The 240,781-nt window shown below is 35.3% G+C and overlaps 5 protein-coding genes and 1 long non-coding RNA gene across 14 annotated transcripts; 3 read left to right on the top strand and 3 right to left on the bottom strand.

Moving 5' to 3' along the window:
• The first annotated feature begins 37,252 nt into the window (after positions 1-37,252).
• LOC126823293 (protein lethal(2)essential for life) lies at positions 37,253-69,309 on the top strand. 2 transcript variants are annotated; one of them, XM_050552040.2, is made up of 2 exons: positions 37,253-37,447; positions 65,314-69,309. In XM_050552040.2, exon 2 carries the CDS (start codon positions 65,349-65,351, stop codon positions 66,309-66,311), a length of 963 nt encoding a protein of 320 aa, XP_050407997.1. In that variant the 5' UTR covers positions 37,253-37,447; positions 65,314-65,348; the 3' UTR covers positions 66,312-69,309. The 2 variants fall into 2 exon arrangements, with proteins under 2 accessions (XP_050407997.1, XP_050407998.1); XM_050552041.2 differs by lacking the exon at positions 37,253-37,447 and adding an exon at positions 59,559-59,769.
• A 34,248-nt stretch (positions 69,310-103,557) lies between these two features.
• Positions 103,558-105,727, bottom strand: LOC126823309 (uncharacterized). Of its 2 annotated transcripts, none has more exons than XR_007681114.2 (3): positions 105,649-105,727; positions 103,989-104,130; positions 103,558-103,819 (listed from the first exon to the last, which is right to left on the bottom strand). It is a non-coding gene; the product is annotated as an uncharacterized LOC126823309 (long non-coding RNA). The 2 variants fall into 2 exon arrangements; XR_007681115.2 differs by having other exon boundaries at positions 105,624-105,724.
• On the top strand, positions 105,287-109,938 carry LOC126823303 (synaptosomal-associated protein 29). 3 transcript variants are annotated; one of them, XM_050552062.2, is made up of 3 exons: positions 105,287-105,579; positions 107,106-107,496; positions 107,938-109,938. In XM_050552062.2, exons 1-3 carry the CDS (start codon positions 105,361-105,363, stop codon positions 108,099-108,101), a joined length of 774 nt encoding a protein of 257 aa, XP_050408019.1. In that variant the 5' UTR covers positions 105,287-105,360; the 3' UTR covers positions 108,102-109,938. The 3 variants fall into 3 exon arrangements, with proteins under 3 accessions (XP_050408019.1, XP_055957857.1, XP_055957858.1); XM_056101882.1 differs by lacking the exon at positions 105,287-105,579 and adding an exon at positions 105,631-105,839; XM_056101883.1 differs by lacking the exon at positions 105,287-105,579 and adding an exon at positions 105,878-106,076.
• Positions 109,939-117,110: 7,172 nt separating this feature from the next.
• Positions 117,111-179,149, bottom strand: LOC126823266 (breakpoint cluster region protein). Of its 4 annotated transcripts, XM_050551981.2 has the most exons (24): positions 179,018-179,149; positions 157,321-159,459; positions 141,721-141,926; positions 134,703-134,819; positions 133,405-133,590; positions 131,768-131,875; positions 131,283-131,322; positions 130,739-130,791; positions 130,004-130,120; positions 129,560-129,684; positions 128,745-128,821; positions 128,206-128,312; positions 127,914-127,985; positions 126,805-126,943; positions 126,486-126,553; positions 126,239-126,281; positions 123,353-123,421; positions 122,950-123,152; positions 122,692-122,748; positions 122,278-122,449; positions 121,759-121,836; positions 121,333-121,467; positions 120,168-120,273; positions 117,111-119,367 (listed from the first exon to the last, which is right to left on the bottom strand). In XM_050551981.2, exons 2-24 carry the CDS (start codon positions 159,272-159,274, stop codon positions 119,148-119,150), a joined length of 4,452 nt encoding a protein of 1,483 aa, XP_050407938.1. In that variant the 5' UTR covers positions 159,275-159,459; positions 179,018-179,149; the 3' UTR covers positions 117,111-119,147. The 4 variants fall into 4 exon arrangements, with proteins under 4 accessions (XP_050407938.1, XP_050407939.1, XP_050407940.1 ...); XM_050551982.2 differs by lacking the exons at positions 157,321-159,459; positions 179,018-179,149 and adding an exon at positions 152,037-152,129; XM_050551983.2 differs by lacking the exons at positions 131,768-131,875; positions 133,405-133,590; positions 134,703-134,819; ... (1 more) ...; positions 157,321-159,459; positions 179,018-179,149 and adding an exon at positions 131,527-131,693.
• A 4,889-nt stretch (positions 179,150-184,038) lies between these two features.
• LOC126823288 (uncharacterized) lies at positions 184,039-190,848 on the top strand. 2 transcript variants are annotated; one of them, XM_050552034.2, is made up of 4 exons: positions 184,039-184,614; positions 185,627-185,699; positions 186,486-186,678; positions 188,919-190,848. In XM_050552034.2, exons 1-4 carry the CDS (start codon positions 184,184-184,186, stop codon positions 189,233-189,235), a joined length of 1,014 nt encoding a protein of 337 aa, XP_050407991.1. In that variant the 5' UTR covers positions 184,039-184,183; the 3' UTR covers positions 189,236-190,848. The 2 variants fall into 2 exon arrangements, with proteins under 2 accessions (XP_050407991.1, XP_050407990.1); XM_050552033.2 differs by having other exon boundaries at positions 185,492-185,699.
• A 2,241-nt stretch (positions 190,849-193,089) lies between these two features.
• LOC126823306 (protein yippee-like 1) lies at positions 193,090-230,764 on the bottom strand. The gene is made up of 5 exons (XM_050552067.1): positions 230,585-230,764; positions 223,293-223,538; positions 221,756-221,799; positions 199,446-199,554; positions 193,090-198,544 (listed from the first exon to the last, which is right to left on the bottom strand). The coding sequence occupies exons 2-5, from the start codon at positions 223,395-223,397 to the stop codon at positions 198,455-198,457; spliced, it is 348 nt and encodes a 115-aa protein (XP_050408024.1). The 5' UTR covers positions 223,398-223,538; positions 230,585-230,764; the 3' UTR covers positions 193,090-198,454.
• Between the last annotated feature and the right edge of the window lie 10,017 nt (positions 230,765-240,781).

Here is a 240,781-nt window from a genome sequence, read left to right as displayed (position 1 = left end):
TGCTTTGATGTTTTTATGCGTGCTCACTACGTTTTTCAAAATGGGTGTGGCGCTGTTGCTGGGGGTCAGGCAAACACCAAAAAACAATAGGGGTCATCCTTAGGGTATAACGAATAGGTATGCAAAGTTTCAAAATGTATTTTGTCTGCTTTGATGTTTTTATGCGTGCTCACTGCGTTTTTCAAAATAAACAGATCAAAGTTATGGGCATGTGAGACATATAATATATAGTGCATTTTGGCGCATAATGTCGACGTGAATGGCTTTTCCTTTTTTCTTCCAATTCCTCTTGAGAATGGCTGGGCTCGAATGTTTGTATGGCATTACACTGTAGACCTATAGGAGAGTTATTTTATATTCCAATACGTTGTGCCCGAGGGGTTTAAAATTATATAGGTACGAATTAATACCAACTGGTTTATTTATATGAGAGACAAGGTTTGGACTATGCCTTGGAAAATGAAGTAGAGGCGACTGGTATATAATTGGTCTCTCTTTTGTGGATCGAGATGAGATTGTCCATTGTATTAACTTGATACATACCTGCATGTCTCCATGTTTAAATAAAGCTTTCTGTAGTAGTTTCATCTGATTATGTCTTTCTGGTGGGGAGATACAGGATTGGGGCGTCTGTTTAATAAAGAAAATAAACAGAAAACATTCAACAGTAAGTTCAAATGTTTAAAATAAAAAGATTACAAAACAATGATTAAATGCATATGAAATCCTTGATTTGGAAAACACATTTGAACTTTTACATCCCCCCCCAAAAAAAACCCACCTAAAATTAGTTAACAAACCAACTTCTCTTGACACTACTGTATTAAAATTTAATTCAAACAGACTTGCCCTTTCACTATTTAAAATAACAGATCAGAAAAACGTAATTCAATATTCTATTTTGACCTAAACAAGCCAACAGTGAGGCCGAAATAGGAAAATAATTAGAGGACACATATAAATTTATCACAAATTATCTTTTACAAAGTATTGAACAATCAAACAGTATATCTTTACTTATAGTCTAACAATCAAAGTAGGAGAGTTATTGTTTTCCAAAGTCTCGACCAATCAAATTGCGTATCGCTCTGCTTACCCTGAGCAGAAAATGCTCATTATCAAACTTAGTCAAGGTATTACTGTAATGAAACTATACACCAAGTTTCATCAATCTCACTTAATTAGAACTAAAGTTATCGTGTCCCAAAGCATCAACCAATCAAATTGCTTATCTCTGCTTACCCTAAGCGGAAAATGCTCATCTTCGAACTCCATCAAGGCATTGACCTAATCAACACATACACCAAGTTTGAACATTCTAGCTCAATTAGGAAGAGAGTTATCGTGCCCCAAAGTATCAACCAATCAAATTGCTGCTTACCCTGAGCAGAAAATGCTCATTATCAAACTTAGTCAAGGTATTACTGTAATGAAACTATACACCAAGTTTCATCAATCTCACTTAATTAGAACTAAAGTTATCGTGTCCCAAAGCATCAACCAATCAAATTGCTTATCTCTGCTTACCCTAAGCGGAAAATGCTCATCTTCAAACTCCATCAAGGCATTGACCTAATCAACACATACACCAAGTTTGAACATTCTAGCTCAATTAGGAAGAGAGTTATCGTGCCCCAAAGTATCAACCAATCAAATTGCTGCTTACCCTGAGCAGAAAATGCTCATTATCAAACTTAGTCAAGGTATTACTGTAATGAAACTATACACCAAGTTTCATCAATCTCACTTAATTAGAACTAAAGTTATCGTGTCCCAAAGCATCAACCAATCAAATTGCTTATCTCTGCTTACCCTAAGCGGAAAATGCTCATCTTCGAACTCCATCAAGGCATTGACCTAATCAACACATACACCAAGTTTGAACATTCTAGCTCAATTAGGAAGAGAGTTATCGTGCCCCAAAGTATCAACCAATCAAATTGCTTATCTCTGCTTACCCTAAGCGGAAAATGCTCATCTTCGAACTCCATCAAGGCATTGACCTAATAAACACATACACCAAGTTTGAACATTCTAGCTCAATTAAAAGTTATCGTGTCCCAAAGCATCAACCAATCAAATTGCTTATCTCTGCTTACCCTAAGCGGAAAATGCTCATCTTCGAACTCCATCAAGGCATTGACCTAATCAACACATACACCAAGTTTGAACATTCTAGCCCAATTAGGAAGAGAGTTATCGTGTCCCAAAGCATCAACCAATCAAATTGCTTATCTCTGCTTACCCTAAGCGGAAAATGCTCATCTTCGAACTCCATCAAGGCATTGACCTAATAAACACATACACCAAGTTTGAACATTCTAGCTCAATTTGGAAGAGAGTTATTGTGTCCCAAAAAGTGTGACGGACAGACAGACAGACGGACAGACAGACGGACGGACAGACGGACAGACAGACGGACAGACAGACGGACGAACCCATTTTAATAGTCCCCTGCTTTCTTCGAAAGGCGGGGGACAATAAAAGTAATCAGATGTTCTTTAAATAGGATAAAATAATTGAAAGTTTTGATATATTACTCTACCTTATGTTGGGAATCTTCAAAAAATTTTATTAGTGATTCTATAACTTTAGAATAATCTTCATTTTCAAACATTTTCTTTGTCTGATCCATTGATTGTGTTCTTTGTACATTGTCTCTTCTATTGCTTACTTTATCTGAAAATAAATATGTTATATTCAGCTTAATCTGGTTTTATTCAAATATTTCTAACTGAAAATATTTAAAAAGGTGCTACGTAATCACGACATACCATGGTAATTTCTTCAAGACAATAAAGTGCTAATGAAAACGGGGCATCTGCCATGCAGTGTGCTATGTAGGGAAATTTTGTCTGTAAATTTTAACTGCCAAGGATTCTCTTATATGCATGTCAATGTGTACACAAAATCTCAGTTTTTCGTCCCTCTGAATGACTAGGAACTGTTTCTTGCCAGGCCCTCTGTCCTGCACCACTGATAAGAGGAAACCCTGCTGGAATATCACAGGGAACTATCTTGGCCAACACCAGTTTCAAACCCGAGATCTCCTGGCTATTGTACCAGCGCCTCACCCACTGAGCCACAATAGCTCCATGCCTAAATATATGTGACCATTCTCTTGATACAGATACCTATAGTATAATGTTTGAACTTTCTGTTACATGGAAGAATCAGTAAGCACCATGACATACCTATTGATATCAATTGATCAGTCTGACAATTCTTTAATTTAACAGATGACTTCTGTTCCTTCTCTTCCATTTCCTTCAGGTAAAATATTGCCTGATAATAAAAACATGAGAGGAATCAAACAGATATTTGATAATTTACAGTACTTGACTCAATACAAACTTCCCTCCCCTCACCTGATCCAAGTACAAACAAATGAATTTTAAGACTATATATGTTTCTACTTACCTGTTCAAAACACATAACTGCATCTTCTATATTAACTTGTAATAATGAATACCTTCCTCTTAACCAATAAACTGAACAAACAAATACATACAGCTTATAGTGGAGATCATATGTCAACCCAGGTTTAATGAATTGTCAACCGTTATGTCATTTTATGAATTCTAATTGTATTGCAGAAGCAAAATAAAACCAGTGTGGCCACAGTTCTGTCTTCAATGTTCATATGTTACACTATTCTTTAAAATAAAGACACACAAGATGTTCTATTGACACTTTATTGGGTATGCTTAGTCTTTCCTAAATCTCAGATATCACTTGCTATTTGGCTAATCTGTTGCCTTCAAAATTTACTTGTTAGTGCATTCAGCATTGTCATCCAATCTTTTACATATGGTTGAATTAAAAATGTGACCACAGTTCTGTATGAGATGCTACACTGAGCATTGCCGCCATGCTTGGTTCAATTTTTAAAAATATCTCATTTTGAAATGTGAACCCACCTCTAACAGCATATGAAATACCATTGTGTTTAAGTATACCAGGACATCCCATGATAAATAAAATATACCATAAATCTTCTTTATAATAGATGTTAAATTTTTTCTCTAAATCATCACTATAATTATAATAAACAAATGCCTAAATTGTATAAATGTATGTGTGAACTGAATACCAACAAGAGGTCTTTTAATTATTGTTATTTCCATAGTTAAATCAAAGAGACATTTTCAAAAGCATCATAAAAGCCATATTATGATCTGAACAAAATCTTTTCAAAATCCATCAGATGCTTTTGCCTTGCTTTCTTGGGCTAAAGCAATTTTATTTGAACAAACTTCAGTAATAACAATTATTTTTACAGAAACAGAAGTAGTTAAATTGTCTTATCTACCCCTTTAAATCCCCCTCTCTGGCAACAGCAGATTTTCTTGAAATCCTTCTCAAGTATAGGAGAAAAGTAGAAAATTACTATTTGTTTACGCTGGTTATAATAATTAAAATAAAATTTGTCTTTGAAATAGACAGAACAACAGTAACAATCCAAAATGGCAAAGTGTGTGACAAAACCCTTCCCAATATGACAACAAATTAGTAGGATTGTACTTACGTTTCTATTGAATTCGAAGTACCATGCTGTGTTATATATTCATCTAATATTAACTCACAAGCCACTAAACCAATCTTAGAAAATATTATTTTGGTTTCTTCCTTCACATCATAGCTATGAAATATAACCATATTAAAAGATTTTGTATAATTTTTTTTTTTTTTCATATCAAACCTGTGACATCCTCATACAGAAAACGAAGAGCTGTTATATAGGACTATGATTTATTTCAAGTGAACATTTACCTCTCTCTACTACAGTCGATAACAATGACTGAATCATTTCAGATTCTTTAAATGTCTGTTACAGATCAACCATAACAAATATCATTATGTGAAATTTATATGTGTAAAGATTTTCCTTTAATTTTTAAACACATGATTTTATTAAATGAAATTTAGGTACTATGTATGAATGCCACATTGACAGTAATGGGATCTTAATTCTTACAAACCAATATTTGATGTAGGAGCGTAATCATATAAAAACTTACCTGAATAAATCTGGGAAAGTCAAGTTAGATCTAATAGATCTGAATAATTCAAGGAAAGTTCCAGATAACCCTTCAGGCCTGAAAAAAAGGACAATTTGTTTTGACAAAAACCTATAAGATTTTTTGACAACAAAGCATGTTAAGGAAACAGACAATAATTATAAAAACAAATTTTCTGGACTGTCTTCAGCAGTGGGAGAAAACCGGAGGACATAGAGAAAACCCACAAGGTTGGACAGGTGCCCCTACTCCTTGTCATGTACAACTGGGGAATTGAAACCACGCCAGTTGACTCAATGACAGATCTTATGATACAATGCGCACACGCTAACCATTCGGCCATCCATACTCCCTGTACTAAAAGAGTGTATGCCACATTATATTAGGTGCATGATTTTTGTTAAACCGTTAAAGTTAACAGTACTAAATGCCAATTTTGAACTCAAAAGTAATCTGTTCACTCAAAGCTGTCTTGTCACTGCCATTCCCCAGGAGTTGGTAGATCGTAGCACTTCTTCGTCGTCATCAAAGAATTGTGTGGCAATTGATAAAATGTGAAAATGCACTTGACACTAACATATTATACATTTTATTTTCATAATTTGCTTGCACGCAACCATAATCTTTGTAGAGTACAAAACTGTGCATAACTAATTATGTTCACTTATCCCCTATACTATCCACTTTTGCATTATGACAAAATGTACAGACCAATTTTGGAGAATGTTTCTCTCATTAATTCTTTAAAAGGTTTCCTGAATATATTAAACATGTTAATTTTACCATTTTTTAAAATCTTGTTCAGCTAATGCTGATAAGTATTTTCTACAGAGATGAGCTATACCAAAGTTCTTGATACAGGAATGAATAAATTTTTTAACTTCAGTATCTTCATTATCTGATAAAAGTACTGTCACTTCTTTCTTTACAACATTTTCTACAATAAAAAATTCACTGCTTATTAAACCAGTGATTGCCATGCAAGATACGCCCACATTTTTGCAAAAGTTGGATAGAGAACAAGCTAAAAAAAAACAAAAACATGATTGTTCGTACAATCAGGGACCATGATCCAGGAAATTGCGATCTGAAATGCGCGAATATGAAAAGGAACTGAGATCTTTGGGATATAAACATATATTTTAAGTTTCATCAAAATTGGACAAAAATTGTCACCTCTAGAGGATCAATAATCTTCGTATTACATACTTTTACACTATTTGCATACATGGAGCAACCATTTTGTCAGTCAGTTTCATTTCGATTTTCCTTAAATTCAAACTCAATCTTCATTATGGTGTAATGGTGATATATTTAAATGGATTTTAAAATTGGATAAAAATTGTGACCTCTAACAGAGTCCACAAGCTAAAAATGTGATTGTACGAAAAATTAGGGGCCATAATCTATGAGGTTATGGTCTGATACATGCCAATATCGAAAAGAACCAAGATCTTTAGGAGATAAATCTATATTTCAAGTTCTGACCTGTAGACTGTAAGACTGTCCACAAACAAATTGTGAACAGACAGACAGTGGCGACAACAATATACGTTGAAATGACAATATGCGTCCACAGTATCTATGCTGAGATGAAATGACAAAGCACCATTGATTTGACTGAAAATGCTGGTGAGAGATAATGCAGCTGAAATGTGTTTTTCGAATTAACGCGCAGGTGTGTTCTCGTTCCCGTGTCAATCTTGGCATATCATTGCATTTTGAATATAAGTGAAGGAGTTATATGCTGACCATAGCTTTTTTAAAGCCACATTTTAAACCAACATCTGTACCATAATACAAATGTGTGGTACGTGAATTGATCTGTGGTGCGTTTACGCCATCATGAAAATATCATTCTCAAATGTTATCATCGTGATCTGTTGTTTATACACTCAAAATTTAAGATTAAACTGTATCTAGAGAGAGAGAGAAATGGGGTTTAACGTCCACTCGACACAAACTAGGTCATTTCGGGACCAACATATGGTTTAATTTTATTTCAATAATTCGCTTGCGCGTAGGGGTCTTTAGCAGTGGGAGGAAACCGGAGGACCCGGAGAAAACCCACAAGGTTGGACAGGCGACCCTACTCCTTGCCACGTACAACTGGGGATTCGAAACCACGCCAGTCGACTCAATGGCAGACTTTATGATACAGCGCGCGCACGCTAACCATTCAGCCATCCACCCCCCCTAAACTGTATCTCTCAAACAAGATTTAAAATCATCCATTTATAAAAGTGCTGTGTTTTCATTGCGTCTTGATCAGTTTATGTTACTACACCATAGGTTGAGGTTCTGAAATTCTAGTTGAAAATGTTGCTCCAATAAATAGCTATCTGTGTTGTCCTGTACAATGTTGTGTATGCTTACTCTTTCTACAACATCTGACGCCACGCCTCATTTATGTGATACGCTTTCATAACTAACAAATTTTCAGTAAGAGCAAATATCAGAAGATAGCGATCAGCAGCTTTTATGAAGGGAGAAAGAGGTAACTGATATTCTATAGGATTCCTCCTCAAACTTAGCCAAAAACAGAATTTTGAACAGACAGGCATGAGTGATAACAAATATTCCCACATTAAACGTGACTGTATACAAATTATATTACAAACCTTTTGCATTTTCTTCTGACATTTTGTCTTTTTCCTGTTCAGAATCTTCATTTTTCATTTCTTCTTCATCATCTTCATCATTTTGTCTACATAAATACATGTAATCAGTTATTGTATATATGGAATAGGTTTATATATTTGCAATAACAACCCAATGAAGTTTAACTTATCAGATATACCATCAAATCAAAATATACATGTATACAACATGAAACTTACATAAGACTTGATGGAAGAAATTTCTGTAAAAGTTCTTGAAAATTGACACTATCTTCTTGTTTTTGATCTTTGGTATTCTTAACCTAAAATAATATCAAACCTATTTGTATTAGACTGTATGCTTCTAAAGAATGTCAGGCATAGCTTCAGCTTTGGAAATCATTTGCCCTATTTACAATTTCTGAAGACCTGATACCACTTCCCATCTATGTAAGGCATTTATGAAACGAATAAACAGTGGGATTTTCATTCATAACTACAATAAATCAATGTAATTTACAGCTGCTGATCGAGTATTGAATTTTTCATGGCTCAATATACTCAAAATGTACCCCTGAACACCATGATGATGACAATTGTAATTTGTTATACTTTTAACTAAGAAAGATGATCAAGATATTCCTAATTGATAGTAATTCTCACCCTGGCTGATCTGCGTTTATTTCCGTATCTGTCATCTAGATGCAACCGTTTCCTCTTCTGACCTCGACTTGGATCACTACGAAAAGTGGGTGTGTCTGCACCAGATTTTGCAAAAGTATGATCTTTGAATAAAGCTGAAATATTCTCTATAAATGAACAATCTATAAATCCTATTTGATTATTTGTACCCAAGAAAATGTTTTAAAAATACAAATGTAAAGTCATGAAAATGAATTAATATTGAAAACTTTACAAAATTTGATCTGTTCATTTTTCTAGTGAACTGCAGATCTTTCTAAATTCAAAAATTTACATTGACTGTTTAAGCCAATGTTCTGCTAAAACATGCCAAATTATGCATGTCCATAAATATAAAAAAAATGACAAGATGAGAATTAAATAACTATAACCTACACACCTGGATAATATAATACTAAGATAAAAAAAACCCTGGGCACTTATTCACAAACAATGAAACTGAAACTATTTTAAGAATAGAGACCTGTAATTGGCCAAGAGCTAACATTTGTACTGGCCTTAACCATACAATATTTTAGTTATTAAAGTTTTTCTGAATCAGGCCCCAGGTCTAGAATGTTTATTCTACTTCCCACACTCCCTCTGAGTACTATAAATTTATTAAAAGGTAAAAACTGTACAACAGATTTATAGTACCGAAATTAACATACAATGTGTGTATACTTACTTTCAAAATCAATATCTTCATCTGCTGGAATAAAATCACCTACAATCATACTAGTTAATAAACGTTGTTTGCCCTTTTCTCCTGTTTGGATCTGAATTATAGAACTAGAAGCTGAATTAACTTGTTTTGAGTCTGTGTCCGTTGGTTTAGCATCCCCTGATGTAGTCTGGTTATCTGTTGAAGCTTCTATAACCATACAATCTGATAAATCTGATGGTTGAATATCTTCTTGTGGTACATCAGTAGTACTTGATACTTCAGCAACCGATAAAGCAAGTTCTGTGGATTTTATAGAGGATGATACTCTTGCAGCAACTTTCAGTAAAACCTCAGAAGCAGACAATGCAGTGGCTGGAAAAGATAATTGGCTGTCTGAAACTGAAGCAATAACAGAATCTGCAGACTTCTGAGAAACTTCAGATTCTGGATTGACTGTAATTCCACTTTCACAACTGCTCTGTGACGTAACATCTATCATCTCAATATCAGACTCTTGACTTGATTCTGTTGTCGTGGCTTCTGCAGGGATATTAGGAACACTGTCACCATTTTTAACTGATTCTGTTGAAGGCACATCATTTGATTCTTTAACGCTACTAACCTCTGTAGTTTTCAAATCATTTGTTTTGCTTACAGATGTTTCTTTTTCTTTTAAAATCTCTGCATTCTGCACCTGAACTTCATCAATAGCAGCTTTAATGTCTTTAATTTTATCATCTTCTGTTTTAATTTCATCGTCTTCTGTTTTAATTTCATCATCTTGGACTTCCATTGTGATTTCACTTTTGGTCAAGTCTTCCATTTCCATTGGCTGTTCCATTACATTTACATACTCAATCATATCAACAGGTCTACACATACTCTATAAATATAAAAACATGATTATAATTCACATTAGTGGTATGTGCCCCCTTGCAAGCTTGCTATATTGCCTTTAGTTTTCAGCAGGGGCAACGCATCAACATTCTATTTACTATAGAATTAAAGGTGCCAAATTTTTATTGGCTTTATTATTTCTGTATTTAAAAAAGACAACCAAACTTTACCACAGGTTTCTTTGGATCGCTAGCCATTTTACACAAAGACAGAAAACATTCTCCAACTCTCTTCCACCTGAAATTTGTGAATACTTGAGATATGTACAACATACATATAATATTATATTTCTAATATCTATATATCATAACTAAAGATGTTGACTATTTATATTTTCAATGTATATAATTTATGTATTTGATAGATTTTTGAACTGAAGTTTAATTATTAGCTTACTTACGTAAACTTGTCTATTTTTTCTGGTAATTTTATAACTGATGGAGGTGGAGGTTTAGCCAATTCTCGTCTCTTAGATCTAATATCTACAGCTTCCTTTATATACTGAAACATACGTCAACTTCAATAATAATATCTTCTCACATGTAGGTTAAATATAATATTATAACTAATATAAAACAATTCAAATATACATATATCGGGGTGAAAAATCGGGGAAAGGCTGAGTAAAAATTTAAGACTAAATCTTTGAATATGAGCATAAAACAAAATTGCTGACCAATGCTGATTCCACGAATTTAAATTGACAGGAATGTCATATCTTCATTAACTAGTGTTTTTCTTGCTCTATATATTAAAGCTCAAACCTCATCATATTCTTCTTTATCAACTTTGGTTCTAAATATAACAGGATCACTGAAACATATACAGACAAACATTAATACTACATATATATTGGCACTGGCCAGAAACTGGATTTTCAAAACACTGAACAGCACAGATAACTATCACAAAATTTAAGAAAGATCTTTAATCAAATAAAATAGAACAAAAAGACCACCAATTAATACATGATGTGTAAAAAATTAAAACATAATAACTGTGTAGATTTACCAGTAAATAAAAAGTCTTTTAGAAAGTGCTTTTAAATCTGGTGATTCTTTATAGATTTGATCTCTGATAGCTATAGCTTTCATATAAAAACAATCTTTCTCTAGAGCTCTGGCTATAAATATCAAACAATCTGAAATATAATAATATTACATAAAGCCAAACACAAATGCAATGTATTTATAAGTTAATAGTAATATTACAATTCATTCAAAATTGATTAAGCTTCCACGATCAAAACTAACAAGCTGATGTACCATGCAGAAATCCCGAAATAAATAGATGAAATATATTAATTAATTGCACGTTTATCTTTTTCAAAAGTATCAGCGCAATGAAACTGATTATCAACTATACACTAGGTTTCATCACTCTCTATCAGATAGAATCAAAGTCAAAGAAATTGCTTAGCTCTGCTTAGCTTTAGCGGGAAATGTTAATCATTGAACTCAGTCAAGACCTTCACCTAAAGAACATTCTACCTCAATTAAAAGCAGAGTTATTCTGTTCCAAAGTCTTGACCAATCAAATTGCTTATCACTCCTTAGCCCAGGCAGAAAATTCTCATCAAACTTAGACAAGGTAATGATATAATGAATCCAGTCTCATAGCTTTCACTTAATTATAACCAAAGTTATCTCTGCTTACTGTAAGCCGACAATGTTCATCATCGAACTCCATCTTATCGCTCTGCTTACCCTCAGCAGAAAATGATCATTATCAAACTTAGTCAAGGTATTGATATGATGAAACTATACACCAAGTTTCATCACTCTCACTTAAAGATACATTATGGGGGATAAGATAAAGAGCTGGCTGTTCTCATAATAATAGTTAAAAACTAGATTAAGGGAATTTGCTGAAAATTTCAGTCAAATTTATCCACTATGAACCGAGATTTTGGCGATTGAATTTTCGGCCTAGCCTCGATCATCATTATGAATGGAAGTCGAAGAGCAAATCGGAACCTAATCCAATAAACATCGCAGCCTAGCCATGCCATCGAGAGTTGATTATGGTCTGGATAAGTTAATTAATGCCTAATTAATAATTTAGATAACAATTCAGGCCTAAAGAAAGACCTACAATAGGCAGATTTAGCTCTTGCATAATGTATGTTTAATTAGAACTAAAGTTATCGTGTCCCAAAGCATCAACCAATCAAATTGCTTATCTCTGCTAACCCTTAGCAGAAAATTCTCATCTTCAAACTCCATCATGGCATGCACCTTATAAACACTTACACCAAGTGTGAATATTTTTGCTCAATTAGAAGGAGAGGTATTGTGTTCCAAAATCTCGACCAATCAAATTGCTTATCGCTCTGCTTACCCTGAACAGAAAATGTTCATTATCGAAATTAGTCAAGGTATTGATATAATGAAACTATACACCAAGTTTGACCACTCTCACATCATCAGAACTCAATCAAATCATCGACCTAATAATAAACACCTACACCAAGTTTGAACATTCTAGCTCAATTAGAAGGAGAGTTATTGTGTCCCAAAAAGTATGATGGACAGACAGACGGACGGACAGACAGGCGGACGAACCATTTTAATAGTCCCCTGCTTTCTTCAAAAGGCGGGGGATAATTCATTTCTCCAACAAAATATTTTTTTTTTTACTGTAGTTTCAAACAATTGCTTATGTAAATATGACAAAAGAACATATCTTTAAGGACGTATATTTGTTTGTTTTATTTTAAAGTTTTTTACAGAGACATTATAACTTTATAACAATTCAAATTAGTGTTTTTATAATCTATTTGCTGATATAAACAATGTTGAATGGGCCAAAATAAAAGTACCTGATACATGTACATCAATTTTAATGTTTTGTTTTTCTCTACATGAATTGAGAAATACAGCTTGATGATTGATGACAAAAAAACAACTTACCCCAAAAATTGAGGTATGCATATGTAATAGTTATAACCTGATCTAAACATGGCCAATGGTTTGGGTTGCATTCTAATCCCTGTAAGTGTATATAAAAATATAAATGATAAATACTGGTCTCAAAATGGGTACAATCTGGGATGAAGTAAAAGCATATTATAAATCAAATATAAAAATATATTATAGAATGATAGCTACCTGTTCAAAAGCAAATTTAGACAAAGAATAATTATGAAAATTCAGAGCAATTTTTCCAATTTTATACCATACAGTTACTTCACTTTCATCTACTTTCACTGCCTAAAACATACAATAAATATTTACAAGAATATAAAATGTTTGAACATTCTAGCTCAATTAGAAGAGTTATTCTGTCCCAATAGTCACACACAATGTAAACGAGATTATTATGATCTAAAAGGGCAATCAGACATGAAGTACTGCTCATCAAATCCAACCAACTGTCGAACATGTCCAGAGAAAATTGCATTAGAAAATATATACAGCAGGACTGCGGTCTTGTGGGAATTACAGAAATAAAAGCTAGATTTAAAACTTGCTAACCAGAAAATTAAGAAAATTAGGTATTCCTGTGCTATTTTGTAACTATTGTTTATGCAAAGAATTAATGAAAGCTTGGTGATGCATCTACTGCTTTTTCTGATTGCATGGCAGTCAATACTTGTTATGAATAGCAGTTTTTAAGACTTGATATCCTCTCAATGGCTGTGTAGATGTTGATACTCTTCCCTTCCGTTGGTAATAGTAACTGATTTTTTTCTATTTGTGTCACTGTCACTTTCAGAGTCTTCAAATTGATCAACAATAGCAAATACCTCTCAGGTTAAAATTGTATTTGGAATGTGCTTAATGGTTATCAATTCTATTCTAAATACATACCTCTAAATAATGGCGAAGAGCTGTCTCTTCATCATTTCTAGCTGAAGATATGCCAGCTAAATTTTTATGTACTGAATAAAGCAGAGGTAAACCTGGATGTATAGCACCTTCAACTTCATTCTCAACTAAATCTGATGCCTGTAAAATAATATTTACATTTAATAGGCTTCCTCGTTTCACTAATTTGAATTATACATATAAATTTCATACATTATATATAGGATGATAATTTATGTTGTTATATTGCCTGACTATACTTTGTGTTCAATAATATAATTTATTCGCAATCTTCAAAATAGCTCTGTTTATAAAAAAGTTAAACTGTGACCTGTGATGGCATAATGAGTCGCAATAACTCGCAATACCTTTAATTTGATCTATAGTTTGTTTGAATCGGCTGTGTCCGCTCACAAAATTAAGTTTTCAGAAAAAGCAAGTCAATGATTTGGTATGTTATTTGTTATTTTGTCGTTTATTAATATAATATTTTCTTTTTTAGGTTTTCAAGGGTGCCGAAGATGAAAATTGTAGTAAATGCACTGTTTTCATAGCAAAACATCCACAACACATACGGCATATTCACATTTCCTATGATATCATACATGTATATAATATAATAAATGTCCATTTCTTGAGCGCCAGAATCCATCCATAAGCATGCTCAAAGTGCTTTTCAGAGCAATAAACTATATACACGTCTGTTCAAAAATTTAGTCAACATAAGATTGTTTGAACAAGTGAGTTATTAATTGGGATTTAAAAATTGTAAGAGTTTTGATGTCGCGAATATTTTGAGGTAAATTGTTCCACAGTTTTGGAGCAGCAGTACCAAAGCTTCTATCTCCAAACTGTTTTACCGGTAATTTTGATGATGGAATGCACAAAATGTTTTGATACTGGGATCTAAAAGTATGAGTTGGCTGGTACATTTCGTATACAGTTAGTAGTTCTGAAAGATACAAGTGTGCTGTACCCAGTTGACACTGGTACGCCAAACATAGGATCTTGAAGTCTACGTGCATGAATCGGAAGCCAATGTTGGTATTTCAAGACAGGGGTGATGTGTTACAGTATGACTTGTTTGTTCTGGATATGATCCTGGCATGTGTATTTTGTACATTTTGGAGTTTGTACAGTATGGCTTGTGTACTACCAGCTCAGTAAACTGTTACAATATAGTCAATTTTGATAGGACAAGCGATTGAACTAATGATTTTGTGGCATCTGTGATGATGATGTTTCTCATACCGATAATACGTCGCACCTGGAAGTAACATGATCTACACAGATAATCAACCTGAATCTCTAAGGTAAGTCATGAATCAAGGACCACACCAAGATCCTTAACAGTAGTAGAAACTTGAATGGTGGAATCTCCAATGGTTACATTTGTTTCAGATAGTTAATGTAATCGTTTCTTTGTTCCAAAAATGATTGCTTCTGTCTTATCATCATTTAATTTTACTTTGTTTGCGATCATCCAGGATTTTATACCCCAAGAACATAAGGTTATGGTGTTAAGAGCAGGGGTGATCTGATTTGTCTTGAAGGAAGACACAAGTTGTGTATCCATCAGCGTATGAAAGGTGATCGATGTTGTGTTGGGATAAAATGATAGCCAAAGATGACGAGTAGAACAAGAATAACACTGGACCTAGAACCGATCCCTGGGGTACTCCACATTTAAGGATAACTGGGTCAGACTTAACATCATTTATTATAACCTGTTGACTGCGGTTTTCAAGGTAGGACATAAACCAATTATGTGCACTTCCTGTTATTAGGAATTCATTTTGAGGCGACTGGCGAGGATTTGATGATCCACGGTATCAAATGCTGCCAAAAGGTCCAATAGAACTAGTGCCGTTAAATAACCTCTATCCACAGAATATCTGATGTCATTTAAGACTCTTACAAGAGTGATTTCTATGCTATGTGATGGATGGTAGGCTAACAGAAACTTGTCCCAAAGATTATTTATCTTATAATGTATGATCGCAATCTATTGTGAACAGCTTTCTCAACAATTTTAGATAAGAAAGACAGGTTTGACACAGCTCGAAAAATTTTCAGTATGTTTCTATCCAAGGTTACTTTTTTTAGTAGTAGTGGTGGCTTGTTTGAAAATAATTTTTTTTAGTAGTAGTGGTGGCAAAATGGCTTGTTTGAAAATACTTGGGAACACATCATTTGAAAGACTGTTATTGATGATACATGTTAAAACCGGGGCGAGAATATCCAAATAGTCAAAAACAATGGTAGCTGGAATGGATCGAGTAAAAAGGTAGTCCTCTTCGACGATAGCATCAATTTTCTGACCTCATCCTCACTAAGGGTTCAAAACTGACAAGTGGTTCCCAGCACATTACATGTCTAACAGGATCAACAGCAGATGATGGTTTCGAATCTAAACCACGTCGAATGTTGTCAATTTTGGTTACAAAGTAGTCTGAGAAATCATTTGCCAGCACAAGTTCATGTATAAAACAATCTATACATTAGTAGTCTAAGTTTTGTATATTATAACTTCAGTTAGTCTCGTTAATTAATTAGCACCTTAGTGCCAGTGGTCAGAAGTTTAAGGCTGTTGATTGGGTAATCAAGTTTAGTAACCTATCTATCATCAAAGAAGCTGTATGTGTTCTGTTAACGCTTGAATTAAGATGTTGTATGTACAATACTGTAGGTCTTTTGTTATTTTCAGGTATCGTAATGGTAATCAAAATATGAGTCCCAATAGAAAAGAAATTTCAATTTCATTGGCAAGAAATGCTTACGTTCACCTTTGTGCATTTTGGTGGCAGTGTAATTAAACAATGGCAGACTGTTTTTCCCACTCGATAATCGTCGAGTTTCGATTCGTTGGTCATTCTCATTTTCCCGACCCATGGTGATAATAGAATTTTAAACAATAATATCCAAAATGCATTCTTTACTTTACATGCTGTATGAAACGACAGTGAACCGAATTCAGCTATCATTAAAATTCATTTGAAAAGAAAATTATTGGCTATTTTGTTTATTTCCATTTAAGGATTTTTAATTATTTCCTAACAGACGAAACGAGATATCAAATAATCACCGCTTTGATTAATTATTCGGAGTAAAGAATGAGTTGTCGACGGCAGCATAGCAACAAGCGGAGTTTGTTTACATTTTTAGGGGTTTTAAAACACGTTTGTATTCCTTCATCGGCAATACTTTGGTCATATTTATAAACTAGAGATTCTCTGCTTTACAACGATGCCAAGTATTATGCAAGAGGATTGACCGGTTGCCCCACTGCAAGCCGAGAAAAATATCTAATTTCACTGAGAATATTCAGAAAGACAGATTTAAGAATACGGTACTCTTACAAAACGTCCCAATAAAGGTGTTTTAAAATGTTTTATTGTTATTTTGATCTTTCGGGGCGATAGATACATGTAGTATATTTATAAATTTATAGACTCATTTTTGTGAAAATCTCAATTTCGATCAAAATCAATATTTTCACTTACAGTAAACTTCACGTAAGTCGGATCTAAGTGGACTGACCAATTCTATCCGAGTTAAGCAAAAAGATCTGAGTTAGTTGAAGACCGAAATTCAATCTTAGCTCGATAACTGCAAGAGCTGGATAATAATTGATTCAAAGGCACATTTCAAGCTTTTGTTTCTATGTGCGCGTAGATAACTTCTGTTTTGGTGCGAGTAGATAACTTTCGTTTTGTCACCATCTTTGAAAAATGTCCTAAATTTTCCCGGAAAGTGTTTCGTACGGCAGACAGCGAGTTTCAAAATTTTCTGGGAAAATTCTATTATTGCGTCGCGTCAAATAGGCTGATTTGAGTCAAAATGATAGGGGAAAGTATTTGGGGGCTTTGTGCATGGAAAGCTAACCATGTTTTAAACCATCGAGGCGAAACTGACGTAGTCAAATTCTGAACATACTGCCGATCCGACTTACTGGCGAAGGCAAAAAGCTGGAATTAGATTAGATGGACAGAACATTTTGATCCGAGTTGAGCAAAGATCCGACTTAGGCCCATAAATTTAATGACAAAAAGGTGCAGGATCAAAGGGTCCAAATGATTTTATCCGAACGAGCGAAGATCTGACTTATACAAATTCAACTTATGCGACGTTTACTGTATTTTGTCTTTATTTCATAATTAGATTGTGCGCATTCCGACTCATTTTGCCGTAACAACATGTCACAATTATGCAAATAAGACAATCAAAAATGGATTATTTTGTAGTTTATTCCTAACAAAAATGGAAAGGGTACATAGGGAGGTATTTTTGTCTGATTTCTATAAATTGGATATCCTAAACTGTTTTCTACCATGTACAATGTACTAACACACAGCCGATCATGACATACACTGCAATAATGCAATATTCCCTAAGCTGGTTTTCATTTTGTATGAAGCCTGTAGTAAGACTCAAACTGTTACATGATTACCCAGCCCCCAGATCCATTTATTATATTTGATAATATTCTTATTGGTTATTGCATAAAATGATTGTGTGTCTTGTCATTGGATTTGTCTTCTGTTTGTGTGTTTCCTGTGGTTCTCCTGCACTGACATGTACTATCACAAAACTAATATAAGCAATAAGTAATTGCTCATGTTCTATTCTAAACAGTTAGTAATAAAAAAAGCAAAAATACCTCTTGAAGAAAAGGATGATCAATGATTTGTTGAAATGTTAATTCAGCATCTAAAATATTTCCCTGTTTTTGTAGCACAAGAGCTCTGTTATACCAGGCAAAGGCTTCAGCTTCCTATAAAATATATATTTGATTCCAACTATCAGAATATTCTAATCATTATAATGATTTAAAATATATGAAGCACAAATGTATTATCAATACCAACAAGCCAACAGTGAGGCTGATGTCCCCTGCCGAAATCCCTAAATAAATAGATGACACATATTAATTACATGTAATAGCACATTTATTTTTTTCAAAAGTATCAAGCAATCAAACTGATTATCAACTATACACTAAGTTTCATCACTCTCTATCAGATAGAATCAAAGTTATCTAGTCCCAAAGCATTGACCAAGTCCAATGAAATTGCTTAGCCTTAGCTCAAAATGTTAAGACATTCACCTAATGAACATCTACATCAAGTTAAAACATTCTACCTCAATTAAAAGCAGAGTTGTTATGTTCCAAAGTCTTGACCAATCAAATTGCTCATCGCTCCTTATCCTAAGCAGAAAAGTCTCATCATCGAACTTAGTCAAGGTAATGATATAACGAGTCTATACTCAGAGTTTCATCACTCTCACTTAATTAAAAGTAAAGTTATCATGCCCCAAAGCATCAACCAATCAGATTGCTTATCTCCGCTTACCGTAAGCAGACAATGTTTATCATCAAGGCATTCACCTAATGAAGTAAATGAACGCCTACCCTACACCAAGTTTGAACATTCTACCAAAATTAGATGAAGGAGAGTTATTGTGTTCCAAAGTCTCGACCAATCAAATTGCTTATTGCCCTGCTTACCCCGAGCAGAAAATGCTCATTATCGAACTTAGTCAAGGTATTGATGTAATAAAACTATACACCAAATCTCACCACTTTTACTTAATTAGAACTCAAGTTATCGAGTCCTAAAGCAACAACCAATCAAATTGCTTATCTCTGCTTATATTCCTAAGCAGAAAATGCCCATTTTCGAACTCCATGAAGGCATTGGACCCTATAAACACCTACACCAAGTTTGAACATTCTAACTCAATTAGAAGGAGAGTTATTGTGTCCCAAAAAGTGTGATGGACAGACAGACACAGACAAACCCATTTTAATAGTCCCCTAATGAAAGAAACTAAATATCACACTGAAAGCTAGTTAATGATTGCAACTGAAGCCAAGGTGGGATTTGATAATCGCTAATAACAATAAAACATTCCCTTATTATTCTACATTTGTATTCCCATCAGCAGTAACATGCAAATTGATTGTTAAATGTAACTCTTTACAGTAAAATTCAAAGTCAAAGATTCCATCAATGACAATCTTCTGTGTTCACAAGCTTTACAATCATAGATGCATATAAACTGTGAAATCGCTCTATAATGTATGCTTAAAAAGCTCTGGATTTAATTATCAGTCAAGGCATCAAGTATGTTCAAAAGAAATTATAAAAGGAGCAAGAAACACAGATAAGGACAGTATTTGATTTATTGTTGAATAAAAATTGCTTACTAATAATTACTAAATAGTAGTACATGTTTTATAAACTACATGTAAGAAGAAAACCGGTAGATTATGCAAATTGGGTAGGAGAACATGTATCTTTCATATATATACATGTATAACATAAGATAATTAGATCGGTCGATGTTACCTTTGCCTCTTTGGTGGTAGCCTCAACAATATCTTGACTGTCATCACTACCACTTTCATTCAGAGCTGAAATCCGGATCTGAAATAAATAATAAAGTAGACAGACTACATTAATTATATTGACAAGTACAGGATTAACAAAACTGCACATGTAGGCCTAAACCTTTTAACTGAAAACTTAATTCTAGTAAGATGGGCCATTAAACTCTGGGACTACATGTTCATGACATGTACAGTGTATAAGAACTACATGTATAGTAGCCTACTTTGGAAGATAATAATAATAATGATTTTATTTAAGAAGGGTTGAAGATTAGGCTATAATAGCCTTTCTAAGATCTAAATAACAGGCTGATAATATTTATAGTCTATATTCAAACTAGAGAACTACCATTACTGTTGTAGTAATAGTTAGATCAGAATAGCGTACATGCTAAGGTTCCATGAATTACCTATATCAAACTCGAGGGCTACCAAAATGCTATAATGTCCGAATAACAAACTGTCATATTAATGGAGGATCGGAATAAGATTAAGAAGCTGAGATTAGTGAGATATGATCAGTTGTTGTTTTAATGTCCTAAATACATGTACATGTACCAAACAAATTGCTATAGTTTAGAAATGAAATGTAATGGTGTTTTAACGTCCTACTTTTCTGCACCGACTACTGGGCTAATGAAGACGTATCCTCTTTATCGACAGTGGCATTGTTCCGTTAATGGAGTAAACATAACAATACCACTGGGCCGCACTGGGGATATCAAGATGATGAATACCTATCAGGGTAATTTTGCCTGGACCGTGGCACTACAGCCCACTCTTCTTATATATACTATTCAAAAAAAGTAGGGGATATTTGATTTTTAAGTGTTATTAAAGTCGCCTAATGAAACTGACGAAGAAACAAATGACAAAATGAAATGAAGTTCACATTCATCGATTTATTCCAAATGATCGTTAGACTAAGTAAGGCACAGACTGACCATTATAAGGGTAAAATGATACCCGGGGTCAAACAGCAAAGTTACCACAGCATCACAACCAAGTCAGTAACGGGTAAATCCTCCTCTGTTTGCCAAACAAGCATTGATCCGACGTGGCATACTCCTAATGAGACGTCTAAGGTCATTTTGGTCCAGATTGTCCCATTCTTGTTGCAACGCAGCAGCAAGTTCTTGGACATTGGCAGGACGTTGTTGACGTTGACGTAACCTCTGCCCAAGCATGTCCCAGACATGCTCGATGGGGGAGAGGTCGGGACTCAGTGCTGGCCAAGGTAATGTGGTGATGTTCTGTTGTTGGAGGTAACCTGTAACGATCCTGGCCCTGTGACATCTTGTGTTGTCATCCTGGAAGATGAAACGGCGGCCATGACGTCGTGCGAACGGCACAACATGGACTGCCAAGATGTTGTCCCGGTAGTACTGGCCTGTAACACGCCCTGCAACAACATGTAAAGCCGTTCTTCCAGCAACAGTGATGCCTCCCCACACCATAACAGAACCACCCCCAAATCGATCATGTCTGATGACGTTAACGTCTTGGAAGCGCTCGTTTCGACGACGCCACACCCTCCTACGTCTGTCCAAAAAATCAACAGTGAACCTTGACTCATCTGAAAACATCACATTGCTCCAGCGTCGATTATCCCAGTGTTGACGATCCCTACACCAACGACGTCTTGCCTGAATGTGATGATCTCTCAAACAAGGGATCACGCGAGGACGTCGGGCGCGAAGGTGACCCATATGCAGTCGATTCCGAATCGTCTGGCCACTCACTCTCACACCAGTGTCTGTTTGAAGACGAGCGCTGATCTGATTTGCTGTGATGACACGATTTCTCAAGGCCAAGGTACGGATAAATCGATCCTGGGCTTGAGTTGTCGCCCTTGGTCGACCTGAGCGTGGTCTGTCCTGTACAGATTGTGTATCACGGTATCTGGACCATAGCCTGCTTATGACAGACTGAGAAACATTCATCGTCTGCGCCACAACCGCCTGTGTTGTGCCGATCTGTAGCATGCCAAGGGCACGTAACCTTTCATTTTGGGTAAGCCGACGCATATCAAAATTTGTTTTCTGGTCACTAAAACAATTAAACTGATGTTTCCACCCTGGAATTCAATGCCACAATGACTGTAACATTCAAAGTCAGAGACTTGCAAATCTTGGGTTGGACCCCCATGATGATCCCAAGCATCACATGCATTCCATGCGGTAGCTATTGGTGCGTTTGGGCGTCACATGTAACTGGAAATGTTTCTTCTGTTAGGTTCTATAGTGACTTTTTTCGTAGTCATTTGCATATTTTAGTATTATGCCCCAAAAATCAAATATCCCCTACTTTTTTTGAATAGTATATAATTCCAACGATCAAGGAAGAGTTAACTTTACATGCATGACTTACACAGGACCTCAGTATTTCATCCCAACCAAATTTTGGTTCTATTTCAGTAATGCACCTCTACCAGTTCCTGTGATCGTAGAGACCTGAAATTTTCAGGGGTTGTTCAGGGGGTCTAGCCATGACCTCATGCTAAATTTCAGCCAAATTGGTCAATAATAATAACTTGTTATTTTACTGTAGTTTAGCTTCTATGCGTGAGAAAAGTTTATCCGACTTTCGACGCCATTTGGTTTGTTGACTATTTAGACTCGAATAACAAGACACTAAGACCGGTTCCGACACACTGCGCTTCCTGCCTACTGCTGCAGTTCATGATAAGAATAATTTTTGTATATTTTAATGTTTGTGCTAAGCCACCAATTTCTATAAACGACTATTTGGCGTTGACCAGCTGCATTGGTCTTTACGTGTGAATATCGCCATGACCTTGACTTCAAATTTTCTATCAAGCTCGGGGCCTTTGCGTTTGTGGATGCCATGGTCATTTTTCTTGCTGTATTATCAAGGTTAATTGTTCGAGGTGAAAGCAAAGACGATGCAATTCAGAAAAGATAATTGGGTCAAAGTCGTGGGTCAAGTTCGGTCACATTACAGAAAACTAAACTCAAAATTTTCAAATTCTGTTTTCGGACATTTGACCTTGACTTACGACCTTCACTCCGTAACCATTTTAAAAGGTTACCATCTTGGCTTGGACAATCGACCTTTACCTGGGTCCTGTCACACTGCTTGGTCAGGAAACGGTCAAACTCAGAGGGCTCGGGTTCAAAAGGAAGTCAATGGGCGTGGTCAATACGAAGATCATGGCGACCTCCAGTCATCAACACTAACCAACCCGACCTCGACTTTGACCCGGAGTTCAAACTTCCCATTGAGCTGAGGACTTTGCGTTTATGCATGTCATGGTCATATTTCTGGCTGTATTAACGAGGTTGATGTTCGAGGTGAAAGCAGAGACGATGAGCTTCAGAAAAGATAATTGGGTCAAAGTCGTGGGTCACAGTCGTGCTACAGAAAACTTAACTCAAAATACACAAATTCCCATGCATAGTACTGAATTTTACTCATGTTATTAGTGTTTTCTGACCATCAGAATTCTGCAAAATCTCCAACCCAAAGTCCAGAAAATGGCATTTCTGCGACTCTAGATTAAAAAAAACTCACACCGGCGATGCTCAGCTCCTGACTGCGTCACTCGTATTAGGAGCATGTGCATAAGTTGCTAACCATGCCGCCACCCCAAACCCTCCAAACAAAATTGTTATGTACACCCCCGGCTATGCCTCTATTTCTTGCTGTATTATCGAGGTTAAAGATACATTAGTTAAGAGTTTAATAAAGAGTTGGTCATTCTTGCTATAATAATTCAAAAAAAGATGATAAAAAAGAACATATTGAAAATTTCATTCAAATTATTTCATTTTCAGCCAAGTTATCATTGTTTGTACATGTATACCTATGTGGTGTGTGTGAAATACCGTTATTTAACATCCACTTCCACCGAAGTGATATCGCTGAGAATTACATGTTATGATATACATGTATGGAAATAAAATATTTACAAAGTAATAAGCGTAAAAAAAATTAACAGATTAGTGAGAAAAAATTATGCCTGTAAGAAGTCTATACTGTACGAAAGTACTAGGGAATCTTGATATCGCTGTATGGAAAGTTAACTTTGTATATTATACTATAAATACAAGACAGTCAGATTAACAGACTTTCATACTAAGGGATAATGGAAATAGCGGTCTGTTACATTTATGGGCCTTCTTAACGTCTGAAGAGCGAACTTTCACACTAATGTACGGACTTTCAGATTTATGGGTTGCTGACTATATAAAACTAGCAAAAAGTTTAAAGAACGAATTGCTGTATTAATGGAAAGTCGTGATAACGGGTAGACCTACATGTATGGACGTGACTTTAACTGTGTATTCAATGCTAGAAATACGGGCTAAGGGAAGATTGATTTAATAGGCCGTAGGGTGGAGCAAGAGAGAAATAGCGCCGGTAAAGGTCGACGATGGCCTTTTAAAATGGTTATGGGGTAAAGGTCACGAGTCAAAGTCAATTGCCCAAGAACTGAGACTGAAAAGTTTGAGTTCAGTTTTCTGTAGCACGACCTTGACCCACCACTTTGACCCAATTATCTTTTCTGCTTTCACCTCGAACAGTAACCTTGATAATACAACAAGAAATAGGGCCATGGCATGCATAAACACAAAGGCCCCCAGGTCGATGGAAAGTTTGGACTCTGGGTCAAAGTCGAGGTCAGGGTTGGTTAGCTTTGATGACGGGAGATCACCCTGACTTTAGTATTGACCACGCCTATATGAATTTGTTTCCTGACCAAGCAGTGTGTAGACCTATGGACCGACACACGACTGTTTAGCAGTTAAACAGTTGCCCAGTAAAATTGACTGGGAAGCGAAAGTTTTTCGACAAGGATTCAATAGGATGGTTCCTGAAAGTACAGGGTGAGTGTAATGATTACATAAGACCTACAGTCAGAGCTGAACTAGTGCTAGAGGTACAAAAAGTGGAACAGTGCAAAGTAATTCTCATTAGCCAGAGCTTTATACATAAAAGTAAATCGTCAAAAACTAATTTGAAACATCAGGAACAGGGGAGAACAATAAAAAAGAAGGCAGTGGCTATTGTTATGACAATGCTTTCAGAGCCCTCCATCGGAGAAGTTAAAAACCGAATAGTCGTAAAAATAATCCTGTGAGTATTGTTACGACCATCGATCTCTATTACTCCTCTGAATCAATGGATTTCAACTTCACTACACCCCCCTTCCCACTACACCCCCCTTCCCGCTAAGCCCACGCCACTAGGCCTAATTAATGCAAACCACTAGAATGGCACTCTGATGATTACCCTTTGCTCCAATGTATGCCCCCCTCGACAAAATCCTGGATAAGGGCCTAACCCTAAACTGAGGGCTCTGAAAGCATCGTCGTAATAGCCTGAGGCCTATTTTTACGACTCATCGTAACAATAGCCACTGCCAAATAAGAATTAGTTAGAATAGAAATTCAAATTACGATTAGATTTAGATTTAGATAAGAATATGGATGTCTGTATCTATTCACTTGATCAATACTAGGATTCACGTTTTATTAAATAGCTTTTAAAATTAATACCATAGTTTCTTAGTTGGTCAATGACTCAGTGTCTTGCTTGCTATCCTGCTGTCATGTTATTTTTATTACTCTTTGCGAATAAACTACCCGCCACCATAGATCTATAACCGGAAGTTCAAATTAATAACATTTCGATTACGCATGCGCACTGGGCAACCTTCGGTTATCTTGATTTCTTGACGATGGTCGAACCATATGACGCCAATGGGTCGAACCGTAGAGGCACAAAGTTTTTCTTACTCTGTGCGGTGGGTCTCGGACCGTCTATGGACCGTTGTCAATATTTGACGAAAACTCCATTGCCCATGCGTAACCGGGAGTTTGGTTTTTAATGTGGTTGATTGGCCAGTATCTTCTGGCCAAGTCAAGTAACAAATTAAGCTGTTTCACAATCACACTCACAGAGAATTACGAGTCTTATAATATCTCTGTAAAGACGACTGCCTTTAACACGTGCCACCACAGCACGCGGCGTCAATCATTGGTTGAATGGCGTTACTGCTTCGGGCAGAATGCTGCCTTTTAGTCATTTTAATACCCAGTAACACTTAAAGTAGCCAAGTCTCTAACTCAATATCATCCAAAATCTTCAACATTGAAAACACGATTTATTTGTCAAATTAAATTAACATTCATGTTGTGATCTTACCGGAAAAAGATGGGCTTTTGATATCCAATATTTAAAACAAAATAAACATTTTACCATTGGTACACGAATCGTGTACCATAATGCGCTTCAGCCCCAGTTGTATCAAGAGACTCGAGGAACGAGGCTAGAGACATTGCACCAAATCAAACGGCATATGTAGACTGGAATAACCAGACGCTAGAAATTTGCACTCGCTTGAGACTGCTGGCTTATTTCGCCGAACATAACTGATTTGAAATTGGAGTAAATACGGAAACCATTGAATGTAAATCAGTTTATATACATTCATACTACAGTATTATATGTGTTGCGACCTACTTTTGTCAATTTCTAGGTCCCAAATATTAGCGATTTAGCTCCTTTAAATAGGAAATAATTTTTACCTACAAATACGTCAAACGTCTTTAGGCTATATTTATTTTTCTAATACATCAAAAAAATGTTTTAGAATTTAATTTGTTCGGTGGAAAAAAGTTAATATTTGAGACTCATGAAGTCGCATTGATGTCATCCTTATCAGTGATTGTAGCGGCCTAGCATATATTCATTGCGGATCAGCACACTGATCCGCAGTGAATATTCGCTTGGCCGCTACAATCACTGATAAGGATGACATCGATGCGACTTAATGACTACAAAATATTAACTTTTTTCTTTCGACAAATTAAATTCTGAAACATTTTTTTTAGTATTAGAAAAATAAATAAAGGTGATTGAAGTATATATTGATAAAAAATATTCCATATTTAGCGTAAATAGGTACAGAAAATAGTACGCGGAGGCGTAAAATGGGTAAAACGATATAATTTTGCCCGTACCAGTTCATATTACTACGTTCAATGTAAACAACGCACGTGTGACCATCAATTTGACGTTTTTTTTTCTGTTTGTTTACTCTGAATTCTTTCAGAAGTACAATTTTTTTACCGTCTAATCTGATTGACCTGCTCGTGTTTGTTTTAAAACAACAAAAACAAGCCACAGAAGTAATCTTTTTTGGCGTTATCGATGCCATCTTGCTTTGTTGGTAAACATTGTGATGTGACGTCACCCTTAAAGGTCAGTCATCTTGGACAGAGATAAAAGACGGATGTCGCATTAGGTCTGTAAAACAGATTGGCGGATCAGTGTGTAATATTCGTAGAATATTTTTCTGGATGATAGAGACTATACAGCACAACACCCAAATCTACCTAAACCTACCATATTGGACCAATGTCAACTGTAATCACTACTAGCATGTTTCGCTATACATTCGTTCATGGTGCCAAATATCTCATTTTCTGAAAGCAATTAGCCTTTTTTTGCAACAAAATCGAAATTTCACAGTTTGCTTGAGAACCTTAGGGAAGGGACATAACTCGTGTATAATTTTGTATGTATCACACCACGAATTTTTAAACTGGCATAATATTCGACGATATGTTTAAATGGGCTTAAAGCCACAGACCGTCATTAGCATTCGCCGGACAATATCTAATTTTTCCCGACTTAATTAATCCACACCAAAACGTAATCAAATTGATTGTTTAACCATTAGCAGTCGTTGTTCTTTGTATTTTAGAGGAGAGCCGAAAAACCCTCCCCTCAATCAACAAATTGAAAGAAATCGCTCCCCTAGAAAAGCTCTGCCAGTTTCGATAAGAAGAGTGGTTTAGAAATTACGAGGAGTGATCTAATATTGGAGTGATTAGTTGTGTGTATAGGAAATGGTTCTGAAGATAACTGCATGTAATGGGGTCATTCCTCGGTCGACATTGCAGGTGAGCGGCAGGCCCTGAGAGCGATCGCTCGCCTTAAAAGACAATGGCTGCATTAGTTACGAAAACAAAATCAAAATATCAATATAATTTCACCTGCTTGGATAGCGAAGAATATATGTGGCGCTGGGTTATTTCGTCTTTAGAGGTTTAGAGGACGCAGAAATTTGACAAATTTTCGGTTCATCATATCCTTGTAAATCGTGAACGGAATTGATATTTATGTTAAACTTTCACAATATCGTAGATTGCGGTGAATTTTAAAAAAACCAAACAAACCAAAACCACCTCAATTATTGACGATCAGAGACTTTTACAATGAAAGTATAATAATATCATATAAAATGAAATACACTAGAATCTGTATTAAGCAGCCACTCACGGGAATTTTCATGACCGCTTAACGGGAGTAAAATCTCAGTGTTTGTAGAGCTGAAGTCACACACATTTTACGCTTGGATGCATTTTAAGCAAACATCAATAGGCCTACTTGCGTCGGTAAATTAGGATGTCGCAGAAACTTGCTTTGAACGAAAATTCTTTGATTCAAATCCCTGATGTAAACGTGTACTTTTGTACCTTCATTGATACTACTGTCTGCCATCGCGATCAGATCGATAATATTTATCTATTTTTGTAAAGAAAATCCTTGAATTATTTTTATTTTATCAACAAAAACACATGTCCAAAAAACATCGCTAAATTTGTCACCAATTTTCAGGGGGTGTGACTCTGTATGTAATATAGAAGGCGCTAAAACTTCTGTTTAGCAACAAAGTGGCAATACACTCGGCAAACCTCAGCAGATTCCAGTATCCTACATCTAGCCTCGCCTGTATTACGAAGTCCGCCATTGGAACTACTTTCTCAAGTTCCCGGATTACCAACGGCGTTGCCCATGACGACGCCTTAATTGAAGAATGTTTTATCATACAAATATTTCAAAGTCTGAAGCTGTTTCTCTTTCAAGTTTATCCGATTTTCTTCAAACAAGGACAACTTTGCACTGAAAATTCTACACGCGCATCGAACGATGCAATTTTGATAACTTCTTTTTAAAAGCGGCATGTTTTCCTAATAATAAGTAACCCGGTGCCGCATTAGTCTCGGTCACCCAGAACCTCCCAGTCTTCAACGTACGGAGGCACTCTCCACACAAGTCTCGCCATAGATATCCTATATAGGATATCTATGAGTCTCGCTATCCAGCATTCGACTGCAAGGTAAGACAACTCTGTTTGGGAGATTGGTACGGAGGGTCTGGGACCGTTGTCAATATTTGACGTAAAGTCCATTGCCCATGCGTAACCGGGAATTTGTTTTTTAATGTGGTTGATTATCGCAATGACGTGGATTATCCAGTATCTTTGGCCAAGTCAAGTAAGAGTTGCGCCCCTTACCGCAATAAATCCCATAATTCTTGCATTAATATAAACAAACATGAATCGTGACGACGAATTAGGATTAATTTTTAAAAAAAAACCAACATAGATATGGCTCATGAAGAGAGAAATTTTACAATGAAAAAAATTATGAGTGTTGGTTATTGAACTGGGATGCAATCAAATGGATTATTTGAAATGATATTCTTAAATTAATTTCATGGGCGTCATCATCTTGTTTTAGAACGAGTTATCTCCCTTAGACGTTGTTTATGATAATGTAAAAGACCGGATAATCTAGCCAATGTCCTAATATTCTCAAATGTTGACAACGCACACAGATTAATAAAATAAAACCAAGCACGAACAATCCAAACCATTAGACAAAATTCGAAGTCCTAAAAAAAACGTTATAGGCAAAATAGTGTAAGCAGCAAATGGACTGTTCACGCTGTTCAAAATACAGGGCAAACACAGGTGTCCGGAAGAGTAAGCTTAATATTTATAATTTTGTCAAATTTTTAACTACAGTTAAACAGTGACCCCTGGCCGCGTTAGAGGAGTGACCGTTGATTAAAGATGGGTTCCCAGAAAAGTATTTATCGGGTGGTTATTTCCAATAAAAGTATGGCAATTTTGGTATGTAAAGTAGAGATATCCAATCTTACTAGAAAAATACTGGATTCACCGAAAAACACTCATGGAGCGTATACAGGACAAAAATGTAAGGGTTCCCCTAATCAATAGCCCGACGATTAGGAATTTCTGCACGCGTGATGTCAAAAGTCACACGCGAACATTGAGCGCTTGATGTACAAGTTGATAAACTTTAAGAAGAGTTAGACGTACAACACTTTCTGAGATAAAAATGACGGAAAAAGACGCGGGTAGTGGATAATCCGAGAATTTAATGAGGATTCGATATTTGTAATAAATAGTAAGCGATTAAAGACAACATCGTCTTATGTATGCAATGATTTCTCCCCTGACTTCCAAGAGAGGTAAGTCACGTGACGTAAAGATGACCTGGTTTGATCGAATTTTTATAGCAGCGAGGGCATTCGTTCGCAATTACAATGTTTGAGAAGGGTTTGAAGCAAAATTATGACAAATTAATTAGTTTGAATATGTTTTTAGTCCATATATACCATTAAATCACCCAGAGTTTGTACGCAGGAATGTATCTTTAAAGAGATGAACCAATAGAATTTCTACGAGGGGGGGGGGGGGGGGTTATCGTGACCGCTTACAAGGTGATGTCGCTGAATGGCAGTGGCTGCTCGTTCAGATTCTATTTCTACTGTAGGCCTAACGCCAAATAATTAAAATTATAATGGAAGAATAATTCTAATTTCATTTATTGTTTCCAATGAAGAAAATGGATAGATAAACCCGAAAGTGTTTCAAGAAGTGATGTAAAAGTTGATAATGTGTGACACCTGTGTATATTAATTGCACTTTAATCTGCCCGTACACTTTTATTCCTTATATCAACGGCCTCGGTGTACATATCTCGGACTGTTACCTTAAAATGATTCACAAAAACTACATTTAAATGAGCCAACTCGCTAATATTTGGGACCTAGAAAATTGACACAAATGGGTCGCAACGCATATAATAATGTAATGTGAATGTATATGAACTGATTTAGATTCAATCGTTTCCGTTTTTACTCTGATTTACATTCAATCGTTTCTGTTTTTACTCTAATTTCAAATCAGTTATGGTCGGCGAAATCCGCCAGGAGTCTTAATCGAATGGCAATCTCTAGCGTCTGATTATTCCAGTCTAAACGGATAGTATTTATTGCGCATGTTCTCCAGATAAAACAAGCCAACAGTGAGGCTGATGTCCCCCGCCGAAATCCAAAAATAAATAGATGACACATATTTATTGATCGCACATTTATTTTTTTCAAAAGTATCGAGCAATCAAACTATACACTAAGTTTCAGCACTCTCCATCAGATACAATCAAAGTTATCTTGTCCCAAAGCATCGACTAATGTAAATCATTGAACTCAGCCATGACATGACAGCAGAGAATATTCATTATCGAGCCATGACATGACAGCAGAGAATATTCATTATCGAACTAAGTCAAGGTATTGATGTAATAAAGCTATACACCAAGTGTCCTCACTCTCACTTAATTCGAACTAAAGTTATCGTGTCCCAAAGCATCAACCAATCAAATTGCTTATCCCTGCTTACCCTAAGCAGAAAATTCTCATCTTCAATCTCCATCAAGGCATTCACCTATCAGACACCTACGCCAAGTGTGAACATTCTAACTCAACTAGAATGAGAGTTATTGTGTTCCAAAATCTTGACCAATCAAATTGCTTATCTCTGCTTAACCTAAGCACAAAATGCTCATGTTCGAACTCCATCAAGACATTGACCTAATTAACACCTACACCAAGTTTGAACATTCTACCTCAATTAGAAGGGGAGTTATTGTGTTCCAAAGTCTCGGCCAATCAAATTGCTTATCGCTCTGCTTACCCTAAGCAGAAAATGCTCATTATCGAACTTAGTCAAGGTATTGATGTAATGAAGCTATACACCAAGTTTCATCACTCTCACTTAATTAGAACTAAAGTTATCGTGTCCCAAAGCATCAACCAATCAAATTGCTTATCTCTGCTTACACTAAGCAGAAAATGCTCATCTTTGAACTCCATCAAGGCATTGACCTAATAAACACCTACACCAAGTTTGAACATTCTGGCTCAGTTAGAGAGAGTTATTGTGTCCCAAAAAGTGTGACGGACGGACAGACACACCGATTTTAATAGTCCCCTGCTTTCTTCGAAAGGCGGGGGACAAAAATACAAATATTATATAATAAAGAAGTTAAATAACATTTGCAGGAAAACGGAATATGAAAATCGATTCCCTCCTTCCACTACTTATTTATGAGGGCTATCCAGTTATATATCAGCTAAATTGCGATAAAATAATATTTTATATCAATAATTATTATAGCTTGTGCCATCGTGTATTCTATGCCGTTGATTGTGTGTCAACCGAATAATTATTATCTAGTTTATATGCTAAAAACTGTATCACCAAAGGGGGATAATTTAGATAACAAGGTATTACTGTAATGAAACTATACACCAAGTTTCATAAATCTCACTTAATTAGAACTAAAGTTATCGTGTCCCAAAGCATCAACCAATCAAATTGCTTATCTCTGCTTACCCTAAGCGGAAAATGCTCATCTTCGAACTCCATCAAGGCATTGACCTAATCAACACATACACCAAGTTTGAACATTCTAGCTCAATTAGGAAGAGAGTTATCGTGCCCCAAAGTATCAACCAATCAAATTGCTTATCTCTGCTTACCCTATGCGGAAAATGCTCATCTTCGAACTCCATCAAGGCATTGACCTAATAAACACATACACCAAGTTTGAACATTCTAGCTCAATTAAAAGTTATCGTGTCCCAAAGCATCAACCAATCAAATTGCTTATCTCTGCTTACCCTAAGCGGAAAATGCTCATCTTCGAACTCCATCAAGGCATTAACCTAATCAACACATACACCAAGTTTGAACATTCTAGCCCAATTAGGAAGAGAGTTATCGTGTCCCAAAGCATCAACCAATCAAATTGCTTATCTCTGCTTACCCTAAGCGGAAAATGCTCATCTTCGAACTCCATCAAGGCATTGACCTAATAAACACATACACCAAGTTTGAACATTCTAGCTCAATTAGGAAGAGAGTTATTGTGTCCCAAAAAGTGTGACGGACAGACAGACAGACAGACAGACGGACAGACAGACGGACGAACCCATTTTAATAGTCCCCTGCTTTCTTCGAAAGGCGGGGGACAAATATGAGGTCACCGTTTGACATGACGTGTGGAATATGTCTAGCCTCGTTCTTCGAGTCCCATTTTACACATGGCGCTGAAATGCATTATGGTACACGATTCGTGTACCAATGGTAAAAGAATCTTCAAAAAAAAAAAAAAAAAAAAAAAAAAAAAAAAAAAAAAATCAAATCGTGTAAGTATGCAAATCAAAAGCCAAAATGTGATGAGAAAGTGTCGAGCTGCATGGAAATGATCACCAGTACAGTTTATAGCGGAAACATAATATCTTATAATATCGCTCACACTGTTCTTTTAAAATGAACTGATAAAAAGCGGTTATTCGACGCACTCCGTAAACTTTACCAACAGGTAATTGAAACCCAGCGATACTGCTCAGTGGAAATCCATGATGTCAAAGTGAATGCAAAGTCCTCTTTACCGACCAGGGGCGGATTGGGGCCGGGAGCCGGCCTGGGCTCCCGTGTTGGAGCGGCCCCCTTTATTGACCGCGGAACCCGGAGGTGGGGTTCCAGGTGCTCTCCCCCCCCCCCCCCCCGGGAAAATTTTGAAAAATATCTCATAAATCGATTAATTTAGGCCAAAACCTCGACCTGCAAGTAATTTACAACCATCAACCTGTGAAATTACCATATCGTCATATTATTAATTAACGTATTGTATCGTCAAAGTCAAGAGAATTTAACTGGTTAAAAAATGGGACTAGTGCCGACATAAAAAACAATAATGTACTGAGTACCAAAATTAACATGAATGCCAAGATCAATGCAAAATAGATATTATGCGTAGGCTATCACAAAAACCGTTCATAAATGACTATATATTATAGGGCATGGAAGTATCATTCAAGGAAAGTTTATTGTGGATACCTTCAATCAACTCGACATTTTAGTGCGAACTCATATAGAAAACAGGCCTACATGCACAGGTTCTTGCAGGTTGTCTTCAAGATGTTTTGAGTTTTCTTCTTCATGGAACAATCCACAATAGCATTATAATCACTGTGCTATACTTGTTTCTTCTTACTCATCTAAGAGAAATTCCTGACGATTCAAAATCGTATTATTTCACCTTGCTAATTTGTTTTCTGGAACTGTTTCAACAACTCTGTTATTTGTATAAAATCATGCTAGTTTACAATATTACCAATGTATAAGTGGGTCGAATAAAACATTAGACAACAAAAATATTTATGATTTCTGTATAATATATGTATGTAATATGGAAGAGGAATGAAATGAAATGAAATAAAATGAGTTTTAACATCCTACTGTTCTCCTCCGACTGGGCTAATGAAGACGGAACTGTGGAAGAGAGAATGATGTTCACGCAACACAATCATGTCAATAACTAAAGATGTAGTATATCTATATTTTTTTACTGACATTCACATACAGCTCTCTAGAATTATAAGGAAGGAGAATGAATGAATGAATGAATGAAATTGAGTTTTATGGCACTTCAGTTCCTATGGAAGGTATCGCTGCAAATATTAAATGCTCTGCTAAAATGTCTTTTCCATTGATTATATTTAAAAAATACAATCTACAATGTCCTAAAACCGGTAATGATGAAGTCAAAATACCTCTAAGGCCAAAGTTAAATGTACAACGTTAAATGCAATGTGTCAAATGACAAATATTTGATTGGAAAAGGCTGTTTTTTGGCGTGTCTACATTTTACATTTCCCTCATTACATTTTACATTTGCGTTCTGCCGCATTTCATGTCTTCACGCTTTCTACATAGCATCTTACGCAGCAATCTGTTTCACAGAGTATTACGAAAGTCTTCTAATATCTCTGTAAAAGATGACTGTCTTCAACACATGCCGTCACATCACGCGGCGTCATTCATTGGCTCAATTGCGAGTGCATTGTTTACATAAGACGTTACTGATTCGAGCAGAATGGCGTCTTTTACTCATTTTAATACCCATCTACACTAAAATAGGAAATAATTTTTACCTATAAATACTTCAAACGTCTTTATTTAATTTTCTAATACATAAAAAAAAATGTTTTAGAATTTAATTTGTCGGAAGAAAAAAGTTAATATTTGTGGCTCATTAAGTACAAGGGCCAAAGCTATTTTTAGTCTCTCTCTCCCTTTTCCCCCCTTTTGCATGGCGATTTTTGTTGACTTTTTGGTGTAGAATCGAAGAAAAGGGTTTGAAAATACATTTTCTGCCAGGTTTTGGTGAATATTCATAATTTTGATGCAGAAGGATACAAGAGTTGAGAGGTGAGAGGTTGGTTAGGTTGAAATGTAGGGCCTAAAATTGCATGTTTACTCAAAATGTGGACATATCTTGCATGGTAACCGCTTGTTTTAACTGGTCATAACTGATAGCGCGCGAGAGAGAAATGTGGTTTAATGTCCACTCGACACAAACTAGGTCATTTCGGGAATAACATGGTTCAATTTTATTTCAATAATTCGCTTGCTCGTAGGGGTCTTTAGCAGTGGAAGGAAACCGGGGACCCGGAGAAAACCCTTGAGGTTGGACAGGCGACCCTACTCCTTGTCACGTACAATCGGGGAATCGAAATCCCGCCAGCAGACTCAATGACAGACCATATGGCACAGCGCGCACGTGCTAACTATTCGGCCATCCACCCCCCCTCATAATTGATAGCAGTGAATTATTTGATGGATAAAGGACACAAGGAAAGAATATAAATAAAACTCTATCCCGTCGTGTTTCTAATTACCTAATGTGCCAGAGATACAACAGACGTGAGACAGACTTAAAGATGGGTTCCCAGAGAAGTATTTATCGGGTAGTTATTTCCAATAAAAGTATGGCAATTTTGGTATATATGGAAAGTAGAGATATCCAATCTTCCTAGAAAAATACTGGATTCCCTGAAAAACACCCATGAAGCGTATACAAGACAAAAATGTCAGGGTTCCCCTAATCGACAGCCCGACGATTAGGAATATCTGCACGCGTGACGTCAAGGGTTGCACGCGGAGATTGAGCGCTTGATGTACATGTTGATAAACTTTATGAAGAGTTAGACGTACAACACTTTTTGAGATAAAAATCACGGAAAAAGACGCGGATAATCCGAGAATTTAATTTGGATTCGATATTTGTAATAAATAGTCAGCGATTAAAGACAACATCGTCTTGTGTATGCAATGAATTCTCCTCCGACTTTGCACCCGTAAGTCACGTGACACAAACATGACCTCTTTTGGTCGATTTTTTGTTATAGCAAGGGTATTCCTTGAAAATTACAATGTTTTGAGAAGGATTTGAAGCAAATTTATGATAAATTAATTAGTTTGAATATTTTTTAGGCCAAATATATCACCAAATCACCCAGTTTGTACACGGGAATGTATCTTTAAAATACAGATCGGCTGTTCAGTTATCTAATCACGACCCTCGCAGCCGTGGGTCTTTTAAGCCAGGGATCAGTATAGAGCATAGCAGGGTTTTCGTTTCTGAAAGTCTACGTTCTAGACGTTTCACTTCTTTGTTAAAATCAAGCCTTTTTGTTTTTAATAGAATAGTTACTTGCGTGCAATATCCTGGAGAAGAGAGTACTTGCGGCCAAATTATTGGGGAGGCCCTCCCCCCCCCACCCCACACACACACACACTTCGCCGGGCCTGCATGTTATGTTGACAAGCTATCGGACATGCGTGAAGACATGATATGCCCGTGGACACCGAAATGTGAGCGTTTAAAGATGACGGTAGGGTAATTAGAAAATACATGTAATTCGTGGTTCACAGCACTCTCTCTCTCTCTTTCTAGTTCTCTCCCTCTCTCTCTGGCCGTGAGTGTCATTATATGTCGTCTGCCATTCTTGATTTATGCATTGCTAAAAATAGAATAAAATACGTCATTGTATAGGGATACATTATTGTCTTATAGTCAGGTACATGTTATGAATTTTTATACAATATAAAATGACTTACTTATTACGGTTTATAGAAGATTATTGCCAGCTTGACACGCGCATTGCTCGTGCATTATGTACATACCAGTTATAGGGTGGTGCCTTAAAACGAGGCTGTAATACTTCCTATGCGTAAGTATTCACTCTACTGTCTAGTCCAGAAAGCATTCTAGCAATAAATTGGTGTCAGTGTTGGGGTGGAATTCAGAGGTTCGTCTTTCATCTACAGATATATAGGATATATTGATAATCCCTACTTCATTTATAATATCTCGTCTGCTAGACGAATATTGGAACAGGTAAGATTCCCTCTTATACAATATCATATTAGGCTTGAACCAGAGAGTTTTAGCAATCATTATGCAACCATATGAAATGTTGTAGTTTATTTTATGTACTGTAGCATGCAATCTGTATTCCAGGGGCGGATCCAGGAACTTTTGCAGGAGGGGGTTTGCCAGGTTCCTGAGACAATGTATCTTCCCCCCTCCCACATGGTCTCTATCGTCATTTTGGCGTATATACATACACATTATTGAGCTTTTTAAACAGAGAAATTCAACACCTCGTTTGACGTCAATTATGAATTAATTATTATGAATTATGAATTAATACAATGACATTGTAATTCAATTTCATGGATGCAAAGCATTAATTGTGATATCACATATTGTTTATATCATTATCTCGTACTTTGAGTGCCCATCCTGTCCCACGTCTGACGATAAAGGATAAAGCACACGGCCGACCCCCCCCCCTCTGGATCCGCCCCTGTATTCACTGTATCGCGTTAAATAGACATTATAGACTTATAGATAAGATAAGATAAGATAAGATAAGATAAGATGTTTATTGCATCAAAACGTGCATGACCATATATAGTCCCCAGAAGTAGGGAGGGATATAAAAATCGCATTAAATTTGTACCCATCGTGATTTCTTATCAAAAATTTTCTTTCGAAGGAGCCCCTTTCTAAAACAGTTTTTCGTTCAAGTTAGTTTTACTCTGCTTTCTAAAAACTTTTCAGGTTTTGTTATTTATAAGTATTTTCTAGAGTTTAATGAGCTAAAACTCTTTCAATGATTGGGTTATCTGATGTGTTATTTCCATTAGTGTTGGTTCAAGATCTATTCGATTACATTTTCGTTATGCAACATTAAGCGATTGTCAATTTGTTTACCAATGTTAGTTTCGTCTCTGGCTTAAATTAGCTAAGTCTCTAACTCAGTATCATCCAAAGTCTTCGACATTGAAAACATGAATTATTTGTCAATTTAAATCAACATTGATGTTGTAATCTTACCTGGAAAAGATGGGCTTCTGATATCCAATATTTAAAAAAAAATTATTTTACCATTGGTACACGAATCGTGTACCATAATGCGTTTCAACGCTATTTTTAACAAGGTACTCAAAGGACGAGGCTAGACATATTCCACAAGTCATGTCAAACGGTGACGGCATGTTCTTATCTGGAGAGCATGCTCAATAAATACTATCGGTGTACACTGGAATAACCAGACGCTAGAGATTGCCATTCGATTGAGACTTCTTGCGTATTTCGCCGAACATAACCGATTTGAAATTAGAGTAAAAACGGAAACGATTGAATGTAAATCAGAGTAAAAACGAAACGATTGAATGTAAATCAGTTTATATACATTCATATTACATTATTCTATGCGTTGCGACCAATTCTTGTCAATTTCAAGGTCCCAAATATTAGCGATTTAGCTGCTTTAAACTGTCGACTGTTGAACACAAAATTATTTACATCTAAACGCTGGCTCTTTCTGTGGATCTAAAATTTTAAATGCGGACATATATCCACTTCGCAACACTAATTAAGACATCAAATTTAATTAAATGGACACTTTTATTACTAAAATCAAGAAGGTCTAGTAGTAAATTTCAATATTGTATGCTGTGGACATCAATCACAATACGAGTTGTCTTTTTGTGACGAAATTCATGTTACGATAAAATCATTACGTTAGGTCAAACATAAATATTTGCCGCACGTGGTTGTTATGTAATGTAAAACTGCTGCCTCATGATAAAACTCGCATTGATTATATTTGTAAAACTATTGATTATTCTCGTAGTCCCATATTTATTTATACAAACTGTTATATTTGTTACAAAAGACTTGGTGCCCTGTGACCTTGACACTAGATTACAGGGGCACCTGAACGACGGGGACATGGGTGCAAATGGAACTGGGAATCAAGATTTGTACCATTTCTGGACCTGAATGTCAGAAAGAAAAAAAATATTCGACCCCCTCCCCACCTTGGCCTCCAGTCCCGCTGAAGTTCCGGCGCCCTGCGAGAACGACTCTCATATCAAGCCTCTTTTAACCAACGGGGACAGTAGAAGATCGCTTTTAACTGGATAGGGTCTGTTTTATCCTGTCTATCACTACCTTTCTAACTGTATTCTATAAAACTTTTAAGACAGACTCAAACGTCTTTGTTTCCAGTCAAATCATACTTTTCGAATGATCATCTTGTCCATATGGTGTTTCGTCTTATCTTGTTTGATATCGGCGTGCCTTTTAGCATGACACAATTAAGGAAATTTTTAGAAGTGTGTTGAAGTTTTACATAGTTGTTGATTAGTTGAGATGTATTGCAGATTTGGAATTTGACGTACAATTTAATGTGTATTATAGGTTTTGTACATTATACACGTACATGTATATAACTGAAATTATACTTTAAAATATACGTTGAATTATGAATACAGAAAACTTAAAATAATTCCAAAGCTAGTCTAAAATTAATAATCACTGCGGGGTTTGTGATGATGCTATTAATACTACACTTGATATAAAAGCATTAAGATGAACTTTAGAAGCATGCCAGATGGTAATTTATCTTGAATGTCAGAAAACGGAAAACATTCTCACTTTCTGCGCAATTTAACTTGTAGAAATTCAATAACTTTAAGAGATAATAGGATATCAGATCGATGATTACCATCCCCATTACGAATCTAAATCTTGATATGACCTATAAAAGTAAAGATCTCTCAGTGATCAATATACTTGACCATGGATAACAAACCTCATCTCTCAACCCTCCGTGTTTCGAGATAACAGATGGTACTATATAGTTCCACGTAGCAAAGCCCAACGCAAATCACAGCGGGATTCAGTAAGCAATATAGACAATATTTTTCATCAAAACCACGATTGATTATTGTTATTTATAATATTTCTGCCACATCACACTGCAATTAAGCATATAATCCTACCTGAAACGGATATAAATCAACGTATTTAAAATCGAGGCGTTAAGCCGTTACTAGGAACGCCATTTTTAAACAGGAGATGTATGACGGTGTATGTCGGATAAAAACAACGCTTCATTAATTTAAACGCGAATATTTGGAGTTAGGCGATAGTTGTGCCACTACATTGACCTCTGTAAGTTTAATTAGTCATAATAGTATAAAATTATCTCATTTTTAAGATGTTACATGCATTAATAAAGAAACTAAGTTTGCCACTTGGAACTAAAGCGACACAATCGTAGCTAAAAACAAGCACATCAGTATATCATCAACGTTTTTAGCTACGTTCTCGTCACAGGCACTTGAAGGGATTTATTTTAAAAAATAAAACTTCTTACTACTGCTTGGCTATATATTATAGTATATAAGAAGGTATTTCAGCCGCCATCTTTGTTTTCACGTCTTCAAGGCATTTCGTCTGCTAACATCTCACAATACTCACTAGTTCTAACACTACCCGTCGTTTTTATTGCCAACGAGGCCTTATTTGATAATTATTCAGCTTCCGATGTAATTAAATTGGCCATTTAACAGCGTTATTAATTACAAATCAAACTTGAAGCGCTGTCACTTGCCGATATTCGTCTTCATCAGCCCGGAAATAAGACTTGTTTGTAGCAGTCTGTATCACCCAGTGCCTTATAAACCTATCCGTTACTCGAAATTTGGTCGGTAAATGATCGAGCCTACGAAGCGAAGCCGCACCGCAGGTGCAGTCTGGATCACCCAGTTCCTAGGAAAATTTATATAAAAATTATATCTGATAGATATCTTTTAACTGCTCAACAAAATAATACAAACAGTGCAGGAATGCGAAACAAACAAGCATAAATAACAAAGTGAAACATGTAGTTCGTTACGTGAACACATTCATAAGGCACTAGTTTACCACAGCCGAATGCCGACTTACTTACTTGTCAATTAAAGGCACAATATTCCAAACTTTGTACACATTGGCATGCACGTTATAGAACCCTTGATAGTTTGAATTCAAAATAAGAGTAGGCATCATGGCACACTCCATGATGTATGTTCGTCTTCATTAGCCCGGAAGGCGCCGAAAAGTAGGACGTTCTTCCTTATAACCTAATAAGCAATCCCACTAAGTTTTAAAATATACCACCAGGATCTTCGTCCTGTATCGCGTGCACAAGCTTTCATAAGCCGAAACGATCGAAACCTTTTGAATTCGAGAAGGTTTCTCCTTACGACCAAGTGAACAATCCTTCAAATTTGAAAAATAAAATCCTACCAGAACCTGTTTAAAGAATACTATGCGACATAAAACTGTTATAGCACATAAACCAACATGTCATCAGAATTTTTGTAGCGCTATGAGCATATACTTAGTGTATGGAGTTTAGCGCGTTAAAAGTGCACTATTTATTATTATTATTTCACAAGAAACGTTGGACGGGCCGACGGGCGTAGGCGACGACAATATAAGTCCTCAGTAAATGTGAGCATATAAAAAAATGGTAGTGCTATTTTGTTGAAGAGATGGATAATATTGGTAATGTTGAACAGACAAGAGTACGAGAGTAACATATTTTAGGATTATTAAAACAGGTTTGCTGACTTAAATTTGAGAAAATTCACTAATTGAAATGTTGCTACAAATAAAACGAGGCAGTTAAAATGAGATAATGGTATATCTATTATACTAAAGAATGCATTAAACATCCACCTTAATCAACATGTAGATATCAACAACATACCATGATAAACAACCCTGTTATATGTGTATACTGGTTTGTTATATGGCGGGTTGATGATCATGACCACCATAAGTAAATACTTATAGTTAGTCTGTAATGGTCGGTAACACAAATCATATGCCTCATGGCATCTCTAGCAACTAATTAACATAGAGACAGAATAAACCAGTGGCTGTAAAATTATAACAAGTCATAAATTACCCCTAAGGTATTACTGGGATTTTTACAGACATGATTGCGGTCAGCTGATAGTATAAGATAATATTTTGTGTATATCTAACGAAAGGAAAATTTATGAACAACTTTTCTTCATCACTTTTATGATTATCATTGGCACAACAGTTACTGCCCCCACAGCCCGCATTCACCAACCCTCCAACAACCGTTTATCACACTGCATCATGCCATCACACAGAGAGTTCTTCATTATAGTGCATACTGCAGCACTCCGACGCCATATAGCACAGAGATGTGTAACACCCTTTCTGGGGACGATTTCCCGGATATAATTATCTTCACTACAATAAGAACATTATTATGATCATATTGTCCTCGTCAATTTATTTGTCAATTCAGTAATATCTATAATCATCAGTTATGTTTCCGCCCCTAGGGTTCTCTTATCATTACACTTTCTCAAACCGTTCTCGATCACCGGAATAAAGTATTTTGTTCAATAACTACATACAAATACAAGCAAATATCATTGAATACAGCCATTGAATTACAGCCATTGAATAACCTATAGTTGTATCCAATGGCCATTGAATAACCTATAGTTGTATTCAATGGCTTTGACAGGGACTAAAAACTTTGGGGGACTATTTTTTATTGGTGTATGTTCTATACTTGGATCACTTTTCAGGAAGGTTTGATACGGCCTTAGAAATCAACAGTTTTCATGTAGTTGTAGAATAAAACATAACTCAGTCACCATTGAATTTGTTCTTATTTGCTTGTATTTGCATGTAGTTATAGAATAAATACAGAACTCAATGACCTCTGAATACCGCCCGGGTTATTCAATGGTTCACTCGAGTGTATCGCTCGTGGAATACTTGTTTAAGTAATATATTGATACTTCACGAGGCGTTAGCCGAGTGTTGTTTCAATATATTACGCAATGTCTTTAACTCGAGACGATTAAACAACTTAAAATACAGACACAGTGGCTGCTGTGGGCGTATGTTTCGTTGCCTGGCAACCTATCTTTAACTTATATTCTGTTAAGAGTATCCACTCTTCCTAAAGCCACAGTATTGTAGTTTGCAAAAAGTAATGGACTCTAATGAATAATGTGGATGCTCGATTTATACGTTTCCTTTGGGACAAATTTATATTATTAATATACTCTTCAAAAAAAGTAGGGGATATTCAGAAACAATACAAAACTGCGGAAATGCACTGCTGTTTTTAATAGAGGTAACCAGTGTATGTTAATAACAGGCCAATTGCCTACACATGAACATAAACAGTTCATATGGGCGGCTTATCTGACGGCCCCATTTCACTCGCAAAGAGATACACCGTCAAAAGTGAAAATGGACGTTTTTGATTTTTGTCTTAATAATGAGTTATTGCTCCACCAATCCTCAGACATTCAGCAATTCGTCGTGGCATGCTCCTAATCAATCGTCCAATCACGATTTGGGGCAATCTGACCCGCTCCTCTTGCAGTGCCACGGCCAACTCTTGCAGTGTTGTCGGTTGACGTTGATGTCGACGAACACGTCTCCCGATCAAATTAAACGTAACACACTAAAGCAAAGATACGCTAAACAGTAAATCTTATGCAAGAACCGATAGGAAAGCAAACATGGATAGATAAACCAGCACGCGGCAGTTTTCATCAACCCTACCTTGAAGTGTCAAATTTGACATAGACCCCCCCCCCCCCCCCGTGTATGGCGCTATTGCGTGTCGCATGTGCAGCTCAGTGTTTCTGTTGGGGCGATAAGTTCTTCATCTGTGAACATACTCTCAAAGCATGTCAAATGTCCATGACTATTTATCATATAGCAACCGTCATAGGTATATGCACTTCAATACCCCCCCCCCCCTTTTTTTTAACAGTATATTACAAATCATTGCTGTATAAATACCAGTTGAATAAATAGTCGGCTCTACTTTCTCATTCTGCGTTGCTTTTGGACCCTCGTGCTCCGAACATCTGTTACTACCTCTCATTTAATTGTGAAGTTGACATAGATACCAGTTTTTATACATTTCTACTTTTAATTTAAAACCCATGGATCTTAATAAAATGAGATATACACATAACAACCTGTGAATGTTCAGCAGATTAAAACTCAAAGCAGTGGATCAGTTTTATAAGGGTAACTGCGTCGGTCAATGTTTCTGAAATGCAGGTCATACTGCTCTTTTGCATTACACCATACTATGACGTTTTTGCTACCCTTCCTTTCCTCCGCAAAATCAAAATAGCAGTTAGAGTGAAAACGAGTTTACACCACCGAAAAAATTCTTACACTTTTTATTCACAGCTTCAGAGAACGCAGGGGCTTTGGATCCCTTCAGCAACTGGACCCTTACAAAGACGGTATCCCTTGGCCAAGCCAATAGTTGTTCGATTCGCTCTGAAAGGACCATTCAGCGCCCTTATCATACAACCCCTATTAGAAAAAGGTTGGATCCGCCCCTGGATCTTATTGCTAAATCACAACACGGCCAACCCATACATTCGTGTAATTCATGTAATTCTCTTCATACCAAGGTAGCCTTCGGTCTAATAATACTAACCACTTAAAGAAAACCAGTTTCCCCCTTCAATAGATGAGGAAGAGAGGTGTGATTAATCATTTTCATCTTTTAACTCAAGTTGAAATAAAGAAAGGTCGACCATTGAAACATGTATTTGATTGCAGAAACTAGCTTTTTATCGTCATCTTCCCGCACTATTATCCCACAAACACCCGATTCTAATACATTTGTAATTCTATACGGAAATTTAAATGGCCAATTATACTGTGGTTCAATAGTTATCATGTACAGTGGTTATTGGGTCACGTAATGTAAGTTTATTTAAGAGCATACGATGCTTTCAAATTGATTATGTGGGCCTTTCGCAGTACATAATGATATGACCCAACAATCGTTGAATCAGCCTGGAACTGTGCCATCTTTTCCATCTGTAGAAACTATATAAGCCTTTATTGTTACCACCTTCATTTGGCACCATTGTTAGAATTGTTTGCTTCCATGTTTTTTATATCTCATGATAAGGTTGTGGGTTTTTCGTAACCGGAAATGGCTGCATTTATATCATATGGCTATTATATCTAAAAGGCTATAGAAGTTTTTATTATCAATACTTCCTCCTGTCTTTTTCATATTTTGTTAAATGCCACGATCAACAAAATCTTTCGCCAAGACGTAAGAATCCCTGACATTGTGCTTTAAAATCAGACTGAACTTTACCTTGATGGCGTCAGCTATAACATTCTTCTCTTGTGTACGAATGTTGTGTGAACCTAAAAACTTGTTCTGAGTAAAATAGACCACACGGTGTTAACCACGGGCATTAAAACCCACAAGTATTTTATACAGATAAAACCGACAAGACACTTGTCCCAGGTTATATTAGAACACCATTAATTCGGCACTAGATCTGGTATGCTATCACCCCACTCTTATCCCCCCAAGAAAGAGTTATTTCCGTTTATTTGGTTAGTTATAACACCTAAAGACTTCTTCTTTGTATATGATTTCACAAGATTTTTTTCCTTTGATCGGTGTTTCACTATTGATTTATGGTTAATTAGTTGTTACTTGATTTTGTATGTAAACCTTCTGTATATTATTTTCATCATCATTTGCTTTAATTAAAATAGTAATTATGTTCCATATTATGTTTTTGTGTTTATCTAAAGACTCGTTTAAGAAAAACCCTTTAGGGGTCCATTACATCAGTATAACACTACCTTTGGACCTGGACCAGACAGATAATCAAAATGTATGGATAACTAAAGTCTGACAATTTACAAACGGTTTCTCGGAAATTTGTGTACATTGATCTTATGTTTTGAGCTGAGTCGATCAATCGCAACCTGCGCATACTGAATCCACCTTATAAAGAAATGGGTTTCAACAAAGATGAAAAATAAACACGAGATATCGTGTTGCGATAAAACATGAAGTGAAATAAAATCAGTATACAGTTATGCGTTGTTTACGTTTGACTTCTTGTAAATTTAATAACGGTACTCAACCCAAAACCGTAATGGAACTACAAGTTCTTCGAGGAATGCGATCCGATGGGGTGTCAGCAAATCAGTGCCGGATGCTTATCAAAAATTGTAGCTAAATAAATATAGAAATAGAAAATGAAATAAATATGATATTACTGATATATAAATATGATATTACTGATATATAATCAACAGCTGGGGTCTACCTATAAATCAGGTGAAAGTTGCAGATTAGTAAAACTGATTACTCAACATCGGCACCATGTCAGAATAACGAAGCAAACAACTTTCTTATCAATCATCGTTACATTTAAGGGTACTTGTAGTTATATAGGAATAGCTCAAATGTTGTAATCTACACACTGTTATATACACCCTAGTCATGATTATTCTAATCTACAATGACTGCTACGAATATAGTGCTAAATTTGTATTAACGTGGCAAAGATCATACGGAGATACTCGTTTGTCTTACGATTTTGTAAAGGCGCTCGGTGGGGGGGGGGGGGGCGGCAAGGATATTCGGGGGGGGGGGGGGGTGAAGTCCCGAATACTTTGATGTTAAAATTGTGTACAATTTTATCTCTATCTATTAGTGGTTAAGGGAGCCAAAACGCCAAGAGAATTCTGCATATGAGAGCATGTTCATCTAAAATTGCTTAAATTCTAATTCCTGTTTTGCGCCTTCGACACCCCTTGCAAAACTTCGAAAGGACCCAAATATTTATCATTCTATAGCCAAGAAGCCTCCCCACCGCCACCGCCACCTCAACCAGTCGACAGAACTTATTCTGCATTAAACCAAATCGCATGTTAAAATTGATTGATGCTTGCTATTTATAATTCTATGGGAAATACAAATTTTGAAAACTAACCCCAATAGAATGTTGGCGCCTTTGTACCCCCGCAGTCGTTGCGGTTTTAGTTTTCGTTTAGAAATCTGAACAATGCGCCAAGCCTTAAACTATTTAGTGGTTTTAACTAGAATATTCTAATTTATAATTATTTCTTACACTTGTGCATGAAATGCATATTACATTTTGGCACGTCATGTGGATTATGCTGGTTGAACCAGTATACTAATAATAAATTTCAAGGTGAACTAACATAGCCCACATGCAGCTATTGCTTAGTATGCTTTTGTCAGATTTTGATCTTAAAACAAGATGTGTCTTTTAAATGTTGAAATATATATATGCCCGTTCTTAGTGATGTCCCGACGAACGAACGAACAAATTAAAACTATTTGGTAAAATATAAACTATAAAATGACAGAATACGTAAAACATGTGTCTTTAATCAGATTGCATTGCAGTGATTCCAATATCAGTTTATTTCAAATGTGTTGTAGATGTCCGATAAATCATTCTCATATAGCCCCTAGACTTCAGTCTAGTGATCTTTCAATGGCGACACATTCAAAAGAAGAATAAACTACTTGTGTTCCACAGTCACAAAATGAAAACATGTTAAATTAGCTACTCGCAGACTACTTTTCTACTAGAGATGCGTGCCTGAGTTTCTATAAATTGCAATTTCAAGGATTATATTAGCAGATAAATTTAGATCACAGACGGACTGAACCAATAAACCAAATGAAATTTGCAACATATGTACATGGTGTTCAGACACGTGGTCCCTTGTCGAATCTTAATTAACAAAAGTAATTAAACTTTAGAAGCTCCAGGTTCAGGTCCAACTATTTCGTTGAACGAAACATACGTAAATTTATGTAAATTCAAAGGACATTTTGTGCAGCGGATTTTCATCGTATTAGATTGGGATGCGATTTGCTGGCGACGGGACTTCGGGGGCAGCATTAAATACCTTTCTGATTAAAATTTGACTTGATATACAGTTATCTTTTAACATCTAGGGGTTAGTGTAATTATAGCCGATAACTTAATCTAAAGATTAAAATTATAATATTGTGTAACCACAAATTGTATGTTAATGCCCACTTTGTCATCATTCTGTTATACACACTGGTTGTCATAAATTTAAAAAGGGTATTGAAAATATGGACAAAATAATGGGTGTAAAGAGGTCGATATTTAACATCAACATCACACTTCACAGACCTTCACGTACATTTCAGAACAGAAGGGTTCTGATGTTAAGTTACACCGTTCCTATGCACGGTACCCATGCTAGCTACTACACCACCTTAAGCCGGTGTTTGAATTGATCCATCGTACGTTCTGAAGATGATAAAGATAGATCATATGCCATTAATATATGAATAATCACAACAGTTTGATTGTTTGTTCATATATAAACCATTCCAATTCCCGGGGTCAGACAGACCTTAAATGAATTGTTGAGCTTTCTTCTAATGTCTGCAAACTTACAAAACAACTCCTCTAAATTGGCTAAGCATTACATGCAATGAATGGATAACAGCAAAGCGTTTGGAGAACAAAATTAAACTGATTGATGAGTTTTTTCAGTAAAGAGAAGGGTATGTAAATATAATCATTCCAGAAATTCCAGACCCCTTTAAGTGATATTCGTTGTAGCCACGCTGTATCGTATTACATCGATCTGGGTGAATTTTTTATTCTTTATTAATTCTTGGCAGGGTCTTCTATTTCTGTCTCGAGTTTAATAGAAGAGATTACACGGTGGTGAGTGTGTTTAATATTATAATATCGACCAAGTCTTCAAGATGATTATTGAAATTCTGCCTGTGTCGTCTACTGGGAATCAACTTATTATCATCAACTTTTATTAATTTTACAATAAACGTCATAGTATATTAGACTGTTTGTTATTAATAAGTACTTACCATATACGTCTTCCACAGATTACTAATTTTACAATAAAGGTCATAGTATATTAAACTGTTTATTATTAATAAGTACTTACCATATACGTCTTCCACAGATTACTGCATTATCATCTGATAATCCAACAATCCTACCATTGACGTGCAGAGGTCTGGTGATGCTGGGGGCCATCTCCTTGCTTGTATTCCCCAAAGACGACGCAAGTATTGGGCCTACCTAGTATGTGAAAAAGGGGGATATTCTAAATTTGTAAAAATTGGTGAAATCAGGTTTTTTCAAAGTTAATTTCTAAATTATAAAAACATGATTGGATGCCCTCCCCACCTCCAACCCTGACATGGATGTCCCAGACCATCGCCTCCTCTGGTCCCCTCTCTATACCCACCACTGAATCCTCTCTTTCCGTTATTGAGGAAATATAATGTTATCTTAATTTACTTGAAAAATAATAATGACCTAATATGATGGTTTGCATGGCTCGAATGTAAGGGTAACATGACAAGAAATGGATAATGCTATTCGTGAGATTCAGGTATTAATTAAAAACACTTATCGCCGAAATGTTATGTTTTCAAAAAATGATAAATAAAAACATAACGGTCTATAAGAAATAAGTATTAGTATTACCAATATCATGTCCAGAAACCAAGTGAGATGGGTGTCAATTGAAAGGTGAATTGTGTAGGAAATATTGTATGTATTGAAACCATGTCACATATCTAACTGTGTTTACCATATCACATATGATGTTGACGTGCCGACTATAGGTCATCAAATATCAGTAAGTACATGATCAAATGTAGTTATAATATACTTTATGGCATGAATATGATAAAAACCATAAACAATACAAATGATAGGAATATCGTGACTTGTATACAACCAAATTCACTTATAATCGTAAACACATCTTGCTAGGTCTGGGGAAAGGAAGGACAGTTAAGTCTGTGAACCACGCTCCAACCCTCGTGAACATCGGGAATCCCACATAATAAATAACTATTCTTGATATAACTTCTCAGAATGTCTGGATCGTATAGCGAATAAAATACTGACGTCCATTACCACGTTCTATGTGTGAGATTACTGAATACTTGCTGCTTGAATTGTTTTCATTCTATATTTGGTTCAATGTAAATAAAACTTGTTAGCTGATTACCATCGATATTACTGGAGGTGGGAAATGTTTAGAGTGTATTATTCCTAACACGTAGTCTTCTCTAGGGTATTAGCAACTAGCATGACCTAATGATTATCACAGATTATATCTGAAATTGCGCGATGGTTATACAATAGACTGCCTAATTTATAAAAGAAGATATTTCATTTAAAATATATAAGAAAGTTTATCGTAATGATTCTGGTTATTTCTGGTTTTTGTCTCGCCGTACGTAACAAAGGCTTGAGAACTAAATGGTAGTTAGCTTTTTTCTTCTCTGCAAGTAGGTTGTGTCTGTTGTTCAGACTGTGGTCTCGCCTGGCACCAAAATGAAACATGCAATATTTTCGATTATTCTAAATCATTGATGTTTCTCAGTGTTTATATGCTTGTGGTCTGGAGGTCCGTTGTCTGATAATTCAGTTGGTTATAACCCAATATTACTAGTACATGTAATACGTTTTTTTTTCTGATCTTATCTCTAATATTTGATTGATTTTGTGATCGGTTCGGTTAATCTGATTAAAACTACTTGTTATTCTTGATAAACACTGGAATTTTCGTCTTATTTAAATTTATTCTCGGACATCATGCACATGAAATGAAAATAACTGGTGTTTAACGTCTTACGTTAGTGTTCCATCTAATGAAGATGGACATCAAACAGGTGGAAAGGTTAACACAGAAAGTAGGAGGGGTTATTTTCCATTGAAATTTAGGACTGGATAATGGCCCAACGGCAAAACACCCTGACGGCTTAGTTTTTTTTCCTGTATTACTGTAGGGTTTGCTTGAAAAAAGTACGGATATCGGCCATCTATCACAGTTAAACAAAGAACATATATCAAAGCTAATTATATCAAAGCTAGAGAGAGGTGGGGTTAACATCCACTCGACACAAACCAGGTCATTTCGGGACTAACATATATGTTTCAATTTTATTTCAATAATTCGCTTGCGCGTAGGGGTCTTTAGCAGTGGGTGGAAACTGGAGAAAACTCACGAGGTTGGACAGGTGACCCTACTCCTCGTCACGTACAACCGTGGAATCCAAACCGCGCCAGTTGACTCAATGGCAGACCTTATGATACAACGCGCACGCGCTAACCATTCGGCCTCCACCCCGCTATAAGGATAGCGCTATCAACTTTATGGCCAGTCGAATATTGTATAGAGTATTTGATTTGTCAAAAATGCCCTAAACAATAGAAAAATAAAATGGACCGAAAGGGTATACTTTTAATTAAGACTGTTGTAATATGAGGCAAATGTCCAAGTTATATATAAATCTTGTTCGCATGGTTATTGGTGGATAGTTTTGTATTATAGGCAGTATCTGTTAAAGTATTTAAATTGTCATGATGATGTGTTTATAGTAGATATATAAACAGATGATTATCGTATTAAATTCTCGTTGATGTCTACGAAAAACGAGAAATCAAGCTTAAAAGCATAACACACGGCGTAACATTATACCAGATTATTTGTTATATTAGAATAGAACATTGATTATCGTAGAGCTAGAGCAATATGTTGTTGAACTGCAATACGGGTTGTGTTGCGTCATCTGTATTGGTATAAGTAGCAAATATAAACAGTCTGCACATGTTTTGTTTATAAACAACAGAAGATTAATAATATATACAGGTGGACGTATACAACTATATAGGTAAGTATAGATCCATACAGAATCCCTTATTATATTATACAACTTCTAGATACCTTCTGTGGGAGTATCGGTTCGGGTGTGGTTACAAAATGCCAAATATTTAATTGAAGCTGAATGGCTGTTGTTCTGAATAACTTCGTTTATTGAATTATATTTCTTTTCTAGCCATATTGGCTACTAATTTCTACATGCTGATATATCTGGCCTGGTGAAATATAGGAAACAGGATTTAAACATTTCTTAACAGCTCGAAGTGTTAAAAGTTGGCCTCTGCAATGTCATACTGAAGTTGGCCGCTGCAATGACATAATGATCTTTTTTTTTTCTTTTCTTTTTTTTTTTTTTTTGAATACGTAATCTTTTCAAGAGTGCATTAAGGATTATCGCTGGTAACGCCACATTCTATCCTCGTGAAATATTTACTATATGATAACTTTGACATATATTAATATCTGTTTTACCTTGACTAATGATAAAATCAACATGTTGAAACAGTTTCCCCCATATCTACAATATATACAACTACATTGTTTATATAACAAGATGAGAAAATGACCTCCAGGTACAAATCTAACCATATGTTTCTAACACCCAATAACAGCTGTCCTAATAAAAGTATGCGTTTGGTGTTAAATATTTGGTACTGTGTAGACCCTACCCTAAGTTACGTGGTAAACTTCGAGTCTGATAAAGATGAACCTAGAGTGAGACTATAGTTTTGGTTAACCCTAGCAAAGCTTACAAGAATAAAAGTCGGCTCCTTTTATTACGTAATGTATAGACATGACATACGCATAGAGTTTATACTACAAATAAATACAGCCATAAAAACAGGTACATTCTGAACTCACGATACCCGCTACGTACGGAGAAGCTATAATTTGGTTTTTGAGCGATAGGATGAGCGAAGGCCTGCTTAACGCAAATGTATGTTTCCGGTCTTTTATATAATTTATCTGAGATGAACTCTGCGGAGCATTTCTATATTGGTACAAGAAGCGACAACGGTTTAAAGGTATAAAGTCGCAGTAAAACCCGCCATCTCTGCATCGTAGGTTTAGTTACCGTTCCAAATCACAACCCTGTGTACATGTAGAATGAATCGTCAAAGGCATACGTGTTTATTTGAAAGTTTGCTTTAAATGATATATCATGACATCAATACATTGATATACATGTAGATTAACTCTGTCTTAATTTTTAGACAAAAACACTTGTGGCGGGTTCTTTTATATTGCTCCATCTAAAGGTATACTCTAAAATTTTATCTTGACGAATTTATCTTTCGTATAGTTTTATGTGTGGCTCGTGTCCTAATAAAGATTATTTTGGATTGGTATCAGAACATAGCATTAAATACCAAACTAATTGAGCATCCACATGAGTCATATCTGCCATCTTACAAGTTGATATGAAGAGTATGGCGCCTTTGAACGATGCCCTAACGTATCGGCTCAGCGATAAAATATTTCTAGATCAGCCTCCATCTTGTAGCTTTATCATTGGCTGTCTTTAAATCGCATCACATTTTATGTTAGCACAATAGTTATTGGACGTACAAAAGTATAGCGAAATGACTTTGCGATCAATAATAGTGAGACATGGGTGCAATTACTTTTGAGAACTTAATTCTAGAGATAATTTTCCAATTCTCATTTTTAGACCCATATTGTAGAATATTTTTGTTTTGGCATGATAGTTAGACCTATTTTTGGACCAGAAAACTGATGAATATAGTTTATTTCCAAATGAAGTGGATGTAGTCATTTGCTTGTAATTATAGTTTTTATAACCTTTCGGTGTGCGTGTTTCGTTTAACCACCTATCATGTTTTCGTCTACTTATCATAATGTTAAAAGATATAAAGATTCTAGAATACTCCATGATCTTTTCTTGCAAGTCCTGATAAACCCATAAAATATCTATTTTTACTATGAACTGCAGAGTTTGTTTCAGTTCGCAATATTAATAAAGCATGCTTAGAATAGAAGATGTATTATAAAATCCGTACTTAAATGTAAGTGTTAAGCATTTAAAAAAAAACATTTGCTTTATAATATATGGATTTGGTTCCAACTCAACCTTAATTGTATAGACTCTTATATCGCCAGGCCTGGCATTAGAAGAGTCGCTGTTACTTAGGTGATCGTAGACACTCCTCCACAAAGTAATTTAGACCTTATTTGATTGAATGTTTATCAGGCATGTTCATTTCAAAACAATACCAAAGATATTTACATTTATTTCCGTTTAATATACATGCAACTTGGAAATGAAACCGCGAGGGGTTTAACGTCCTACTTTCACGCCAATGAGTCGTCAGCACCTCGATTTTTCGTGGCATCCGAAAGACTAGACACTGTTCATTGTTATGTCCCGAGTCATGTACCACCGACAACGGAAAAACACGCTGGAAAATTCCGAGCAACTTTCTCGGCCAACAGCGGTTTGAAGCATAACGATAATATATTAATATTTAAGAAGAAAAAAAGCATTTTGCTGTACTTATTTCCGCGAATTGTTAACCAAATTGAAGCCTGTAATCACTGCAGACTCGGGGCTGTACAGTATAAATCACTTTATAATAATGTAATTCATATTGACGATATCCAATACATGTAAATTTAAACACTGGTCGTTCTGATTTATCGGTATTAAAGAAAGCACCCTAGAGAGCCGTGAAAGGAAAACAGTCATCAATGGCCGTTGTACTTGGGAATTGTTACTAATAAGCCATACGATTGCTTTATATATCGTTTAAGAATAATGATCAATTAAAAACGTTGTACTTTATATAGTAAATGAATATTCTGCACGAAATTGACACATTAACATAAAATACACTCGGTGCCTATAAATAGACTATTATACTAAAAAGCGCGTCAAGTAAATTGTGAAATGGAAATAAATTGTTATTGTCATGATATACAGCTGGCGGTAGTTTTTACTTTGATGTCCATAGCAGTTATATCTCATAACAACCTGTCATGACATCATCATAGGTTGATATATTCGTTCATATCAACCGCTGATGACGTCATGACAGGTTGATATTTCATATCAACCGCTAATGACGTCATCTCAGGTCAATATATTCGGCTCATATCAACCGCTGATGACGTAGATGATCGAAATAATACAAAAAAAACCACAGAAATAAATGTTTATTCTTTTGACAATTAAAATTTGTTATGGTACAGTTTCTAACATTCAGGACCGAAGGAGACGGCGTACTTATCGACATACATGTATTTAGATCGGTTATCCATGTCTAAGACATCTTTCAGAATTTTCTTTTCGTCCACATTGCGATTATTTCTCCACGCACTACAAGCCTTGAAAGTATTTATCGCCCAAGAGTTCCTTTGTAAAGTATTTTTGGGTACAGTCCACTTAAAACAGTCGGTCAAATCCTTCTCTGGACGTAGTGAAAACCTCCAATCATGGTTCACTGTCAGAATTCTTGGAAAAGAATGCATTTTGGTCCAAATTTTCTGCAGGCTTTGGATAGATCCTCGTCGATATTTGCATTCACATTCCATCGTCAATATGTTCGCTAAAAAGGATTGATTATTCGTCTGACTTCGTAATATACTATCCATTTATCCATTTTGTTTTTGCTTTCAATTCAATAGTCCAAAATGGCGACGTATAAACAAAAACATGCACGTAATTGCACGTGATTACTTCGGTAAATTTCGCTATTTGGCGGAAACTATCGAGCAATTATCCAATCGTTGTTGCCTTTTAATGGAAGAGCCCATTAAATTTAAGGGTGAAATGGCGTTGTATATGTCGGATATAAACCTACTCTCCCTCGGGTAGGTTAATATCCTATACTTACACCATACTACATATATAAAGTTCTTGCACCAATATGACATCAGCTTTGGTGAACAATAGTGGTAAAGTACCACAACCTTGACACAAACCTGTTTAGAACATAGTTCACGAGAAATATTGTGTTGTTATTGATGAACAATAACTAGAGACAACTGAACAGCTGTAAAGATTACAGTCTGATTTAACTGATTATATCTAATAAAATAAAACAGATGATCACATCTATGATAAAAGTTGATTATCGTTGCTAAAGTAGAAATTAATCTAGTGTGATTTATATCGATGTAATACCTTTGAAGTGTGTTTTAATATCTTGTTCGATTAACAATCAGGCGTCCAATCTATATTTATACGATATTAGCAAATAGTTATGTTAAATTAAGTGTAAATAATTTAATTAAATCAACCTGTCCATAATTTCATATTTATTGTATCGGACGTTAAATCTGTAATAAACAACAACAATCTGGTTAAAACACAGATCCTATTTCGTTTCGTTTTTATAGTTCAAAATTTCGTTTTACTTGTCTTTACTACACTTGTAGTATAAAAAAACGAAACGAAATATAGATCTGTATTTTAATCAGATTGAATCGCCAGCAACATTGTTGATTCCGCCAATATAATATTATCCAACGGAAAGGAAGTTTGGGCGAGTTTGATATTCACAAACAATAATTATTACTTTCAAATAAACCGTATTTATATGTTTGTCATATATAGGTTATTTGTTTTGTTTGTATTTTTCTTTGGTGTAAACACTTAGAATGTATATATACTAGGTTTTAATCATGGTTGAAATAAACATTGTACTGATCTCACACAAAAAATAAAAAAAAAGTACCATAATTAATAAGATAATGTTTATAAACAGACACTCCAAATCATGGTCATGTCATTATGGGTATTATTTTAAAATAACAAGCAACTGAAAAAAGAAATTCTGAACCGCACAAGCCAGTTATAGATTAAAATGTCTACTAGTCCTGTTGTAAAGAGCCGCATGGTATCTCTATCTAAAATGCATTTTATGCCGTCGCCCGTCCGTCCGCCCACAATTTGTTTGTGGACACTCTACAGGTCACAATTTTTATACGCCTACATTGAAATGTGGTCGTTGTGGACGCTCTAGAGGCCAAAGCTAATATCCGATTAAATTTATACACAGTGTTTAAGGTCATGAGACGAAGAACCCTATTGATTTTCAGCGATTTCCGATAATGACTTCCAGAGTTATGGTCCTTGATCACTTAAAAAAATCTTGTGGACGTATTTTTAGCTTGTGGACCCGCTAGAAATCACAATTTTTATTCAATTTAAAAAAAAACCGTTGTGGACACTCTAGAAATCACAATTTTTATCCGATTTTGATGAAACTTGAAATGTATGTTTATAGTCAAACGATCGTGTATCCTTTTGATATTTGCGCATATCGGACCGCAACGTCCTGGGTTATGACCCCTGAAAAATCACGTTTTTAGCTAGACGTCACAATTTTTATCCAGTGTTTAAAAAAAACCTTTAGAATTTATCACAGTTACACTCTAATGACAATTGAGTTCAAATTTGGTTAAAATCGGACCAAAACTGCCTGGCAAAATGGCGGCTCTTTGTACTCAAATAGGGTAAAAGTATGTCATACCAAGGTTGTGGATCTTCTAGAACTTAGAAGTGACAATTGTAATCAGATTTTGAGGAAACCTAAAATATACAGTATGTTTATGCCCCAAAGATCTCGGATCCTTTCGCTATTAGCGCATATCAGACCGTAACTTCCTGGATTATGGCCCCTGACTGTACGAAAAATCGTGTTTTTTTTTAGCTTGTTACAATTTTTTTATCTGATTTTAAAAACTGTTTAAATATGCCACCATTCCATGATAATGAAGGCTGAATTCGAATTTCGGGAAAATCGAAATGAAACTGCCCGACAAATTGGCTGCTCTTTGTACGCAAATTCTGTAAAAGTATGTAACACGAAAGTTGTAGGCCCTCTAGAGGTCACAATTTTTATCCGATTTTGATGAAACTTAAAATATATCTTTATATCCCAAAGATCTCAGTCCCTTTTGATATTTGCGCATTTCAGCCCATAACTTTCTGGATTATGGACCCTGATTGTACAAAAAATCGCTTTTGTTTTTAACCACCCATCTCTTGCAGTGTGGGCGTATCTTGCCTGGCAACCGCTGGTTAGATTCTGATTTGGATCAAATAAATTGTACAAGTCAAAAGAACTGTTTTACAAGCAATCGAAATAAAGAAGGAATTCGAAAGTCCCTTTAATTTGATTTGAATAATAAATGGTAACACTTAACATGAAGGACTCAAAAAAGACGTTCTATCTATATTCGAGGTAACCGGGGACCATTGCTGATTGTGTAGTGTTAACATTTAAGTATGAAGCCGGATGTTTTAATAATTTCAGTAATACATGTATAATGTAATAGTTGTGGTTCACCCATGTCACAATCTTATTCAAGGATTAATAATACACAGACAGGAAATTAATAAAAACATAACTATAGTGATGCCTTAACTAGGTGTTGCAATTTACAACGTGCACTTGACCTAGTTCAATAATTAAACATTACTTACAACGGAATGAAAACATAAAATATTGACATGGCTTGTCAAATAAGATTGATTTTATTCTATATAACAAGGTATAAATGTAGTCTATGTAGAAAACAAGAACGTTCATATGAAACAGCACGATCCAGTGTTGACATGATTTGTGTCGTGAGTAGAGTATTGATCTATCACATCATTTTCGTCAACCAGGAATACTAGGTTGGTCAATTACAATCCCAGGAGACAGTACCCCGAGGGTTATGAATACAAAGCATAAAACTAAGATTCGTGCCTGCTATCCAGTAAAAGTTATCACCGATTGACTTGAAATTGATACAGTGTTTATGTTCAGAAGACGAAGGCGCCTATTAATTTTAAAGGATTTCCGACAACTCGACCAGCTAAACTTACCTTATGATTACCGGCACACGTTTTGTTCTACTTAACACCAGGCAGAACTAGACGCCTATCAGTTATTTCATGGGTTGTGCTGTAGCCCTTGATCAGCTTGTGGGTCCTGTAAATGCTTCTACTACCCAGCAACGAATAAACTTGTGACGACCTCTACGGGCTTCAGGGGCGACTTAGCTGTGGTAGGCGCATGTTTCGATGCCTGGCAACCCATATTAGTAATTTCCTATTATTCTGTAATTTTATACAGGAATTGGTCTTATTGATAGATTAATTGTAGAGAAGCTATAATTTTGTTGAATTTGCTGAACTCCGTAATACATAATGAGCTTATATAAACCAGTGTAAAATTAAATGTGTTTTCAACTTGGTTCTCCCTTGCCGTACATGACGGGAGGTCTATCACGGAACAGTGTCTAGTGGTTCGGGTGGTATGAAAAAAAGTTGGTGTGCACGTTATAGAACCCTTGACAGTTGGAATTCGACGAAAAGTAGGCAGAAACGTCGCTTTCCGAGCAAAAATTCCTTCAAAGCACACTGTATGTGTATGGCACATACCCGCCCTCATTAACCAGGTTGGAGAAGAAGTAAGTCGTTAAACCTCATTACATTTCATTTAAATGTTATCTGGAATCGAAATATAGATGGTATGTGATGATGATAACGGCCTTTTCAGTCTGCTGGTCCACGCTAGAAGAAGTCATCAACCCAAGCTAGCTAAATGAATTACGTGCTTCTTCAATAAGTCAGTGAATCTAGCTATCGTCTGTATTGGTAATACTGCAGGTTTATGATGAGAGAAACACGGCAAGTGTTCGTATAGCCAAAGTTTGATTTAGTGCTTCCTCTAGTGTATTTTAAGATTTTGTCAGAGCAACCTTGTGATTACATCTTGTACCTATATTTGATATATGTACACTGTTTTAGCTGTTATGTGTTAGATCTGTACACGGTAAGACATATATTTTAACTTTTCATTAGGCATCATTAAATGAGTTGTTATTCAGAGATAAAGTCTTATTGTGCTATTTCAAAGCAAATTGTTGAAATTATTTAGATATGTAACCCTATACATGTACTTTGTATAGAAACCTTTGAAGATTATAATTGTATGAATCATTCGAAGAAGAGATTAGATTAGACTTCGGAGTAGACTATTGCCTAACTATTGGCAAATCGTAGGTCGCGAGAAAGGCAGGCGGGGATTTTATTGTGAGGATACAGGAAGCACCTATATTTTCTTTTGAAGATGTTAATGCTTGAGATGCTTAAAATTGTATTTTATAGTGAGGATACAGGAAGCACCTATATTTTCTTTTGAAGATGTTAATGCTTGAGATGCTTAGAATTGTATCCATAATAAAATATTGGGTTAGGGTGGTCTGTAGGACGACAGTTTGATAATTTGAATTTTATGATTTCCTGATCGAGAAACACCATTTTAAATCCCTACTTCGATCGTTCATACCTGTTTCAGGATGTTCCATTCTGTGAGCTCTAGTGATTCAGAATCTAAAACCTTTAGGGGACACGAAATAAAAAGCCGGAAAATGGTTGTTAATATTACTGCTCACATGTTTAGTTGCCTGGCAACATATATTTCTTCAAAGGTTTCACTAAAATGCCAAAGTTGTGATTTATCCAAATATTATTCAAGTTGGACACAAGACAATGGCACATAAATATGTTCGCTGTTGATGAAACCCACACACTCAGGGCCGGGTTTTGGCACATACGTGACCAATTTCCTCATATTGTGCCCCTCACTAGAAAGGGGTCCCGCAGCTCACCAACTTAAACATTTTCCAGGCAATTTTGCAGCGAGAACTGTAAAATTTGAGCAAATTTTGAAAGATTTTGCAGACAAGAATGAAAGAAAAGTACACTTATAAAAGTTTCACCGTAATATTGTAGACTATTATTGATTAAGGTACCATCATGAATGACAATATTATTAAGAATAAAAATTCAAAACATTAAAACTCCAAATACTTTAACTATACATGTATTAATCAATTACTAATTGTGAAATAAAGTATATGTTGGCCTTACATATGAATGAATATAGGCCTAGTTAAAGTTATTCATATCCTGCAATGTATTAATATCCTATAACTTCGGGCCCCTCAAATTGGGCCCCGCAAACACTGCATGTTGCTCAGAGTGAGCCAAGTTTGATTAAAGTTATTGAGCATGTATAGTATCATTGGTTTGTTAGTTGTCTAAATCTGAAGCAAAGTAAATACATTGTTGATAGCTGGACTCCAAATTGCACATGCCATATGGTTGACTTGCCCCATGCCCACAGTTACTATATGTCAGAAGATTTATCTGAGTTTGTTAACAACGGTTATTTAGCGGTCGGAAGACATCTGTGTATACTGATAGTAACTAAATATACACGTTCTACCAAGGACCTTAATATCATAAGGTCCATGGTTCTACCCATAAAGGTAAACGTTGTTATTGAAACTAGATAGCTTTTGGTTACACCTTGTTAGATAATGTCAGTTGATACTTTCTAATCATATGGATTACAGGATAATTTCCCTGTAATAGTTGATATTTTCAAGGTGTATCAATTCATATATCCAGGCCCGTGGCTAACGGGGGCGAGGGGGGAGTTTCCCGCTGGAAAAATCGAAGGCGCCCTTTCCTTTGGACCCGCTACTAAGCCAACGACCAGCGTGCACATATCAGTATGGACGCCCCATAAATTCGAGTGACATTGGTTGGGCGCCCACGACGAGATAGGTTTTATGGTCGCCTCGCCAAACATGTCGTTATATATCAGGCGCCGCCAAATGGTAGGGCGCCTCATAATGAATCACACGATTAACACCACAACTTGATTGATGGGACGCCCAAAACTGCGTGATCTATGGGTTGCCTTATCCCGGAGGGGCACCCATAATGACATGATTGGTGGGGCGCCAAATAATGAGAATAATAATGATTGTCAGGCTGCACATAATGCATAATGCTGAGTGAGATTGGTTGGGCGCCAACGACTTGATCAAGGGGGTGTCTCATTTCGGAGTGCCGAGAGTGGTGGGCCGTTCGCGACGAGTTCATGGCGCCCATAATATAATTGGCGGGGCGCCCATAATGCCGAGTGAGAATGGTTAGGCACTCTAACCCGATTCCAAACTTTTTCGTTTTGCTCATAAATTATAATAGGTAAGCTAAAGTCGTATTCCTTCCTTCAAATTTTGATAATGTTCAGATGCAAACCCTATTTTCAAAATTTTCCATCAGCGCCCCCAGAAGCCCTTGCCCCACCCCCCCCCACACCATTTTCGGGCTAGCTACGGTGTGACAGTGTGTGATGGTTCCTGGTGTGTGATTACCGTTTAGCGCATGCGTAGTTGTAGGAGTCAGGTCACACCGTTATGGACACGGTGTGCATTGACTCTCCTTGATAGGATTTTCCCTAAGATTTTCTTACGGTAAAATTGGTTTTTACACTATTATCTACCAATATTTACAGTATTACTATCAGGAGAGGGTGTCGAGTTTCTATTGTTTGTTTATTTCGATAAAAAGTAGAAATACAAATTGACTTAGGTGCGGATTCACCAATACAGTGAGCCGTAGTAATTCGCGTTTATAGAAAATTCCCGGCCGCGTGACGTCAGAGCGTTATTTTCCCGCGAGCGTCTTCCGTACATAAAGGGTATCTTTGCAGATACTGAGATTGATATTAAACTATTACAATCCAATTGCTAGTAATACATTTAAATAATGTAATTCAGAATCGTAGATTGGAGTGGGCTATATTCCAGCTGCTGGCCGTCAGATTTCACGCTAAAGTCACGTGACCTGAAACCCTAGTATTGTGAAGTTGTAAAAATTTTAATAAGAAGTACAAAATTAAAATAACAATGATACAGAGAAATCCCAATCATATAAAGTCCAATATTCAGTCTGCAAAATAGGTAATTATTAAAACATAGCTAAAACATCAAAAAGTGTAACGACTAGTCACTTAAAAAAAAAAAACGGCAACAAATCACGAACGATAGAAGTATCAATTTCAAGCCCATCAACTTAGATCTGTTGATTGTGTAACTACTGATCACTAAACCAACCGCTAATCACGATAACAAGTATGTTTATTAATGACAAAACTCTAACCAAATACGTAATACTTTTTCCTGAACTGATCAATGATCAGGAACCATCTCACACCTCTGCAAACGCAAACAACAGTTTCGGACATGCGCAAGTGCCCAGGAGCAAACACACACCGGGAGTCAATTCAAACTGTCACAACGGGCCTGGTATCTTGTGTTAACTGTTTCTACTTTTATTGAATATTGTAACAGGGATACAATTGAAAATGGGATGGTCCCTAAATCACCATAGCCCATTGTTATTAATATTTTTGTCAATTTAGCACAAAGATTATTAGAAATTTTGGTGAGTCATTTATTTCTATTTTGGCACAACGGAATGGAAACATCACTAGTGGGAATCAGTCATCTCAATGTAGCTATTGGTTTGGCTAACGATCGAGGCGAGATTTGGCATAGTAGTAATTGCAATAGCGATATGCTGAAACTGTGTGGGTTTATATATAGATTTCTTGAAGACTTATTTAGACTTTGACTGAACACCTGGTATGCTTTAATCTTCTTCCAAGGAATGCGTTACGGATATTTTCTTTTTAAAAAGAATATCTAAAGTTTAAAGGTGCATGTTGTGAGAACATATAACAAAGTGAATTGAAATCGAAACAGATTAAAACCATATCTTTAATTTATTTCGTCGTTGGTTCAGAACAAGGCTATGTCTTGGCGTTGTCATTAGATCAATGGATTTTTACAGAATGCAAGCAGAACACGACACAATGAATAGACGGAATAGACGGAATTTAAAACGAAAGAAAATGAATTAAGATTGATCGAACACTTAGTTCCTCGGTGTCACTGGTACCATGAAGTGGTTGATTTTTGGATCTATAATCGATAAATACACAAACTAACCGACCAACTGTACATTACGTACACACGGTTTCAGTACTAGTCTCGGTCACCCAAAACCTACTAGTCTTCTCCGTACATAGGGTCTGGGACCGTTGCCAATATTTGACGAAAAGTTTCATAGCCCATGCGTAACCGGGAGTTTGGTTTTTAATTTTGTATAGGTTGATTATCCAGGGTCCTGTTTCTCGAAATCTTAACTAAAGATAAAATCCAAATTTTATTAGATGCTTCAATTTTGATTAGCTAAGCACTAAAATCAATTTAATATTATCCAATCAAATTACTAAAATTTGGATTTTATCTTAGTTAAAATTTCGTGAAACAGGCGCCAGTATTATTTGGCCAAGTCAAGTAAGAGTTGCGCCCCTTCCAGAAATAAATCCCATAATTCATGCATTATTATAAACAAACATGAATCGTGACAAAGACGTCACTGATCGTGACGACGAATTTATATTAAAAAAAAAACAACATAGATATGGCCCATGAAGAAATAAATTTTACAATAACATAATTTAAGTGTTGGATATTGAACGGGCAAAGCAAATGGATTTTCTGAAATGGCAATTCTTAAATTAATTTCATAGGCATCGACATCTTGTTTTAGGACTAGTTACCCCTCTTTGACTTTGTTCCTGATAATGTAAAAGACTGGATAATCTAGCCAATGACCTATTATTCTCAAATATTGACAACCCACCCAGACTAATATTCGTAGAATATTTTTTTCTGGATGACAGAGACTATTTCAATACAAGAAATATATAACATAAAATGACCACGGGTAACTAGCATAATAAATGGACCTATCTGAATTACACATCCGTCTATTAAAGAAAAGCATTAAAACTGAATTGTATGTTACGTTATAGGTTTTAATGACGCTTACTACAGATAAAATATGTGTATAACATGTCATAACTTCAAATTCAATGAATGTAGCTAGTTGTTTTCGGATTTTCTTTTCATTCAAATTTGGTATGAAACATTTGGGTGATGGCGGGATGGGCACTGCTATCCTGTATTCTACGACTTTCTGTTCCAAAGACATATTATGTGTCCGGAAAAGCTTGTGAACACGATAGAGGTCAGATTTCATGAAGGCATCCTTTTAAATTGGCTTTTCAAAGACGTTACTGTATGGCCATCTTTGTTTCGAGAAATATCTGATGTGTGGACGCATATCCATGCTTTGTGTGGCTTGGTTTATGAATGTAAAGTAGTATGTTAGTATCCTGTTTATATATTTTAAGACATTACAGATAGTGTACTTAAAACCTTTTTATCCTGCCGAGAGAGTTTATCGGGATTTTTGGGTGTGGTTTCCCCTTGTTAGTGACGTAGGACTGAGGGCGTAACAAGGACAGCTGTCTAGTCGTTCAAATGGGACGAAAACCCGAGGTCCCGTGTAGTCATTGGCGTGCACGTAAAAGATCCCTCAGCAGTTGGAATTTGATATAAGAATAGGCCATTTCATTTATTTCTTTTTATCCTTTTATATTTTTCAGACCAAGAATCATTATTCACACAAATAGCAGGCAAAATGGCTTCCTTCCGTTCAGAGATTCACATTCCAATCAAAAAGGATGACTTGAATTTCCAAGATAGACAGATACAGAGATGGGGAGATATGGAAACCCAAATGGAACAAAGAAAAAAGCAATGGGAGGGCGAGTTTGAGAAAATGAGGAAAGACTTCTTTACTTTGAAACCTTCAGAGAAATTAGACCAAAATAGACGAGAAAGTGGGCAGTTTGATAGTTTAAAATCTTTTTATGAAGTAGACAGTGACGGTGTAACAAAATTTAAAGTCAGATTTGACGTTAGTGAATTTCAACCCGAGGAAATCCAAGTTAAAATGCACGACAATAAGATAGCAATTAACGCTCGCCACGAGGAGAAAAGTACAGCCTCTCAGATTAGTCGTGAATATAGTCGTCAGGTTGACATCCCCCACGACGTGGATCAGGATAAATTACAATGTTTAATGAGTAGGGATGGTATTCTGTGTGTCGAGGGCCCCCTATTACAACAGTCGATACTAAAACAAACGGTTTTACCAATAAAGTCAGATTCACCCAAATCACTCGAGGTTGGCACACCAGTCAAAAATCCAATTATTACCGATGCAGATGGTACTCGAAAACTACGACTTCAGGTTGATGTTGGTGAATTTAGCCCTGATGAAATCATTGTTAAGACGATGGAACGGAAGTTAATTGTACATGCCGAACACGAAGAGAAGACACAGGGGCGAACTCTCCATAAAGAATTCAATAAGGAATATGATTTACCAGAAAGTGTTGATCCTAATACAATCACGGCTTATATCGGAGATGATAAGAATTTGACAATAGAAGCTCCTTTAAAAGCCATTCAACGTAAAGCCTACTCCGTTACCCAAAGTCATGACGTACAAAAAGTTGTAGTAAGTAAAGATTCATCAGTAACCATTACTGATGGACGGAATCGACCCATGGTTACAATAAGTGTACACAGACGATGAACACATTCTCAGTATCAAATATGGCGACACTTCCGGTATTTTATCTTTACGAATTGGAGTGTTCTTTTCGATCACACTAAACAAATAATCTATTTAAGTAGACACATATTTAAAACTTTTCACCCTTTGTACACCCGAACGTCCTTGAATTAAATGGAATATATTATATTATTGTGCTTTGAGATTCCATCCTTGTTTTATGTTTTTGCCAAATCAGACAATCTTGACAACATATTCCTAGTGGATAAGTGAATTTTGAATAACTATGATGTGTTTGTGTTGATATAATAAGAAACAATGTTATGTGAGATATCTAATGAAAGTCAATTTGCTTTGTTAAAAAGACAAAAACAACTGTATTGCAGTGCTTGTTTTGAATGTGCATAAAAATAGACTCAAATCAAATGGGTAATGAGCCAAAAGGGGTAATTTTACCATCAGATTAATTTATGTAAATGTGATATTCAAGCCGTTGTGATTATCAAATTTATATCCATGTGTATTTAAATAGCTTTTAGGGGGTGGCCTAAATATAGTATTGTTATAATAACTTAATAGCACGTAAAGCACTAGTTTATTATCCAACTCTAAACCGATATTACTTGACATACTCACCTGACGTATTAAATCTCACCTTGCCAGATTCTCAAACATTTAAATGTTCAAATTGTTACCATTTGTGGGTTGCTATAGGAACATGGTTGCCAAATATTTTAGAAGTGACGTGTATTTGGGATTAAATTAGAGCTCCGAGGAATTGAGTAGTAAAAAATGAAGAAAATCTACCAGGAGTACTTGAACTTATCTAATCTTCTAGAACCTCGGTCGTACATGTGTTCACCATCCTGTTAAAGGCGTCGACAAACTAACAAGGTAGAACTTTGATAGAAAAGAGAATTGGTAGATTGTGGTTACTGTAAGATAAATGTTTCTTGCTGTTCTTGGCAAATTATTGAAGGTCTTTTAATGATTTACAAAATAGACTAAGAAATGAACTCAATGTTACGTAACACCGTCGTGCGTAAGCAAAGGCTGGTGAATAAAAACTTGTTAAACATGCATTATGAAAGAGCTAAATCTGCCTATTGTTGGTTTTTCTTTAGGCTTGAAATGTTATATGAATTATTAAATCGACATTAACTTACCAAGACCTTAATCAACACTCGATGCCATCAAATAGTAGATTCAAATACGTTTTGTGGTGGATGCGATTACCGTAAAAATGGATAATCGAGACATTGTTTATTATCGTAACAACGGTAGTAATGACAATCGAGGCTAGCCTATAATTGTATAGCTAATATCTAGGCTCAGAGTGAAGTATTTTGAATCATATTCTCTTTTCATTATCTATTTTTAACTATTATAGCGAGAAAACGGGCACTGCAAGCTCTTTATCTAATATTACCTGATGCCGCTTTCAGTTATACCCCGCAAAGCTCTAAAAATCAATTAGTGGTGGTTCCAAATGCATATGGTAATTTATAAAGTGGAATAACATTGTGTTGGGCAAAAATATTTTTATTGCAGTAATAGTAAACATAAAGCCTATTTAACTCATTAATACATAGATATAGTAAATACTAATAATTATTTAATACACTAAACAGTTTAATAATGATGTTGATGTAAGCAACAGATTATTGTTGGTAACATGCCGACAGTATTTATGGTAAATATAATTCGAGCCACAACTCTAATACATTCATAATACAACTTGGCGAGTAATAATAATGAAGAGTAAACTTGTGCCAATTGACTCATTAATGTGCATTTACAGGCATACTCCACATGAAGTACATGTCAAGGCAGATACGTACGTGTAGTTTTAAAGGAGACAACCAATCGGTCAACACTGTAGACAAATCCTTTTCGACCAGATATTTTTTTATTTGTTCTTTTAAGGTACATGATGCAATCCATGTTTTCTCAAATCGCCCCCTTCTTTATCAACCCCACGATTTAATGTGTGTTTTAAGTAATTTGAGATGGGGCGGGGGTTAAGATAACGTCGAGTTTGGGTTGATTACCCGAAGATTTTATAAAATTAGACATAAATATCTACCAAGACTCAGTCTTTTTATCTACCTGTATGTATAGGCATTTCTCCTTTCAATATTATCGACTCGACTTGAACATACAATTAGAGTTTAGATAACAATTGCTTCTTTATTTTTGGTGAGTTAAATTGAACATTATAATCAAGTTTCTGTATATCTTTTTGTTAATTTATTTTCACTTAAAGTTTTTTAATCCCTTCAAGCGTCTGTGTATTTTAACTGCATGTATTGAATCTTACCTCGATCTTAACTATCTTTCAATATGTATTATTCTTTTCTTGATACCACTATCTTATCTTCTTTACCCCCATCTTTTTTCCCCAAGATATCTTCACTTTACCTTTCAATCTTTGATAATGATATCTTGACTTTGGTCTTATCTTTATTTATATCTTTATCTTTCTCTCACAGATATCTTTTCTTTATCTATTTTTATTTCATTGATGTCTTCGCTGTATCGATATCTGTCTTTATTTCCTTAAATCTCTACTTTCTCTTTATTAAAATGCCCCTCCTTCCTTGATATCTCTACTCATCTTTAACCCAAACATCTCTCCTTTCTTGATATCTGTATTCACATTGGTCGTATCTTTATCTCAAACATTTCTATTTTCTTGATATCTTTATTCACCTTTATATTGCCAGCCAGTGAATATATCGATACTGCTTTCTAATTTAATGGATAAAGAGCTCTTGCACTATTAACCATCTCTAAATTGAAGAATATAACGTATATATGGATATCAGTATTTATGTATATCTTATGTGTGTATATAGTTGTATAGATGTTGAAAAAGTATTTAAGTTAAGCCAGTTACTTGTTGTTCTTATATTTTAAATTTTGTTTTTGATGTTAGATAATATGTTGTTAAGATATATATGTCAGGCCACGTTATTCTATGTGCAATTTAATACGAATAAAATATTAGAAAGATAGGCGTCATTTGTTCATCTTCACGTTATCAAGTAGTAAACAAGAATGTACTTGATAATTAAATAAATAAATGTATCTCGTTCACCACCAGGATGACCATCGATATTTAGTAAGGCCTTGTAAACTTTTAATTTAGCCACCCATATGACCAAAGAAAAACAAGGAGACCATAATTTGGATGTGAAGTAGGACACACTGCAACTTTTAGCACCAGATTCAAAATAAAGATGGCCACACCAAATGTGGAAATACACCCACCCAGCAGCTATAGAAAGCAGATTGTTTCAATGGCACTTAGTAATTGAGCTGAAATATACAGGTCACGATTCTATGGAATACAATTAATTACTGCTTATTACTGAGCGACGTTTCAACTAGGCTTCTCTAGTCATTATCAAGCAATGATGAAATATGAAAATACATGTATAAAAAGGCAATACATGTATATACGTACACAACAATACTTAGTTAATGCTGACCAACCATGCAGAGATACCCCTTCTAAAGGGAATCTAATTTAATTAAGGACTGTAAGGTTAAACGCCATTGACAACATTCAATACGACCACTTTAATCCTTAATTAAATTAGATTAAATTGTGACCTGTATATAGCAAGTAGTTTGTCCGAATGGAAAACTTGGATGTTGGGTTCGGTATAGGTCCGGAACGGAAGATCGCGAATGCACCACGGTAAATTTGAAAAAATAAAACAGTTACAAATTGGGGGCTCTCGCGTTTTTAAGTAAATTGTTGACGGTCCGACGGACCAGGATCTTGAAATGTGGGCGAATAAAAAACGGTAAACGCGCTTCCTGAAAATAGCATTATTAAGATACCTACAAGATTTATAGATCTCACAGCTATACTCGTCATTCTAGAAATACTTTATCTATTTCTTATTCACTGTGTAAAGAATGTTACTAAATATATCACAGAAAATAATAAGTCTAGATCCAACTACTCATGTAATGCTTGGCCTACTCGTTAATAGCTGCAGTATGCTTTACACCTTTAAAGGTTGTTTTGTTATATATACGCCCACATTTTCATGTGGACGTATATTGCCGTCGCCCCTGTCCGTCCGACCGTCCGTTCACATTTGTTTGTGGACACTATACAGGTTACAATTTTTATCCGATTTTGACGAAACTTGAAATGTAGGTTTATATCCCAAAGATCTCGGTCCCTTTCGATATTGGCATGTGTTGGACCGCAACTTCATGGCCCCTGATTGTACATAAATCACGGTTTTTGCTTGTGGACACTCTAGAGGCCACACTTTTTATCTGATTTTGATGAAACTTGAAATGTATTTTTATAACCCACAGATCTCAGTTCCTTTCGATATTCTCGCATATCGGACCGTAACGTCCTGTATTATGGCCCGTGATTGTACGAAAATCATGTTTTCTTTTAGATTTAGATTATCTGATTTAAGAAAATCTGTTTAATTATATCACCGTTACACACTAATGATGATTGGGATCAAATTTCGTAAAAATCAGACCGAAACCGCTCCTTGTACGCATATAGTGTAAAAGAATGTAACACCAAGGTTGTGGACCCTCTAGAAGTCACAATTTTTATCCGATTTTGATGAAACGTAGAATATATGTTTTTATTCCAAAGATCTCGATTCCTTTCGATATTCGCGCACATCAGACAACTTCCTGAATTATGGCCCCTGATTGTACGAAAAAACACCCTTTTAGCCCTTGAATCCTCTAGAGGTCACAATTTTAATCCGATTTAAAAAAAAAAGTTTATATATATATCACCGTTACACTGTAATGAGGGTTGAGATCGAAATTCCGGTAAATCGAAACGAAACTGCCCAACAAAATGGACGTTCGTTGTACTCAAACTGTGTAAAAGTAAGTACATGTAATACGAAGCTTGTAGGCCATCTAGAGGTCACACTTTTTGTCCGATTTTGATGAAACTTAAAATATATGTGTCTATCCCAAACATCTTACTTCCTTTCGATAATCGCGTATTTCAGACAGTAAATACCTTGATTATAGCCCCTGATTGTACGAAAGATCGCATTCTTTAGATTACACCCCAAGTTTGTATTTCGTGAAACTGCCCGACATAATGGCTGCTACATGTACGAAAATTGTGCAAATGTATGTAACACCAAGGCTGTGGTCCCTCTAGAAGTCACAATATTGTCCGATCTTGATGAAATTTAAAACATATGTTAATATCCAAACGATCTTGGTTCCTTTCGATACTAGGGTTAAGAACCCACGGTCCTACACTGTTTATGTATATTAAATATATTTATTTGAGACCAGTGGAACAACAAATGTTAGTTTGTCGTGTATAATAACATGGTATTTAATCTGGACTTACATCAAGTTCTGTATTGTCTATGAACTATAATATAATCATACTATACTAAGCAGCAAAAGAAACGTCAGGTTGGTATGTTACTCTGAATAGACGCATTGCATAAAACATAAGGCTCCTGTCCAAACACAGAAATGAACGCAGGAAATGTTATCAAAAACGCAACCTGACTTCTGAGATGGTAATGTGTTCTCCATGATTTTCATGTAACTCGTGCTGCACCCCCATACCTGGTTGAATCATTCACACTACAACGTCAGCAGCATGCCACGACACATGGTAGATCAAGGGTTACCACAAGGCGACAAGACCGCCATGTTGTGCGATAGCACGTGCAGAATCCCTTCACACAGGCATCTTGGACAGCCCGTCAGACAGTGGAAACACACGGAAGACCCATCAGCACCGATACAGTGCGCAGAAGTCTCACCAGAGAGAACATCCATTGCCGTAGACCTTACCGTGGACCGATCCTCGCCCCTCGCCATCGACGTGAACGTCTACAGTTTGCCCAACAACACCAGAGCTGGCGACACATCCAATGGAGAAGTGTTCTGTTCACAGATGAGAGTCGGTATTGCGTATCAACTGCAGATGGCAGGACCAGAATATGGCGTCGACGTGGCCAGCGTTATTCTGACCAATGTGTCATGGAACGAGACGCATGGGGAGGTCCAAGCATAATGGTTTGGGGTGGAATCGGCCTGAACCAGAGATTGGGTCCTGTGGTGTTCCAAAATCTTGGTCCAGGGAGAGGAGGCGGCATCACAGCAGTGCGCTACATCGATCAAGCTCTCAGACCCACGTCATACCACATTTCGCACGTCATCGAAACAACGTTTTCCAGCATGACAATATTCGTGCCCAGACCGCCAGAGTTACTCGGGACTTTCTACAGCGGAACGGTGTCAACGTTATGCACTGGCGAGCCCTTAGCCTGGACTTAAACCCGATTGAACATCTTTGGGATGAAATTCAGAGGGGACTTAATAAAGTCGTACCGAGACCAAACACAGCCGATGGGTTGCGTCAGGCTTTTCTGAGAGTGCAGTTCCAGGTGCCAATGGCGTTCATCAATGGTCTGGTCCACTCCATGTACTGACGCTGTGCTGCTGTTATTGACACTCGCGGGGGACACACCAGATACTGATGTATAGACTGTGTACAGACTCTAAACCTTCTCGTAATGTCTTGGAATTGTGATGAATTAATCACCAATGTGTCAACATACTTTTCACAAAAAATTGCTTTGATCCATTTAGTAAGTCGGCGCCTCTCTGATTTTGAAATCGCACTGACGTTTTTTTTTGCTGTTTAGTATATATACAGACGGCCCAAAATGTCAAAATGAGTGGCAAAGAGGTTTCCACCGATATAAATAATACATGAAGTAGAAAAAAAACGAATGACAAAATGAATGTAACACTGTCGGCTTATACGTGTGCATCTGTTTCACAGATATCAGTGGGTGTTCGGGTAAGAATAATCACACCCTGTCTCGTGCACAACTTCTAGCCATGAAAACAAAACCGGCCAAACTTTATGATATGGTAGAAACAACGTAGAAACGAATATCGGTTCCATTTTCCATGAAATAGATTGTCTATAAAGATCATATTCCTGAGGCAATGGCCCGAGAAATCCTTCTCTGGCCATTGCTGGATTGACGTCTGATTCTTGAGCTTTTTAGGGAGTGTGTCTATTCTTCCCATTCAATCAAATTCCTTGTAAGTACAACTGCATGGCTACACATTTGGACAATAATTTAAGGTATTAAAAACGGTGAAAGTATTGTTCGTCTCCAAACAATATTGTAAACATTGTAGACGTTTTGATAGCCTCGTTGGTCACGCAATTAGTTTCTCTGCAATATTCTGCTATGCACTGGTTAATTGGACGTAATAAATTTCGTGAGTCATGACGTAACGTTATGCAAACATATTTTGGGCTCTGTTTAAACCCGATTACGTGTAATCCAGTAGTTCTCAACCTTTTTTTTTGCCAGCGGCACACATTGGAACACATGAAAAAATAGTGACACACCTGGCTAAATATATATGAAAAATATTTGAATTTTGCAAAATAAAAACATGGTAAGTCTGTCAGTATTCAACTGTAGACAGAGACTAGTCATAGACACATAGACAGACTCAAACTAAATAAAGAAAAACACAGCTATGAACAACGGTGAATACTCAATTGGGATCACGTGTTTTTTCGCATTTTCTTAGTGTGCCGTTCAAAATTTTGCAGCACACTAAGGAAGATCTCGCGGCACACTGGTCGAGAATCACGGGTCTAATCAAACGAAACACGGCGAGGAGTATGACACAGATTGGCAATTATGTTGGTTATCATGTATAATAAAATTAGTCATTGGTCTTGTTCTGCATTGTTTACCCAGTGATCTGTTCAAATATACATGGATGTACACCAAATTTGATAAGGATACTTTGCCCTTCGCCAGTACAGTAGTCTGCATATTAATATAGTGTTAACATTGTTATAGACACAGGCCTTCATTTCTACAGTGATTAGTTAAACAGACGCTGAACAGAATGGCCAACACAAGGGCCCCAAAACAATGGTCGTTAACCGAACATGAAACTTTACCATCGTTCGAATCATGGCAGGCGAATATTTTGTATATTTTGACACTCGACATCAGTTTCACAGAATTTTTAACTGAATGTGCTACATGGACAAAGAAAACATCTGCAAATCCAAATTGGGGGTTCGTTAGTGATAATAATCGAGTTCCCGAAGACTTGCGCCGTACCGCTCAACAAAAAGTCCAATGTTAGAGCTTATGCTCGGTCAAATAGCGAATTACGCTCCTATAATCCCAAGAAATACCATCATTAAAAACTCTACTTCTTTATCTAATATTTGGCAGTCTTTAAGATTACATTATGGATTTCAAACCACAGGTGCACATTCTCTCGATTTTACAGAAATTAAACCTAAGCCCGAGGAAAGACCTGAAACTTTATTTCAACGGATTATGTCATTTGTTGAGGACAACTTGCTCAAACAAGACGGTGGGCTCACCCATCATGGAGACTCCATTCTTACTGATGAAGATATGTCACCGACACTTTTCTGGCTTCGTCTTCTACACGAAGGACTACCACGTCTTGTACGTCAGCGTTATGACACAGAACTCCGCCAGAGAACACTTGCATCGATCAAACCCGAGATATCTCAAGCTTTACCTTCACTTTTTGACGAACAAGCCACAGCAGAGGAAGTCCGCATTATGAGATCAGCAGGGACGCCATATCCTAGCCGAAAACCTTCCAAGTCAAGGGCCAACATTTGTCCCCTGTGTCGACAATCTGGTAGGCCAGAGTTTCAACACTACCTTAGCCAATGTCCATACTTACCCGACAATGACCTCCTTTGTCTAACCAAGGCAAGGCATATATCATGTCCAACGAGTTTCCAAACTTGGATGATCCAAGGGGACGCCTTTCATGACCTTCAACGATATTTCGGCCCGACCAGCAAGAAATCAGATCGTTATAGGAGATTCTACTTAATACAGTATGGCGACAACACAAAAAGTCTTAACCACCACTCTGTGCGCACTATAGCCCATATCTTACGGGCCCCAAGCGTGAAAACTACACTCTGGTCTGGTGACTTTATTGAACTCGACACACCACACGATGTCCATACAGATGACTACTTAGCCATCGAACCAGGAATGGATTTTCATTTAGCAAAGTCAACCCAGCAACTGTGGCCCGAACCAGCTGTCATCCAGGCGATTAATGATAAAATCAGACTTACAAACACAAACCCCCAACCAGTTAATTTGCATAAACACGAGCATGTTTGTCAAATACATCACACATCTGAACCTACCAAGCTCGGGGAGCCAGTACCTCCAATATTCCAACACCACAGTAACATTGAATAAACTTACACTGATGATGGCATTACTTTACCCTTTTCTGCTAAAGCTGAAGTAGACCCCGACGAACTCCTCTCATCAACTATGCTTTCTAAGTTTCATACTCTTCATCATAAGTATAATTCCGTCTTCAACCCAGAAATTGGTTGCTACAACGGCTGATTTGGTAATATAGAATCGTAAATATTGGTCCTGTAGAACCCCCTCAACGTAAGGGTTGAATGCCTCAATACGCTCGCAGTCGACTAGTGGAATTACAAACCAAATTCGACGAATTAGAACGCTTAGAAGTAATACGCAAGCCCGAAGACGCTGGCGTTATTGTCGAGTTTCTTATCCATCATTCCTGATTAAGAAACCCGATGGAGGTAACAGGTTAGTTACAGCAATCGGGGAAGTCGGACAATATAGCAAGCCTCAGCCTTCCCTCATGCCTGACGTCGAATCAACTCTCCGAACAATAGCTAAATGGAAGGTCATTGTCAAATCAGAACTAACTAAAGCATTCTATCAGATCCCCTTGTCACATTCTTCCATGAAGTATTGTGGCGTAGGTTGAATGTCCATAGGGCTCGTCCTCTCATGATCTCAATGCTTTACACTAAATTTGGAGGTCGCGGAAGGTTGAATATCAATAGGGTCCTCACGTGATCCCAGTGCTTTGAACCAAATTTGAAAAGAATGTTAAAAAGGATAGCCTCTATTATTGTAGAAAAGTAGCACGCTAAATCCCATTTCATTTCATTTCGGCAAATGGGGATAACAACAGCACGTAGGTCGCGGAAAGGTGAACATCGATAGGGTTTGTCCTCTCATGACCCCTATGCTTCGCACCTAATTTGAAAAAAAAATCCAGCCGCCTTCCAGAGAATCCCCGGAAAAGAGAAAAGAGAGGTCCCGTCGCGAGGGCAAACGGGGACTCGGTCACGCGTGCTACGCTGCCACTCGAGCAACTGAAAACTCAAACTAACTGCTGAAAACTGTCTTTGAAATTTAAAAAAAAAAAAAATAAAATAATAATAATCCAGATACATTTACCAAATATCAACGGTACAATGGGACAGGGACGCAATTCTGGTATTTTATACAAATTACAAATATAAATTAAGGTTTTAAATTATGAATTAGAATGTATTTGACATTCAAAATACAAATTGAACATTCACACTATAAAACTTTGAAATTAATCTTTAAAATTCAAGATTCAAATTAAAAATTAAAAAAAATAAAAGGACTATAAATAGTCCACATTTGAGCTTCCGCTGTCAAATACATTAAATAAGATTTAATGCTCTATTACCAACAGAACTGGGATCTAATTGAAGGTCAGGGGTTATTCAAGAGACACTATCTGTAGGTAAAAGGTTATCGCGATCATGTATCATGGGAGGTATTGGCATAACTGCATCATGTCGATGCCATAGTATTTCAATAACGTTTAGTGCCTTTAAGAAAAGGGGAATTGCGAAACTAGTATCTCTTTTATAAATACCACCCGTGGCAAGTGGACCTACCACACGAGACAGCCTTGCGACGTAATGGAGTAATATTATTAATGTAAATAAATACGTCTTTTGTGTTAGTATTTGATTATTTTCTGTGCCAACCATTCTTTAGTCGCTCACTGGTTGTGTCCCTTTTTAGAAAACACATTACATTGCCCGCGTAACTGAATAAGCCTACTGTGCCAGGTTTCTTATCGTAACGGGTGGATCTTAGTTTGCCATACGTTACTATACATTTTAAATACAACACGGATTCGCGACACCCTATTCCCACGGGCTTTATTTTTACCTGTAACCTGAGTATTATACTCAGGACATTGGGATCTACCTTAAGGTTGGGTCTAAGGGGATTGGGGGGGGGGGGGTCTGGTAAGTCCGGAACGGAATGTCGCGTAAAGCTGATTATCGGTAGGTTTCGATCGTGACGAACGTATTGACCACCAGATAACGATGAGAATAGGTTACAGACTATCCCAGAAACCTAATTACTCATTTCGCGTAAAAGGCAGGGTGCCATAACCCAATAAGTTACGTTATGATCTTTTGATCCGCTACATCTCAGTCGAACGACAATATTGTGATATCTGAAGGGGCAACAAACATCGTACATATTTAACATTTTGCGCAAATTGTAAGGTCCATATTGACCATAACCAAAGACGTTGATGTCGGATGCGCACTAAAAGCGAACTCGTCGAAGATCGTTCGAGCCTTGTGGCCTCTGGATGGTCCGAGAAAGTTTTTATCCTTAACTATGTTTTAAGCTTCATCTAAATTGGAGGATCCACAACCTTGGTATTACATGCTTTGCTACAAATGTTAAGGCACGTCGTCCGTGGGAGCCTGTCAGTATCATTGGTAGTCCAAACAGAATCGATTGAAATGCAGACGACCCCTCTCTATGACATGGCCACCCAGGTTAGGGTTTTTCTCCCACAGCCTGTCCCCAACATGATTTCAAGAGTAAGAATGACCCTCAGCTGATAAGACTACAATGGAGAGAAGGAATCTTCACCGTTGTCGAAAGAATTGTTATTTTATCTCAATTAAAATTGCATAAAGTTTTATGTCCCAAGTTTATTTTACCCAAGACAACAGGCTATACTATACATGTTATATGTGAATATTTATATCAATAAAAACATAAAATAATTCTGACAATTTTCAAAAATACAATCTCTAGTGTCTGGTATTGCCATATTATATACTTATTTGAAACAAAGATGTAGATATGAGTCAATCCTCATTCCCTTTAGGAAGGGGGTGGAGAGGTAAGATTTTCCCAAGTGCCCTGGCCAACTGGAAGTTTTAACTGACTATTGACCTCACATTGTAAAAAAAACCCAACTATATACATTGCTTTACAAAACCAAGCATATAATTAATGTAAATGAACAATTAATTGTGTAGTACGGAAGCGTATATATCGGAAAAATACTCTTTTAGCAATAAAAAAAATAATATATTATAAAGAAATTAAAATTGCTAAAACCTTAGACAAGAATATTTAGGAGATATAGACGTATAAAAAAATAAATAACGTTTCCAGAATGTACAATAATTCATTTGCCTAATTTATCAGAAAATATTTTGATTATATAAATATTAATCAAAATTCCTTATGCGTCTCGCAAACTCCATAGATATGGAAAGGTATAACATCCGATATCATGCTAGTATGTCGAAAGTTTCGAAATAACCATTATTTGACCTCATTCAAAATCCCATAATGTTTGTATGTCCTAAGTTTAGAAAGTGGAAAATATTTAGAATTTTAACCTGGGTTAAGTTACGCAAAACAATATACAATCTTAGAAACATAATATTTTTATGTAAAAATTTATATCGAGAAGGGCGAGATGGGGGTAGGGAGTGGGGGGCCAGATATGGAGACTGGGCCTAGTTCGAGTGGAACAGAAACGAATAATTCGCAGCTGAAATTTTAGAGACGCGTAGGCCTAATTCTTTGAATGCACCGGACTCTAATACTAAACCAATCTGATTAAAATATAGATCTATATTTCGTTTCGTTTTTTATACTTTCGATCGCCTACACTACATGAATATCTGACAAGTTATAGCGATAGTTCACGTCAGGGGTCAAAAGACCGACTTTTGACCTTATGACGTCAGACATATGATTAACCAATCAGCATTAATGTTACTAGTGGATTACCCACAGTTCCGTGCAAAACACGCGATATTCCACTACAATCCTTTATTACGGAGTCGTTCCGCAAAGGCGCTGCTACAACTGCCTCAATGTTCGGCTTGACCGATGAAAGTGTCTAGGAATTAGGACGTTGGCAATCTGGGTGTTTCAAGACTTATGTAAGAGTTCCAACAGGGATATTGGCGGAGTTTGTGATATTACGTGGTTTGTGTTATACGTTATTTGGTTGCATCGAATTTTATGTTTCTATATATTTTAGTTAAGTTTCAGTCCCAAAATGTCATATAAGGATCGTCGGCTTCTCTCTGGTTACAGAGGCTTTCCTATGCGGACCCGTTCCTCACATAGTGGTACTCAGTTGGGACTGGGACATAACTGGGTCTATGGTGGCAGTGTCAACGTGAAATGGTACGGTTTCAAGTTATTAGAAGAATCAGGGTATTACTATCAACTGAAGATACCCCAGATTGCCTCATTCTTTACTGTGCTGGAAATATCTAAAGGTAATAGCTCAGTAAATCTAATTTTAACTGTTTTTGTACTGCAACCGCACCATTCTATGATTCATACAATCAATATATTAAACATGCATTATGCAAGAGCTAAATCCGCCCATTGCAAGTCTTAATTTAGGCTTCAGATGTTATAGAAATTATTAATTAGACCTTTATTTACACAAGCTCAAAATCAACTCTGTAACCCCACGGATGGCTTGGATACAGTTTGAATTTAAACAGTCGTCCATTTAAAATTTTAAATCAATAAATGGCGGACCAAGATAACGTTCACCGTTAGTCGCTGATGTCACAACCGGAAACTGGTCATGAAAGGCCTGCTGAGCATGTTACTTGATAATTGAGAATATGTTGGTGGAGTTATCGTCTGCCAATCAAACGATCGCCAGTTCTCATAGACGGTGCAGACACAATTGAGGCCTATTTCTAGTCAAATTTCCAACAGTGACAATTCTGTTCAGAACAAAGTAATTTGTCGGAAATTTTCAACATTTTCTTTTTCTATCATCTATTTTTTAATTATTATAGCAATAATGGCCAACTCTTTATAAAACTCTTAACTAATGTATCTTTAAGAAGTTATTGCCAAGCACCATGATCATTTGTCTCGTCGTTAATGGCGAAACGAACGTGCAGAGTGCATGGGTGGGTATATAAGATACCCTTTATTGTCGGAATCCAATCCTCATGTTTCCGTTTGGACGGTGTTCATTTAACGCCTATTGGGTATGATTTAATTTTACACGTAATTCAGCGTATTCGTAACCTCTGACAGTGTATGTTTAGTAACAATTTACATCTAATAATCATTAGTATTGATTCAAAATGAAAATCGATTGCTGCTGTAAATCGGAAATGGCCATGTCCTATCCCGATAAACTATTGAACAATTTACGAACCTAATTTCATTCGAACTTAACGCATGAATTTTGTATATTTTTGATCGAGATTGTTTTTTAACGTGGTGTTTTGTATTTATGGAAGCCTATAACTACCATTCGTAATTTCTACTTTTCGCCCTTTCAGAACGCGAAAGTCGAAAAGTATGAGTTATGACAAAATGTAAGGCGACAGCGTAGGCCCTACACACCAAGCAAAAATCAACCTGAAAATAGGAAATTAAGAAATAAACACGCCGCGATATTAACACCCCCTGTTTTATCTTGACTTTTACTTTTCGAGTTGCATTTTGGCTTTTGTAGCGTGATGTTGACTTTGTGTTTATTTATGCCAGTAAGAAGTCGCCAACACGCATACAACGCGAAAAGTAAAAAAAATAGGAAATTAATACACCTTGATATTAGAAACAGAAACCTATCATCTTGGTATGGTGTCGTACTGTCGACTTTCGAATTTCGTCTCGGAAATTGTTGTAGTCTCTACATTCCAGATCACATATTTGAATACGCGCAATTCGCGTTTACAAAATGGCCTATGTGAGAGTCTGGTACTGATGGCGGTCATTTACGAGAATATTAATAATAATATCCCGATAAAGATTATCTTTACCGTCCGTAATATTAATCCGAGGCGAAACTCGAAAAGTCGACAGCACGACAGCAAGCGAAAATGATAGGTCGCTAATATTGCGGTGTGTTAATTTCCTAATTTTTACTTTTCGAGTTGTAATTTTGCTTGATATAAGTGCTGGCGCCTTCTTACTGACATCAATAAATACAAAAATATGATTAAGTCGAAATGTCGATATCACGCTTCACAACTCAAATGCATCTCGAAAAGTAGAAAAAACACGGGGGGGGGGGGGCGCTAATATCGCAAAATGTTTATTTCTTAATTTCTTATTTTCGTGTCGATTTTTGCTTGGCGTGCGTGCTGTCGCCTTCTATTTTAAGGTAACATCTACTTTTCGACTTTCGCATTCTAACTAAAGTGGCGAAACGTAAAAATTAAGAATGGTAGTTATAGACTTCCATAGGTATTTGTGTGTACTAAGTTAACCAGTATAATAATGTGACCGTGTACAAGTTTCTCTAATTGTTTGGTCGATATTGTTCCCGAACAGATATAACAATATATACTCACCAATCTAATTCTACATATCGATACACTGATCAATGATAATCTAATTGGCAGCACAACCATTCATTATCAATAGAAATCCATTGCCGATGAGTCTGTGTAGGATACAGCACTTTAAAAATTGGATTTGGAAATTAACATTGTTTTTCTGAACAGGAATACCGAACGTCCGACATGATCAAATTTATTATCCATGTAAATATAATTGTTTTGACAATATTTCCATTCAAATCATATCAGTGTCTAAATTTTGAGAAATCGTTTCGAGTGAGGGGAGAATTTTCTAACTATATTCCAGCAAATGGATTAAATTCAGTAGCAAGCGTTTCCAGGATTTTTTGTCTTATTTCATGTCGTCGAAATTCTGAGTGTAGATCACTATTCTTTGTGTCCCTTTCGAACGATTGTTACCATAGTGGAACTATCTACACGAACCTTTCTAATTTTGTGTATAGACCATCGACAACACACTTCATTATCCGTCCAGATGATCCGGATTCTTCTTCCTTGGCGGCTACACCGAGTTCCCCATCTGAAGGCATCACACTACCAGTTTTTTCTACTACAGACCAGGTAGGATCTCCAGTGTTTTCAGTATCCATTACAGAATCCCTACCAAGCTGGACGGAAACACCAAGTCTATATTATGAGGAGAATATTAATACAAAAGCGAGTGTCTTTGGTCTAACTGACGAACCCGAACTTATTTTGGTGACAACGTCTTTACATGATCCTTCAAGCGACGTTGTGGGATCGGGATCGGATCCTGATACAGATGTCGGATCTGGAGCTGGACTGCCGTAAAATCTAAATAGGTATCTGAATAAATGCATGGTGCAGTGCATGCATCCTTGCTCTGGAAACATCTTTTGTGTTACATATATTATGATAATGACCTGTTAAGATGATCAGATCAGATATTTCATCGTGATGAATATACGTGTATTCTTCAGATATCTAATTTTTATACGATCATTTTAATGTTGAAATATTGTCAGCAGACTCTTTGCCGGGAGAGGGTGGATGGGTTCAAACTTTCTAAATTATTGTTGAACTAATCATAAAGCACAAACCTCACCAAGACCCGTGTGCTTGGAACTGGCAATGTTTGAAGGATTCTTTCACAGTGGACTAGGTATAAACTGTATAGTTTATTCTGTGTAATTTCTTTGTACATACTTAGTTTATTCACAAGTATCTATGTTATATATTTATGCTCGTTCGTCCGAATCTCTTGTAAACACATTACATGCTACTATGCCATGTTATATATTTATACTCGTTCGTCCGAATCTCTTGTAAACACATTACATGCTACTATGCCATGTTATATATTTATGCTCGTTCGTCCGAATCTCTTGTAAACACATTACATGCTACTATGTCATGTATATATTTATGCTCGTTCGTCCGAATCACTTGTAAACACATTACACGCTACTATGCTATGTTATATATTTATGCTCGTTCGTCCGAATCTCTTGTAAACACATTACATGCTACTATGCTATGTTATATATTTATGCTCGTTGTCCGAATCTCTTGTAAACACATTACATGCAACTATGCTGTTGATATGGGGGAAGCCTATCTAAATTTAATGATATTCAAGAATTTTGTCAAGTTACTTCACAAAGTCAGCTTCGTACATTTAGTTATGGTCCTTGTCAAACTTATTACGATATTTTTATAATTTTAGTGTCATGGATACCGCAGTAGAAAAAAAAACTGCAACTGGGCAAATGCTACGAAATAGGCTCCGTCTGCCTGTCCCAGTTTTGTCTCGGAAACTATTCATGATATCTTTATGGAACTTTTTACTTACATCCATCGAGTGTAGTACGTGAGCCTTTTGTCATTTAGACGTTTCTCGAATATAATAATTTTGTGTTTTCGTGGAAACAAATTTGACATAGTTCTTGGTATACAATTACTATTCATAAACCGTTTAATAATGCATTATGTAAGATTTCAATAAAGAACTGTCCGTTCTTGCTATAATAGTTCCAAAATAGATAATTCAAAATTAAGATATTTAAAATTTCATTCAAATTACTTTATTCTGAGCAAAGTTATCACTGTTCAAAGTTTTGACATAGATTGTTTATTATCGTGGGAACGTTACTTGTTAATCGAGATTCTCCATTTTAAAATTAAATCATTAAATGGCGATCGCATTTTAATCCGTTTACATCTGCGCCATCCGATGGTCTAGAAAGTTGATTATAAAGCTTGCCCTGTGAATAAATGTCTAAATAATAATTATATAATATTTGAAGCCGAAATAAAAACCAGTAATAGGCAGATTTAGCTGTTACATAATGCATCTTTAATATATCTGTATGACACTTTGTATACACCTCAACTAATTATAGTAGTTTGCCAGTTATATAATTTTAGCGTTCCACGGACACAAATTTGACTTAGCTTTCGGTACATAATAACTTTCGAAATACATCTCAGAAACCAGATATCTTTATAAAAAATCTTGTTTTCAAATCTGCATCATTTACACATCTAGAACTGGGCGTATAAAACAAAAGGGTGATGGTAGTTTGTAATTGAACAGAATTTATTTCTCAGTCTGGTAGCATAATTGGAATGTCTGATACTATCTGCTGTAATCTTACAACATGTACAATACTAGTATTTAGTTGTTGATTACCAATACAACACAGATAATCTACCACTGTTCCTTCCAAAAACATGTCCAACGGAGTGGGATGTCGATGGCCTATAGTCTTCTTGTTTTATTTTGGACTGCTGTTGCGCTAAAAAAAAACCCAACCCAAAACAGCATTTTACGTATTGTGTTTATCGATATCTATAAATTTTTCATTTTGCGTATATCGATTTCTACTGTTTTCAAGCGATATATGCCTAATTTAAGATACAGTGTTTGTTATTTAAACTTAGTTACCCTATTTATAATACAAATGGCTTTTGGTTGTAGTAGCATGTCATCCCGCCTGAATTGTAAAATAAATAGATGACAATCATTAATCACTTACAAATTTATTTTTGTATACAACATCAAGCAAGCACATTACTCAGCAGAAAATGCCCATTATCAAACTTGGTCAAGGTATTGATCCACCAAGTTTCATCATTCTATACCTCGGATAGAAGCAGGGTGACAACCAGGGCGCAATAATTATTATCCACAAAAAATATCCCCAAAATATATAGGGCAAGCGAGACTATCAAAACTGACAGGGTACACCAGGGCAGCTCTATGTAAATGAAATGGGGTTTAACGTACTACAGTTCTGTACCAAACGGGATATAGTGAAGATGGGCATAAGTCATGCAGTATGCTATGATGAGGAAATTATGCGAGGACAGCAGTCGTAGCGCCTAATCTTATTTCGAATTTCAACTGCCAAGGGCTGTTTTACACATACACGCCAACGTATACACCTGGCCTCTATTTTAGTCCCTTTTGAACGACTAGACGCCAAGTCCGCCCCGATCCACTGACAAGCGGGTATCACACCGGAAAATCACGAGAACCTCTCTCGGCCATCACCTTCTGATTAAAATTATCGCCCTACTGTCGGAGCCAGTGTGGCTTCCGTAGCTGTGTGTAGAATCTATATTTTGGAGGAAATGGTGCCTTTTCGAGATGGTAGCCCATAGTCGTATTTCTTGACCCTGAAACTGTAGGTTTAGACACTAAGATTGTGACCCTAAGTGGTTTAGAAGCTGAGATATAGGTTTTTACATACCGGAAATCTTGAAGATCCAAGATGGCCGTCATACCATATTTGGCGGAAGTGGTGCCTTTCAAATTTGAAAAGCTGAAGCAGTAGGTAATATCTTTGTCCTGAACGTCCATATTTCAAATCTGCTACTAAAGCGGTTGACACACTAGCCGAATCGTTCGGCCGAATGAGTGGACACACTAGGCGAATTTCGGCGCCGATTGATTCGGCTAGTGTCCTGCTTAAGCTGTCTGGCTATTGGGGACATGCGATGACGAACACTATCGATATTCAGCGTTCCGTGACTTTTCACTCCGGAGTTAACCTCTTTTACGTACTACGAACATCAGATAATCGTTTTACTAACACACTACATTCTACTTCATTCTGTATATTAACTGATTTGTACTATATCCAATATAAATTCTTGATTAATAGAGAGTAAACATTGTTACTTTGTAATTTTATAACAGTATATAATGATTATAAATTCAAACAATGTATTTATATTTCTGTAAATAATTTCTTACGGGAGATGAATTTATATAAGCCTCACCTTGTTTTCAAACCCAATAATTATATATTGTACTTTTGTATTGATTGAAAAAATAGTGTTAGAGAAAAAAAACCCATTTTACGAAAACCTTGTAAACACGATAGACTAATAAGTAATTAACAGATTTTATTTTTAATTCTATTATAAGCATTGGAACAACGAGATGATGAGCACTATGGATTGTTCCAGTTCTCCGTCGAGCTCTTGCAAACTGTGGGCGTATATATGGTAACCCCTTTTTCAAAGAGGGGAAGGGTCTTAATTAATTAAATGTTAAGTTTAGGAAGTTAGATGTAAATGTTGTTCGAAAAATGCAAAATGGCAATTATCTAGTTTAACTCTGGTAATTAATTTTTTAATAATAAACATCTTTTGCTTAAAAGTTTACAATAACTGGCAAGCCAAATAATGCCCCAGAACTTCCTGATGGCGGATTCATCGTGATCAAAGAGATTTACAATTAATTACAGTCTTGGTTAGCGGGCAAAACAACAATACAAACATTCGTTCGAGTTTTCAAATATATTGATTTTTATTAATAAAAGAAGGTGTAATTCCGATACGTCAATATGAAAAGTTCGACCACATTTTTACAATGAATAGGCTAACAATATCTTGGTGATCTGTTATTACCAATAATATTGATTCAACGACCAGTTTAAGGTGAAGACATGTTTCACGAATCGGTCAAATATTCATGGTAGTTGTTGTTGTTGTTTATTACAAAATTAACGTCCAATAGGCCTTCGTAATATATGATATTATGGACAGATTGATGTAATTAAGTTATTAACATATGAAGGAGTAATATACAGGAAATGGGTAATGGTAGTGTGTCTCCTGGCATTGTCTTGTTAGGTGTATGTCCATGTTCACCCAAGAGAGGTTTTGCTCGAACGTTGTATCCAATAGTTGAACAGAGTCGATCGCTTTCTTTTGGACACTGAGGTTGTGAGGCCCAACACCATGTCCAAATAAGACTGTTTACTTTGTATTGCTTGGCTAGTGTGCTGCTTAAGCTGTCTGGCTATTGGGTACATGCGATGACGAACACCATCGATATTCAGCGTTCCGTGACTTTCCACTCCGGAGTTAGTTGATGCAAATCTATGTGAACTCTAAGGGCACTGCATATACCACCAAGTAGCATATCAGTAGTATTTGTGTTGTAATCCTATCAGAATAGATACTGTTTAGCATCGTCTTCGTCAATGCTGAACTGCTGGTAAAAGTCAATGTTAGTTTCAACCTTCTGAAATCAGTTTTTCGCTTATTTACTACGCATACGTAGTCATACATAGATTTTGTTCTAACAAACTGTGTGATTTAAAATAGCAGTTTTAGGACTAGGCCAAATACTTTGAATCCCCTTTACTTGTGGCCCTATAATAGTCATAAAATGTTTCAGGTAGCCTATAATAGTCTTTTATCACCCAATAATACATTCTGCAGTAGATATCGCTTGTGTGATATATTTCATAATCTACTGCGATATCTCCTTAGGAGAGGAGATATCGCTTTACATGAATTTGATTGGTCAGTTGAAAAGGAACTACTTTTTTTATTTTCAAAGAACAGTTCATTTCTTATTAAAAGTAACTTTTTTTTTTATTAAAAAGGAACTTTTGTTATTCAATTGACCTTGATGGAAACACTGGGTTAATATAAAGGACTTTGCAATGGTTGAATTGCTGTCAAAAAATGATGTATCACTACGCCGTAATGTTCAGTAAAAGTGAAATCTACAGCAAAGAATTATATTTATCTATTTGTGCATGTAAGAATTAGGGATTGGGTGATAAAAAAAATCTCCTACTCGTCTTTTTTGATATAAGACTGGTAGGAGATTCTCTATATACTCTTCAAGCTAATCACAAAAAACTGCATGCATTGTGTTATTGTATAACTTCTAACTTCTATTCATGTAATTTCTAATCTAAGACAATGTAGCCTATAATCTAACTTCTTTATTTGTTCCTCGTGTTACTTCTATTACTGAAAAGATTTTTTTTCTTTTCATTGAAACTTTACTTGTTTAGAATGAACATCGAACGAATAAATTAAGAATTTTGATACTACCTTAGCGACCATCATTATGGCGTCGTTTGGTGTCGTCACGCACTGCATGCGCAATAATTCCGCGCAATCACTGCTCGGGCATTGGCTTTACCTTGGCTAAATCTATTTGTTAAGGCCAGCTCAAATTTCGTCAAGGTCGCTAAGATGTAAATAAGGTTAGGGCGCATTGTTGGCGAGATTGTAGATTAGGTTTAAGATTTTTGGGGAGAGGTTAAGTCTCCACATACCTAGAATCTGTGCTGGACTGGGCCTAAGCTCATTAAAAAAAGTGGGCCTAAGCCTATAAAGAAAAAAGAGAAAGAAAAAAGAAAAGAGAGGACAGGACACAGGACAGGAGAAAGAAAAGATAGGAAAAAATGACTGACAAACAACACAAAAAAAGAAACGTACTAGAATTCTCAAATTTATCTAATGATAGTGCTCTTAGGTCATTCTGTTATCTAATTGTATCAGGAAATCAAAAATTTGCCTTCTTCTACTTTGGTCTGAAATGCTTGGAAATTGGGTTTGCGGTTGTCAATTTTCAAAATTTTCCTGTGGGGAGAACCCAGCCATTTGATTTCGCTGTTTTTTGGTGTTGGTCATCCTTCGCTTGTAGTATTATGGTATTTTTGCTTTTTGAAGATCAGTATAGTGTTTTCTGATGATTTTGGGTGCACTTGCTGCTGTTGCGCTAAATGGGACTACAAAAGGGGCTATTGCGATAGCAGTATGAATATTCAAAACTAGGGGGCTGCTGTTTTCAATTTTCCAATCCAGAATTTTTCTCATGTTAGCCTAACCGTTTTAATTTCTTCTGGAGTTTCAAATCACTCTTAGCTTTTGTCTATTGGCGTAACAATGAGATCAGAAATGTCATGAATTGAGACAGATTTGTCTTTTGCTGACTATGTCAGACCAGTGACCATTAATTCTTTCCCTAAATGCATTTTGGTTCTCCCCTACGTGTTGTTTGTCAAATTGTCTTCGTGAAATTAGATAAACTATATTTGAACTGCTGCATGAAACTATGTCAGACCAGTGACCATTAATTCTTTCCCTAAGTGTGTTGTTTGTTTGTCTACGTGAAATTAGATAAACTATATTTGAACTGCTGCATGAAGCTTTGTATAATATTGGGGGAATTGTGTGCCAGATGTTTTGTTACGGAACTGGTCAGATATGTTTTTGATTTCGCATGTTTGAAATCTGAGGTGGCCACAAGTTTTGGTTTTAACTGCTAATTGCATATTGTTTGTTTCTTTAGCGGCAAGTTTATACGAGATAGCGTTTGGACTATCACCTTTCTCTTAGTTTGCTAAATACCAGCGTACATTCTGACTCAAAATCGAGAACGTATGTTTTGGGTGAAAGGAGCTTTTGAACAGTAATTGATGTGTATTGGTGTTTTATAAGAGATATTGGAGTATGGAGTATCCGCTTTCTCTTAGTTTGCTAAATACCAGCGTAAATGCTGACTCAAAGTCGACCTTCTGAGTACATATCCTATGGAAACGGAGAATCTGAGATTTCATGGTGACAGAGAATGTATGTATTGGGTGAAAGGAGCTTTGGAATATTGAACATTGATGTGTATCGGTTTCTTTTAAAAAATACTTTAGTTTCCAATTGGCCAGTGTTTTTGGTGTTGCTTCTTTTAAAAATGGTGGTGTCAAGAAAATATATGCTGTTGAGACTTAATTTGCGGTTAATTTGACAGATGGATGATAATTGTTCAGAATGTTGAAAAATGCCCAAAATTCGTCAATTGTGTACGTCCAGACTATGAAAACGTCATCTAAAAACGTCCACAGAAATCTGGTTTTAGTGGGCAGAGTGGCAGAACTTCCCGTTCCCACTCCGTCATAAAGAGATTGGCATAACTCGGGGCAAATCGTTTTCCCATCGCAGTCAGGGTATACTTGGGCTACGGTTAGGGTTGGGATTAGCGCTAGCCCTGTTTACATCTCGTAACCTTAGACCAAACTTGAAGTTGGCCTTACCAAATAGATCTAACCCTCTACCATGATATACGCGGTCCGTGGCTTCGGAGTTCTTTGGTTAACCGAGTGTTAAAAATACATTGATGTTGAGCACGGCTTTGGCTAATAAAAACATCTTCGACTGTTTAATTAGTAAAATATATTTACCATAATAATGTTACTGTTTAATTAGTAAAAAAATATTTACCATAATAATGTTACTTTTTGGTACCAACAATTTGCTACTAACAATTGTTTTGCTGGACTGGGGATAGCTATTATTGTTAAATTTAAACCAAAATACTTGACAACGGACATACCCCATACAGTGCAGTGTGCTATGGTGGAAATTTTGCCCTCACAGCCGCGCTACAGGCTGCTTTTATTTCGAATTCCAAATGTCGGCGGATCTTTAGCATGCTGCAGCTAGTGTTATACACGAAAACTTAAACTAAGATACAATCGAAATTTTAAGAAATACTGCAATTCGATTGGCTGACCAGTAAAATCAATTTGCATATATCCAATGAATTTACAGTATTTCTTAAAATTTCGGTTGTAATTTAGTTTAAGTTTTCGTGAATAAGGGCCCTGAGCCTCCGGTTTTGACAGGCTGGATTGTGATTATCCTGGTTGCATCAAAAAAACAAATTTAACAAAATACTGACGGGACTCGTGGGGAGGCAAAGGATCTTTTACGTGCACGCCAAAGTGACCTCGGTTTTTCGTCCCATTCGAACGACTATACCTTGTCCTTTGCCAGGCCCACTATCCTGCACCACTGACTGGGGGGGGGGGGGCGCTGGAAAACTTTCAATGCAGGGAACGAACACCCGACCTCCCACGTGACTCCCAGATGAAGGTGTATAATTCTAATTAATAAAACAATATTAGCAGTAACTATGACAATATCCCATTCAGGAAACAATCCCCAACTCCTCTCTTCCCAATCTATTTCGGCTTTGTTGATGAAAACTTAAAACTAAAATATGTATATGGATGAGGCCCTTTCTAATTGGTTGACGGTTAGATAATCAAAAAAATATTAACTTTCTTAAAATATTTTAGTTTGAAATTTCGTGATTAAGATCCGTGAGCAAAGCCTTTTATGCAGAATTGTCAGACTTCGATTAGTGGGTGGATCTGGAGTTGACCGATCTGCGCATTACTGAAGGTTTTGAAACACCCACTTGCTAGGTCCTCGTTCTCCTGCTACAGTAAATATACTAAACTAATCCGTTTGTGTATAAATAGAATTTGACAGGTACTCAGCTGACTTAGAACCTAAGATTGCATGGGATAGGAGCTGATATTCTTTTTATTTATATTATAACACGAAACTATAATCTTATAGTTTTTGAAAATAGTTGATAATCAAAAGGCTTCTTTGTTCAACCTGATCAACCAAAGAACTCCTAATGCATGAGCCGTTTATATCAATGATCTAGCGTTCGCCGTAATTGCGCGGATAGGTGCGCATGCAGTGGCGACACCAAACGATGTCACAATAATGGTTGCTAGGTGAAAGTATCAATTTTTTAAGGGTGGGAAATAATGCCCATGATCGTATAATAGTGATTTGATAACCTATTGAGCAAAAGACATAGAAATAATTATGTTTTGACTTTCTTAGAAAATTTGAAATTCTCGCTTTAAGTAGATCGAGGCATTTGTCATCTAAGCTTCAACGACAGGGATACTTGCGCACTAAATTTACAAAAACCTTTAAAAAGTTTTATGGCCGTCATATTGACTTGATTGGTAAATATAACATGTCTCTTTCGGCTATTATTCTAGATATATTTAATTCACGCGTATACTATCTCCCTGGTTATGTCTACTAGCCTACATCGTTAACACTGTTCATCACGTGCATTTTGCATACGGATAGTCCAGTGGGTAATCACGCTATTTTACCGAGATTTCGTCTTATGGTTTGGATGCAGCTGTGGCGGATGTGACGCCAGACAGGGTAAGCTTACTCTTCCGGGCACCTGTTACCACTGTTTGTCGTGTATTTGGTACACGGTGAACATTCCATTTACTGATTACACCATTTTGCCTATATCGTTTTTTTAGGACTTCGAATTTTGTCTAATGGTTTGGATTGTTCGTACGTACGTGGTTTTATTTTATTGAAGATGCATCTACCGTAGATTGCAAACTTGCAGAAAGGTCAACTAGGAAGAAATGTAGACCTGTTTTGTCGACAGATTCTGTCAAGAAAAAGAAACTAGAAGAGAGAAAATAGAAAAAATAAAGTGTACCATTTACATAACTAACAGTAAAGATCGATGTAATTTCACTACATCATATCCTTGTAAATACTGAACCTAACCAAGAAATGCAACATTTACAATATTGTAGCTTGCAAGTGATTTCTATGTCGCTCAAATTACGCGCGGATACTTTAAAGTTATCAACATATAATGAAAGCCATCAACATATAAATTACAGATCGCAATTATTATACCTATTCGAAAATAATAATACTCCACAGAATTTAACCTATTTTTAATTTAATCTATTGGTAGCAACAATTGTATTATTTTAAAGCCGACATTAATTCAACTATGCCCACAATGATTCGGTTGTTCCTAACTCATTTGCAAGTGGTAGAGCCATTGGTAGAGCCATACCATTGGTAAAGATGAAATTAACAGAAACACCATGGTTGATTGTGGAGCTATGCTAATATAGTGTATATTAGACAACACAACATATAAGATACCAAACCAAACAGAACGTAAATTATGGATACTGTGAGTTCGAGCCATGCGACCTATAATGCATTCAAACAGGAAATGTGTATACCTACCCAGTTATGTTTAAAAAAAATAATACATCTCCAGAAAAGTAATCAGTAATTTTATGCCTTTTTGCAACTCTATTGATTTATGTCGTACGCATTACTGTAATCATTATAGATTTAATATTAATAATTGAAGTATGTTAATGTTTTTGATTTCTGGTTAGAATCGATTGTGTTTGACTTTTATTTATCAACTTGTACTCCGGAGTAAGTAAATGTTGTAATCTTTTATTCATCCATTGTTGCTATCGATATCCGATATTATTTTTATAAGACTTTTGAGAGCAGAACTAAACGGTTTCTAGCAAAATTCGATTTCGCTGCTGACGTTTTTGTACTCTGTAGCCCCGTTAACTCTTAAGGCATTTTATTTAAGCAATTATGGGATACTTGATAGTCGTGTGGTGTGGGACAAGGTCGCCGGCTCCATTCCCGACCGAAACCCAAAAAAAGAATCTGTAGGTAATACCCTCTATAGTAGGATTGGTAGAATTTGTTCTCTTTAAATTAGTAGCATTGTATTAATAATATATCTTTGGCTAATAATTATATTCACACATTGTATAGAAGTCATATTATCTTATATGCACTTAAATCAAAATGAGTGAATGGTTGACATAAAAAATGTTTATAAAATCTAAACATAGCTGGTTCCGTGGGAACCAGAATATCATCTTTAACACGTGATTGGAAATTTACTAATTGCATCAGTACACTGTAACCATCCAATCAAAGTCATCTGTTAAAAAGCCCCAACCAGCCACTTAAGATTAGATACCATAGGGTTCCGGAGGGATTACCATCTGAGTTCCTAGACCATATGATGTAGCGGTTTCCTGAGTTTAGCCATGCTGGTTAGACTTTTACAGGAATTGGGGTTGAGATAAAGATATTAATTTTAAGTATGCTAATGTAATGTATTATGCATAGTAACCATATGTATCGAGCTTGACATAAAAATGAAGAACTGAACTGTTGCATTGTTATTCCTTGTAAGACAAACATCTTAACTAATGAGAAGATAAACCGTCTTAGCGGCGGAGATAGTAAGGAGAAACTACACAACATGAAAAGGGATCCAAGTAGAGAATTACAAATACTAGACGATCACAAGGCTATCAAAATATGTTGTAAGAAGAGAATGCATGGATCATACGTAGGATGTGGAGACTGGATTTGGTGGCCCGCTTTCCACGTCTGACAAAAGACCCATTGTACTATGCACACCTCGTGTTGATGACTTGCGAATGAGACAAGAAATGCAATTCCGTATAAACTGATATACAGCGAACGTAAGAGATTATCTGAGAATTATAAACGAGTAGGAGCAAAGACAGTTGCATCGCACTGTCAGATCTTTTTGACAGACGGGTAAAGAGAAAAAAAATGAAAATTCTTCCCTTTTGGTCTGCAAAGTAAAGTGCCTAGCTTTGCGTCTTCGGTGATCGCTGTATATCACGTGTGTTAAAAGAGTGAGCATGCCTTGCAAATACATTATTTTAACACCCCCTCTGGCTTACTTTAGCAACCGATAAACGACAAAAATAATTCAGGTTAAATTTAATTTGGAAGTAAGACCCTTTTTTGTTCTTTTTTCCAGTGTCTAGAAAATGCGCTTAGCTGAATTCGTGTCTATAAATATGACATTTCCGGTCGATATGGTACATAAAATAGGTAGGGCTTTTTTTTGCGGACTTATCGACACGAAATGATATTTTTGTTATAGTGGATTCTTCGATCTATTTACCAATACATGTTTCTTTTCTTGGTCGTTGTACGGATAGTTCTAAGACTATACTCCGATGTTTCCATTTATTTGGATTTACCACATAATCGATATCCTGACTAATTTAATTCTAGTGTAGTAAATTAGCATAAGAATAAACACAACAGTTCTATGGAAAGCAATTATTGTATTTCAATCGGAGCTACGTATCTACAATGATTCTCTTGTCGTTTTCATATTCTGATACAGTCAGAAAGAACGAAATATGTACAATCATAAAAATAATAACAGGGGCGTATATATCGATTTTGTTTGGGGGTGGGGATGGCAGGGTGTGTTTAGCAAAAATGAGACCGACTGGTGACACAGGTGCGAGCTTTCTGGGGGGAATCGGGGACATAGAGGCCCTAAAATGTCATTTCCTGCGGTGTCTGTGATTCTCCTAAAACGGCGAATGGCTAACGCCAAAAAAATAGTGATGATGCGACTTGATGATCGGGATTCCTTTATTTCCCGCGTATTTTTTATTCTGCTGTAAACATTAGAAATACCAGAAAATTCATTTCGAAACGAAGAAATGCCATGAGCTGATTATACGAGAAGGCGTATGTTTTAAATGTCATTTTTAAAGACAGGTCTTCTATTGACTTAATTCATTGAATATTCGCTTTTATGTGTTAATAATGTTACGCTGATGAAATAATTATTTTTACAGTTTTTCGACCAAAATCAGATTTCGAGATAATTTAATCGTTGAGTTCTCTCCTAACTTAACGGTACATTATGGGAGATTGGATAAAGAGCTGGCAGTTCTCACTATATTAGTTAAAAACTAGATAATGTAAAGATAATGCCCCCAACCCCCCGCCCTGAAAAATGTTTGAGCACAACATATTATTTTATGTACCTATTTACACTAAACAAGAAATATTTGAATCTAGATATACCTCCAATATGTATTTCTAATAATTGAAAAAAGTTGTTTTAGGATTTAATTTGCAGAAGAAAAAAGTTAACATTGAGAGCTTATTAGATTATTCCGTAAAAGAAAATTGTCCTTATCGTACCGTAATGTACAAAATAATCATGATTGAAAAGGAAACATTAAACGTTTTTTAGACATTTCTGGAACATTTAAAGGGAGAATAATTAATAAACCATAGGAAAGCAACACTCAGTGACCTAATTAATTGAAAGATAGATTGCCAGGTAACGAAATATACACCCACAGCAGCTAAATCGTCCGACGGTCCACAAGGGTTGTCGCATATTTATTCTTTTGTAGGTAATTGGGGACATTTACAAGACAACTTTAAAATCAGGCATTCTGTAAGAGCTAAATCCGTGTATTGCAGGTCTTTCTTTGGGCTTTAAATTCTACAAACTGAAACAGTGGCCATAACTCTAGAAATTATTGACGGAAATTGCTGAAATTCAATAGACCTCTGTTTCACAAATTTAAATGATGCATATAAATTTCATAGATATCAGATGATAACTTTCATTAATCAAGCATTAACAAGGTTGAACAAAGTGAAACAAGGGCCATAACTCTAGAAGTAATTATTGGCTATTTAGATGTACCGTGTGTCAAGCAAATAATGATTTTCTTCATAACTCTTATAATACTTTAAAGGTATTTACCAAGTCGTTTTGAACAAATATCGGCAACACCAGTATCGGCAAAATGGCCGTGTATCGGCCGATACTGATTTCTCCCGATAGATCACTTGTCGGCTAATTACTGATGTTGAAACCGATTATCGAACCATCACTATTCCTCTCTTTACTAATTTAAATGACGCATGTAAATTTCATACAGATCGGCAGATAACGTTTGGTGTTAGAGCGTTCCCAAGGCGCAACAAAGTGAAACAAGGGCCATAACTCTAGAAGTAATTGACGGAAATTGCTAAAATCCAATAGGTGTCTTCGTTTCACTTATTTAAATAATGCATCTAAATTTCAGAAAGATCGGATGATAACATGTGGCGTTAGAGCGTTCACAAGGTTCAATAAAGTGAAACAAGGGCCATAACTCTAGACCTAATAAACGGAAATTGCTGAAATTCAACAGGCTTCACTAATTTAAAGAATTCAATATTAATTTCACAAAGATCGGATGATAACGTTTGAAGTAATAGCGTTCACAATGTTCAACAAAGTGAAACAAGGGCCATAACTCTAGACTAATGAGCAGAAATTATTGAAATTAAATAGACTTCTTCATCTCACTAATGTAAACCACATATATCAATTTTAAAACAATCTGATAATAACTTTTGGAGAGCTTTCACAAGAAATTGTGGACTACGGACGAGCGGACGGGGCGGCGGCAATATATGTCCACATTTCCATGTGGGCGTATGAAGATTAGTATTCTATGTGTATCCGTCTTACAACTTTCATACACACAAACACTAAAATCATTTTTTATTTTTAAAAATGGAAGCAGGATAAATGCTTCTCAAAATTCGCGAAATGCACTTAGTGTTTTCGAATAAAATTATTAAACTGTCGGTCAACCAGCTTCTTGTCTTTACGTGAGTCACAGTGGCTCGGTGGATAAGATGTGGGCTCGCTAACCTGGAGGTCCCGTGTTCGATCCCTGCGTTGGCCGAGAAATTTCGTCAGGATTTTCCGGCGTGGTCCCCCCTTGTCAGTGGTGCAGGACAGAGGGCCTGGCAAGGGACAGCGTATAGTCGTTCGGATTGTACGAAAAACCGAGGTCCCGAGTACTCATTGGCGTGTACGTAAAAGATCCCTTGGCATTTGGAATGACTACATTTTTAGTATGGGCATAAAGTATTTTTGATTAAGCCCCGTATCTTTATTTTAGTTTAGTGTATTCCCGACCCTTCTTTCACTTTAACTTTAATCTTATTTTGTAAAGTTAAGCAAATAGGAATGTGCCAGAAAATCATTTGCATATTTGAAAAGAGCAATCAGTGATACGTAACATGGTATCTGGAAATTCGAATTTAGACCAGTATTTTTACTTTACTTGAATACCCCTTTAATAGTGTGATATTTATTTGATTTGTACCAGAAAACTATTAACATATTTACAAACAGAAATGAACGTGCTTTTCATTAAAATGTAACATGATACCTGGGTTTTCGTATTTGGATATTGCACAGCCCCTACCCCTATCCCTCGTAATCGTGGTAAAGTACTATCCAAAGTGTCAAGGTAAGTAAATTCCTTATTATGTGCTAGGCTGATTTCCTGTTATAGTGTCGTGAATATCCTTGTTCTGGCTTATAGTGTGCCAGGTTTCCGTATATGTTAATAAGTCGCGTGATATCCTACATTTGCATATGAAAGTTGATGCTGTGCGAAAGATGCTATGTAGAAAGCGTGAAGGACAAATGGGATGTGGCAGAGCGCAAATGTAAAATGTAATGAGAGAAATGTAAAATGTAGACACATAATAAAAAAGCATTTTCCCACAAAACATTTGTCATTTAACACTTAACATTTGACGTTTTACCTTTCACTCTTGCCTTAGAGGTATTTTGACTTTATCATTACCGGTATTATTTATTTATTATTATTATTACAGCATATTTATAGTGCGCCCTTTCATATAACATGTTCAGGGGCACTTTACAAAGTGACAATGTAATCACAAATAAACAACAAGATTATGGACATGTTAATTATTGTATACAGAGTCAGTTAAAAGCCTGATTAAATAAATGTGTTTTAAGTTGTTTTTTTTTAAAGAATATAGAGATGTGCAACATCTTAAACTAAATGGTAGATTATTCCATAAAACAGGTGCTTGATAAATAAAAGAGCGCTGACCATAAGAGACTAGTTGAACAGTTTGGGGCTTTAAAAGTAGTTTATCTGATGTACGTAATGTTCGGCCAGATGTATAAAGTTCTAAAAGATCTCTGAGAAGTAAACAGGAGTTAAAAGTAAGCAATAAAATCTTAAAACCAATTCGATATTTAACAGGTAACCAGAGTAAATTAATCTAAATTATATAAAACATGAGTTATGTGATCACATTTCTTAGTTAAAGTAACAAGTCTAGCTGCAGTATTCTGTACTGTTTGTAATTTATCTATAAGCTTTAAACATGCATTATGCAAGAGATAAATCTGCCTATTGCAGGTCTTTCTTTAGGCCTGAAATGTTTTCTAAAATATTAATTAGACATTAATTAACTGATCCAGGCTTTAATCAACTCTCGATGGCATCAGATTTCTCCGATATTAAATAGATTAGAATGGTTCAGCGATACTTTGATTTAATCAAATATGGAGGATCGAGACTTAGCTTCGATCAACCAGTACGGTGGTTGAAATTATTGCACACGTCTGTTAAACCTTCAAAGGCTAATATCTTCGCTTGAAATAGAGAAATTTGAATGAAATTTTCAAATTATTCATTTTACATCATCTACTTTCGAACTATTATAGCAAGAATGGCTAGTTATTTATCTAAATCTTACATAATGTATCTTTAAAGGTAAATCAACTAAAAGTGAATTGAAGTTATCTAATCGAGAAGTGACCAGAGAATTAACAAGTGACTTTAGTGGCCTCTACAGTAACAAATTTACGTATTTTACCAATATTTCTGATATTTACAAATATTATTTACTTGAACTCCCATAAGCATAAAACTATCAAAAATTGCGCTAATATTACGAGCAGAATAAGATGAAAATATATTCTTCGAAAAAAGTAGGGGATATTGAAATGCAAATGCCGATGCAGGTTGTGATATGATAAATAGTCATGGACACTTGACATGCTTTGAGAGTATGTTCACAGATGAAGAATCTTATCGCCCCAACAAAACCACTGAGCTGCATGTGCGACACGCAATAGTGCCATACACGTGGGAGGGGTTCATTGTCAAATTTGACACTTCAAGGGAGGGTTAATGAAAACTGCCGCTTGCTGGTTTATCCTATCCATATTTGCTTTCATATCGGTTCTTACATAAGATTTACTGTTTAGCGTATCTTTGCTTTAGGGTGTTACGTTTAATTTGATTGTGAGACGTCAACGTCGACGTCAACGTCAACCGACAACACTGCAAGAATTGGCCGTGGCACTGCAAGAGGAGTGGGTCAGATTGCCCCGAATCGTGATTGAACGGTTGATTAGGAGCATGCCACGACGAATTGCTGAATGTCTGAGGATTGGTGGAGCAATTACTCATTATTAAGACGAAAAATCAAAAACGTCCGTTTTCACTTTTGACAGTGTATCTCTTTGCGAGTGAAATGGGACCGTCAGATAAGCCGCCTATATCAACTGTTTATGTTCATGTGTAGGTCTGTTATTAACATACACTGGTTACCTCTAAATAAAATACACTGTTTTCTACCCACAAGATAGCGTCCTAAAAAGATTTAATGCAGAGCCACAAATACCGAATTTAAATTGAAGTCTACGTAGAAGAATGGAAGGGCCCGCCGTGTCGAAAGCAGCAGATAAATCTAATAAAATTAAAAATGTACATTTTCTATTATCAATTTCCATTAAAATATCATTTGAAACCCGGGTTAAAGCTGATTCGATACTGTGAAATTGCTTATAAGCACTTTGAAATGGTTCATACAAACAGTTATCATCTAGATGGGCTTTTTTTGAGAAGCAATACATTTCTCCAACATTTTAGAAATAAAACTTAAGTTAGAGACAGGTCTGTAATATTTAAACACAATAGGATCCAGTGTAGACTTTTTAATTAAAGGGGTAACATAAGCTTGTTTAAAAACGTTGGGAATAATAGAGGATGATATACAAGAATTAATAATATTGGTAAAAACTGGAATAACTTCGTCTAGACAGTCCTTAAGAACAGGAGTCGGAACAGGATCTAATGAACAAGATTTAGGAGCAGGCGATTTAATTAGCTTTAAAACAAAAGATTCACTAACCAAGTTAAAATTTTCTGACTGAACAAAATTTTCTAACTTATCAAAATCATGAGCGTTAAAGTCAATAGTTTTATTTAAATCATCAAGTTCAGTTAAAAAGGGGATAGTGCGTTTCGGTTACTGATTTCTGGCCAAGTATGGGGCTTTCAGGAATAATCAAAGGGGCCACATGAAAGGTATTAACATTCTTTCAATCCATGCCAAGTATTGTGTGGCTCAAGAAAATACAATAGCAACGGACGTGTGATAAAACAAAATTGACAAAAAAAAGGAGACGAAATTGGGGCAAGTGCTTTAAGGGGACGGATTTCGGGCTATGCAGAGGACTTTCAGGAACAATCTATGTTGCAACATGAAAGAGTGATCAACACTCTTTCATTCAATGCCAAGTATTGAGTGGCTCAAGAACATGAAACAGCAGTGGATGTTTGGTAAAACAGAATTGGTATAAAAGTGGGGGTAGTGCTTTTCGGTCACTGATTTCAAACGAAGTCGAGGGCTTTCAGGAATAATGGATGATCCCATGTGAAAGTGGAATAAATACTCTTTCAATTCATGTCATGTATTGGGTGGCTCAAGAAAATAAAATAGCAGCGGACGTTTGGTACAACAGAATTGACAAACAATGATGTAGGGAGGTACTGCTTTCCTGGGGCGGATTTCAGATTATGCTAAGGACTTTCAAGAATAATCTATGGTGCCACATGATAAATGGATAACCACTCTTTCTTTCATTCTATGCCAAGTATTGCGTGGCTCAAGAAAATGAAATAGCACTAAGAAAGAGTGTAGGGAAGAGTGGGGTGGGAGCTTTTCGAACGTATTTCAGACTATATCGAGGATTTTAAAGAATAATCTATGTTGCAACATGAAAGAGGGATAAACAGTCAAGAATAATCTATGGTGCCACATGATAGTGGTCTAGGGTGTCGCGCTTCGACATCTAGCTGGCCGGTCACCTCTGGCTTGCGGCTGTGGTTTCGATCCCTGGTGTGAGCGTATGTGGCTTTGAGATAGGGGCGCCTTCTCAACCCCGTGGGTTTACCCCGGTTTCCTCCCACAGAAAAGATCCCTGCGCGTGCGCTAAAGTAATAAAAATGAAAAATAAGACCTGTCTGCGATATCACCTTCGGTGGAAGCGGACGTTAAACACTAAAAACAACAACAAAATTCACAATAACGTGTCTACGATATCACGTGGACGTAAAACTCCGGGAACGAAAGAACGATTCTCAATAAAACTCTTGACCCTTATACTTAGATATAAGCGTCCGGTCTTCATTAATGTAATATTATATAATTTGTTGTTAATAAATACGCAATTAGAATAATTTGGACTTTTCTCATTTAGGCAACCCCCTAACCTTGTCCGATGAGAGCTACTTCCCTTTACCAACATTTATTTTGCAATTAACGATCATCAAGGGCGGATAATTTGAAAAAGTGTCTCCCCCATAGATTAACCCAGGGGTTAGTGAAGTAGAACGGACTGAAACCACTGGGGATACCGAGGATGCTCAAGAACATGAAACAGCGGACGTTTAGTAAGATTATTGACACAAAGGAAGAGGGGGCAGCTTTTCGGGGACGGATTTCAGACTAAATCGAGGGCTTTCTGGAATAATCTATGGTGCCGCATGAAAGAGGGATACATTCTCTTTTATTCCATGCTAAGATGGAGTGGCTCATGAAAATAAAACAGGAGAGGACGTTTGGTAAAACAGAATTGAAAAAATAACACGGGTGTGGGTAGTGCTTTTCGGGGTCGGATTTCAAACCAAGTCGAGGTGTTTAAGGACTAATGTAGAGTGCCACCTGAAAGAGGGATAAACACTCGTTCATTCAATGTCAATTATTATCTGGCTCAAGGAAATGGCAGAGGGCGTTTGGTAAATAACAATGGACAAAAAGGCGTGCAGGTGGAGGGGGGGGGGGGGTGGTGCTCTTTCGGGACGGATTTCAGACTATTTCGGGGACTTTTAGGAATAGTCTATAGTGCCATGTAATGTATTGTTTTGCTCAGGAAAAAAAGAAACATTTATGTTTGGTAAATGAAAATCAATAGAAAAGGGAGATCAGTATATATTCCGGTGTTTAGCGGTTTAACCGGTAATTAATTCAACCTGTTTTGCGGTGTATTCCAGTGACTTTCAGAAATTATCTATGGTGCCACAGAAATGGGGGATAAAGATTGTTTCATTTCATGCCAATTATTGTGTGTCTTCGGTGGTTTAAATAGTAGCGCGGACATTTGTTATTCATTCCGTACACTCACTTCAACGGCTAAACATTGTGTTTTGTTAACCGCAGCTTTCGACGATGAAACTCCATCTCTGCATTGGCCGAGAAATTTCATCCAGATTTTTCGGCGTGGTTCCCCCTTGTCTAGTCGTTCGGATGGGACGAAAAACCGAGGTCCCGTGTTGCCGTGGCGTGCACGTAAAAGATCCCTTGACAGTTGGAATTTGATATAAGAGTAGGCCGTAGTGCCGCTGTCCGGGCAAAATATCCCTCATAGTACATACACTATATGGCGTATACCAGTCTTCATTAGCCCAGTTCGGAGCAGAATAGTATAGGACGTTAAACCCCATTTCATTTCCTTATCAGTGATTGTAGAGGCCTGGCGAATATTCACTGCTGATCAGTGTGATACGACCTACGAATACCAGTCAAGTCGTCTACAAGCAAAGTCGTCCACACGCAAAATCTGGTTAAGTCGTCCACACCCGCTAGTGGAGTCGTCCACACGACATAGTTTACTTTCAGGACACGTAAGGTATTCTTAATTAGTATATTTGGGGGGGGGGGGGGTGAGTTCTGCGGGAACATCCTTTCTCCCTGGTTTTCAGAAAATCGCAATTTCATAAACAAATGTAACAAAATCAATAAATTATCATACAACAATTTCATTAATACAACAATCTACAACAATTTCATTAATACAACAAATTAATATAACTAATGCTATAAAAATTTCATTCAAATAAACCCCATGCACAAATATATTCCTACACCGCTACCAAACGACCCACGTCCTTTAAAAGCCCCGATACACTTTTCCCCCTTATTTATAGGTTCATATAATACACATGGAATGAGAAAAGTTGTGTAAATGACTTTTTAACGACTTTGAAAGTGGCATCCATATACAGGTCTTGGTATCTTTCAACAAATCAAGTTGTTTATCTAGCTGTTGCAAAGATGATATGCCTGTATTTCCCCACCCGGTTATCCCGCCTGAAAATAATTCTTGTAACTGAAAATAAATAAATGACAATTATTTACGGTAAATTTCATCGTAAATTTATGGTAAGTTCCATCGTAAATTTATGGTCAATTTCATCGTAAATTTATGTTAATTTCATCGTAAATTATTGTAAATTTCATCATAAATTATTGTGAATTATTGTAAATAAGTAACTTACTCTTCCAACATTGGGGTAGGTCTCGTATATTCGACGGCCACGACATCAATATTCATCTCACTTTCACCCTCTTCTAATCGCCTGTGGTTAAATTTAGCTAATCTTCAAGGGGCGGCGTGTTTAAACTACAGACAAACGGTGGCTAAAATCATAACGCCAAATAACAATCATTACTTTATTACAAAAACATCGTTAATAATAATCAAACAATCAAAAATGCTAAAATCATAACGCCAATTAACAAACAATACAATTAATATACTTCATTACAAAATTTGAATTTACAAAAACATTGTTAATACTAATCAAACAATCAAAAATGCTAAAATCATAATGCCAATTAACAAACAATATTAGTAATAAGTATACTTCATTACTTCATTTGAAGTTCATTGCAAAAACATCGGTGAACAACAAAAAAACAAAACAAAAATAAAATCATAATGCCGATCTAACATCAAAACAATGATCATACAATAATCAAACAATACGATTAACTTTATTACAAAAACATCGGTGATTCGATCTGAAATCAAATAACATCAGTGATTCGATCTAAAATCAAATAACAAAACAGCCAACGAGTAGGCCTAGGTTTGTACTAGATATTTCTTGCATGCGATTAACTTGTGTACGAGTCTTATTCTTAGTTGTGGACGACTCCAAACAAAGAACTCCGAATGCACGGGCCACTTACATCAAGGTAAAAAAAATGCGTCACTCGACAAACCTCAGCAGATTCCAGCTCAATCTGTTTCACAGAGAATTACTAGTCTCGTATAATACCTCTGTCATAGATGACTGCCTTAACACGTGCTGTCACAGCACGCGGTGTGAATCATTGGCTGAATGACGCGTGCATTGTTTACATAAGACATAACTGCTTCGGAGAGAATGCTGCATTTTAGTCATTTTAATACCCATTTACACTAAATAGGAAATAATTTTTACCTACAAATACGTCAAACGCCTTTATTTATTTTTCCAATATATACAAAAAATGTTTTAGAATTTAATTTGTCGCAGGAAAAAAGTTAATATTTCTAGCTCATTAAGCCGCATCAATGTCATCCTTATCAGTGATTGTCGCGGCCAAGCAAATATTCACTGCGGATCAGTGTGATTCCAGCTAATACCACAGAGTAAAAAATATTTTTACTCTGTGCTAATACTCCTTGGATTCCAGAACCCTACACGGAATCTGCCGAGGTTTGCCGAGTCGTCTCCGATCAAGCGTTCTCCAGAAATGATTTCATATTTCCCCGGAAATTATTGACGTAAGTGACCTTCACCGAGCTCTTCTATAAAAAAAATCGACGAAGGTTAGTCTACTCAATTAGGTCTTCTCCGTAGCCATTGCTCCTGTGGCAAAATGTCTAAATATCCGAAAAATTCGAACCCTTTTGAGGACGATCATTATAATTTTGGAAATAAGGCGTCGACCAATCAAGAAAATGGTTTCACAGAATCTGACCTGCGAAGACAAAAATGGGAAGAAGCGTATGCTTCAGAAGATCGTCAACTTGAAAGTACGAGAAGAGCGATGGCCAGTATTTACGACTCAGAGAGTATTGGAATAGCAGCGGCCGAGGTGAATGAATTAATTAATTTGATATGTTGTACACGGATCCTTACATCTTCATTCAGTAAATGTGATTACCTCGACAACCAAATAACACTGAACAAATTTTCTTCAGTTTAAAACTGCTCGTGTGGCACACACCCAAATGACTTGAAATCAGATGTGTATGTCAATGTCACATGTGTCACATGAACATGAGTAGGACCTGGGATGATTGTAATGAAATAGGTCGATGTCTGACTCTTTCCATCTTTAACAGAAATAAACTGGTGAATATAATGTACATGTAATAATGTTAATGATCAATGTTTGACCAATTTGCATGGATTTAACTCTATGTATGGATGGTGGATCTACCATACCTTATTTGATAATCATAATGGGCATTTTTCAGCGTTCTGTGACCTTCCATTTCCAAGTTATTTCCCCTTTATAACATGAAACAGGCTACAGATTTTAATTTATTTTTCTTCAAATTTGGTATGAAGTATTGTGATCATGACAAGGTGAAGCTTTTTCTTTTCTTATTTGGTTTGAAGCATGCCATGGTATGAGCTTTCATTCAGCAGTCCTCGACCATCCTTTTCTGAAAGCATTGTAATTCTTATAGTGTGTTACAGGTTTTAATGGATTTATTTTTCAAATTTGGTGTGAAGCATTCAAATCTGAATGATGTGAATCCTGTTGAAAAACTTGTTTAAGATAATATTAGATTTAGAGATCAAATTTCTTCAAGGCATCCTTTCTTTGGTGAACATCCAAGTTTTCCTTTTCGATGAGGTACTGTCGCTGATGGCTATCATTATCATTTTTGCACATAACTGCTGTATCTGTGTATTTTCACTCTTTGCATGGCTATCTTTTTCAAATTTGATTTGAAGCATTGCGGTCGTGAGAGGATCAACTCTATCGAGTTTCAATGATCCATGACCTTTGGTTCCAGGACTACCCCCCCGTAGCCCTCATGAAAACCTTGAACATGTATATGATGTGTATTGAGGCTACAGGGTTGGTGTAAGAGTCAGATTATTAATCAATCTGATTAAAATACAGATCTATATATCGTTTCGTTTTATAATTTCGATGGCCTACACTACATGAAGATCTGACAAGTTATAGCGATAGGTAACGTCAGGGGTCAAAAGACCGACTAACATGTATGCCCCTATAATGTCAGACATTTGATTAACCAATCAGCATTGATGTTACTAGTGGATTACCCACAGTTCCGTGAAAAACACGTCTAAAGCTTGCCGTAACAGACCGTTTCATTGGCTTATCCCTGACACCATTCAGAACACGAGTTAAATAACAATTCTTCCAGATCCAAGTGTAGTAAAGACAAGTAAAACAAAATTTTGAACTATGAAAACGAAACGAAATAGGATCTGTGTTTTAACCAGATTGACTTATTAATAAGCTTAAGCTTACGAGTTGGATGTAAAAATTTAAACATAAAAGCTTTCCTTTTTTTTTCCATGTAATTGACAACTAAGGTTGCTGTACACAATTTATTTATTTCTTTGTTTTTTTAGGAATTGGTGCGTCAAGGAGAAATTTTAGACAGTGTTGAAACAAAGACTGGGAATATTAATCAAAATCTAAAATCATCTCAAGGTCATTTAAACTCTATTAAAAGTGTGTTTGGTGGTATAAAAACATGGTGGCAGGGCGGTAATACTACAACACCAAGAGAACCTGTTAGTTCACCGAGAAAACTACAAAATACCATTGATAAGGAAAAGCAAGCTGTGGCCGCTTCGCCTAAATTAAAAAGTGGTGACGTTAGTGGCTTTTATGATGATAGTGATGAAAATTTAGACTCACGATTTCTGGCTGGTTCTAGTGGTAAACACCCAGGACAACAAAAAATGTTTCAACCAGTGACTAACAGTGCAAGAGAAAAAGATATAGATGAAAATCTTGGTAAGTTCATGTATTAGAAAGCCCTGTATTCAAATAATCCATGAAGTAGCAGTATCAAAAAGCTTTTAGGATTTTGAAATGCCTTTGTGTGCATTTATGAGTATAGTTAATTTAACAACAGGATTGACAAGTATGTATTTAGCGAACATTGTAATAAATCCTTGTGTAAAGAATATCCTATTTTCTGCTCTGTAGATTCTTATTTCCTTCTTTTTCAGTTGGAACTGAAACAAGATTTGCCATAATAAACCATTTTTATGTTTGTATGTCTGTCGTTCAGGGATTCTGTATTCAACTTTATATCCATAGAATTTCTTTATATACAATATAATGTTACTGATAATATCCATTTTTTTACACTCCCAAAAATTAAAATTAAGATAACTTTTTATAAGAAAACCATATTAATCTATCTTACATGTAACTTTTTGTATTTTTTAGTTCTGATGTCTGCAGGAATGGCCAGATTAAAAGGGCTGGCTACCGGGCTTGGAGATGAAATTGACACACAAAATGAACAATTAGATCGAATTAATCGTAAAGTTGATGTAGCTAATCATCGCCTTGAGGGTCAGAATAAACAAATGAGGGGTATTCTCAAATGAGCTCAAAGATAATTTACGAACAGTATTAGTGATATAAAGATTGCATGTACTCTTCACTTCTTAGACAAAACTGTACACAGATACAATGTATTTATTCATCAGTGACTCTAGGTTTTTGTAATATATTTGTTGGTGAAAATTAAGACTAAATAAGAACTGTTTACATCATCAATCATCTTTCTATAAAAAGTGATGATCCCCGAAAGATAAGTTGTTTCACAAGGTGGCAAAGCAGTTTCTATTGAAAATCTAGGAAAGATTAAGACACTAACCATTTATTAGGAGAAACAGATGGACAATGAAACTGACAAATATTCTCATCTCAACCATATCATTTGTTTTGTACTATTCACACATTTGAGATGGACAAAATCAGGGATTTCGTTCAATACTTGTATACAGCATAATTGTATATCTTTTGATCAGCGGGACATTTTTATACGCCTACATTTTCATGTGGACGTATTATGCCGTCGCCCCTGTCCGTCCGTCCGTCCATCCGTCCACAATTGTTTGTGGACTCTCTACAGGTCACAATTCTTATTCGATTTCGACGAAACTTGAAATATAGGTTTATCCCCAAAAGATCTCGGCTGCTTTCGATATTGGCATGTATCGGATCGAAACTTCATGGATTATGGCCCCTGTTTGTACGAAAAATCACGTTTTTAGCTTGTGGACCCTATAGAGGTCACAATTTTTATCCGATTTTGTTGAAACTTGAAATGTAAGTTTATAACCCAAAGATCTCAGTTCCTTTCGATATTCGTGCATATCAGACCGTAACTTCCTTAATTATGACCCCTGATTGTACGAAAAATCACGTTTTTAGCTTGTGGACCCTATAGAAGTCATAATTTTTACCCGATTTAAAAAACTGTATTATTATATCACCGTTACACCCTGAGGACGACTGAGTTCGAATTTCGTGAAAATCGGCCCAAAATTGACAGACAAAATGGCTGCCGTTCGTTTAGTTCCTTTCGATATATGCGATATGCGCATATCGAATTGTAATTTCCTGAATTATGGCCCTTGATTGTAGGAAAGATCACTTTCTTGTTAGCTTGTTCTCTATCCATCTCTCGAAAATGTGGGCGTATCCTGCCTGGCAGCCGCTGGTTTATTAATGTTGTAAGCAATTTTTTTTTTTACATTTGTTGAGGTTGTCACAGACAGTGTTTATATTTTGTTCATTATTAATATTCCAAAATATATACGAGACATAATGTGATGTAAATCTAAGATAAAGTACTATGCTGTTAAACACAAAATTAAATGTATGCTAGAATGTGTAATAATTTTTCATGATATACTGAGATCCATTGAAAAAGCACAACTGATTTGACTGAAAAGTAAAATTGTTATGATGGCCTTTAGTTGGTTGTTGATTTTCTTGTATTGGTAAATGTCCAGTCTACAATCATGCCAAATTCCACATTTCAGCTGATACATTTTCATTGCTAATCAAAACATTCCTCTCAATTGTGTTATTTAGCTGCTTTAAGTAATTGTGTAATATTTGTTGTTTATTTATTTCTCTTATGTATATTATCATTTGTATATAAAACATTATATATTCATTTATTGGCCAGGTAGACTACAGTTATAAATTTATTAGATCTAGAAGTTATTATAATATCACATTTTCCCAGCCAGATTAAAATTTCGGTCTGCTTTAAATATGCACTACTGAAAATTTTCAATTTCACATAAATGTTTAAAATGACTCAGTTTGTTTCTCTCGATAATGTATTACACATACTTAAGCAATAATTTTTCTTGTATTATTTTTCACCAGGCTATTGACTGTACTAATAAAATCATATCAAGTAAAGATGATGAGTTTTATTGTATACCAAAGTTGAATTTGGTTGTGTATTGTCATTGTCAATCTTTTGCAAACCATTTTTATACGCCCACATTTTTATATACTATTCAAAAAAAGTAGGGGATATTTGATTTTTAAGTGTTATTAAAGTCACCTAATGAAACTGACGAAGAAACAAATGACAAAATGAAATGAAGTTCACATTCACTGATTTATTCCAAATGATCGTTAGACTAAGTAAGGCACAGACTGACCATTATAAGGGTAAAATGATACCCGGGGTCAAACAGCAAAGTTACCACAGCATCACAACCAAGTCAGTAACGGGTAAATCCTCCTCTGTTTGCCAAACAAGCATTGATCCAACGTGGCATACTCCTAATGAGACATCTAAGGTCATTTTGGTCCAGATTGTCCCATTCCTGTTGCAACGCAGCAGCAAGTTCTTGGACATTGGCAGGACGTTGTTGACGTTGACGTAACCTCTGTCCAAGCATGTCCCAGACATGCTCGATGGGGGAGAGGTCGGGACTCAGTGCTGGCCAAGGTAATGTGGTGATGTTCTGTTGTTGGAGGTAACCTGTAACGATCCTGGCCCTGTGACATCTTGCGTTGTCATCCTGGAAGATGAAACGGCGGCCATGACGTCGTGCGAACGGCACAAGATGTTGTCCCGGTAGTACTGGCCCGTAACACGCCCTGCAACAACATGTAAAGCCATTCTTCCAGCAACAGTGATGCCTCCCCACACCATAACAGAACCACCCCCAAATCGATCATGTCTGATGACGTTAACGTCTTGGAAGCGCTCCTACGTCTGTCCAAAAAATCAACAGTGAACCTTGACTCATCTGAAAACATCACATTGCTCCAGCGTCGATTATCCCAGTGTTGACGATCCCTGCACCAACGACGTCTTGCCTGAATGTGATGATCTCTCAAACAAGGGATCACGCGAGGACATCGGGCGCGAAGGTGACCCCTATGCAGTCGATTCCGAAACGTCTGGCCACTCACTCTCACAACAGTGTCTGTTTGAAGACGAGCGCTGATCTGATTTGCTGTGATGACACGATTTCTTAAGGCCAAGGTACGGATAAATCGATCCTGGGCTTGAGTTGTCGCCCTTGGTCGCCCTGAGCGTGGTCTGTCCTGTACAGATTGTGTATCACGGTATCTGGACCATAGCCTGCTTATGACAGACTGAGAAACATTCATCGTCCGCGCCACAATCGCCTGTGTTGTGCCGATCTGTAGCATGCCAAGGGCACGTAACCTTTCATTTTGGGTAAGCCGACGCATATCAAAATTTGTTTTCTGGTCACTAAAACAATTAAACTGATGTTTCCACCCTGGAATTCAATGCCACAATGACTGTAACATTCAAAGTCAGAGTTGTGCAAATCTTGGGTTGGACCCCCATGATGATCCCAAGCATCACCTGCATTCCATGTGGTAGCTATTGGTGCGTTTGGGCGTCACATGTAACTGGAAATGTTTCTTCTGTTAGGTTCTATAGTGACTTTTCGTAGTCATTTGCATATTTTAGTATTATGCCCCCAAAATCAAATATCCCCTACTTTTTTTGAATAGTATATTATGAATGTGGACGTATATTGCCGTCGCCCCTGTGTGTGTGTGGGTGTGTGTCTGTGTGTCGCCTACAGGCCACAATTCTTAAGTGATCATCTTCAAACTTTACATACTTATTCCTTATACCCTAAGGATGGTCCCTATTGTTTTTGATGCATGCTCGACCCCCAGGGGCAGAGCCATGCCCATTTTTTGTATTTCTTTGTTTGTCATCTACAGGCCGCATTTCTTAACGTATCATATTGAAACTTTGCATACTTATTCTTTGTACCCTAAGGAACATCCCTGTCGTTTGGGATGCATGCCCAACCCCAAGGGGCAGAGCCACGCCCATTTTCTTTTTGTGTGTCTGTGTGTCGCCTATAAGCCACAATTCTTAAGTTTTTCATCTTGAATCTGGACATACTTATTCCTTATACTCTAAGGATGATCCCTATTGTTTTTCGTGCATGCTCGATCCCCAGGGGAAGAGCCACGCCCATTTCTTGTATTTGTTTGTTTGTCGTCTACAGGCCGCATTTCTTAATGCATCATCTCGATACTTTGCATACTTATTCTTTGTACCCCAAGGAACATCCCTTTCGTTTGGGGTGCATGCCCACCCCCCAGGGACAGAGCCACGCCCATTTTCTTTTTGTGTGTCAGTGCGTTTCCTACAGACCACAATTCTTAATTGATCGTCTTGAAAAAATTTCATATGAATTCCTTATACCCTAAGGATGATCCCTATTGTTTTTGGTGCATGCCCGACCCCCAGTGGCAGAGCCACGCCCATTTCTTGTATTCATTGTTTGTCATCTACAGACTGCATTTCTTAGCGTATCACCTTGAAACTTTGCATACTTACTCCTTCTATCCCAAGGAACATCCCTATTGTTTGTGGCGAATGCCCAGCCCCCAGGGACAGAGCCACGCCCATTTTCTTTTTGTGTGTCTGTATGTCACTTACAGCCTGAAATGCTTAATCGATCATCTTGAAAACTTTTTTATACTTATTCCATATACCCTAAGGCTGACCTCTATTATTTTGGTGCATGTCCGACCCCCTGGGACAGAGCCACGCCCAAAATTTGTGTGCCTTTTGTGTCGCCTACAGGCCGCAATTCTTAACATTTCCTTTTGAAACTTTGCATACCTATTCCTTTTCCCTAAGGATGCCCTCGGTTGTTTTTTGGTGATTGCCCTACCCCCAGGGGCAGAGCCACATCCATTTTTTCTTTGTGTCTCTGTGAGTTGCCTACAGGCCATGATTCTTAATGGATTGTCTTTGAACTTGGGATATGTATTCCTTATAGCCTAAGGACGACAACTGCAAGTCACGACCACAGGGGCAGAGCCACGCCCAATTTTTATGTTTATCGTTTACAGGCCGGAATTCTGAATGGATCAACTTGGTACTTGGCATATGTATTCCTTATAGCCTAAGGGCATCGCCTATTGATTTTGGTGAATGCCGTGACCCCCAGGGGCAAAGCCACGCCCAATTTTTGCCTTTAACGCCCAAAGGCCACAATTCTGAATGGATTATCTTGGAACTTGGTATACCTATTCCTTATACCCTAAGGACGGCAACTATTGATGTTGTCATTTCAATAACAGGATGGTACCTATTTATATTGTTTCCATATCCAACCCCCACGGGCAGAGCCACGCCCAGTTTTTGTATTTTATCGTCTACAGGCTGCAATTCTGAATGGATCATCTTGGAACTTTGCATATTTATTCCTTATACCATAAAGACAGCAACTATTTATTTTGATGCTTGCCCCGACCTCCTGGGGCAGTGTCACACCCACTTTATTGTTAGTATTTTGTCTGTGAATTTGGCAAAACAAACCCGACGCCTAGCCTTCTTTGCCTCTGATCATATTACAGCCATTTCATATTTCATTCTCTTAAATTGATTTTAAAAAGTACCATATCAATCAAAGCTAGAATGTGGACGTATATTGCAGCGTTAGCGATGCTCTTGTTTAGTAGATCGAGGCATTTGTCATCTAAGCTTCAACTGTCTACAGGGATACTTGCGAACTAAACTTATTATAAAACCGTTAAAAAGTTTTATGGCCGTCATATTGACTTGATTGGTAAATATACCATGTCTCTCTCGGCTATTATTTTAGATATATTTAATTGACGCGTATACTATCTCCCTGATAATGTCTCTCTACTACATCGTTAACAAAGTTCATCGCGTGCATTTTGCATACCGATAGTCCATTGGCCAATCACGCTATTTTACCGAGATTTCGTCTAATAGTTTGGGTACAGCTATGGCGGGTGTGGCGCCAGGCAGGGTAAGCTTACTCTTCCGGACTCCTGTTACCACTGTTTGTCGTGTATTTTGTACACGGTGAACAGTCCATATGCTGATAACACTATTTTGCCGTATTACACTATTTTGCCTATACTGTTTTTTTAGTATTTCGAATTTTGTCTAATGGTTTGGATTGTTCGTACTTGGTTTTATTTTATTTCATGGATTATGGCCCCTGATTGTACGAAAAATCACGTTTTTAGCTTGTGAACACTGTAGAGGTCACAATTTTTATCCGATTTGGTTTAAACTTGAAATGTATCTTTATAACCCACAGATCTCGGTTCCTGTCGATATTCGCGCATATTTGACCATAACTTCCTGAATTATGGATCATGATTGTACGAAAAATCGCGTTTTTAGCTTGTGGACCCTATAGAGACCACAATTTTTGTCTGATTTAAAAAAAACGTTTGAATATATCACCGTTACACCCTAAGTAAGGTTGAATTCGAATTTCGTGAAAATCGGACCGAAAGTGACGGACAAAATGGCCGTCCCTCGTTCGCAAATAGTGTCAAAATATTGTGTATTGTTGACCCTCTAGAGGTCACAATTTTCATCTGATTTTTAATGAAACTTGAAACGCATGTTTAAAACCCAAATATCTTGGTTCCTTTCGATTTTCATACATATCGAATCGTAACTTCCTGATTTATGGCCCCTGATTGTACGAAAAATCGCGTTTTTAGCTTGTGGTCCCTCTGGAGGTCACAATTATTATCCGATTTAAAAAAACGTTCGAATACATCGAACGCAAATAGTGTAAACATCTGGTATATCAAAGTTGTGAACCCTCTTATAGAGGTCACAATTTTGATCCGATTTCGACAAAACTTGAAATACATGTTTATAACCCAAAGATATTGGCTCCTGTCGATATTCGCGCATATCGGATCGTAACTTCCTGAATTATATATATATAATGGCCCTTGATTGAACAAAAAATCACGTTTTTAGCCTGTGGTCCCTGTAGAGGTCACAATTTTTATCCAATTTAAAAAAAACGTGTGAATATATCACCGTTACACACTGAGATCTTGGTTCCTTTTGATAATCGCGGATACCCGAACTTAACTTCCTGGATTATGGCCCCTGATTGTTCGAAAAATCCAATTTTTAGCTTGCGGATTCTCTAGAGGTCACAATTTTTTTCCGATTTTAAAAACCGTTTAAATACATCACCATTCCACCATAATGAAGGTTGAATTCGAATTTCAGGAAAATCGAAATAAAACTGCCCAACAAAATGGCCGCCTATGCAAAATATGTAGAAGTGTGTAATGCGAAGGTGGTGGACCTTCTAGAGGTCACAATTTTTATCCGATTTTGATGAAACTTAAAACATATCTTTATATCCCAAAGATCTCAGTCCTTTTTGATATTTATTTTTGCACATTTCAGGCCATAGCTTTCTGGATTATTGTCCCTGATTGTACAAAAAAATCGCGTTTGTTTTTAGGGTGTTCTCTACATTGTATCTATCTCTTGCAAAATGTGGGCGTATCCTGCCTGGCAGTCGCTGGTTTGTGTCAGTCGAAGTTAGGGAGACAAGATGCTTATTAGATATTAATGATTAGTATAATTACAACTTTTGATAATTAACAAGCCAATAGCGAGACAAGATGCTTATTAGATATTAATGATTAGTATAATTACAACTTTTGATAATTAACAAGCCAATAGCGAGGCTGATGTCCCCCGCCGAAATCCCAAAATAAATTGATGACACATATTATTATTCATTAATCGCACATTTATTTTTTTCAAAAGTATCAAGCCATCAAACAAATTATCACCTATACACTATAAGTTTCACTACTCTCTATCAGATAGAATCAAAGTTATCTTGTCCCAAAGCATCGATCAATGAAATTGCTTAGCTATGCAAAGCTTTAATTATGTTAATCATTGAACTCAGTCATGAATATCCACCTAATGAACATCTACACCAAGTTTAAACATTCTACCTCAATTAAAAGCAAAGTTGTTATGTTCCTAAGTCTTGACCAATCAAATTGCTTATCGCTCCTTAGCCTAAGCAGAAAATTCTCATCATCGAACTTAGTCATGGTAATAATGATGTAATGAATCTATACTCAAGAGTTTCATCACTCTCACTTAATTATAACCAAAGTTATCATGCCCCAAAGCATATCAACCAATCAGATTGCTTATCTCTGCTTACCCTAAGCAGAAAATTCTCAAATTCGAACTCCATCAAGGCATTCATCTTATAAACACCTACGCCAAGTGTGAACATTCTAGCTCAATTAGAAGGAGAGTTATTGTGTTCCAAAGTTTCGACCAATCAAATTGCTTATCACTCGATCTACTTACCCTATGCAGAAAAAGCTCATTATCGAAATTAGTCAAGGTATTGATGTAATAAAACTCTATTCCAAGTTTCATCCCTCTCACTTTAATTGGAACTAAAGTTTAATCGTGTCCAAACGCGTCAATCATTCAAATTGCTTATCTCTGCTTACCCTAAGCAGAAAATACTCACCTCCGATGTCGATGCATCAATGCATTGACCTAATAAACATCTACACCAAGTTTGAACATTCTAGCTCAATTAGAAGGAGAGTTATTGTGTCTCAAAAAGTGTGACGGACGGACAGACGGACGAACCCTTTTAATAGTCCCCTGCTTTCTTAGAAAGGCGGGGGACAATTAGGAAACAAGCCATCTCCTTTGTAAAATGAAAGTCTGCCATTGTTCCAAATTTTAAGCAGGTTAAGATGTAACTAATTGTGTGTTCCACAGTTAAAATTAGGAAATATACAAATCATCTCCTGTTTGGCTAGACAGATGGGTTATTGTGTGCGCTTTAGATCATAAGGCCTGTCATTGATTCAACTGGCTGGTTGTGATGTCAAACTTGTACATGATAGGAGTAAGGTTACTAGTTAAAACTCCGTTTTCTTCCTTTGCTCAAGCAAATGATCGAAATGTAATTGCAAATGACTTAGTTTGTGTTGAGTGGATGTTGGATCCCATTTACCTCTCTTGTTTTGATGGATCTATTGCTGGTAGGCTTCGGTCTTCTATGTATCAAAATGCACCCTAAAGAACTTCAAACATCGGTGTGACATTAATGTTTCTGTCATTAGTCATTAGTACACAGTATCGAAGTGTATTTACTGGACATTTATCTTGCCATACAACTGAAAATTTACTTTTAATACAAAAGAAATGGACAGTAAATCTTTGTGTACTCTACTCATATAGTCTTCATTTCACAGAAAGATAAGAAAGTGAACAGTTTAACATAATAACAATTTATTTTAAAATGATATACAGGTATGTAAACATATGCTCTATACAAATACAAACAATACATTATACAAATATTTCATTTACAAAACTCTGAAATTAACTATATCTGTACTTTGAACAATTATTAGGTTTCAATCGGAATTAACTTACAGCATTTTAAAAATACATCTTATTTGTGGAAAAAAATATGATAGCAATATAAATCAAATAAAATCTACTTTCTTTCTGAAACCAGTAATGTTGTGAAATGTTTAATGGGAATGGGGCAGGATATAATTTATAAGATAATGGAATGGCTCATATCACCACCAACACATCAAACAGCATGAGACATAGTTTCTATAATATTTACATAAAAATACAAGAATACATATCCACTGAAAACGTTGAAAACGAAAAAGTTTAACAGTACAAATATTATTTCCATTAAGAGCCGTCTTGGTCTAAAAAAAAAAAAAAAAAATGAACAGTTTAGGGTCTTCAAGTGACCTAAAGGTCATTGTTTTAAAGAGGTGATAGTCGAAAATCTATCAAATGACCCAACCTACTTAAAGGGGAAGACCAACGATTTTCAAGAAGGTTTCCATAAATCTTAAATATATATTCATATATAATCCTCTCTATAAAACAAGCAAAAATGTTCCTATTTTTCTTCCATTTCCTCTTCGAATCTGTATGGCATTACTGTAGTCCCATAGAAGAGATATCTTATGTTTTGATATGTTGGTGTCTGACCTTGACATACTTTAGAAATTTATATATTTATGTGAATATATATGTGCCACAAATCCGTTGAAATTAATACTAATACTGTCAGTAGACCCAGCACGCACAAAAACATTCAAGCAGACAAAACATCTCTCACGTACCGGGTGTCAAACAAACCACGTGATGTAAACAATTAGCCGAGTGGCGTGAATTGGTCCACAATGTACTGTTCAGTATGAGTGAATGTACGCATCAGACTTTTGAATTAAACGTTAAAAAAACATAATTCCATATTATAATATCCAAATAAACAGTCCCTTTGATCAGATTCTCATCCAAACGATGACGCGTGAACAAATACCTGACGCGTGAACAAATACCGCAGCAAACTTATGCCAAATCTGTATGCTTAGGGCCTACTATAGAGACTGGTTTTAAAAAAATTAATTTCTCGCTTACAAAAACTTTTTTTTTTTTGCTTGTGTTACAGAGATTATGTTTCAATATATATTTAAGATTTTTGGAAACCTTGTTAAAAATCGTGGGTCTTCCCCATTAACTAAGATTCTTTCATCATAACAAACTACCTTTAGTTGACATTTCATAGAGCAATATTGAATTAAGGTCATGTTAAAGGGTGAGAGGAATCGATAATAGGCCCTACTGTCAATGCTAATAACCTTCAATAATCTATCAACAAATAATAATTATTCTATATTTTCAAAAGAAAAAAAGTATCAAATACTGATGTGACAAATTAAAACTATACTTTCACTTAAAAATTATTAAATGCAAAATTTAATAAGCATCATATTATATATTATCCAATGTTGAGATGTAGAATTTTTTTTTATGAAATATTGGTGTGAATCCAAACACAATATGCAATAATTAAAAATACATATTTAAAGCACTAGCACTAATTATTTACAAATAAAATTAAAATATAAGATTTTTTTCTATTTACAATAATTTAGATTTGACATAAACTGATATATATATTTGTGAATAAAAATTTCACAATATACTTTATATTGCAATCACATCTGTACATTCATATTTACAAAATAAATAAGTAACAAGTGTTACAGTCATAATCATTATTACATGATGCCACACCTTGTATACTGACTCTTGTTATCATCTCATTTTCTACATAATTGTCTTAAAAAGTTGGGCTTTCACGCTCATACCTATTAAATTAGGTTTGAAGTTTGAGGAAAAGACTCATGTCCACAGTAAAATCTGGAATGTTCACAACATAATAGCTTCAGTCTTTTACATCTAGCAGTAATTACACGGAAAATAAGGTTATTTAGCATTGTGCTGATCGCCACAGATTTTTCCCACTGGCTGCTAATTTTAAATAAAAGCCCACAATTTGGGACTGATGCATCACTTCCTCAGCACCTTTGTTCATCATCTCTATAGGATTCATAGAGTTCTCTTTCACTGCTGGGGCCATCAATGTTGGTCCAAATATGGTGGAAAGATTATAAAGACTCATTTTGTTAGTATGTTCAAGTTTGGCAACACTGTAATTAAAGAAAAGAAATATATAACTATTATGAAAGATGCGGTTGAGGGAAATGAATTAGAAGTAAATATTGTCTCTACATTACATGTGTGAAGTACCATTTGTCATGGTTTTTATTATAAAACAGGGAGGGATGAGAAAGCTTTTCGTGAAGGATACAGTAATGCAACTTAATTCATGTTTACTCATCTCCCAGAAATTGTTACATTTTGTCGTATTGATCCTCTACTGGATGATCAATATTGTAATATAAGTCATGTGAGACGGGAGTTATCTGCCCCTGTCGACTCTTCACTGTAATATATAGATTGAAGTTAATAAAAACAGACACGCATACTCCGGAGTGTGCTTGAAGTACGAACATGTCTTGTGTTAATATATAGGGGGGTTTGAGATATGAATATGACCGTCCATCCACGTGCTGATATATAGAAGGCATCTAGAAGGTAGTGATCCCAACACAACAATTTGTAAAGTACTTAGGTCTAAAATCTGTTTCTTTCATCACCACTTTCAAGTTCCCAGATTTCAATTTAAGGTAAAGATTTTTCATATATTTTGATTGTATTTGAAGTTGTCTCTTGAGGGTGTTTGATGCAATTAATAAATATTTTCCTCTCAGACTTAAAATTGACCGATTTTCCCCCCTAATACTACTGGGTGAACTATTCTTTGCAAACTCTACCAGATGTTAATCCCAGGGTATAATTCCCTATTAATATTGATTGAAGTTTTGGAGAGTGCTCAAACATTATTACATATTCATCCAATTTATTTGTGTTTGGTACTTAAACTTACCCGACAAGATGGTCAATAAGATGTACTATAGTATAATAATTAGCATCAGGTAAATTATGTAGCAGACTTAACATACATTTCTCTTTAGCTTCTTCATCAGATAATCCTGTAGAATAAAAAGTGGACAAACTTTCATTTATAAATGCGATTGGTCCATATGTAAAATGACACACAAATTGAAGATCTCTTTGCCAAAACACAATAAGCACCATTCAGAAATTCTGTTTTTCAAAATTACGTTTTTTGAAAGCCTATCCACAAGCAGGTTTATAATCAATTTCCTTATTTGAATTTAACATAAATATGTATTGAAAAATGTTCATCAGATAGTAATTAAGAAGGTGAAAATGTTCATCGATAGCAAAGAGCAATACTTCAGTTGTGTCTAAGACGATAAAGATGGCAGCATGAAATCAACAGACAGTAACCTGAAATTTTGATCAATACTTTATTTGGGAAGACAACAATTGATTGTTTATAGCCTGTATTTGCTTTACAGTCTTGAATAATGTGCCTTTAATTGTACATGTATTTACTGAAAATCTAAATAAATATTTATATAGCAATTTGGAAAATATATCATCAATTACAAAGTGATAAAATCATAACCATTTATTGTTGACTTGTGATTTTAACTCTCTATATTACTTAATTCATTTAATTTAAAGCGATAATTTCATATTTTCTAAGAAAGTCAAAACATAATTATTTCTATGTCTTTTGCTCAATAGGTTATCAACTCACTCTTATACAACCATGGCCATTATTTCCCACCCTTAAAAATCATTGACAGAGGAAATAATAACAGAATTACCTCCCTTGTTTTCCTATTGCCTCTATGCATTAGCTACCTTCAAACGTTGGAATTTGAAGTTGAAAATGATATTTTTGCCAATTTCTCAGCTGGCAATAGTGACTTATAGGATTATTCTTTAACAAGGTAGGATGGTTTATGGATACCATCTATTTTAAGGCTTTATTTTAATAAATTTTAAAATTATAACTTAAAAATATGAAATTGCAGCTTTAAAATAAATACAACCATTGTAGAATGTTTAAGTATAAATACTGGATCATACGTTTATAGTATATCATATAGTCAACATATTTATCTCAACACCCTATCCTATTGGTTTCTTAAAACTTTATATTAAGAATAACGTACTAATAGTTTCTTTAAATACAGGATATTTACTCTCAGTAAATAATGGTTCTGGTAATTCTCTAAAGTATAATTTAAGTAAACCAGTCACAGCATGAATATCAGCATCTGCTACACTGTTCATCCCTGCTTTAATATCTGTTAACGACAAAAATATATTCATTATAAAAACCACACAAAACGTCCTGTATGGCAAGGGTGTTAGGATGTTCCTTCTCCATCGTTCCAAACCATGTATGTCTTATAATACGTTGTTTGATGGGTTTTGCATCATTTGTGTCAATGACGTATTCCTTGGCAGTAAAATTTGCCAAACAAATTGATATTTTACAAACACATGTCACCCTGAGTGATTGACAACCCTGTGGTCTCCAGCCCATTATAACCTCTTACAGATTTACATATAGATTAATGCACCATAATATTTACTTTTATCAAAGATTTTCTTTAATTTCTGAACCTCTGAAGTTACACCTGAAACACGATATAATCCTATTTCTTCTAAACCTGAAAGTAAAAAAGAAAAGAAAGAATTAATTTACAATTTTTTATCATTCATATATCGACAAACAATGCCATCAAGGGTTTTGAGAAGTTATGTCTTGTATTGCATTCCCAAGATTTCATAAATTCAAACAGGCAAACAAATGAACAATCCCTGCAAATTTAAAAAAAACCTCAGACAACTAACCAAGGGACAAAGGTAACGACAATATCTATTCATATTAAATATGACCGTATAAAATTGAAAGAAACATTATTGAATCTTATTTCTTTTATTACCAATAATAAGTCTAGTATGTGTCATTCTGAAAATGACCCTTGTGGTGTTCCTTCTGTCATTTTCTTTCTCCAAGTACCCATATAAAGAAAAGTATATATATGAGGCACCTATATTCAACATGAAATAGACATACAATAAAATCTTATCTTCTCATCCAATCTTACCTCGTTTTTCTACTTCTGATACACAAGCTTTAACTATAGTAGGAACAGTTTTACTCTCACGTCTAGTACAGGTAGATATTTTTACACCAAACACAGCTAATTTATGTTTAGATGGTGTTCGTCTCATTGTTTTATCAGCTGCTGTATGTTTCACTGATATTACTAGTGATACCTTCAAAAATAAATAATAGCATAAACTATATTGGGCCTATATTTCCTTTCAAATACTAATTCACTATCTCTTTAATGTTCATATTACTGACCAAAAAGGGGACCCAAGGGGTCAACATCAAATGCAATTGTTCTTTCACATTCACTTGACACATATTTTGTGTACTCGCTGGGTTCTAAAAAAGCATACTGGTTTAGTTTATTTTATTTTAGAGTGGAATATAAATATTAATCTTAGCATACCTCATTCATAGAGACAGTTTTCTCCTGGAAATAACTTTTCAACCAATCTTTACCTAACTGTAAATCAAAAGCATAAACATAGACAAAAAGTGAGTTACAAATACTATACAGAACATATATATTATAGGCATCTTATTTGTTTAGAATACAAACTTTATTCTTAAATGTGAATCTTTATTACTATTTCAGTGCACCATAAATACATAATCATATTTTATTTAATTAAAACAGTTACATTAAGCCAATAGGCATACACACCTCGAAAGCACCTCTACCTAGAAGTGTGTCGCCTGATTTTTCTTCTCCTTTTTGATAACACAGAATTCGTAATGTTTGAGATCCATCTAATTCTAATTCAAAATCTTCATTCCATGATGGATCAGCGGTAGAAGATGAAATGTTGGTTTTAGCTTTCATGAAAAAATGACCAAAAGAATCCATTTCTAGACAACAATATGTATCTGTAATAAACAAAAAAACAAACCATTTTACTTAATACAATTGTTCATTTATTGGTGTGAATTAGGTAGTGGAAAACTACTTTTAGACCACAAACTGCATGTAAATCATAAAGTTTCCATGGATTTTTTTTTTATAAGGCTTTTGCAAAAATATTTTTTTTTAGGAAATTCACTGCATAAAATCCAATAAGTTCTCATACCTGCTGGACTATTTAAACCAATTAGTTTATGGATGGTAACATTTAGTGTACCATCTAATACTTCTTCATCTAAAAAAAAAAAATATGCCAAGTTTACAAATTAACCATTAAATTGTATACACTATTATACTTTCATTTGAAATAAATGTGTGTGCCTTCCTGTGATTTTGACAGGAATTGTCTCCCCTTAGACCACATACATCTTTATCACGTTCGATTACTTGCTCAGGGCTTACTTGACCAGGACCCTTGAGTACGTTTCGACATGCGCAGTGAGAACGGGTAACCGAACGGCACGGCGCTTTCTTTAGGTATGGAAGATAAATGCCGCCAAACAATTATGCAAGCAATACAAGCAGACAATAAACCACCAACAAACTTTAATTGATACTGACTTTTTCATTGGCATCTTATTGGAACTATTAAATCCAGAGAAGCGAAATAAAGCCCCAAAGATAGAATATTATGCAAAACATACAGTTCGGCTCTACAACCCTTAGAAGACTTTAAATCACACTTTCGTTTAACCAATGTAATGTTTGATATCTTTGGTAACAAGCTCTCCATGACTTGCCAGAATTGCATTTAGGAGAGTAAGGCTATGGTCGCACACCAGTCACAATTCCAAAACATGCAATGGTGTTCCTGTGGCATATTGCTACCCTAGATCCATTTCGCTCACTATCCGATAAGATTTGGAATATCTAAATCAACAATGCACTGTATATGCCGCAGAGTTTCAAATGAAAACAACTATTCAATGGCCATTACCCCACGACTGTTTTGCTGAATATTGTAAATTTCCTGAATATCCGAATTAAGGGGTCCAAGATGAAGGACAATCGAATATCATACATCAACTGCAAAAATTTCACTCGGTCGTACTCCAAGCTGTACACATGATGCTAGGGTTTGGGGGAATTCTTGTATTTTCCTCCAACCAGATACCAAATTTCAGGTGGGAGAATTCCTACTTTGGGACTCAGTCTGCCCTCTTCAGCCATGGCTTATGACTCCACACAATGATTTGGGGAAATTGACCCGTAATCAAAAAAAGATTTATGAAACGGCTCAGTTCTGCAACTGGGCAACTGAAAGGACGTTGCACCAAGATGTAGAATCACTAAAATAAACAAAATGCCTCTGTGGAATGGAAATATTGTATTTTTAATCGGAGCAAAGTGTATCAACAATAATTCTTCCGCTGCCTAAACTTAATCTGCAAATATAACTTTGATCAAAAAATTGATTTGCTGCCATGTTGAATAATTGGATTATGGGATACTTCCCGAAGTAGCCGGCTCCTTTAAGCCATTTAAATGATGTCATCGGTAACCCGAACTCATTTGTGGAGGCTTGAGTAAGCGCGGCGGCAGTAATCAAACGCACTCCTTATGTTGGATCGGTGGAGAATAAGGAACAATATTGTAAATTGAGAAGTTGAATTACGGCCTAAAATTTAATATTCAAAAGGCAAGCAGAATACCATGTCCTATAAATTTAAACGCTGATCTAGATCCTTTAATTAATTAGCCAGATCATTCTATTTTAAAAGAATATTCAAAGATGATTTAAACCAGTGGCTGCCAGGCAGGATATGCCCACATAAACCAGATGGATAGAGAACAAGCTAAAAACAAAAACGATTTTTTGTACAATCAGGGGCCATAATCCAGAAATTTATGGTATGAAATGCACAAATATCAAAAGGGACTGAGATTTTTGGAATATAAGTTTCATCAAAATCGGATTGTGAACTCTAGAGGGTCCATAACTTTTGTATTACATACTTATACACCAATTTGCATACAAAGAGCGCCCATTTTGTCGGGAAGTTTCATTTCGATTTTCCCGAAATTCGAATTCAACCTTCATTATGGTGGAATGGTGATATATCTAAACGGTTTCTAAAATCGGGAAAAAAAATTGTGACCTCTAGAGAATCCACAAGCTAAAAATGTGATTTTTCGAACAATCAGGGGCCATAATCCAGAATGTTACGTTCGGATATGTGTGATTATCAAAAGGAACCAAGATCTTTATGATAAAAACATATTTTAATGTTTCATCCAAATTGGATAAAAACTGTGACCTCTAGATGATCCACAACCTTGATATACCATACTTTTACACTATTTGTGTACAAGGGGTGGCCATTATGTCCGTCAGTTTTAGTTTGATTTTCATGAAATTCGAACTCAACCTTCATTAGTGTATAACTGTGACATATTCACACGTTTTTTTTTTTAAATCAGATAAAAATCGTGACCTGTATAGGGACCACAAGCTCACAACGTGATTTTTCGTACAATCAAGGACCATAATTCAGGAAGTTATGATTCGATATGCGCGAATATCGAAAGGAACCGAGATCTTTGGGTTATAAACATGCATTTCAAATTTCATCAAAATCGGATAAAAATGTGACCTCTAGAAGGTCCACAACCTTTATATACCAGAAATTGGAACTCAACCACATTAGGGTTTAACGGTGATATAGTAAAAGGTTTTTTAAATCGGATAAAAAATTTGACCTCTAGAGGGACCACAAGCTAAAAGCATGATTTTTTGTACAATTAGGGGCTATAATTCAGGAAGTTATGATCCGATATGCGCGAATATCAAAAGGAACGTGTTTTATCGTACAATCAGGGGCCATAATCCATGAAGTTATCCCAATACATGCCAATATCGAAAGGAACCAAGATCTTTGGGAAATAGACCTATATTTCAAGTTTTGTGAAAACGGATAAAAATTGTGACCTGTAGAGTGTCCACAAAGAAATTGTGGGCGGACGGATGGACAGAGGCGACCACATGAAAATGTGGGCATATAAAAATATGAAGAACACATTTCTATGCAAATAAATATTGAAAAATATTTACCTTTTTGCATTATGACTGTACCAATACGATTTACTTGAGGTAGCTAAAACAAAACAATCAAATACAATTTTTAAAATAATTTATCTAAAATACACATACTGGTATATATAATTAATAACTTATGGTTTTAATATTCATACAGGGAATTTTTTCAAATGTAATACAATTTTTGAAGGAATAGTGTACTTTAAATTGTTGCTTTTCAAACACCAGGACACCCCCCTCCCCCACATGCACCAAAACTTACTTCTTTAACACTGTCAATAAGTTCCTGAGCTTGAACTGGTGTAAAGTTGATATTCTTTGTACCTGTACCTAGAGAATGATTATTTACCACCAATAAATAAACATACATAAGACAAGGTATATAAATACATAATTACATAGTATTTAATAAATCAATTACCACTGTTCATTATAAATATTTCTCTGCAGATATTTATTATACCAAAAATTATGATATTTATTCAAATTTATAGAATGCAATTAATAATTGTACAATCCATCCATTAATACAATATATATAAAGAATTTAAATTGATTTTAAATGGTACCATATAACTTACATTTTTTGCACAGAGACAAAATTGTTTCTCTCCACTCTTCTCTTTCATAATCTGTTGTCATTAACAATGTCCTGGCTTGTCCTTTTTCCATTGTTAATTTGAATGGCAGTTTGGGACAAGAGAGAATCATCTGTCCTTCCTGAAAGCCACAAAACACAAGCAGATGCCATAACAAAAGCTACCTATTACCATGACAACATAGTTTCATTCAAGCTATATTTATTCGTTACTTTACAAACTTAAGCATTTCGGATCACTTTTCAAGCATCTACCAGAAAAGCTTTTATAAAATATATTATGCACACGTGGACATGGCTCATTTAGTCTTCAGCTGCATCACACAGACAACTCACTCCATAACTACAATTAGCTCATTAGTTCATTCTGGTGCACTATAAAAAGCTGAACCCTCTAGGACACTGATCTCTACCATTTGATAGTTTCATATACAACATACAAAAACAGAAATTTATATCATTTGGCAGACGAAAGCCATTATGTTAACTCAGTAACTGCCATGCAGTGATATTGCTTTGCCCACCAACGGCACCCATTCAATAATGACAACATTCATTGAAAGGCGATCACCACAATACACAATAAAGTTATATTCATAATTAAATTCACATAATTCACAATAATCAATAGAAACTTATGATGTACGATGAACGTTTCTTCATTTACATCAAATAAACGGGCTATCAACGAAATATGTAGGATTTACCACACCACTGCTTCCATACCTCAGGTGTTTTCTCTCCAAAACCATTTTTTCTCTACAGTTTCATTTGTGCTAAAATGAATTTTACCTTGTACTATGTCACTGGTATTTGCTGGGTGTACTAAAATCAATGTTAAAGCATCTCCTAGGAATTTGACATCTAGCTTGGGGATCAAAGCGGAATATTGATTTACAGGTTTAGCTATCTAACTAGTACTACTGTGCCTTTTTCTTACCTTATATGAAAATACTTTGCTATCTACTTTTGTTTGTCATATTTTATTCCAAACAAATCAAAATAATTGTATTTTTGAATATTGTCAGCAAAACCATCATTGGCTACCACAAAATAAAATATTCTATTCATTTTAATATATAAAATTCTTACAGATTCTTGTATTTTTTTCTTTAATTTCTCCACATTTCTAGCAGCTGCCATTCCACTTATAGACCAGTGTTTCTGAGAAAAAAGCCCCAATAATTATGCAATAATAATACATTCATACTATCTTGTTCAATTAATTAAATCAAGCTTTAAGAGATGCACTGAACATTTTAACTATGGTATATTAGTCATGGTTGTTTTCTACTAAAGTTTCTAAACCTTTTACTTTAAAAGAATAAAAAAAGTATAAAAAAATTTAAATTTGTAACCAAATTTTTTTTTACAATTTACTTACATTAGAATCTGATTCTTTCTTTAACTCTTCCCGTAGATCAGATTTCATCTTTCCTATCTTTAATTTTAAATCATCAATATTCTCTTTATTAGAAAATTTCTGTTCATCTTAAAAAAAAAAAAAAAAAAAAAAATATTAAGTTTTATGGTACTTTTCAACTAAGGATTTAATACACGTGTCTCTATCAGACCTAGGGGGTTGGATGGCCGAATGTCATTGAGTCAACTGGCGTGGTTTCGATTCCCTGGTTGTACGTGACAAGGAGTAGCGTCGCCTGTCCAACCTTGTGGGTTTTCTTCGGGGCCTCCTGTTTCCTCCCACTGCTAAAAGCCCCTTTGCGGAAGTGAATTATTGAAATAAAATTGAACCATGTGTTAGTTCTGAAATGACCTAGTTTGTGTCGAGTGTATGTTAAACCCCATTTCTCTCTCTATCAGACCTATTTCTATACCAGCTGTCTAAAACTGGTAACTGTTAATCAAAACAGGCATCTTCTACAGGATATAGATTTCATTTTAAATAATATGATAGTAACTTACCTTTATATTCAAATCTTGTATCACAGCTAAGGGAGGCTAGTGGCATAAACCATTTCACATGAAATGATATCTTCCCTCTAAAAACAATATCAAAATCCATTAAATACAATTAAGATTAAAACAAGATATTGTAATATAAAATATATATAACAATAAATTAAAACATTACTAAATTATAAAGACGGGTTGCTAGGCAATGAAACATATGCCCACAGCCTTCCAAGCAGATAATAAGTTTAATGTTTAAAAGAGCATTCATACGACACTAACTAGAGGTTCCACAAGATTTTAAAAAGTGACCACGATAATTCTAAAGTATCATGAACATAAACACTGTGTATAAATTTAAAGGCAATCAAAAGGTAACTTTAGTATCTTGAGCACCCACAAATGTTTTCAAAGTTGTCAATAATTATAAACACTGTCTACAAATTTCAAGTGAATGTGATGCTCTATCTTTAGCCACTAAGAGTATCCACAAGATTTATCTATTGTTGAAAATCAATAGGCTATTTTGTCTCACGAACACCAAACACAGTGTATAAAGTCAGATGATAGACATGGGTGATTACAATACATTTAAATGTAGGCGCTTTAATATTAAATTGTGATGAAAAAATTTAAGAAAGTTTCGTGTAAACTAATTATATCATTTGGAAGACAACAGCCATTATGTTAACTCAGTAATTAAGCTATAACAAAACATTATGTGACATTAAACAAAAAGGGATTATAGTTTTTATCTTATATTAGAAAACATCATAGTTTGGAATATGTTAAATAATTTAGGTACAATTAAATGTTATAATAATCACCTGTGACTTTCTCTCTTGGTACATATTAATAGATCACTAAATAAAAACATACAGCGTAATTTACGTGATGTATTATCTAATTCTACAATAAAACTTGTTTTTACCAGATTTCTTCTTTCTTCATTCTACAATAAAATGGAAATACATAAAATATAACCTTCAACCTATAATGAAATGAAAGTGAGTTATTGTGAAACCAACCCATGGTAAATTTTTAGTTCTTGGAATATAAGCAATAATATTAATTACTAAAAGTATACATAATATGGAGGCTCAGTTTTTCGCATACTTAGAAACTTTTTTTTGTTACTAGTGTTGACATTAGTCTTATCGCTGCAGAACAAGACTACAAAAATCCAGATTATTAGTCTTGTACAACAACAGCATGATCATAATAAGAAATATTGTTGTACAAATTTAAGTGCAAATCAAATTTATCTTTACCTTTTCTGTATGTCCTGATACATTATCTAATGAACCTAGATTATATTGTGATAATGATAAAGCTTTCTCCACTTGTACATAATCAGGATGATCTGTAGGTGTAAACTTCTTTATATCCTATAATATATTACTAATACATTTGAATAACTTGAAAATATGTAATAAAATAAACCACATGGGGGGGGGGGGGCCGAATGGTTAGCATGTGTGCGCTGTATCATAAGGTCTGTCAAAAAAAATCGAGTCGACTGGCATGGTTTTGATTCCCTGGTTGTAATTGAAAAGGAGTATGGTCACTTGTCCAACCTTGTGGGTTGTCTCAGGGTCTTCCGGTTTCCTCCCACTGCTAAAGACCCCTACGCGCAAGTGAATTATTGAAATAAAACTGAACCATGTGTTAGTCCCAAAATGACCTAGCTTGTGTCGAGTGGATGTTAAACCCTCTCTCTCTCTCCACCACATGGGCACACCTCATTATTTTACTAATACAATTAACTTCCAAAACATATCTACAACTGTATTTTTAAAAGATTTGGATCAACAATTTGACATACACAACCATGACAGCAACCGAAACCCAAATTGTTAATATTAAAGTCAATGGCAGCAACAGCTTAAATTCTACAATTGTACTTGTGACATATTCTAGACAATCAATTTTAAAACAAAAAAATAATAAGAGCAACTAAAGACATTAATTTTGAAAAGTAAATAAAGTATTTTTTTTTTACTTACATGTAATACTAAAGAATTTCTTTGAATTCTATTAACAGGTTTAAACAACATATCTGCAATTTAATACAAATAAAATATAATTTGACATATGATTATACGAATTTTTCTTGTTCATATTTGTGAAATTATTTTACATCTAAATATTTTTTTATTTTCATATTTTGAAGTTTACATATTATGAATTTATTTAAGTTTAGCATAATATTAATTTATCTTAAATATTTTAAAGTTTACATATAATGAAAATATTTTAAAGTTTACACATTTTGAAATTATTTAAGTTTACATTTAGCATATGAGTTTCTTTTAAATTTCATAGAAGTTATATCGTATTGAAAATTTGATAATCAATAAAATATCTTAAAAATCATCAAATTGTGAAAAATGACAACAATAAGGAAATATCAGTTTTAGAATAAGTTTGAGAATTTGAATTTTCTATAAAGAAGTCATGTAGGACAGGATTCATAATTGTTTTCCACTACTTTTGTTAAGATTTTTGTCTGCTACAAATTAAAAAATAAAAAGGTATTTCTTTTCTTACCTTCTAAGGTAAATTTCTTCTGTCCATGTATCCCTACTTCCTGAAAAAAAAACCCCACCAAACAATCAGTTTTAATTGAAATAAAAAATCCAAGAGAATTTGTACTTTGAACTAGCTTCTGTCTTTATGAATTCATTAAAACAGAAGAATTCAGTAATCAGTCATTTAAACTATTTTCCATAAGTGTTCCATAAAGTTCATTTTTTAAAAAGATTTTTTGTAAAATTAATAATATCGTCCATACATTTTTAAATCTCTCCATTACTCTCAATAACAGCATCATTTGGGAATCTGTAAATACTTTCACTATGTGAAGTCCACGAACAGCTAAATCCAAGTTGATGTTATAGATACAACAGCTGCCCGTTAAATGACACAAGCTAGCTGTTCACATCTGACCAGGACCGGAGGTAAGATAGAAATAACAGTTTACACAGCTCTAAAAACCTTGTAGAGAAATTGAGGTATATGCAAACAATGGTTACCTTTACTAAATCTTGAAATGTTTGGCTCTCCTGACAACATCTATGTATAGTTGCCACGGCATTCTGATAGTTTGCCATGTATTTATCAAATTCAGGAAACTTCATAATCTGAAATAAACATTGAAAATGTCCTCAGCTTTAAAGACAGGCAGTAAAAACGACTACATCATGTTTTTTCTACATGTTTTGGCCTAAAGACTAATCTTCAACCCGTCTGCTTAAAACCAAACGTGAAAGACAGAACACATTCCAACAAGCCAGCAAATCTCAGGTCAGTAGCATGGCCAAACACATGTTATCACAACTTTTTGACAAAAAACGATGAAAGACATGGCCAAAATATCTGCCAAAGTATAGTTAATCAATAAAATCTTCAAATGAGTTGCCAAAACAACGATGTATGGGTGTGATTCATTGTGTTTTGTATTCCACTTTCTGTGTAAATCAATTTCAGATCACATTTCTGTCATTTTTGACTGCACTTGGGTCTTTTAAGTTCTGGTATTAGTTGAGGATTCTATTCATGCAGTTATGTGTGTCTGAGTTGAAATCATTAGAACTTTCCCAGATGCAACAAAAATTTAAATAACTTGAAGACAGAAAAATGAAAAAGGGAATTTCTCATCTTTATATGTAACATTAGAGTCTCAGTTTCACATTATTTTCTCAAAACTCCTGCCACAAATGTTTAAAATAATTTGATGATATAGGAACAAATGTTTGAATTTATTGATTAGTTGTGTTTATTCAAGATTACAATCTTCCCAGATTTATGCAATAGTCATAGTCTTGTTGTTGGCAGAAAATAAAAGAATATAATGAAAAATAAATTCACATAAAGCTCATTTTAATGTAGATCCAAAGACATTGGAATTATTAACATTTTAAATTAATTCAATCAAGTTTTTAAATTTTGAAGTAAAAAAAAAAATATATATATATAAAAAAAATTATAATTGAATTCAGTTAAATTCTCCAAAGATACTGATTTTTTCATGTTTATCACGAGTCAAAAATTGAATCATTCTATCAGTTTATACTACAGTATGAACTTTTTCAGTGCATGAAAACGTGAGAATTTGAGTGGATTTGGCAAGTATCTTTCTCATTAAATCAGGGTGGAAAAGACAACCATGGGAAATTCAAACATCTCGTCCTAATGACCTCTTTAGTTTCTTTCTTTCACATGATTATTTTGTTATTCCCTGGGTAAGAGGAGTTTAATCTATGTGTTTATATACATGTATTCTTGTATATATTCAGAATTTGGAATAAGTTAATTTTATGTTCTGGATCGACACAATGTTGGCTGTACTTGATGAACTCTTTTCCAAATACGATAAATGTCATGCCATTTATTGAGTGTAAAAACTTTGGTGATATTAAATATCAAAAATGTTAAAACAATACAAATACTATTTTAAATATGTGAGGTACGTGTAGGTTTCAGGATTTTGGTATTAAAATAGTAAAGAATCAGATTTCATTTATCCCATACTGAAAAAGAACTCCTGATTTCTGCATTAAGTTGTTAGAAGTTCAATTAAATGAGACTTAAGGCTTTTGATGAGCCCAGTCTGTGCATGCCGCAACAGTATGTTAATCAATTCCAAATACAGGTGCCAATTAATTCTTACCAAGACTTTAAATATTCCTGCTACTAATTGGGTTTCAACTGGTTCTTGTATTCTTACGGACAACTCCGAGACAAATTCCTGATGTGTTTCATGAAGTTTTTCAATATTAAAGAATATGGCATCAATGTCTTCTTTACTAATAACAGGCTGTGATGTCTTTGCTGCAGCTTCAAGACTTGATTTATACTACAAAAAAATATACTATATTGTAATGGCACAAAATAAATCATTGTAAAAATGAAAATCTTTTCTAAACAACACAATTTTACAATATTTCTTTATATAAATGAAATGAAAATGAAATGAAATGAAATGGGGTTTAACGTCCTACTGTTCTGCTCCTAAACTGGGCTAATGAAGACGGGGGCATACGCCATACAGTGTGCTATGAGGGAAATTTTGCCCGGGCAGCGGCACTACGGCCTACTCTTATATCAAATTCCAACTGCCAAGGGATTTTTTACGTGCACGCCAATGTGTACATGGGACCTCGGTTTTTCGTCCCATCCGAACGACTAGACAGCTGTCCTTGTCAGGCCCTCCGTCCTGCATCACTGACAAGGGGAAACTACGCCGGAAAATCTGGACGAACTTTCTTGGCCAATGCAGGGATCGAACACCAGACCTCCAGGCTAGCGAGCCAGCGTATTACCCACTTAGCCACGTGATCCCCCTCTTTATATAAGTATTTCTTAAATGAATGGAATTGTTTCTAAACAGTAAGCTTTGATAAAGTGAGGGGACAAGAAAATGGTTCACTCAATACAAACAAGGTAATTTTAGGACTAACATAATATCATATATATCTTTATTTCATTGATTCGTGTGTACACAGTGGTCATTATTAGAGAAAAACAGAGGATAGGCAAACGACCCTAACCCTGGTCACCTACAGATCTGGGATCACAACCAAGACACTGGACCCAATGAAACAACTTATGATCTAAAGGACTTGATTTAGATCACTTGGTCACCCAACCCCCATTGATAAAGAAGAGTATTTCTTAAACAGCAGCCAAATATAATCAACATCATAGGTGTAGCAGGCATGGGATTTTCAGGCAAAAAACCCCATAAATTTGGGACTAAAAGTACTATTTCTGTTTTATTTTCATTAATAAATTTTGGCACACACACATACATTTGTTCCAACATAACTGTTTTGTTTGATTTCTATTTAAAATTACTAATTATCACAAACCACTTATAACAAGAAGAGGAGAGGCAATCTACAAAAGGCAGTTACAATGTAAGTGGGATGCCTGGCAAATCTCAAATCAACAATAAATCCAACATACCTTGACAAGAACATCTAGATTGTCCAAATATCCCCTTTCACTCTCTAATATACCTTGTAATATTAACTGTCTCATCTTTAACTGTTCATTATGTGGTGACAAGGGTAAATTATCAGTCTGTAATACATACACATTAAATAATTATTAACATGAGACTCTTAAAGTTTCAATATTCCACCACCAAGTACATGTATAGACTTTCCATCAACAAACAAAAATCACATTATTCCAAATATTAGTAATATTGATCAATCCCGATGTTATGGTCATCTAAAGTCGACATTACTTTCTACTGCTTTCATGTCACATTTTTTACTTGGTCTTTGTCTGAATGATATCTATTTCTATCAAGTAGTAACAAGACTAAGAAGGTATCTAACATGTTTTTTTTGGTTTAATTGTCCAACTTATTTTCTAAAGAACACATTTCAGCCATTATGCCTTTATTGAATCTAAAAAAGGAAAAATACATAGTGGACTATTGTTACATTGTGATCTTAAATTAATTAGAGTTATGAAGATGCTTCAAGAAAACTTTTACCTGTATATAAATTACACTCAATAGTTCCTTATTATATTTGTATTTGACAAGGGTAAGGACTGCCAATAAACTAATGGCATTAAGAAGTGGAGGCATTAAATTTCACCATTCCGGGACAAATTGTAGTAATTCTGTCTCTTCTACCCTTTTGCATGGCAAAATTAATGGTGGTCTACATCCCAGTTTGTTTGGGGTTTTTTTTTTGGGGGGGGGGGGGGGAATTTAGTCAAGAGTTTGCAGACAAAACTGTGCATGGTGCACAAACATTCTGCCAACGTAGATGTAGTTGGCGGCCATGCATCTATTTAATATAAAATGTTTTACGGATGGGAAAAAAATAATCTCAAAGGATCTTCTTCGGGTTTCCATTTTTGGATTCTTTGGACGAATCCCATATGGGCTCTGACTGACGTTTTTATGAAATTCGAATGTTTACTCGTTTAGTTTTATCATCAAAGATTTGTAAAAGTTGTTTTTCATCATTTTTCCGACATTCAAGATGGCGTATCTCCATCACTATTTGAAGTATCAATTTGAAACTTGGTAGGAATAAGAAATACATCGATGCCGCCTTCAAAATGTCATTATTCAAAAATTTTGTGACAGCTTCCAGAAATTACTGAGGCCTTCCGATTTTTCCTGAACATGAATAGTTCTCTCCATTATAAAAATAGACCAAAAATGACATATGGTGGTGTTAGCCCCAGATATTATCTTTCATTTTCAGAGACCTTGTTACTTAACATTTTCAACCGTTTGGCCGCCATATTGGATTTTACAATAAACCTTCAAATCGATATTCAGCCGCTATTTTGATTCCGATTTTCGAAAACTTTTTTTTGTTTTGAACCTATTCCAAATGGCAACAATTATTAGGGAGCTGATTTTTGAACTTCATTTTGTTTACTTTCGGTTTCACTTTGAATTGTGTTCGACTTTTCAATTTCTATCTGGTAACCTAACCTTTTAATGATCCTTGACCTTTCTATACATGATGACCCTCATGTCTACTAACAATTGATATAAAAAAAAGTTGGTCTTGACGTATAACTTCCGGTTTTAGTAAGAGTTCAAAATAACAAGTTTTTCCACTTTAATAAGTATTGGATCTAACTATACTCAATAATTGATGGTGTAACTTGATTGTGACAAGGCGTGACCTGATATATCGAAACATATCAGTACTCCTTCTGAGTTCTACTTTTTTCTTTCTTTTGCAGTTAATTTAAGGAACACAAGCCAACAGTGAGGCTGATGTCCCCCGCCGAAATCCCAAAATAAATATTAACAAGGCATTGACCTAATCAACACATACACCAAGTTTGAACATTCTAGCTCAATTAGGAAGAGAGTTATCGTGCCCCAAAGTATCAACCAATCAAATTGCTTATCTCTGCTTACCCTAAGCGGAAAATGCTCATCTTCGAACTCCATCAAGGCATTGACCTAATAAACACATACACCAAGTTTGAACATTCTAGCTCAATTAAAAGTTATCGTGTCCCAAAGCATCAACCAATCAAATTGCTTATCTCTGCTTACCCTAAGCGGAAAATGCTCATCTTCGAACTCCATCAAGGCATTGACCTAATCAACACATACACCAAGTTTGAACATTCTAGCCCAATTAGGAAGAGAGTTATCGTGTCCCAAAGCATCAACCAATCAAACTGCTTATCTCTGCTTACCCTAAGCGGAAAATGCTCATCTTCGAACTCCATCAAGGCATTGACCTAATAAACACATACACCAAGTTTGAACATTCTAGCTCAATTAGGAAGAGAGTTATTGTGTCCCAAAAAGTGTGACGGACAGACAGACGGACAGACAGACAGACGGACGAACCCATTTTAATAGTCCCCTGCTTTCTTCGAAAGGCGGGGGACAAGGGGACAATAAAATTTAACAGGTGTGGCCAAAAACATTTTCTCAATAGTAAGAGTTACAGGTTATAAGAACTAGGAATAAATTAAAATTTACAAAAGCTTCCCAACATTGTATAAAACATAATACAATATGCAGTACTTCAAATAAATCTAAAATATTTTGAATCCAGTTTGTTTGAGAACTATCTTTTGACAGTAGTGTCTCATTGACCATGAACTTGGACACTAAATGAGGAAGTTCAATATTTATTTTCAGTTTCAGGGTATTATAACTCTGCCAAATTATACATTTAACACTTTTGTATTAATCTTATTCCTTTTATTTTTGTGTGTACATAACCAAAACTTATGTGATTTTCAAACTAGAACAAATTAAAAATCATGTAAACTAAATATTAAACATCCTTGTTTTGGGGTTTTTTGGGCTCATATACTGTTAGATCTAATAGATAAAAAAAAAACCAAACAAACATATAAAACAATTTGAACTTTTATCTAAAATTTCTATCATGTTATTATGTGTTTTCCTTATTCAATAAATGTAAAAAATTTACGGTTGTCAATTGAATGGCCATTTATTTTAATTGCATGTATTACACCACTTGCAACCCATAAAATCATTTCCATAAAAAAATCCCATGAATATAGATGTCATTTATTTCAAATTATTAACAAGCATCAGATACATCTCAACATCTTTGATGCCATTTAGATATTTCTTTCATAAAAACAAGAATGATTAATAGATGAGAGCGATGCAGTTTACGATTCTATGGATATTGGTTAGCGATGACATGAAATAAAATATAAACTGAACAAGAAACTAAAGTAAAGAATATTCCCTAAACAGAAGAATTACTAGTCTATCCATGCCCTATATCTAAAATGAGGAAGATCATAAGAAAATACACCTGTCTAATATTTTATGATCTAACAACTTCCTCTTTATTATCTTTTTATATATTGAAATTCAAGTAGATGTAATTATAAGTTTTATGAGCCCCACCCAATAAAAGATCGCCCCAAGACATGTATACAGCTTACAATTTTCCTTGTCTTACAGTAACAATATCTGTATAATTGTTGCTACAGTATTAAGGGAGCCAAACATTATATGTTAGTATATTCAGTTCCATGACTGCCCTTAAACCCATCCCTTCGATCACTCTCTGGCTTTGCAAAAAATCACAATTTAGTGTTTTTCAGCAGGTTAGCTATTATTAAAACTAGCATTCAAAATAAACCTTGGCAATCGGTAAAAATCTTATAATGCTGAGAATGACCTTCATCGAACTCAGTCAAGATAACATTTTATTTCAATTTGTTCCAAATTGACAAACAAATAGACAGAGAGAGAGATGGTTGGAGATGGATAAACTCATTTTAATATGCCAGGTATTGCCAGGCATCTGAAACCAAATATAAATATTGTTCTCCGGCTTGAACAGCTAAATCCATGATATTAAAAGTTTTGTATACTAAGCGTTAGCATGGGGCAGAACTTTATAAAAAAACCAAACAAATTCTAATGGTTTTCTGATAATTACTTCATGAGTTGTTACTCTTAATCAGATTTTAGTGTATTATAAATGTTTCATTACCGAAAAATGTAAAAATATGCGACCGGACGATTTAGCTGCTGTGGGTGTATGTTTCGTTGCCTGGCAACCTATCTGTGTAAAGTTCTGCACCATGCTAACATATCAACACCTTTGGGATACATGTATAAACATATATTTTAAGTTTCAGCAAAATCGAATCAAAATTGTGACCTCAAGAGGGTCCACAACCTTGATATTCCATACTTTTACACTATTTGCGTACAAGGAGCAACCATTATGTTGGGCAGTTTCGGCCCGTCATTAAGGTGTAATGGTGATATATTCGAACGTTTTTTTAAATCAGATAAAAATTGTGACCTCTAGAGGGACCATACAAGCTAAAAAATGTGATTTTATTATAAAATCAGGGTCCATAATCCAGGAAGTTATGCATGAATATCGACTGGAACAGGTCTTTTGGTTATAAACATACATTTCAAGTTTCATCAAAATCGGATAAAAATTGTGATCTCTACAGTGTTCCAAAGCGAAAAATATGATTTTTTGTACAATTAGGGGCCATAATCCATGAAGTTACGGTCCAATACATGCCCAGATTGAAAGGAACTGAGATCTTTGGGAGATAAATCTATATTTCAAGTTTTGTCAAAATCAGATTAAAATTGTGACCTGTAGTGTGTCCACAAACGATGGACGGACACATAGGGGCTACAACAATATACATCCACATGAAAATGTAGGTGTATAAAAATATCTATAGATGAAAAATTATTTAGATCTATATGGGACTAAAACACAATCTACATGTCACTCTAACCAGACATTCATGTTATTCTATTTTTTTATTGTATTCATATTACGTAATATATGTTTATATATTTATTTTTCTTTAAAGAATTTTCAATAATTCAAATGATAGCCACGCTTCGCCAGAAGGCAAATATTCATCATCATTATTTAAAGGTTCATAATTTTTTTTAAATAATGCAAGTAATTATGTCAACATATCCTTTCCATAAGTATAACACAATCCTGAATGTCAGTGTTACCTGCCACAGGTAAATTTCAATGTTAGCGATTTCCGCCGTTGTCTGTGAGCCGTTGTCTGTGAGTAGTCATAACTTTCCACCATACACAAACCATGACGTGATTTTAGTCCTGCTTTCAGAAATATTGACTAGAATATGAGCAGAAAGACTAAAATGATGTCAAAGATTGTTTATTGATGAAAGTTACGACTTCTCATGGAGAATGGTGGAAATCTATCTGTTGAAATTTACCTATGGCAGGTAACACCATCTTCAATAGAAGGCTTGATCTCGCTTTAACTATGTACATCTTATCAAGGCCTTCACGTAACACCCTGCATAATTCGGCACTAATTTTGATTGGGTACTCACCCAGCTTGGGAGCCTATCAGATTCCTCGATCATTGGAATACCAAGTCTCGCGCTTTCCAGCTAAAATGTCTACCTGTGATAATCGAATTACAAAGTTCAAGGTTCGTTTAATGTCAAGGTTTCCGTGGGGGTTGCTATGTCACACCCTCTGATTGGATGCTACTGTTCACTGTTCAGGAATTGTAAAGTAATCTAGCAGTCGTTGCTTCAGGAACATGAGGTAACACTGACATTTGGGTTCATCTTATACTTATGGAAAGGATATGTTGGCATAATTCCTTGCATTATTATGAAACTTTCTGGTGACCTTTAAATTTAACAAATATGAGGACTCAAAAGTGTTTTAAAGATGATATTTTAGACAAAAAAAATAAGATAATGGTTATAATAGTTAGATACTATCTTGAGCTTGATGTTCATGGATAGAAATAAATTATTTTTCTGGCGTTCAGTGACAATACAGACGATACTGTAGAAGTGAGAGTCTTCTTTGAGAATTGTCCTTGAACCTATTTAATACCAGAATGCAGAAAATATTAGTTTACATGAAAAAAACATGTCCAACTAGCAGATTGACTGTCCTAGAAACGGTATAAGCCAACAAAAGTGAATGATATACATGTTGGTAATTTATATAAAATTGAATCAAAGGAATTCAATATGATTTCTAGATTAATATGCATAATTATTCAACAATTACATGTAGCATGATTAAATACTGAATTAAATGCTGAAAAATGACAACAAATTATTCTGGCTTGAAATGCTGAAAAATAACGACATATTATTTCTGGCTTGAGTAAACTTATTGCCAATATAAGAAAAAGGGATTCAGGATTGTCAAACTATTGCCTAAAGACATACAAATATTTTCAATGTAACAATCTTTCATTTACGTAAACATACACATTCAAATTCAGCCATAGGCAATGGCTAAATAATTCATGTATTGGGATTATTGAAGTCATATTATGATATAATGGTTATACACGTTAGATTAAACCACCTTCTTTCGAACTATAATAAATAAACAGGACCATTTCTTTCCAAATATCAATATCACAAACAAAAACACCTCTTAGAGAACTGAACCGAGGTTAGAAAGTAGTCAAGTCATGGTATACATTTTCAGCTGAATGAAATTTAAAAAAAAAAAAGAGACTTCCCAAGCTGGAACAGTGCATGATTTTATCCGCTGCTAAAAGAAGAAAAAATTACTACCAAATACTAGTTCCCAGTTGGGAACAGAGCCCCATTTTATCTGTCACTGAAAGAATAAAAAAACGCCAAAATGTCAAGCAATAACCCCTACAGCTCAGAATATTGAAGGTTGGAAATGATCGCAACAATTTCTTGATTTGGTTAATAAAATTGTTTATGTTATTTCCAGCCACCTGGAAACAATCAGTATTATCTCTGTTTTGTAAAATGTTAACAAAAGTTTGTGTGTCACACATACACTTTTAATACTGATCAAAGTAATTGTAATATAAGCTGGCATATATTGTAATTTGATTATTACATGTATTTCTATTTTATTCCATCTGAAATTCATTTAGATGAGATTTTAGACATAAATTCAAGATTTTTCAAATCCCAAAATATAATAGACTATTTAATACAATTTACCTCATCAAAAGAATCATTACTCGCTATTTCTTCTTCTCCACTGCTATAGTTAGGAGTATTTCCAAAAGCTACTCTCTCCATGGCTGGAGATAACTTTTTCTTCGATGGCTCATCATCTACATTATCTGTCTGAATACTCCAATTCTCATATGGCGACAGAGGCTTTTCTGCTGGTGTGGAGATGAAAACAATGTCTGATGCGATAGCTGAAAAAAATAGAATTGAAGATAACATTAACTAATTAAATGTTGTTACTGGTTCATGCCTTTACACACTTTTCAGAAAATCATTAATCCAAGTCATCTGCAATGCGAGGCCAGACCATTCTGTGGCTTTCTTTTAATGATTAAATTATCAGTCTTGCACTAAAACAATTTGTGTTATATTATGTAGTGCTAAAGACATCTGGCTGCAAAATAATGATTCTGGGGTTGGTTTGGAAAAAAATTCAAAATGCTTTTGGTTTGCAAACATTCTTAAAAAAGATTATAGCAAACTTTATTGTAAAACGACCTATAAATTCCTAAACTACAGTGGTTTATCAACATGTCACTTAATTATTTAGTATATTTCATTTCATTTCATTATCAGGTGTGCAGTGCCGTTTAGCAGCAGGAAGTAGAATGGCACCGACACAAGCACGGTTACCTGTCACATACAACGGTGGTATTAAGGAATTCGATAATAAGTTCTATAAATTAAACATCCTCTATTTTATATATACCATATTTTATTATCTACATTCATCACAATATCGTCAGTGTAAAAGATAAGTAATATAGAGTGTAGTTAAGTAGGATATTAAACATCCCTAATATGAGTTTTGTTGTGTGAATAGGGAGAGTAAGTGGAAAAGTTGGTAAATAATCCTTTGCAAAAATTATTCAAATAGTAGACATAAAATATGCATCATACTTAGATCAGACTACGTCAATGAATACTGTTCAGGTGTGAAATCTAAATTTCACATTTCTGTATATTTTGTAAACAACGTGGAGAATACAGGATGTTTATCTTATTACACAAACAAAACTTGTACCGTAATAGAACTAAAACAGACTGCTCTAGTACCTTAGTACAGTGGCAGAGTGTGCTTATTTTCTTAAACACCTGATATCATTTTCCCCTAGGCTTATCTGTAAGAGACATGGTCAGTTTATGTATGTAGCTGACTGTTGGGTTTTCATATTGACATTCAGTTTATTCTGATGCTTCAGGTTTTTTGTGTTTTCATTAGCCCATTTGGTGCCGAACAGTAGACTGTTGAACCCCATTTCATGTCTTTTGTATTTGTCATTGTCCCTTTACCATTTTAGATTATCTGTGTTGTTCTGTGCTTTTGTTAGACAGTTTGTGCTTCACTGTCTATTATGAAATACAAAGTAGGCTATTACATAAACATGTTATATATATATAGCTATCTCTGCCTTTCTTAAATGGGAGGGGTTATATACCTGCTGTTTACTTGTCACCCGTCACATACATGTATTTGATTTTTTTAAATAACTGACTTTTTTTTTAACTTTATAAAAAATACATTGCCGACATTATTGAGGGGAATTGAAAATAAAACAAGATTTTATCTGTAATCTCCATTTCAGTCAACTATGCTATCAATAACTAAAATGTCAAATTTACATGTTCCAGTAGATTTGGTACTAAATGTTTATAGATACATGTTCCAGTAAACCTGGTACTATAAAGAGACAGTTAGTCCTGTGTTTGTAAACAAATTAGGTTGCTTTTAAGTTAAAAGTTTTAACAGCATTGTCATTCTCTTTGACACTAAGTGGTATTACCTTTATACTCATCTAATTCGGTTAATGAAAATAAAACAATTAGGTAGCTGACATCAGTGAATCACTGGTATTAACATGACTTTCAGAAAAAGATTTAGATTAAACAAAATGTTTTACAATTTCACAAAGTATTAGCTCGTTCAAATATTTCTTAATTTCTCTTCTTTCTACACAGCATTCATCTTCAAAAAGTTTTAAGTGAATATTTTAACAGTGTGTTGACATCAATCAAATTGTTTTCTGTTAATTTTGTTCAAAAGAAAACTGTACATGTTTGAGAATGGTGCTGATAGTTTCATTGATGATGTTAAATCTGTCGGTAAAGAATTAAAATCAGTGCTGGTTATTGTAAACAAACTTTCAACTTTTACAGCCCAATGTACTCCTATTGTTATGGTGGCTGAAAGCGGCCATTTAGATTATCGTGTTTCTAGATACATCGAGGCAGTTGCCAATTCGTCAGCTTAATGTCGACTGGTGACTTTCAAAAGACGATATCGGCACCTTTTTTGGCGACCTTTTCGTCTCTCTGGCTTAACGGCAACTCTCGTGTTGTTAACGTCGCCGATAAGCCAGTACGACAAAAAAGTCGCCAATCGTACATGTTACACAATACATTTTAATTTAACCTATCGTCACTGAAAATGTCCATTTATCACGATCAAAAGCCCAAACTCATCCAAAATATCCTCCATTCTGATTTTCTAACGAGAAGTAAAAATCTGAAAGCAGCCATTGTGCATGTAACTAACTTTCGACTTCTGAGACGAGAGTCGCTGTTAAGCCAGCACGACGATAAGGTTGTCGAAAAAAGTGCCGATATCGTAAAGTAATCGGCGCCTTTTTTGGTGACCATTTCTTCGTGCTGGCTTAACGGCCACTCGTGTTTTGAAAGTCACGCGTCGCTGTTAAGCCAGTACAACGAAAAGATAGCCGCTGTATCTAGAAACATGATTTAAGTGGACGCTTCCAGCCACCATATTTTGTTGTCTTTATTTAATAAATATACTCCTGTACAAGATTGTTGGCCTCAAAAACTGAGCTAGATAACCTTAGTTGGCTTACTTTAAAATATGGCTCTAGGACAATTCATCCCCGAACAATTCGTCCTTTGATGCTGGCATACCGTTATTTCAAATAATGGTACAGGCAATGTGCCAAGTGCACATTGTTTATACTAGTTGAAATATTGGACCCGCGTGACGTATTTCATTACAATGCACGTGCTGGATAGTGTCTGTATTTTAAGTTGTGTAATGGTCTCGTGCAAGACATTGCATAATACTGTATATAGATATAGCACTCGTGCTAAACGCACTCATGCAATATCAATATATTATTACTACACATAATGTCAAGTAAAATGGACAGGTGGACCCTCATGCATGTATGTGGTTTTTATATCCTGTTATATAATAATATAGTTTACACTGAAAACTCCGCATTTCCAAGGGAGGTTTGTTTGCTTTTCATTAACACTTCCATCTCTTTATATATACACAATCAAAAAAAAAAAAACCTATATATATTATTAAAAACAAGCCTTAGGTCTACTTTAAAGAACATTTAACATTTTCATCAGTCTGTAACAATAAGGTTCACACATAATCAAAATCAAATACTTTTTAGAGGTTATTTGAACTATTTTTTTACTCATTGATATATGGTTGACTATTAATTACACTTATTTTCTTGTTAGAAGTGATAATTCTCCTTTCAAAGATTAAAATAAACTAAATAATAAGTCAACAAATTCCACACATTTTTAAAATCATTCATGCATCATAAAATACCCAACCCTTTATTATGAAAATGTATTAATAACTTGGTATGAATTAATAGCCTACAAAGATTTATCTGCATCAAAAAGTTTGTTGTTAAAATATTTCACACCTGTAAAGTCGTAAAGGTTTATTCAATCAGTTTTCACAGTTTTCAAGCATATTATTCTTAAATTGAAAGTTACATGTAAGTCAGACTTTCAAATTATTGTAATGTAGAGAATTCAAAATAAAAGTTTCAGAACACCAGTGTGCTGAAAATATTTTGTTCTTCAATTGATTCAGATTTGTAAGCCTTACACTTACATGTTATTTCCATTATTATTATCGTGCCTGGGGCTGATTACTCTGATTTTGTTACAGAATGCATCTGGCAAATCTAATCTAATTTTCAAAGTTGTGCAACAATCTCTATAAAAAAAATCCTGATGACAAAAAATCAATAGAAATTAAAAATGATTGCAGCCATTCTAATTGTCATGGAAACCTTTATAAGATACAAAGCTGCATGGTATTTTTAGCCTTTAATCGAAATGACTGTGTAACATTGATTTTTTTACTCCATTCTTTAATCAAACCTTTTTTTACATTATCCATATTGTTTAATAATCTAATATAAACAAAAATAAAGACAAAAGCTGGACCCCCAAAGAGGGAAAGATCTATAGTTTTACTTATCACATATTAACTATAATGTTATCGGAAATGAAATGTTTAGGTGGTACTTAATTGAAAAAATTTTATACCACAAACTAACGTTACTTCAAACTAAATAATATGGTATTATACATGTATGAACAAAAGAGAAATCTCCCAAAAGTAGTGGGTTTAAATATGCAAATAAAACACGATAATGATCAACAAAACATTTTATAGGGGTTCTACGAAACTTGTTTCTTCGATTCGAAAAGGGGTGCTATATAAAATAAACCCATCAAATTTGATCTCCCTTGTTTCATATATAAACAGAGCTAGGTTAAATTGGATTATTGCAATATTTTTAATGCTATCAGTAAAATTTATATACAGTAAACCTCGCATAAGCTGGATTCGTATAAGCCGGATGTTTGCTCGACTCGGATAAAATCCTGCTTGTTTTTCTTATTAAATTTCTGCGCGTAAGTCGGATTTCCTTGTTGGATCTTTGCTCAACTTCGATCCAAATGTTTGGTCAATTTGATCTAATTCTGCCTTTTTTCCTTTGCTTAAGTCGGATCGGCAGTATGTTCAGAATTTGACTAAGCCCGTTTCGTACTGATGGTCAAAACACGGTTAGTTATTCCATGCACAGAGCCCCAAAATACTTTCCCTTATCATTTTGACTCAAATCAGCTTATTTGACGCGACGCAATCATAGAATTTTCCGGGAAAATTTGAAAATCTTGCTGTCTGCTGTACGAGACACTTTCCGGGAAAATTTAGGACATTTTTCAAAGATGGCGACAAAACTGAAGTTATCTACTAGCACACACAAACAAAAGCTTGAAATGTGCCTTTGAATCAATTATTATCTGGCTCTTGCAGTTTATTTTTAATCGGGCTAAGATTGAATTTCAGTCTTCGGCTAACTCGGATCTTCGCTTAACTCGGATAAAATTGGCCAGTCCACTTAGATCCGACTTATGCGAGGTTTACTGTAGTATGATTAATTGGTTTATTGAAATTATTGTCCAGCCCAAGTTATCCACAAAGCTTATGATTTAAGAGCGAGTCCACGAGAGGACCATGCAGAGGGTGTAAGTCCTGGGTCGGGGATTTGGACCAAATTTTTTTTTTCTGTGGGTTGGGTTAGTACCCAGATACATCCCCACAAAATATTAGGTTGATTCAGTTGATAAAATCTGGCGAATTGAAAAAATATTTTTTTAATAGAAAAACATTCAAAAAATGGGCTAATTTGGAACTAAATTTGGATGATCTGGTATTCTGACACACACAGAGTTTTAAGTTTCTACTGCCAATGATATCTTGGTACTGGCCAGATACTTAACTCTCTCTGAAAGTTGAATTTAATGAAAACCAAAATTTGAGGGGCTATAGTTCGTTCTTGGCAGGGACTAGGACCAAAGAATACGTATGGACATCTTTATAAATTTAATATTTACCATTTAATCATTAGCAAGGATGATTTAGAATTAAGAGGGAGAAAAAAAATGGATTTAATGTCCACTGGACACAAAGTAGGTCATTTTGGGAAGAACATATGGTGATGCATATGTTTGGTCATCTTTACTAAGTTTATATATATTCCATTCAGCTGCCATCAAGGATGATTTTGACTTGAGAGAAAAATGAGGATTAAGGTCTACTCAACACAAACTAGGTAATATTGGGACTAACATATGATACAGTTTTATTTCAATAATTCGCGTGCACGAAAAGAGTGAATTTGTGAGATTGGACAGACTAGACCATGTTACCTAGAACCATGTTACCTAGAACCATGTTACCTATGCCACTTAACTCTACGACATACCTTATGATCTAAAGCACATGAGTTAGACCACTTTTGACTTAACCAAGGGACAAGTTTCAGGAATGTCCAATGATATTTACACAGAATAAATCTTATATGAATATGATAATCGTAATCAAATGAAACATATTTCAGCTCTCGGCTCAAAGATCACAACGTTGTGAATAGCTGCAGGGGATTCGTAGCAGCATCTCCAGTACGTTCTCCTGGCTGAAAATGTTCCGTGGAGAAATATTACGTTGCCCATGGCATGGAGCAATTGAAATGTTTCTGAGGGATGTGAAAGCTTGCCATGCCAGCCCATACATTTATACAATTCCCTGCTATAGAACACAATACAGATACAAATGAGAATAATCATTGTCTGATTCTGCAAAATTATACACCAGTTCAGTTACGCTCCTTCTCTACGATGATCGTGAACGTCCGATTTTGTCACAAAAACATTATAATTTTTAACCAAAATAATACATTTGGCACAAGGAATGTTCAAATAACAAAATATAGTATTAATGTTGATAATCAATATTCATTTGAACTTTTGAAGATAGTTGTCGGTCATAAGTAAAAGAATAATTGCATGGAAAATACTGATTTTTACACATTTTTAGAATATTGTAGCACACTAGTGGGTTTAGTGCCAGTCAGTTTGTTGCTTCTGACATACACTTGGATGAATGCCCTTCATGACCACACCGAGCAGTTCTAGGTCAGACTCGCCAAGAAGCAGTTACATACGTTTTAGGGTGACATAGTTTTCAAGAAAATGGCCACTTTCACATAACTCACAAAGTACTGCAGGATTTTAAATTGACCACTTGCCCTATCAAACCTGACTAATATCAAAATTTTAGGATCACAACATTTCAAGTAGGAGCATTTTGAAATTTGGGCAAAAAATTGGTCGAAATACAGCAAATTTTGACCAAAAACAACAATTTCCAGTTACACCGGAAGTTGTCAGTAAAATTTTTTTCACTGCATCGCATGACTTCTGTCGCTTAGGGGTCCCCATAGACCAAGTTTAGTATGATTGAAAACTGCTGACCCCCAGGGTTATTGTTTTTTTCAATTTTTGCATGCTTCTCTCGCGGACACGTTCTTAATACAGCAGCATTAATTGAGTGTAGATTTATCAAATATGAATTCTTATGTATAACCAATCTGATTTACACTATGATTCAATAAAATACAATGATCTTTCAGAGAATTGGAGAAATAGTCTGGATCCTAATACATAATATCTAGGAAGTTTATTGTTGTTCCAATATTCCTGCCCATGTAATACTATAGGCCCCCTACAACATTTATAAATCTTTTCAAACATATATATATTAACAAATATTATTTAATTGTTTTTGTATGACCTGACATTTTAATACTGACTGCGAAATAAATTTAGGGTGTTCCAGTAATTCATATAATACTTATTGACATAGTAGATGCCAATTTCTTGAAATGACATTTTAATGTGTTACAAACCCATAATTCATTGAATAGCAAATGTACAGTCATACTGTGTATAATACACATCCTTTGTTATTAGTTTGTCACTTATAGAGAGAGAGTGTTTTACCCCACTTGACACAAAATAGGTCACCTAAACCCTTGTTACATACAACTGGGAAATCGATTCAACTTAATTGACTAAAAAAAAACCAGACCTTATGATCTAAAGCACATGCATTAAACCTTTCGGCCACCCAACTCCCCGTAAAGAAATAAGAACTTTTCGAGAAAACAAGAAATGGTACCAAGTGTACCCTGTTAATGTTCATTATAAAACAAACCTCTTTTATAACTGTCTTTTTATTATACAAATTGATTGATGATATCTATGTCATTGAGTAGGCAAAAATACTTCAAAGATATGCAAACTGTTTTCCGCACAGTGACTCAGATTAAGCTAGATTACATTGTTCTCACAGAACCAAGACACATTCCCCTCCTTTCAAGTTCCAACCCATTTCACTCAGCTTTCCTCAATTCCTTCCCATTTTCGCAATTATACTTTTACAGTGTTGATAAATGAAATAATTTATGAAACTAATTGCATTCAAATGACCTACATGTATCCTTGAATAAAATGTGATCACTTTCAAAACAAGTTATTAAACCTGCACCCAAGCATCATATTCAAATGAGCAAGCTACCCACTGAAGAATAAAGTATTTAAACCTTAATAACCGAAAAGTACCAGTAGGGTTTTCTGTGGAGGGTTAATTTGTGTCTGTCCTTATTTATAGTTGTGTATAACTGGAATTTCATATACACAGTGTTCACTATTCTTTCCCAGTTTGGAGTTGGTCCCTGACCAAAATTATACATGTACCTCAGGAAAAATATAGTTAGTCTCAAAATAAGTGCAGTCACTGCAGTTGGTCTCAAAATTATGCATCAGCGACTAAATGAATTAATAAGGTAAACAAACAATGCCAAAATAGAAAGCAAAATACCAAATACTTAATATATGTATGAATATATCTGTGTATAAATATGATTGCTTTGTTTGGATATCACAATACGGGCCAGTTTTTCAAAGCTCAAATTAGTAAAAACTGTTATGCGTTCAGTAATGAAACAGGAACGCCTCAATGAACTAATGACTCTTGCGTGTGAGCGTGACAGACACAACAGATCTTGGCAAAATTGCCGACCGGTGGTCAAACTTGACTAAGCATGGACGCTTGATGAAAATATGAGGACATGGTCATATCTTTGCTAATCTATGTATATTCACCACAACAATATGTTGAAGATATAGGACCATGTAAATTGTACATTCTTGCAAAATTCTTAATAAATAACATGAATTCCCATGCGTAGTACTAAATTTTACTCATGTTATAATGAGAATTCTGCAAAATCTTCCTCCAAAGTCCAGAAAGTGGCATTTCAGGGACTGTAGATTCAAAAATTTCTTCTGGGGACCAAGTCCCAGGACCCCCTAGCTGCTAGGCTCGTGACTGTATCACTCGTCTTAGGGGCCTGTGCATCAGTCAGTCTCATTTTGGTTAATCACCTCCCCCCCCCCCCTAAAACAAAATTGATATGTATGTCCCTGCCCCTGAGGACCAAGTGTCTGTCATTTGAGAAACACTGAGCAATGTGTCTTTTCAGTCACTAACCCAAAGCACCTATCATCCAAACTATGTGCTTTTTTTCTTATAAGGGTGGTGTAAAATAACTTGGGTGATTCAGTGTAAAGGAAAAAGAGTCTGTAATCAATATTGACCCAAGGATAGCAAAAAATCTTCACAAGATCTTTCTTAAAAGGAGTAAAGATAATACTCAGAAATTGCTTTTTATAGTTTTATAGTCCGTTTTAAATTGCTTCCTAGTCCATAATAAAAATGGATATAATCATAAAGCTCATTTTACTGCTTATGTCATTTTCTTCTATTACTGAGGAAGGACGCCATTAGTCCGAAACGTTTACTAATAAATTAACATATCAACCTACTAGGAGTTCGTCTATCTTCACTGGTTTGAGGGGCTACCTACCTACTCATTTCTTCTATTTTTCTGCTAAAAATCACTTCATACATTAATATTGCATTATTTATCAATCTGACCAAAAATTCATTCAAGTTTATTCAGAGAAAAAAGTTGATGAACACAAAACATTATTACAGGTACATATTAAAGGAGCTAAATCGCTAATATTTGGGACCTACAAATTGACACAAATGGGTCGCAACGTATATACATGTAATAATGTAATATGAATGTATATAACTGATTTACATTCAATCAATTCCGTTTTTACTCTAATTTCAAAGCAGTTATGTTCAGCGAATACACCAGAAGTCTCAATGGAATGGCAATCTCTAGCGACTGGTTATTCCAGTCTATACCGATAGTATTTATTGGGCATGCTCTCCAGATAAAAATATGACATGATTTCGGGTCACTTGTTACAAATTGCGCTGAAATGCATTATGGTACACGATTCGTGTACCAATCGTAAAATGTTTATTTTGTCTTAAATATTGGATATCAGAAGGCCCTCTTTTCCCGGTAAGATCACAACACCAATGTTAATTAAAATTGACAAATAATTTGTGTTTTCAATGTCGATGGTTTTGGATGATACTGAGTTTGAGACTTAGCTACTTTAAGTTACCCCAAAAAAGTTCAACATCCCTTTCAACAAAATCCAACATTTCTTTAAAAAAATCTACTTTTCGTACTAGTGGTATCTCAATTTTAAAATAAGACACAACTGTATGTCCCAAGAAAAAGGAAGTATTTACTCACTGGAAACTCTAAAGACTGAATACATAAAATGGCCTTCAAACCCTAAACAGTACCCAAATATCCAACATCGCTGTAATGACCAGTTTTGAATAATTTGAACAAAAAATACCACAGCTGTTCTCTTAAATCAACAGACACGAGTATGAGCACTACCAACCAAAACTCTGAAAATTTAAGCCAGCTATCGGAAATGTTTGTTCAGTTGGCGCTCAGAATGTTGCTTTAAATACAGCTTACAAAGACTTCACATCATGCCACAAAATATGGTGATTTGTAGGAAAAACTGAATTATATGTCTGTATCTGCAAATATTTGGTCCAGTAAAAGATATTTTGTCATTCCGAGAGGTCCAGACTATATTTTGAAAGTTTGTAATAGGAGCCATATGTATGGGTCAACACATGTTTACCAACCCTACTCAAAACATTCTCAAAACAATTGCCTCCTTATAGCTCAGTGGATCATGTATTAAACATTTGTCAAGTAAATTACAATGTTGTGGAAGATTCAATATTTATATTGGGTTTAAATCAAAGAATTATACACTCCCCTCCTCCTGACTGAAATTATTTACCTTCCACTACGAACAATATTGTCAGTAGATTTAGCCAATGTTTGAATTTATATTTCTGAATAATATAGTTTAAATAAATTTCTTGTACATATGTGGTTAAAAAAGGAAAGCCATCATATCCTTATAATATAATAATGACACAACATACATGTAGTATCCCATGGTACAGTATCATATCCTTATCATGCAACAATATCATATCCCTTATAACAAAGTCATATCCCGATAATAGAAAGGTGAGACAAAATCATATCGAATGGTCGGACATCACCATTCCTAAAAAAGAATGGTGGATACAACATTGCCCTATAAACTTTATAAACTAGTACTAGACATTTTGCAGGAGATGTTTTAAAATTATCAATGAAAACAACAAATCCGTGTCTGACAAAATGACAAGCACCCAAGTTCCTGTGCCTGGCAAAGTATGAATTTGTGCCTTACAATGTGTGACAGACGTCTTATTTCCAGGCTTGTAGGTTCGGGGGGATCCATATGGGGGAATGGAGGTGGGAGGTGGATCCGCTCCTCTTTTTCCTTCTTTTTACTGTTTTCCTTTATTATTTATTAAAATATAAAACCAGCTCAATTCCTACCCACCACATAACTAGATCAATTGAACTCTTTAACTTTGCCCTATTTGTAGAATTAACTTTTTATTTGTGAACTCAAGTAACCTAGGTAGCAATGTCATCATTTATTGAATAAGAGAGAAAATCTAATCAATCATACCCAATCACAAGACACAGCTACTGTTTTGAAGTTATATTTGAAGGGGATTTTGATCAATATTTGGATTCTATTGTACAACATAATGTTGTGAATACAAATACCACAGGCCTGACTGTTTTTATTTCATCAAAATAATGGCAAGATAAATAAACTATGATGGTGGCTTTGACAAGTTTTTTGAGAGGGTTTGTTTGTGTACAGATTAAACAATTGAACTTTAAAATGAAACTTTCTAAGTTAAAGTAAACAAACAATTTTATAAGTAGAGTGTTGTTACCCTAGACTACACTACTCATGTATAAAGATTTCAGGTTTAAACTTTAACTTTTCCAGTTCTAAAAGCCCTGATTGATATTAACACCATCTTTAAATAATGAGATGTAATTCTCAGTTCAAATAAACATGTATACAAAACATTGTATGGTTATTCTAAAATAATGAAAGATTCATGTTTTTTTGTAAAATGTGTATTCTAAAAAATTAATGGAAATCAAATATTTTGACAGCTGTGCATGTCAAACTGACACTTAAGAGACCCACGCTGAAGGACAAAATATAAATCAACACCACAATGGTTTTTATGCATCATGCTAAATATGACAAATGCTCAGGCAGGTTATGTAGTGAAATAAGAGATGATAGTTATACAGGACTATTTTTGGATATGATTCCTATTTATAGCCACTATATATAATATGCATGCTCGTATATGAATCAATTAAAGATACTTTCCCAGAAAAGTTTTTGTCGGGTGGTTATTTCCAATAAAAGTATGGCAAATTTGCTATATATATGAAAAGTATATATATAGACACCCAATTTTACTAGAAAAATACTGCATTACCCGAAAAATGCCCATGGGGCAAGCACTGGGCAAAATTGTCAGGGTATCACTAACTGGCAACCCGACTGTTGTCTGCTAGCTTATTGTGTGCACTGTGGCCTATTCTTATATTGAATTCCAACTGACAAAGGATCTTTTACATGCACGTCAATATATACACAGGACCTCGGTTTTTCGTCACATCTGAACAACTAGACAGCTGTCCTTGTCAGGCCCTTCGTCCTGTACCACTGACAAGGGGAAACCATGTTGGAAAATCCCAATGAACTTTCTGGGCCAGTGCAGGGATCGAACACGCAACCTCCAGGCTAGCGAGCCAGCGTCTTACCCACTTAGCCACCGTGGCTCTTTATGGGTTAGCAAGATTAAAATTACATTATGACATATAAGTGTATCTATACCAGGAAAGTGGTAACATGAAATATTTCCTGTCATGGTTGTCTGCCATAGGATTCAGCAAAAATATTATACATGTAGTAGTGGCTTTAACTTTCCCAAATCCCAAATGAATAATTCATATACCAGAACATTAAACCAATGACAATCCATAAATCATAAACTCTCCTCTAACAATAGATCTACATGTATATACAACAGGTACACCTTAATTATATATACACACATTTTTGTGAGATTTTTGTTCAAATTGACGAACCCCTCTTCATTAAAGGGCGTATGGCTCTATTTTGGAAATGGTTCTATAAGCACATATTAATATTAATGTAATATGAATGTATGTAAAGTGAATTATATTCAATTTTTGAAAAAAATATTGTAATTTCTAATCAATTATATTCGGTGAAATACGTGAACAGTTCAAATTGAACGGCAGTTGTTTACGCCTGCTTAGTCCATTCTACACGGTTTTCTATTATTACTATTTTGTCGTTTGTGAATCAGCCTTTACTAATTACTTCCACATTGTCTTTTAGGACAATATACGACGCATGTACTAATTATAAAATGTTCATTGTGTATTAAATATTAAATATTAGGATCCTATATTTTCACGTCAAGATAACAACATCAATATCGATTGGACCTATCAATATTGAATTCTAATTCATGTTTTTAATTTTGAATATTATGGAAAATGTTAGAGAGTTAGAGATTTAGCTCCTTTAATGTTGTTAATGTTGTTAAATATAGAAGACAATCTTTGTACACAGTGACTGTACGACTTTCAATGAATCAAATTTCTCCTTGACATTTACAAACAAACATAGTTTGTACTACTTGAAAAACATTTTTTGTCAGTGTACCCACATCACAAAGTTATTTTGATACAAATGAGGACCAATTATTTGTATGAAGAAACAAGGACCATATTGATTCATTAATCTTGCAGACATCATTTAAAAATGGTTTTCCTCAATTTTGTTTCCATTGAACAATGTCAATATTTTTAAATATATGTCACATTTCTAAAGTAATGGCAATGAGAATTATCTGTTATAATGAGCTAATATGGCCCACAACCATTGCTGAAATAAATGCAATAGTACTTGTAAGCTCAAATTTGTTTACCTATTTCGAAATGATTGCAAAAATTAACCCTTTAAAGGTGACAAGCGTCTTTGATTTAGGTAATAATTCAAAGTACTGGATTGGGTTGATCTGGTGTGTTCTTTTAAAGTTTTACATGTAGGCTGAAGTTGGCTTGTTTCTTGCTTTTAGTTTAATATTTGGCTGACTGTGGAAGACAAAGGCGCTTATATAGTGGTTCAAATTTAAACTATATGAAACTTTATGAAAATGGCAATTTTATTTTCTGTCATCATAAATTTTGTTTAACCCTATTGATTATTTCACTTGTTTTTCCCTTTTCAATTATTTTATTAATAGTGGAATAAATACTTCTCAAAATTCTCAAAGGACTACTTAGAATTTCCGATTAAAATCCTTGATTTAGTACATAAAATGTCAGTCAAATAGCTTTTAAAAATAGTGTCTGTTCTCAAGCAGAGCTAGTTGTAGACAGTATGCATTGATTACAATACATGTATGTACCTTTTCTTATCATCCAACCCAAATGACTTGATTATTTTCCTTTCCAGGCCCTGTACCACTGACAAGGGAAACCAAGATGGAAAATCCCATGGAATTTTCTGGGTCAAAATGAATAGATCTATCATTAATCTTCAATATCCATGCAGCCGCCTTACATGATATATACCATACTAGAATAATACAATGTTATAAAAAAAATACTTCCTTTTTCATGTTTTGGGGTTGCCTCTATTGTTGTGTACACATTTGATTTTCAATATATAGGCTACATTTTCATTTTGATAATTTGCCATAAATATTTTGTTGCATTGAACTGGTATAATAATGTGTAGCCAACTTCTAGTAACCTCAAGAATTGTATAATTATCTTTAACCATGAAGATGTTTTATAGTATATCTAGAGCTACTATTTATAACTTATATGTGGATTATGTATAATTATGGATAGAAATGATGTTTCAGACTTTCATACATGTCTTTATATAAAATGTACCAAAATGTTTTTGTTCATTTCTTATTTTTAGATCTGTCCCTATTATATGTGTAGTATTTACATGAATACTATTATGATTCATCTTAATGTATGTTTTTATTGTCAAGCCCCAAAACTTGTATTGTCAAGTGCCATAACTGTCATATTATTTTATTCATTTGAATGTGACTCATATGATTCAATAGATATTATGTAATGTTAACAAATAATATTCTAATAATCAGGACATAATATGATCATAAAACATTTAAAATTCAGGGTATATGAAGGAGGGTTGGATGGCTGAATGGTTAGCGTGCGCTCGCTGTATCATAAAGTCTGTCATTGAGTCGACTGGCGTGGTTTCGAATCCCCGGTTGTACGTGGCAAGGAGTAGGGTCGCCTGTCCAACCTCGTGGGTTTTCTCCGGGTCCTGCGGTTTCCTTCCACTGGTACTTTTCTATGTATGTAAAATATTTTTAATGCTGGGCTGAAAATTCACCAACTTTCAGATTAAAGATTATAATGTAATGTTCATGGATAAATTTTGAATCAAAAATCTATCCCACAATCAATCCTTGGGGGGCATATTTTGAGTAAGTGCATTTAGACCACCATAAATGTAGATAAGATATAAGTAAATCATACTTACATATATTGTCTTCACTTTTATTATTATCACTATCTGTTGAATCAGTAGAATTATCACTTTTAACTACTACATCCCCATTACTGTAATCCTCATCATCATCATCATCATCGTCATCATCATCATCTTTATCAACATTATTACCTGAACATTTATTCAATAAATCTATCTCTTTTATATTTTTAAAAACATCATGACTAAAACTAGTATTATTATCATCCACTACTTGGGTTTCATTATTGGATAAATCATCACATAATCCTGAATCTTTGCTACCGTGAGATGGCTTTTGAAAAAATGGCATGTTTTGGTACACATCATCATCATCCTCCTCACTAGCTGAATCACTTGTCTGTGTAACCACGGCATTAATAGTCCAATTCTCATAATTTGCCTGTTTCTCTTTCCTTCGTTTTGGTTTGTCTAAAGGTGGATTAACAGGTCGAACAATTAGTTTCGAAACATCAAATTCAAATGTACCTGAATTTGTATTTGATTTATTACTACCATTTGACAGACGTTTACTATTACATAGAGGATAATTAATATCTAAACTTGGCGTTAATCTTTTGTTTACACTTTCTGTGTCACTATTAGAATAGTTTTTACTGTCAATACTTTCAGTTGAACCCCTGAAATTGTCTGTTTCCTGGATTTTCCGATATGTTCCGGTCATGTTTTTACTCTGTCCTACATCTACACTACCGTCCACCACACGTTCACGTCTTGAGGAGTAAAATTTCTTCATACCCAAATCTGAATCAGTGTTCTCTGCTAGTGAATTACTTATCTGAAAACTTCTTACAATACTAGAAGCACACAAGTCTTTAACACCTTTTACCTTAGGTTCACTACTTTCATTCTGTGTTGATAAGATTGGCTTAAATGGATAATCCTTGCTGGTCGTTAATTCCACATTATCATAATTACTGGCAATTCTTGGCTTTATTACCAGTGCACTGATAGGTGAATATGAATTTTGACTAGGACAGCTATTATCTAATGTTCCGCTTGGTGAACATACATATAAGTCCCGCCCATTTTTTGTATTTGTTTGGATTTGTGTATCTTCTTTATCCGAGCTAGTATGTAAACAGAGGTTGCTCTCTTCTTCACTACTGTTATATGTTGGCTGTGTTTCTATACTGTGTTTTATATTACTGATGTCAAGTACTCGATTATCTTTTAGTATCTTTCTCCGGGGAAGGGGTACTGGCTTGTGGGCTTTCTTGATATCTTGTTGAACATCAAGCTTGGCTACTATGATATCCTTCTCAACATAACCTTCATTTACCTTTGACATATTGACCGATTCGTTAAAAATAACAGTGGACTGATTAAACTCACTGGGCTCTGTAAACAATGGCGCACTGTCACTCAGTGTTCTTTTAAGAACAACAGGACACTCATTTTCAATGTTTGTCTTTATCACACCAGGTTTAATGAAGGGGTAAGAGTTGTTTTCTCCTGAGTGCAACCAAACTCGTGTCGCATCCAAATCATCAAGTGAAGTATTTAGACAGCTAAGACTTCTTCTGGCATCAGAAAGCACAGATTTCCTTGACTTGGGTTTCAAACTCGAAGACTTAACTTTGACTATATTCCGGTCCGTAAACGTATTATTCAGCAACAGATCAGGTCTCTTTCCAATAAGTTTTGATCCGCATTCACTTTTGCCTAAATTATTTATGATTTTTTCAAGGCACTGTTTTATAAACACTTCTTGATCTAACGATTTTTCCAAACCTAAAATTTTATCCTCGGTCTTTTCAAGTAAATCTTTTAAATAATCTAAACTGAAATTAGTTGTTTCGTGGTCTGTCTCGCATTTTGATAACGATAATGACCCGATATTGTTAGAAAAAGATTTACTCTGACGACAAAAGAGGAAACCAGGAGGCGTGTCGTTTGGAAACTTCGATCGCCATATGCTGTGTAAGTTAGGGAGGTCTTCCATGAAATATTACCGCGAACAATGTTTCAATATTTCAATAAATAGTCGAGGAAATTTTGTTAAATCGATTGTGAAAGCGTGACACTTCCGCACAGCTTATTGTTGTCTCAAAAATGAGGCGTGTCTAAAAATGACGTCAAAAAGGTGTTCCCCCTTGACAAAGGTATCACGTGGTAAGGAATCTCCACCTGAAAATAGAAATATGACGTATTATTGTTCATTTAAGAATTGTCATGAAATGAAATAGCTAGAAAAAAAGAAAGAACGCGAATTGACACGTGCTGGCAGTGATTCAATTGGGACATTAATTGTGAAACACCTGTTTAGATCATTACTCCAGACATGATTAGCTTGAAATTTAATGGATTAATTACAGATTAGCCAATTAATCGGATTAACTCATATGAACTTGATTTAATTAATGTGAAGATAAAAAAAGGACGCGTTTTACCAACGCGTCTTACCCCCCATACTTATAATATACAGTCCCTGTACCCAGTAATTCGCATTATTAAATACCACAATGTTGAGAATTAACAAAACATATGTGGAGATTTGCTGCGTGTATGAAAGAATCTCTTTTTTGTGCAGGCCTATACATAAGGCATATAAAGCATTACACCAAACAATAAGTAGGATTATATATAATCTCAGAGTTTGGCTAAATTTAAGACCAAATCCAAAATTCCTGGGTCGTGGTTTGGTTCAATACCGTAAGCACGATGCGGTATTTAACGAGAAGAAAAAAACAAAAACAAAACAACTGTAGTCTTGAAATTTTTGCTATTAAAATGGTGGTCATTTATATTATAGAATACATTACTCAACAGACCCGCTCGAGACACCCTTCTTAATCTGATTATCTGGTTGGTCAGCATTAACCAATTAGCCTATAATATTGTCTGTTTAACCTGACACACACTACGCGACGACATTGGCGATTTCAGTCGCCAACGATGAAAAAAAAACCCAAAAAAACCCGCCTAGTGTGCGTACTCGGTCGCTAGCGATTTTTCGTCGCCAACGACCATCGCAGCGATGGTCGCTAATATCAGACATGTTTGATATGATCGCCCAAGTCCTCGATTCGTCGGCAAGAAATCGTGTAATGTGCTCACCTATTAAACCAATCATTTGTGGTTATGCTTATCATGTGACATAACCACACACGCGGTTTCTCGGATTTTTTTTTCTTCTGTTGGCTCGGGTAATCTTATTTAGGCCTAACTAACTAATTGAAATTAAGTTTGCAATTCTGGCACTCATTAAATGTGTGAGCCGTCGAATACATAATATGGTATAGGCCCTGTGTAGCGAAAACCCGGAGGGTGACGGTCAATCGCTAGGCTTATCGGTTCATTAATGGTTGTGTCATCTTGGTTGGTAAATTGTTTGGTAATGAAAGGATTAATTATATTTAGGATTCTCTGGAATATTTCTGGACTCATCCTGATGTAGGATGTTTTGTATAAATACAAGAGTCGCCCAGTTTAAGCTCGTTACTTGGAATACTATAAACGCACTGCACTCGACCGGAGTTTTGTAGGCATACTAAGACGGCGACACCGCCGCCTGATCATCATGTACAAAAGAATATCAATTGAAATATTTTGCGCGATCACGACTAAAATTATACACGAAGCACGTGATAAGTCGTCGTGTAGTGTACGTGCTCACTCTACTTATATTCCGGCGATATATTTGTCGCAAACTCGTCGCTTACGTTGTCGCATAGTGTGCGCCAGGCTTAATTAATGTTTTGTCTTCTTATATTTCATATTTTATCATTGTTTGATATAATGATTAGAGAAGTCTAGTCGAAACGTTGCTCAGTAATAGGCAGTATTGTACTCAATAGAATTGTGACTTGTATATTCCAGTTCAATTATCAAATGCCACTGCAACAATACAAGGAACCGAGCCAAAGCGGTTACCCAGTTAAACCGACCGTTTTTCACACTTTTCCTATACCCATATCATAGGAGTATGTGAGTATGTTTAAAGTAAGTTCAGTATCGTGAAATTTGTGTGTTAGATCTTCTATTTTTAGAGGTCCATATGTCCGACATTAAATGTACCTACCAAACCAACGCCCTATATCACCTTATTGTATAACCTTTGTTTGTTATGAGTAAAATATCTCACGTTTTAGTAAGAATAGTTATAGATATCACGTGTCAATCAGCACACGTATTAAATACAGCCAAGTTGATCTCCAACTTCCACTGTAACGCAATATTCATTACTTCTCAATTCACCATTAAATACTGCATCAAATACAAAATACATGGCCTCAGTTAAATGTCTTGTAAATATAGTTATTATAACATTATTTTAAACTCGCTTTCTTTCCGTCCCATGGGCGCAAACCATCTTGTGCAGCATTGTAAACTCCCAAGAGCAGGGCCTATTTCGACGTGCCTCTGGAAAAAAAAATCCGTGCTTTGAAAAAATGCTACGTAGCCTTATGAATCTGGCAAGATTGTATGCGGAAATTTAGCTATCATTATGATCATCGAGCACTTTCGATTTCTGTTTCAAAAGTTTTGTACACACTGATCAGCAATGAATTTTCGCTAGGCCTCTACAATCACTGATAAGGATGACATCGATGCGACTTAATGAGACAGAAATATTAAAGGGCCAATCCCGATAATATTTTGGAGAATAAAACTGCTTAATTTTGTGTTAAAATCCCTTAAAACTGCTTAATTTTGTGTTAAAATCCCTCTAACTTAGGGCCGAGCAACTATCTCAACATATGTGATACGTTTTTAAACAACTTAAACCCGTCAGTCTTCATCTGGAAATGGAGATCGGTGCCCCAAGCTGTATTATGCGGTGTCTGGATGTAACCAGACTTTTATTTTATAAAAATAATGTGTAGGTGAAATTTACCTTTCGTTATCAAGTACAGCACATGGGTCATTCACCAACTGTGCACTTTTGCTTGCTGATTTGTTTCTCTATTCCTACGAAGCCGATTACATACAAGCACTCGTAAAATCAAATAAACGATTAGTCAGACATCTTAATTTCACTTATCGATATATCGATGATGTTCTATCACTGAATAATCCAAAATTTAGTGATTATGTAGAATTCATATATCCTGATGAGCTCGAAATTAAAAACACTACTGACAGTGACAATTACGCTTCCTACTTGGATCTGCGTCTCGATTTTGACAATTGCCATAAACTTAGTGTTTAATTGTACGATAAACGTGATGACTTTGACTTTCCGATTGTTAACTTTCCATTTATTAGTAGTAACATGCCAATATCACCAGCTTATGGAGTGTTTGTGTCTCAACTAATCCGTTACGCGATAGCTTGTTCATTTTATTCTGATTTTTTAAGTAGATCGAGGCATTTGTCATCTAAGCTTCAACTTGCGAACTAAACTTATTAAAACCTTTAAAAAGTTTTATGGGCGTCATATTGACTTGATTGGTAAATATAACATTTCTCTCTCGGCTATTATTCTAGATATATTTAATTGACGCGTATAAAATCTCCCCGATAATGTCTGTCTACTACATCGTTTACACTGTTCATCACGTGCATTTTTCATACCGATAGTCCATTGGCCAATCACGCTATTTTACCGAGATTTCGCCTAATAGTTTGGATGCAGCTATGGCGGGTGTGGCATCAGACAGGGTAAGCTTACTCTTCCGGACACCTGTTACCACTGTTTGTCGTGTATTTTGTACACGGTGAACAGTCCATATGCTGATTACACTATTTTGCCTTATTACACTATTTTGCCTATACCGTTTTTTTAGGACTTCGAATTTTGTCAAATGGTTTGGATTGTTCGTACTTGGTTTTATTTTATTAATTATATAGACCTCTGACGGAACGGGAATCGATTAACAGGTCATCCAATGAAAAAATTTACCCGAAATCTTAAAAGGGTTACGTGTCCAGATAAGCAGTTTCGACGTTAATGTGACTTGATGATCAGGATTCCTTCATTCCCGCGTAATTTTTATTCCGCTGTAAAAATTAGAACTACCGAAAAATCCACAACGAAAAGAAGAAATGACATGTGCTGATAATACGAGAAGGCTTTTTAAAGACATGTCTTCCATTAACTTAAACATACATTATGCAAGAGCTAAATCTGCCTATTGCAGATCTTTCTTTGGGCCTAGGAAATGTTATCTAAATTATTAAAGATACATTATGTACGATTTAGATACAGAGCTAGCCATTCTTGCTATAATAGTTCGAAAATAGATCATGTAAAATGAATAATTTGAAAATTTCATTTAAATTACTCTATCTTCAGAGAAGATATTAGCCTTTTAAGGTTTGACAAGACATGTGCAATTATTTCAACCACCGTACTGGTTCTTCGAAGCTAAGTCTCGCTCCTCCATTTTTAGATTAAATCAAAATATGTCTGAACCGTTCTAATCTATTTAATATCGGAGAAATCCGATGCCATCGAGAGATGATTATGGCCTGGATCGGTTAATTAATGTCTAATTAATAATTTAGAAAACATTTCAGACCTAAAGAAAGACCTGCAATAGGCAGATTTTGCCCTTTCATAATGTATGTTTAATAAGACATTAATTAACTTATCCACACCATAATCAACTCTCGATGTCAACGCCAGCTAGTCCGCGATATTTACTGGATTAGGATCTCATTTGCTGCTCAACTTTCATTCGTGATTTAATCATGAAATGGATAATCGAGACTATGTTTTTTATCGTACCGACTTTAGTAATGATGATCGAGGCTAGGCCGAAAATTCAATCGCTAAAATCTCGGTTCACAGTGGATCAATTTGACTGAAATTTGCTGAAAGTTCCCTTTACATTATCCAGTTTTTAACTCTTATAGCGAGAACTGTCATCTCTTTATCTAATCTCCCAAAATTTATCTTCAAATATACATTATGCAAGAGATAAATCTTCCTATTGTAGGTCTTTCTTTAGGCCTGAAATGTTATATAAACTATTAATTAGACATTTATTAACAAAACAAGACCATAATCAACCTTCGATGGCATTGGATACTCGAGATTTTAACTAGATTAGAACGGTTCGCCATTTAAAAATTTAATTTAAAAATTTAATTTAAAAATGGGAAAGCGAGGCTAAGTCTCGAATATAACAGTGCCCTGTTTACCACAATGCACACATCTTGTCATAACTACAAACAGTGATAACCTGGCTCAGAATGAAGTAATTTGAATGAAATTTTCAATATTTTCATTTTACATTATCTATTTTTGAGCTATTATAGCAAGAATGGTCAGATCATTATCTAAATCGTACATAATGTATCTTTAAATTATCTTGAAATCTAATTTTAGTCGAAAAACTGCAAATAATAATTATTATTTCATCAGCGTAGAATTATTAACACATATAAGCGAATATTTAATGAGTGAATAGAAGACATGTCTTTAAATGGCATTTAAAGTACACACCTTCTCGTATTATCAGCACATGACATTTCTTCGTTTCGTTGTGAATTTCTCGGTAGTTCTAATTTTTATAGCAAAATTAAAAAAAATATGCGGGAAATAAAGGAATCCCGATCATCAAGTAGCATTATCCCTATTTTTTCTCCGTTCGCCATTCGCCGTTTTAGGAGAAAATCAGACACCGTTTATAAGTTTAACCGTTTGGTTTCTTATAGCGAACACACCTACAAACAAACACACAAACTGGCTCAGTGAATATATTATGATGACTCAAAAGCAGGAGGTTCCGGTCCTCGCGACTTTCCAGTCTGCTTTTCTCTTTTCAATGGTGCAGGGCCGAGTGCCTGGCAAGGACGAACGTTAGTTTTTTGGATGGGGCAAAAAAAAAAACGAGGGTGTAATTAGTCACAACTGAAGTGCTTTTTGTAAGAGATTTTCATACTCTACAAGCGTCCGTGGTTCCGTTCCGTTCACAGTTTCCTTATCTCTGGTCAAATCCATACAGGACGAAATAAATGTTGAGTAAAGGTCAAATAACACATTTCCTTATAACATAATGTGAAACCGTAGCGTGGAGGAAAAACCACAAAATATCAATAAAAATATATCCGTGTGTACTAAACCACGCAGGAAATGGCATACAGAACCCTCAACCTATTGTGTTCTTTAATAATACGGATATCACAATTTCCGTACCTACAAAGACACGTAGCATCTTGTCCACAATTTGTACTTTGTCTAGAAGACTTGTTAGACCTACCACTTTTCATGGCACAGTTAACAAATTGTTGTTGTACACAGTGCTTTATCAATCTGGTTAAAACACAGATCCTATTTCGTTTCGTTTTTATAGTTCAAAATTTCGTTTTACTTGTCTTTACTACACTTGTAGTGTAGGCCATCGAAAATATAAAAAAAAAACGAAACGAAATAGAGATCTGTATTTTAATCAGATTGGTGCTTTTTTGAAACCGATTGGGGTTAACTAATTTCATTTTTATGCGCCCACATTTTCATGTGGGTGTCTATTGTCGCACATATCAGTCCGGACAACCCACAGATCTCAGCTCCTTTCGATATTCGCGCATATGCAACCACATACATGTAACTTCGTCCCGTTCGTGGATTATGGCTCCTGATTGTACGAATACACCAACAGTGAGGCTGATATCACCCGTCGATACCCCAAAACAAATAGATGACATATATTAATTAATTGTACATTTATCTTTTGAAAAGTATCGAACAATCAAACTGAATATCTAATCTTAGTGTAAGCAGAAAATGTACACGATCGGACTCAGTCAAGGTTCATCGCCCTCCATCAGTTAAAATCAAAGTTATCTTCTCGCAAAGCATCGACCAATGAAATTGCTTAGCTCTGCTTAGCTTTACGGAAAATGTTGATCATTGAACTCAGTCAAAACATTTACCTAATGAACATCTACACCAAGTATGAACATTCTATACCTCAGTTAGAAGGAGAGTTATTGTGTTCCAAATTACCTAAGCAGAAAATGCTCATCGTCGAGCTTAGTCAAGGTATTGATGCAATAAAACTATTCACAAAGTATCACCACTCGCACTCAATTAGAACCACAGTTATCGTGTTCCAAAGTCACAACCAAAACAGATTGATCACCGGTAAGACATTCGCCTAATAAACACCTACACCAGATTTGAAAATTCTATCTCACTTGAAGTAGAGTTATAGTGTTCCAAAATTGCGACCAATCAGATTGAAGTCTCTACTTGGCCTAAGCTTATAAAGTGCTCATATACACGAAACTCAATAAGAATCAAAGTTATCGAGCCCCGAAGTCTCAGCCAATCAAATTACTGATCGCTCTGCTTACCCTGAGCAGAAAAGGTCCATTATCAAACTTACTCAAGGTATTGATATAAAGAAACTATACACCAAGTTTCACTATTCTCACTTAATTAGATTTAGAACCAACGTTGAAGTGTCCCAAAGCATCAACCAATTAAATTGGACAAAATGGCAGCTCCTCGTGCGCTAATAGTGTAAAAGTAAGTAATACCAAAGTTGTTGACCCTCTAAAGGTCACAATTTTTTTTATCCGATTTTGATGAAACTTAAAAAACCTGTTTATATCCTAAAGATCTGGGTTCCTTTCAATACTTGCGGGTATTAAACCGTAACTTCCTCCTGGATTATGGCCCCTGGATGTCCGAAAATCGCGGGCTTTTTTTTTAGCTTGTTCTCTAAATATGAGCGTAAATCTTTCTTGGCAACCGCTTATTTTGAAATCCAAGCCTAAAAACCACAAAGAAAACATTTTGCACAAAAATAAAAGAAACAAATCACAATTTTTATCCGATTTTGATGAAACTTAAAATACATGCTTATATCATAAAGATCTGGGTTCCTTTCAATTCTTGCGTGTATTAGACCGTAACCTCCTCCTGGATTATGGCCCCTGGATGTCCGAAAATCGCGTTTGTGTTTTTTTTTTTAGCTTGTTCTCTATACATCTCTAGCTAAATATGAGCGTATATCTTTCTTGACAAGCGCTTATTTTGAAATCCAAGCCTAAAACCACAAAGAAAACATTTTGCACAAAAATAAAAAAGAAATCAGATTTCTTAAAAACAGTGTCTTCGAGCGTATAGTTCACAGGGGTGAAATTTTTATTATTATTTTTTGTGCCTTCACTACAATAGGAACGTCTTTCGGGATTATTGCAATCTGATTAAAATACATATATATATTTCGTTTATTTTTTTTTATTATACTTTCCATGCCCTACGCTACATAAAGATCTGACCGGTTGTATTGATAGGTCACGTCAGAGGTCATGCGAGCGGCTTTTTCCCCTATGACGTCAGACATTGATTAATCAACCAGCGTTGATGTTTCTACTATTTCTAGTGGTTTACCCAGTCCCGTGCACAGTACGTCAAGAACTCGCCGTAACAGACCGCTTCATTGGCTAATCCCTCAAATTAACCAGAACGCGGCTTATAGGCCTATAACAACTCTTCTAGATCCTAGTGTAGTGAAATCAAGTGAAACGAAATTTTGAACTATAAAAAACGAAACGAAATAGGAATGTAAGACTCAATAAGTCAATGAGGGGTCGGGCTGAATTTCAGAGCAAACCCCAAAACCGCACAATATCCGCACTAATGTAGGCCTAAGAATGATCTTACATTTCCTGACGAACTAGTGGATATAAACATACCGATGTCTACCGGTGGAGTTCAAGTCAAAATCACCCAACGGAGTTCTTTTTAGTGTAAAAGCTAGGGGCCCTATCCAATGCAAGAGCTATATAGAGTTAAAATCGAAACATCGAAATTGGAACTCCGATTGTGGAATGAATCATAGCCCAGAAAATAACTATCAAAAGTTCCATTGGATGGCCGACAGATTCGAATTTTGATTTGCCCCAATGAAACGTTAATGTCCCATTTTGCCCCCCCCCCCAAAAAAAAAAAAAAAAACCACACACACACACCTCACTGGCTGTCATTATCTGTCGGAAATATTTTATGAGAAATCATAGTTACACCAGAGAACTTTTGCATGCACTACATGTACATCATCAATTTTAACTATCATCCACACAACTAGGCAAATATTTCTAACTGAAGCCGAACTCCGACAAATGGTTACCGGGCTTTGAGTTTGAACTTCTCCACAGCGCGAGAACTCGATGTCTATTAAAATGCAGACACAGTTAAAGGGACATAACTCATATAAACCACTTCATAACAATAAGGGATCCTCTCTAAATGACTGCAGTGTTCAATCCATATCATTTTTATTTTTGTTTTGGACATTCCGATGAAACCAATCTTTATAATCACAAACAGACCCTCATGTCACAATCATCTGATAAAATATTGAATAGGGTTAACTGTTTGGATTTTTTGCTAGGCCTGGTCATCGATATCCCTAATTTATACCCGTTTACTTTCTGATCTTTCCGCCTTTACATCATGAATATTCACAACAACCTGACAGAAAATGAATACTCAAACAACCTCCTTCGATGCTAGACCAAAATGTCGACAAAAATTCCAACGCAAAATGAATTGGAGAATTGCTATAAATACAGAAACTACACCGTATCATCATGTGAAGTGAGATGATTACTAGTCTTACTTAATCCATGACATCTCATTCCCTTTTTTTTTGTTTGATGTTGGTAGAAAGTCTTCGGGCCATTGATAGAACCACTTTGTAATGGAACACAAAATCAGCTATATATAGGCCTATCAACACTATGCGTGGACATAAATTTTTAAATTTAGACAGATATTCACCTCGAACAGAGCGAATCAAAACATCAAACATTTTGAACCCAAAACAGACTAGCCATTTTATGTTAAGATAGAGATTTAAAGCTTTCGTTGTTTGCTATCGATTTCACACCATCATCTTTAAATGGAGGGCTTAGATAAATAAAATAATAATTCTGCTAGTCAATCACCCCTTGTCATGACATGTTTAAATACCCGGATGTGCCAGCCGTCTTTAGTTAGATTTGACTTTTGAGAACCACGTGGCCGTTCTGCACATCGAGAACTATCTACTTTGTGAATTGATATCTGCCCTGGATGGTCACCACATTGAAAAATTAGTGTATCATTTTGTAATACGGTTAACAGTTTTACATCTTTCATACACACTAAGTATGTTTAATGGTCGAGAGCGAGACTTAAGTAATATATTGATACTGCACGAGGCGTTAACCGAGTGTTCTTTCAATATATTACGCAATGTCTTTAGCTCGAGACCGTTAAACAACTTAAAATACAAACACTATTCCGCATGTGCTTTTCAATGAAATGCGTCACGCGAGTCCAATATTAATCTAGTATAGATAATGTACGATTGGCAAGTTGTCCGTACATTGTTGGAAATAATGGTATGCCAACATCAAAGGATGGCGTCACATCTGTATTTTAAGACTAAATAAACAACTTGCTAGATTAAAACACCCGCGAAATTTAAAAAATTAATAATAAAATGGATAATCGATTTTCAAATGCCATTGGTACGATAATAAACAATCTACGGTACATCTTCAAACTGTCATAAATTCGCTCAGAATAAAGTACTTTGAATGAAATTTTCAATATACATGTATTCATTTTTTATTATCGACTTTTGAACTATTATAGCGAGAACGGACACCTCTTTATCTAAATCTTACATAACGCATCTTTAAATGGAAGCGGACTAAATAGGCCTCAATATTCTCGAAGTATATACTTAGTGTTTTCGACAAAAATCGTCGAATTAAAAATTAAAATGCCAAGTCAACTAGCTTCGTGTTAGACTATATATCTGGTCTCAAGCGGATGCGGAGCTAATTGTAGAAAGACAGCATAAGTTTGGTATGCGATCTGGGGCCTGTTTCACAAAATTTTAACTAAGATAAAATCCAAATTTTAGTAATTTGATTGGAAAGTATTAGATTGATTTTAGTGCTTAGCCAATCAAATTTAAGTATCTACTTAAATTTGGATTTTATCTTTTGTTACAATTTCGTGAAACAGGGCCTTGGTTTTTAACTGATAAATCCTCACTATTAGGAATAGCGAGGATACTGATTGTATCAAATGAGTAATATCTGTATTTAACTATGAATGTACCACTTAAAGCAATACTATGATATTGACAGTGTGGAAGAAATAATGGAAAGTGAGTCTAACAACTCTCTATATGTAATTTCCTATAATAACTCATCACTAGACTGACACATCACTATGTCAATATTATTATTATTAATTGCTTTCGCATTGTTCCATGACGAACCACTTTCTTTTTCCCTCTTCTTCAAAATTCTCACGAATAACTTCCAAGTTGTAAAATTAAATGCATTTGCGGTTTTACAGTTTTACACATTCTGCACCAAAGTAAAAATTGTAAATTTGCTGGGGCAAACCATCGGACCTATCTAAGACCCATGTATTCAGATACAGAAATGTGTGTCAACCATTAGGTTGTCTCGAGTGAAGCATGATTTTAAGCGCTATAAATACATGTACATGAAATGTCATAGATGTATTTCCTGCTCCGCTCGGCGTTCAAAACGACCATTTCCTACAGTTAATATCGATGTTAAAACACGTACATATAATTTAAGCCTCCTGGCTTTCAAAATGATTCCTACAACTGATTTAGAAAAAAACCATACACAAAATCTATAAAATCCATGAAGCCAACCAACTATTAGTTGACACAAGGAATGATACAAGGCAACTGTATCGTGAAAAAAAAAAATAATAAATAAATAAATGAAAAACACAACTTTTGTGCTATTACTGACCTTTCTGGGTAAATTTCGCGTTTTTGATAATTTGACAAAGTCGTACTGTTCTATGCAAAACCCCAGTAAAATAAATGCCAAACAACTGAAATGTCACGTACGTCTGTATATAAAATACCATAATGGACTGTTGTCACCTTGTCAAACATTCTTCTATTCCTAATATAAATTACCTATCACGAAGGTTTAAACATGTATTATGTAATTTGACTATATGCCACCAGTGTAAAAGGAGAATTGTTTACATAATATTGTCAGCTAGAGTTTCAACAGTTATCTGTATACACGTTTAATGGTTTATGATCTAAGCCTGAACAAGTTTTACGACGATTTTAGTCTTTTTTTTAGATTATGTGCTATACTTTATACTGTCACGTGTCGCAATGGCACATATAGGAACTCAATATATTAAAATGCACTAAAGTTTAACGGGGCAACAAGAAAGAAAAGTGACAGTGTAGTATTTACAAAAAATGTCTAAATTATCCCAAATAAGGGTAGTCCTATACCTAATAACCCACATGTAAAGGTTTTGTAAGTCGTCATCCAAAGTAGCATTGGAAACAAAAAATCACTGACAGAACTTTCAATGCAGTGTTATGACGAATTATACAGTACCGTATTATACTTACTTTAAGAATGGAAATTTGTGAATATTAGTTGCTCTTGATACAAAATGAAATTGGAACAATAGAATATCCTTGCTTTCTCCCACGACTATAGCATGCGAATACATAAATAGTTTACCTTACTAGAATACTACATTACCGTTCAAACAAGTCCAGTAATCCCGGACATAACATTTGACTTCAAATGTTCTAGTTTCATCTTCAAACAGTCAAGATACAAGTAAACACAATCACTTGGACATTCCAGTACACTACCATGACAAATACTTTTACTACCTGTGTGACTTTTATAGACTATTATAACTAATGGGAATAAAATGAATATTAAGATCCCAAGCTATATTAATTCACATCTTCACAGTACATAATACGTGCATTATTTTCGAAGCAATTTTAAACGTCATCTCCAGAATTATGACAATGGCTTATTTTGTGTTCATATACTTATAGTTATTAGATTTTTTTAAAAAATGTGAAATCGGTCTATAGGAAACCTTTCTTTTGAGGAAACAGCACGAATTACAACGACTTTGAATTGTAAGAATATATATTGGGGGTATGCATATGTCAATACATTGAGATAAACATGTGAGCATGGTAATATAAACTGAGATGTGCAACTTAAAGGACAATATGGTGCCAGTCATTATCACATATGTGATAGAACTAATTAAACACGTTCCAAATATAATTTTAACACCGAGATCATTGCAGGTTTCCTGAATCGGAAGTGACGAACGCCAAAGGAAAACACGAGTCATACCCTATATAACTGACTGATGTGACGAGTGATGACAGATACACGGCCGAATTTCTGCTCACTAATAATTCCTTCCGATTCAGGAAACCTGTATTACTCAGCTATCGTAGCAATAATCTCTGTGTTAAAATTATATTTGGAATGAGTTTAACCAGCTGTATCACAATATGTGATAAAAACTGGCACCAATATTGTCCTTTAATATGTTAAAATAGTCAAGCTTTTAAGGTGCACATACAGATCGGATCCTAACTTGTGTCGTTAGGGCTTTCACAGGATTCTACAAAGTAAAACAAAAATAAAGGTCGTATCTCTAGAAGTAGTAATTAAAGGATATGGTTAAAATTAAATAGGATTCTCTGTCGCACTATAGTGTAAACAACATAAATTTTATCTATAATAAATGCAATCTGCAGAGAGCAGACCGACGGACTTAGCGACGGCAATATACATGTACGACCACATTTCCATGTGGGCGTATGAAACAATTTTATGAGATTGGCCATTAACATAATAAATAATGTTAATAAGGTTGTTTGTTCCTCCTTGTAATTTTTATCGTTCGTCTATAGCTAGTCTTATCCTAGATAGTATAGTTTATGGAAGAAAAACATCCTCAATGTGGAGGGCAGGGGTGTAGTCAGCCATATTAAATTCTAATGATACTGCAATACACATTCAGTGAAAATCAAATTATTTCTTCCTTCTTGAAGAAAACGATAAATTTGAATATAATAAAATACAAAAACACGATGGGCGTTTGTTTGTTGTCTACAAGAAACCCACGGCAAAGTCGACTACAAAGTTTAATCTGTTACACGGGACATTAAAACAGTTTGTGTCATTCTACTGTCTTCTAAACCTATAACGGTAAATCTCTTTGATCTTTGGGGTATATTCTATGCCCGGAATAACTTGCCGTCTGAAAGTCGTCGGGGGGGGGGGGGCAGCTTTGGATATATACAGGGGGTATTTGGGGTTATTCTTCTGAAAGTTTTTCTTTAAACCTGTAACATTTACCGTTATAGGTTTATAATTCCCCGTCAAAACCCCAGTCTCGTGCTTTATTTTATACATAAAGATCGATGGGTGAAAACATCTAATATTCCCGACAATTTAAGGAAAGTCAGCCGAACGGAGCGCACCTAATAAAGTTTTACTAGTCCTTTTAATATAACACTTTTTAAGTTTTATATATTTCCCACATACAAGTAAGTAATATGTTCAGTTAATGCTACTGTGTATATAAGAGTAATTTAATATGCATATGAATAAATGGTGATGGATAATTATAGCCACTATGCGATGTGTTTCATCTGCAACTTCTATTCGCGTAATGGACAATTTAATATAACCAATCTGTATCAAAAATAACAAATAATATCTTCAAACAATACTCCCAGGACATTGTGGTATATCAGATCAAAACAAAAAGCATACAACAATTCACCCCTCATAATAATTGATTCAGAGATCAAATGATTACATCATAGCTATGTTTCAAAATTTATTTCATGTTATTCATATATTATACGCCATGTGACAGCAGACATGTAAATATCAATCATATAAGTAAATAAAGTTGACAGATCATAATTATATTGAATAATGAGTCATACGACTGTATATTGATCCATGAACACGAGCCATGAAAACAAACATGTCAGTGCTATAACTGTAACTCGCTGCTGGGAATGCAAGAAAAAAAAAACCCAACATTTTCCTCAACGCCGATGTCAATTTAAAAAAGGCGGCACCATCGTCACATGGAACACGCGGCCTTAAAGAAAATTCTTCTTGAATCACTTCACTTTGGCAGTCGCCGCTGACGATTTAATGATTTGACCGAATGAAGACATATTTCAGATCATACAGGTCACAATTCTATGGAATATAATCATTGCTTGATAATAATTAGAGAAGCCTATAACACTAATTGTATTCCATAGAATTGTGACCTGTATATTCCAGTTTAATTACTAAATGCCATTAAAACAATATATTTCAGATCAGTCTGCCCATATAGTATTACAAAGGTTCAAACATTTCTAGTGGAAACCGATCATTAATTATAAAGGAAACAACCAAGACTGTCCTAAGCAGGAAGGCGATTGGAATTTGGAATTGGATTATTTTAGCTGGATAATTAATACAAGTCTATAGGCGTAAAGCCCAACACAAAAAAAAACCAGTGAAAGTTATTCGGCAATTACGGAGACAGTGTATAATAATTATAGAACTATTAAAGAGGCATCAGCATTTTGGAGATCTTTACCGGTCAGTAAAAAGACGTGATTTGGTTATATTTACATCAAGGGTGTTCAAATTCGATTGTATGGAACACGTGGCGTTCGAAGACTGGGCGTTCAAGTTTAATTTGATTTTCGAAAATTTGGTAACGCCATGGTCACGTCATTGTTTAAAATTAATAACATTTATTTCCTTGTTAAAAGTGGTAATACCTCTTTAACAGTGTATGTATAGGCTCACGTCACACTGATTAATATTGGCGGACACCATGTTGTGGCGGATATCATTCTATATTTATATCAATTTATATGATATGTTCCCCAAGGGCAACTGACATTTTAGAAAATAATAACAGTTTTAATTAAACGTCTTAATTAGTCTGAGAAAAAATATTATAGCACCAATAGTTTGAAAGTAAAAAAGAAAATAATCTGAGAAGTTCTATGATGTAAAATGATAATGTAATCACGGTTGAGTCAGCTCGAACAATTATTCTTCCATGCCAATTTCATTTACATTTACACCATTTTCTCTCGGAGGGCCTACTTTCACTAGAATATAACTAAACCACTATTTTCTTTCGGGGAACCAAATTTCACTAGAAATGAAATTCAACTGAAATAATATTCGTCACCATGTATCACGTTTATGTTTTGAATACTTGGTGCACCTGAAGCTATAAAATTCTACTCGTTATAAACCGGATACACCGTAATTATAATGGTTAAAACATGATATATGTTATGTTATAAAATAATAAAAATACAGTAAAAGAAACTGCAAAAAGATTTTCTTAATTCTACGAAAAATGTTTAAAATCTTTGCCAGTCAAAACCGCGAATCAGTTTAAGAAACCTGGACAACATGTTTCTATCAAACGAAGTATATCTACAAGTACATTTATTATTATCATGCAACTACAAAAGCAATAACATCATAACAGAAATTAGAACCTTTTTGCATATCTATACTAATTTAAAAACTGATTTTGTTACGCAATCCAAAATTCAACATCTGGATATACTGCGATTAAAATTAATGTGTTTTACTTATGATTTCTTAGCCCAGAAGTAAAATAATATACACTTACCGCCATGATAGAAGGAGTTTACATCTCGAACGATGCGGAATATATAATACTGACTCACAAAACAAGAAGAGCAAGTTAATATATCAAGTATACCAAGCAACTAATATATGTATAGGAGGAAGTATATACATTCATTAAAGTTGACCTCGTAAATTTGAAACTCGAGATCAGCCAACCGTGATTTTATTAACTCGAAGCTATCCGAATGCGAATTTGTCAGTAAACATGCAGGATATAATATTAATCATATTTTTGTGTGCAAATCGTTTAGTTGGTAATACGATGTTGGGTTGGCGACGTTTTAATACACTGTCTTCTTGCGGTAGGTTCTCGTAGCTAACATAATTGGTTTCACTTTTTATGTTATGTGCTGTTTTGGTTTTTTTAAATACATTTGAACAGTTGAATTTTTGTAGTTGCGTGACCAAAATGAGGTTATCAAAAAAAAAAGAAAAAAAGAAAGAAAGCAACAACACCGAAAAGAAAAAAAAAAAAAAAAACCCCTCACAAATACAAAATTTTTCATCTTTTTTTTTTTGAAAATCCTGCTCATGTTAAGCTCATACAGTAACCCGGGACATGCTTTATTATTTTTCAAATGAGGAATGGTCAAATTTAAACAGTTTTTAATAATAACACATCAAAGAAAAAACGAAAAGTTAATAGAGAATTGTCTTATGTAAAGTAATTATAGATAAACAGGATGACAATAAAATCTAGGATTTCCTTCTTAAGCTTTTATCGTGTTTCGTATAATATGCCCATAGAAATGTGGTCGTATGTTGTCGCAACCCCGGGGCATTCGTTCACCCGTTCGTCCCTCGTCCACCCGTTAGAGGCTCAAGTCAGAGCCCTGCCTATGATAGTTCTTTATAACAAAAACAACAACAAAAGAAACCATACCTGAGTGAGGGACTTTTTCTCGATAATGCAAACATTTGAATTATGACATTGAAATTATTTTCTTCGTGAGTTCTGTAATATTTAATGGATTGTAGCATAAAGTTTAGATTAATAATAAACACCCCAGTCTTATTTTTTTTTAAAGTCATACAAATATTACATCAATGTATAAAAATACCTTGTCAGTTCATGTCAGTTCTCGGCTATATAGAATTACTGTCACTTACTATAGAAAAAAAGTTTGTTATGTTTGTCAACACTTTGTTAATTCTAAAGATAAAAATATGCAGGCTATCATGCCGTATTTAAAACTCGGCATATGAAAACCTATTAACAGGGGCGGATCCAACGTTTTCAGAAAAGGGGGGGGGGGGCGTGCTGCCAACCGGCTCGTTTCGAAGTAAATTACGACGGGGATCGCTACCATTTTTAAGTATTTTTGTTCTCCTTTCTCACGAGAATATATGGGGCAAAGAATTGTTCGCCACCGCAAAAAATATGGGGGCGGGATCCGCGCCTAATTAACCACGTATAAGGTTATGATTTTCAGATGAAACAATGAGATATTACTAATATTAGCAAGAAACAAGGTCACTATAGTGAAATCGACCCACCTTTGCCATTATGAGGTTAATCCGTTCTTACAAACATTTTTACAAACCTATTTAAAATAGCTAATAGAGAGAGAGAGAAATGGGGTTTAACGTCCACTCGACACAAACTACATCATTTCGGGACTACCACATGGTTCAATTCTATTTCAATAATTCGCTTGCGCGTAGGGGTCTTTAGCAGTTGGAGGAAACCGGAGGACCTGGAGAAAACCCGGGGGGTCACGTACAGCTGGGGAATCGAAACCCCGCCAGTTGACTCAATGAAAGACCTTATGATACAGCGCGCAAGTGCTAACCATTCGGCCATCCACCCATCCCCCACCCTAAAATAGCTAATAAGACTCGTTATTGTGCTTAACATGAAACTTGTGTAATTAGGGGTATTTTTTACAAACATAGCAGGCCTAAGCGATCTTGATTTTCTGGTTGTTCTATTTTCAAAGAGATTCCAATATACATGTACTTGTTTAGAGATGCAAAATGCTATAAAATGGTCTACCCAATTTTAGACATTTTGACCCACCCACCCACCACGCCAAAACACCTGATCACCACAGATTCGTAATCTACGAAAAAGATTTCTCTAGAAAAACTTGATCTCATAAAATCCCCAGTTTAGGGGCAGAACAGTAGGACGTTAAACCCCATTTCATTTCATTTCCCTCTCGGGTGGCGATACTCCTCCTCATGTGAGGGGTTTGCTTTAACGTTTACTCAACACAAGCTAATATAAGTCATTCAGGAATAGCTTAATGGCCTTTAGCTGTGGGAGGAAACCAGAAGACCCAGAGAAAACCCACGAGGTTTGGCGGGCCCAAAGAAGTCCATATAGTCAATAGTTATTATCAAAATGTGTAATGATAAACAGTCGTAGATAAAGGTGTGGAATGATTTGTTAGTAATGTTTAATTTTATGCGGTCACCTGAAGATACGCATTTACAATACGTCCGGTACCGGTATGTCGACAGTGACAAATTGCTCAATTAACTATACCTTATATTCTACGTCTGTTTTATACAATGTCACGAATACCTTTAAACTAATTCACGTACGGCTAAATAAAAACATTATTTCAAATATTCATTGCATTGTATATGAATAAGAAAGTGATATATCGTCAGTCAAATCCCACTGTCAAAAGGGTAATCTCTTCAGTCGTTTATACCGTAATAAAGAATTTTCAATGCTAAGAAATTAACGTTTTGTAAAACGAAAATCGGTCAAAGTCAGGGCTCTCTTAACAGCATTACAGACCCCGGCAAAGCAGTGAACTTGGATACCTACCCACATAACCACTAACAGCAATAAAAAAATTAAATGGTCGATAAAATTAAACAAAAAATTATTGTATTGTATTGGTACTTCCAACAGAACCAGTGCACATGCTGTACAGCAAAGGTGAGGGTCATACATAGACTATATTATTGTTGCCTATATAGTTTATATTTACTAAACAACATATTTACCTGTATTACTACTGCTGTTAAATTATTTTGACTGTTCGTTTGATATCCAAAGGACCAATCGGTCTTCTATCGCAAAGCAGTGAACTTAGGTCCCTACCCACACAACAACTAACAGCAATAAAATAATTAAATGGTCGATAAAATAAAACAAAAAAATATTGTATTGTATTGGTACTTCAACAGAACCAGTGCACATGCTGTACAGCAAAGGTGGGGTCATAGATAGACTATATTATTGTTGCCTATATAGTTTATATTTACTAAACAACATATTTACCTGTATTACAACTACTGTTAAATTCTTTTGACTGTTCGTTTGATATCCAAAGGAAACAATCGTTCTTCTATCACTGAGCAAAGAAGCTGTACACGTTTAAAAAGTTATTTCTGATGTTCACAGTACTCGATGAATTATAAATTGCTTAGAAGATTGGCAAATCGGATGACGTCGTGTTTATTTGTCCACATAATATAAGCCGTGAGAGTTATTTCCGGAGAAGTTTGTATTACATGTAATAGACCAGTGTGCGACGCTTGACAATTAACCTCTGATAATAATACAGAAATAGGATACAACATACTTCGAAATTACTGTTGTATGAAATGTGACGTTTACCCTTTTTCGTGATTTACACCTTGTCGCTTGTGACCGTGTTTCCTTATAGGTGAATTATAGCTAAGATTAGATAAAGAGCTTACTGTTTTCGCTCTAATAGTTTGAAAATAGATAATGGAAAGAGAATATGATGAAATTTCAGCCAAATTGCTTCACTCTGAAACTATATATTAGCGATTCAATTTTAGCTAGGCTAGCCTCGATCATCATTACTACCGTTAAGATAACAAACAAAGTCCCGATTATCCAGTTTTACGGTTATTTCATTAATCATAGAACGTATTCAAATCGACTAAATATCACAGACTAACGAAGGCATCGAGAGTTGGTTATAGTCTTGATAAGTTAAGCATACATTGTGCAAGAGCTAAATCTGCCTATTGCAGGTCTTTCTTTAGGTCTGAAATGTATTCAGACCATAATCAACTCTCGATGTCATGTCTGCGATATTTACCGGATTAGGATCCGATTTGCTGCTCAACTTTCATTCAAGGTTTAATCACGAAATGGATAATCAAGACTATGTTTTTATCGTACCGACTTTAGTAATGATGATCGAGGCTAGGACCAAAATTCAATCGCTAAATTATCAGGTTAGAGTGGACCAATTGGGGTGAAATTTTCAGCAAATTCCGTTTACGTTATCAAGTTTTTAACTATTATAGGGCCTAGTGAAAACTGCCAGCTTTTTATCTAATCTCCCATAATGTAAATTTAATGAATGTCTAATTAATAATTTAGATAACATTTAAGGCCTAAAGAAAGACCTGCAATAGGCAGATTTAGCTCTTGCATAATGTAGCCTCAAAGCGGACTGATATTGGATGGATTCTGACATCATATCTCTTATAAAAAAAATAATATGTTTGCTATCTTGCAAAAGTCCAGTGGACAGTAACAATGAATTATAGACATCTCTCGAAAGACAACCATATAAAAACAAGAGAACTAATCTGATTGGGCAAGAATCTCCCACGACCCTTCAAAAGTAGTTATAATTTTTTTCAAATTTGTAGAAACATAACCCTTTCCAAATCTATTGTCTCTCGAGAATCGAGATTTGGCGACACAGCGTCAAAGGAGTATGGAGCGGAATTTCCCCCATAAGACCTTCGTATTTACTAATATTTTACATTAATAATAAATTACTTTAAAACACCGCAATGACCGGAATTCACATTCAAAACATAAACACCGGAATTCACTTTCAAAATATCGGAATTCGCACGTCAGACCTTCGTACTTACTAATATTTTACACTAATAATAAATTAATTTAAAACACCGGGATTCACTTCCAAAATATCTGAATTTGCACTAAGACTCAAGACCTTCGCATTTACTAATATTTTACATTAATAATAAATTACTTTAAAACACCGGAAATCACTTTGAGAAAATCGGAATTCGCCCCAAGACAATTGTATTTATTTATATTTTGCATTAATATTAAACTAAAATGTATCTGTTGTAAAACGATATTTCCAGATGGCCAACTCGGGGAAACACAATATGATAAGAACACAGCAGTAATCCATGTATGTCAAACCTAACTTCTTGAATGTGAGGCAAAACGTTCTCAGTGTAGATGAGCTAAGTTTATTCGTTGTTCTTAGTGTTTAACGTCCGCTTCAACCGAAGGTACAAGTCTGAAGGTGATATCGCAGATAAGTCTTATTTTTTTTTTTTTTTATAATCTTAGCGCTCGCGCAGGGGTCTTTCCCGTGGGAGGAAATCAGAGTACCCGGGGTAAACCCACGAAGTTGAGAAGGCGCCCCTATCTCCAAGCCACATACGCTCAGACCAGGAATCGACAGCCGCAACTGAGTCCGAAACGACGTTTTTGTTGAGTCCGAGCTGCTGCGGGACCGAAATGACATGCTGCCAGGTGACCGACCAGCTAGAGGTCGAAGCGCGGCACTCTAGACCACTAGTCCCCCCCCCCCCCAAGTTTATTCGAATATCAACTTGGTAATAATAAGCGGCCAATCAAATAAAGTCTCATCAATAATGGTTTGAATGTTTCCATAGATAATCCGTTGCAGCATGAAGCAGTCCAGATTAAATAATGTGTAAAGTGTAATTGTGAATTGTCTTGTGCCACTAACGAGACGCAAAACGTGTTTAGTAGTTATTTTGATAATTAATTTGCAGTGCCAGTGAATATGAAGTTCAGATTTATTATGTTTAACCTATTCTTTAAGTGGCATTTAGCGATCAGGGAACAAATTAACAGAGCACAGTTTTTATGGGATACAATCACTAATTTATTCTAAAAGCACGACGTTTCGACAAGTATCCTCTTATCGTTATCAAGCACAAATGACAATTTAGTAAACTTGTGGACAATATATATGAAATTAATAAGAAACCATCTGCATGGATTAAGAATAACAGTAATAGAAATAATCAAGGTGTAAAGGATATTTAACAATAACAACAAACATAACAAGGTAATTAGCTACTAATAAGCACTGATACTGCATGATTAGAGGGTTATTAACAGTTATGAAGCCCTTCAAAAGGGTAGCATGTATGGATAGTGGGAAGTTGATAAAGCACAGGTAGTGAGGCCATGTGCATGAAGTTAAATAAGATTGCATTATATAAGTACAACTATAACAATACACAATTTGTACTTAGAAAACAAGAACAAAAATCCTCTAAAAATATAAGGGACATGTTGGGAGAATCTATAATATCGAAAATTTATTAATGAGATGGGGTGGGGGCGGGGATTTTAGTACAACCAAAGATGGCTTAATAGTTAAATTATGTTGTGCATCTTAATTACATCATCATATGCCCTGGGGATGTAGAGCCCTAAGTCCCTATTGAGTTCAGGTGAATGTCTTCTGATATTTATAGCTTCTAGGATCTTCCTGGTTTTCTTGTTCTGTTGGTTGGCGGTTAGTATCTGGACCTCATTCCATTTAACTCTGTGTTGTGGGTGATTCTGGAGATGTTCCGCTATGGCTGAGTTATTAGTAGCGGCTTTGGACTTATGTTCCGTTATCCTTTTGTCAATGGGTCGTTTCGTTTCCCCGATATATGTAGCCTTGCAGGAACAAACCACTTGATAGACGACTCCTTTGGGTTGGGTGGGGAGAATTGGTTGCAACTTGCCGTTGGCTTTCAATATCTGTTTCAGGGTGGTCGGGACCGAAAATGTGGTGTCAATGTTTGATTTCTTTAGTAGGTTGCTCACTCTGTATGTTAAATTACCATAAAAGGGCAAGGTTATTCTGATGGGTGATTTTTCAGGTTTTTGATAATCTTTACTGGTGGTTTTGATAGTTTCATTGATCTGCTTTTTCACTAGTAACGGGGGATAATTATTCAGGTTACAAAACACGTGGCGTAAATGGTCCAATTCTTCCTGCAGGAATTCGGGTTCACAAATGTTGATTGTTCTGCGTGCTAGGGTGGAAATAAGGGCTCTTTTGATATAATGGGGATGACTGGAGTTGTAATTGATATATTGGTCTGTGTGGGTCGGTTTGCGGTATATTTTAGTTTTCATTTGATTATTGACTTTTATAACTTGTACATCTAAGAATGGTAGGGTATTTTCTTTTTCTGTTTCGATAGTGAATTTAATTCTAGGATGCTGTTTGTTCAGGTGTTCAAGCAGGGACATAGGTTCATCATTTTCATCAAGCACCACAAACGTATCATCGACCTTGCGAAGCCAAATGATTGGAGTGATGGGAGAGGTTCTTAGGGCAGTCTTTCCCGTGGGAGGAAATCAGAGTACCCGGGGTAAACCCACGAAGTTGAGAAGGCGCCCCTATCTCCAAGCCACATACGCTCAGACCAGGAATCGACAGCCGCAACTGAGTCCGAAACGACGTTTTTGTTGAGTCCGAGCTGCTGCGGGACCGAAATGACATGCTGCCAGGTGACCGACCAGCTAGAGGTCGAAGCGCGGCACTCTAGACCACTAGTCCCCCCCCCCCCCCAAGTTTATTCGAATATCAACTTGGTAATAATAAGCGGCCAATCAAATAAAGTCTCATCAATAATGGTTTGAATGTTTCCATAGATAATCCGTTGCAGCATGAAGCAGTCCAGATTAAATAATGTGTAAAGTGTAATTGTGAATTGTCTTGTGCCACTAACGAGACGCAAAACGTGTTTAGTAGTTATTTTGATAATTAATTTGCAGTGCCAGTGAATATGAAGTTCAGATTTATTATGTTTAACCTGTTTGTTGACAGGGCCCTTTTATTGATTGTCTCTAGAATCATAGCTATAATATTAAATTGTTTATTGCACTATAATTATACCATAATATGTTTCATGCATATAATTACTGTTTTAATAAACTATTAATCAATCTCTAATTACAATACATTACCACGAATTGCAACGAAAGTATACATTTATTTTTTTGTCAACAAAAATCACATACACGAGTTATCTCCCGTGGACCTCCGATTTGGGCAAAAAGCAGCGAGGTTTCTTAAATTCAACTAAATTGTTATTAAAATAAATTATTTTTGTGGGAGGAATTGGAGATTTTCGAAGTGAATTCCGGTAAATTCCGGTGCTTAGTCTACCCATCCAATTCCAATTCTAACCATATTTACATCTCGCGACTTACGACGAAATCTGCAGTGGGCTGCGGTGGGCTTTAACTTTTAGACTCTGTCAAGGGCGATTGTAAATTAGAGTAGCGTCCCTTTGTATTATGTCTGTCTTCGGCCCTGTATTTCGCAAACTTTATAATTTATTACCAATAATAATTAATAATTGCAAATGTGTTTTATTCAGCACTATGTAATTGCCATATTTGACCAAATTCAACGAATATTACAGAAAGGCAATGAGATATATGCTTTTTCAAAGATCTTGTCGACTCATAATCGACTGTAAAACTAAAAGTCACGCTGAACGCTCATTTCAGACATTTGCAAGGGCAAACTCAAACTGTCATTTGTTGCTGAGAAATGTTATAGTTGCAGGGAGAAATAATAACACAGTTACGGGTATTAATTTTAACACATGTTCATATTTCCTCAAGACTAAATATCAAACTAATAATCCAAAACATTTGAAAAGTTCTAAAATGTCCAATCATCGACCTACTGATAGAACAAAAAGCGGATGGGCAGATTTTGAGAAATACAGTGTTTTTGCCCGGTCAATATCAGGACTAGAGACATCAGTTGTTGTAAAAAGTGATGATTTGTCACTGGCATTTGATATGGGATATTCAGCAAAGGAAAGTGTCAAATGTAAAAATGTATTCATTAGGTAAGACTGACTCTAAAATTGCTCTGTTGTTAGATTTGGGTCGAATGGTTGTTGATTTCATTGCATTTTATGAGTTTCCTTGGCACCTAGAAATGAACACAAATGGGTCACAACATATAATAATGTAGGCCTAATATGAATGTATATAAACAGATTTTCATTCAATCGCTTCTGTTTTTACTGTAATTTCTAATCCAAATGTTTGGCAAAATAAGGTATGTGAAAAGTGCAAACTGAATGGCAGTAATTGGCATCTTGTTATTCCAGTCTACTTCGGTAGTCTTCCCTTGTGGGATATGTTTAGCCTCATTCATCCAGTCACTTCATTACAAATGGCGCTCGAGTTTCGAAAGCATTCTGGCACATGATTTTTGTGTCAAGTTTAAAGTTTAGTCTACCAGAAGCCCATCTTTTCACAACAACATCAATATTGATTTAAATTGACCAATAAGTTATATTTGCAATGTCGAAGACTATGATACTTAATTAAAGACTTGGCTACTTTAATTTGTTTTTATGAGGTAACAATCTGTGTTGGTTGAAAATTGTATGTCTAAAATTGAAGCCATTGTCAAGATAGTGATTTTGTGTTCCACTCTTTAGGAATTACAAACTAAGTAAAATTAATAAAGGGGCAATCTCTGCTTAATCCTTCCATATGACAGTTTGCCACATACAATGCCACAAGAAGATGCTAATTTGACATTTTTCCACTTACTTAGGTCATTAATTTTATAATAATTTGAAGAAAATATAATAAGCTTATATATATTGGTTTGTTAATATTAAACTTTTGATTGAAATATTAATTACAATGTACAAAATACATTTGTTAATGAATGCCTTTATAATTTTGTTGACTTTACTCTTTTTATAGTCATGGCCATATGGATCATATTTCAGCAATACCACAACATGTAGGGAAACGTTCCTTATATGGAATGCCAAATGCCAGGTACTATGTACCAAGTCATTTGGTAGATGACTTAAAATCAGTTTGTGATCTTTATAGTAAAATTAGTGGAAATCCAAGAGCCTTGAATGAAATTGAAATCTTACCATGTGGTGATCATGATACTGTAAATGTAAGTAGGCCTCTTTTTCATTGTTTATCAATCAGAAAAATTCAAATTGTATGTTCTTTCACATACTCCTCACAGTGTTTCGTTCGATTAGACCTAATCCCACTCGACACTGCCTGAATGAAAGCAAATTTCTGTTCCAAATTATGACTGGTCAATAGTCTAATTAACAACCAATACTTAACTGCGTAACAATATCATTCGGGTTTAAACTGAGCTCCAGATATGTTTACATAACATTACGTCATGACTCAAAAAATTTTTTACACCCAATTAACCAGTGCATTGCAGAAAAATTAATTGCGTGACAAACGAGGCTATCAAAAATAGCCACAATGTAAACAATACAGTTTGGAGATGAACAATACTTTCACCATTTTTAATACCTTAAATCACAGTCCAGAGTTTTAGGGAAGACCCCAGATTAAAGAAGGGCTATCATGTTGCTGTACTTAAGATAGATTTGATTGAACAGGAAGAATAGACACACTCCCTCAAAAGCTCAAGTATCAGAAGTCAATTCAGCAATGGCCAGAGAGGGATTTCTTGGGCCACTGCTTCAGGAATATGGTTCTTTCATAACAAATCTTACAACATCTACATTATATTCAAAAGCTGATTGGTTTGCCAAAGATTAAGCTTACATGATAATAAATGTAAATGAAGAGTCAATTATCTTTGTATCAATCTGAAATATGGACCCTTATGATACACATATGGAATCGTGGATGACAACAAGCACTGTTTATCAGGCTTACAACATGTACTGTAGAACTTTAATATTTCCAGTTTACAAGTAAATATACAATGAAGGCATTTCCCACTATACATAGAGTAAAAAGTCAAGGCTATATATTATATCATCATAAAAAATCATTAAAAGCTGAATATCAAGATTTAGATGGTAAAACTATTGGTGAAATGGTGAAATCCGGTGAAACAATACATGATATTATTACAACACCAGATGTTGCTTTCACAGGTAAACTTTAACCTTAATACTGTATGACTACATTCTCCGATGATCTGCAGATAAACGCAACCATTTCATATTAAATGACATATGAATCTGTTTATACATATATCCTTATTATAATCAAACACAACCTGAAGAAGATATTTTAGATATGTCCACTTTTGCCAATAGTTATGTTGTTGATTAAAATTACATTATTTTAAAAGAGACTAGTTAACTATGATAATTTTTTCATGATTTTATACGATATCAAAGTTCCTTTCTTATGAACCTGATCTAACAGAACAAACAACTCACTATCCTTTTTTTGTATTCAAAAGTTTAATGTGGATGTGTATTTTGTCATCACATCTGTCTGTTGTCCATACACAATTTCCTTTGAACACTCAAGTTTTCTTGTTGACTTAACATTGTGTAGTTATCTCCCCACTTCTGTTGATAACTTTGCTCTATATCATGTTCACAGCGTTTCATAAATTTGAACGTAATTGGGGGATAACTCTACATTACCTTTTTGTTCACAATTTTGGTTTTATGCACCCACATTTTCATGTGGACGTATATTGCCGTGGCACCTGTACGTCCATCCACATTTTGTTTGTGGACACTCTACAGGTCACAACTTTTATCCAATTTTGATGAAACTTAAAATATATGTTTATATCCCAAAGATCTCTGTTCCTTTCAATATTCGTGTATATCGGACTGTAACTGCATGGATTATGGCTACCAAATTTTTAGCTTGTGAACCCTATGCAGGTCACAATGTTTATCCTATTATAAAAACCGTGCAAATATATCACCATAATGATGGTTGTGTTCGAATTTCGTGAAAATCGGACCAAAACATCCCTTCAAAATGGCCGCTCCCTGTACGCAGAAAGTGACACTATAATGACAGTGCATTTCATGAAAAAAAGGACTGAAACTGCCTGTCAAAATTGACGCTCCCGGTACACAAAATTGTAAAACTAAAATACGTATTTTGAACTGCTGACATGTGCAGTTTGCACCGTGAACATTGAAATAATATTGGCAAGTTTATTCTTTCATAGAAATATAGGTTTATATACCAATGATCTCGATTAGTTATGATATTGGCATGTATCTGACCATAACTTAATGGATTATGGCCCCTTATTGTATGCTTGTTTAGCTTGTTCTCTGTCCATCTCTTCAAAATGTAGCTGTATCTTGCATGGCAACCATTTGTTATGGCTTGGGACAGACTTTATAGTGTATTTTCAATCTCCTGGATTGTTGGCAAATGGCAACAATTTTGAAGGTATCATACTCATAGACAACCTTGCTGCTAGTAACCCGGTCTATGTTTATTTAAAGGAGCTAAATCGCTAATATCTGGCACCTAGAAATTGACTCAAATGGTTAGCAACGCATATAATAATATAATATGAATGTATATAAACTGATTTACATTCAATTGTTTGTTTTTACTGTAATTTCTAATCAGTTATGTTCTGCGAAATACGCCAGAAGTCTCAGTCGAATGGTAATCTCTAGCCTCTGGTTATTCCAGTTTATAACGATAGTATTTATTACGCATTCTCTCTAGATAAGAATATGTCGTCACCGCTTGACGTGACTTGTGGAATATGTCTTAACATCGTTCTACGAGTCCCTTGTTACAAATGGCGCTGAAACGCCTTATGGTACACGATTCGTGTACCAATGGTAAAATATTTATTTTGTCTTAAATATTGGTTACCAGACACTCACCTTTTCCTGGTAAGATCACAACATCAATGTTGATTTAATTTGACAAATAATTCGTGTTTTCAATGTCGAAGTCTTTGGATGATACCGAGTTAGAGACTTAGCTACTTTAATAAAACTACAATTTCATATTTTTAAAATTTATTAAAATAAAGCCTTAAAAAAGATGGTATCCATAAACCGCCCTACCTTGTTAAAGAATAATCCTATTAATCCTATAATTCACTATTGCCAGCTGAGAAATTGGCAAAAATATCATTTTCAACTTCAAATTCCAACGTTTGAAGGTAGCTAATGCATGGAGGCAATAGGAAAACAAGGGAGGTAATTGTGTTATTATTTCCTGTGTCAATGATTTTTAAGGGTGGGAAATAACCATGGTCGTATAATAGTGAGTTGATAACCTATTGAGCAAAAGACATAGGAATAATTATGTTTTGACTTTCTTAGAAAATATGAAGTTCTCGCTTTAAGTACTTATAACAATCATACTTTTGTTTTCTTTTTATCAGGTGATACCACATTTGATATATTTAAAAATGTCACAAATCCAGATTTACTCAGAGTGAAGATATTGATAGCTGAATCTACTTATATAGATAAAGAACCTAACAAAGATATGATCAAATTAGCTCAGGATAGAGGTCATACACATTTACAAGAATTTATAGACAATGAACATTTATTTAGGGATATACAGCACATTGTTTTAATTCATTTCTCTGATAAATACTCATCTAATTATATTAAAAGAGTTGTATACTCTAGTTTACCTGATAGTCTGATAGATAAGGTAGTGGTATCAACATATGCTAAGGATATTCCTTGATATTTTAAAAACACGAAAATAGTTTTTATCAAATACTAATTTCTGTTTAAATACCAACAAATACAATTAGAATATTGCTTGCTGCATGGAAATAAAGTTTGTTTTTGATATTGCACTTATAACCAGAACAATCCAAACATACAAATTCTGATAATAATATACGAGAAATCCCCCATATCCCGAATCTGAATAATGCTTATGATAATTCATAGTTAATCTTGCTACATGATGATAAGGTGGGGCAAGTCAAATTGAATTAAAATATCCATTTTTCATCAGCTATCTAGATCAATCATTAAAATCTTTCTTGCCATGCAACAAATACAAAAATGATTCATAGCGTCTGTTGTGTTTCTCAATAACCTGTTTCTGCAGTGAAATGGGTATTGTATTGGAGTAACCTTTGTTCTAGAGAACTTACAGATGGATTTAAGAAGCCTTAAACTTCATTTCCAGTAGGTTATAAACAGTATCTTAGTCTAAGATTTAGAAAATTTTATCTTCCATAATGTTACTGACCATGAACCACACCCATATTTTACCTTGTGCTCCCAGCTACTTCAAAATCGCCACTCCACAGATGGGACCCATAGTATGATGATTACTGATACACCATTTATTTTCATGCAAGTGTAGAGATTTATGTTTTGTACAGGTTGTGTTGACTTTATGTTATTCTTGTTACATGATATTTTACTATCTTTTGTACAGGTTGTGTTGACATTAAGTTATTCTTGTTACATGATATTTTACTACAGAAATAATAATGAGTTTCAAGAATTCATATTGAACGCTTAATCTGTTGGGACCACTATAAAGATTGCTGCACAAATCTACTATGATAATTGGAATGGAAGAGTAGACAGTTGCACTGCTGCTTTGTCGGAATTCTTGACCTTTACATACCCCCACTATATGCAAACTATGCACTGTAGATTATAAGATTTGTCATCAATGCAAGTATTGTTGTTTTGATCTAACGTTTGCTTTACAGTAACCACAATGTACATTTATAATTGTCATGTAGCATTTAATCGATTAGTTACTTGCGTTCAATAACCTGAAGAAAGGAGTACTTGCGGTCAAATTATTGGGGCCTGAGCTGTCACCACTGTTGTTAAGCTTCACCAACTTTATGCATGAATTCAGGTTGTGATCATTATTTTATAACATTATCTTAAAGACCTACAAACAGGGATAAACATTGTAATAGAATTTTAATATTTTCCCCTATACACACATTTAAACATTGTACTAAACCCAGTTTCCAACCTCTTGGGTTTTCTCCGACTTCAAGCAAGTTCTGAAATAAAATTGAACCATATGTTGGTCCCAAAATAACCTAGTTTGTGTCAAGTGAACTTTAAACCCCATTTCTCTCTTTCTACATACCCAGTCAACAGGAAAATCTATTTTCTACAAAATGGTGTCATATTTTAAAGGAAAGTCAACACATTGCTAAAGGGAAAAAATTGATTATGTTCCAGAATGCATTTAATGTAAGTGTAGGAAGCCTTTTTCCTCAAGGGGTTTTGGCTGGTTATATTGGTATTTATTTTACGAATCGATACAATGTTTTGGAAAAGTTACAAATAAATCTATTTTCAGTGGGTGTTCTGGATTTCTTCTTATGAGATAAATGAACTTGAAACTTTCCTCCACTCTCTCACAATGTATTTTTTAGCCTATAGGACCATCATGCCTAAGTGCTGACAATGAAATGGGGTTTAATGTCCTACTCTTCTGCACTGACTGGGCTTATGAAGACGCACATACACCATACAGTGTGCTGTGAGGGAAATTGGGATTACGGCCTACTCTTATATCGAATTCCAACTGTCAAGGGTTCTTTTATGTGCACGCCAATGTGAACATGGGACCTCAGTTTTTCATCCCACTGACAACAGGGTACCACACCGGAAAATCTGATGAACTTTGTCGGTTAACCCAGGGAGTCGAACACTGAACATCCAGGTTAATGAGCCAACGTCTTACTCATAGAACCACCATGGCTCCCGAATGAATTGGGGATTTGTTCACATGATGAATTTTAGTAGAATAAGGGGGCTGTTAAATGGGTAAAAATGGACCAGTGTTCAAAAATTGTCTTCTAAAGAACCTCCCAATAAATATTTAAATATAAATAATATTATGGGAATTCAGACCGGTTCATACATTAGAAATGAAATAAAAAAAAAAGGCGGGTTTAAACATTCTACTTTTCTGCAACAAGCTGGCTTATCAGGATGGGCATTTGCCATGGGGCTTGCTGTGAGAAAATTTTGCCCGGTCAGCAGCATCACGGACACTTAAAGGGATTAAAATAAAACTTCTTACTACAGCTTGACTGTATGTATATATAGACCAGGAGCCCAGTGGGTCAACCTAGGTGAAAAGTGTACCAATTTTATCCTATATGGTATCGATGCATGTATATCTGGTATCATCAGAATGTAAGTCTGCCAGGTTTCTGGTGGTGGGTGTGGTATTCCACGCCCAAAATGCAATGCCCCCCCCCCCCAACTAGGCTAGATTAGCTTAAAAGTGTACCACATGAAAATCGTACAGCAGTGTACCGTACATCTTCAGATATTACAAAATCACTCTGACAGACATTTCTAGTGGTGGGGTACCCCCGATAGAGCTATGTAATTGCCAGACATTTGTAGTGGTGGAGTATCCCTGACATGAGTTATCTAATTTCCAGACCACAGCTAGGCTAGATTAGCTGAAATCTGTACCACCTAAAACAGCTTTGGAGTCGTTCAGTACCACGACGGGAATCATGAATGACCTCTGCCAGACAATTTGTGCGGTGGGAAACCCCTAACAGACACGCTCAAAAATGCCACGCCCCCATCTAGGATAGATTAGCCGGCACTGTTCCTGTGGTCCAAAAAATTAAAAATTGTGCCAGGATGCATAGAATACTAATACCTAGTACGTATGGAAGAGGTGATAAACTGCGGTAATCCCTTCAAGTGCATGTGAGCAGCATTTCCATCTAAACTTCATCGAATTGCAACTGTCATGGCTGTTTTATGTTTAAGCCAACATGTACAGAGGACCTCATATTTTCATAACATCCCATCTGCTCCTTCTTGCTAGGCCCTCCGTCCTACACCAATGACAAGGGAAAAACCACACTGCAAAATCCTGATCAATACCAGACATCCTGACCGTGGCTCCCACATCTATATTTCGCCACATCTATATTTCGTTTCGTTTTTTTTGTTTTATATACTTTCGATGGCCTCTAAAATACCTAGTGTAGTAAATACAAGTAAAACAAAATTTTGAACTATAAAACACGAAACGAAATAGGATCTGCATTTTGATCAGATCGGGTCTTTAAGAGGAAGTATGAAAATACACTTTATAACATTTTAGAGGTAGGCTACTTTTATAACTTTTCCTTATACAACATTTCCTTACAGGGTTTCCCTAGACAAGGGCAAATATGTGGCCTTTATAAAAGGCTGTGAAAATATTTAACAACATAGTATAATCATGGACTGTATATGGTATAATCAACTTGGTAGTATAAGTAACAGCCAGACTACAGTCATTCAGGTGTGATGATAAAGTATTAAACCAAGGACCATCCATGAACATATTGGCATGCATGTAAAAAGATCCCATGACAATTTGATTTAGAGTGTTCGGTAATGCCGCTGTCGGGACAAAATCTCTTCCAATGCATTGCACAGTGACCTTAGAGATAAAATAAATGCAAGTCTCATAATGACTGAAGTATGGTGTTGATGAGATGTTAAAACTTTATTCCTTTCCAAAATAATAACTTGATGTGGTAGTCTTCTGTACCGGTTTTTTCTATAACACAAACGAAGCTGTTCACCATCAGCGATACATTTTATTGTTTTTTTACTGCATGATTGTTTATCTTACAATTTATATGAAATGCTTGAAAATGAAATATATTTATTTGGCAACACGATCTTCATTTATAAACTTATTTTGTCTGTTTTACATTCATACACAAAATGTAGTTTAGAAATTAGTACTGTTGTTACATTTTTTATTATTTTTATTACAAAATGAAAGACTTTCCTTATTACAAAAGCATTATTCATATGTTCAAATTAATACATGAATAATGCTAAAGTACTTTAATTTATACATGTGTATGTACCCTTTTAAGACTAAGCTTTTTGAAAGATAATAGATAACCTTACTAGACCAAATAAAATTGATGGCACTAGATTGATGAAGGTGATCATTAGAAAGGATGAAATATAAATGGCTGCAAGTTCAATTTCAAGAAATTTTTGTGAAAAATTTAAACATCAATAATGCATTAGTCACATGCTGCGTGTAGGCCTATTGTAAGGAATTCATTTTAAAAAAAAGTGCTGGTAGTTAAATCTGTACATGTTGGTTACCATAACAAAACTTGTACTGATAGGTCCAAGTAAACTTGGTAATCTGAAGCCAATATGATAAATAAAATCTGTGTTGAGTTCAATATAGAATGAATATTTCTCCTTATATGGAAGTACCAAGGAATAGTAATGATTTTACATGGCCAAAATTGATCACTTGCGCTTTTATATTTATTTATACATTTGACAAAGCCAAATGTTACCTCCAAAATTTAATTTAATTTATTTTTTATATCAGTCATTAGTTTAGAATTAAAAGAATTTCAGGGATGTTTATACCAACAAATAGATAAAACAAAAGTATGATATATACATCTATGTCAAAACTCTTTCATTCACTGTAGATAATTGTGGCAAAAACTGAAAAGTTTAGGTACATACACAATGTAGTATTTTTCTTAATATTCCTCAAACTATTTAAACTGTGATGTCTTTTTTTTTCAAGAGAACATTACACAATAAATATCAAACTACATTTTTATATCACAACAATAATTAGATTATTAATAATATTAAATAAATAATTACATCTATCACCATACATACTGTTCCCAATCTCAAAAATAACTACACTAAAAAATATCTTCAGACAATACCCAGAAAACTATGATCAACAGCTTGAGCTGGTCCTTTCGTCTACACTTATTGATGAATTACATATATTCTTTAACAAATTCAATCACTCATAGTATTGTAGCAATCCAATGTCATCCAATTTATGAAATTGTGACAATATTTTTGTTACCAGATTTATAATATTTGTCTAATACTTAAACCCGAATGGAAAAAAAAAAATACATGTTATGAGTCATGTTGTAACTAAAGAATCTTTCGATCTTTCCCTTTAAAATTTCTAAAAAATATAGAAAATTCATCTATAACTCAAAATGGCAATACGCATTCAGTTAAAAGTGCATAGTTGATAGAAGTTTTAAAACAGTTAGTCAATGCAATATGATGTGTTATGCTTTCAGAAAATATTTAATTCTTTTTGTCAACATATATTATCAATGTTATGTTTTGAATCCTTCCCCGCCCCCAAAATAACCCCAAATCAATATGTATGTTCAATTCTGATCAACCTATGCACTTTCAGCTTTCACAATAAAATCCATCCCAGCTCAGTTGTTACAAAATGATTACTGTACAAAACATTTAGCAATATTTACGTAACTCCAAAATACATGATTATTAATGGCTTATGGATTTAACACAAACACCAATTCTCATACCAAAAAAATTCAAATATGTATAACTAGAAAACTATATCAAGAAGGAAAAAAACATTATTCACATTAAAAAAAAATAGGCTAAATCATTAGCTAGATAATATAATAAATAAATTTCTAAGATTAGCGTTGATCACACAAAATAAAGATAGGTTAATGAACAAAATAATGAGACGAATGAAAAAAAAAACTGAGACTTGTCAATTTTTCAGAACAACACATTACATGGATATATCTTTTATTACTGGTGATAATAATACTAATATGATAATTGATGACAAGTACAGGCTGAAGTATAAAGCATACATGGAGAGTTGAATTAGGGTGAACATTTACAAATTGTGATCTCTTTGATGCTAAGGAGTGGCGACATTTTAATTTTCATTTTCAGAAATAACAAATTTCAGCATTATGATATTACAAGCTGGTACTGTACTAAGAATTAAATATTAATAATTATATTATTTTAGACACTGTTAATGTACAGTAAGACTATTGATAGTAAATTTCCTAATATCTGTCATGATATTAAAAAATTCTGAAATGACTAGAGCAATGCTTGAATTATTGGAACCTTTTTCGATTTTTAAACTGAAATAAATAAATATTTAAAGCATAAGTAATTAAACACACACACACACAAAAAAAATATCACTGATTAGTTTACAAAATTTGAATAGCACTATGATTATAGTACCAGTTACTTAATTAAAAAATCTTTTTAAATTATTTTCCCCCTTAACTGTTTTTTTTTTTTTTATCAATTATTATTAAAATTAGGATACTATTGTTAAGATATGCACTAATTTAACTAAAAAAATAAAATAACATACAAGTATAAAACAATATGAAATGATAGCACTAAATAAAAGCAAATACCACAGTTAAGCCTAAAATAATTTCTACTAAATACTCAATGACTAAAATTTTTGTTAACTGTTAAGATGTCAATAATCTTCTTGTTTTGTAATGTGCCTCAACACTGTTATATGAAAGGGCTCTCTATAAATATGCTGTAATAATAATAATAATGTATTGAAAATAGCTGTTAGCCTGTGCCTGTTATAGATTTACTAAAAAAGCTTGAATAAATATAAGGAAAAGTTAAAATAAGCGATGCTGCGATACCCAATATATTATATATGTATAAGTGTGAAATATAATAAGTATGTTTGAAATATAAGCTTATATTAAATATTTAGAACAATTACTGTTTTTCTCTCACTGAATCTGGGTTTCTCATAATAATTTCATTCATTTGAAAGTACTCATCATGAATATTAGCAAGAGCTAAATAGTGTGCTCGTTTTATTTATGGGCTCTTTAACCTGTTAGCACAGCAAAAGTAGAAGGATACACAGTTCGGACTTTTAAACAAATTCGAAAAGATTTATACTCCTGGTACTACAACTTTATTGGGACCTAATGTAAATGGGGTGCATACAACCTCAATACATTATTATTATTATTTCATGAAAGATAGGTTACCAAGTAACAATAGGTACACTCACAGCAGCTAAGTTGGGAGAACAGTCCATAACAACTGTCACATTTTTATTTTTTTCAAGATAATGGGAGAATTTACAAGATACTAAAAACTGATCAAGGGCAACAACCTTTGATGTAATCAATAGAATTAATTTAATAAAAATTTGACTGGTTTTATTTCTCCCTGGCATTAACATAAACAAAACAGGATAAATTTAGCTGTTCAAGTTGAAAACCAAAAGGCTTTTTCAACTCATCAACTCATGAAGAGAAACAATCAGATGATAACCGTAACCTCTGGAGGGTTCACAAAAATTTTCAAATACATCATGGGCCATAACTACAACACAAATAATTAGAAATCAATGAACATTACACTCTAATTACATTAGGCTTCTTCATCTCATAAACACTGCGTTTACATTTCAAGTCAATCGGATGATAACTTCAGTCTCTGAAACATCCACAAGATTTCTAAGTGATCAAGAGTCATAACTCCATAAGCATTCATGAGCAGTTGAGGATGACAAAAGGACAGACAGTGGTGACAACAATATACAACAATCATTATGAATTTTCAAAGAATAAACTATTGTTACATATAGGAAATATTGTACTATACAAATACATTGTATGCACTAAATAGAAATATAATGGCATATAGTGTAAAGTATGACAAAATGACATTGACAATTAATAATGATGATGATGTGACAAAATATATACAGTTTTTTAAAAAATGTAGACAAACTCAAAACCAATTTCTTATCAATAAATAATAACCATACTACATATTACTTATATGTTTCAGAAATTTGCAATCCGTATTCTTCTAAATGAAGGTTAAAATAATTTCATGCCTGGATTACCTCAATCTGAATTATTTCAATTCCAGTATCAATATGCAAAGATGGATTCTTAAGATGAAATATGAGAATTAGTAATCTATTTTAACTTGATATGTAAAGGAAATCTACACTTGTAGATACGTTAATTAACTCTTTAAACAAAGCCAAAAGAAAGTGAAATATACATCGTAAGGATGCTTGTCATCTATAATAATAATAGTTCAAATAAATAAATAAAAACTCAAATCCAGAAACAAAAATTCAAATATTTTTTAACATTTTAATTTTTTCTCTTTTTTTTTCAATCTTTTAATCATTTGATTTAAAAAAGCATTTTTCTTCTTCTATTAGGACAAGAAATTCTGAACTATTGTGGCGTAATTATACTTACTCAAACGAAATCTTCCAAACTTTGCATAAGGAGCAAATGTTGGCATAAAGATTATCGTGAAGCTGACAAAGGTTAAAGTTCAGAACATTTGATCAAACTACCGTAATCACAGAAGAGTGCAAAGACTAATCATAGCTAGTTGCTAAAATAAATAGATTGTAGCCAAATGAATTTACAAAAATATTCTCTTTTCCTGAATAAAGCTTGTTCTTTGTTATTGTTTGTTTGTTTATTTACTTGTTTATTTCTGTTGGCGTCACAGAACATAATAGCAGTCTTAATCACAGAATATTATATATCAATAAAGAGAGTTCACTTTAAACACCATTTTCCCACCATGGTGTCCATCCAAGGACTCCACAAGAAGCATCAACAATGTTAAGTCTTTCCAAAAGCTCTTTAGCTATTGGAATTCTAGTTGACCGAAACACATGAAATATTACTTGTAGTCAAAGTTACTTTGTCAGTAGGGACATAAGGCCGAAAACATCCAATATGTGTCTTAAAGTTATCATAATAATAGTCCACCATTTCTAAATCAGTTCTCTTTCTGTTTTCGTTTGTTGAAATGGTAATCGTTAGTGACATTTTGAGAAATAACCAGTCGGTACATGCGGACATGATATACCCAACAGTTATAATATATTATAAAACAAAAAGATGACACTATTAGTTTATACCATTAATAAGGTATTATAACTTGGTCCTGATTGTCCAATAACAGCACAACTTCACATCACAGATAGTAGAATTGTCACTTGTCTCCCCCTAAACTCTGTTTACCAAGAGTGACATCATAAATAGCACTGTTCGGTTGGAAATAGTGAAGTAAATTGACTTCTGGCTCTACTGTGGACATATCATTCCCATCCATTATCTTTAATCATATGGGCTAGTTCTATAATAAACTTGCCCTCTTTATATTTCTGACTAGATTCAAAAGCATGTTCCTGAAGAAGAAAGAATATTGTTTCATTAATGAAACTTTTATATAGAATATAGGTATGTACTACTTCAGGTGATCAGCATCAGTCGTCAGAGCAGTCCACAAGGTTGTCCCATATTTATTGTCCCCCGCCTTTCGAAGAAATCAGAGGACTATTAAAATGGGTTCGTCCGTCCGTCTGTCCATCACACTATTTGGGACACAATAACTCTCCTTCGAATTGAGGTAGAATGTTCAAACTTGGTGTAGGCGGTGATTGGGTGAATGCCTTGATGGAGTTCAAAGATGAGCATTTTCTCCTTAGGCTAAGCAGAGATAAGCAATTTGATTGGTTGATGCTTAACTCTGGAAGTAATTTACAGAAATTGTTGAAATTCGACTGGCTTTTTCGTGTTATGTTTTATTTGTATCTTGTATTGCATTACCACATGTATTGTGAAAGTTAGAAACAATAAATGTAATAAAATTGTAATCTAATTTTAAATAAATTGAGTGTAATCAGCAGATATTGTAGTGAATATTTTAATTTGATAATATTATTATATTAGCATAACCAACGAATGGCCAGAGATTGCCATACTATAAATTAATGAAATAATGAAAAGTATCTGAATAAATTGGTACCAAAATGTAATTTTACAACCATATATCTAAAACACATGTGGGGCTTATTTTGCAACCTTCGCTCTATGCGTGAATCTTCTGACAAAACTAACGGAAATGAATGGTGTTTTATATAGCAGCATTACAGACAGTTTATTATAAACAGAACATGTTAATCTGTCAATTAATACATGAATGCAATACACGAGGGAGCAAATTCAAGCAACCAAGAAAAACATGTCTGGCAATGATTCCAGAACAGGAAAGAACAGAAGATTAGAAAGATCATATTAATAACTTACATATTTCCATCCCAGCGTAGTCTTACAACACTCACAAAATATATCTGCTACAGCATGTAAACCAGTTAATAAAACTCTTTCTTCTGCTGGTCCACAGCCTACATTTACTCTGAAATATACAATATTTTCATACATTTATATATGGCAGTTATTAATGGAAATTGTTAAAAAAAATGAATAGGCTTCTTCGTTTCATGACCTCAAACACGGGTGTATAAATTTAAAGGACAATATTGGTGCCAGTCATTATCACATAGAACTGGTTAAACACGTTCCAAATATCATTTTATCACGAGATCATTGCTACGATAGATAGATGTGTAATCAATGTTTCAACAATCGGAAGTGACGAACGCAAAAGGAAAACACGAGTTATCCCTCTATATAACTGACTGAAGTGACGAGTGATAACAGATACATGTGTGAATTTCTGCTCACTAATAATTCCTTAAAGTCAATTGAATATCAACTTTAACCTCCACAAGATTTTTCAAAGTGATCAAGGGTCATAACTCTTGCTGTAATTATCGGAAATTGCTGAAAATCAATAGGATGCTTCCTCTCATTACATTGAACATTATGTATAAATTTTAGACAATCGGATATAAACTTTAGTGATCAAGGGCCATAGCTCTGGCACTAATTTTCAGAAATGGTTTAAAATCAATAGATTTCTTCGTTTCATAAACTCACATACTGTGTATAAATGTAAAGTCAACCGGATATTAATTTTAGACTCTTGAGCGTTCATAAGAAATTGTGGATCCTGACTGGACAGATGGATGGGGGCAACAGCAATTTAAACAAGCCAACAGTGAGGTTGATGTCCCCCACCGAAATCTCAAAATAAATAGATGATACATATTAATTAATCACACATTTATTTTTTTCAATAGTATCCAGCAATGAAACTGATTATTAACTATACACTAAGTTTCATCACTAATTTTAGCATCAAAGCATCGACCAATGAAATTGCTTAGCTCTGCTTAGCTTTAGCTCGAAATGCTAATCATTGAACTCATTCAAGACATTCACCTAATGGACATCTACATCAATTAAGCAGAGTTGTTATGTTCCAATGTCTTGACCAATCAAATTGCTTATCGCTCCTCAGCCTAACAGATAATTCTCATTATCGAACTTAGTCAAGGTAATGATATAATGAATCTATACTACGAGTTTCATAACTCTCACTTAATTTTAACCAAAGTTATCGTGCCCCAAAGCATCAATCAGATTCCTTATACCTGCTTACCGTAAGCAGGAAATGTTTATCATCTATTCCATGGCATTCACCTAATGTTCCAAAGCAGGGGCAGATTGGGGCCGTGTTGGAGTGGCCCCTTTTACTGATCGCGGAGCCTGGACGGGGAATCCGGGGGCTCTCCCCCTGGAAAATTTTGAAAAATGAACCCCAAATATGCGATTTGGTGGCCTATCTGATTATAATCTCTGTCAAATAATATATCTCATAAATCGATTAATTTAGGCCAAAACCCTCAGGAAATCGTCTCGCACTCATATTCAGCCAGTAGACCAGCTATCATCAAATTTTGCTGAGGCCTTAAAATTGAATTTTTTTGGGAGTTACGAATCATTGGCAGACGTTTCTGGTGTATCCCCACAAATAGGGTGCAGGCGACTTAATTAGTAAATTTGCGGGCAACAGTGTCAGGTGAATCCGATGAAATTTTCGGATGAAATTCGGAATCATCATTGCAGGATTCCGAATTTCCGGCCTACACCCAGCACACCCAGCCCAGTTAAAGCCACCGGCCACATACAACATGATCATCATCGCTCCATTGCCGGTCCAATACCCCCCCCCCCCCCCCATATAATGTTCAGCAGAAAAATGTTTTTTAGATGAATTGGACAAAATCATTTTTTTCATTTTTTGTCCAACCGGCCCTTCGGCCCAATCCACAGTTTCGACCAATCAAATTGCTTATTGCTCTGTTTACCATGAATAGAAAATGCTCATTATCGAACTTATTCAAGATATACACCAAGTGTTCTCACTCTCACTTAATTAGAACTAAAGTTATCGTATCCCAAAGCATCAACCAATCAAATTGCTTATCTCTGCAAACCCTAGACAGAAATTTTTTATCTCCGAACTCCATCAAGGCATTCAACTAATAAACACCTACGCTAAGTTTTAACATTCTAGCTCAATTAGAAGGAGTGTTATTGTGTTCCAAAATCTCGGCCAATCAAATTGCTTATCGTTCTGCTTACCTTGGGCAGAAAATGTTCATTATTGAACTTAGGCAAGGTATTGATGTACTGAAACTTACTATACACCAAATTTCATCTTAATTATAACTAAAGTTATCATGTTCCAAATCATCAACCAATCAAATTGCTTATCTCTGCTTAGTGCTTACCCTACGCAGAAAATGCTCAACTTCAAACTCTGTCAAGGCATTGAGCTAATAAACACCTACACCAAGTTTGAACGTTCTAGCTCAATTAGAAGGAGAGTTATTGTGTTCCAAAGTCTCTGTTGTATAATAACCCTGTCACCCTTAATTGGAGTTATCTCCCGGATTCTCATCCGAGCAAGTGGGAGCAAATAAAGAGCGGTTCTATTGTTCTTGTGTTCATGTCAATGCTTAGCCTTATCTAGCCTGGGGTATTCAAGTAGATACGGTCACAAAAGTATCGAACATGGTGTCAGAAGTGGCGAATTAACGCTAGACCGTAATTCATGCTTGATCACAGAAAAAGACATTTCTGAAATTCACCCAAACGTCAACAGACAACTGCTTCGATCACGCACGTAAACAAAATGGCGGACTCCATTCCCTTCGTCAAGCCACCAGAGCTGTTAGAAATAAGCGGTGGAAACCCATCTTATGCATGGAACAAATGGAAACAGAGATTTGATATTTATCTCATGCTATGCTATGAAAGTGGGTTTATTGCTGAATCACATAGGAGATCGTTGTCTCGAAATCTTCTCTAATTTTGTTTTTCTGCCAGAACAGGAAGGTGACGATGATGTAATTCCAGCCGAAGATGAAGAAAATTTTGATACAGTTATTCAGAAATTTGATGCGTATTTTACACGCCGTGATCCACAATTGATGTTGCATGAGAAATTTTGGTTCCACTTAACACGAGATCCAGCTCAATCATTTGATTCTTGGGTTGTAACAGTCCGAGAACAGGCCTCGTGCAAATTCCCAAATAACTTTCTCGAACAGGCTATTCGAGATAAACTTACCTTTTGTCTAAAGGATGATAGTGCCAAATTAAAGTTGTATGACCAAGGTGCAGAACTTAGTCTTGAAAAGACAATTCAGATTCTTTCAATGAAAGAAGCCACACAACGTGAACTTCATGAGACAAAATCAGCAATGGTGGATTTTCTTCGTCACAAGCCACCAGATAATCGTCATCGGTCACACTCACACCACGAGAGGAACAAGTTCAAGTCTCGCCAAATAGACAGCCAACAACAAAGTCAAAGTCAGAGACACGCCCCACATTCAGACCACACTTCCTGTTACTACTGTAATGTTATACACCCACCGGGAAAGACAAATTGCCCGGCTGCTCAAGCTGTATGTTATAAGTGCAAGAAAGTAGGCCATGTTTCCTCAGCATGCATGAAGAATAAACAATGTTCCAAATGTAGGAAAACCGGGCATTTAGCTTCAATCTGCAAAAGCTCACAAACATTGCAGATGATTCACATTCAGAGACTACTACATGTGCTAGTACATTTATTGGCGGAATTAATAGCGACATACCTACCATTCCAGATCCAGGATTTCACATTAGGTTAAAAACCGGTGATCATCAAAAAGAGCTTACATGGACCATTGATACTGGTGCGCAAGTCTCCGTCATGCCGTTTCCAGTGTACAATAACTCCTTTGGAAAATTGGTTCCAACCGACCGAAAACTTGTAGGACCTGGTGATAAATCCCTTGATACAAAAGGCTATGTATCTATGACTCTTCAGAATGATTCAACACAGATCCAAGAACAGGTCTATATTGTGGACGGACCTAAACTTTTATTAGGTTTACCTGCAATTCACAGTTTTGGACTCATCCATAATATACCAGGGGCGTACAGTGTCAAAGCCGTTAAAATAGATTCAGACAATTCCAATACATATAAACTTCCTTCTCATCCTGTCTTCAAGTCAAGAGATGAAATTTTGAAGAGGTACAGTAAGCTTTTCAATGGCTTAGGAAAACTGGATGGCACACATAAAATATGCCTTAGTGACAATGTTAAACCCTTCTGTTTGACAACGCCAAGAAGAATTCCCTTACCCTTGATGAAAAAGGTTAAAGACAACTTGAATCAACTCGTTTCATGTGAAGTTATTGAACCAGTCGACGAGCCTACAGATTGGTGTGCTCCCATCGTCGTAGTTCCCAAACCAAATGGTGATGTACGCATTTGCGTGGACTTAACAAAGCTCAATAAGAGTGTCAAAAGAGAAATTTATTCAATCCCAAAAGTGGAAGAGACTATGGCTGATATTGTCCAGGGATTGGTTTTCTCTAAACTGGATGCAAATTTAGGGTTCCATCAACTCCAGTTGGATGAAGAAAGTACCCGTCTGACATGTTTCATCACACCCTATGGCCGTTATAAATTCAAGCGTCTTCCTTATGGAATATCCTCAGTGCCCGAAATTTTCCAAAAGAGAATGGATCAGATCCTAGCCGGATTACCTGGTGTCCTTTGTCACATGGATGACATATTGATAATTGGGCGTAATCAATATGAACATGATAGACGTCTCCACAGTGTTCTCGATCGACTGCAAAGCCAGTGGTCTTACACTAAACCCTGACAAGTGTTTGTTCTCCAAGTCTTCACTCCAGTACTTAGGTCAAGTCATAGAGAACAGGGTCATAAAGAAAGATCCAGCTAAAGTTACAGCCATCATCGCCATAGCAGCACCAAAGAATATTTCAGAACTACGCAGATTTTTGGGCATGGTCAATCAGCAGATGAAGTTTTGTAATAATTTAGCAGAAACTACGAAACCCCTTCGTGATCTCTTGAAAAAGGAATCGTCATGGGCATGGGGAAATGTTCACAATCAAGCATTCCAGACAATCAAAAATGAACTTCTGTCCGATCGTAGTTTAGCACTCTACAGCACAGAGAAAGAAACCGTCGTCTCCGCTGACGCTAGTAGTTTTGGATTGGGTGCAGTTCTTATGCAGAAACAGTCGTCAGGACATCTGAAAGCCGTAGCTTATGCTAGCCGTGCCATGACAGGTACAGAGTGTGGTTATGCTCAAATCGAAAAAGAGGCCTTAGCTATCACATGGGCCATGGAACATTGGTCCGATCTTCTCACTGGATTGACAAACATTAGAATAGAAACAGATCACAAGCCACTTGTCCCTTTATTTTCTACCAAACTGATAGATGAGTTGCCTCTTCGTATAAAACGATTCAGAATGAGATTGCTGAGATTCAATTTCGCCATTGTACATGTTCCAGGGAAAAATCTGTATACAGCAGATACTCTGTCACGCTTGCCAGTTTCTCGTTCATACAGTATTCCGGAATTCAACCAAGAAGTTGATTGTTATGTCAACAGTATTCTAGTTACTCTCCCAGCCAGTGATGCACATCTTGAACAGATTCGCATGGAAATTGACAAGGACGATACCCTTAAAACAGTCAAGCAATATATACAAACTGGATGGCCTACCCACTTTAATAATGCAGTTCCTATGAGGCCATACTGGACAGAACGGGGTACACTTTCACTCCATGACAATTTACTCTTTAAGGGTAAACTTCTAGTAATTCCGTCATCTTTACAGCCAAACATATTAACTTACCTACATGATGGTCACCAAGGTGTTACCAGAACCAGACAGAATGCTGCATCCAGTAGACGTGGTACAAGGGTTAATCAGCGAACTGGATGTATGAGATGTGTTGTTGACGTTTGGGAAAGTAGGACGAGGGGAAATGTGTAGGGAGTGAAGTGCTGTAAAGGGATAGTTAGATGTATTATGAATGGTTAGAGTGGCTGTGGTGTTACGGTGAAATACTATGCCGCCACCGTAACACCACAGCTTTATGATTTGTTAGACAGGAGTGATGTAATGGGTGTCAACAACTGGGTATGCTGGTACCGTCGCAACGTAGCCGTGAAATATATATTGTGGGGGGGAAGGGCGGAAACGGAAAAATATACAATGTTGACAGTATGTGCCAGGCATGAGGCTGCGCAGACCGAGTGGCAGCTCGATAGGGAGTGTGTGGGAGGGTCACCCTCATAAAAAATTTTTTTTTTAAATTTCAGTTTTCTGTAAGCAGTGAAAACACTATTTTGGCATTGTTTGCGGGGTTAAACCTAAAAATCACATTAATACACCTATTGCACGATATTGTGAAACTAGCTGACGAAGACAGCTCGGGCGGCGATTGTTCGACTCGGGGCTGCTCTGTCAGTATCTAACAAACGCATTTAGTTCGCGTACAACTTTTAAAAACCGAATGTCAGTATGGTATTTCTCACATAATTGGTTATCGCAAAAACAGAGTAAACTGAAAGCGAGTAATCTCGACTCAAACCTATAGTCTATAGCCTACTTACAGTACTACACTCGTCACTAGGCTTCCTATATTATTGTTTGTGGACGGTTTACTACTCAGTGATAAGCCTGCGCCGCAAAAAGAGGTCTCGCCTTTTATTATTAGTATAATGACTTCCTCATGTGCGGCAGGTTAGTTTGCTTCCAAAAAACACTGTTTTCCGTTCCAAAAAATACAAAAGTAATTTTCTACCAGATGACCATGGTTCTTTTCACCGAGACTAGATAATTTCTCTCGGTGTAAGGATATAGCTATGGATAAGTTCATACAAGGTCAATAAATCCGCGGTCACTTCGGGTCACACTGTTGAGAAAATAAACCGATGGGTTTGTTTAGTAGCAAATCGAGCGTGAATCAACTGAGTTTGTACTGAAAAATTTTTGAGTGATATGTATGAACTGTCTTCACACATTCGGTTTATAATTAGCGATATACAGGTACAGTGGCAAGTATTGTACTTCACAGACTGTTTACCTCCGAACTACCTCCGCACGAAATCCCCGATTTGGGTACTTGTTAAAAGAAAAAGAAATAGTACCTGTGCGCATGCCAGTAAAAAAAACCCTAAGAGTTCGCGCATAAAAATGCCCGAACGTACCAGGCGCCAGGTCATCAAGTGTTTGGTGGCCGGGAATTACAAAAGACATTGAAAAAGTTGTCAGGAACTGTGCTGTTTGTGAAAAATACCGAAGACGAAAAATTGAACCAATGAAAGGTACAGAGTTTCCGTCGAGACCTTGGTCACGTGTAGCGACTGATTTCTTTCAGTACAAACATAGAATGTATCTTTTAGTGGTGGATTATTTCAGTCGAGACGTGGAAATATGTTTAGTGTCCAACAGTGTTAATACCACTGAGACAATTCTGAAGCTGAAGAAAGTATTTAGCCGACATGGTATTCCTGACATAGTGTTTTCAGATAATGGGCCTCAATATGCCTCCGAACAGTTTAAGTGTTTTGCTTCTACGTGGGGATTCCAGCATATTACATCTTCCCCCAGATACCCCCAATCCAACGGGGAAGTCGAAAGTACTGTCCAGACAATAAAGAATATTTTACAGAAAAGTGATAAGTATCTTGCACTTCTCACATACCGGAACACACCTCTTCATACTGGTTTTTCGCCTGCTGAACTCAGTATGTGTCGCAGACTGAAAACACGTATCCCAGTTCACCCAGATGAACTAAAACCCAGAATCCCTGATTTTGAAATTCTACGAAAGAGGGAAAAGGATTACAGAGATAAAATGAAGTTAACATATGACCGTCGACATAAAGTTGTATCCGGTGATGTTTATACTTCAGGAGATAGAGTTTGGATACCCGATCTCAAAACTGAAGGAACAGTGATCAGTGATCATGAATCTCCAAGATCATACATTGTTGAAACAAGACATGGAAATGTGAGGCGAAATCGAACCATGACATGTAAACTACTTCCATCAAAGCCTCCGGTGTTATCATCGGCATGCCGTCCTCTGATTTCGCCTATTCCGGAAGTACGGTTATCAGACGTAGGTGAGAATACTGATCGTGGCCAACCGAGATTAAGGAAACTTACCAGTATGTTGCCAGTGCCCGAAGAGCGTCGGTCCACTAGAGTTAGACAAAAGACAAAACGTTACATCGAACAGTGTTGAAGGACTGATGTAATTTTAGTTCCTAAATTGTTGTCCATTAGTGAACTCGGGTCATTTCACATATGTTTTTGTCTTCTTAGAAAGAGGGATGTTGTATAATAACCCTGTCACCCTTAATTGGAGTTATCTCCCGGATTCTCATCCGGGCAAGTGGGAGCAAATAAAGAGCGGTTCTATTGTTCTTTTGTTCATGTCAATGCTTAGCCTTATCTAGTCTGGGGTATTCAAGTAGATATGGTCACAAAAGTATCGAACAGTCTCGGCCAATCAAATTGCTTATCGCTCTGCTTACCTTGAGCAGAAAATGCTCAATATCGAATTTAGTCAAGGTACTGATGTAATGAAACTATACACCAAGTTTCATCGCAGGGAACAAAAAGTTAGATTTGGTACTAAAGAAGGTTTTAAGATTTATATCAATAGAATGTGTGTAATCAATTACTATATTAATCTAAATAATACATTCCAGAAAACAAATTATGTCTGGAACAACAGGTAATGTAGAGAGGACAGTATTCAGCTGTTTGCCTCACAAAAGGGTTGTGTAATTAATAGAATTGTAGACGAGCTGCTCAATGATATTTTTGTATTCTTTCTACAAACAAAAAAACATGTTCAACAATCACTTAAGCAGCCATAATAGATAAGGTGAACATGGCTTCATTCCATACATAAAATAGTAAATATATAATACACCTGTTGTCTGACATGTTTAAAATGGATGTCAGTGTGACAAAGACTACAGGATGTAAAACAATTGTTTCTCTGTGCTACAGATGACGGAAACAACTATTTACATTATATCTATTTCCTTTAATGTAACAGTATCTATATTTTGAAAAATAATTGCAAAGAAATTTGGTGAATTTGAGATTTTGAAATTAATAGTTTATTAGTTAGTAGTAATTATTTTTTTCTAAAACTTTTTCATAACATGCATGAATAATTACTAAAAACCCACAGAACATAAATAAATCAACTTCCATTTAGAAACATCTTCATTGGCATTCCGACAAATACTCCTCCATTATAACACCATCACAGACTTAGTGCATAGATGTAATAAATTAAAAAGATAGGTTGCCAGGCAACGAAACATACACCCACAGCAGCTAAATTGTCCGGGCAGTCAACAAGTGTTATCGCATATTTTTTACTTTTTTTGGCAATGAAACATTTATAATACACTAAAATCTGATTAAGAGTAACAACTTATGAAGTAATTATCAATCTGAAGTCAATCAGATGATAACTTTAGCCTCTAGAGCGTCACAACTTTGGCAGTAATTACCGGAAATCATTGAAAATCAATAGGATTCTTTGTCTCATGACCTCAAACACTGTGCATAAATTTAAGTTCAATCGGATATTAACTTTAGCCTCTAGAGCATCCACAAGATTTTTTGAAGTGATCGAGGGCAGTAATTATCGGAAATTGCTGAAAATCAATAGATTGTGGACGCCGGACCGACGGCGACAACATGTTCAACCACAATTCAATGTGGGCGTATATAAAAACCAATGGTAAATAAAACCATAAATAGGTTAATCACATGATTGACATGCACTGGAAGATATTTCCATAAACAATAAAGGATTATAATAAACTGATATGTCATATTACATAACATCATTTGTGTCTAGTGATTCGATCCTGATGTTGGCTGAGAATATTCCTCCAGATTCTCCAGCATGGTTTCCCAATGTCAGTGATGTAGGACCAAGGACCTGGCAAGGAACAGTGTCTAGTTGTTTGAATGGGGCAAAAACTATGGTGCAGTTTGGTCTACTGTATAACGATAAGAGAATACTTGTCGAAACGTTGTGCTATATGTGTATAAACCAGTGATTGTATTCCATATAAATTGTTTCGTGTTTTTAATGTCCAAGATGATTTTATTTTTGCACAAAAGCAATGCTTTTTGTTTAACACTATAGTTTAAGTATGATCTGTATTGTGTTATAATTTTAGTTCTAAACCTATGAGTCATGATAGTTTTTATTTATATCCCTTGTCTCAGCCTTCAGCCAGGCAGTGTGAATTTCTATTCACAGTTTTGGTTGTAGGATGAACTGACCATGATATTTTATGTGTCTACATGTATTTAAATGATAAATGAGGGAATAAATTTTCCCTTTACGTAAACAACTCCAACTCTACTAAAGTCTTCAGCTAAACCTTAATTTGTGACTAAAACATTTTAAAAATTTGTACAAGCCACTGACAAGGTCCCTGGGTTCGATTCAGGTGTTGGCTGAGAAAGTTCCACAGGATATTCCAGTCTGGGTTCAGTGGTTCAAGACGGAAGGCCTGGCAAGGAACAGTGTCTTGTATGGGACATAAAGCAGAGATCTTGTGTATATGTTGGCTTGCACATAAAAGAAACCCTTAAAGTTGGAATCAGACTAAAAGTAGACAGAAATGTCAACGTCTGGGCTAATTTTACATCACAGCACACTGCATGGCAGTTTCTGTACAAGGCAATCTCACATATTAAATTGTCATTCAGGGTCCCTAAAGTAACCCTATACATCTCCACCCTCTAAGTCCTGTGTTCCCAGTATTTGTACATGGCAACAGGTTGTCCTATTTAGTATTTCTTTTTCTTTTTTTGATTTCTTTGACATTTTGTGCAATTCAAGGATCTATGTTCATGTAAATTCATACAATCATTAAGTATGAGGAAGTGGATAAAATGAACATTGAACAATACATCATGAATACAATTAATTTCACTTATGTAAATACACATATAAGCCTAGTACCGTACATGGTTTTTTTGTCTTTAACTACAAGAACTTAAAAGGCTTTGTGGACATGTTTACAAGAAATCATTTAGTCAAAGAATACATTTTAAAATATATCCATAGGCCTCCATATTTCTTGGATGCTGTGGAGATTATCACTGTACTGGAAGAGATGACTGATCTGATTACTGTTAACAGTAAATGAGATGTTTTTAATATGAACCAAATCTTCTCTGCCTCAGGGTATTAATTAATGATCATTTATGGAAAAAATAATATCTGAAATGAAATGTCATGTTAAATATGACATGCATAACGATGTCTAATCAGTTACATCCTTCCAGTCATGTGTACACCAGGATATTACCTTATTTATAGAAATTATTAAGGTGATAAAGTACACCTCCTATTTTATATATGACACCATTTTATAATATTGTCCTTAGCTGACAATTTAGTTAATATGTACTTACTTCACAACATTAGACAACAAGTAGACAGTTACTGTGCACACATATTTACTTTTGTAAACAAAACCTACTTTTTAAATAAATGCGAAATGTTTCAGAGTTGCAGACATCTAACTCTTAAGGCAAGCATGAATATCATTTGTAGAACTTTTTGCCTATAATGGCAAACAAGCATGATATTTATGTATTGCCTGTTACTAGTGCTATAATAGGAAACAAATTGGAAATGAGTATGCCATGTGGCTGTTGGCCTATCAGTGATTCAAAAAGCTCATCATGCTCCCAACCTGTAGAAAATAAATCACCAACGATCAATAAATAGGTTGATTAGATTATATATAGATAGAGGGAGCTGGTCGCTAACATTGTGCTATATTTCTTAACTCCTGTTTGTCGCGACTACATCAAATTCATTCATGGATCTCTCGTTAAACTGGGGTTTTCTTTTTCCACTTTACTGCCATTCTAGATTTCTTATATTACTCAAATCAACTAGGGCAAATTTAAGATTATCTCCTTGCACAGAGCAATTACTTACCAATCGATAACAAGTCTTTTCAAATGATTAACTGTGATTTTATAGAGGATTAGATCATATTACGAAAATTTCACCAAGAAAAAGAGATTTAATAACAGAAATACAATCCTGTTCTCCAACTTGAAGATATTACTACTTGAAGACTGGTCATAAAATGAGTCAATGACTTCTTGAATGTTATTACAGTACGACTATCTATCATGACTCATATATACAAAACACGATTATAATGTCCATGTTTCTCTATTCTTTCCCTATTTGTATGATGATAATAACTTTGTGTAAACTAAATGAAATGGGGTTTAACATCCTACTTTTCTGCTCCATTCGTGCTATAAGCGAATATACAAGTATTAATTAATTAAGTATGATTAAAACTTTATAAAATGATTCTGCCAGAGCTGGTATTTGTTTATTGGTTGAGAGCATGCCATTTTGAAAAGGGGAATATAAATATAGCTACATATAGATATGTAACATTAAATACTGACAATTACATCAACATAAATATGTACCATACATGTCTCGAAAATTAATGTTATTTTGTAAGATATCTGATTATCTAGTCAGATACTGTAATGCATCATAATGTAACTTCCATAATTCGTGCTTGTACATGCAGTTGTGAATAAACTATCATTAAAAGCTTTCATATTACACGTGAAAGCTTAATTATTGTTTTTGTTGGGATTATTATAATTAAGCTTTCATATTTCATCTGCTTGAAATGTGAAAAATCCGTAAAGCTTTTGCGATATTTTACTTACAGGCATTTTCTGAATCCTTGAAGGAATGCCTAAAAATCTATCGGAGCAGAATTTTCATTTAGGTCAACTGATGGTCACCATTTTGAATTTAATATGAACTAGCAGCTGTCAAGCAGGATACGCTACATTTTGCAAGAGATGGATAGAGAACAAGCTAAACAAAGATAGGTTGCCAGGCAACAAAACATACGCCCACAGCAGCTAAATCGTCCGAGCAGTCGACAAGGGTTGTCACATATTTATTCTTTTGTAGGTAATTAGGGGAATTTAATAAGACAATTTCATACAGATGACATTATAATTTTTGTCGTTTGAGGGTTCACAAGGTTCTAAAATCTAAAACAAGGGCCGTAACTCTGGAAGTAATCTACAGAAATTGTTCAAATTCGACAGGCTTTTTCGATTTACTAATTCAAATAATGCATATTAATTCCATACAGATTGGATGATAACTTTTGTAGTTCGAGGTTCACAAAGTTCAACAAAGTAAATCAAGGGCCATAACTCTAGACATAATTGACGGAAATTGCTGACATTCAATAGGTTTCTTCATTTCACTAAATTAAATGATGCATATGAATTTCATACAGATTAGGTGATAATTTTTGTCGTTCACGCGTTCACAAGATTTAACAAAGTTAAACAAGGGCCATAACTCTAGATGTAATTAACGGAAATTTGCTGAACTCAATAGGCTTGTCGGTTTTACTAATTTAAATGATACATATAAATTTCATACAGATCAGATAATAATTAATAACTTTTGTCGTTGGAGCATTTACAAGGTACAACAAAGTGAAACAAGGGCCATAACTCATGGCATAATTAATGGAAATTGCTGAAATTCAATAGGCTTCTTCGTTTCACTAATTTAAATGATGCATATCAATTTCAAACAGATCGGATGATAACAAGGGCCATAACTCTAGATGTAATTAACGGAAATTGCTGAAATTCAATAGGCTTCTTTGTTTTACTAATTTAAATGATGCATAAAATTTCATACAGATCGGTTGATAACTTTTGTTGTTAGAGCGTTCACAAGGTGCAACAAAGTGAAACAAGGGCCATAACTCATGCAGAAATAAACGGAAGTTATTGAAATTAAATAGGCTTCTTCATCTCACTAATGCAAACATCATATATCAATTTCAAAACAATCAGATGATAAATGTAGTCTGTAGAGTGTTCACAAGAAATTGTGGATGATGGACAATAAAAGTTTTGAAATCCCATCACTGCTGTAGGTTTGTGGCCTGTGCTTAGCCAATATTACAAATCTTGGAATGGAATGTTACCATAAACGAAAATTCTTGCTGTACTTACACTGTCAATATTGATACCACTAAACTTTACGTATTCAATCAACATACACAAACAATTATTACATAAAACTGATTAATACATAATTAATACATAAGTACAGCAAGAATTTTCGTTCATGATAACATATTATTCCTAAATTTGGAACATTGGCTAAGCACAGGCCACGAACTGAGACCTCCGGTCTACGCAGTTGTGAGTTTCATAATGGCGAATCAATTCAAACAAATCTTGTTTGTGTTTTTGTATCGCACAATTCTAATTGAAAATAGTATTGGATTATTATAAATTTGTGGCAAGAAATGATTCCTTTTGACAATCAAAGAATAATTACAGTGAAAAATAGGCGGTAAAGATTCTAAAAGTGCCTTATAACCGAGGTGGGGGAAAGCCTTATTTTCATATTAGATGTGTATAGAGCCAGGTAGTTACGGATAGAGGCAGAGCCGATAAGAATCTGTTACTAAAGTAACTAGTAAAATGTCTGTGTCTTATGTCCTAAAGGACATCAAAACATTTATTTGCATGAGGAGTACAGAATGATTGTTATTGTTGGAATAATGCTACATAATTATTTCCATCAGACATTGTTCCGTACCTGTAAGCTACACAACACTTATGTACTTCCTCTTTTTTTTTACCATGTAATTTTATTGCTGCTTTCATTAATGTCAAGGTCATCTAATACTGCTAGTTATCAACTATTTCTTGCACCTTCTAACATTGTATGCAAATTAATATGTTAAAGTAGCCATATCATATATATTTAATTGGATCAAACTGGTTAAGTCTCATCAATCTTTATGTTAGTCCTGTGCCAGTATCTGGAGCTCTGTGATAATGTTTTAAACAGGTACGAGCCATGAACCGCCTCTAACCTCACCATTGATGAATGTGAAAAAAGTGAACAAAAAACTAACCTTGACATGAACTAATCATTAGACCAGTGATTCTCAACAAACCAGTGTGCCGCTAAATTTTGAACGGCACACTAAGAAAATGCGAAAAACCATGTGATCCCAATTTCAAAGTATTCACTGGTGTCTACTTATAGCTGTGTTTTTCTTTATTTAGTTGGAGTCATTCCATGTGTCTAATAGTCTATGGTTGTATGCCGTCTATTTTTCATATATATTTAGCCAGGTGTGACGCTATTTTTTCATGTGTTCCAAGGTGTGCCATTGGCAAAAAAGGTTATTTGTGTACCCAGATGTAGAGTTAGTACCGGGTACTAACCTGGAGATTCATTTCTGGGCATATTTATGTTACATGCACATGTCATATGTCCAGTGAGAATATCATTCATTAAAGAATCTGAGCGTGATTTGATCAATAATAGGAATCCCTTGCAAACTACAATATTGTGAAAGTTGAATCTCTAATAGGAATATCAGTCCAAAAATGGTTCAATTCCAATCAATATTCACACAAACATATGACAACCTATGCTATTCCCTACGTAACAAGAACACCACCATCCTTATTTGCCGTGAATCAAATTGACGGGCATGTTTTAAGTCCAAATGATCCAAGCCAGGTTATCATCTTGTGTTGACATTTTGATTTTTTCTTAAAGATACATTAGTTAAGAGTTTTATAAAGAGTTGGCCATTCTTGCTATAATAATTCAAAAATAGATGATAAAAAAGAACATGTTGAAAATTTCAGTCAAATTACTTTGTTCTGAATGGAATTGTCACTGTTAGAAGTTTGTACTAGAAATAGCCATCAATTGTGTCTTCACCGTCTATGAGAATTGGCGATCGTTTGATTGACAAATGATAACTCCACCCACATATTCTCGAAAATCAAGTAACACGCTCAATGGCTATGGTAGACTTGCTTGGCAGACTTTTCATCACCAGTTTCCGGTTGTGACATCAGCGAGTAACGGTAAACGTTAGCTTGGTCCGCCATTTATTGATTTAATTTTAAATGGAAGAGGCTGTTTAAATCCAAACTGTATCCAAGCCATCCGTTGGTCTACAGAGTTGATTTAAAGCTTGTCGTGTAAATAAAGATCTAATTAATCATTTCTGTAACATCTGAAGCCTAAATAAAGACTTGCAATAGGCAGATTTAGCTCTTGCATAATATATGTTTAATTAAATGTTCAATATTAGTGTGGATACAGTGAGAATTTGGATATTTTTTTGAATAATGCAAATCATGCATAGTTACTTTAAGTGAAACCAGCATTCCCTCTCCCCCCCCCCCCACCTTACAAATGAAAATATGTTATTTGTGTTTGATAATCATCAAATTACATACATGTTGTCATAATAAGACTAAAGAAGTTCTAATTGATGTGTTTACATATGACTGTAGGTAATATCTATGGTTATCATTAAACTGCCATTGAACCACAGATCGGATTCAAATCTGTTGAAAATCAGACCCATCAGATGGCATCGAGAGTAGATTATTGTCTTGTCATGTTAATAAATGTCTATATAACATATGTATATATAAATAGTTTATATAACATTTAAAGCCTCAAGAAAGACATTTATAATACACTAAAATCTGATTAAAAGTAACAACTCATTAACCCTTAATCGGTCAACGTCATGTCGACGTCAAGTGGTTAGGCTAAATAAAGGCTGACGTGAAATATTTTGTATGCATATTTCAATCGACTGCTGCCGAAAAATTATAAGTGATAGACTCTTGACATCAATAAAAAAGTTGAAGGGGATAAGTTGATCTATAATTTGCAAATCATTTTAAGTCCTTTTCATCAGAAATATCGTCTTCAGAATCTGTGTCATCAATATAATCCGAGTCGGAATCATTCATAAGTATTTCAACCACTTCGAGCATCTTTAACCTTCCCGACATCGTTAAATTACGTTTTTCGTCAAAAAATGTTGAACAACATGAAACTGCAACAGGGCATATTAGCTGTAAAAATGTTCCGATGTATGATGCTGTCCTCCAATCGTCTGTTATGGGAAATTTCATACTCATTGAGATGTACTCTTTCATTTAAAATTGGTTTCGACCGGTACCTCGAATGTATGTGTATAACTCATTTTAGGGGTCATTCTGGGGGTCACCAGATGCCCATTTCAGGTTAGTATGTAGATGGCTATACGGTCAGATATTGGTACCTCGTTTGTCTAGGTTCGATCCTCTGGGCTCCTGTTCTAACAGGTTTTATAAATAGCCATAAGTTTCTGTTAATATTCATTCTAAAGGCATGACATATGCCAATAATGTTCTACACATCTCTTTCATTAAACGTTGTGTAATACTTTTATTAACATTAACAAATAACCCATAATCATTCAATATTGAATCATAACTGTTTTATATATATAACACTGGCAGACCTTGGAAGGAAATTGCATACATGTGCATTGCAATAATACAAACATTCATGTTTACAAGTAAAAGCCCTGACTATAAAATCTAATCTATATTTTTTGTTTGGAATGAGGTCATCCAGCCACTGAGAAAGAAATGTCTATTTCTGTAACCAGGAAGATAGTAGCGCTTACAATAAACAACAAGGCTTATGCTACCGCAGATTTACTCAACAGAATTCATCTGCTTTCTGTCTTTAAGCCATTATTTATCTGCTACTTCCACTAACTAAGATTATATATTTGACATAGATGCAGATAATTTGCTTTTACATGCCTGATTTTATAAGTAACCTTTTAATAATAGAAAATAAATTATCCCATGCAGAATGCAGTTTATTCTGGTTCTCTTATTTCCGCTTGATCAAGTTGAGTTACACAACAGTTGTGTGGATATTTTAGAATTAAATAGGTAAAGCAGGTATCTACTAGATGTTTCCAGTCTTATCTCAAATATGTTATTTACATGTAAGCAGATTATATAAATAGGCCAACAAACAAACAACTCAACACATGAAACAAATTACTTATGCACATGCCATTTTTTTTGTATTCAATTGATATTATATTTAAAGAAATTTGACTGTATCTTTTCTCATATAATCAAAAGAGAGAAAAGAAAAAAATGACAGACAATTGGATGTATACATAGACACATAGCAGTTAAAGTCTCCCAAGCAGTACATTTTTATTCTTTTGCAGGGAATCCACAGTGGCTCAGTGAGTAAGACGTTGACTCGCTATCCCGGAGGTTCCAGGTTCGATCCCTACATTGGCTGAGAAAATTCATCAGGATTTTGCATCCTTATTAGTGGTGCACGATAGAGGGCTTGGCAAGGGACAATGTACATGTATAATCCTTCGGAAGGTACGAAAAGCTGATGTCCGGTGTACACATTGGCATGCACGTAAAAGATCCCTTTGCAGTTGGAATTTGATATAAAGAGTAGGCTGTAGTTCCGGTGTCCGAGCAAAATTTCCCTCACAGCACACTGTATGGCACTAAACCCTATTTCAATTTTCATTTCATTCTTTTGTAGGTCATGGGAGATTTTTCCAGACACAATATACAAGGGCAACAACCTATTAAGAAATTATCAGAAATATATAATTTGGTGGAATCTTTCCTAATGCAAGCCAAAACGAAACAAACTAGATCTGCCAGGCAGATATGAAAGCTTTCATATTCACGGCCACTTCCTGTCACATGTCATGGGTTATAAGCTTAAAAATAGCGAGAAACATTTCACCCACACGGAAAAATAATCTGAAAAACAAAGGGAAATCACGGAGACTTATATTGCTGTAATCGGATTGACTTCCTATTCCAGAAGTTTCAGAAAAATGGAAGAAGCCATTTAAAAACGGGAAAGATCAGAAAATGAAATGAAAATGGTGGGAAAGAACTCAAATATGGCAGGAGAGTATTGAAAAATTAAATTAGATAACTTTGGATGGAAATTATATTTTTGAAATCAGACTGACCTCAGATATTCAAAAATGTAGGTCAAATTAAGGAAATAACATGTCCTATAAACAACTTTGTCGGCACCAAAAAGTTCAAAGGCGAAATTTGAAATTTTGAAAAACCAAACTTTCAACCCCGATACCGGCTATCTAGAAATATATTTATTTCGGAAATAGGAGACGAAATCTCCAAACTACGGCCTATTGTGTTTCTTATAATGGCCGCTAACGTGAATTTTTCACTTTTTTCATATTCAATTTAAAATGGTGACGGTCAGTTGACCAAAATCAAAATTCTACTCTGCACATTTTTGTAGACATTCCCTCAAGGATTCAGATAATGTAACTCCCATGTCTGTAAGTAAAATATCGCAAAAGTCTTTGGGATTTTTCACGTTTCAAGGTGGTGGCATATTATGTGTACCCATCAATAGTGTCTTAGCTAGTACAGAATTAAATTTTCAAGGCAATCTGACTATATTTTATCGATTTTTGCGGAAATTTTGATCCTTAATTTTGAAAATAGTTGACTAATTCATGAAACGGCAGCCTATTTCGATTATTTTCAAGCCGTAAATGGGAATTTTTCACCCGTAAACAACTTTGTCGGCACAAAGGCAAAATTTGAAATTTTGAAATATTCAAGTGGGTAGGTCAAGTTTCAGAAAGATCCTATGGTTAGATTCTGAGATATAAGCTTGGCAGGAAAAACACAAAACAATAATAAGAATAATAATAATAATCTTAACAAAAACAATAAGCTTTCATATGAAATATGAAAGCTTAATAGTAAGTATATAGCTGTTCGAGAATTTTTTATCTTGTGAACATAACAGTAAACAATGTGCACATAAGTTTTAAGCCAACTGGATAACTGTAACCGTTAAGAGTGCCCACAAAGGGGTTATGGCAACACACAACCGCATTTGAATCTGGCCATGAAAAAAAGCAATGCTAATATATTGGGGAGTAATCTGAAGAACCTGACTCTTTCATTTCAATGACCTTTTTAATCAATAGTTTGTTGATTGATATATGGCCATTGGAGTGATGTACATGTATTCTAAAGTCAGGTGAATAGTCAGATATTTTGAACCTTGGCAGAATTAGAAATGACTTACGGTAATTGTTATTACCACAACTTGTAGTACTATCTTCCTGTGTATACAGGTAGCAGTAGATTATAATAACACCTGTACCATTACAAGGTTAAAGACCACAACTTCTATTATTTATATGTATATATCAGTTACCAGTAGAAAACAGAATCTGATTAAAACTCACATGGTATCAAGGTGTCTTTTGATCCGCTGAAAAGCGTGAATGTTGAACAAAAAATATTAACTGTAGATAAAATATGAAATCACATCGATAATAGTTTTCAGCTGATCAAAAACACTGCATGGCAGCATATCATTTCAGAAACCTGTCATGTCCGACAATTCTTATTGCTATTATTAGAATGGTTTCACAATTTCTTCTGCAGTTAAGAGATTTTGATGTAAGTTCAACTCACTGTCAGTTTTAATACAGCACAGACTCTAAGTAGATACATGTATTTATTCTGATTTTTGAAGTGCACATGAAGAGGTATGCAAATAAGCTATGTTAAAATTTTTAATCAAAATGCTGTTTTTCCTGTTTACAATGTGTATTCCAAAATAATTTTCATGTTTTTTTTGTTTTTGTTTTTAAAATTGGACCATCATTTTTGGACGGTAGACCTTGTAAATGCACTTAAAAAGGAACCGGATATACTGCAATAAATATTTATAGCCACTTGAAAATAAAAGATGTATAAGATGTGGATCATATTCATAATTAAGATGTTCACTTTATTCAAAGGCATAATTTAGATGTATCATACAGATCAAATGGAAAGTATTGACCTTTTTAGATGTCTTATCAAAGGTATTTAAAGTGTTTTGTTTCATACAAGTTTCCAAAAAGATACTCTTCATAGTCTTCTTTCTAAAAATAACACATTATAGTTATGCTGAATTGCACTGTTCATGAATCAAATGTGTCAGTAGTCTTAAATTTCTCTTTTTAAAATTTTAGCCCTGCGCACTCCTCTTTCATAAATCCTGCATATGCTACAGGAAAGAGTAGGCATCTTGAACTACTCTTGAACAGCTGAAACTTTTGTCACATGCCCTCAAAAAAATATACTAAACACAAAATGCCAATGGCCTAATGGCTAAAGAAAGCTACTATATGATGTGCATCTGTAATAATTTGTAAGCCAAATCTATAATCTCCATCAGACACAAAGTCAGCTGTCAACAGTATCATTTATTTTTCTGTTCAATTTAATCAAGACTTTAATATAAATAAGTTTTTAAAGACCTATAGTAGAAACCAAATACTGGAAAAGCCACTTGAAACTTATCATACCAGACATTATCATTTTCACAAAGTTCTTTAACCTATCCAGCTCATGAAAAACTTCAACACTAGTCAAACTCTAATATTACTATTCTTATCACATTTCAAATACTCAAATTCCCAAATAAAAAGTACAGCATAGAGTTTATATTCCTATTTCAAGATATTAACCATTTGAAAGTGGTATATGCTGGTATGACTTATGAGATGGTATGGTATCATGCATGACCCTATTTGAAGATATTATTCTCGGTGGAAGTGGTATATATGGTGATTTGAGAAGGCTATGGTATATCATGACTCTATTTAAAGATATTATCCTCAGTGCATGTGGTATATGGTGGTATGAGAATACTATGGTATATCTTGACTCTAAGATATTATCCTCAGTGGACATGGTATATGGTGGTATGAGAAGGCTATAGTATATCATGACCCTATTTTAAGATTATCCTCAGTGGAAGTGGTAGATGGTGGAATGAGAAGCTGTGGCATATCATGACTCTATAAGAATCTAAGTATGCCATAAAGAATATGATGTTGTGGAATTGTGTAGGTAAAGTTGTAAGCAAGCTCTTATTATAGAACATTATCACTATCACAGTCTTACTGTCATTAACAAACCTGATAGTAACCAGACAGAAGAAATGTCAATGAATAATACTGATTAATGATTGAATACTCATGGTGCTGCTTCATTTGTATTTCATCTTGTTTCCTGACAATTGAGGTGAATAAAATTTGGAATTTAAAGTGCAACGGATATGAAATGTAAAATCTAAATCTTCATCTATGGCATGTTCATGTTATTTTTATTTAAACTTAATAACTGTAATTGTCATTGGAAAGATACATGTAAGAGTGAAGCCTATGATGCATTTATTTCATAATGTAGTATTTGAAATGCACAATACAATTTATTTTAATACTTTCCAAAAATTCAAAATATCCATGTACTGTAAGCATCCTTAAACTGAATGTTAATGTAAAAATAACTTACACATCATTGAAGAGATAGGCTCGACCCTGACTCCCTTGAAAAGACTGAAATAAAAAAACAAAACACAAAACATATAGGTTTTGAGATAATCCCTTTAATGTACATTGGGCTAACAATGGCAGATATACTTTAATGAACTATAAGAAGCTATTTGAATTAATTTGTGTATAGATTCAGTCAATCAAAGTAATACAGATCGAACTTTCATTAATTAAACTCTTTGCCATTGCAGAAACATCAGATTGAATGACCTTTACCATTTATCAGGGGAAAGAGTTACGTATAACATATTATTACACAAAATAAAAATCTCGGTCAAATATTGATGGTCCTTTAACGTGAACTATTTTTATAGTTGTGATATTGATTGGTTTGGTAGACTTGATGACAACAAGGCTATATTTGTTCCTATATAAGGATCCTTACAATCCATGATCTAATTAAAAGATGGCTATTTTTATACTTTAATGGAAATGGCTCATAATTGCCAAGAGATCTAAAGAATATGTTTATGATCATCACCTTTAAGTTAAGACTTTCCAGTTCCCCATATCATGACGGTTGGTTTTAAATCACAGGGAATTGTACTTATTTGACTATCTATCATTTTAAAGTGCCTCCCCATCAGAGCATCGATTTTATTTTCACAAAAAATGGATAACTTTGTTCCAAGCATCTTAAAAGATGTTTAAAAACTATATCTTTCTTTTATAGCTACTAGTTCAAATCCTGCAGTTAGGATTTAATTGAAAGTTCTAGTACAAGAGATCTGAGAATTTCAGCTTCAATTTTGAACTGTTATCTGAACGTCTTATCAACAATATTATGCGCTTGGTGTTATCTCATGTTGAACAAGAAAATATCAATTTATTGATTAATTAAATTCTGGACTTTCAGTCGACTGAGACAGAATGATGGCCGTAATTCGTCTTAGAAACATGGTCTTAAGCATGGCCCAGAGCTTAAAATGTAATGATAATATCAATAAAATGATGACTCCATTGTAATGAAAATATGAAATATTGATATATTATACACTTTTTAAAGAACACGTTTCCCATGTTTCTTCCGAAGCAGTGATTGTTATACAAAATTTTAAGAGCATGAGGATCATTTTCAAATTCCATGTGTACCGGTACATGTATAGGGTACGACAAGAATCATTTTTATTACAGGTAGACAATGTACATGTATAACCACATTCAGTGTATAAAAAGATCTTTGGGTTATTATAAACAGGCATTTCAAGTTTCATCAAAATCGGGTGAAAATTGTGACCTCAATAGTGTCCACAAGCTAAAAACGTGATTTTTTGTACAGTCAAGGGCCATAATCCGTGAAGTTATGGTCCGATACATGCCAATATCGAAAGGAACCGAGATCTTTGGGAGATAGACCTATATTTCAATTTTCGTCAAAATCGGATAAAAATTGTGACCTGTAGAGTGTCCACAAACAAATTTGGAACGGACGGAGGCGACTGCATAATACGGGCACATGAATATGTGGGTGTATAAAAATTGTCCTAATACTGTACCTTTGAGATCAGTTCGTCGTGATTGGCTAGGTGAGCTCGGCAATGCACACAACTATATGTGCGGTGACATTTGTTTGGTAGATATTTCTGAAATGTTTTCACCATCTTTACGATATTTAGACATCAAAACGGGTAGGCGTATTCCAGTGCCAAAATTGCTTGCCTTTGTGTCTAATATTCTCTTCCAATCAGAGAAATTGATTTCTGCTACTCAAGACTTTTATTTTTTAAACATCTCTTCTATACCTGAAAAGTAGAATTCGTCAATAACTAATGGATCTTGGGAGAACAGGTTAAATCAAAGACCACTTAATGAAATAAAGAACTCTATTTTCAAATTTTTTAAAAACTGCAAATAAGCTGTTTTTCAAGTATTTTTATTGTATAGACCTACTTCAGTTGACATCAGACTAAGTATTCTATTGACTATTTAAACTAATTCATTATCTAATTAAGTGAGCAAGTCCTGAAATAAAAACAACTTAAAATTTAAATTGTTAATATGTAAAATTAGTTCAGAGCCAAAACGTTTGTGACAAATATAATATTTTGTTGCTATTTATAAAGCATAGACGTAACCAAGCTAAAGGTGTGACTGACGTCATTTGGGACAGGTACATGTATAGGATGCATAGTTTTTATATACATGTAGTGTTATTTTAAAGATGTCAAAAGCTTATTGTTTAATGTTTGAAATCATGCAAATTAGTATTAGTTTAGCTTATTACTCACTGCAACAACATTACATTAAAAAACATTCAATTCCAAATATATCTATATCGGTATATCCTTTAATCTATTACGCATTTCTTTATCAAGTTTATACACATGTGTTCTAGTTTTATATATATAAATATATATAAGGTTATCAGTACATATCAGACTAATGTATTTTGACTGACTGAAGAGTAACCTACATTGGTGTAGTTACACAGTAAACAATAACAAACCATTTGATCAACCATAACATAGCCTCAAAACTAGGTCGATATAAAGATCTGTCATGCCATACAGTCATAAATGTAAACATTAACAAACTATTAATGTTACTCAATTTTTCAAACTCACTGATCATCATTTGCACTTTTGGATAATATTTTGTGGGTAATCCATGCTAAAATGTACTCAAATTGATTATTTAACATTTATTTACTCAAGACAGAAAAAACAAAATATCAAAGATAATCTCCTGGCTTGGATAAAAAGAAACCCATCAAAAGAATTTAACCAAAGATCGCATAGGTGACACTGTCATGTTTATATAAATTCTGCAGTGGATGCCAAATGGTAATTTTCAATTCCTCATAATTTTTTTTATGAATACTGAACGGAATCATTTATTACTGATATTTCTTTTAGAGATTTAACTTTCACAATATTGTAGTTTGCGAGGGATGATGATCAACAATTTTGATTATATAACTCGATTATGAATATTTTTGTTAATAAAGAAACCCCAACAATATCCAATAATTCTTTACTCTAGCCACCAGTATTCCTGCAGTGGGGAATACTCTACAAGGGAGATGGGGAATGTAATCTGCCTGGAAACGTCATCACAAATCTCCCTGATAATTCAGTCTTGTACAGTTGTACTGTGTTCACATGCTTTAGAAATTGAATAAACCAGAATATAAACTTGGCAGTAAAATGGTTAATGAGTTTCAAATTTTTGTAATACATGTAACTTTAATTACTGAGAGGTTATACACATGACTTTGTAAAGCTTTACATATTTACTGCTAAGCTACACATACATCATATGTCACAGCAAATGTTATGTAAATATACAATGGTCAAAACTATGTATACTAAGATAGAAAGTTGAAAGAGATATAGTTAAAGACTGAATGAACACCAATGAAATACAACATGTAGTAGTATCAGAAATAAATCAAAGATAATTAGCTTATACATGTAGATACAAAAAAATTTGACTAGGACACTAATAGTTGTCCAGCCTCACAACTCTCAGATACAGATAGGTTGCCAGGCAACGAAACATACGGCCACAGCAGCTAAATCGTCCAGGCAGTTAACAAGAGTTTAATATACGAACCATTTAATATCATGGATTTAGCTGTTCAAGTTATCAAAATTCATTGAAAATCAATATACTTGTTCATCTCAAGACCTTAAACTCTGTGTATCAATCTGAAGTCAATCGGATGATAACATAAGCCTCTAGAGTGTCACAAGATTTTTCAAAGTGATCAAGGGTCATAACTTTGGCAGTAATTATCGGATATCATTGAAAATCAATAGGATTCTTCGTCAATCGGATATCAACTTTAGCCTCTAGAGCATCCACAAGATATTTTGAAGTGATCAAGGGCCATAACTCTGGCAGTAATTATCGGAAATTACTAAAAATCAATAGGCTTCTTTGTTTCATAACCTTAAACACTGTGTATAAATTTAAAGTCAATCGGATATTCACTTTGGCCTCTAGAGCATCCACAAGATTTTTTGAAGTGATCAAGGGTCATAACTCTGACAGTACAATGTAATTATCGGAAATCACTCATGACCTTAAACACTGTGTATAAATTTAAAATCAATCGGATATTAACTTTAGCCTCTAGAGCGTTCAAAAGCCGGACCAACGGACAAACCAACGGACGGAGGCGATGACAATATACGACCACATTTCAATGTGGGCGTATAAAAATGCAGCCTCTCCTTTTAACTTATAAATAAACTAATAAAAATCTTTAAACTGATTATTGGAATGTGAAAGGTCAGGATTGGCATGGTTTCCCTTTGTCAATGGTGCAGGATGCAGGGTCTGGCAAGGAACAGAGTCTAGTCTTTCGGCTGGGACAAAAACCAAGGTACCGTGTACATGTTGGTGTGCATGAAAAAGACAGTTTGAATTTGAAATAAGAGTACCATACTTAGGGTAGGCTAGTAGACTGAGGCATCACTGTCTGGACACAATTTTCCTCATAGCACACTTGGATGGTGTATGCCTGTCTTGAGAGGGGTTCACAAGTCCGCGGGTTCACTACTCCGCAGGTGCACTAGTGCGCAGCTATTAAAAATACTATAAATATGGGTATCAAAAAAAAAAAAAACAGCAGGTAATATCAATGTCGTTATGTTGCGTAAAAATGTTGTATTGCCCTGTTAAAATGTCAGCCATCTTCCGCTCAATATACAGTTTGATATGTGCACTGATCCTGGTGTTGGTCATATAAGTTCCCTGGAATTTTGCAGCGTGGTTTCTCCCCTTTCTGTAGTGCAGGACGAAGGGCCAGTGTCTAGTTGTGTAGATGGGACAAAAACACAAGCCCCTGTGTACACATTGGCGTGCACATAAAAGAATCCTTCACAGTTGGAATTTGATGGAGAAATGCCGCTGTCCCTAGAAAATTTCCGTCATACATGTAGCCCTCTACATATATAGCGTATGCCTATCATCAATAGTCCGTGCATGCGCTATACAGTGTACGTACTATGAGGGAAACTTTGGCCAGATAGTGGCGCTAAGCCGCTAACGGCCTACTCTTACATTGAATTCAATCAATTCTTGGAACCAGCGTTACATACTACTTTCAATGTGGGTACGTTGCGTACATACCATTGGTGTATTACATTTCATTGTCAGTTGGGGTTTACATTTCATTGTCACTGTGGGTGCATTACATTTCATTGTTTGGGTGGGTGCGTTAGTATTATTGTCAGAGTTCATTACAGGTGTGGGTGTATGTATGTTGGGTGGGCAAATGGTTAGGGTGTGCGCGCTGTATCATAAGGTCTGTTGTCATTGAGTCAACCGGTGTGGTTTTGATTCCCCGGTTGTATGTAGCAAGAGGAGTAGGGTCGCCAGTCCAACCTTGTGGGTTTTCTACGGGTCCTCCAGTTTCCTCCCACTGCTAAAAACCCCTATGTGTAATTGATTATTGAAATAAATTTGAACCATATGTCAGTTCCGAGATGACCTATTTTGTTTCGAGTGGACGTTAAACCCCATTTCTCTCTCTCTCATTACGGGTGTGCATTTACATGTGATCATCAATCGTAAAAAAAGGCAATAATAGATATCGGCGGAGTAGCGCGCCCACAGACTAGTGAACCCGTGGACTAGTGAGCATTCCCCCCCCCCCCCGCCCGACTTTATTAGCCTGTTAGGTGCACAACAACAGAATGTTACATGTAAACCCAATTTCTTTTCTTTTTGTACTTTCCGTAGAACATTTGACTTGCCTGACTTGTTTTGTACAATAATACAGGGCCCATCAATCAACCGGTGCTGGTTTAGTGTGACTGATTTTGAAACAAGAGCACCCAACTCCACTGACATTGAAAAATCCCAAACAAACAGGTCGGTTCTCACCTCACCCATAGGCGTACAGGCCGATTTTCATTGTGGGGCTGTATCATTTTTGCTTGAAAAATATGACGGCAGCATCCGTAAAATGGACCTAGATAACTTTACCAGATAGCTCCTGATCAACAATCAGTGAAATTCGCTAAGAACTAATATGCTAAGGCGGGGGACAATTAAACATGTAATACCACAACAATCTGAATCAAAATCGGTTTACAAGTACATGTATACATGTACAAAATATTAATCTGGCTGTGACAAGGGTTTTTAGTTAAGTGTCAAACATCATCGGACCAGATACATGTAAAGAACTTGTTTTCTAGAAAAATATATGGGATTGTACTTTGCAGTAATATACAGCAAAACAACCTAGCTAGTTTATTCTAAATAATCGTAGCACAATCTCGAAAAAATACCGGCAAGTAGCACTAGAACCAGTACAGTTTCAGTTTGAGAACTAGACACCCTGAATCAAAATCAGAATTGTGTGAATTTCTGAAACTCTGAACTCTGGTTGGGAACTGCATAAACCCACCCAATGGTCAGTAAAAGTCACAGATTTCATGGGATGGAATAATTTTCATATTTTTTCTTTTTTTATACATGTATCCACTAAAATTTTATTTTTTTCATCTTTTGGCCACTGCTCAAAAAATTTGATCGCCCGAAAAAAATTGTTTTGCACCCCAAGCCCCGCCTCGGTGCCTCCCCCAGCTCTTACGCCTATGCCCTCACCCTTGGTGCTTTATTTTGATTCTATATATTTAATTATAATAAATTTTTGAATCATTGAGTGATTTATAGACTATTGCTTGGGGCGTGTACTGTAAGCATGAGCTTAGATATTGTTACATGTAATTTAAATAGAACTTAACCCTATTAATTTTTATACAATACATGTATCTATAAATTTTATTTTTAATGTCCTGTATACTATCTAATTTAAATGCTTATATTCTCTATGCACATGTTGCTATGCACAACATGAGGTAGGTTACTAAAAATAGTTTTATCTTGGCTATAAAATCCTGAGTGAAAAGTCACATGGTTGACAGACCTACATTGTACATCCCAAAATGTAAACAGGATGAGACTTTCTTTAGTCTCTGTCTCTTAATATAGTATAATGGTATATTATGTGCATTTAAAATAAACCCAGAATGGAAAATTGTCTTTAACGTAACCAGAACATGCCAAAAATTGATCCTCAGAAGGCCAATGTTCTTGACATATTTAATTAGACTTTCTTTTGAGTCTAGATGTAACTTCCTTAATTTTTTTTACCATACAAATAAGGTAATTAGGAAAACAAGAAATAAATTTCCTTATCTGTCATCTTTCTCAAATTATTGAAAAGTACTAAGCCTATGGAGTAAAATGCTTATTTTTTTGAAGAAACAAAAAATTAATTGATTATATACATGTACATGTAGTACATGTAGTTAAGTACATGTCATATCCCAAGATTTTAATCTCATAGAAATGCATGTTATAAGTCAGGTACGCCAAATTGTAACTTTTTGTAAGCCTACTTAAAGGCACATTATGTAAGATTTAGATAAAGAACTGGGCGTTCTTGCTATAATAGTTCAAAATACAAAATGAATGAATATATTGAAAATTTCATTTAAATTATTTTATTCTGATCTGAACGAAGGTGTCAATGTTTATATTTTTGACAAGATGTGTGCATTGATTGTTTATTGTCGTAACCATGGTGCTGGTTATTCGAGATTTAGCCTCGCTTCTCCATCTTTAAATTAAATCGTTAAATGGCTGAACTGTTCTAATCAACTTGAAATCTGAGCCATCCCATGGCATCAAGAGTTTAGTATGATCTTGTCATGTTAATAAATGTTTAGTCTAATTAATAATTTATATAACATTTAAGAATTTAAGGCCTAAAGAAAGATCTGCAGTAGGCAGATTTAGCTCTTACAAAGGCTACTGTCTTTTAAACAAACTGGAATAGCCTAATGATCAATATCAAAATACAAATCCCTTTTAACTCAGATTATGTTAACACTAATAATTAACAAAACTGCTTCACTTAAGGCTAAGAAAAAAAAAGCAACAAGGCTCACCTCACTATCTGGTGTATTGACTGAATCTATAAGCTTAATATCTATCTTTAAAACTAACAAAGAAAATAATTGCTTGTGACATCACAGTATCACACACACATTCAGAACAAAGAGATAAAAAATAGAACGAAAATATAGCTGGCAACTGGGGCTTTCATTCATCAACCATCTGCTGGTTCAAATTATCTAATAAGGGAAATGTTCTTTGTCTAATGTGAATAGCTGCTAACATTTTTTTTAATTTATCATGTAATAAATCTAACCATCTTCAACCTATAAAGCTATTATTTTTTTTTATAGTACTGGATATGTGTTGTGTCAAAACAAAGAAAACGCTTCTCCCTAGATCATATTGATCACAAAACCAAAGTTGATAACCCAATAAATCACCAGACACGATAGGCCTACACTTATTCCTTTCCTGTTTTTGTCAATCCACAAGGAAAACCCAAAAGAATGTAGCTTCTCATTTATATATCTAATGAAAAAAATGAACAATTTGGCACGTTTCTGTCTGGAATTGGCAAGAATTCATTTCTCATAGGCTATTGTATTTGTTTTGCATTTCGATTTGACCTCGACTGGTGGGAAGTGGGAGCTTAGAGTTTCGAGCACATTTTGGGGGTTTGATCATACTTTTACGACCAAATTAACGGTTCCATTGGTTACTGTAATTCGTTAATTGGTTTACGAAGTTAATCATGTACGAATTAGGACCACTGTCAAGTTTCATACGTCGACAGACACGTTTGTTTTGATTCCTATCTTGCTGCTTTCTTCCTTAGTACAAAACGTGTCCTATTTTCCGTCAGCTGTCAGCTTGACGCGCCTTGTCAGATGGTGAAATAGTCTATTACTATTATATCGTCGCTTACCTTGACAAATATTCATATTCATATGTTCCTCTAGCTTCCAAAATAATCACTTAGAATTCCAAACACTAAAAAATAGAGCGCCACGGTGGAATTTGCAAACAGTGTCAGCTTTGAGTTTTCTCGTGTATAAAGTCAATGCCAGTCTGTTTATTTTCCTGCTGGCGGAAATACTGTGACGTTGGAACACGTGACTGTAAGAGCTTCACGGCAACACAAACAGAGAACACGTGGTACACCATTACAAGCAGACGAACTACAGAAGAGAAAACATCCACTATGCAAGGTAGTCTGAACACTAAAAGAATAACACAGTAAGCCCTGCACAAATACTGGGGATCTTTACCAAAAGGCGTTTTTTTTTACCAGATTTATCACAAATACTGAAATCTCTACGAGAATAAGTTTGACCGAGAGAAAAAAAAGATAATAATAATCCTTGCTTGATTGATAAATGAAATGACAATGACAATGTATTGTAATTGTATATTTACCATAATAAATATATAGATGTCCAGATAAGCACGCCCACCGTTAATTTAAAGACGTTGCGAATTTTATTTTATAATGGACAGATATTTATAGGCTAAACAACATGGGTAAATCGAAGTATGGCCAAGATGCTAATTATCTACGCTGTTTTAATAACGCCTATTTTGATTTTAGCAAAAACTAGCGTACGATAATAGAGAATTATTATGCAATTATTTTAATTTAAAATTAGATAACTAAGAGAGAACTCAGAAAGCCAGAGAGAGAGAGAGAGATCTTTACGCATAATTGAAAGGGAATTGATTATCTATACTATACTACGTGATAAAAAATAACTTTTCTGGATTTGGCGATCTGTCCTATACGGTAGGCCTGCTAAACCTACGATGCTGAAAATTTCTGAAATTTCTGAATTTGGCTATCTGGGGAAAGTGGTAGAAAATGGTCGACTTAAAGCGATAATTTCATATTTTCTAAGAAAGTCAAAACATAATTAGTTCTATGTCTTTTGCTCAATAGGTTATCAACTCACTATTATACGACCATGGGCATTATTTCCCACCCTTAAAAATCATTGACACAGGAAATAATAACACAATTACCTCCCTTGTTTTCCTATTGCCTCCATGCATTAGCTACTTTCAAACGTTGGAATTTGAAGTTGAAAATGATATTTTTGCCAATTTCTCAGCTAGCAATAGTGAATTATAGGATTAATAGGATTATTCTTTAACAAGGTATAAGGACGGTTTATGGATACCATCTATTTTAAGGCTTTATTTTAATAAATTTTAAAATATAAGGTTCACCTCTTACTATTAGTATTACTAATGTTTAGTGTTTTGATGAATACGTGTGCCCCATTAGTTGATAAACACCGTGAATTAGTCTAGGGTAGTACGAAACTTCCATATTAATTTGAACAGGTCAACAAAATAGATAATAGGTTTAGTGGTCCATTTTGTACATGCCTTTGGAAATGAAATGAAATGGGGTTTAACGTCCTACTGTTCTGCTCCGAACCTGGCTAATGAAGACGGGCATCAAGCGACGATTTTCGGCCTAAGTATTCATAATTTGAGTTCTTAAGGCACTCACATCAATTATCACGATATACTTTTTTTTCATTATCGCCCAACCCTAGCATACGCCATACAGTGTGCTATGAGGGAAATTTTGCCCGGACAGCGGCACACGGCCTACTCTTATATCGAATTCCAACTGTCAAGGGATCTTTTACGTGCACGCCAATGTGTTCACGGGACCTGGGTTTTTCGTCCCATCCGAACGACTAGACAGCTGTCCTTGTCAGACCCTCCGTCCTGCATCACTGACAAGGGGAGAACCACGCCGGAAAATCTGGATGAACTTTTTCTCGGCCAATGCAGGGATCGAACACACGACCTCCACCTGGGCTAGCGAGCCAGCGTCTTACCCCCCACATGCCTTTGGCTTTGGGTAAAATGGTTCAGCATGGAAATAAACGAAAACCTCTCTATTCAAAAGTCCAAAGTCATAGAAGTTGCATAATTGTATTCAAAATGGGTTATATGACATACAAGTTGCTTAACTGTTATCCATGCTTGTTCACTAAAAAGTGGAAAAAACTACTGACGCTAGTGACAGACGTTACTAAAGCCAAGTTAACCAGATCTAGTTGGTGGTTGGGGAAAATAAAAGAACAAAACCGGGGTTTTAATTTATTTTAACACCATTAATGATGAAATCATTCACGAGCTGACAAACAGAATTCGGATGTGAAGATCGGCAACTCCTGCACGGCCATGAGCATGTGCCCATCGAGGACGTGTGCGGTCACTACGGTGTAGGGCCTAGTGCACCGAACCCACTCTTAACCCGCTATTAAGCTGTAGGCATCTGTACAAACAAAACGATTCGGTGATTCACCATTTTGTTCCCAGGAATCACTTGAACTAGAAACATGGATTCACTTGAACTGGAATATCTGTATGGGGCAGAATGACACAGGGGTCAATTTACTATTTAGTACAAATGAAAGGGTCCATTTGATTTAGCCAACTTAGTCGAAAATAAAAATGGCCCTGCTCTAGCCTAGCCGATCAAACTGCATTAGAATTAGTTTATTAACAAAGCTTTATCGTATGAAAAATGGTTTCCGAACGAAATTTTTAAACAACGGCATGCTATCTACAATTCATCGTCAGATAGATAAGGAAACGGCAAAACTTTCTCTGCACAGTTCGTCATGATGTTAACGTTAAAGGACGTTATGTTCTCGACTACTTCGGCTTTATTTTCCAGTCACCTTATCTCAGGAAAGTATATAGGCTTTACGGGTCCATTAGACCGGAGGGGTCCATTTTGTACCACTTTCCCCAATAGTATATGTGCACAGATGTGACAATTCAGAAAATTTCAGAATTTGGCGATCTCTATAATATACGAAACTTATAATTCAGAAAATTTTAGAATTTGGCGATCTGTATAAATATATATGCACAGATGTCACAATTAAGAACATTTCTGAATTTGACGATCTGTACAATATATATGCACAGATGTCACAATTCAAGAAATTTTTGAATTTGGCGATCGGTATAATATAGGCCTACGAAGCTCATAACTCAGAAAATTTCTGAATTTGACGATCTGTAGCCTATATGTGCACAAATGTCACTATTCAGAAAATTTCTGAATTTGGCGATATACGAAGCTCACAATTCAGATAATTTCTGAGTTTGGCGATCGGTATAAAATACGAAGCTCAATGTGATCTAGCTATATCTCCCACAGGTGGACAGTATATAGTAAACAACATGGCATCAGACTTAGATGAGCCAAAGCCACTGAAAACCACAGAATGAAAGCGACCAGAGATGGGATTTCATCCATAAAGGGGGCATCATTGGTTATTCCTATCCATTATTGTTTTTAGGTCCAGACATGCGCCAGAAATCACCATGAACACTGCAATTTTCCAAAATATTAAATTTGGGGTGTTGGGGGCGGGGGAATGAGGACTGGTACAGGTATTTTTATTCCACATGAAACCATCAACATACAATTGAACACACAAATAGAATGGATAACAATTTTATTTAAACATGCATAATTCAAGAGCTAAATCTGCCTATTGCAGGTCTTTCTTTCGGCCTTAAATGTTATCTAAATTATTAATTTATAGACATTAATTACCTTATCAAAACCATAATCAACTCTTGGCGCCATCGGATAGCTCCGGTATTTAGTAGATTTGAATACGTTTTATGGTTAATCAAATAACCATAAAATGGATAATAGTCAATATCTCGACCAAGGTTGAAGTAATCTGACTGAAATTTTTAGCATATTGCCTTTTTCATTATGTTTTAACTATTATAGCGAGAACTCTCAACTCTTTATCTAATCTTAACTAATAAAACCGCAGTCCCAAAATAAATAGATGACACATAAAAATTAATTGCACTTTTATCTTTTTTGAAAAGTACCGATTGGATGTTACGGAAAACCGTGGCGCATCAAATGTGCAGGACGGAAGACCTTGCACGAAAAACACAGGTCACCGTGGTTCCCCATTGTCAGTGGGGCAAGACGTCTGTACATATATATTATACAGACATTTTCTGAATTATTATTATTATTACAGCATATTTACAGTGCGCCCTTTCATATAAGATGTTCAGGGGCACTTTAAAAATTGACAATGTAACCATAAATAAACAAGATAATGGACATGTTAACGATTGTATACAGAGTCAGTTAAAAGCCTGATTAAATAAATGTGTTTTAAGTTGTTTTTTAAAAAGAATATAGAGATGTACAACATCTTAAACTAAATGGTAGATTATTCCATAAAACAGGTGCTTGATAACTAAAAGAGCGCTGACCATAAGAGACTAGTTGAACAGTCTTCGGCTTTAAAAGTAGTTTATCTGATGTACGTAATGTTCGGCCAGGTGTATAAAGTTCTAAAAGATCTGAGAGGTAAACAGGAGCTAAATTTTAAACATTTAAAAGTAAGTAATACAATCTTAAAATCAATTCGATATTTAACAGGTAACCATTATAAATTGTATATGTGGTTATGTGGTCACATTTCTTAGTTAAAGTAACAAGTCTAGCTGCAGTATTCTGTACTTGTTGTAATTAACTATAAGCTTTAAAGGTAAACCAACTAAAAGTGAATTAAAGTTATCTAATCGAGAAGTGACTAGAGAATTAACAAGTGACTTAGTGGCCTCTACAGTAACAAATATACGTATTTTACCTATATTTCTCATATTAAAATAGCACAATTTATAAATATTATTTTCTTGAGCTCCCATAAGCATAAAACTATCAAAGATTGCGCCAATATTACGAGCAGAATAAGATGAAAATATATCACAATTACCAACTACAACAGCGGGGTTATCATGTGCAAATTATTGATGCCTTGATCCTAATAACAAATATTCCGTTTTATCATCATTCAATTTTAGAAAGTTCTTTGACATCCATTTTCTAATTTCACTAATACAGTTCTCAAGTTGCAATTTTGATAAATTGAAAGAAGATGGACAATTAGGTGTAAATGAAATATATAATTGATTATCATCAGCATACAAATGAAACCATAGACCATATTTACTGACAATATCACCTAATGGTGACGTATAGAGGGTAAATGAAATCGGACCAAGAACAGAACCTTGAGGAACCCCAGATGACAAAACAGATTCAGACGACGATTTACTATTAACTAAATACACCGTTTTCTAGCCACAAGATAGCTCTCTAAAAGATTTAATGCAGAGCAACAAATACCGAATTTAAATAGAAGTCTACGTAGAAAAAAAGAAGGGTCCACCGTGTCGAAAGCAGCAGATAAATCTAATAAAATTAAAATGTACATTTTCTATTATCAATTTCCATTGAAATATCATTTGAAAGCTGTTTCGGTACTGTAAAATTGTTTATAAGCACTTTGAAATGGTTCATACAAACAGTTATCATCTAGATGGGCCTTTATCTGAGAAGCAATACATTTCTCCAATATTTTAGAAATAAAACTTAAGTTAGAGACAAGTCTGTAATTTGTAAACACATTAAGATCCAGTGTAGACTTTTTAATTAAAGGGGTAACATAAGCTTGTTTGTAAACGTTGGGAACAGTAGAGGATGATATACAAGAATTAATAATAGTAAACACATTCAAACTCATAAGAACTGTAAAAACTAAAGTTTAGTTCAAATATGATATTGTTTTAAGACTTGAACACAGATACGCAGCTGAAAATTTCTAAAAGCAGCTTAACATTTAATACAAGATTCTTAAACTGGAGAAAAAACACCCTTTATGTAAACAATTGCTATGACTTGTAAGTCAGTAAGGATTCGTAACCTTGGACCAACATTGCCTTTAAAAACGCACAAATATCCAAATTCTGTCTAAAATGGACAGACGATTTTTAGCTCAACTAGAAATGCTTGTGCTGAGTGTGACCCATTGTGCCCTGTCAGCAACCACGACAGAAAATCAAAAATGGCAGGGAGACAAGTGACAGTATTATGAAACAAAAATTTCTCATGAGAGTCAATTACTATCTCCTCCACCTGAAATTTAAAATTCTTTGGCTCTGACAAAGTCTGAAGTAGCCAAGCTGTTTAACCAGTCCACCAAAAATTTACTTTTGCGTGTCCATCCATCGTAGCGTATCGTCCGTCTGCTACCACCATACACGTTTATCTGCTGCTTATATTGAATGATCAAGCATTAAAAACGGCCAAATCCTTAGATCTCCCCATATATCAACTTCTTTTACTGTACAACGATTTTAATGTGTCCATTTAAGAATTTGTTTATGACCGCTGGCAGCGTTCTTGGAATCTTGTAAACGGGGTGAAGTAATTCATTTCCCAAAAGCATCCATTAGACTACATTGAAACTAGTATAGGCTCAATGTGTGCATCTGCATTTCGGTGCTGGATTGTCAGACTTTTTAACAGTTCTGCAGAAGACGCAAAAATATGACAAGGTTCACACCTGATCCCGCCATAGCGTTAATTCGGGATGACATGAGTACTACACGAGGCGGAAGGTTTCGGTGCCATCACACTATCATTGTAAGACTTCCGGTCGTTTCCAACAGACAAGGTCCACTATAGATCGGTCAAGGCCTTGACAGCAACTCGTGACAGCGCCCCGAGAAGACAAATTATCCGGCAACATCTGAGGGGACCACGTGGGTTTCACTATAGATCGGTCATGGCCTGACAGCAACTCGTGACAGCGCCCCGATAAGACCGACTAATTATCCGGCAACATCTGAGGGGTTCACATGGGTTCATCAGTGCTAACACTGTTCGTCGCCGACTACGCTCTGCCGGAATATGTGGTAGACGGCCTTGCGTTGGACCAATTCTCACTCAGCGAAAGCCATGCTCGAATTTGTTTCTGGGAACACCAATCTTGTCTGGAAACTATTTTGCAATTTCATTCACAGTTGAATGCAAATACAGCTGTAAGTATCTCCCTTTTTGCTTAACACTTTATTTGAGGTCAAAATGACGTGTTATATTACGTCATAACTATTTACTCCAGCACTACATTTGACTTCACCCAATGTCACGTCACATTGCCGAGTGTTGTTGACCACAAATGGGACTTATGTATGATAACCAAGGAATTAACGATTCTTAACTGATTTATTTTCCCAATACTTTCGAGACGGTGCTTATATCTCCGCTACCCTCAGAGAGATGGGTTACACATAGGCATAACCTGTTCCCCAATCCAAATTCAGATTTAATGAATAAAAATATTGTTTAGAAAGAAAAAAAATCTCCGCTACCCGAAAACTATCGAACCAGCTTCTTTACATAGGTTCGTTGAAACCTTTAATTATTAACCGAGAAAGTATCATTGGTCGCTATTCATGGGTAATTATACAGTTCAAGGTTATGAGAAATAGCTCATTTGATAAAGTGCTCGATTGGCGTTGACTGCACTTTTGATACTTAGGTCAGTGGTTCGATTCCCGTTGAGACAAACTCGTTTTTTTCTCTGTCTCTCTCTATATTGATCAGTATTAAATCTAGTATTTTTTCTTATGAATGTAGAATATAAGACACAAATTTATATCGAAAACAATCACTGGGTTTATTTCACACTACGTTTCAACAAGTTCCTCTTGTCGTTCTCAAGTAAGTAATGACAGTATAATAGCGAGAAATCAAATTATATACAACAAGGTAACAAAAACAATAACTTATATGAAACCATCAAGGGGCTAATAAAAACTACAATAATAACATTACAAAATAAACATCCTACTTCGATAAATTTTTGGCTTATTTCTAAAGAATTGACCTCAACAAATATCAGTTTTTGTGTGTTCTGAATATACATATAATTACCTTTAATATACTGAATAATGATATTAGACGACAAAATAACATTTTATGAAAATTAGATAACACTTTACATCTTACTTTTGACCTCGATAACGTGTTAACCCCCAAGAGATAGAGGTAGTGTCCCATTGGAGCCCATGTTAAAAAATAGGAAAACTTCCATGATCTGAGAATAGGGAAACAGTAGAGTGGCAGTACTGTTGGATTCACTTCACTCGAGTAATTAAAAGCAAAGATAATGTTACAAATTTGGTAGAGGTCAAAACAGTGAGTCAGTGTTAAGTTTAGAGGTAAAAAATGAAATCCACAACATTGGTATTGCATTCTTTTAAGAAATTCGAACTCATTATGGTGTAACGGTAATTTATTTAAGCGGTTTTTTTTTTAAATCGGATAAAAATTGTGACCCCTATATGGTCCACAAGATAAAAACGCTATTTTTCGTACAAACAGGGGCCATAATCCAGGGAGTTACTGTCCGATGTACGCCAATATCGAAAGTAACAGAAATCTTTTGGTTATAAACATACATTTCGTCAAAATTGTGCTCTGTAGAGTGTACACAAACAAAATATGAATGAACGTCCGGGCGGACAGGGGCGAAACAATGGTGAGACATAATGCAGCTGAAATGTGATTTTTGGCATGATTGTGGGCTGGAAATTTGCGGACAGAAGAAAATCAACAACAACCCACAAAGACCATAATAACTTTACTTTAGGGTGAAATGTAGGTACAAGGGGTAAGCATAAATTGTATCAACCTCTAGCAGTCATACACGCCATGCAAAGTTGCTAATTATGGGACATTCTCCACTGTCGTTGCATTTGCTGTAATGTTTACCGATTTTGATGACGTTGAGTCAGAATTGGTCCAACGCAAGGCCGTCTACCACCTATTCCGGCAGAGCGTAGTCGGCGACGAACAGTGTTAACACTGATGAACCCATGTGAACCCCTCAGATGTTGCCGGATAATTAGTCTTATCGGGGCGCTGTCACGAGTTGCTGTCAGGCCATGACTGATCTATAGTGAAACCCACGTGGTTCCCTCAAATGTTGCCAGATAATAAGTCTTCTGGGGGCGCTGTCACGGGTTGTTGTCAAGGCCTTGACCGATCTATAGTGGACTTTGTCTGTTGGAAACGACCGGAAGTCTTAGAATGATAGTGTGATGGCACCGAAACCTTCCGCCTCGTGTAGTACTCGTGTCATCCCGAATTAACGCTATGGCGGGATCAGGTGTGAACCTTGTCATATTTTTGCGTCTTTCGCAGAACTGTTAAAAAGTCTGACAATCCAGCACCGAAATGCAGATGCACGCATTAAGCCTATACTGGTTTCAATGTAGTCCAATGGATGCTTTTGGGAAATGAATTACTTCACCCCGTTTACAAGATTCCAAGAACGCTGCCAGCGGTCATTAACAAATTCTTAAATGGACACATTAAAATCGTTGTACAGTAAAAGAAGTTGATATATGGGGAGATCTAAAGATTTGGCCGCTTTTAATGCTTGATCATTCAATATAAGCAGCAGATAAACGTGTATGATGGTAGCAGACGGACGATGGATGGACACGCTGTTTGGTGTTAAATGCCTTTAAGTAAGACAAAGAATGAGTAAATATGACGTGTTTTAAAACGGAATAGGGGATACTGAACTGAAACCTGATACTAAGTAGTAAATAAGGAAGCAGCAGGTGGAAGTCGAACAAAAATCACACCGGGGTCTGACACTAGCCGATTCTACCCTATCATCTTCTTTGGAATCATTTATAAATAGGAACACAATCACAATATTTATAGACCTTAAGTCTAGAAAGAGGGATTACAACACTGGAGAGCTAGTATGTGTCTTTGTGTTTTGTTAGATCGAGATCGAAGTTCCGAGGAGATTTAGCCCAAGGCGGTGTCCCAAAGAAAAGAGGTATTCTCAATAATGTCATGACTGATACTAACCGCAGGCAAATGTTGGCGTTCATTTGGAGAACACCCTATGAAAAATAGCGTTTTATATACAGATTCATTAGATATCGCTTAGTGTTACAGATCCAAATAAGGAATTAAATAAATATTGGTGCTTATGGGGAAATAATTAGCAGCCTTACTGCATGGCATCACTCGAAGAAAGAAAACACAATTCAATCAGGAGTATCTTAAGCTTATAAATTATATTCGTTATTATCTTATTGTTCTCTTCACACCGGCACACGCGGGTTACGGGGTTAATGGGGGCAAGTATAATCAAATCTTATTAATTATGTAACGGACTGATCTTGATTCAGGATGTACTGTGGCGTAACATTACATCCGATTAGACCCATTGGCCGA

This window comes from Patella vulgata, chromosome 6 (assembly GCF_932274485.2).
Source record: "Patella vulgata chromosome 6, xgPatVulg1.2, whole genome shotgun sequence".
NCBI lineage: Eukaryota > Metazoa > Mollusca > Gastropoda > Patellidae > Patella > Patella vulgata.
The sequence above is the reverse complement of the archived record's forward strand: the minus strand, read 5'-3'. Positions and strand labels throughout refer to the sequence as shown.

Excerpts from the sequence above, each read along its gene's own strand:
- LOC126823306 (XM_050552067.1), bottom strand. The coding sequence starts at position 223,397 with ATGGTGAAAACATTTCAGAAATATCTACCAAACAAATGTCACCGCACA. Across the intron at positions 221,800-223,292 it reads ACGACGAACTGATCTCAAAG|TCTTTTCAAGGGAGTCAGGG; the intron begins GTACAGTATTAG and ends TTTTTATTTCAG. Across the intron at positions 199,555-221,755 it reads GCCTATCTCTTCAATGATGT|AGTAAATGTAGGCTGTGGAC; the intron begins GTAAGTTATTTT and ends TGTATATTTCAG.
- LOC126823303 (XM_050552062.2), top strand. The coding sequence starts at position 105,361 with ATGTCTAAATATCCGAAAAATTCGAACCCTTTTGAGGACGATCATTAT. Across the intron at positions 105,580-107,105 it reads TTGGAATAGCAGCGGCCGAG|GAATTGGTGCGTCAAGGAGA; the intron begins GTGAATGAATTA and ends TTGTTTTTTTAG. Across the intron at positions 107,497-107,937 it reads AGATATAGATGAAAATCTTG|TTCTGATGTCTGCAGGAATG; the intron begins GTAAGTTCATGT and ends TGTATTTTTTAG.
- LOC126823288 (XM_050552033.2), top strand. The coding sequence starts at position 184,184 with ATGAGATATATGCTTTTTCAAAGATCTTGTCGACTCATAATCGACTGT. Across the intron at positions 184,615-185,491 it reads TGTAAAAATGTATTCATTAG|TCATGGCCATATGGATCATA; the intron begins GTAAGACTGACT and ends CTCTTTTTATAG. Across the intron at positions 186,679-188,918 it reads ACCAGATGTTGCTTTCACAG|GTGATACCACATTTGATATA; the intron begins GTAAACTTTAAC and ends TCTTTTTATCAG.
- LOC126823293 (XM_050552040.2), top strand. The coding sequence starts at position 65,349 with ATGGCTTCCTTCCGTTCAGAGATTCACATTCCAATCAAAAAGGATGAC.
- LOC126823266 (XM_050551981.2), bottom strand. The coding sequence starts at position 159,274 with ATGGAAGACCTCCCTAACTTACACAGCATATGGCGATCGAAGTTTCCA. Across the intron at positions 128,313-128,744 it reads TACAAGATTTGAATATAAAG|ATGAACAGAAATTTTCTAAT; the intron begins GTAAGTTACTAT and ends TTTTTTTTTAAG. Across the intron at positions 126,282-126,485 it reads TTATTGACAGTGTTAAAGAA|CTACCTCAAGTAAATCGTAT; the intron begins GTAAGTTTTGGT and ends GTTTTGTTTTAG.